The 204022-nt window shown below is 43.1% G+C and overlaps 21 protein-coding genes across 39 annotated transcripts in view; 10 read left to right on the top strand and 11 right to left on the bottom strand.

Moving 5' to 3' along the window:
- Positions 1–486: 486 nt before the first annotated feature.
- Positions 487–5021, bottom strand: LOC108140509 (putative elongator complex protein 1). Of its 3 annotated transcripts, none has more exons than XM_017263292.2 (6): positions 4396–5020; positions 3192–4335; positions 1736–3133; positions 1447–1678; positions 1008–1378; positions 487–675 (listed from the first exon to the last, which is right to left on the bottom strand). In XM_017263292.2, exons 1-6 carry the CDS (start codon positions 4960–4962, stop codon positions 611–613), a joined length of 3777 nt encoding a protein of 1258 aa, XP_017118781.1. In that variant the 5' UTR covers positions 4963–5020; the 3' UTR covers positions 487–610. The 3 variants fall into 3 exon arrangements, with proteins under 3 accessions (XP_017118781.1, XP_017118780.1, XP_041565192.1); XM_017263291.2 differs by having other exon boundaries at positions 1447–1681; positions 4396–5019; XM_041709258.1 differs by having other exon boundaries at positions 3192–5021.
- A 3996-nt stretch (positions 5022–9017) lies between these two features.
- Positions 9018–23515, top strand: LOC108140510 (tyrosine-protein kinase Abl). 3 transcript variants are annotated; one of them, XM_041709259.1, is made up of 10 exons: positions 9018–9162; positions 12742–13633; positions 19084–19658; positions 19748–20478; positions 20542–20761; positions 20827–21095; positions 21161–21322; positions 21384–21579; positions 21650–21736; positions 21799–23515. In XM_041709259.1, the coding sequence occupies exons 2-10, from the start codon at positions 12850–12852 to the stop codon at positions 21973–21975; spliced, it is 3201 nt and encodes a 1066-aa protein (XP_041565193.1). In that variant the 5' UTR covers positions 9018–9162; positions 12742–12849; the 3' UTR covers positions 21976–23515. The 3 variants fall into 3 exon arrangements, with proteins under 3 accessions (XP_041565193.1, XP_017118783.1, XP_017118782.1); XM_017263294.2 differs by having other exon boundaries at positions 9018–9349; XM_017263293.2 differs by lacking the exon at positions 9018–9162 and having other exon boundaries at positions 9908–13633.
- A 74-nt stretch (positions 23516–23589) lies between these two features.
- On the bottom strand, positions 23590–28401 carry LOC108140507 (mucin-19). The gene is made up of 4 exons (XM_017263290.2): positions 28116–28401; positions 27882–28049; positions 27293–27710; positions 23590–27226 (listed from the first exon to the last, which is right to left on the bottom strand). The coding sequence occupies exons 1-4, from the start codon at positions 28187–28189 to the stop codon at positions 23864–23866; spliced, it is 4023 nt and encodes a 1340-aa protein (XP_017118779.1). The 5' UTR covers positions 28190–28401; the 3' UTR covers positions 23590–23863.
- A 328-nt stretch (positions 28402–28729) lies between these two features.
- On the bottom strand, positions 28730–30520 carry LOC108140686 (transcription factor Ouib). The gene is made up of 4 exons (XM_017263635.2): positions 30313–30520; positions 29376–30253; positions 28934–29044; positions 28730–28878 (listed from the first exon to the last, which is right to left on the bottom strand). Exons 1-4 carry the CDS (start codon positions 30427–30429, stop codon positions 28767–28769), a joined length of 1218 nt encoding a protein of 405 aa, XP_017119124.1. The 5' UTR covers positions 30430–30520; the 3' UTR covers positions 28730–28766.
- A 33-nt stretch (positions 30521–30553) lies between these two features.
- On the top strand, positions 30554–32162 carry LOC108140359 (zinc finger protein 8). Its single transcript, XM_017263054.2, has 5 exons — positions 30554–30621; positions 30828–30950; positions 31011–31420; positions 31483–31728; positions 31799–32162. The coding sequence occupies exons 2-5, from the start codon at positions 30840–30842 to the stop codon at positions 31893–31895; spliced, it is 864 nt and encodes a 287-aa protein (XP_017118543.2). The 5' UTR covers positions 30554–30621; positions 30828–30839; the 3' UTR covers positions 31896–32162.
- A 414-nt stretch (positions 32163–32576) lies between these two features.
- On the bottom strand, positions 32577–34383 carry LOC108140687 (zinc finger protein 12). The gene is made up of 6 exons (XM_017263636.2): positions 34160–34383; positions 33969–34094; positions 33398–33906; positions 33092–33226; positions 32927–33037; positions 32577–32868 (listed from the first exon to the last, which is right to left on the bottom strand). The coding sequence occupies exons 1-6, from the start codon at positions 34292–34294 to the stop codon at positions 32739–32741; spliced, it is 1146 nt and encodes a 381-aa protein (XP_017119125.1). The 5' UTR covers positions 34295–34383; the 3' UTR covers positions 32577–32738.
- Positions 34384–34683: 300 nt separating this feature from the next.
- Positions 34684–36264, top strand: LOC121467572 (zinc finger protein 624). Its single transcript, XM_041709282.1, has 4 exons — positions 34684–34872; positions 34937–35607; positions 35666–35800; positions 36009–36264. The coding sequence occupies exons 1-4, from the start codon at positions 34753–34755 to the stop codon at positions 36235–36237; spliced, it is 1155 nt and encodes a 384-aa protein (XP_041565216.1). The 5' UTR covers positions 34684–34752; the 3' UTR covers positions 36238–36264.
- On the bottom strand, positions 36148–37902 carry LOC108140685 (zinc finger and SCAN domain-containing protein 12). 2 transcript variants are annotated; one of them, XM_017263634.2, is made up of 5 exons: positions 37654–37902; positions 36826–37595; positions 36511–36756; positions 36300–36449; positions 36148–36237 (listed from the first exon to the last, which is right to left on the bottom strand). In XM_017263634.2, exons 1-4 carry the CDS (start codon positions 37801–37803, stop codon positions 36326–36328), a joined length of 1290 nt encoding a protein of 429 aa, XP_017119123.1. In that variant the 5' UTR covers positions 37804–37902; the 3' UTR covers positions 36148–36237; positions 36300–36325. The 2 variants fall into 2 exon arrangements, with proteins under 2 accessions (XP_017119123.1, XP_017119122.1); XM_017263633.2 differs by having other exon boundaries at positions 36163–36449.
- A 485-nt stretch (positions 37903–38387) lies between these two features.
- Positions 38388–69111, top strand: LOC108140588 (microtubule-associated protein Jupiter). 11 transcript variants are annotated; one of them, XM_041709205.1, is made up of 8 exons: positions 53696–53857; positions 54208–54303; positions 65439–65572; positions 65845–65877; positions 66754–67014; positions 67345–67362; positions 67449–67865; positions 68175–69111. In XM_041709205.1, exons 2-8 carry the CDS (start codon positions 54242–54244, stop codon positions 68312–68314), a joined length of 1065 nt encoding a protein of 354 aa, XP_041565139.1. In that variant the 5' UTR covers positions 53696–53857; positions 54208–54241; the 3' UTR covers positions 68315–69111. The 11 variants fall into 11 exon arrangements, with proteins under 11 accessions (XP_041565141.1, XP_041565144.1, XP_017118965.1 ...); XM_041709204.1 differs by having other exon boundaries at positions 54164–54303; XM_041709206.1 differs by having other exon boundaries at positions 53697–53857; positions 54164–54303; positions 67452–67865.
- Positions 69112–69603: 492 nt separating this feature from the next.
- Positions 69604–74649, top strand: LOC108140667 (zinc finger protein Xfin). Its single transcript, XM_017263610.2, has 3 exons — positions 69604–70662; positions 70722–71178; positions 71292–74649. The coding sequence occupies exons 1-3, from the start codon at positions 69923–69925 to the stop codon at positions 73842–73844; spliced, it is 3750 nt and encodes a 1249-aa protein (XP_017119099.1). The 5' UTR covers positions 69604–69922; the 3' UTR covers positions 73845–74649.
- Positions 74650–74748: 99 nt separating this feature from the next.
- Positions 74749–78620, bottom strand: LOC108140773 (TBC1 domain family member whacked). The gene is made up of 4 exons (XM_017263761.2): positions 78366–78620; positions 76429–76671; positions 75983–76347; positions 74749–75920 (listed from the first exon to the last, which is right to left on the bottom strand). The coding sequence occupies exons 2-4, from the start codon at positions 76633–76635 to the stop codon at positions 75401–75403; spliced, it is 1092 nt and encodes a 363-aa protein (XP_017119250.1). The 5' UTR covers positions 76636–76671; positions 78366–78620; the 3' UTR covers positions 74749–75400.
- Positions 78621–79021: 401 nt separating this feature from the next.
- Positions 79022–81829, bottom strand: LOC108140361 (GPI ethanolamine phosphate transferase 1). The gene is made up of 2 exons (XM_017263055.2): positions 80867–81829; positions 79022–80812 (listed from the first exon to the last, which is right to left on the bottom strand). Exons 1-2 carry the CDS (start codon positions 81612–81614, stop codon positions 79041–79043), a joined length of 2520 nt encoding a protein of 839 aa, XP_017118544.1. The 5' UTR covers positions 81615–81829; the 3' UTR covers positions 79022–79040.
- A 332-nt stretch (positions 81830–82161) lies between these two features.
- LOC108140628 (GPI ethanolamine phosphate transferase 1) lies at positions 82162–85050 on the top strand. Its single transcript, XM_017263545.2, has 2 exons — positions 82162–82929; positions 82983–85050. The coding sequence occupies exons 1-2, from the start codon at positions 82197–82199 to the stop codon at positions 84929–84931; spliced, it is 2682 nt and encodes an 893-aa protein (XP_017119034.1). The 5' UTR covers positions 82162–82196; the 3' UTR covers positions 84932–85050.
- A 136-nt stretch (positions 85051–85186) lies between these two features.
- LOC108140627 (probable multidrug resistance-associated protein lethal(2)03659) lies at positions 85187–91858 on the bottom strand. The gene is made up of 8 exons (XM_017263543.2): positions 91264–91858; positions 89952–90037; positions 89740–89887; positions 89501–89676; positions 89250–89440; positions 87242–88836; positions 85542–87183; positions 85187–85480 (listed from the first exon to the last, which is right to left on the bottom strand). The coding sequence occupies exons 1-8, from the start codon at positions 91338–91340 to the stop codon at positions 85445–85447; spliced, it is 3951 nt and encodes a 1316-aa protein (XP_017119032.1). The 5' UTR covers positions 91341–91858; the 3' UTR covers positions 85187–85444.
- A 2552-nt stretch (positions 91859–94410) lies between these two features.
- Positions 94411–97447, top strand: LOC108140620 (fatty acid-binding protein, muscle). The gene is made up of 3 exons (XM_017263534.2): positions 94411–94547; positions 96815–97086; positions 97149–97447. Exons 1-3 carry the CDS (start codon positions 94478–94480, stop codon positions 97197–97199), a joined length of 393 nt encoding a protein of 130 aa, XP_017119023.1. The 5' UTR covers positions 94411–94477; the 3' UTR covers positions 97200–97447.
- A 763-nt stretch (positions 97448–98210) lies between these two features.
- LOC108140619 (tricarboxylate transport protein, mitochondrial) lies at positions 98211–101861 on the top strand. 2 transcript variants are annotated; one of them, XM_041709215.1, is made up of 3 exons: positions 98211–98225; positions 100343–100696; positions 101004–101861. In XM_041709215.1, exons 2-3 carry the CDS (start codon positions 100371–100373, stop codon positions 101629–101631), a joined length of 954 nt encoding a protein of 317 aa, XP_041565149.1. In that variant the 5' UTR covers positions 98211–98225; positions 100343–100370; the 3' UTR covers positions 101632–101861. The 2 variants fall into 2 exon arrangements, with proteins under 2 accessions (XP_041565149.1, XP_017119022.1); XM_017263533.2 differs by lacking the exon at positions 98211–98225 and adding an exon at positions 99105–99219.
- Positions 101862–102206: 345 nt separating this feature from the next.
- LOC108140618 (8-oxo-dGDP phosphatase NUDT18) lies at positions 102207–104077 on the bottom strand. Its single transcript, XM_017263531.1, has 3 exons — positions 103502–104077; positions 103171–103429; positions 102207–103079 (listed from the first exon to the last, which is right to left on the bottom strand). The coding sequence occupies exons 2-3, from the start codon at positions 103418–103420 to the stop codon at positions 102307–102309; spliced, it is 1023 nt and encodes a 340-aa protein (XP_017119020.1). The 5' UTR covers positions 103421–103429; positions 103502–104077; the 3' UTR covers positions 102207–102306.
- A 13869-nt stretch (positions 104078–117946) lies between these two features.
- Positions 117947–127274, top strand: LOC108140758 (hemicentin-1). The gene is made up of 6 exons (XM_017263742.2): positions 117947–118860; positions 120661–120866; positions 121482–121636; positions 124465–124675; positions 124779–125036; positions 125977–127274. Exons 2-6 carry the CDS (start codon positions 120794–120796, stop codon positions 126264–126266), a joined length of 987 nt encoding a protein of 328 aa, XP_017119231.1. The 5' UTR covers positions 117947–118860; positions 120661–120793; the 3' UTR covers positions 126267–127274.
- A 29133-nt stretch (positions 127275–156407) lies between these two features.
- On the bottom strand, positions 156408–162989 carry LOC108140412 (V-set and immunoglobulin domain-containing protein 10). Of its 2 annotated transcripts, none has more exons than XM_017263130.2 (6): positions 162570–162989; positions 161837–161965; positions 158934–159302; positions 157758–158015; positions 156789–157031; positions 156408–156743 (listed from the first exon to the last, which is right to left on the bottom strand). In XM_017263130.2, the coding sequence occupies exons 1-5, from the start codon at positions 162643–162645 to the stop codon at positions 156853–156855; spliced, it is 1011 nt and encodes a 336-aa protein (XP_017118619.1). In that variant the 5' UTR covers positions 162646–162989; the 3' UTR covers positions 156408–156743; positions 156789–156852. The 2 variants fall into 2 exon arrangements, with proteins under 2 accessions (XP_017118619.1, XP_017118618.1); XM_017263129.2 differs by having other exon boundaries at positions 156410–156726.
- A 35414-nt stretch (positions 162990–198403) lies between these two features.
- LOC108140503 (trichoplein keratin filament-binding protein) overlaps positions 198404–204022 on the bottom strand; it is a 28963-nt gene continuing 23344 nt past the window's right edge. The window contains exons 1-2 of one of the 2 annotated variants that reach the window (XM_017263283.2): positions 200477–200605; positions 198404–200198 (exon numbers count right to left, since the gene is read on the bottom strand). In XM_017263283.2, the coding sequence (XP_017118772.1) occupies positions 198655–200198; positions 200477–200597 (1665 nt within the window). In that variant the 5' untranslated portion in view covers positions 200598–200605 and the 3' untranslated portion in view covers positions 198404–198654. Of the gene's footprint in view, positions 200199–200476; positions 200606–204022 lie in introns of those variants that run through there. The other variant, XM_017263284.2, reaches the window with a different exon arrangement.
- Positions 203997–204022, top strand: part of LOC108140506 (peptidoglycan-recognition protein LB) — a 7917-nt gene continuing 7891 nt past the window's right edge. The window contains exon 1 of the mRNA XM_017263288.2: positions 203997–204022. This exon is cut by the window's right edge and continues 115 nt beyond it. The gene's annotated coding sequence lies outside the window, so the exon portion shown is untranslated.

Raw genomic sequence — 204022 nt, 5'->3', positions numbered from 1 at the left:
AAATGTCGACTCTGCTAAATTTAAAAGTGTTATTACACTGAACATTCTGTGCTATAGTTAAAAACCTTGCATATATTTTCCATTTATATTTTATGTGAACAGATAATTTGTTTTCCTTTCAAGAATATGTTTGCTCCAATGTTCTCTCCACGTCTACCTGGCAACAATGGGCGCCCACAACAAATCCCGGACAGGTGAAACCGGTTCCAACCTACTACGGTTTTTGTTTGGCAAACAAAACGCTTGACTGCAACAGCAAAAGGAAACTATCAGGAAATATGTTTTTCTTTCCGAAAAACGAATATAAAGGGCGTAGCTGAATGTAAATGATAAGTAAGAGCCGACGCCCCCTAATAAAAGAGATAGCTTCAAATCAAACACGAAGTTGGGAGACATGCCCGCCCACTTTTGCCAGCTGCCTGGCACTGGACTGGCACTCAACTGCCCACTGCAGCGACTTCGTTTGGTTTAATTTGATCCATTCAATTAGCATTTCAATGCTACTTTTATTTTCAGAGCAGTGAAAGTAAACAGTGGGATGGGTAAGAAGATAACGGATTGGGGGAGGATGAGAGCTGCACGCAAATCCAATGATCCATCCATCGGTGACTCACTGAAGGATCTCGTGCTGCCAGTCCATCAGATTCAGCTGTGGCTTGAAGCGCTTCAGGGGACCTACAAATTTAATTATTCCATTAGACAAGTTGGTAAAGGTGGTTTTTGTGTTTCGACAAGTAATTATTTCAAGGGTAACTTAAAATAGTCTTAAGTTTTAGCCTTGGTTATAGTTTAGGATACAATTTTCTAATTTTAAAACGTTTGTATCACTCATTTGAGCAGAATAAATTTGAACTATTAGAAATATTTTAATTTGAACACTCCAATTTTGACTATTAAAAAATACTCGGAATTTTGCGGAGATAATATCAGAAGTCCATTTGGAAATTACATTTTCAGGATCAAAAGAAATGAAACTAGGCAAAAAGGTTAAGTAAAATAATACCCACTTATCAAGGCATAGCGCTGCTCCTTTTGCAGCGCCAAGTAGTCCACATTGGGTCCCGTAAGATGCTGTGCCATCGATCCGTTGCCCACCAGCTCAGGTGTCCAGATCTCGTCCAGCGCCGCCTCCACCTCCTGCAGCAGAGTCTTAAATTCACGCTGCAGTGACGCCGCCAGGGGATCCCCAACCGCCTCGTCGGCGAGCAGAAGCAGCGCTTTGCATGTGTCACGCACAGGCTGCTGTTGTTGGGCGATCTTCGTGACGTGGTTGTGCAGCGCATCAATGAGCGCGATGTCTTCGAAGGGGTTGCCCGGCTTCAAGCTGAGCAGCTTGCGTTCGTGCTTGCGTCGGTTTTTGCTCGAGCGGAATGTCTTGCTGAAAAGGAGGAAAAGAGTGGAAAAGTGAAACTTTGGCCGGGTGCAGTGGAGCATCCATTGGCTTACCCGGTGCCCCGCGAGGTGCCGCTGTAGCGCGAGGAGTGCAAACTGGTGGTGTCCGACAGCAAGTCCACCTCCTCGAGGTCCACATCCGCATCGTTATCCCCCTCCCCGTACTTTGCCTGGCGCTGGCGAATGTCCAGCAGACGCTGCTTGTACTCCAGGAAGAGCTGCAAGTCGGCGTGCAGGGAGTTTTGTAACTGAGCGCCATAAGCCAGCAGAGCGGGGGCAATATTCTCTGCTAAAATAAAATAAATCGTTATTTAAAATTATTTGGGTGTAATGATAGACTCACCCAAAGCATTTCCCTCCTCCATACCCGCCTCGTAGATGGCCCTGCTGTAGAGATGACCCTCTAGCAGCACTTCCAACTGGCGATCCCGGTTACCGCCGTGCTCCTTCACCAGCTCATAGGCTTCCATGTGGCGACCCTGCTGTTGCAGCGATCCCACCAACGACTGGGCAACCTGGTCCAGCGGTTCGCCCAGTCTTTTAGCCAGCACTAGGACGCGCTGCCAGTCAAGCGTGTGCTTGGCGCTGAGTAGCGCCTGCTGCAACTGTCCTCCGCGTTCGTACATGAGACTGGCGTTATCCAATTTGGCATTGGACCTTAGGTGATCAGCATAGGCCACGCATATGCTCTTGTGGAACTCAATGTGCCCCCGATAGCTGGCCAGCCCAGCTGTGTATAGGCCATGCTTACGAATGAACTCCAGAGCCTCCTCGTAATGCTCCTCTCCACAAGCAGCCAAATGGGAAAGAGCCGAGGAGTATCTTTTAAGATGATCATCGATTCGGAACTTGCGATAGTCTGCGGGCAAAGCCTTCAGTTCGTTGAGATAGGGCAAGAACTCCTTGGGATCCTTTTGCGACTTTTGGGCCACGAACAGGACGAGTCCGAAATCATAGGTGCCCAAGGCAACGTTATACAGCTCGTTCACATCCACTAGATACAGCAGATACTTCAGTAGCTGATCTGCCAGGGCGGCATTCGTCTGTTTCTCCCGCCAAATGAGTTGAAGAGCTTGCTCCAACCGACCCAACTTTACATAGGCAGTGATTATAGGCAAGCGGAAGCGCTCCACGTCCTCTGGGCGAGTGGCCTGATCCATGGACTGAACCAGCAGCCGGCATACATATTCCACTTTCTGCTCCACCCGATAGTCTGACGGATAGGTTTGTTTGGCCGCCTCATAGTTGCTGGAGTACATGCCCTTAGCGAAGTCCTCGTTCTGTAACTCACTCAAAAAGAGACACAGCCACTGACTCTGCTTAATCTCGCGCAAAAAGATATTCACAGATGCCACAAACTGCTCCACATTATGGTCGCATATGATGTTTAGGTTAATGCGTTGCTTGCGCAGCATTTGCATTGCCGCCTGGTATTGCTTCCTGCTCAGCAGAGCGCCCACCAATTCCAGTACGAGGACACGCGGGCAGATGGCTTCTAAGTTGCCGCGCGGTAGTTGCAGAACAACACGGGCCTCACTGGCCACGGCCGTCACCAGCTTGCCGCCACGTTCAATGTTCCTGCTAGCGACCTGGCGGCGATCCTTCAGTCGAACAAAGTGCAGCGCATTGAGCTGCGTGTAGGCTAGATAGTTACCCACCACACAGAAGGAAGTGACGTCCTCGGCAATGCGATGGCCATCCATATGAAGCAGCTGTTGATTGCGGAGGGTAATAAGACCGCCTAGACATGGGAATTGAGTTAAAACATGAAACAATCAAAGTAGGATAGTTTAAGGCACCTGTAGAGTCACTGGTGATGGTGAACCACTCGATCTGGTCAGCAGCCTGAGTCAACTGCACATGAGATCGCTCCACCTTGAGCGTATTGTCTGACTTCAGAGACACCTGATAGGTGTGGCCATTATTCACTGTTTGCGCATAGAACTCATCCATTGCGTTGGCGCCAATGGTCAGGGCGTTCACCAGCCCATTAATCCGCAGGGAGCTCTGCACTCGGTAACAGAGCTCGCCCTTCTCATTGATCTCATCTTCGTCTGGATCCTTGTTTAGCAGCATCAAACGCGTGGATCCTCCCGAGCTGTGGGTAGCCAGCAGGTAGTCACACGAAAAGTAGGTAAGATTGGCCAGGGGCAGCCGTGAAAGCTCTGCATCCGGCATAAGTAGGCAGGCCTGTGGCTCCTGGCCGCTCAACTGCTGCATGGGCTCGTAGGAGTGCAGCCTGCGGTCGCAGGTGTATACGCACAAGCTGGTCTCGAACCAGGTGAATGCGTTGATGTAGTTGTCCAACTGCAGGACGCGCTGGCACATGGGCGGCGGCACTACGGCCCTGGCGAAATCCGTAAGCAATAGCCGCTTGCCATCGATGACGCCCACGACGCCACTTCGCTCGTAACGATCCACGGCGAAGGCCCAGCGGTAGGCAAACTGTTTGCCGCTCTCCTTGAGAATGTGCAGTGTGTGTTCGGCTCCCATTCGCGTGTCCCAGTGGAGCAGAGCCAGTGCATCCACTTGGTCAAAAATCAGCACCTGCTTCAAATACCAGTGGTAGTTGCCTATCGTGTACAGGTAGACCCGTTGCTCCTCCTTGGTAACTGTCCTAATGGCCAGAATGTCCGAATCTTCGCTCCAGCGCAACTGAACCACAGGCTCCACTTGCAGATCGAAGGGAAGCACTAGCTCGCGATGCCTTAAGCCATTCTTCTCGAAAAGGCCAATGGTGGACTTGTTGGGGAAACTCTGGGGAACAGCAATCCAATTCCCGGCCGGTCGCCAGGCCACCACCTCCTGCAGATTCGCACTCTTCTCGGCTGTGTGATGGAGTTTGCCCTCGTAGTCGTAGACCTTAAAGGTGCGACCCACCTGGGCGGCCACATAGGAGACCACAAAAAATGCTCCATCACCGCGCCAAGAAATGTTAACATCCTGAGGGGTATTATAAAAGATAAGTCTGTGTTCTCTTAAATTATTGTAGAGTAAAGTTACCTGGTTAAGATCCTGGTTGTCCTGGTTGACGGTGGAATCACCTTCCTTCTGCTTGGCAGCCTGCTTTCCCTCTGATCCGTGGAACTGCGTCTCCTTCTTGCCCCATCCCACATTGACGAACTGCTGATCCGCCGCCAGCTCCGCGTCCAACGGCTGTTCGGAAATTACGTCAAAGGTGCTTGTCATCAGCACCACGTTGTGGGTGCGGGTCACGAAGACCACCACCTCCTGGTTTGGCGACCAGGCCATGCGCTCGATGCCCACGTCGCAGTAGGTGCCCTCGCTGGTGGATCCAGTCTGAGGATCGACGAGGAGCACCTCGCCCGCTCCGCTGGCAACGCAGATCGCATTATCCAGCTGCAGGAACTCCACACCCACAATATCCGGCAGATCGGCAATGACTTTTGGCCGGATATCTCCAGACTCTTGCACGACGTAGATTTTGTTATCGGCCACCACGAAGGACTTGTCCGAGGTGTCGCCATTCAACTCCGGCTGCAGAAGCAGCTGCCGAGGATGAGCCACTGCATCCAGCTCCTTGCAATATTGCAGCTTTAGATTGCGCATATTTCGTAAATATTGCACGTGTGGAACCGTGTGACCAGAGCTTTTAATTTCACTGCAGATTTCAGTAAATAATAGACATGTAGGGTATTCTCTCTATTCACTTTGCTGATGGATGAGTACTTGATTGCACAGATGTTTCTTTAACGAGCATAAAATTGTTTTTAATCGAAATACTTTCTAAAATTTGTGTATAATTAACATTTTATCCTTGAAAATATAGCTAGAAACAGAATGTAGCTAGAAATGACGTGAAGAAGCTTAAACTGCACCAAAAGGAATGGTAAACATTCTAGCACTGCCGCGAACTGGTCACACTGCAGAGCAGCAAAAAAAAATTGAACAACACTAGCGCAAGATGGCCGCTCTGCTCTCGTGTGAATATTTTGTTTAAATTAAAATTGCTGGTGCTGCGGACTGTTTGAGCAATCGAAATATAATCAAACGCCATGAGTGGGCTGAACTGAATCGGATGCAAGTGCGGATATGCATCAGCATCAACGGAAGAGGGCCGAAAACAAGGAGAACAGAATCTGAAATTCCACAAAACCAGCAGCCAGTTGTTGGTCACATTACGCGTGTGTGTGTGCGTAAGAGTGCTTGTGCAAGTGTCTATGTGTATTTATATTCCACATATCGGATCGGAAAGGTGGTGCAAATGTTTATAAATATATCAAGATACACCTTTATTATATATGCGTGATAATTCCAATGAAATGTACATGTGGCTGATGGCTTGAAGCGCCAGCACAGGCAGCGCAGAAAGCAGAGACGTCGGCAGCGCAGCAGCGTCGGATTGGAATGTTAACTAGAAGCAAAAACAACAACAACAGTAACAACAAAGCAAAACAGACCAACAAATATTAACAACTCTAGTTGAAATCCAGAAAAACAGCATTGTAAATCTGGTAAGTCATATGGTTCTGGTAAAACGTTTTTCTATTTAGTTGTTTTTGAGCCCGTTTTAAGGACTCCGCCCAACGCCCTTTTTTTGCAGCGTCGCGCTGTCTGCTTCCTTAATACACTTGTCGCCGTGTAAGTGTTTGTGTCCGTGTGTGTGTGTGGGTGTGAAAGTGACGAAAGCTTGCGAAAAAAGGATATCGAAACTCGACAAATAAAAAAGTACCAAAAAACAGTTCACAAAAAGCATTGCACAATTCCAACAATGAAAAACAAATATTGCATAAAACTTTGCCTCTTCATTATGATAATTATAAATGAAAATGAAAAAGGAAACAAATAAAGAAATACCCGTAAAAGCAGACAGTTAACACTCGAGGCAGTGAACTCATTAAATCCAAAAACGAATTAGTAAAGAATGCGAAAATAAAGAAGAGTGCTCATCACTAATATGCTTTTTTATGCCAAGTGTTATCAATATACAATTCGAAATGTTTAAACCCACATTTTAGTTTTAGTGCTAACAAAAGAATGACTTAAGAAAACAACAAAAAGTAGCAGTGCATTATTTTTCAATATTGCACATAACAAAGTGTTTACTGTATTTGTTTGCCTATTTTTGGGTCAACAATTTGCAGCTTCTTTATATTTGTATTTTAATGCTGTTGTCTGAGGTCAACTAGTTGTCTTCAAACGAAAGCAAAATCCCAAAAAAAGCAAAAATAATCATAATAAAAATCACAAAAAACTACGCATTTTGGTTCGAATCAAATCGAAAACAAAAACAAGTTTTACAACTCTACGGCGCGAAATTTTTGTTGTTGTTGGCTTGGTTTTTGAATAGGAAACATATACGCACAAAAAATATATAAATATATACATATATAGGTAACAATCGGGCCATGAATGACCAATGCGTACAACAAAAACGACAACCACAGTAGTAATTAAAGGCAATAACCGAAGCGTGGCGCATCGTAGTTTTTGTTATGGATTTCCGTTCGTAGTAATGGTTTTGTTGTTGTTTTCTTTCGGTCAGTTTTTGCGTCGTCGGCAAAAATGTTCGTGCGCTGACGTCACACGTAGGCGCCACAAAGCTCCCCCCACCACCCACTGTTTGTTTGTTTGTATATTGCAACATGCGTGGGCGTTATACTCCATATGTATCTGTGTGAGTGGGGGTTTGTCTGTATATGTGTGTGTGAGGTCAGTGTTGCGTGAACTTTTTGCGTTGGAATGAGGGAAGACTCATTTTTGGCGCCCAGTGTTCAATATATATACCCTTTATTGCGCCTATTATGGAATATCTTCGTCATATTCACTTGCGCCTAATTAGGCCTTTGTATGATCACTGTAGCTCTGGATTGATTGGAATGCTAATTGGAATTTTCAAATTTTAATTAGTCCGACTGGCAAAAAAATCTGGAGTTGGGCAGGTGACTAGGTATTCCCAATGGGAGTCTACTTCATTAAATTATTTTTTATAGACTTACCGTTTTCCTATACAACTTTCAGCCAATGGCAGCTATACTAAAAGTTCGATCTTGTTCGTTTCGACTTATATAATACCTGCAATAGAAAGAAGACATATTGGATCCAGAAAGCTTCAAAACTAGAGAGTTTTATACAAGCACAAGCTGTCGTGTCGCCATACTGCTTATAAAATCTTATTAACAAACAGAAGGAATATGGATTAAGGTCTATCTGTGTTTGCGATATATATAGATATATATGTATATTTTATCTGGAACCGTAGATATATATACGTTTATGTGTTTGGCATTCTTTAAGTTATTATTGCTCTCATTTTATTGGCCTGCCCCGCGCAAAATTTCGTTGCATATTTGAGCTTATTTCCCCGTTTGTTTGTTTATGTTGCTTTGCGGTTATTTTTAGCACATATTCCTCGCTTTGATCTACTTGCTGTACGATTTGCATGGCAAATTCTCTGGCAGAATTGGTGACGTCAGGAAATCTTCTGCTGGTTTTCTTTATTCACAGTTCCGACTTCACTTTGATGCTAATTGCTCTGCAAATATGCAAAAAATGCCAAAGAGAAAAATAGCAGAAAATCACGAACTGTACAACTGCAACTGCAAATGCTGGATGCAAAAGAAACAATAAACATTTTGATGTCTACATTTTTGCAAACAACTGATTCGACAGCGGCAACAAATTGCCTGAAAACGGAGACGAAAAGTAAACATGCAAAAGGAAAACTATTTGCTATACAAGACGCTCCAAAAAAATGGAGAGAGAGAGGGAACAGGGGACCAACAATGGGGGAGTTAATGGCCAGCGGCGGCAATTAGACCAAATAAACGAAACAGAAAGGAAATCGATCCGTGCCACAAAGCTGGATGTGTGTTTCTGCAACTACGATCGCATTGGGCTCAAGTCTCCGATGTCACAGACTGCACTGCAGAAATTTTTTAAAATTTCTTAGAAAAGTGTGTCAATACAATTTTAATATGGTTATCATTATTGTTTTGGTCTAAACAACCCTATATTTAAAACATAAAACAGTATCGTTGCTTTTTAATTTAATCTAAAAATATAAATCACAATGATGCTAAATATGGAGATGGTTATTAATTGTACAACTGAAATGAATTATTTTTTCAATCAATTGTATAAGTAGTTAAAAACAACTTTTCTAACTTTAGACTTGTTTGTTTCAAATGTTCCTTATAAAGTATATTATGGAAAGGTATGAATTATAGCTCCCAATCGCTGCTAATTCTTTTTAAAATTATTAAATTGTTTATTATAATTTTTCTGTGTAAAAACTGTCGACCGCAGTGTGACTTACTTTTGGCCAGGCCAAAAGCGAGACCGCAGCTACGACTTGAAATACCAAAATTGGCCTAATGAGTTGGGCAACACATGTTTTGATTTTATTTACACTTCGAGGAGCTTTGAAATGGCAATACCGAGTCGGTGGCCAAAAGTGCAGCAGGTGGGCGATCGCATGCGAGCGTCTGGTCTTAATCGCATGCGATATGGCCGATAAAGAGAAGAAGCCGGCTCACAAAACACGAATAAAATCAAAGCTTGGCAAACGCTCTCTCTCGAGCTCAGAGGTTTTTTTCTGTTTATCGTGACTCAGCCTCGGCGGCCACTTCGTGCAGCGGTTTTCAGTTGAAAACTTGCAGGCAAAGCGCGCGGTCGCGCTAGCATTCGAAAATAATAAATTCGCTCGCCACGCATGCGCAGCTCATCATCGCGTGTGTGCGAATTGGCCAACGATTCGATCGATTGCAATTGGCTCTTTGCAATATTTAATAACAATAAATTATGACGGTATGCAAAGTGGCCTTTCTGATAATCCGTTCAGTGCAACACAAAAGGCTGACGCTCGTGATGTAACCGCGCGAATTGGAATTGTTGATATCGCTATTGAAATAATTAATTATACAAGCGCGAATAATTTTTTATTCGGCATTCGGAGGGCGCCCCAAGGAAGTGATTTATGCAAATTATTAACAAAGTGCGAAGAAAGTGAAACAAAAAGCGTAGAGGGAGATTAGTTTCCTCTAGATCTCAGTGTTGAATACCTCTTAGATATATGTATATAGTTTTATGATTTGGCTCTGGTGGCGCAATGACCTTTGTGTGCTTGGATTTTGATTTGTTTGCCATGTTGGGGATGTCCGTTTAATTATGGGTTTGGGTCAGATGTATCGGACATTAGTAGCAATCAGTGTTTGAGTGTGTCTGTGGTTAATTCAATTTTGCTCAAGGCATGCGCAGACAAAATCAAAGATTTTTTTAAGTTGCATGGGGTACACCGAAATGTTGTTAGAGATTTGACCATTAAACTAGAAAACACCATTATTCATGAATGATTAGTAAAACACAATTGGTAAATTTCTTTAAAAAAAAATGTTAATTTAATTACTTTAAATCAATTAAATAATTAAAGAGGTTCGTTTTTTTACTTTACTTTTCTGACAGAAAACCATTAAATTATTAGTAGTTATTTACAAGTATAACATTTTTCGGGGGCTTAAGTAATACAAGCATGGTTCCAAAATGAGTTTTTGAACCACCATATTGAGATTTAACTTTAAAATGTATTTAGAAACTCCGTTTCATATTAAGTTTTTCGATGTATGCTTTTTTTTCATGTGCAACTGATGAAGACGATCACGACGCTGCATATTTGATTGTTTGAAAGTCTGAAATGAAAGTGCCTCGGCAGCATGCTGACTCCCCTCCACTCTCCTCTCCGACTGCCAGGTTTTCCCCGGGCCAACTTCAATCTCAGAGTGCTAATTGTTTTCTCAGGTCTCCGTGGATTGAATTCCCCCAGCCCCAGGTTCACATTACTGCAATTTCTTCGTTTATTCTTCCATTCTTCTCGCTCTCTAACTGCACATTTTAATCCGATCTAAGATTGCAAGTATGGACCGCGGCTGATCCCAAAATTGCATGAATCACTCGGCTTAAAGCCTCTGCACAATCGATTTGCACGCTAATTTTGGCGACGTGCAGACATTCGACTTTGACAAAATAAAAACCGGAAAAAAGACAGCAACACAGAAACATTGTAGGCTGGCGTGTCGAGGCATTTTCAATTTTCCAGCGTATTAGTCATCGCCGCTCTAATCGGCCAAAAAACCGGGGCCTTAAACTGTAACTAGTTTTCGCCAACGCTCTCTGAATGGGAAACTAATCCGCCGAGCGTCATCCTGAGCGAGTCCGAGCCTTGGCTAAAATTTGTATCTCCAACTCCGCTGGACGGAGTGAAAGTGGACAAAAAAAAAAAGGAAGAGAAAAAACTTCAACTGCAGACGCGTGAAACAATTTTTTATGTTTTTCTTGGCTCTGTACACGGCTTTTATGTGTTTTCCATCCACTTATTCAATTTGCCATTCACTGCACACAAGTGAAGACGAGCTTAACCCTCTGAGTGGCAAACTTTTGCCCCCCGCACCGCTCTTAACACTCTAAAGCCAATGGCGCATTTCGTTTTTCATTTCTCGACTTGGACTCTCTTCATTTTCTTTTAATGCGTGCCAGGCACGTTAAAATAATTGTAAAAGTTAAATTATTAATTGAGCCCCGGAATGGTCAAAAACAATGGCGAATGCTAAATGCTCTTTGTCCCAAGTTAATTTGCTGTCCATTCGGGTTTTTTGTCCATGTTTTAGTTACCGTTTGGGGGCAGGGTATAAAGAAACTTTCACTCACTGCTTGCCAAAATGATATATGCAACAGGTACTGCCGCCGGCGCTTAAAACCGATCCGAAACGCAGCTAAAAATCCGCCAATTCGGAGGATATCCGGACCAACAAACTTACGCATTTCAACCAGGCCCAAAACCCGGCCCATTGTCTTTAACTCTTCACTTTTCTCTCCGCTTATTGCCCTCTTTGTTTCAGCCAACGTCTTAGATTTTTGGCTTTAATTTTGATTCCACTTTTTGGCTTTTGCTTTTCATTTTGCATTTCGTCAGCAGCGACAGAAACTTGTTGTGTCATACATAATTCTGTTATTGTTTTATTTAATTAGCTTTTTTTTTGTCTTTTTGGGTGCGCTTTTTCAGCCGACCGAACGCTTTTCCCAACTCGCAACGACAGTCATCGTGCGGAGAATTTCATTTGGCCCCCGGTTCCTTTGTGGGTCATGATAAGCAATCACTTTCCACGTGCCCAATTCTGGCTTATTTGCATATTTAATTGTGGGTTGACATTTGTCCAGGAAAGTTCTCCACCCGCCAAGGAAAGTGAAGATTCAGTGAGAGTTTAGGGGGATCGCAAATAAAAACAATGTTATCTCTTTTATCTCTATTTTTTTAAATCAACATATTTTGCATTAATTAATTTCTTGGCAAAGAGTAAAATATAACCCTACTTATAACCGATACCTGTTTGCTTAGTATTAAACCCATACATTTTCCGAGTAATTAACAACCCTATCTTGCTTACAACTATATCAAATTATCGGGGCACAAGCATCTCTTTCCCTCCACAAACTTTCCCAACATTTGCCACCTGCCTAGGGATAGACAATAGCTCTCTCTGCTCGCTCCTCTGCCGACGTCGACTGCGAGGTTCCCACGCCCAAATTATTTGCACAATATGTAGCCAGAGTTCCAGTAAATTCCAATTCAATTCAGGCGACTGGTTCGTGTTTTCCCAACCCAGAGAAGTAAGACAACATGGAATGGCAACTGATTTTGGCCCAACCAGCGTTTTTAGCTGTTTGTGGAGCACTCAAAGCCATTGTCGACTATTCCAGTAAGCCGCTGACAAACCGTTAATGTGGCGAATTGACTTGCCGAGGAATGGAAAAGAAAAAAAAGAAAAAAAAAACATATTTAGTGGAGTACCCTAAGGGGGGCTGCCCCTCCTCGCAATAAAGCCAATTTCTGCAGCTACCTCTAGGATTTTCTCTGTTTTTCTATCTCTCCAAGGCATGGAATTTATTCCAATTGTTTTTTTTTAGCTTGAATTTTTCACTTTAGAAATTTTCCCATTTACGCTTTTTTGCCAGCCATTATTTGCCCCGGTCGCTTCACTATTGATTCCGCCCAGTAGTCCATTGTGACTACCTCGATGCTTGCCGATACCAAATCGAAGCGCTTACAGAACCTTAATTAGTATTATTACCAACGAAAACAATTTGCCGGGCTTTGTCCATTTCATGTTGGGCATTAGCCTCGATTTCAGTTCTATGACAGGGCGGGGCGGTTAATTTTTGCTCTTTGTATTAGCTGCTACTGTGCACTAACAATGGCTTCCATTAGAACTATCTCCTGTTTTCACTTGGAAAAAATTATATTGAAATTGGCAGTAGATTGATGGGAATTGCAAACTAAGGCATATAAAGTTGAAAGCTTTTTTTTATAAGAAATTTCTTTGAATTGTTTAATAGATAGTTGAACCAGATGCATACAGTAACATTGCGCCACCAAGAGTAGAGTAGTAGAGTTTTCTGAAATAGAAAACCAATCAGAACGCGAACTGAACGCAATGCGGGAACATGGTGACAACAATTAAGATAACCTGCGATGGCGTCTTCATCCAGTCCAACTCGTACCTCATGCCCTCGTCTCCTACCAACGGAGCAGGTGCAGCAGGATCGGCTTCCTCGGATCGGGCACTGAAATCTGCGTCCGCATCGCCTTCCAATTCGAACAACGAGAGCGACAATTCGCAGACGAGCAGCGGCAGTCAGACGGCTTCGAGTACCAGCAAGCGGTCCAATCGATCGGTGGGCCATCGGAGCCATCGAGGATCGGGAGCGCAGGACACGAGGCGACGCTACTACTTTGGCAGCAAGGACATCTATTGGTGCAAGCAGAGCCGGGAGGCAATCTCGGAACCAGGATCCGGTTTGGGACTAACGCGCAGCGCCAGCAGTGCAACACACAAGGAGGCGGCCACCCACGCCACCCACAGTGGTGGCCAGGTGATCTCCCGGGCGCGCCGCAAGCCCATCCTTCTGTGCAGCAGCTTGAGCGCCGCCTATGCGCCTCCCCGCCGGCGGGAGTTCTATTTCTGCGACAAGTATGCACCAAATACAGGACGAAGTACGCCGAATACAATAAGTTCACCTGCCAAAAACGAATCCTCCCCGCCCATCGATGCTCGACTGCTAAACTTCCTACGCTGCGCCCATCGCAAGTTCCAGGCGGCCAAAACCAAATCCGAGCTCCAACACACCAAAGACAGATCCCTGGGAAATTCCCGGGAGAGGACAAGGAAAAACGGACAGCAATCCTCGTGCTCGCTTCCGCCCATCGCCAGCTCGGAGGAGTGGTTCGGTTAGTACACCACAAGATCTTTAACCAAAAATGGTTTAAATATATGATAAAATCGAGCAATCGTTAAAAACTTAATGTTGAACTCAGATTTAACATAGTTAAATCGATACCTCTACTGCAATGTTAATCACTTTCACTATGATACGTAGATACTATATTGAAATAATAGATCTTGAGAATCATAATCTAAAAATGATTTGCATTTTGATAAAATTTTTAGTCAAAAAGAAAATCTTGAAATATACAAAAACAATCTACTCAACTAATATTTTAATATGTTTCGTCAAAACAAGATTTTAAAATTAGTATTTAAATATGTTTTCCTTTAATTGTTTTAAATGAGTTATGTGCAAACCCTAAAAATTCATATCTACAACAGTCAACGACTCAGCCCTGTTCCCAATTGTTGCGGCTGGTGTTGCAAACGGTCCGCAGATTGAGTTTCAAGCCACTCCAAGCGTCCGAATTCTTTTGCCGCTCGCTGACATTGGGCCCGGGTATTGGATTATGGTCTAACCGTTGGGCAATAACTGGCAAAAGAGCCAAGCTCCGTCAGCGGTGTCCAGTTGCGTCTGTTCTAAGGCCCGTCGAGATTTGGAGAAGGAGAAGGAGAAGGGTTCTCCGGCCGCAGAATGGGCCACCCAAACGAACGACTCCAACTCTTCGCCCAGGGTCGACCACGTGAGTCAGCTAACCGTGTAATTAGCAGATACAGATACATGTACCTATGTTTTTGCACAGGTGTAGTCTACCACTTGGCTTCCTTCTTCCTGCTTGCGGTTTTCCTGCTGCTCATCGCCTCGCATGCGATATGCAAATTTCTGAGCACCGGCGAAAACCATCACACGCCATTCATGAGCACCTTGCGTTCCATTCATGGCTTTTTTCCCCCATTTTCCCTCCCTTTTGTGCCAAAACCCAGCGACTGACTGACTGACTAAGGTTACCTTTCTTTCGGCCTGCACTTTCCAACTGGTGGCAACACAATGGCCCAGGAACCACCGGCAACTGTTGACTGACTTTGTGCAGGAATGATTGTCTTCTGTGTGTATTTACCTGTCGTTACAGCCCCTTTTCTCCTGAACCACAAAAAGATAGTGTGAGAATGTCGGAAACTTGGTCCCCTGCCATCCAAATGCTTGATCTATATATGTACAGAGCCATGGTGTAGAGCAATTATTCACAGAAATTGGCAAGGAACAGGTGAAAAAACATGGCACCTTGTAATTTTTAAAGTGGATTGTCTTTTTGTAAATGTATAGTCAGAATTTGAATCTTATTAAAAGTAACTGTTTATTAAGAAAAAAGTTGTATATATTTATACGAATTAAATTAGTCTTGATAAAAGATAAAAAAAATGATTTCAATATATATATTTTTTTTCTTTTGATATTCTTTAAACGTTAACTAATTTTGAACTGATATATTAAGATTTTCAATTTCCTGCTCATGTATATTAAATATTCCTTTTCTTCTAAATGCAAGTGCATTAAATATCCGGTTTAACAAAAAAATTAATGTTCCTTTGCTATTTTTGCGGAGTGTGTGTGTTCCCCATTAACTCAAACAATAAGGAAGCTATACAAAAGATTCTCACGTATGTGCTTGTTAGCTATGTTGGTGTTTTACTGTTTTCTTTTCCACAATCTCCTGCCCACTTATATACAAATTTAATCCAACGCCTTGGCCCAAGGGAGAAATCATCTGGCTGTCAGTCAGAGCTCCAACTTCAAGCAAACAGAGTTTTCATTAGCTAACTTGGACGGTCATGAGGATTAAATGATTAACAATGATTAACATCAACAACTAATCCCCGGCGGTGTAGTTAGTGAATAGAGAATAAATCTATTAGGGTACAATTGAATGCACATCAACTGAATAATTAGCTGATTAAATAATTTTCTGATTCACTTTGAACACGGAATATTATATCCAAAGAAAACTATTTTATGTTTCAAGCTCTAAAATAGAGATTTAAAATATATGCAATTATATTAATCTATAAGTGCTTTTGATTCCGTTTGGAAAGTAAACCAATTTTAATGATCCCATAAAACTATACTGCATTTTTTCAACCGGAGAACACTAAAAAACAGAATATCTATTTGTAGAAATAATCGATTTTGTTTCTAAACTTCGATCCCATTTTTTGACACATTTTCCGCAGTGCATTTTCGACGCTTTGCTTAATTAGTATTACCTCATCGAGACAGTCGGATTACTGCGCATTTCATTTGACTTTGCTCAACACCCACAACCAGTCCACAGTGCATTGCAAAAGTAAACGTACCCGCACGATATGTGCGTTGAACGGCCAATGGCCAATGAATCATTCAATTTTATTGTTTGCACTTTTTCGCGAACCTTTGGAAGCGCTTTTTTGCACTCATGTCCGGCATGTTGCTGTCGTTAATTTTAACTTTGTGCATTTTTAATGATTATTATACTTTGAATATTTCAAATAATACACAAATCGCCATTTTGATGTTCATTTGCCAGGCATTGTTCAATTATTTAAGAGCGGTTGATTTATATTTGCGAAGCGTGTTTTTATCTCTCTGCCTCATCCACTCCCTTCTTTTATTTACCTTTTTGTTTACGAATTTCAAAGGTAGTTTATGTTCGACTCGCTTTACAATCCAACTAAAACCAAAACACTTATTTATTACTTGTGGTGATTTTGTTTTTGGTTTTGCAAGAACAGCGATGTTTTATTATTTACACTTTGTATTTGTCTGGTTGCCGAAGCCACAGGTGTGTGTGGCAATACCTGTCGTTACCTAGCTATCACGCACATGCAAAGTTGTAGATGTAAACATCGACAGGTGGGGGGAACATAGTAATTGGCCTGTCACCGGCGTTGACTAATCAAAGGCTCCGAGTCACTCCCGGTGATGACAGCTATGTACCTCGAGTGGGCATTGGCTTTACATAAGATTATACCCGGCACTTTACAGTCAATACATTGTGTTTTTACACTTTCATAAATTTGGAAATGCAAAAAAAAAAAGGATTATCCATTTCGATAAGGCGTTTTATTTAAGACCAGATTTTTACGCAAATTAACTTTCAAAAACCGCTATCATTAAACACCCTAAGTTAAGAATAAAATAAAAGACAAAGGCTTGAAAAATTCCCATTGTTCTTTTGACGAGTGAATCTTAATATTATTTGTATTACACTCTGACTCACACTCTGGGGAGATGTGTGGGATGAGAAAGGCTCAGTTCCCAATATATATGATTTTTTTCGAGTCAAGGCCGAGAAGATGAAGTTCTCGCACATAAATCAAGCTCAAAATAAACAAAAATTATCGTACTGCTATTTTTAAATCATAATCGAAAAGTATTGCACTTGAAACTTTATTAATGAAAATATTTATGTTTCTTAGTGCCCGTAAATTGCTTATGAACAACAAATATTTCTTGAAACTGTTAGCATTTAATTTTTGCTTTCGAAAATATAGTTTTGTTATTAAAATTGTTTTGTGTTTATCAGTTGGACAGACCAGCACTTTATGCGGAGAGCATCTCGCCTCACATATTTCGTTCACAACCCAACCAGTGTTCAATTTCAAATCGAAAATCGACATGTTTATTTGTATTGCACTAGCAAACTTTTCAAAAGTCCAAATTCGATTTATCTTCCACGGAGCAGCGCTAAATTTCAGGTTGTGGTTGAACAATTGAAACAATAAGCGGCGAGTACACAAATATAAAGACAATTGTCTGCGGATGTGACTTCAAAGCTCCGACTCCGGCGAACAGGAAGCCGCTGACGATACGGCGATGACTGTTACTGTATGACCGACTGCAATTGCCGAACGGATTCGCGCATTCGAACAGTCATGCTAAACCAATTTAGCCCGATAGTCGAATCTCCAAACTCCAGTTCATTGCGGATGTGGCTTCCAATAATTTACGGGCAAGGTCTTGGGCCTTCGAGAGCGGTAAACTGACCTGCGCGTGTCCCGCTTCTCCCCTGTCAACCTGTCGCAGTTTAAACAATGCCCACGCCTCGGCTTCACTCACTCACTCCCACGATAAATCCACGTCCCAGAATGAGAATTTAATATGCAAAACGCGTTTCCGCCAAGCGAGCGAGATTCGCTAATGAAATTTGCATAAAATTAAGAAATTAAGCCCCTGGAAGAGCCATCACTGCCTAAAACAGCGCAATTACAAGTGATGTAAAGTGGGGAGCGAATGTTGGCAGAATATGTTCCATTTTGGGGATTGGCCTAAACACTTTAAAACAAATTTGGACGAATAGTTGAAAATATAAAAATTGTTTATTCATGGGTTTTAAAATATTAAACAAAAATACTTTTTTTGTTGAAATAAAGTGTTCTGAACCAAATAGTTCTACAAATTTAACAACTACTATACCACTATTTTTGAACCCACCTTTCTTTTTAAATACTTTTCCAAACTTTTTTGTGTGTAAAGCTTTGTGGGAAGTTATACAGCGATATAAAACTGACTCATTCCGAGTCTAAAATCGTGTCCAGGCAAACAGTAGCCCAAACCCTAAAAGTGCGCAGTAAACTGGGCTTAATTATGCCCGTCACATGCAAACGTTTTACATTTGGCGAGTGGATTCACTCACTTCACCCGATTAACATGCCATTTGTGTCCATTTGAGTCACTGAGTTGAGTGTTGAGTGTGTTGACCAACAATTATCATTGCACATCCAAAGCGGCTTATGCAATCGCAGCTATTTGTGGTCTGAATTGACTAACTGATTAAATACATAAACGTGCGTTTGGCCTCCAAACGATCACGAAAACTGCTTTGGCCATCCGGAAAGTAAAGCTCGATATCAGAGACTCAGACATTACAACTGAGAAATGTGTGTACTGGAATCTTGACAAATGAAGTAAAAAAAAAGAACTTTTTTGGCGATTATAAATCACAATAAAATGTTAAAGCACAAATATGTGTTTACCTGTTTAAATTTATATGGTCAACATAAATACTATCATTCTGTCAATGTCAGATATTTCAAATCTAATCCATAAAAATATAATTGAAACCTGTGTGTCGTGTCACAAAATTAATTGCATATTTGACGATCTGATTCCCGTGAGGAAATAATTATATAATTAATAAAGATAAAATTGTTAGATATCTAAATTGACAGATGTATGTGTCTTTCAGTCTTGCCATTGTCTACCGAATTGTGCTAATAATGGGAAACGATTGCTGTTTGAAACACACTCTAGCCAATCTATTCGATAACTCCAAATGCGGCCATTAAATAAGTAACATATTTGTCCAGCTGATTTTATTGGGAATTAATATTATAATTAACGTAGATAAACATTGTGTTGTGCGGAGCTGTGATAAGATTAGATGCTTTTGGCCTCATTATATCAGCAAATAACATGACCAATTGATAACTCTGGAAGGCAACAAACTAAAGTTCGCATTCATTTTCATTTTTGCAGACGAGGAAGCCCTAGCCAGGGAAAACCAGACCAGCAAGGAGCGGAGCCAGAGCAAGGAGCAAGAGCAGGATCAGGAGAAGAAGGAACCGCTCTCGAGGAAGGCGTCTGGCGAGGGCGATCTGATCACCGTCGAGATCAAGCAGGGACCGCTGAGGAAGCCAAAGCAGCCGTCGCCAGCCAACGAAGGTGCAACCACGACGACCGGCACGGCTATGAACAGCCACGCGACTGCCACGCAGAACGGACAAACCACGGTCGTCGGACACCATCGCGGATTCTCGCAGCCGTCGGTGACGGTGGCCGCTGCAGCGGCGACGGGCAGCACGGCCGGCGATCCATGGTTCCTGCAGACCACCGGCCACCAGATGCCGCCCACCGCTCCGCTGCGGCACAACAAGCGTCCCGCGCCCCAACCGAATGCGGTCCTGGGTGCGGGATCCACTGGCGCTGGCCCTGCAGCCGGATCGGCGGTGGGGGCGGTGCTGCTCCACCAGCAGCAGCTCAGCCAGTCGCAGCCGCACATTGTGCCGCCCAGTATACCGCCGCATCACCACCACCATCGCGAGAACAATGTGGTGGGTTGTAACCTTTGGCTGTACTGCATCCATGTTTATTAAATTGCTCTACTGACATTGCTCTCTTTTCTTTTATTATTATTATTTAGCATCCCAGCCAGGCGGGCGCGGCAGCTGCACTGCATTTGTCATCGCATGCGCTTAATAGTCATAATTTAATCAGCAGCGCCAGCAATCATTCGCCCAAGTCCCCCAGCCAGACGCAGCAGCAACAGCAGCAGCAGCAGCAGACGGCGAGCCAACAGCAGCAGCAGCAACAGCAACAACAGCAGCAACAGGCTTCCCACAGCATACTGTCCACGTTTGCGCCCGCCCCCACAGTGACCTCTGTGCAGCCGGCGGGATCGCAGGCGATAGCCGGTACCGCCGCCGCAGTGGCCGCCGTTGCCCAGCAGCAGCAACAGCAGCACCTCCAGCTGCTGGCCAACTGTGCGTCCGGCGGAGCGGGCCTGATGTCCTCCTCGCTGAATGCGGCCCAAATGGCGTTGCACGGCGCCGAGCGGGCGCTGCCGCCAAAGAGTCTGGCGCTGAGTGGCAGCCAGCACGGCAGCAATATGCTGCTGCACACGGCCACCCAACCGACGCAGCCATCCCAGGCGGCGCCAGTCGCCAGTGGCAGTGGCAGTGGGTCGGCGGGCATGTCCACCTCGCTGCACAGCTTCGACATCAATGGGGCTGGTGCTGTGGCCAGCGGAGTTAATGCGAGCAGTGCGTGGTCCAGCGGCTCCACCACGGCCATGAACCACGCCTCCCTGTCGCCCACAGCGATGGCACCGCAGCAAGGTCGTTCCCGGTGCGAGGTCAAGCTGAACGCCATGCCGTAAGTTGACATCCAGTATTACATTTTACCATTATCTTAACCCATTTCCTTATTTTCTACCAGATGGTTCCATGGCAGCATCACGCGGGACGAGGCGGAGCACCTACTGCAGCCCCGTGAGGATGGATTGTTCCTGGTGCGCGAATCCACAAACTTCCCCGGCGACTACACGCTCTGCGTTTGCTTCCAGTCCAAGGTGGAGCACTATCGGGTTAAGTACCTGGAGAACAAGCTGACCATCGACGACGAAGAGTACTTTGAGAATTTGGGACAGCTAGTGGCGGTAGGTCAGCCAAAATATGCCCAAAATACACCCGTATTAAAGCACTTTTTTCTATATCTATTCAGCACTATGAAGCCGATGCGGATGGCCTGTGCACGCAGCTGATTAAGTGCTTGCCCAAGTTGGGCAAACAAGAGTTCTGCATCAACTCCAAAGATTTCGTGGACAAGGGCTGGGTGATCCCTGAGGCGGAGCTGCAGCTGCGCGAGAGCATCGGCAAGGGCGAGTTCGGGGACGTGATGCTGGGCATACTACGCAACGAGAAGGTGGCTGTCAAGATGCTGAAGGACGAGGGGGCCGTGCAAAAGTTTCTGGCCGAAGCCTCGGTCATGACGTGAGTTCTCCGCACATCTATGTTTCCCTCCTTTTTCACATACATCTTTTTTTACCTTCGTTCAGCACGCTGGAGCACGACAATTTGGTAAAGTTCATCGGTCTGGTCTTCACCAGCAAGCATCTGTATCTGGTTACGGAGTACATGAGCAAGGGATCACTGGTTGATTACCTGCGATCGCGCGGACGACAGCACATAACCAAAAAGGATCAAATCATTTTTGCCTAGTAAGCAGTCTAATATGAGACTCCTACGAATCGATTTTCACCAACATTGCCCATTTATTAGCGACACTGCCTCTGGTATGGAATATCTGGAAGCCAAGAAGGTTGTGCATCGCGATCTGGCAGCCCGCAATGTCCTTATCTCGGAGGAATGTGTGGCCAAGGTATCGGATTTCGGTTTGGCACGCGAGGAATGCTATAATCTTGACGTTGGCAAGCTGCCCATCAAATGGACGGCTCCCGAGGCGCTCAAAAATGGGGTGAGCTTAAATGAATGAGTACTTAAACATGGCACATTCTGACTAATATCCTCTGTCGTCGCCCATTTAGCGCTTCTCCAACAAATCCGACATGTGGAGCTTTGGCATACTGCTGTGGGAAATCTACTCCTTTGGACGCGTGCCTTATCCCAGAATTGTGAGTGCAGATCTGGGCTATAACTTAAGGCGTGACTTACTATAGTTTCTTGTCCCTTATAGCCATTAGCCGATGTGGTGAAGCACGTTGAGGTGGGCTATAAAATGGAAGCACCGGAGGGCTGTCCACCGGAGATCTACGAGATGATGCGCCAGGCCTGGGACCTGAATCCCGCCAAGCGACCCACATTCGCGGAGCTCAAGGTGAAGCTGCAGTTGCTGAACAATGCCACGGCGTGAGGAGGTTCGGTGCCTCCTGGATTGACGCCAGCGCGATAGGAAGCAACTTATGCGGATTGTTCAGAGCAGCTGTCATCGGAGCCAAGGGTAGAGCCAATCCCTGCCAGAAACGAGCCAGATCCAAAGCTGAAACTGACATGACACCGACACTGAACGCAACAATTTTTCGTACGATTATATACATACATGAATATATAACTACTTTACAACAATTTATTTACATATATAATTTATGGAGTAAGTTTTGTAAGCCTAAGCGAAGGAACCCAACACAATCAAGCAATGTTAGTGAGTTGCGCCAGCTTCCGACATATAATTAATTGATAACCAATCGAACGGACTATGGGATAGCGATGGATTGGAGGAAGAGCAGCTGCATAGCCTACCTACTATTACTACCTTTAACTACCACAATATTATGTTATGTGTACACTGTAACTTTACAAGTAACTGTAGCTATTTATTAGTTAACTCCTTGGTTCGGACTCCACTGTATCATTTCTCTTCTGGATTCGTAACCACATCTGTATCTTTATGTTATAGAATACGCATACATATGAGCGCCTCCTCATCTTTTGGGGGCGCCTGTCTAAAGAAATTGTTTGTAGAATGTTTCCCTTTGAAATCGTAGAAACGCCAAGTTTTATTCGAGTTCCACACTTTTTCTGTTAACCGTTTCTGTTTGTAGCACAAAACTGAGGGATGACCACAAAGAACTTGTCCAACAAGTCGTTGGAGAAGAGAACACGCTGAGAATTAGTTAAATTTAGTTACATTTATTTGTATTGAAAATCAAAAAACAAGCAAAAATTATGCAAAAAGAGAAGGCGAAAACTAAGCAAACGTAAACGAAGGCGACTGCGGTCGCGTGTCCTTAAACTCAAAAGAATGAAAAGAAAAGTAAAGAGAAAAACACTTGTGAAAATATGCATTACATTAAAACGTCTATACATATAATACAATACACATTAACTACGTATTTAGCATATGAATCGATTAATAATATTATACAAATATAAATTATTACGCGCAAAGTTCGTGGATTTGTTCATTATTCGGTCCATTCTTCTAACAAGGAATCTCCTTCTCTGTACTCTAAATCAGCTAGCAGAAAGGCAAAGGCAAAATGTAATTTATTTTTTAAACGTACCCCGTAATTTACTTAATACCTAGTGCTTATTTTAGTGTTCCCCTAAGAAACTTGTACATTTATGCGTTTTAATTTGCGATCAAGCGGCAGCCACTTTGCTTTAACACTTAATTTTAGTATACTTTATGTAAAACACACCTAGTACACCAACACACCAATACACCCCCTCACACATACACACGTCCACATGACATACATTTAATTAATTTTAAAGTTATTATTTTTTTAATACACACATCAATCAATCAATTGTAAAAGAAAGTTCTACGCGTTAGCAAAACCCGGCAAAGACCACACAAACTTGCACCAATACACAAATCTTAAACGAGGTGATTAAAGGAGGCAGAGAGTTCTGAAACTTTTAATAAAAGTAAAGAATACAAGCATGAAGTGGGTTTGGCGTTTCTTTTTAAGTTTTTTTGTCATGCAACAAAGGATGGACCCAAATGAGGAAACGATTCAAATGTAACTTGAACACTTCAGGGTTCACACTTCAATGTTTATTTTTAGCTGCTTTTATATTGATTTCAATAACATACATTTTGTTAATTGAATGCATAAAAATATAATTAAATGATACGTTTCTAATTCTATACGCTTTAGAGACAATCACATTTACAGAAATGGATTTGTATGTTACATTTTGGATTGCCAACTACATTCCTGCACTGTCTGGTAAAAAACAATAATTTAACTAGAAAAACAATAATGAACTACACATCAATTTGGTTCGCGGACTTATTTCTGCAGTCGTCGGGTGGCTTTGCGGATGGGTCGACTCTCCGACGGTGGGGCGAACATGTTTCCGGCGTTCGCCTGTTGGGCCGGACTGCCGCCGCCGCCAAAGCTGAAGGCTCCTGCCGGATTGCTGGCTGCCGGCGCAGGTGCTGGACTTCCAAAGACATTGGGCGCCGGATTGCCGCCCACGCCACCAAAGGTGAACGGCTTCGCTGTGTTCATGCCCTGGTTGCTGGGCGGCGAGGCGATGCCGCCTGCAGCTGCTCCGCCAAAGGAGAAGGGAGCGTTGCCGGCTGTCGTGCTGCTGGCGGTGCTCTTAGCCCCGCCGAACGGGAAGACTCCTCCCGGCTTCGGTTGGTTTTCGGTGGCAGCCACCGCATTGGCGAACAGGTTGCCGCCCATGGGTGAGGCGCTGGGAGCGGGAGCTGCCGAGCCTCCTCCAAAGGCAAACGGTTTGTTTTGATTGGGTGCGGCCGCTGGTGGCGCTGCAGGTGCTCCGAATCCTCCAAAGCTGGGTGCCGGAGTAGGAGCTGCTGATTGGGTGCTCGGATTGTTACTTGAAAAACTAAAGCTTGGCTTAACCACTCCGGTGTTGGGGCTTCCGAAGATATTTGTGGCCGCAGGCGCTTCCTTCTTGCTTGGTGTGGCAAAAGAGAAGCCACCTGGCGATGCTGCTCCTGCCTGGTTGCCGGTGTTTCCGCCGAAGTTAAAAGTCGTCTTGCTGGTGCTGGCGGGACTGCCAAACATATTTGTTCCACTCGCTTCAGCGGTATTCTTTGATGCCGCTGCGGCAAACGAGAATCCTCCAGAAGCTGGCGACGCCGATGGTGCAGACGCCTGCTGGGCACCTCCAAATCCAAATGGTTTGGTGGCTGCCACTGGAGGGGCTGCAGACGCGGCCTGTTGGGCTGATCCATTGCCAAACATGGGTGTGGCAGGCTTCTGCTGTGCTGAGCCGAATCCAAAGACGTTGCTTGCCGGTGTGGGTGCTGCAGATGATGCCGATGGTGTTGAGCTGCCAAAGGCAGGTGGTGCACTCTTTTCCGCGCCGCCAAAGTTAAACAACGAACTCGGCTTGGCTGCCGAGTTGTTGTCTGCTGCTCCTGCTCCTGCTCCTCCTCCTCCAAATGCAAATATTGATTTGTTGTCCTTATTTCCACTGCTTCCTGTTGCTGCTGCTGCTGATGCTCCTCCAAAGGCAAAGGGCGTGGTTGTAGCTGCATTCTGACCAAACAGATTGTTTGCGGTATTAGTTGTAGTAGGTTCTGTTGTCTTCGATGTGGCTGATCCTCCAAAGGCAAAGAGATTCGTGGGCGCTGGGGCTCCGCCTGCCACGGTTGTGGTAGCTCCAAAACCGAATGGCTTCACAGGCTCGGCAGCTGTGGTTGCTGCGGCATCTCCTGATGGTTTGAAGGCGCTTCCAAAGCTGTTGTCCTGACTACCGAAGATACCAGGCTTAGTTGGCTCGGCCTTGGTTGCCGCAGGTTGACTGAAAACCCCGCCAAAAGAGTTGGCGCCCGACTGCGATTGACTGCCAAACGATTGTGTTAATGCTGCTCCAGCTGGTTGAGTGGTGCTACTGCCAAAGCTGAAAACAGCCGGTTTGGCAGCAGGTGCTTCATTTCCACTGCTTGCCGGAGTCCCTGAGCTTGCATTGCCCGACTGTCCAAAGGCAAATATTGGTTTGCTTTCCGTTGAGTTCAGCGCATTGCTGGTGGTCGATGGTCCTGTTCCGAATGGTGATATTATTCCTGTGGCTGGGTTGTTCATTGTGGCCGGTCCTGTTGGTCCTGCTGAAATCGGCTTGCCAAAGCTAATGGATGACGTCGTCGATGTCGTCGTTGGTATGGCCGCTCCAAAAGTAGTTGTAGTTGTGGCCGCTCCAAAAGTAGTTGTAGTTGTGGCCGCTCCAAAAGTAGTTGTAGTTGTGACCGCTCCAAAAGTATTTGTAGTTGTGGCCGGCGTTCCTGAGTTTGTTGAATTGGCTTTTGTTGTTGCGGGGCTGTCTATTTTGAATCCAGATGCGACGCCTACTGTTGGTCCATTGGCAGACGGTTGTCCAAATGAGAACATTGGCTTTGTTGTGGTGGCACTAGTGCTTGGGGTAGTAGTAACAGTAGTGCTGGCATTTCCAAATGAGAGTGTGGGTGCAGCGGAGGATTTCGGTGTGCCAAAAGTAATCAATGGTTGAGTTGATGCTGCAGGCGCCAAAGAATTAGCTGGTAATTCGGGCTTGGCCGGGATTCCTGCTGGTGCGGCCGCATCTTTCTCGGTGGTCTTTGGCGCTGCTGCTGGCTCCGGTGAAGCAGTCGTCGCCGTCTGGCCAAACACAAGTTTAGGCAGTGGGTTGGTGGCACTTGTGGTTGTCGTTTCCGCTGGCTTTATCACCTGGTTACTTAGTATTACCGGCTTGCTGGCCGCCGAAGTATTCATGGTCGCGGTGGAGGTTGTGGTCGTGGTGGTTGTAGCTGTAGTCACTGGCGGCGCAATTGTAGGTTTTATGGGCGTTGGCAGATCCACAGGAGATGGCGCTAGAGCGTCTAGTTCGTCCGGCTCACCCTGGTACAGTTCACCCTTCAATCCGCTGAGCATTATGGCCAGTTTGGTCTTGTGCGTGCGCTCCACACTGGAATTTTTAACGCCCAGCATGGAGTTCTGCTGCTTGGGCTTTACAAAATTAATGCCCGCGTATTCCCCAGCATCCACATCCGGACTGTTCAGATCTTGTCGCGGCTGTTTCGTTTTTGTTTGAGACTGCCGCGCATTGAATAGCGTAAGCTTGGGTTTCTCCGTCGCAGGCGGAACTTCTGCTGATCTCTGATCTGCTGGAGGTGCTGAAATTGTCCGCGCAGGAGGCACTGCCGACACAGAGGGAACGGGCATGCTCGACGCCTTGCTGACCGATTCTGCGATCACTTTACGCTGAATTTTGGCCACATTCTCGCCGGGGGAGTTGTCCGGTGAGCTCCCACTGGCCGTGGACTCACATTTGCTGCGCTGAAAGCTCTCCCGCATGTCGAACAGCTTCCGCTTGTTGCTGTGCCGCCGACTGGAGCTCAGCGAGGATGCAATGTCGTTGTTGTAGTTGCAGTTCGGCCGCTTGGCCAGCTGCTCCGGCGACTGGGTGGGCGATATGCTGCCATTGGAGAGCATATGCTGCATTGAAGGTGGAGCAGGCACCAGCGATGTCGAATGATGCCTGAGAGGAACCGATACAGTGAGTTCGCGTTGTCTCTTAAAAGACTGATTTTGCGGCTGCTGCTGCTGCAGCTGGGTGAGCTGTTGTTGGTGACGGTTGTGGTCCACAAAGTCCACACCTCGATGGCAACTCCTTTTCGTAAAGTCGTGAGGCGAGGACGCGTCCTGAAAGCAAGCGAAGCCTAAGCTTGTGTCCTTTCGAGAGGATAGATGTTGAGGGCTTAAACTTACACCACTGTTGATGCGCTTCCGCGAAATCTCCTTGAGCTCCTCCAGCACGCTCCTGGTTGGTTCACTTTCGTGCTGCGGATGCGGCGGATGCAGGATGGGTCGATTCTCCCGCGACAGCTGCTCCTGCTCGCTGACCTTGTGCACCACTCCCGCCAGAGAGTTGGACCGCAAGAGGCTGGGCAGAGTGTTGCCGGAATAGAAGCTCCGCTCCGGTGGTGCAATTTGGGTCATGGAAAGCGCCGGCACCTTCGATTTGTAGGGCAGCGGGGTGGCGGGAGCCCTGCGCGGCTGCGTCAGTGGATTGTAAAGATTGCTGGCGGACATGCTGCGCTGCAGGCCACTGCGTCCGCCCAGGCTGCTCTCATGGTAGGCCACTATCCGGGAGGCCAGTCCACTGCTGTGCACATCGACAAAGGTTCTGTAAGATCAATAATTTTTTGAAAGGGTCGAAATTTAAATCAATAATTGGGAAGCTATTATATATTTTATCACAACTCGACATGCAATTATATATTTTATCACAACTCTTCAAGCAATCAGATCTTACGATGTTTGTGCCCTGGTGCAATTTGGAAACTAAACCACGTACCTGGGATCCAACTGGCTGAGGTTCAGTTTTTGTCGCGATATGCTGCTGGGCGATGTGGCCGTGTGGTTCATCAATGACCTTTCCGGGGTGCGGGTGCCATTGAGCGTGGTGTTCGCCCCCTTGGGACTCAGTCCCCTCAAGAAACTGGCGGGCGAGTGGCGATTGCCCCTGAACAAAGGAAAACACCTGTGATTAGTAATCGAGTTCAATTGAGAACGACAGGTGGGCACTCACATTAGCGACGCGTCAATCCGCGTGGAATCCGCCATGGGCGACATGCTGCTCAAGTTAAAGCGACGACGCTCCATGCTGCCGAAGGTCAGCAACCGGTTTTTTTCACAGTGCAATTGGGAAGGTGTGGAACACTTGCGGGGGGCGGTTTAGCTTCGTCCAAGTATCGCCTAAAATACTTATAATTTTCCTCGAAACCACCTTTTTTAATTTAAATTAAATCTTAAGCGGAATACAATGTCAAATTTAGATGAAATTTCAGCGGTGTGACCGTAGCTGAAGCGCCAAAATATACCAATATCTGGCACTCTATAGCGAAATATTTCAACGCGTTTTAAATTTAATTATTTAAAACTAAACAATAATGCGGACTCTTCTATACCCCGCTAAGATATATTGTTACAATTTCATTAAATATTTTAATATTTAACGAACTAAAACTGTACAGCCTTGCCGTACTACTAAAAAGAAAGTGGAGGCGGTAAGTGCTGCCACCTCGGATTTTTTTTGGCAGAGCCCTGTTATCGATTATATTCGCAATGAGTGGCGCCAGATATCGTAATCAAAAAGTGAAATTTACTCCCAAATTAAAAGAATTGAGAAGGTTTGTTTTAAAGAACTAATATAAAGCATAATTTTCAGAAAAATTATTTTTCATTCTGTGCTTTCGAGTCCGTTGTTTTTCACCCTTAAACTGTGAAACTTGGACCGCAGGTGGGCCTTAAGATGAGTGTTGCGCTGGAAAGTTTGCTCACAGATAGTACAGCTAAAATGGAAATTTACTTAGTTTTGAATCGCCGAAAAATATTAATTATACTCACGAAAAGGCCCGCACACCTGTATGAATCAATTCGTGCCGTTTGCGTCCGGAAGCCGAGCTGAAGCTTTTGTCGCATAGGTTACAGCTGTAAGGCTTGGCATTAGTGTGAACTCTGGAAATAAATATTCTTTATTAGTAGTCCAAAACATCAATAGCAATTTTAGAAAAGTTTATCAGAAATCTTTTTGCTTAAAATTGTTTTGAAATTTTTGTGTGTAAGTTTTTCTGATCAACAGTTCTCAGAAATTTACCAAACCAATTTAAGTCGAAGATCTTAAATAATAATAATAACAATAATAATACTTATTTAATAGTATGAATTGGTTGATTAATACTGAATAATTTAAGTCGATAATATACTACTGCTATACTACTTTCTTCAGATAAGTTTAAATAAAATTAAATTAATACCAACGAATGAAAAATATGTAAGTATCACCTACCTTTCGTGGATGACGCGGGTGGTGCTGTTGTGGAAGGACTTGGTGCAGTATCGGCAGGCGTAGGGCTTCTCGCCCTGGTGCACGATCCGCTGGTGCAGTGACATGAGGTGCTCGGTGTAGAACTGCTTACCGCATTCCTGGCAGGCGAAGTTCTTCATGCCCGTGTGCCGCAGCATGTGCAGCTTGAAGTTGCTCTGGTCGGTGAAATGGCGGCCGCATTGCTCGCAGACGCAGTCCCGCTTCCGCTGCTGCCGCTTTCGCTCCACGATCTGCTCCTCGGTCAAGTTTTTCCACGTGACGTACTGTTTCTTTCTTTTGGGCTTCGAGGTCGTCGTCTCCGAGGAGCAACTACTAGCTCTGGGGCGACCTTGCGCCCGCTTTGCCGAGGGCGGTGGTGAATCTGGAGAGGATCCATTACTCTCATCCTCACCTTCATTGTAATAGGCACCCTTTACTTCCTCCACGAGCTCCTTGCTCTCTGTTGTTGTGCTTTCGTCATCGTCGTAAATTGACTCAAACTCCTTCTGCACACTGGAGACAAGGGAGTCGGCATCTTGGGACACCTCTTCGCCCACTTCGACGTTATACGCCTCCGCATCTGCGTCTACATCTTGAAACTCTTCAAAGAACTCGTCGACTTTTTCGATAGTATTGTCCAAAGGTAAGCCAAACCCTTTGACCTCAGCCTCCTCCTTGATATCTACAACCACTTCGGCTTCCTCAAGGTCTGTCCCAAACATTTCCTGTTCAGGATTTCTGAGTCGCCGGACCAAGTCCTCCTGCGTTTGGATGCACCTTTCCCGGAACACAATAGCCTGATTTAAGTCGAGCAGGCAGCATGCGCATATGCAGCTGGGCAGCTCCGGATCATCATGCAACTACAATTACAGCGGATATTTTAATAAAATTCAGAGAAAATAAGCATTTTTGATCTTACCATGGCGCCAGATACAAGATTTACGTTTTGCAGCAACGTAGCGTTTTCTATGTGAAAGAGATTCTTGGCTTTTGAGTTATAGATGACGCCTCCGCAGGTCCTGCATTGAAGCGTCATTTCGTTTATGGAAAATATTTGAGTTTATTTCGAATATAAACAATGGAATTGTTTGGTAAACGCATCAGCTACATGTATATGAAACAGCTGTTTAGTGGTCGGCGATAACGATAACGATAACGATAACTGTGGCAATGACATGTGTAGTATAGGGGTATTAAGCTGTGGAAGCTGTCAGAAAACTTAAAAACGGTAAAATAACAAAATGTTTAAAAATGAGCTTATATTTGTTAATAAATTAAGTGCAATTATAAAAGAGTAAAATAAATATATCACCCCTTGTCAACAATTTAAAACCACGCGCATGTTTTCATCAATTGTGTCACCCTAACTATTCCGCACCTAAACACTATTTGCCAAAAAAAGTAAACAAACATTTTATTTGTATTTAAAAATAGCAAAAATCCAGGATGCGAATCATAAATTGCCGCATTTGCTCTAAAACGGAAGCACCAATTAACGTATTTGACCCGGCAAATGGTCACCTGGTTCGTCAAATTCATTCAATTACAGGAGTCGAGGTAAGGACTAAAAATACTTCCTTCAACTATGCACTTAACTTTGCTATTTTTGGTTCCCAGCTAATTTGCAAAAAAGAAATATCCAGCCACTTGTGTATGGTTTGCTTGGGCGATCTGGAGACAGCCATTAAATTTCGCCAGCGCTGCATCATTTCCGAGAAACAGAATCTGGAGAGGACTGAGTCCACCAGAAAAGATGACCCAAAAAAAGAACCCACCAGGCATGAAGACATTGATGATAACCAAATCGAGCTTGCATTAGATGAATCCATTTTGATTCCCGAAATCAAAGAGCTTCCACAGACTGCTGGACAAATCAAAGCACCAATGAGCTCGAAGCACCCAACTCGAAATCGTAGAACTGGTCCATATACCTGCGAAGAGTGCGGAAAAATCATTAACAACAAGACGAACTTTCAAGAGCACAAACTTAGGCACACAGGCATCAAGGATTTTCATTGTCCTTTTGGGTAGAGATTTATCAATAAGCTTTTATATTCTATAGAATGCTTAAGGCTGCTATTCTATTTAGGGATTGCGGAAGGAGCTTTGCCACTCGGAAGGAGCTGACTCGCCACAACCGTATCCATACGGGCGAAAAGCCCTACGTCTGCCTGTACTGTCCACGTCGGTTCTCCGACACGAGTGCTCGCCAGGAGCACCACCGGCGCCATCGGAACGAGCGACGCTTTGAGTGCGACATCTGCGAATTGACTTTTGTAAGCTCCGGATGTCTGGGCAAGCACAAGATGACCCATGCCGCCGAACGGAAGCACTAGTGGGCATTTCGATTTGGGCCAAATCTACATGTTTTTTTTTACATATTCCAACACCTTTTGATTTTACAGTTGCTACGTTTGTCAGAAGCACTTCCAGCGGATCTCCCAACTGATGCTTCACTTCTCCAGCACCGTTCACAAGGAAAAAGCCCAGAGTCTATTATAATAGCGTAGCTAGTCATTATTTTGTAGCCCCCTTTATACTACCTATTCGTAAGAACCTATATGAGTTTAAAACCTAATCTTAACAAAAATATTCCGAGTCTTTTGAGAAGATAAAACTTCAAGTATACACATACTTAATCCAGTGCCATTATTAATCCATTGTTGTATGGCATTTATTGATGTTAAAAACAGTCGATTTTTTGTCAAACTTTAGCTTCCAACAAAAGTAAAAACTGCATAAAGAAATATATTTTCGAACACAACTGAATCCTTCCATGACATTTATTGGTGTTTAATCGAGAAATTAAAAAAAAAATAATTACAAAAAAATATTAATATAATGTACTGCTTTTAAATGCGTATTTATTGCCAACCCAAATCCATTAAACACATATAAATCTTATATTTTTTCTGAAAACAATTAAAAAATATATAATATGAAATAATAGCTTATATTATGTACTGCCTTTAAATGTGTTTTTTAACAGAAGTAAATTTTTTAAAAATGTACTAATAAAACACGGTAAACCTTTTACAGAAATTGATTTATTGCTTAACCAAAAACAATGCTATATGGCTTTTATTGATGTTAAAAACAAATATTTAATCTTTAAAATTTGTCAATTTACATATTTTAATAAAAATATATGTGCTCTTAAAAATGTTTTTTTTTTTGCCCAATTTGTGTACAATTACAAATTATATTAGAGTCTTACAGATAACGTTTCAAACCAGAAAGATAATTTGTTACACATCCTGGTCGGACCATTTGTACTCTTTTTATTTATACAATATATATTTATAATTAAATTATCTATAAAAATGTTAATTGCAAGTTTTAGGACTAGTAGATCTCTGAGTGCCGCATCGGTTCGTTATTCTGGTGGTTCCTAACAGTCTGTTGGTGGGTCATCGTGCCGATATGCTGCTCCAGCTGGTGCTTGCGGGAGAAGGTCTTATTGCACGGCCGGCATCTAAAAATGCAACGAACTTTAGATTAAGCAGGCTTGAACAAATTCGTGAGTAAGCTACAGGAAGGGTTTCTCTCCCGTGTGGGTAAGCATATGGTTCTTTAGCACATTGGAGTAGGAGAATGACTTTCCGCAGGTGGAGCAGGTAAAAGGCCTCTCATTCGTGTGGGTTCTGGAAGATAATTCAGTTAGCAATGGACTTATTTCGGGGAAATGGACGTCTTACCTCTCATGGCGTATATTAGAGCTGCGGTCAGCAAATGAACGGTTGCAGTATTTACATGTAAAGGGCTTTTCGCCCGTGTGCACTCGAATGTGGCGATTAAGCTCGGATGGGCCTGCAAATGTTTTGCCGCAGATTCTGTGAGGGAATATCAATTACATTATTATTATTAAATCAGATTTGTTGCATTTTTATAGCAGAGTTCTGTACGAGAGCATTCAAGTTACAATTTCTCAATAAGTATACAAACATGTATTCATTTTTAAAACCCTTTGAATGCATTCATGCAAAACCCTACCGAATACCCACTCGCATTCAAATGGCTTTTCGGCCATATGGCGACGCATATGAATGTTTAGCGCCGCCCGCTTGGAGTAGATATTGCCGCAAATCTCGCACATGATGTTTGTGGAGGACTCCTCGGGCGAGGACTTGCAGCTCGATTGCACTGATGGGCGCTCCTGGCTGAGACTGCGTGCATGTCCGGAGCCAGATCCGCGTGGTCGTCCACGACCACGTTTACTCATCCGAGACTTCCGCACCTTGGGTTTGCGGCAGTGCTCAGTGGGCTCGTAGTCGCTATCGGTGCTGTTCGGCACCAGCAGGTCGTTCTCGTCCAGTTCGTCCACCACATTGTTGATGTCATAAGGCTGAGTGATCTCCGCAACGCCGTCCTCCAGTCGCTCCTCCATCATGTTCTCCATCTCGATGTCCTCCTCGACGCCATCGATGAAGTCGTTGGCCGACTCGTAGATGTACTCGATGTGGTCCGCCACTATGTGTGGCACCTCGTCCGTTGGCTCCGACTTCATCTCTGCCTGGAGAGAGGAATAGTTTATAGTTTAATGCGGGAGCTTTGGGTGGCCCTAGAGGGATGCACCTTGACAACATTGGTGGCAAACGTCCGCTCGCTCTCCTGGCACAGCTCCCGGAACTTGTGGGCGCTTGTCAGCCGCTCCACGCAGCTGTAGCACAGCATGCTCGGAATGTTCTGCAGCGGCACCAGCTGGAAAATCAGAGCGGGATTAGCCGCAGAGTTCGGGTCACAGGTGCACCTTCCACCACATGTACCTTTATGCTGCCCACTTCCTCAATCTTGCGCACCAGCTCCCGGCACTGGGCATCGTCGTCGTCGAACAGTGGCGCCATCGCCTCCGAGTTGATGTCCTCTGTCAAGCAGATCCTGCACAGCATGTACTCGGGCATGATTTTGCTTGTCCTGGCCGTCCGTATGTCTGCAAATCAGTGAAATAAACAAGCGTCTTGAAACTTTTCCCAGGGTTGTCAAAAGTGTCAAAGGCTGCACAGTTATCGAATTCTTATCGACGTAAGACATTTTTAAAGAACACCGCATTGAAATGCAAAAGTATTCGGACAACCAAACATAAATTTAATTTAAGTTCGTATACATTATAAATATTACATAATTATATTAATTATTACATTCATTAAATAGTATTTGCTTACATTTGTTTTATACAGCAATAAAAATGGTTAAAAAATTAATTCCTAATAATAAAAGTCTGATCGATAGTTTAAAGCAATCGATATTGTGGATACTAATATCGCGTACTTGACAACCCTAATTTTTTCAATGCCCAGCTCTGGCATTTGAATCGGAATTTGACGGATACCAAGGAGGAATTTCTGAAACAAACAAAACAATGGAAATCAGCATTAAGTGGAGCATGTGCCGCACTTGCACCGCCAAGAAAGGCTTAATGCTGCAGTCCCTCTTTAAGTCCGAGGCCCACAAGCAGTTGCTCTTATATGCAGGCATAGTTGTGGGTTCATGACAATTTCAGATTATTTTTGTGTTTAATAAATATGTGTGATACTCATTGCCAGGTGGAGCCGGATGATGGATTGCCAGATCAGATTTGCTCGGATTGTATGGACAGGCTGGAGGACGTAGATCGATTCCTGCGCGAATGCAAAAGGTCCGACGAGCACCTGAGAAGTTTAGTCCGCCAAACCATGTCCTCGGCAGCGGCTTTTCAGACCATTGAAAATAAGGATCCGCCTGTTGGTCAGAGAAAGCGTGCCAGAAAGCAGAACATTTCAGAGAGACTCATGGAAGAGAAGCCCCTAGTCATCAAGACTGACGAAAGTCAGGAAAGCCAGGAAACGAAAGCCAAATCAGTGGAATCTGTACCCACAAAAAAACACCCATCCCCGGAGGAGGCAGGACACTTCGTTTACGTTTTAAACGTCAATACGGATAGAGAGAAACCCACAATCCCGGAAGACTACACCATCAGTGGTTCAGTCAAGGACAGCATAGATGACAATGACTTGGAAAGCTCATCGCAGGACGAAACCGTCGTTATAGACAGCATGCAGGAGACCAGTGAGGAGTCCCAGAAATCAGAGCAAGCCCCAGAATACAATGTTGATCTAGGTGTGGTCTGTGTGCCTGACAAGTATAGATGCAGGATATGCCACAATTCATACGCATATCTCTCACAGCTCAAAGTACACATGACATTTCACCGTAATGAGAAGGGCCACGAGTGCGAGTATGTATCCAAAAAAAAAAATCTATAAAATCAGGATTTTATAAATTGTTTGCTTTAGGGTTTGCCGAAAGACATTCAGAGCGGCATGCAACCTGAAAACTCATATGCGAACACACACCGGTGAAAAGCCCTATAAATGTTCATATTGTACTCGCCGATTTACTGATTGCAGCACTCATCGCAAACACGAACGGTATGGTACCATACTCAACCTGATCATTTTTACCATTAAAACACACAAATTGCAACGTGTGCAAAGCTTTTTACTTGTGGCCAATTTATTTCTAACAAATTTTCCTCTGCTTTAATTTGCTCTAATAGTAATAGTTAAAAAAAAAACCTAAGCTCTTCAAACTATAACTATTTTTAATATGTACTCATTTTGATATCCTTCTTTCTAGCACGCACACGAATGAAAGACCTTATGCTTGCAACATTTGCGGAAAAACCTTTTCACTTTCCACCTCCCGCAAGGCCCACTACCTCCTGCACAGTGCTGATAAGCCCCACAAGTGCCTCACTTGCGACAAGGCTTTTCGCCTGAAACACCAGCTCACGGCGCACGAGAAGACGAATGCGCACTATCTAGGTGTGACGTCAGTTATCGAAGACAGCGACATGATGGAATAGCTAAAAAATAAAAATCTATGAAAAGCCTGTCTGTTTTGTAGCCTGAAATACTTGTAGCTAACTTAAATTAGAAAGTAGTGGCAGAGCATTAGCTCTGCGTGAAGTCCGTGGAGTTGGGTATGGAGCTCTCCAATTTGTTGCGGTGGGTGAGGGTCTGCAAATGAGCCTTCAATTGATGCAGCAGGGTGAATGACTTGGAGCATATGTCACAGCTGAAGGACGGAAATCATTAGCTATTTGAATATAGGTAACTCGGGGAGTATTCCTTCTTACTTGTAGTTTTTCTCGCCGGAGTGCACCAGGAGGTGATTCTTGAGGATGGCCGTGTGTGTGAAGGTCTTGCCGCACTCCTGACAGGCGTAAGGACGAGTATTTGTGTGTACCCGCTCATGGCGAACCCTTTCGCTCCGGTCATAGAAGTGGCGGTCGCAGTACATACATTTGTAAGGGCGAACGCCCGTATGACGACGAATGTGGGCTCGCAGCTCGCCCATTTGTCGAAAGGCTTTGTTGCAGATTCTGAAATAAAAACACATATATATTTTCTCAACGGAAATCAAATAGAAAACTTATACACTTTCGACCTACTCGCATTGGTGTGGTTTATATTCCGAATGTGTCATCAAATGAGCTGTGAACATGGATTTCTTGTAAAAGACGTTGCCACACAGATTGCACACTAATTTGTCCTCTATCTTTGACTTGGTCGCCTTTCCCTGTGCGCTGATCTCCTTCCGCTTGAACTTAAGTTCGCTGTCCGGCTTGCGGGGCCTTCCCAGTTTGCGGAACCGTCCTGAATTGCGTGGGTCCTCTTTTGGGCTGGGATCCGGAGAAGGTGAGGTTGAAATAAAATCATCTTCGTGGAGTTCTTCGTAGTCGACCTCATAGTACTCCTCGTTTAGAAGGGAAGAATCCTCTACAAGCTCATCCTTATCTTCAATGGTTTCTTCCATTTCTGGATTATTAACGTATGCGTCCAGGTGGGAAATCAACATTTGTTCAGAACTGTCCTTAACGGTCTCATTTTCCTCTTCGATTTGTCCGTCCATAATGTACCCGTTGACGTCGAGCACTTCCTGTACGTGATCCTCCAGTTGTTGCTCCTCCTCTGTCGTTTGGCTGATCTCCTCCTGGTAATTGTTTTCAGGGCCCGAATTCAGCTGCAGTTTTTCGTACAGATACTCCATGTACTCGCCATCGCTGGCTTGAAGCAAATCCTCCGGTCTCTCCGAATCAGGAAAACTTGTTTCCCAGTACACCTGTGAGTTCAGGCACATCTGACGGAAGTTGCACCACATTTGAACGAATTCGGTACAGCTGTGGCAGGCCTTGGCTGGCATCTTGGCAGATTGACGAACCTGCAGGTAATTGGAGTGGTAAAGCGTGACATATAACTAATTTTGATGTTCTTCTCACCTTTATGCCGCAGCAGAACTCAACCTTCTCGTTCAGCGGGTCATCGTTTTCAGCCTCCTCGTCAAACAGAGCACTCATTGTCTGCTCCTCAGAATCGCCTAGGCAAATCCGACACTTCATCAACACCTTTGGGGAGCTGGTGATATTCATCCTGGCCAGAAATTGGATGCAAGTCGGCAGTTAGCCAATATTTTTAAAATCAAATTGGCAGTAAACAAAACAACAAATCTAACATTATATTAATCTGTGTGACCGTAACTAATGTGTGAAAATATACCAGTAGAGATTAATAGAAAATACCGGTTTTTTAACTGTTATTTTTCCAGTTTTATACAAATTAAAAATACTTTAAATAAATAAACAGAATTTCTTATTTAAGTCAATCTATAGCTTGATAATATTTTTGAACTCAAATTATTTGTACAAACAAATTGACAGATCGTGTTATTTACTAAGAATCTAATTATGTTAACGATCATTACTTATAAACAATTTTTTATTCTAGATCTAACAAAAAACAAAAAAACTCTAAGAGGAAAGTAAAAAAATGGATATGATACAAAATGGATATATGATATATTGTACAATAATAATTAGCAACGGAGATTTTCGGAATTAAATATGTAAAGTCCCCTATAAGTACTTTCCTGCTCCGGCCCTGCCGCTGTGGCATTTTTTAGGTCTTTTTTTCTGAGCAGACGGTGTGGCCTAGCGGCTCAGTGACGGCCACACTTATTTCGCCTTTCGAACTGAACGAACGTGCCGCGGCATCTGCTCTTGGACTCTTATTCTCCGTTTTGTGTGCATTTCCCACTTGCATTTTGTGTGTTTCACGTCATCGCGTGTGTGCCAGTTTTATTTAATTGTTATCAAGCGTCAAATTACGGCTAAACAGCAGGATGATCTCCAACTTTGATTGTACCGATAATCAGGCCAGCAGCAAGTAAGTAAATCCGAGCAGTTACCGGCATTTTTTTAAATAATCCGAGTGTGTGTGTGTAGGCGTTTGCACTCGTATTGGTTAGGATTTGCAGATTTCCAGTAACAACGCTTAGTGCCGTTCTTAGGCTCTCTTATTTATTTTTCTTATCGTTCCGTTGCTTTTTTGTGTGCTTCCTCCATTAACTCTATCCCCCATTTCCGTTCCGAATTCCTTCTCCGCTTTCGCCTCCCAATTTGCACTATGCGCGTATTGATCTTTTAATGGGTTAACTGTTCTTTTGGATCGGAGAGTTTTCCTATTCGATTTGAGGTTGTTACTCCATCTCCCTTTTTGTCATGGACTCGTCAGAAAACGCCCTTAACAACCGATATTTGATATATGTGTAACCCCCGCTGTTAAAAGGACTTTATTTCAGCTGCAACTGGGGAAAATTTACCATTTTTAGCAGTTAGTACATGCATAAGCATACATATGTATGATTGTGTGCGTTTGTGCTTTGGTGCACAGTGGTGGTTCTAGTTAAGTGCACACTGCAATGTCAGCAAGTGTGCTAGTTTTCCTTCCCCCACCCCCCACCCTCAATAGCATATATCACCCGATGGACATCTCGAACCCTAACCCACCCCGCACCACTGTCGCTTTTATGACTGCAACCAAAGTGGCGCTTGTTTTTGTGTCTTCGTTCTCTGTGCCAGTTTTCAAATTGGTCATCACTCCATTATAGAGCTACCAGCTGGGGAAAATAGCTGAAGTAGACGAAAATCGGATAGAAAACTGTACAGAGCTCACTCGAAACTTTGGACCTATTAAAATATCATTAACCGTTTAGTGAATTAAGTTTAATATAAACAAATTTGTTTAACACTGCGATATTCTAGGTGGTCGTATTTGTAGTTTTCTCTACAAACATATTAATAATCCAATTTCTACAATATTAAGATTATGTTACGATCAATAAAGAGTTTATTACATGGCGATATACAAAAATATTCGTGTTTATCTTGTAAATAAACACTCTTTTCTAAATCGTCTAGTACATAAAAACTGTTATAGTCTGTAAACTTAAACAATTAAAAGGCCATATAAATTATATTTCTCTATGCCCATATAAATAAATATATTCCTTTTCTAATTATATAGACAAACAAAAAACGAGCTTATAGATAAATTTTTGAATTGAATTTGGTCAAAATGAACTGGCTGATTTAAATCAATATTGATTAAAAATAGTTTGGGAATTTGTAGTACCAGAACCCTAAAAATTGTTAACTATTTATAATCCTTAAATTCCATTAAACAGGCCGATTCCGTAGCTATTTTTGAACACATATGGTCTTAAAAATAGCACCAGCTTTCCCGTTCTTGACCTTTGCTGATGTTCCGGGTTCCATGAGTAAAGAAGCTAAACAAGAAAATACTGCTCCAAATCGCCTCCTTGAGTCACATTAAAATCTCCCAGCAGCTGTTTCGGTTCGCACTTATCATCATAATACGGGTAATTGCCGCGATAGATGATGAGTAATTGCAATTGAAATCGATGGCGTTCTCGTTTCTTCTTCGCCTGCCTGCCACAGTGGTGGCCAGTGATTAAGGGCATACTCCTGCCCACCGGCCTCCCAAATTGTAGTTTTCCCGGTATATCCCATGTCCACGAAATGGGGGATACTTTCTGCCCCAATATCGTCACGTGCCATACTCGGTGCTTAACTATATTTAACTATAGTCACGCGATCTGCGAGTATGCCTGTGTATCTGGCCAAGTAGCCACTGCAGCGAAGTTTGAGGCTGAGTGGCAAGTGCATTGAACTCTGGACACATTGCATGTTCGACTGCTGCCGCTGTTGTTGTTAGACTCGCCGTAAAACTAAATGTCGATTTTGATTGCCTAGTCGCGACTAGTTGGCCAGCAGTGGGTTTGGGTTTGGACCTGGGCGCAGCCCTAGAATGAGTCAATGGGTCTAATTCCCGGCATAACCTCCAGAGAAAGCCGCACAGCCGGAGAATGCAGCCAGTCAGCCGCACCCAAAATGCAGACAGACGGGCCCACATTAATCCAGCATAGGAACAGTGCTAGATCTACACTTAAAAAAAAGTTCTTTGTCGAATAATGGTCGACATTTTTGGATGATATTAGAAGCTGATATGATAAGCTTACAGGCCCCCAAAACAAACTGCCTTAATAGTTTATTTTCGGAGCTATGTGTATATCTTATATATTTTGCAAATAAATCGACATTTTACCTAGTTTATTTAAAATGAAAACATGAAATTAAAATATAACAGGACGATTTTCAATGTGTATTGCCAAAGGAGGAGTTTTAGAGTTTTAGTTTGTCACTGACGCATGCAACCCACGATAAGCAACCCCGACGGAGGCCATAGTAGGACATATCTGTCATGTGGTCCGTCCTCCGTCCTCGGTATCTGCCACAGTTCCATTCCCCTGACACTTTCCAAATGCATTTACTTTTGATGTTGGTCAGGGTGGGCCTGGCAGATAAATTGTTTTTTGTGTAAATTAGGGAAGCCCTAGCGAGTCACGTTTCCTGTGAGCGGGGGATCTTCATTCTTTAGCCGTGAGTCATGTTCAAAAAACAACCCAATTGATAAATGATAAATGGTGTGGGCCACAATAGTAAGAACTTAAGCCATCAACTAACTAACTTTTTGTTTGCTCTTTCTTATTTGCAGGTAAGTCCATGTTAACATCACTGCTTTGTCCTTATTTGGTTGTAGTTCCAGTACATAAACCCCATTGAACTGGGTGCCGTACAAGCGGATCCCAAGGCTGTCTGCGGGGCCAATGCTAAACGCTCCACTGAGCAGACAGCTGCTTTTCTTTGTGTCTTCTATCTGCGCCAAGGAAGTCGAGTCATTGAGTGACAATTTCGGCAACATTTCCTCTATAATTGGGCACACAAAGCCAGACACTCGCGCTCACTTTCGGTAATTGTTGTTAAGTAATAACGCGTCTCTTGTTGGCTTGGACCATTGGCCGCCTTATAAGGCCGGCCGTTTGGATTACCCGTTTTGCATAGCTATCTGCATCAGCTTGCCATTTTCAGAACGATCTGTTTGCGTCGAGTCTGCCTTCTGGCTGTTATTGTACATGGGCGATTACCATTATGGTTTTGCTCTACGCCCTCTGTTTGTCTATACAGGGGCGGTCACAAATATAGCAAGGCAAATAAACACAACTAGTTCGTGGTAAAAGTGATTTACAAATAATGCTTCAGTTACCAGCGCTATTACTGTGAAGCCTATAACGATAATTGATCGATTTTTTAAAGTTTTAAAATAAAAAAGGCTTTGAAAAACAGTTAATTAATTGAAAATCATCGAGATTGTTCAATGTAAAACCGTTTCTCCTCAATGCTTTTCCATCACGCAAGAGTTCTTACCAAGTAACAAGAAAAATATAATTTTAATGCGAAGAAATCTTCCGGGTGTGAAATTAAGAACCTTGCTGAGCGCAAGTTCAATTAGCTACGCTATTATTCCGACCGCAAGTGTAAATGCCTCAGCTTCCCCAACTCCCTTTGGTTATGAATTTATTGCTGAACCGCTGCCTTGGATCCAGAGACGCGGATCCCTGACTCAGCAGCGCCGCTGATGGAAAACCTTTCAGCCAATTTTCTCTCCAGCCTCGCTCTTTGTTGCAATTTGCTGTTTCGCCAGCTGGCCCGACTCGGGTTAAATGAATTGCTCCCACACAGAGCCTCGGATCCGATGTATTTATAATTTGTGCATATTTGCATTGTGGGCCGCCTCTGCCCGTATCCACAATCATCGGCAGGCTTCACACGTTCCACGGCGATTTCTTTGTGGGACTCGAACAGGGTGTGTTATTCCTTTGTTGCAGCCAGACGAGTCGCTCGCCTGGCTGTGAATCACTGATGAGTGCGTCGCCTGCTCCTGGGCTGCTCAATTATGCGATTAACCCGCTACCACCTGCATGCCGATGCCGATGCCTATACCAATGAAGGCACAAACAGAAAACGCAAAACTGCCCTTGTCGGCTGACTTTTGGACCTTGAAATCAGACAGACGGCGACAGACCCTCGCCGCCACCCCCATTGCGAAAAGGAAATCCCCCAAGGATTAAAAGCGAGGCAATTGAGGCAAGGATTCGCAAGGGTTGCTGATGTCGCTGCATTTGCAAGTGCAATGGCTGAGGGCCTCGGGCGGATCTGGAGCAGGAGCTGACTGGGATTGGGATTTGTGAAAGTGAATTTGTTACTCCACTTTTCGGCGGCAGGGGTTTCCGTGCCACTGCAACCACCACCAGGTATAGAACCCTCTCTGAGGGTTGGTTTCAGCATTGCAATGCCCCGGGATTTTGCACAAATTAAATCAATTTCAGTTTAAGCATGTTCTTTGAATAATGGGAGGGGTATTAAAACCTCTCAGACAGCCGGGGATCAAGGATCCTCTTCTGGGCACTAGAACTTTCTCTGTAAGAAATTTGGAATGTTGTGTTTAAAGCCAGTGTTTTAATATTATAAAGCTTTTACGATCACATTTATATATTCAAAGATTCTTTTGTCTCTCGAAACTTCTCGAGGGACTGACACACCCCAGACGAAAATTTATTCGCTGATTTCTGCAGATCTTTTGGCAATGAATTAAATTACGCTTAATTGGTCAGGCCATAACTCCCATAACACAGGCCCAGTTGCATAGAGATTATTTAAAGATCTTTCGCCAAGAAGAAACTGGAAATGAGAAATGCGATCCAACGAGTCAATGGCCACAATCTGGGTTATTCCATGCAAATTGTTTTTTGTTCCGACAACGCCCCTCGCGAAACGATCTTCGCCTGGCGATAAGTCAAAGTTGACTTCTTTAGCCAGTCCACTATTCACAAAATTATATCAGCTACAGTGTTTAATCCTTATAAGGATTTTGTAATATTTTTAAATACCTATATAAAGTAGTTAACAAAAAGGAGGTAAAGGAAATGGTTTTAATAAATAAAAAGTAGTTAATATTATGTATGCAAGTCTTCACATGAGTTATTTTGACATGCAATTTTTTTGACATGAAACTGTGTCTCAGCAGCCAATTAGTTCTAATTTAGCGATCACCCACTGTCTTGAGTATGCACATATATGTTTGTTTGCATACATGGTGCATAAATGTTTGTTCCATATTGTTTAAAAGCTGAGATATGTATAGCGTGCGTTCGTTTCTGGGAGGAGGCGGTGCCAGATCATTGGCACAGCTGCTGTTTAGATAGCGAGACTTGCAGTGGGGAGCGATCCAAGTTTAAGCCAAGTCCATTGACTGTAGATGATGATTATTATGAGGATGACAAGAGAAGTTTGTGTTTGTGCGGCTTGCCCCGAAAGTTCGTTCACTCTTGACACTCTGACTGAAATGGAGAAGCCGAGATTCGCATGCAAACAGTGAGCGGAGAACAGCCCCCGATGGCCTCTGACAGCTCATCCTCATCCCATCGCAGGCTCCTCCCCGTTTTGTGCCGCGTCATTTGTGCCAAGTGGTCCCCGAGATGATGGAGCACCATCGAAGGAGATGCGTTGGCTTCCTCAAATCGCTGCCAAGGGATCAGCGATCAGTGATCCGCAGTTCGCAGCTAGGTCGTCTGTCGATTCCGATTCCAGAAACAATCTGCAAAACAGGTTCTCGAGTCCAGCCCATCGACGCTTTCTTCCGTTCCGCTAAATTCTTTTGTCGCTCTGGGAGAATCGCACGAGAACCGGCTGTGTGGCAGGTGCCCCACTTCTGCTTCTCTCCCCCTTATCGGAAATTAATTCCTGGAACTATTTTCCAAGCAAGCGTTGGTTGAAAAACAAAAGCAATCGAAATGCGGGCCTTTATGGGGCATCTTCATCAGGGGGCGAAAAACCCTTCGATATGATGAGTTTATCAGTCCTAAGCCCAAAATCAGACAATTGTTTGTTTTGGAACCCCTATGTGTTTGTGATTTACAAACTGAGTTCGGGTTTCCTTGATTATTATTGTTGTCGTCTTGCCCATAAACCCAAGCGGATGTAAGCAAAGTGAGCCGATAGCAGCCGGTCAAGATAACAGATGCATATGGAAATGGGTAAATACACACAAACCAGTTCATTTATTGACGCAGCATGCAGGCAGCCCAGGGGTTAAGGGTCGAATTAGGGGCAATAAATTATGATAAGAAATAAACAAGTGGCTTCTTTAAATTATAAAAACATTTCGTTGATTTGAATTTTTTTTTAAAAATAGATTTATTGCTTTATAAACATCAACAAATTTAACTTTGAAATAATGTTTATGGATCTCCTCACTGGCGCCATCTTAACGGGAGATTTTGTAGACTCGAATTGGTGGCGCCACTGTTTCTAAGATCTGGCAGCCCGATTCATAGTACATAGCATAAGCGCTAGGTGTCGCTTTGGAGCTATCTTGGGTAAAATACATGTAAAATGTAATTTTTAAGTAAATAAGTTTATCAGAATGTCTATGAAGACAAAGATTTTTTTTTTAATATATTAATTTAATTACAATTTTAAAAATCAAAAAGTTTATACATTTTTTGTTTCCCTTTTCAAAATGAAAATAATGAAAACAAATGGTCTACTTGGCATTAGTCATATAGATAGCCTTTTAGGTAAAGGTTCAAAGGAAACGCCATCAAAGTCAACCAAAGAAGTCACCAATTTGAGGTTCCTTATTTGATTTGTTTTCTGAATTGCGAAAATGACTGTTGCAATTTATGTGCAATTGGGGAATATCGATGTCGGACTTTGGAGCCATGATCTATCGTTAAGTGCGTTCGCAGGTGCTGGCGTGGTGCGAATTTGATTGATTGATTGATGATTGGAAATGATTGACTGAGCGGTGAGGTGAATTTGCATTTTGCACATTTTGTTAGCCGAAAAGGAATGTCTGTCCCAGTTGCTAGATGGGGAAGCCACCAGAGATGATCGATTGTGCCTGATATGCAGTCCAAACACTTCGAGAAAGAGTGATTTTGAAACCATATATTTAACTTTTTAGGGATTATACATTTAATGGATAAATTGGCATTTCGCCCAATATTGATCATTAAAAAGTGTAAATTTTTTACGAATAAATAATTTCTTTTAAAAATAGTTGCTCCTTCTAAATTTATATCAATTTATCAAGTAGAACATACCAATATTTATATTTTAGGTAGTTTTAAGTAATTTTAAGAACGATTAAGTTCGTTAAAATACTTTCTAATGCATGTCAATTGAACTTTGTTTATTGACCGGATTTTGGTATACGATCGTTTTTATATCTCTGCAAAATTTAATACGAATCAGCTATAGAGTGTCGAATTATTACGTGCTGCATTAGCTGCGATTGTTTTCTACGATCCACCATTTCCCCGCTAACTTAAGTCATTTGTCTAATATTTTTGGATGAGGAGGAGGAGATCAGGGTAAATCGGCGCGGAGTTCGTGCCACAATTGCACTGTTGTTGGTGTTGTGGCTGCGGCATTAGCTGCACACTGAAATCGGCGTAAATAATTACCGTCGTTTGAGCGCAGTGTGCTAGCGAAAATGATTCGCATCTGAGACGGAGCTGCAGAACGAAAGATGGAGTGTAAAATAAAGGAGTAGAAAAAGAATTCCCGTTCTTCCTAATTTAATAGTAATCATAATGAATGGAATGCATTTGAGGCAGCAGCTCCCAGTCGTAGATTCTGGGCCATCTTTGGTAGAGAATGGAGCAGAGATCAGATCACTGGCTCCGCAGTGTTTTGCTATATATATATCATCTCGCGTTAATGTTCCGTTGGCATGCCAAAGATGAGGCGCGAGATGAGATTTGGATTGGAATTGTGATTCGGAATCGGATTCGGGCTGGGGCTCAGCTGCGCATGCCACACAGCATCAAACGATCCAAAGTGATCCGGGAGTGGAGTGGAGCAATGCGTAGTGAGAACCAGTTGCGTGGAGCATTTCATCTAACATTTGATTTAGTTTCCAGGAATTTCAATTAACTGGGAAATAGGCAATGCATTCAGTCAGCCAGACTTCAGCTTGCGGATTATCTAAGATCTGCTCTAAGCTGGAAAAGAATTTCCAGCGCGACTCCGTCGACAGCTGCATTTTCCTCTTGGCTGCACGTACGACGAATGTGAAAAGTGCTGACACACACGCGCTCCATTCAACCGCCTATTTCCCTGAGCCATCTCCCCCATCTTGTTTTAGTGGCTTTTAAACTGTGTTAACGCTCTGGTCGGAAATATTAGTCAGCGGAGCGGCCGGCAAGCGTGAGTTTCCCAGAATAAGCCATAAATTCGTTGACATTGCTTGGGGTCTGCGACTTGGCTTGAAGTTAATTGTACCCGATACTCGAAGATTTGTTGGAAGGTAAATGACAGAGACCTTTTGAGGTATATATATCTTGGATGTTTTAATATGAGGGATAACAATGAATTAAGCATTGAAACTAAAGGGAAAGTTAGTATCCTTGACATGCTGGACATGGTGGTCCTCATCTCCGCTCCGCTTTTACTCCGCTTCTAAAAATTATTACAAATCTGCATGGCGCGGATAGTTTTATATCCGAAGCATATATTGAAGATCTTTATCAAGTAGTTCAATGAGAATAATCACGTTCATACCTTTTTTTTATCAAAGTCAGAAGGTTAGTGATACTTCTCATTACAGGGCATCACTTAGTCGCCAGCTCGGCGAATGTGTTCTTAGTGATTTTAATTAAGCAGACAGTGGAACAAATTCAAACTCGGGTTGCCTTTCACTCGGTTAATAAACAAATAATATTTCAGCCGCCGCTCCTCAGCGACTTACCCCCCGTTTCGCTGGCTGGCTTTATGTGCAAACTTTTCACTCCACATCTGGTGCGGGGAGAAACTGTAGTTCGGAAACCGAGGCCAAAGCCGATCGAGAGCCCAATTTGATGCACAATTTCGGCGTTCGCCTCTCGACTTTGAGCTAATGGCTAAGCAAACACCCAGCCCCGTTGTGCTCAGTTCCCATTCCATCCCATTCGATCCCATCCCGTCCGATCCGATCCGTTCCGAGCTGAAGTTGGAGTGCGCCGAATCACGCAGTGCACTTGACCATTATCCGTTTCCCAGCGGCGGGTGATTGGCGGAATACCACCTTGAATGCACCTGAGACATGCGATCATCAGATGAGGTTCGAAATAGCTGCGAGTCCATTGCCATCGCAGGCATTGTTGCATTTGAACAACATCGCAGATAGAGAGTTTTGTAACTACTGTTGCAATTACACATCTGCTAGAGAATCTACAGTCAAACGTGTGTTAATCGAACCCACTACTCATAATTTGAGTTTTAATAGATTTTGGGCTAGTATAAATTAAGGTTTAAAAATATGTAGTTTTTAGCATATTCAGGATTTATAACCCACTTCGTCGAATATTTATGGCAAATTTACTTTTGCCTTAAGCTTTAATACCGGAATTGTATTTTCTTTACAAATTCCATATATGGCAGGGAATTTTCAAGTTTATAGATTTATAAAAACACCAACTTGGAAATTTTAACTGAGAAAAGCTCAACCGTAGTCGGAATTGTAATCCCAATTTAATAAAAATGTTTTAAAGCTAACATTCGACCATGTGTTGAGGTCTGCAACCCACGCCTATCCACGGAATTAGTTCGCTTATAGAAATGTAGCCCCGCGCAGTCATCAACAGCGAACAATTGTTTTAATTTCACTCTAATTTATCGCCGAGAATGCCCAATTTAAAGTTTATGCCATCTAATTGAAAACGTTTTTGGGACCAGGCTTACAGACTACAGACCTTGCCCTGGCTCGTCGCCTCCTACTCCAAGTTTTTATATTGCCATTCCCATATGCAAGTGGCAATTGCTGCGAAAAGTTTTGTGAAATTTTCTTTGCCGATGTGGGGTTGGGGAAAATGTCAAGGCAAATGCGGTATTGCAGGTGAATGGGCGTGGCGGTAGAGTAAACTTACCTTAACCGATTACGATAATTCTTAAAAAGTTTCTAGGCAAATCGATAAACAAAGAATTTCCTGGCCCGAAAACATAAGTTTAAAAGTTTTTGCACAAGACATAGGGGTAGGGCTAATGCCGTAGGGTAGCAGACTATCCCAAGTGGTCTGCTTTTCTGCCGCTCAACTCGAACCCATTAAAGACGCCTCGGGAGCAGCTCTTTAGCTTCCTTATGGCTCGCAGGTCTGGATAGATCAAGTGCCAGACATTTTATTGCCCAGACGCAGCGTGAACAGGCGTATATATAGCGATATATGCAGACAGCCTCATCTGGAGATGTTGCATATTGGCGCTGTCCAACGAATTTAGCAACATTTCCTTCTCGATGCGCTCAATTCAAGATGGCTTTTCACATTTCCCGGTGCACAAGAAATTGTTTTTCGATTGGACCTCACGCATTTCGAAAATGGGGAGTTTGTAGTTGGGGTAGGCTGCATAAACAAATAAAAATCTCCAAATTTAGACATTGGATGCATTTAATCTATAATTAATATTTGCGTTTTTATCTTTTTTATGATCCGTTGGCTTTCGTTCTGTTTTCTTAAAATGAATAAGTATCCATTCGATATTTTTTCCAAGTGTATTAAAAAGAGTTTCTCTAGAAGAAACGGAGCCGAAAAGAGTTGAAAAGTTAAAAGTCAAAAGAAATTAAAGCATTAATTTAACGCCAGCTTTGCTTAGCTTTGTGCTGCTCTGGTAATTGTTACCTTAGTACCTTTAATAGGCGAGTGTTTGTGAGTGCGTATACACACAATGCATTCAAGGAAGTTGCGCTATTGTTGGCCATCATTAAAAGACAATTTGGAATCGAGGTTTGGGCCAAACTCCAATTTAAACTCCATATATGCGGGCCGGGCCCTCTGCCTTTGGATCTACGAAAGGCATTTAAAAGCGAAAAGCGAAAGTGTTTGCCATATCCATTGCATTCGTTCTACTGCGATCGGGGAAATGCGGAGCGTGGTGGTGCTCTAACGGTTTCTCAGGGCGCCAGGGAAAATGGAGATTGATTAAAAGATTTACCTCGGCCGACGATGATGCATTTCCCTTGATAATGATAAAGCCCGATTCAGCGATTTGCAGCTGGCCCCTTAGGCCTCCACTAATGCCTTAATAATATGATAAACAGGCCCAGCCAAAAAAGAGATTAATTTCCGAGACATTTCCCAGCGGCAGCAACAACAGCAGCAACAACAGCAGCAGCGGGAAAGCAAATGGCAAATGAGTTGTTACCCCAATCTAAACGTGGCATGTGGCAAGGGGAATTTTGAATGTTAAACGCTGGATGGGGCATGGCCAAGTTTCCAGAGCAGAGAGCACGGGTAGCTCACCGGTAACCGCTCACCTTTCTGACCGAAAGTAGCTTTTTGATGGCTTTCAGCTCACCGTGTGTTTGTATTCCTCTACTGTTGGTCCGTCTCCTCCTCTTTTTTTTTGGATTCGGTTGTTTGCAGTGCACGTTTTCCTAATTGCTCTACTTAATCTCCGCTTTTTAGAGTTTTTGGTGGTCAGTCAATGGCCTGCAGAGAAAACTAAATACTATTCATATGTGAAAATGTACACAGGGGCAGTGATCCTTCTTTTTCTTTCCGCCTTTTGGCTTGAGATAAGAAAGTTGAAAGTCCTCAGCTTGCATTAAGTGATTCCAAAGGATGTTGATCATGCACGGATCATGTCTTTAAAAACACCATTACGGTAAAACTATCAGTCTGTGAGTTTTTCTAATTGTAATTTGTTACAACTTTTAATGCAAGTTTTGACCTAAAATAATTGGCAAAAATGATGGTATTCAACTACTCCTTTACAGGTTTTTATTTGATTTTTATAATAAATACTTCAAAGGTTTAAAAAGATTGTCTGTTAAAGTTGTAAAGCATAAAAATGAACAAAACACATTTTTCCCAAATGAGAAAACCGAGTCTTTAAAGTTAAAAAGGCTTTTGCTTCCTGGAGCACAAAAAACTCCTCCAGGCTGCTCTCTAACCTTCTCACGATCGTTAAGAGCTCTCAATTACTTCACCTGTAACTCGGTAGCTTCGCTATTAATACCATGCGCAATACAAGTGAGTGTAAAATTTTTAATTAACGAAAGTTGGCCATAAATATGGCTTGGAAAATGCATTTCCGAATGTCACAAATACTGCTGCTACCTACACATATACCCGCGTATACAGTGGGCAGCATTTCCATATGTTGGACACGTATCCATCATGGTAATTTTTATTATGCAGAGCCTCGGCAGCCGGAAATTTCACTTTGTGCAGTGAAATTATTTATTGGCTTAAATATTCGCAGTATGTGCCGAAGAAATGTCTGGTTGGAAAAGGCGAAGTGTCGATGCCTGGCTTATAATCATTAGGGTTTGCCGCCGCACCACTTCAATTGTCAGTTACCGCTGCCACTGCCCACGTTCAGATACTCGTGCTTGTACTTGCAATCTATCCCGACTCTTATGCCTTATGATGTTTTAACTACCCGAAGTCCACATGACAGGGCACCACATGAACTAAAAAAAAAGGGGCGTGGGTGTAGGTTGAAGAAAGGGAAGCGGAGCAGACGGTTTCGATGAGATTAGACACACACACGCAATCACAGTGGTCGCCCATAAAATAAGCTTTGCAGAACAGCCCATCGATGAAGATAAATGGTTATAAATCCTTAAAGTTTGATTATTATTTTGGTAATTGGATAGAAAGTATTTACATATATATTAAAATTTATGCCCAAACGACTTGCTAAACTATTTAGAACCGCCTCTTTTATGCAGTCGTAAAGGCATAAAATAACATAACCATTTGACCATTTCCCACAATAGCTAGAAACTTATATATTTTAATGTGCAATAGAGAAAGCGTTAAAAAGGTAAAAAAAAATATTTTATGGTTATAAAAAATGGGAAAATTTATTATCATAAAATATTCAGAGGCTCATATTTTGCCAGCGACCACTGTACTCAAAATATAGTAAGTGTTTAGTGTGTATCTGTGTGCCCGAGTGAGTTCCATTGCACTTCTCCTGGGGAAATATCAGGCGACACTTAACTGTTAAGCAAGAGCTGGGCGAAGTGGCAGGAGATGGCGGTGAAGGAGACGGAGCTCTCCTATTTTTAACCGCATGGAGTGGGCTTGTGCCCCACAGTCCCCATTCCATGCATCATCCCCCTCCCTGTCTTTATTCCATCAGTGTTGCCAATTTTCAAAGAGAAATATGACTGCGTTCAGCAGGTCTTAATTTGGATTACAGCAACTGGCTTTACATACTATATTCTTGTGTTATAAATAAGAGTAACATTTTTAAGTGGAAATACTTTAAACTCTATATCATACTTTTGACCTAAAGACTATAATATTTATTATATTAGAAGTTTATCTAAAAGTAAATAATTAAGTATTGCTTGCTAGTATGTATACGCTTACCTATTTCTTTTTTGTTATATAAATCTTACGCTCTCATTATGATTGCTTTCAAAAGTTTCGCACAGTTGATATAAAAATGTAAATTCAAGGAAAAATAGCTGAACTGTCAACTCTGGTGCAAGTGCATTACGCCTAGGCTTTTACTTACACACACCGACAGCAGGGAAAAAGGGGCAAGTGGCATGGTGGTGTCAGGTTGCCGCATGCACCACTCCTCAACGGCCCTCACCACACATCCCGTGCACCACTCAGTGGGTCGCAAGTCCCACGACCCACCAATAGTAAAATAGCAAAACGGCAAAGAAGCAAAAGCGGCTGCAGCGACGACGGCCAGTCAACTTTTGGCTCGGCTAAACAAAAGTGTCTTCGCAGAGCTAAAAATAACCACTGTTTTGACCCAACTTCCCCTTCGACTCTACGGCTCCATGGCCCGATCCTCTTAGTCGCTGGCTTGCGCTTCCTGTTCTGTGTGCAAATCTGTGCCAAATGTTTTCCAAGAAAACCAAGTATGCAAATATATTTTGCATTTAAATTCTTGCCCCAGCAGCAGCAGCAAATGCAGCAAAAACGGCAAAAGGGGCGGCCTCATTAGTGGCAAGACACTTGAAATTAGAGCTTGCTGCTGGCCTGAACGTTCGGTGATGATGAAAGTGATTTATGTCCGGCAAATGAAATGTTCCACAGCTCCTCGGAGACTCGAGACCCGATGTCTGGGTTGGCAGCAACTTCATCTTGGTTAGGAAACATGTTTGTAGGTTGCTACTACTGATGCCAATTGGCAAGGCCTCCTTACCTTAGGGACCTTTGATATTCATACACCAAAGGGTACCTTCAAACTAAATGAAAAAAAAAATGTTGTATATGTCCAAAACAAAAAAAGGCGTACAGTTATACTAATAATTAAATTGGTATTAGTGTTGAGGACCTTAAGATTTCAGATTTATTAAAAACTAAAACTAGTTAATATTTTATGAATAGTATAATTATTTTAAAATAAAATTGATTCGTAAAAGTAAACAAATTTCATATAAATCAATGAAAATGCATATTGTTTAACCAAAACCAAGTATAAGGTAGAGTACCAGTCGTTGGGAAAATGTGAATGCACTTGTTTTTTTTATTAGGAGAAACTAGATGCATTTACCAAAGATGAAGAAGAAGCATCTTAAGAAACGAGAAGACGAAGCTAGAGAGAGAAACAATTGCATAGGAACCCTGAAGTGCACTAGACCTGAACTATTTTTTCGCTTTTTACGCTTTTTTGCAATGGCACGGCATAACTGAAGCATATCTGCGCACACTTCTCGCTGCCGCACATAAAATAAATGCAAAATGTTAATCCCGCAAGTGTTTAAGAGCGGCTTAAGTATATGTTATATTTTCGCTTGGTTTCTTTGCGTATTTTAAACTTATTGTGACCTACAATCAGAATGTCTAACCCACCACGAGTTGGGTTCTGCTGTAGAGAAAGAAAGAGAGAACAGAGCGCGGTCCCAAAAGAGAGAGAAACACAGAGGGAGCTCCAACTCCAGTCAGCATCAGCTGTAGTTTGTTTTTGTTATGATGCGCCACATGGCTGGGGGCTCGCTCTCCGCGCTCTCTTCTTGTCAGCTTTTGCGCTCTGAATGAGTTGGGTTTCGGTCGTTGTTTTTGGATCGATGAAACTTCTCGCGCTGCCGTGGTATAAAATGCTTTTCACTTTTCCCACTGCACTTTAGTCGCCAGACATTTATCGAAACGTGCACATCACCAGCGGGCGCCCACCCACAGAATAATACACATATATATATTGTTATAGCCAATATATCCTTCGAACCGAAAAATACTCGCGAGTGCAAATCAAAGTTTTCTAGCTTTTCTTTGTGAGTGAAGTGCTTGGGAATTTGGGGAACTGGTTGTGGAAAATGTTGCAAGACAAGGATTAAGATGAAATCCTGAATTAGCCAACTAGAGGAATTTTCTCCGTGTTCCGTCTGCTCTTCCTGTGCATCCCTTTCGCCCAATTTTACTCTCTCTCTCTCCGGGGATGCTCCTTGCATTCTCTAAAATATGTGGGTTTATTGATTTTACGCACATGCAGCATCCCCATCTATGAGTCATCATCCATCCTGCAACATTTTCCCCCACGTGCCTAATCTCCGCTTTTCGCCATTTCCGCGTGCGCTTAGATTTTTCTAGTGTGAAAAGTAAAGCAATTGCATCCATTTAACAGAGAGATTATCCTTTCGCAAACAAACAAAACAGAAATGGCCGCCTACGCTGCTTTCAAACACGTTGAGCTTTACAATGTTGGCAAAGCCAAAAAGAGGTAAGAAAATTGGCAAGGATAAAATTTAAATTACCCCTTTTGCAGTGAATAAAAAATTCGGAGTTTGCATGCCAAAAAAGGAATACAGAAAATGTTAATTTTTTTAATTAATGTTAATTAAGTACTTAAAATAAAGGATACATAAACAAACAAAGTTAAGCCAATTTGTGGTAAGAAAAAAGTTATTACTCCCGCCATAAAAGACAGTAGATGAAAGCATTTAATCACATAAAAAACTGGCTTTGTTCATAACATCCCTTGTTCAATTTCTCCTTTGTTAAAAGTCTCCTGAGGTTTGAATGCATTTATTTCAGTATAACTAACACATTTAATATACAAAAAGAATTCTGTAATATTGTTCATTTTTTACAAATAGTTATTTAAATATTGATGTCCAAAATGAGTCTAACTAATGACGAATTTAAAGGAAATGCTACAATCTTTGTTTGATAACGACACGCTTCACAAACTGGATTGGTCATTAAAAACAAAACATTGTTTACTAAATAATATTTGGTAATCTATAAAAAAAAATTGTATACGCATGCATACTTAGACTTCATTTTCTTATTCTCTTAAAGAATTTGTGTTTTTGTTACTGTTGCTTAGTTTAAGATAAAAATATTCTGTGTCATTTCTGAGGCAACTGTTCTCGCTTAAAATATTACTCAACTTCAATAAATTATATCGAGGTTATCCGACGACCCACTCATTTTCCCTGAAGTTTATTAACTGTTACGTGCCTATTGCATATTTTTTTTATTGTTTGCCACCGCTCGAGTGAACTTTGATTGGCAAACAGTTCGGAAGGCAGCCTCATCGTGATCTGCATCAACATCTTCATCTTTATCCCATTGTCTGAGCTGTCAGACCGCACAAACAAACACACACTGCATATTCATTTGGTTATGTGTGTAGATTAATTTAGCGTTCGTTCACCTCGCCGCCTGACTGACTGACTAACTAATACTTACTACCCATACAGTCGCGTGTGCACGGGGCGTATGTGTAATGTGGGGAGCACCACTTTTGCAAGCGCCTACTTCCCACAAAACCGAAACTATCGAGGTACCCAACCACCCACCCAATCACCTAACCGCCTCGCAAGTGAACTACCCAAGCCGGCGGTGGCATGTCTTTGGATGTCTCATTGATTTTCCTTCGCCAACGGGCAACTGCCCCACGAAAAACCACCGCACAAGGCACCACCCTCGACACCACCCATCACAGTCCACCCGATGCCACCACACAAAAGTCAAAGGGACGGGCGTTCTTTGGGAATGTACCCTTTCTTACTACAAGGGTATGACAGTCTCTTTTAACGTCATCAAAACAATGGGCAATTTGCATTTTTCAGGAGGTGTTTACGAAATGTTCATTTTGACGTGACATAAAAGGCGGTAGAAATAAAATTCATTGGATATTCGAGCCACATTAATGTTTGAACATCTTAAAATAAGCAACCAAAGCATTTTTATTATTTTATTAACGTACTGTCGATAAAATTCAATGCGTTTTTAGAGCTAGATCTTTTAAATGACTTAGCTTGTGTGTACTTAAAAATTTAATGAATATTTATCGTTCACTTGTATTATTTAGATTTATGGGTCTTTTTATGACCTACTAATCATCTTAATAGACCAAAAAGCAAAGGGTCGAAAAGTTTTACTTTAAAATCAGATTTTACTTAGTTTTTTTTCAATATATTTAGGTAACTATTCCTGTGGTTGAACATTAAGACTAATTAGATACGCCGTTTATCCAAATGATACAAAGTATAATAAATGTTTATTATTAAACAATCACGACCTATTACCACAAAAAAAATCAATATCTTATTACCGTTTATCGCCGCCTGTCCCAGGGTATTTCTCTTACCATATAGTCTGCCTTTCTTTTTCAGTAAGTTTCGGCTTTTGTTTTTGCATGCAATTCTTTGACCAAGCCCCTGCCCAGCACCACCCATTTTTCGCCTTTCGAGTGGGGAAACAAAAATCGTTACCGAAATGCTTTTTTGCTTATGCCTGTTCCGTTTACCACGCTTACGCTCATACCTGTCCCGAGTTTTAGTCCAAGTCCGCTTCCCTGTCCGCTCGACTGTCCGTTCAACTGTCCGTGGTCGGTCGTCCACCGTCCGACGTCCGCTGGTCCGTGGCGGACATTGAACCCCTACTACTTTCCGCGGGCTGTTGGAATCGGAGATTAGTTTTGGTCGCAACAGAAACCAAACAGAAACAATTTTCCTTATGTGTGCCATGTGCATTATAAACAATTTGCTGGATTTTATGGTCCATCGATGGGTGGCTGCTGCTGAGGCCAAGTGTGGAAAATGTGTTAATCATTGTCATTGATTGCGATTGTGTAACATACCTCCTTGGACTTTCCCGCCGGCGGCCGGAGGAAAATGATTAATATACTTTTTCTCTGCATTTCGAAGCAACGTTTTGTTTGCTGTGTGTGTGTCCCCTTTCTTCTGCAAAGCCGTGACTTATTATTGTAAACAATCAAATTAAATCTCAAAGGTGCGACGCGCCAAGATATCGGATTGAATTGTCGCTCTTTGTTGCGTTGTATAAGCGGCGGAAATCATGACAATTCATTTTGTTTATGGCATTGTCTATCCATCTGACGATCATTATACGCTTGAATTCCTTTGCACAATGCCCGCATATCTACTGTTTACAACCTGAAGTTAACCTCATTCTGCAAGGAAAGTCGGCAAACAAATCAAGAATTTCCATATATTTATAACCATATATAATATACCCAGATGGGAATGTTTTTTTGGCGTTGCCAAGTCAACATTTATGTAAATGATTGCAGAACATGCGGAAAACAAGCCAAAGTTGTTATGAGGTATAATCAGCAGAAATCTGCACCACCTCCCCACTATCATGACCTATTGACAGAACCGAAAAGGAAATCAAACACATTTCTGTAATGCCTGCGTCAATGTAATTCCTGTTGACACGGAAAACGGGCAGGAAAAGTGGGGAAAAACTTTTGGCCCTCAGCAGAAGTTCCCCTGGCAACCTAAACTATATATTATGTACAAGGTTTTTGATGGATACTGTACCTCAGAGTGCCTGACACGATGAATGAGGCTGTTCAGTATTCAATTCCCATCGATTGGGGAGCAATTGGAGGCGGAGTGTGTCCTCTCGTTGGGAGGAGCTCTGTATGAATATATTAGAAAGTCCTTTCGCTTTTCACAAAGCCTCAAATTAATCAATACACATTTATTAATTACATATTTAAAAGCTGCGGCAGAGTTGCAACTTTCGCTGCGATGAGTGTGTCAGCAATTCTGGTATGGTTTGACTTTGGCTTTAGTTGCTCTCTGGCTCTGAAATGCACAATTTACGGAGCCAATCCCAGCTTACGTACGCATATACATAATAATAAAAATGCCAGCATCACTATCGGCATCTACATGTGGCTTTTCCAAGCCAACTTTTCCTCTCGAGCACAGCACTTTCCTTTGAAACTCGGCGCGTTTCAGTCGCAACTGCAACTGCAACCGCACACGGCTAATCGATAATTATTCATCGGGCGCAGGCCAACACTATCGATAATTGACAATCTATGGTTTTGCAGCCACAACGACTCGACTCGACTCCTTCCCCCGGCATTGTCCAATTATGAATTTTCATCAAATCCCGCTCCGTCCATTAATCACACCTCCCAAAACACCACCCGCTGCGGCTTGATTTGGTGCCCTCTTGTGTCTTCCTGCTCATCATCTTCGGGGGAACAGCTACTCCTCACCCGCTGTTATCCGACACTTTTCACGAGCGTGACTGACCAGGAAAACATATCAATTTAAATGCTATTGCTTTGATTGAGAGAGGGAAATGGGAAAAAGTGCGTGGACCTGGCACTCGAGTTGTAGTTGAATCATGGATAGAGGAAGTCGTGTTTAATTGGGAGTCACAGCAGGAGATTCCCTTGGTTTATATGGAATATTTCTATTTCTTGGAACTAGAAGTTATTGATCATATCGTCCTATTCGATATTGAGATAACAAAATGCATTAAAAGTTCCTTTTTAACCGTTTTAAAACATTCCTAGTATAACAAAATAGTTTTAGGCTTCGCGTATTGAACTTCCTCTCAAGGATCAATGCAAATTTTGTATATCCATTTATTATCACTCTTGCAATCATCTCGTTGGAATGTCAGACAGTAGTCGACGATCCGATCGATGGAGGTATATTTGCCGGCCACAGCTGATTGGATTCGAAAAGCTTTTGAATGGAAAGCAACGGTAAACATACAGCGCTTGAGTGATCTCTACCGCCACGCCTCCCTCCCCTTGAAAAGTGCGACTCCTCCCCTTCCTTTTGGCCTGCGGGGAAAGTAGATTCTTCGGCATAGGTCTGGTATTTCTCCACCGTTTCTGTTTCATTGTGTTCGGTTTGATTTGGCTTTGTCTGAAGCGGCAATTATAATGGATTCGACTAATCAACGTTTTTAGGTAAATCAAAACTGGGAGGGAGAGACAATCATAACAAAAGTGGCAGTAACAATAGAAGAAAACCGCACACAATTTTCGTGCTTCAGTTGGATTTTCATTGGGGTTTTTATTTTTTTTCTGAATTTTTTTTTTTTTTCATTTTGCGGTTGCACGATGCGGACGGGACACGTTTTAAATGAAACAAAAGGAAGCAGCAACGCAGTCACTGCAATGCGATGCAGTCGAGCAGCAAGCATAATGAGCCGAACAAACCCAAAACTCGATAATAAATGGGCAGCAAAAAAAATAAAAAAAAAAACAACAAAAAACAGTAACACATCAAGTGAACTCGTCCGATAAACAATTACCCGGACATTCGAATGGAGCCGAATCAAGTGGAACCTACCAACTGCAAACTCCAATATCCAATATCCAGCTCCATCTCCATCTCTATGACCATGATGTACAGGTGCAGTGCAGCATAACGATCGGCTGGACGAACTGATGCTTTATGGACTATACCATAAAGTTGAGGCTTCGCGACTGACTTGGCAGTAAATTGTGCATTTTTATTGCATGATTGCTCTCAACTGCTGGCAAACAAAAACTAACAAATGAGTAGGGAGAGTCTAGAAGACTCCTCGGCATTCCGCAGACTTACGACTAGGAGTGAGTGAAAATCGCTTTGACCCTTTCCCGGGAAAGCCAGGGCCCAACCTCCTTTGTGTATACACAGAGCGAATTAAGCCGCCCGTTTGCCTGCCAAGTTTAAACAAAGTCATAAAAATCAATTGCAATTAATCAAGCTGCAGCATGTACACGCCGCCCTCGTCCCGCACCTATATCCAAATAGCAGCAACTTCATTATAAAACGACATGAGGCATCCGCCCAGGTTCCCCCTTTGCCCCCCAACTTGGGCATTAGCCAAAAATACGAAAAACAAGAAAGAAAGCAAACTTCGGCAAGCCGAAGTTCATATACCCTTGCAGCTATTGCAAGAATTAAACATTTTTGAAAACATTAAAATTATGATTTACTTTCGTATATGTTTAAAAACATTGAAGCTATGATGATTTGCAGCTCAATTATTTGATAGTTATTTTATATATTTTTATTATTTCTAAGGGAGCTATATGATATAGACGTCCGACTTTGATGAAATTTAAACCGTAAATCGGAAATATTTAACCATTACTAAATGTCGAAGAACAAAACAAAAAAATAAAAAACAGAAAAGTTATAATTTTTTTACATTTATTTTTCCGATTGTTCCTATGGGAGCTATATGCTATAGTCGTCCGATTTTGATGAAATTTAAACCGTAAATCGGAAATATTTAACCATTACTAACTGTCGAAGAACTAAACAAAAAATTTAAAAACAGCAAAGTTATAATTTTTTTTCATTTATTTTTCCGATTGTTCCTATGGGAGCTATATGCTATAGTCGTCCGATCCGGCTCGTTCCGACTTATATACTACCTGCAATAGAAAGACAACTTTTGGGAAAGTTTCATGCAGATAGCTTTAAAACTGAGAGACTAGTTTGCATATAAACGGACGGACAGACGGACAGACGGACGGACAGACGGACATGGCTAGATCGACTCGCCTAGTGATGCTGATCAAGAATATATATACTTTATAGGGTCGGAGATGTCTCCTTCACTGCGTTGCAAACTTCTGACTGAAATTATAATACCCTCTGCAAGGGTATAAAAACCAAAAAAAAAAGGAAAGAAACAAATTAACTTTGGCTTGGCAACAAACAGCGGACAGCGGACAGTCATTTCAGCCTTGTCTTCTCTTGTCTCTTGGATTTTTTCTTGCTTTTTTCCAGCCTTTTTCCCCTTGTCTCGGCCAGAAGCAGCAGTTTGACAGAGGCACAGACAGATTGAGAAAGAGCAGGAAAGACGGAGATTTTTCACACCACAATTTTCATTACGAAATTTTGAGGTATTAGTCATAGGGAATGCATTTAGGAACGAGACGAAAATAAGCTTCTTATGCTCCAAATGCATTAGTTTCTTTGGTTTTTGTCGTGGTCGGGTGATCGGTCGGTGGGCTCGGTTTCCCACACGCTGTCAATACACAAAAAGTTTTCCAACAGCTTTTCGCGGAAGAAGAGGAAGCAGATCTCCGATTTCTACTTTTACTTGTGCGCAAAGTAAAAACGAATTTTGACAGTTGGTTAATTAGAAAACTGTCGTAATGAATTTGCCGTTGAAGTTTATGAAGCTCGACGCTAGTGAAAGAAATACTCTTCTTTTTCAAGATGAAAAAAGAGTGGTAAAGAAAAAAGAGTCATTAAAAAGTAGAAGTTTCTCGGCAAAAATATTATTATTTGTAAAAGAATCTTTGTTAAAACTAAAGACTAGTTCGTAAAGCAATTCTATATATCCATTTGGAATATATTTCTGCAAAAAAAACATATGGACACACCCTTTCTCATCAAGGAAAATTGGAAATAAAAACCACACAACTTTAATCAGGTCAAGCGCAATAGAAAGTTAAATTTAATTTCATAACTTAAAATCGAGAGGCTTGTCGACAATGATTTGGATTGGACTTTGGGATAGCCACGCCCCCTTGGTGTTGTAATTAATTGACGGCGGGTAAAAGGGAAATCTGGGAAAGCCCCCGATATGTGTGCAAACATAAAACAATTATCGCAGCAGCAGTCGGGTATAATGGAGAAAAAATAGGAAAATACCCTAGAGCCGTGTCGAAGAAGAAAGGCCATGAAGAGAAAAATAAAAAAAAAAAAAAAAAATTAAGCCAAACTAAATCAGAGCGACAACTATCACTTTGAGCCAAGTATTTTCTATATGCACAACCCGAACAACTTTTACCCGAAAAGGTTGTTTTCAAATTTCGCTGTTGTTGCAGCACCATGCCACATTACCTTTCGCTCGGAGCGGCCTCTTCCTCCTCCCTGCTGGCTCCTTTCCCCTCGATATACATTAATTTTTGTCATCACAGGAGGACGGGAAAAGCCAAGGCTCTCGGACGGACTCCTCCAACTGGGAGCCACCTGCGCACTCCCAGCTTCACCTGGCGGTCTTGTTTTGTCGCAGATCCGATCCCCTCCGTTGGTCAACTTTTGCCCGAGGCGCCTGGTGTGTGAAAGGTTTTCCAATGATCCAGTGATCAAAAGCGGGAGGGTGCAGCAGCCAGATTGGACCATTCGATTTGGCTCATATTTCAAATTGAGTCAAGCTATTGGGTTCCCAGGAAAAATGCAAACGAACAACAGTGGAACTTCCATAACTTAAACTTTTGCTTGGCAAATTGGATTTTTGGATTTATTATACCCTTTTTAAACTTTACAATTTAGACTTAAACTTTTGATTTGATTATATTTAAATAAAACCTTACCGCTTTTTTTTATGTTTTTAAAGACGTCTAAGAATAGCAATAATTCGAGCAAAAGGGAAATAACTACAATAGCAAAGTACCGGCGGTGCAAATAGGTTAATTGCGAATTAGCCCATTGACTGGAGGATTCCAGGGAAGCCAGACGGCGCGTCAGAGTGCGTGTGGAAAGTAAATGGCCAAAACCAGCTCAAACGGAAGCCATGCCAAAATAAACTGCGACACTTTCCGGGGACAATAATGGTTAGGGGAATAGAAATATGTATAACCTGTGGCCATTAAAAGAGCAAAAGACTCCAAATTTGGCAGAGCCACAATAGTGACCTTTTTTTTTCTTGGCAAAGCCGGCGTGTGGATGGTAATTAGTCTAAGCCCGGCTAACTGGAGGCCATTAAGATGGTCGGCATATCTTCGCCACATTGGCAGTAAGTGCATGATATTGTCCCCGAATGCCGCATGTGGCATGGGCTAAAGTTGGACGCAACTTTCGCTTTCCATTTGATCGGGCCGCATTCGGTAAGTTGGTAGGTTCACATGCATGAATCAGATGAGAGTCCACTTGGCCGGTGGCTTAACTGTTTAAATAATTATTACTTGTTCGTCACTTGCGCAAAAATTGCCCATTTACCGTTGCTTTGTTAGTTTTTCCTCTCAACCCTGCCGGTCCAAAAAAGAAAGAAAATAATGAAGACAAAGCTGGAGAAACAAGTCTTTGTCAAAAACGACAGAGTTAAAAAAAAAAGAAGAGTTTTACGCTCCGCTGCCTGTGCTAACAAGCCTGAAGACATTTTAATAAGAACACTTTGCACACACAGGCCAGGTATTATAGAGTGTGTGCGACAGTTATTATCGCAATTACCCCACACACCAACCCAACCCGAACTGAGCGACTGCGAGTTATTTTAGTCATTTCCCCACGCGACGCCACTCGCAAAACTCCACTACACTGGAATATTGCATATCAATAGTCATGATATCATTATCGCAGATCACAATTTGAAAGCAAATTAAAACAAGACATCCTATCCTGTCTGGCAATCTTATTTTCAAAAGATCTAATGGTCATGGAAAGCGTAATAGTTATTAATTAATTGCCATTTCAAACGTGATTTAGGAGACACAAGGTCTTGATAATCAGTTGAAATCATTACAAATTACAAATTTAATGTGTATTAGTTAATTGGGAATTTAGAATTAGGAATAAGGAATATAATAATATAAAGATCATCCAATAATATCATTCATCCAATTTTCTATAAAAGTCAAAACGTAATACATTTTTGTCTGGGTTGACCGACAAAAAATGTGGCACATATGTAAAGTAGGTAGATATAAAACAATTGCATTGTTATTTTTCCGAGTTTTTACGTTGAAAGGTTTGATTTTTTTTCTTCAGTGTAGCTATATTGCCTACTCTTTCCCTCGTGTTCACTCTTCAAGCAGTTCACACACTTGCGGCGGCCGTTTAACGGTTGTTTTGCCTTTGCGCCCTGCGCTTTTGACGCTTTGTCATGTTTTGAGGGCCAAGAAAAGCTTGTAAAAGAAGCAGCCGCCGCCGTTTGGTGTAGTATAATTAATTAGGCTCTGCTGCAGCAGCAGCAGCAGCATAGGCCTTCCTCTTCCGTCGAGGCACGCAAATTGGGTTGCACTTTCTAGCAGGAAGGCGACGCACCTTTACCTGCACCACACCACACCGCACCACCCACTTTTCCCTTTTCCGCTGCACTCAATTCACCCGATTCAATTCTACCTGTAGAAAGTTTTAATACCCGAAATGAATGCTAAACTGGGAATCGCCGCTTTTATTTATGCTCATTGTTTGTGGCGCCACAGTTTAACTGTAGCTTTGCGTAAAACCAACTATAATCGGCAGTAATTACAGTGTTATTTCGTTAATTATCGCAAAAGTGTAACAAAAGTAGCTGACTCTCACTTTCCTGCGATGAGAAGAAGTGCGTGTCGTGTCGCTGCAGATGGTGCATAAAAACGCAATCTTTTAGCCCACTGAAAGCCCGCTGATTTGATTGACGCCCCGAGGAAGGCGTCTTGCAGTAGTAAACTAGCAATAGCAAATGGCCAAGAGAGCGACCAAAAGCAAATGTTGACAAGTGAATGGTCTTTGGCTTTCCGAGCCTGGGGGCAAATGCAACCACCACCAGGAGATGGAGTCGAAGTTGGGACTGAAGTTGGAGTTTTAGCTGGATCTGGTGCTGGGGCTGGAGAAGTTGGTAGCATCCACAGTTCAGCTAACTGTTGCAGAGTTTAATTGACGTCTCATGCTGGCGGCAGTAAAATGCATTCACAGAAACCTCAGATACACTCCGATAGCCAAAGTATTCGATGTCTGACAGTGCGGCTCACAAATGCAAGACAGCTGCGAGTTGGCCAAATTAAAAGATCAAATGTCTGAGGTTCAGCAGCAAAAGAAAAAAGGAATTATAAAATTAAACGACTGAGGCCAAATTAAGACACAAGGTTTTTCCATAAATTTTAATTTTCTCAAGTGAAAGGAAACATGACATGAGAAACACAAACTACAACCCCATGAGGAAATTAAAAACCAATAATTAAATTTATTATGTTCTTAATTACTTGAATGAGGACTTCATTTTTTAATCCGCAAAAACTATTCTTTAAGTGTTTGAGAGCAGTATGGTAACTGTATTAAACAATTTTCGCTCTACAAATTTATGATTTGTTTTTACAATTGTTTTCATTTAATCCTGCTGCGTTTTCCAATTTCAATAAACAACGCTTACTCGCAGAGTTTTACCACCAGGTTGGCATTATAGTTCCGACGGACACTGTAGCTGGTGGTTTTGGGCAACGTTGCGTGTACGGCGACTGACTGACTGACTTGACTGAGTAGTAAGTACTGAGTGGCTTAGCTTAGCTAGCTGGTGAATGCCACAAAGCATAACATTTTTGGCCAGCCTTTTGTCTCGGCTGCAATTCTTTATGGCAGGGTTTCCACTTAATTGCGATGCAGCTGGAAGATGGGAGATGCATCTTGGCGTGACTTCTATTGCCCATTGAGTGCTCACCCAGCCAGCTCCGTCTTAAACTCGATGAGTGCCGCTCTACACCTCCTTGTCCAACATTTCCAACTCCATCTCCATTTCCATCCGCAGTGATGATGATTAGACACAGACATTAAATGCACTTCCCCGCCGTAAAGCGAGGGGTTTAGCTCATCGGCGAGCGTGTGGAAATTTGTGAATTATGCACTGTGCCATATCAATTACCGAGCGTAAAAGAACGAGCTTGTAATTAATGAGTGTCTATCGCTTTTTCTTGTTTTGCAGGGTGCTGAGGCCTCCGGGCGGCGGATCGAGCGACATCTTTGGATCGGAGATGCCCCAGACTCCCAGGAACGTGAAGAATCGCATGGTGTCCAACATATTCGCTGCCGAGAAAGATAATGGAGTGAAAAACAACGGTAAGTTTCAGGACAAAAGGTCATCCCATATCCTTCCTTATAGATGTGATTCCCAGCAATTAAATGAAAAAAAAAAAAATATATATATAAACTTTAGTTGCTTGCTCTATTATTTGATTTGAAAATGTGGTCCCAAATAAAATGTCTAGATGATGCAGTGGATTCTGGTGTATTTAATGCTTATTAAATGTCCATCGTTTTCTTCCCGTTCTCGTTCTTCTTTTTTTCCTTTCCCCGCTCTATATCTTTTCTTTATCTACGTATCTTTGCAGTACGACAAGGAGCTCACAGATTCTATTTCATTGGTACTTGAACTATGTGTCTCCCCTTTCCTAATTCATGTCAACAACTGCACAGTGTCCTCACCCAGCGCTAACCCAAAATTCACTTTGTGTTCACTTTGTTTTTATTGTCGTCAGTTTTGTGCTAATTTATGTTTCAACGCAAGTTCTCAGCTCGCACTGACACCCGTCTAAAACCCAGAACACAGCTCACCCACTTCCCACAGAAATACTGACCCACTCCCACTCGAGAAGTTGCAATTCCAACCGGTTTGCTTCCTTTTTCCACCTGCTGCCGATGACATTTCGAGTTCAAACAGATAAAAGCCAAAAGAACTCAAGGCGCTTCTCTTTCAATTTGCTTAACCTTTGCCATATAACACTAAACTTATAAATTTTAAATTACATTTTTACACTTCATGGCAATACTAAATATGGTAACTGAAAAAAAACGGTTTAATATTTTTGTTTAAAAGAATAGTTCCGCTTTCTTCCTTCTCTGATGCCTATACTCAAATAAGGCAATAGCTAAAATTAGTTTACACCAATTTTTTAGTCAATGAGAGACACACATTTCATAACCATTTTGTTTGGCATTCATTTAAAATCGAGTTAAAGGTTAATAGTTGTTATTTTGCAGGCATCAGGAACACTTATTTGTTTTATTGAACTATGCATATAGAGAAGATTTAACTTTTTCTCAGTGTACTCACCCACCCCACTGTTGTCCCAATGTTGTACATGTTTGTAAAACACAGTTATGAAACTAATTTTAACATTCTACTCCACCACAACTCCACTAATTTGAATGTTTTGTTTTCTTTGGTTTCCCCAATTTGATTTTTCCTTTGGATTTGTTACCCCGGTAATGATCATGATGATGATGATGATGACGCGCAGGTGATGCACCACGTCGCGGCCAGAAGACCGTCGACTCCCACTCTCGGCTGTTTGGGGAACCCTCCCGCCCGATCACGCCCGGCAAGAACCACATGAAGAGCAGCATTCCCTTTGGCGGACAGAACTCAGAGGCAGCCGCCGCCCAGAAGCTGTTGACCACCAATGGCCACTACAACGGCAAGAGCGGATCGGTGTCCTCTGCCTCGTCTTCGGTGTCGTCCTCGACCGAGAACCTCAAGATGAACAACGGCTCGAGATCAGGTGAGCATCGCCCCCTTATTTGGTTAAGGCTAAATAGTAGTATAGTAGTCGCTGGATTTGATTTCGGTCCAAGTACAGAGCTGTCAGAAGGGTGAGCCAACCAAAAGCTGGCATTCCGTTCAGTACGAGCTCTGATCACAAAGTAGATACACCGATTATCATTACTACAGTGCTGAAACAAAATTTGAACCATCTAAATAAGTTGTGAATTACGTTCTTTTCCATTTATACATTTGTATATTCTTTTTAATGCACTCGCACTAAAATCGTTAAACCGAAATTCTCTCAATCTTGGCTAACAACTCTCGCTGTTGTAACGTTCCGGGTCAGTCTTCCGCAATATGAGCAGTGAGTACTTGTAGTATCCAGTGTCCTCTAGGACTTTTCCTCATCCCCAAACCGCCTGCCATCGATTCTCCTTCATCTCCGCCCAGCAGCAAGTCCAGATATCAAAAAAACGATTCCACTCGAACGTGATCCCTTGTGTAGCGCAACCCCCATGCCCAGCGCCCAACCAATTCCGAAGACAGACGCCCTATCCAACGATAAACCGTGCCGAGATAGCGAAATAGGAGACGTGCCAGCAGATAACTTAACCTTTACAGAATCCGATAAAGTAGACGAACGCACTCAAACGTGCCGCGACTCTGGAGATAATACCAATCAGTCGTATTCGCTGGGCAATATGGCGGGCGTGCCGGATTTGACGGAGCCTCTGGGACTCTGTCCAAGTGATGACAAGGAAGAAGAGCAGGAGTGCTCCAAGCTCGATTCCCGCAATCCGATCACGGGTCTTGGTCTTAACGGAGATGGTGTTGGCGGTCTCAAGCCGAGGAAAACCAAGATCCGAGGTGGGAAATTTGTCCGCTTTCCAAGCCTCATTGCTTGAATTCATTCCAAGTCTGAAAAAGTACCGTCGAAGCCTATTTTTCACCTCAAAATGGTATACTTAAGATTATTGAATTTTAATTGGTTCATGTCGAAGATACGATTAGATTACAAAAGATTTCAATAGGTTCCTTGACACCAATCGATTCCACGCCCATATCCAACATTTTACGTATTTCTTTGGGTTTCGAACTTAGGCTAAGTTTACTTTTTATTAATTAGTTTGAATTTTATATTCAAGATACTAATTGTATTCTAATTTTCCTCCACAGAGGGAAATCCTGTCACAGGCGAGGGCTACAAGGCAGGAGGCAACGACTTCCACCAGCGCCAGGAGTCTTCGAATGGCGGCACTCCGGTGATCAACAAGAACCGTGTCCCACCAGGCGGCTACTCGTCGGGACTCTGGTAATGACGACTGGAATTGCTCAGATCCCAGCACAAGCAATGTAGGGCCGTTGGCGGGACGAAACACCATACAAGAAAGCAACAAAAGCAAAAAATCATACTACCCATATAATATTACGCATACCCTACCCCCAAATACAAGAAAAACAGCTCAGAAATCCATCCGAATGGCGGCAGATTAGCAGAGAGATGGCCAACGAATATTTAAGCGAGAGAATAACAATTGCTCAACGATCTGAAGATGCAGAAAAGGAGCATCGATGCTGTACACCCAAACACCCAAACGAGAATTAATCAACCACATTTAAGCGGCCGACGCACTTTACCTATCACTACCAACCACCAAACCATCACCACCCCATTGCAAATCTGTAATTTAAATTCCTTAGTTCGTGTAATTCCATGTAACGCGTGTAGCCCCCACAAGATACGCCCACGTTGAAGCATCCGATCCCCGCCCCGCAGCACCTGCGTGTTATATGATATTCCGGTTAGGTAGGACACCTACTCTTCGTTGCTGCGATGCGAACGGAGGCGGCCGGATGGGATCCTTCAATCACCTTTGGACTTTCGATTTAATTCTAGTTGCATACTACACGCCACATCTATATTTATATTTATACCAACCGCATTCACACGAACACTCACATAAACACATACATAATATACAATGTATTACATTACATTAAACATGTAATTTAAACGGTACGCCTGTACGTACTAATGTGCACGTACTAATTAAGTGTAAAAATACAAAATTCAAGCGCGAATCTTTGTTCAATAAAAACCTTTCGTACATAACTATGTATTTCGAATTTTATTTCGCATTTTGGTGGGCAGATTATTGATGTTTTAAAAAAAATTAATTACTTGAAAAATGATTTTCAAATTGTATCAAAGGATATTTGCACATGTGTGCCGAGCTGCTTCCAGATTAGTATATATTAAATCATGTTTCTGATAACGATTGGGATTTGTTGTTACCTGTAATAACTTCCCAGAAGGTTTTTTGCCCTTATCATCTTGAAAATTAAATTTAGTAGTAAAATAATACAACAAAGTTTGGCACCTTGTCTTTCAATTTTGGTGGCTTTTATAAACATTTACCTTTTTTATGTTATAAATTAAAAATGGTAAAAATATCTAAATCTTTACTGAACAGGATTAATTTTGGCGCCAACGTTTAAAAAAACCGTTAATCTATCGATTGTCGTGACGCTGATATTATCGATACCCAATGACGTGGTCTGGCAACGCTTCATCGCGCCGTCATAGTTTATTCGCGGCCCGTGACCATTCGACGCCGCAAACAAAATGGCTCTGATTTTTGCAGACTAATAAAAGTTGAAGTTTTTGCCATATTCCCAATGCTTTAGTGGGCGAAACGCAGATGCAATCAGACCAAGTGGCGAGTGCGCGAGTGCTGCGTGGGTGAAGATGGAAGCTGGGCTCCGGAAAACCGCAGTAGAGCTCCACAAAGTGAAAAATCAGGCAGCCGACTTTTTGACCAATTGTGGAATAGGATACGAAAACTAGTTCTCACGCACACACACACCCAAAACCTGCTGAAGACGCAAGCTGTCGCACAAAAAAGACGTCTTCTGCGACCAAAATGGAGGGCATGGATTTGTGGACGTCGATGTTCTCCGCGGATTTCGAGGAGGGCGGGGAGGCGGAACTGGAGGACAGCGAGCAGTATGGCAATGGCAATGGCAATGACGACTTTCCGGGCGACTCGGAGATCCTGGAAGCAGGCGATGCCATAGATGACCTGCTGGATGGCGAAGAGGACGACAGGGAGGAGGAGGAGGAGACCTACGAGGGTGGCACCAAGGGACCAAAACAACCCGATCCCGACGACGATGCCCTCTTTGACTTCGACATGGAGCCCATTGTAAGCATATCGGAGTCACAGCCACCGGTTTTGGCTCCTGCAGGAGCAATGGGTGTCCAAGTGCGTCCTCCCATGCAGCGTCACTCGCAGCCCGGAACTATGGGTCGTCCCAGATTGGGACCGGGACTCTCAGTGCGGCCCACCACCTCACAGATCAATGCCACGGATGAAAACGGGGTGCCCATTAACTACGAGCTGGGCGTGGTCTACATATGCCCCGCCTGCGGTGGTGAGTTCCGGCAACAGGACCACTGGAAGCGGCACATGAACCACATCCACAAATATAACACGCTGCGTGGCTTGAACTTCTCGCCGCTGGACAAGCTGTATCAGCGCTGCAGGGAGTGCAACAAGCGGATCGCCATGCACAGTCGCGAAAACCTGCTGAAGCACAAGTTTACCCACCTGCCTTTCAGGTGCACCAAGTGCTACATCTGCAAGCGGGAGTACAAATACAGGTAAGGCTCAAATTATCCCATCTAGAGTCTCATTCTAAATGCGATCTTTCCCACGACAGGCAAGATCTAATGGTGCACCTGCGCATGGTGCACTGCGACGAAGTGGTGGCCATGATGCGGGAGGGATACAATGCGGCTGGCCGAAAGACACGCGTGCGGGAATCGCGCACTGAGCAGCTGCAGCGGGAGAAGAGCTTTCGCGGTGATAGTGACTTCGTGGATGACTCTGATCGCATAGAGGTGCGGAATGAACTGCTCGAGCCGGATGCCGATGAGTCTGGCGCTGTGGAGCAGTCATTGCCCGAGGAGGTTGCCAAGAAAAAGGCTCCTGGCTGTCGAGGAGCAGCCGAGCTGTGCGAGGATTACATCCACTACATGTGCCCCGATTGCGGCACCGAGTGCGACACCCACGCCCAGTGGAGCCAGCACATCGAGTTCGTCCACGACTATGTCAGCCGGCGGGGACTTAATTTCCGGAGCGTAGACATGCAGATGCAGTGCCTCGAGTGCAAGAAGGTGAGCCTAGACTGGCCATATGAACTATTCAAACAAATCTTTAAAAACTGTAGTTGCTTTTTTACCACAAAAAAATCGCAAATATTAATAGATTTCTTTCTTTCGTCTTTAAGATTGTGACTCCCAACACCATCAAATCGCTGCGCGCCCACAAATTCAGCCATTTATCGCACCCTGAGTGGCTGCGATGCAAACTTTGCTACAAGGGATTCAAGGATCATCAAGAAGTGGTGAGGCATCTGCTGCAGCAGCACCATATGGATACGCTGATGTCAGAGGAGGCCGAGGAGGAGGAGGACGCTCCCAACGCCATGATGATGAATGAGGATGAATGTTTCGAGGACAATGGAAACGTCGAAGGAAACGGCGCCGTCTTGGACGAGGATTCTCCCTATTTTGAAGACGCACCTAGACGTGGCGGTCGCATCAGCAGCGATGACATCTACGAGCCTCACATCGACTACCTCTGTCCGCAGTGCGGCAAGGAGTTCATCGAAAAGAAACACTGGCGCACCCACGTCGTTATGGCGCACAACATGAACGATCTGTCCAAGCTGAACTTCGAGATGATCAACGAGCGGCAGCTGAAGTGCACGGAGTGCGAGAAGATCATCACGAATGCTTATGGCATCCAGAATGCCCAGCAGCACAGGATCACTCATCTGCCGTTCAAGGCGTATGCCAGGTGCCGCAAGTGCCACAAGTCCTACACGGACAGAAAGGGACTTGTGAAGCATCTGGCTACCTATCATCGCGTTGGTTGTGGGCCACGAAAGTCCGCGGGCGGAGTTGGCGGCCCTGCCCTGATGCCCACTCCCACCAAGCCACCTCGCAAGCAGATCGTCACGATCGCCAATGAAACGTACGAGATAATCTACTTGGACGACGTGGAGCAAGGCGGCGGCTTGGAGGAGGACAACGACTTTGGCGAACAAATGCAGGCGGATGAGGAGGATTACCCTGTTGCGCCGCCCGCACCACCACCACCGCCGCCGGCGCCATTGCCGTCATTGTCGCAAGGCAACCATCATCGCTACAAATGCGTCCACTGCGGCACACTCTTCCCCACCCAGGCGGCCGTGCGGGTTCACATAAGCGAGAAGCGCTGCCGGAAGACAGTGGGCAGGAGGCATAGGCAGGCAACGGCCAACGCGGACCCATCCATTCCCACCGTGGAACAAAACTACATCTTCCTCTGTCCCTCTTGCGGCATGGAGTACAAGACGCAGTTCGAGTGGCGGCGCCACATCAACGAGGTTCACAACTTCGACAAGCGGCAGTATCTTAACATGCGGCAATTGGACAAATATCGCTACCAGTGCACCCAGTGCAAGGACATTGTGTGCAACTCGAAGCTGAAGGGCTTGCAGGACCACCACTTCCGCCACCTGCCCTACCGACTGTACCTCAAGTGCCTGATCTGCGGCACCTGCTACAATCACAAGCCGAACATAGCGGCGCATTTGAGGGCCCGCCACAGCATCTTCGACAGGGAGACGCCGGTGATGGTCACCAAGCCGAAGCATGTGTTTGGCCGCTACAAGGACGCCAGTAGGGAGAAGCCCAGAGTGCCATCTCCCACGCCGCCGCCAGCGTCCTCTCCACCCGGATGCTCCTCCTCTGCAGCGTCGGCAGCCTCCTCTGCGATCGTTCGCTCTCTTAAGCCGCAACCCGGCGGACTGCCCACTCGACCCGCTGGTCTCAACACCCTGGAGGACAGCATCTCGTACCACAATGCCGTGGACTTGGACTTCATCACGTACTTCTGCCCCAAGTGCAACCAGAACTTTGACTCGCACGCCTTCTGGCGCAAGCACATCGTGGAGCAGCACAACTTTAACAGCCGCGAGGGCCTCAACTTCCGGCAGATCGACAACCATCACTACCTATGCCTGGAGTGCTACAAGCGGGTGACCGTGACCCACACCAAGGGAGCCATAGGGCAGCTGCAGTCGCACAAGTTCCGCCATCTGCCGCATCGATCCTTCAAGTGTTTAACCTGCGACGGCGAGTTTGTGCGCAAGCAAATGTTCTTTAAGCACCTCAATCGCGACACCAATCGGTGTGACAATCGCCCGCACCGGGACTTGGAAGAGGAGGAGCCGGATCAGGAGACGCAGCTACGCTCCATCTACCACATGGCTTGTCCGCAGTGCGGCGACAACTTTACAACCCGCAACAAGAAGCAGTGGCGCGAGCACATCAACGACTACCACGGTCTGGCCAAACTGGACCTGTTGCACATGAGCAAAGTGGGCGAGGACCTCTTCCGCTGCCAGGACTGTGACGAGGAGCTGCAGACGAAGCGACAGTGGGTGCTGCAGTTCCACCGTTTCCAGCACCTGCCCCACGCGGCCTACATCCGTTGCAAACTCTGTAAGCAGAGCGGCGATGAGGGTTCAGCAGAATCAGTAGCGGCAAGTGGATTTCACAGCCTCCGTGAGCTGCAACAGCACCTCCGGAAGCACCATCCAACAGTGGGCGAAAGCGAGATGATATTGCTTCGCGAGCAGATCGTCCTGGAGGAGAAGGAGCAGGAGGACGCAACGGAACTGCCCGCAAACGAAGACAATCAGGCTGGTCAGGATTCGGGACCGTATATGCCGCTGCCGCCGCACTTATTGGATGATGAGGACGAATTCGAGGATCATTATCTGCTGGGCTAGGGTCACAAGATTTTTTTCGATTTCTTCGGCAACAAATCCTAGTGGCAGAATGTAATCTTTAGAAATTATTTTTATTTACTAAACGGAATCTCAAAAAGCCACGAAATTAGTGGATTAAAGAGAACTAGTACCACTATAACGTTATATTTTTGTCGTTATTTTTAAAACTTTTTTTTAACTGTGTACCTTTTTTGTTGATGGTACCTTATTAAAGCAAGATCTAGTTAAGTTTTACTTTTTGAGAACCCCATTTTAAGGTTTTTGCTCTTAGGAAAATATATTTACTTGCCAACATTATTGTCTCAACAAAAGCTTACGCCTAACAAAATTGTAGACATTTTAAATGTACAGATAAAATAGGAAAAAAATCAAAAATAATCACATTTGTCTACCGTCTTTCAGGAAATAGTGCCAAACTCAAATTTAATTTCCATTTTGAGAATATATTGATTTCTCTTCTGCACCCCGAAAAGATTTATTTAAAAAGACAAAGATTACAAGTTGCCACTCAGATTTATCAGTTTCTTATATCCCACAAATCGAATTAACCTTAATACTCGTCCATAACACCTGTACTTCCAGTGGTATGCATAATCTGATAGTCGCCCTTAAGGGCTGCCCTTTCATGAGATTACCCATAGATAAAGCCTAACTCCTATTGTGGACTCTTAGCTATAGGTTAACTTTAGGCCACACTTTTAAATTAGTAGACTTAAGTACCTAAGCTATTTATTTCCCAGCCTAATCTTTATGAAAATAACCTGATATTATCAAAATTAAAATAAAAGAAAAAACTTTAAATACATTTTTACCACTTCGGTTACAGTTTGTTGTCTTTACTTTTACCCCGGTTATTCAACCCCCTTTTTTAGTATTACGGAAAAACAAAGTTTTGTTGTTAATATTTCGGTATATTTTGTTTTATTAGTATTAAAGTTTAATATTAATTTTGCCTAAAAACCCGTCACAAAACTGGTCTCCAAACTTTTCAGGCTGGGGGCACAACAGAAGTCGTTCGTAACGCATCAACGCATCGTAGGTAAATATCAACATTCTCGTCTCGTAGTGAATACGGATAAAGTAGTAAAAATTCCAAACTATATATTTCTCGAGTCCTTCAGTCAGCTGCCTTGGGATGGTGATAATAATCATACGATATGTTCGGGGTCCTCAACTCAACTCTAACTCTAACGCTTTAAATGTTACACAATAATAATAAATATGTAATAAATACTTTTGAAAAGCATAAACAAATTGCACGCTTGTAATAATTGCCACTAATTGAATAATACGAAAACAAATACCGATACAAGTCCAGCCCGAGTGTGCTCAACAAAAGAATTGTCTTAAAATTAGGCAAACTGATTGCATGGAATGATGTCTCCGTAATTGACTGACCAGCAACTGTCTGAACCAGTTTGCGGTCACTCGTCTCCCATCCACTTTGTGCACCACCTGCCTCCTATTCGACTTTAAACGTACAAATCTTATGCAACTATGCTGTGTTGTTTGTGTGTTTAGTAACAATTTGTTGAAATAGTAGTAGTTGCGATGCCTCACAACGTTGGCATATTACGTCGATGCCCGTTGCCGGAACCGCTGGACTCTGCCTCCTGCTGCGCCTTCTGTTTGGCACGTCGAGCCTTTTGGCGCGTGTGCTCGATCTGGAAGTCCTCGACGCGCAGATTCAGCCGCATCATATTGTTGATGATAAAGTCCTCCTCCACGATGTGCTCCTCGGGGGACCGCAGAACGGCCAGCGTTTCGCAGAGTCCGGTGCATGTCTTCCTCACCTTGTGCCGGCTGAGCGAAGCCCCAATGATGACCAGGGCCACCTTGAAGATCACCCGAATGCCCTCGGCCAGAAAACAGTCCCAAACGCGCAGCAGCGTCTCCCAGGGCAGAGTGCGGGTCATCGCACATAGAAACCAATCGGTCATGTAGAGCAGCGGCTCCACTTTGTGCTTTTGTAAGTGCCGGTACACGGGCGGGCACGTCTTCTTCAGCAGTCCCTCCAGGATGCCCGCATCGTTTTGGATCACCTCCAAGCCGGGTATGAAGTAGTCCTGCAGGTAGCTGTGAAAACAAGTTAAATACATTTAATTCCAAATGCTTTTTGTTCTTCAAACTTAACTTACACATCGCAAACGCTGACGAAAACCCAGAAGGCGTCCTCCGCGGGCAGGTGCATCAATAGGAAAGCGGCTATCGGTGCCTGCGCCTGGCAGAAACCCACCTTGGGATTATATATCGAGTAGGCCTTTAGCACGTTAAACAGTTCGATCTGTCCGACCTTCTGTTCGTCGAGAAACATTTCGTGGAACGGAAACTGGCGATGCTTGTCCTTCTTGATCTCCTCAATGGTCGTTGGATTTCCGGGCTTTTCCAGCAGCTCGTGGTACACGTTAGGGTTCTTCTTCTTTAGCAGATACGCCCCCGATAAATAGAACCAGGCCTTGGGCCGCACCGACTTTGGTATACCCTTGCGACATCGATCTCTGATCTGCATGATAATGACAAGAATTAGTTTCAGGCATGCATTGGGATCAACTATATAGTTAAGATGTTAAGGATAAAATCTCACCTTTTTGTAGTTTTTGGACATGTAAATGGACCAGTTGTCGATCATGTAGAGCCACTTCTTCTCCCGTGCGATGATCTGCGCCTTGGACAGCGGCTCCTTGGGCTTGTCGGAGCGCTGGAATCCGCCGTAGAAGCCATTTCGGTCCGGGCAGCTGGAGACGGTCGAGCAGAGGGAGATGGTGTCCAGGGATCGCTGTGCCGTGGCCATCGCCAATCCCAGCTCTCCGGCCGCAGCGACTGTGAACTGAAAACACAAATCGTTAACGATCAACATGTACGCCCACTAACAGCACCCACTAATTGTGTATGCAAATTCACTGGTACAGAGGTACAGATAAATAGACGAGGGAGAGGCTCTCCGTACTTTTAAAACGACAAGTGCGCAATTAAGTCCACTACTTCCCTCTTTCGCTAAGGGGTTGAGTATCAATCTTTGTGATGCCTCACATTATTTTTTCGGCAACCTCGAAATGTTATCGTTATCAAGTTGGTGAACGCAAAATTAGGCTATTTCTGGGAGATAACTACTAATTGAGCATGAAATATAATGTGCTGGGGGTCACACATCATCCTCTTGAAGCTTTTCTAAGTCTACTAAAAGTGCAGAAAAGGCACTTTTACCGTCTATCTAACTTGTTTCCTTCTTAGATTAGTTAAAGGACATAATTACTAAAACGAGGTAATTACTAATCGGTAGATGCCGCACAACAGAATGGAACAGTGAAAGTTTCCTGTATATATCCACTAGATTCTTCCATGTCTGATGATAGTGGGATAGTGGGCCCGCGCCAGTGTCACTTCCATTTCCACATGCATCGCCGGATGCTCGAGTTCGCTTAATGAGCAACTCACTTCACCTCAGCGACAGTCGCAAAAACAAAAACTAATTGAGGCAACTGTGTCTGCGCCAGAACAAGTGGCTGAATAATTGTAAAATCAAGACAAAAGAAGCCAGATATAAGGGCTGGACGTTGGAAAAACGAGACGTGGAATACTCTACACCAAACGTCGATCGTTTTAACGTTTTCTATAATTTTATACGAATTTAAACTTTAGGAGCACCTAATGAAAAAAGACTTTCGTAAAAGTTTAAAATTGCAATAAATATAAACATTATAAATAAATAGTAGACTGAGATATTTATTTATAATGTTTATATTTATTTATGTAAACTGGCCCGGATATGATGATCAAAAAACAACACTAACTGCCTTTTATATTCTTATTGAAAAATAAATAGTATAAGTTAATCATTCGAAATGGTCTCTCAAAAAGATTAATAATAATAAAGTATAAATTGTCTTGAGTCTGTATTCATTACAGAAAACATCTTAGGTTTGGTATTCATATCTCGAAACGCAGATTGACAGTGAATATGCAAGACAGGGGGTAAAAAAGTAGTTATCCAAAAATCCAGGGTATGACTTCAATTTATGAAATTACAATCATTTCATATTGCAATTTTATCAAAAACATTATACCCGTTGTAGAACAGGGTGCAAAATCAGCGAAAGGGGAAAACGCAGTGCGAAAGCAGTGCACACACACACAAATGCAATCTGATAATGACTGTGATATAGACGACAAATTGCGGCCTTCGAGGCCTACCGATCCGGTCGAGAAACGGAACGAGAACCCTTATCGAATTGCGAGGTGCCCCGGGTGATATAAAACAAGATCGCAAGTCTCGGTGGCGGCGCGTCACCTTTGTGGGTTGGCGGTGGGTGGTGGGTGGCATGTTGAAGACTAAACTATTTTAGCCCATTCATTTCTTAGCTGACAATTTTGGCTGCCATTTTGCCTACGCGCTCCAAAATGAGTAAAGCAGTGCCCAAGTGTGTGTGAGTGTGTGCACAATACAGGGCAATTGTTGTTATTAACAGTCCACCGTTCCTACACCGCCCGCCTCCACATTCACATGTAAACTTTTTGCCTCACCTTTTGCTATGCTGTTCTCGTAGTTGTTGTTGCTGCTGCTACTTCTGGTATTTGCTTCCGAGGAATGCGCAATAGCTTATATTTCACGATGGTTTCCGATTTCTTTTTCGGTTCAATATCACAGAACACACTTGCGCCAGCACAAATGTGTTGGATTTTATTGTGAAAACATTATTTCCGCAGAGCTTTTTGTTTATTTTCTATGCAAAATAAGGGAGAGCGAGATTGGCGATGGCAAAGAAGCAACTACTGCGCGATAGCCGATGCAGTTATCGATATTTGATAGGCTAGAAACCGTGTGGCAACGTTGAAGGCCCTTACTTACTTTTGCGTTGCCAGAAGTTTTAAATGTTCGTTACAAAATATTTAACAGTAAATGAAATATGTTTATTTGGTTTTAAACAACTATTGAAGTAGTACTTAAATTTATTTGTGTTGTTAGAATTAAATAATTGATTTTTACATAGCTTACCTATTTTAAATGATTATAAAAATCAGGCTTACTAATTTTAAATATTGTTTATATACTGTTAATTAACATAAGCAAATTGTATAAATTGTTATACGAATTATTGTAAATAAAAACAAAAATACAAATTATTGAAATCTGTTAAAGCAATATATTTTTGAAATATTCTACAAATTAAGAGCCAAACTTTATTTAAAGATATTTGTTTAACGAACAGTAACTCTTTCGGGAATCTGGGACATCCACTTGCATCCCACTTTAAGTTGCGCCAATCGCCACATTAGCAACCAGATAAGTGGAAAGACCTGGACCACCGCAAACCCCGCGAATCTGCTGAAGATTTCCCTCCAGGGTCCCACGGCGGTGAGTCGATGCAGAAGAACCAGCGACATGGCACTACTCATGAGCAGCAACCTCACGAAGATCTGACGCTCGTGGGAACCAAGATCCTTGTAGCTTCCCACCAGGATGCAGAGCACCAGCAGCCAGGGTAGCAGCAACTTCATTACCATCACCAGACCATAGGTCAGTGATAGGTATCCAAAACAGGTTTCGTGCAATATATCCAGGAAGTCATCGAAGGCTGGAAAGCTGCCAATAGCGAAGAGGGAGTACCAGCTGTACACCAGTATATAATGGGCGGCAGTCTTTGGTCCCATTTCCTCGTTCCTCTCCAGCTTCATCCTCAGTCCCAGTTGCAGTTCCATGGCCAGCATTTGGATGACCACCGCTTCATAAGAGGTGCAGGTGAGAGTGTAAAGGGTGCTCAGGTTGAAGAACGCCAGTTCGCTGGCCTGCATATTTCGTCGCTGCCAGAAGGCCACATAACTCAGATATATCCAGGAGAGGATGTAAGTGGCCCAGGGATGCCAGCCCACTAGGATGAACTCAAGGGCAGCGAGGAGCACGAGGATATTGCTTAGCCAGGTCTGGAGATTAAAGTACACTCCGCAGGCCAAAGGACGTAGTAGCGTAAGCAGGATACTGAACATCAGAGCTTTAGGCTGCGAGCAGCCCAGCGATTCCGGCAGTGCAGCTACACAGGTGAGTCCCATAAGCAGGAGTATCCACAGGTAGAATTGCAGTCCTCGCTTGCGAAAGGCATCTCTATTGGTATAAATAGCAAATCCCGCATAGCCCACGGCCATGTTGTAACGCCTGATGAAGCCACTCAGGCAAATCAGTGTCAGTAAGGCGGACGAAGTCAAACTCTTCAGGCCCACCATCTTAGGCCTCTCGCCCACAATCTTTAGGGTCATTCTCCAATAGAGCGAAGGCATTAGTAGGATAGCCTGCACCAGCCATGGAATCCGTTCGAGCAGCATGTAAATCACCAGCAAGCCAGTCAGCAATCGATGGAGTCCCCTGAAGAACACCAACCGCTTAGCAGAGCCCACCTTCTGGATTTCCATGTGGTTTCTGCACTTTCGCCCAACGGCTAAATGACAGCGTAGGCAATATAGCCAGCCGATTCCAGCAAAACTTACCGCTGAGATTAAAATTTGACGATACGAGTCCTTAAAGTAATCCACTGCCTTGATCAGCACCGGCATAAAGTTGCAGCTGTATTCCAGAAGAGCTTTGAATCGGTGTTGCCTCTTCAGGGCTTCAGCAGTCTTTAAAAAGCTGTCCATCATGTGGAAATCAAGCCAAAAGGCAGGCATGCTTTTGGGATGGAGCTCCCTTAGCCGGCGAGCTTGGGCCAGGAGCTGTTTGGCATTGGTCAGCATGGCGTTGGCCTCATAGCGCAAACTCGAGTTGAGCATTCCCCGAGGTAGCATTCCGCGACTGTTGACTGGCGGTGAGAGCCCTAGCAGAGCGCTCATGAGTGCTGTAAGATGAGGTGGGTTAAGGACATGCAGGGGCAGCCTATAACCCGTGTCGTTGGCCACAAAACTCCGACCTGGCAGGGATTTTACATGAGCCACTCCAGAACCCCAAAGGAAGAAAGGCGACTCAACTGCCAAATTGCATTCGCCTGAAAACGAAAATTATTAATTTAGATTTTAAATTGTTATACTAAAGAACTTACTTTTAATTTGTGGATCGCCAAGACTGGAGGTGAATAGGTAAGCTGTTCTTTGGTCGGGAAACGACTTTTCAAACCGCTGGTACAGCTTCCACACATTTTCTTGAATCAGTTGAAGGCTTTCGCAAGATGGTTCCACACCACTCATATGGACAAAGAATATGACTCCCGTGGAGTTCAACAGTTGCTGGGATGCACCATTTAGAAACCTCTCAACAGACCGACAAACGGAGTCTTCCATATCTGAGCAGGATTTGGTAACGTCTGCATCGAAGGTTTCAAAATTCATAGCCGTGGCTCTGTTAATTTGAGGAAAACGCTTAAGTATCTCCGACGTGGTCCAAGCAAAGCTTTGGTCACTTCGATTGAATATTGAGTCATGAGAGTTTGGTTTACGCAGCCAGCCACGAGCCACCGTTGCCGCATCTTCATTAAGGCCGGAGAACAGTGAGACGTATGGGGATATCGGGTGGTAGGTAGTGGTCTCCGGACGACTGATCCCCACCAGACCTTGGTGCAAAAAGAGGTCCCGCAGCAGCGGCACGTTCCGGCAGCGGTTGGCTAAGAAAGTCTGGGCGGACAGGCCGTCTCTCACCAGAACCACCAGGCGGTCTGCCGGCGGTGGCTCCTTCAGCGGCTCCAATTTCTGTGGTTCCAAGCTGCCCGGGCATGTCGATCGCAGGCAGATCAAGACAACTGAAAGCAACAGAAGCAGCTGGAGAAGCGCAAAACCCTGATAGGTATCCAACATTGTTCTAGAAATCGCACTTCCTTGACAGATTAATACAACTCTTTCGACTTCCCACTATGCAATTGCTGTCAAAATTTATCTAAGGTATGCTGATTTCTGGCTAGCGTGTTCTCTAAAACTCAAAGGCAACACTAATACCTATTGCTTAGATCTCGATTTTTTTTAAATTTTTGACTGAATTTGTTTTATATTTGCAGATTTTGAAAGTTTATTTATAATTTTAAAAACTTTTGTAGGTTCTCTAAAGTCGGTGCTTTTTTGAGCGTAAAAATATTTATATTTATTAACTGATTTTATTTTATATGTGCAGATTTCTAAAGTTAATTAATAATTTAAAGAAATCAAAATTTTATTTTTTATTTCAGTTTATGAGCTTAGTAATATTTCTACACTAGAATAATGTGTTATTGACTGAAATTAAAACTCTTATTAATAGTTTATGAGCTTGTTAATATCTTGTAAAACTAGATTGATTTATAATGGCTTTAATTTTCAAAATTTCTATTAGTCCTTGAAAATGTAGTTTCTGAATATTTCAGAGATTAAGCTGGCGTTGGTTCAGTCGTTACCCAGTTGTCGTCAATGTGTTATATCGTCGTGTTCCTGTTGTGTCGACGTCTTAAATATCGATTTGTCAGAGCAGTGAAAAACATGATGGAGATGTGGAAAGCGCAGGCGGTGCTGGTGCACCTGCTGCTGATCGTGTGCCTGTGGCGCGTATACAATCAGCCCGGAGCACTGAATCGACTGGAGCCGCAGATGACGCTGTCGGAAATGGGCCTTCCCCCGCCCGCCGATCGCCTAATCGTCTTCCTTGTCGAAGGACTCCGGACGGACACGCTTTTCGCGCACAACTGCAGCAGGGCTTCCTACCTGCGGGACATAGTTTTGCGCGAGGGCCTGATGGGCATAGCCAGAACAAGTGTTCCGACTCTGGGCACATCCGCACTGGTGGCCCTGTTCGCTGGCTTCAATGGGGTTCCACCGCTACTGCCGGCTGGTAAATTCGACACGATCTTCAATCGCACTAAGGCCACGGAAGAGGGGGCAGTTCTCAGTTTGAAGAACCTCACTGATCTTCGAGTCCGTCTGTCAAATGATACATGCTTTAGAGTGTTAAAGAATTCCACAAGACTCGTGGTGTTCGTATACCTAGAAGATGTGGGTGGAGCTGGTCCCCTGGACATTGAATATCAGAGGAAGCTCCACAACACCCAACGGAGCATTCGAGATGCCTATGATTTCATCGAGGGCAAATTTGATGACTCGAGAACTGCTTACCTGTTCACTTCAGCCCATGGCCTTAGTAATTTCGGTGAGTGTTGTAATTCTATAGCTCTGTAAGGTGGTATTATCTTGGCGTTTCAGGCTCTCATGGCGGTGGATCGGATGAGGAGAGGGATACGCCCTTCTTTCTCTGGGGCGCCGGCATCAATCGCTTGGCCAAAAATGCTTCCTCCAGTTTGGGGGTCAACAACAGCGGTGGTCTGCCGCAAGTGCCCAAGTTGGACCAGATCCAGTTGGCGCCACTTATGTCGGCCCTGATTGGCCTGCCGCCGCCGGTCAACAATTTGGCCGAGCTGCCGCTGGACTACATGAAGGTATCCCGGGAGTACGAGCGGAAGGCAATGCATCTGAATGCTCTGCAACTTCTGACCCAAGCCAAGACCATAATACGGCACCACGAAATGGGAGTCTTCCAAAAGTGGTTACCGACGGCCAAGGATCTGGATCTGCAAAGAATTGCCTACTATCAGAACCAGATGAAGCGCCTCGGGGACATGGGTTGGCGAGGCAAGGCCATGGAGACGAGCCTGCTGGCCATCAAGGTGGCCCAAAAGACCTTGAAGTTTTTCCATGGATACTACCACATCCCACTGCTGGTAGCCACGGTGCTGACACTTCTGGGTTGGCAGTGCTACCTGGTGGTGAAGCTCTCTCGATTTTCAAGGGACTCCAAGGATCAACGCAGGGGTTTCCTCACATGGACCACCATTCTTCTAGCTGCGCTGGGCATTTTGCTGGGCCAGTTGGTCTTCCTGCAATGGGCTCCACTTTTGACGGTCATCTGCCTGGTGGTGCCCTTCGGCATCTGGAGCTTGACCCTGGCCGAGTTGCCCCTGAAAGATGACTGGATCTTTGAACCGCTGGCCCACCTTAGATGGGCATTCGCCCCCGCTGCAATGATCGTGCTGGCGCTCTACTGGACTTGCCCCTTTAGCCTAGCCTATGCCCTTTGTGTTGTCTACCACAACCGACGTGGCTGGGTGCATCCCTCTGCCAAATTCCTGGCCTGGTTGGCTCTCGTCTGCCTGCTGAGCGGATTCCTGTGGGCCCAGAAAGGAATGCAGATCCTGATGACGACCAATTATAGGGTGAGCCTGCAAGCCATTGGCATGGTGCTGGTGATCGTGCGTCCATTGTTGCGCAAGGAACATCACAAGTGGCGGGTGTGGATCATCAACTTGGGCATACTGACTGTCGGAGGCATTGGAATCTTCTTCAGGGAGCTGGGCAAGCCGGTTCCCATATACATCATGGCTGCCAACTGGACCTACATCGTCTATGCCTTCGCATCGGTGACTTTCGGTGGGAGTTCCAGTCCGCGATCACGTCTGCAGCTAATTGTCTTCAACTTGCTGACGGTCCATGCCCTCTTGAGTGACTCATTTACATCGCTTTTCGCCCAGGGACTGATCATGGAGTATCAAATGAGGATTGAAGTGCACAAGGAGTGCAAGGCAACGGAGGAGGAGGAGGAGGGTGAGACTAAGGAGCAAAGGCTACTCACTCCCTCAAAGCATCTACAGATGTCCTATCGCTTCGCTGTGTCGATTATCCTTTACTTCTATGTCTCCCTGTTTGGAACTGGATATTGGTTGTGCAGCTTTACCTATTTTGCCAACACCGCGCGTCTTTTTCTTCCGGATTCCTGCAGCGGAGCTATGCCACTTTTAGTGCTAATCCATTTGCTGATTCCCTCCCTGATAATCCTATCCAGCTTGCAGGCACTGAGCTCCTTTGGACGACAGGAGATGCGCTCAATTCTCACCTGCGTGATGCTCATCTGCAATCTCGCCGTTTTGTTCTACGTTGTGTTTGTTCCCCATCACGCCAATTGGCCAAACACTCACCCATCTGTAATCAATGCACTTTTGGCCCAACTGACGGTTGTTCTGCTATTGGCCTGCGAGACCTATGTCGACTTTTTATTTCGGGGACTCAACCTGATCAGATCCCCAGCCCCAAAACGAGCCATTACTGAAGTCCGATCCAACAGATCCCCGGGCCCCACAATTACGTCAAGTGGGGTCTGATTGGTGGCTTTAAATCAATCATAAATTATCAAAAAGTATGAAAATTCTTGGTCTACATGTTCGGAACTTTGTAAGGTGTTTTCACTGATATGCTTTCAAATAAATTTTCTTAGATTGCACAATATTGGTGTTCGATTAAAGTGAATTACGGTTATGGCTTGGCATTTTAGGTATTTAACTATTTTATAACTTTACTTTTAACTTTTAATGTTTGGTATAAAATATATTTTTTTTTTCGATTGTTCAACAATTAACTTGGGGAAAACAGTCCAGTTTCTTGAGACTATGTATATTTAACAATTCATTGGGCTGATTATTTTATAGTAAACCAATAAGATTTAAGACCTATGTTATAAGTATGTTAGGTTCGAAGGCATAATACTTTAAGTAGAAAATTAACTTAAATGCAGCTGGCTGGATTAGGTACAACTATGAAGGCGCATACAGCCAGAAATTAAGACCTTTTTGGCTTTTAACATACTTAGCCTATACCTGTGAAACGTGGTCTTTAATCTATTCAGATTTCTGTTTCCTTGCATTCAGATGCGCCTGCGGAAAACATATCATATTAAAGAAAAAAAAAATCGTGGGCAATATTTTCACATCTCACCTTTTCGGCTACTTTGAGCAGGCTGTCGAAGCTGTTTTGTCCAGTTTCCATGACCATGCTGTGGAAGATCTTCGATTCGCTTAAGGTGAGAAGCTCGTAGGGTGAGCCGAATTCGACAAGATGACCGGCATCCATCACCAGCACACGATCCGAGTCCATAATCGTATTCAGGCGATGGGCAATGGTCAGCACAGTGCAGTCCCGGAACTTGCTCCTTATGGTAGCCTGGATCAGGGCATCCGTCTGGGGATCCACATTGGCCGTCGCCTCGTCCATGACTAGAACGCGATTCTCCCGGAGAATCGCCCTGGCCAGGCACACCAACTGGCGCTGGCCCACGCTGAAATTGCTGCCCCCTTCGGAGATCTTACTTTGCAAGCCACTGGGCAGCTCTGCAAACAGGGGTTTCAATTTCACCTCCTCCAACGCCTCCCACAGCTTGGCATCGTTATACTCCTCGAAGGGATCCAGATTGTAGCGCATGCTGCCCGAAAAGAGCACCGGCTCCTGGGGTATGATGGATATCTTGCTGCGCAGGTCAAAGAGTCCAATCTCAGCCGTGTCTCTCTCGTCGATGGTGATGATGCCCTCGTTGTAGGAGAGTCGGAAAAGGGCGTTGATCAGCGAGGATTTGCCAGCTCCAGTTCGGCCAACGATGCCCACTTTTTCACTGGGTCGGATACGGAAATTGAGGGCCTTCAGCACGTACTTGGCCTGGGGATCCGGGAAGTAGCGCAGGCACAGATCCTCTGCCACAATCTCACCCTTTTCGGGCCAATTCGGAGATGGTTTTTTGTCCACGCGGGACTCGAACTCGCCCTCCGGCTCGATCTCGTCGTACTCCACCACTCGTTCGACTGCGGTCATCGTATTCTCCAGCTCCGCCGACTGCCGCATGCCCCACTGCACCATGCCAGTCATGCCCATCGCCTGGGTGATGGCCAAACCCACTTCTCCAGAACTTTTCGGTGGGTTGATAAAGTAGTTGAGGATGATGATCACAATATACAACGTGCAGAAGCAATCCAGGTAGTAACCAAAGGCACGATTGGTCGACAGAAATGTGTAGTATCCGGAACTGTGCAAGTCCTGCAGATTGTCGAATTCCGCAATGAGTTCCTTTTGAGCTCCAAGAGCTCGGATTGTAGGCAAGCCGCTTATCGTGGCGCTTAGGTGGGAGTATATAGGTGACCTGGCCACCGCCTCCAAACGTTTCACATCCCTCGAGGTCTTTAAGTAAAACTCCCTGATATAGTAGAATATTACAGCCAAGGCAAACGTCAAAATGAGGTAGTACGGATTAGTGATGCAGATCACCACAATAATTCCCAGTAGAGTGAGAAATATCTGCACCACATCCAGCATCACGGTGGGCAGGACCTCGTCCAGCTGGCCCAGGTCTTTCGAGAAGCGGTTCAGAATGCGTCCCGAGGGATTCGTGTTGAAGAAGTGCATCGCAGCCCTCGTAATGCCCTGGTACATGGCATTGTGCAGCTGCGTGGAGCTGCGCATAGCAATCTTGTAGAAGAGCATGGTGCGCACGATGGTGAATACCACAACGGCCAAGTTGAGGGCAGCGAAGACGTACATATCCGCCGGGTTCGACTCACTATCTGCCTGAGCGTACACGTTTTTGTCCACCCTGTAAAGTCAAAGATGACATTTAATTACATTATTTCTAAAATTAGGGAGTCTTTTACCAATAGCTTAAGAAGTAGTCCGCCGATGAGCTCAGGATTTGAGTGGCCAGGCAGAGAAAGACCATGAAGAAGAGCAAGAACCAGCTGCTGCCCGCTGTAAGGTACTCCTTGTACAGTCCCAACCCAATCTTGCCCTCCACTCGAGTTTCCTGCAGCTGCGTGGAAGCCTCCTGTGCCATTGATTCCGCCATGGAGCTCAATGAGGTGAAGCTGTTGTTTCGGGTGCTCGGTTTACTATTCTTGCTGCCCCTCCTGCTCATCGAGGGCACATTTAAGAGCTCTAGTCCCTCTCCACCTGCCCCATCGCCCTCTTCCAGCGCATCATCCTCTTTATTGGGCGAAGTCAATAGTTTGGCAAAGTCCAGTCCACTGCGCTTCATCGATGAGTACGTGCCCATGGCACTAATGCGACCCTTATCCATGATCACAATGAGGTCGGCTTGTTCTAGAAACTGCAGCTGGTGGGTGACTAAGATCACGAGCTCGCTTCTCAGATAGCCGCGCATACACTGATCGAATAAGTGGCGCCCAACGTGGGTATCCACGGCACTAAGTGGGTCATCCAGCAGATAGATGTCAGCTCTTCGGTAAACCGCCCGGGCCAAACTAATTCTGGCCTTCTGTCCGCCAGAAAGCGATGCTCCCCGTTCGCCCACGATCGTCTTGTCACCGTATGGCAATAGTTCAAGGTCCCTCTCCAGGGCGCACTTCTTTATCACGGTGCGATAGCGGTGCTTGTCCCACTCCAAGCCGAACAGGATGTTCTGGCGCACTGTGCCCGTAAAAAGCCACGGTTCCTGGGCGGCATACGAGTAACTGCCATTGACCCTTAGGTTGCCGCTTTCCGCCGGCAGCTCGCCGAGCACGGCTTGGATTAAGCTGGATTTGCCAGCGCCCACGGGTCCAATAACGGCCACCAGTTTACGACGTCCCAACTGCAGATTGATGTCCTCCAGCGTAGGGTCCAGCGAATGGCTCTCCCAACGTGCCTGGAACTGGTTGAACTCGATCAAGTTCTCCGAGATGCCATTGCTCTTGGGACTGTCTCCATTAAGGGATTCCGCCTTCGAAATTGGACTAACGATCTTCGACTTATCCCTGACCTGAGTCTCCGGTCGATGCATGAACGTCTCCAAACGCCGTACAGAAACCAATAATTCAGCAAACTGGGAGATTCCCTGCGGGAAAAACATGGTCACCGAGCGACGCAGAATATTATAGTAGGCAGTGACGAAGAAGGCCCTCTCGGCATTCAGGATATTCCCCAGCAGGACAAAGGCAATCAGGCTGGATGAGGTGAAGATGCGTGACAGGAACATGGCAAACGAGATGAGGATGCCGCGAATGTAGTTGACTTGTTTGATACACAGCATCTCATTGAAGCGGGTCAGCTCAACCACCTTGCCAAAAGGCTTCTCCCATGCGTACATCTTGATAACCTGGATGCCCGAGATGATCTCGTTCATCATGCGAACGCGTTCATCCGTCCGCAAAGCGGTACGCAGGCGCAGCACGCTGGTCCGCTTGCCGAGGTACGATTGGAAGGGCAGGAAAAGCAGCATTATCGCAACACCAAATAGGGAAGATATGCCAATCTGAAAATGAAAAGAAATTAATTTTTAAATTAATAAAAACACAATGATCTTTTTAATTACATTTGAACCTCAAAAAAAATTGATTTTAATTATCTGGACTTCCATATCATATGTGTTTATAAAACCACAATAAATAATTAATGATAATAATACAACATTTGTATTCAAGACGAAATAATTTGTCGATACTCGTAGCTATCTTTATTTGAGAACCGGAACAACTACCATTGCCATAAGAGAAAGCTTAAACGTTTTAATAGGTGTATTCCAAAAAGAATTAATTTTTTTTTTTAATTTTATGTAGTAAAAAAATATTCCACTATGTGACATCAAAAGCTTTTTCAGGGAAGGGTCACATTTAAGGGGCTGGGTTCGGAACCGGTTTTATGATTTGATTAGAAACATCCACTTACCTCAAGGTACATTAGATAGGTGACTACAATCAGCTCCAGCGGAGCTATCCACAAGTAATGAACGTTGATCAGAACGGTATCAAAGCGACCCACGTCGTTGGAGAGGAGATTGACCACCTGACCCACTGTGGTGTCGCCCAGGGCAGTTCTACTCAGTCGGAGAGCTTTGCGATAGATGAGGCTACTGAGGGCTGCAATTAAAATTGGGTTACTGATGATTGAATGTTGTGTAGCATAATCCCCACACTTACCAACGCGCATCTTCATACCCAGATGAAGTAAGCCCAACATATAGGGATGACCGATAACCACACTAAATACGGAACCCGCTATTAGACCCGCTGCATAAAACTGGGCCTTGGCCAGATCCGGATCATTGCCGGCAAAGTATGCCATCACCCCAAACAAGCAAATGGGCTGGGTGACTCTGTTGATGAATAATGATGTCGGTTAGTATTTAGAACGATGATCTTTTCCAGAGGTTACCCACTTGGTTAAGAACTCCTGGATAAACAGAGATATTCCCGTAAAAAACAATTGAAGGCCAAACACTTTCATCAGGGCACGACCCAAACGTGGTGTCTCATTTTTGACCACCTGCTCATCCCAGGCTGCACACAAGCGATCTCCCAGGGAATCTAGAATTTGAAGATTATTCCCATTTAATTAGGTACGAGAATTTCAAAGAGTAAGTAAGCTCACCGGACTTGTGTTCTTTCAGGGCGCGATAAAGATCCTTCTGCTCCAGAGTCTTCTTCCGCCCTTTAAATAACACGGGCATGGCAAAACTTAACGTTGCATCAGCATCACGTAGGTAGTTTTTATTGGGAGTATAATAAAAACATAATTAGCAGAAGGCTCTCGGTTATCAGGGACTGATACTGATAATTCTTTTGTGATGTTATGACAACCAAAAAATGAACAGACAACTGACATTCCCCGGCGCTTATCAGAAGAAAAAAACAGTTGCTAGCCAATGTGGCATAATAAAACGAGTATGACATGGTCATTGTCTTTGGAGAGCGAAAATTAAGTTTTTCTAACACGAGTTTCGGTGAAAAAATTAACATTTAAATCGGCAATTAAACCTTTTTTGGTTTTAGTGTACTTTTTTCAACTAAAAAATAACACCCATAATAATGGAATTTAGTATACAAATATTTTCCTAGCAACTAAATTTGCTGACACCAAATGCATCTATATTTTACGATAAGCCGACACAAATGAGCAGTTTAATTGGCAAGTTTCCAATAAACTTCACTTTATTTGTTGCATAAATGTAAAACGATTAAGAAACTGTTTAAATTTTTGCTTAGCTTTAACTTGTCATTTTTTTCAAAAGGAATTTATATCGGTATTATGAAGTTTCTATAAATCAAATTATGTATTTTGTGTGTTGCCAGATAGTATCTTTTTATTCGAAATATGAACAGTATTTGATATATCCACACCTCTTCTAAAAATACGTTTTTTATCATTAACAAAGCTATGATTTATTTGTTTGCTAGCATTTTTTTTATCACGTTGTGATATCTTGCCTTCTTTAGTTTGATTTCCTATGGATTATTTTGAAAAATTAAACCAAATCTGAGAGTCGCCTTCAATTGGTAGCCAATTGAACAGATATGCTATCTCCAGAAACAAGATTTTCACGCCTCAGCTACGCAAATTAAGCGAACCATTGAATGAAATAATCAACTTGTCAGTGTTTTCACGCTGTTTGCTCCCCAACCCCTTGTTGCCCATTGAAATCACAGCGATAAAAAAACACCTAAACTAGTCATCGATGGGGTACTTTTTACTTATCATCACAGCTTTAAACGCATGAAAAAACTATTTTTAGCAACAATGTACACACTTGCTGTGTTTATTTTTAAGACATATCAAATCGGATATCTTTTAGGAGTTAACATAAATGTATTTCATTCAAAAATGCATATTCTGCTAGCAATATCAAGCAGTTTATTAGAAAGAGAACAGCTTAGAGAACTAAAAATTCTATCAGCATACTCACCAAAACATGAGTGAGGAGAGGGGATTGGAGCGTTCCCGCGGATTCGGCGGCAGTTCATCGGCTTTCATCGACTGCATGCTGGCAGTATATGTATATTGCACTGATTGGAGTTAAATTGCACTATTAAGAATTTTGCATTACAGTAGACTTGTTTGGTGGCCCGGAATCGTCTTTAGGGCGGCCGCGGTTGATTAGCACTTCTTGACCCAAAGGGGGACACGCGCTCGACACTAATATAATTAGTTTGGCATTAGCAGGGGAGAAATCAAATGGAAATGCTAGCGACTTTAAAGCAACGAATTCGATTTCGATTCGCGGTTGAAGGGAGTAAACTTTTCCACTGGCACACGGCAGTTAATATAGCGTGGCATTTGATTTTGTACCGATCGGTCGAGAATGTTGCGAGGTGGGGCTTTTAAAGATCACTTCACTTCGAGATGCTTGCTTATTTCTATCTGTTACAGCCAAATTTCGTCATTGGTTGCGTTTGGGATTTGTTTTCGTTCGGCGCACATCAAACTTATCGGAATCGTATAAAAAAACACATTGCTTTACGCGCTATTCTATCCACGGCGATGTGCGTGCTCCAACGGTCCGCCTCGTTCTAATGTTATTCGCTCTCTTACTCAATCTTTAATAGGTGCCCCATTGAATTCACTGCGCTAACTGTGTCACATTCAGATCGGTGTGGCGCTCTTCGGGGCTCTCTATATGTAGCTCCCATTCTCTTGAAACTGCTTGTTCTGGGGGAGATGCACGGTCTCTCTTTGGAAATAACACTCTCTTCTGTGGGGGCTTTGCTTTGTGATATCTTGTATCTTGTGATAAGCAGGCCCGTCGGGTGTTTTCCTCGTTTTGCATGACACTTCGATGTAGTTATCAGCTATAAGCAATGTGTAATAATGATACGCCGTTTTATCGTGCAAGCTAACATTATAATTACTTGTTGTCTTCAAATCTGTTGACAAGATCTCATTAATCTTATTAAGTTTCAATTCATTAACTACTTGCTTCAGAAAAAAATGAAACCTAAAATAACTGACTCATTGCTAGTGAAGTTATAAACAATGTTGAGTCCCGTTTTTTCGTTTAAAATTGTGAACTTAACAATTTTAAATGTGAAGTTTGTTTTTGTATATAAACCTGTCATATTTTATTGCATACTTTCAAGCTTTATCTAAGTAACTACAGAGCTAAAAGTATGCCATACATTTATTAGTTCGTTTTTTTATAAGGTTTTTTTTAAGTAATAAAACCCAGTGGGACTCAAAACACATTTTCCACCAGCTAAGGGTTCTGCGGTTCAGTTAAGAATACGAAAATTCGATGTCTGACGATGTCATAAGCCAATACAATTGGATCAGGGGGAGCATAAACGGGATTTCTTCTGAATACGCTTCCAGCATGCTTCCAATCCCTGCTAAAAATCTACGGTATTTATAAGAACAAAATTTTACTAAACAAATTTTCAAACACAGCATTTTGACAAAAGGATGTTTAAGTACCTGTTATTTTTACCAGTAAGACTAGATGGCGTTTTGTTTTATCAGTGTACCGTAAAAGCTTACAGATATGAGTCTATATGTAACTACATATGTAATTCTATATGTCTATATGTAACTTCCAAGTATCGGCATATAAATTTCCAATCAAAAAACACTAATAAAGCTCATGTTATCTCTTATGATGGTCAATGTAAGAACAAAGGGTGATTGACGACAGGGTGCGGAAAGTGCGAATTATAACGATAAGGCATAGCAACAAACAAAATCGGTATGAATTTCATATTTAGGTGAGGCCCTCCCACGGGATGGGCAAGCTTATGAAGATCGTGGGTAATCTCAATATTGCACTGGATGGCCCTGGGTGGAAGGAAGTTCTCGATTAGATTACAATTCACAGCCAATTTATCAAAAGATATTCATAAGAATAATATGCACTAATTGTGTCGAAAGTTATTTATATACATGCACATGATCACATAGAAGTTATGGTGAGACATTAAATGGTGCCACTGACCCACAGAAGAGAGCCTACGAATTCGGTATAAATTGTGTGCATGCACAGTAAAACCTAAGGAACTTGAAACTTCACATGCCACCAAAACCAACACACAGATTTGTTCGTTAAAAAAGATATAAAAAAACTTAAAATATTAAAAACATTTCAGATATCCACAATATCAAAAAAATAAGATAACTTTCGCTCAAAATGACCTCTAGTTTGAACTTAAATCAAATTTTTTAAAGTTAAAAGCTCTTTGATTGTTTCATCTTGCGAAAACTATTGTATCGAAAAATGCAAAAAATTAAGTAAAAATCTTATTTATTTACTGTACAGCATTCGATGAATTAAAAAAAATCTTAAATTTGCAAAATACATTATTAATAACATTATTAATAAACAGGCAATTGTAGTAATTTGACTATAAAGTATTCAAGTCTACCTAGGATTGCATGACTTTCGTTTTGAATTGCACATTAAGGCGTTTCCACTCCATGGGTTCTGAATTTAAAAAGTTAAAAGTTTGCGTAAAAATAGAAAGATTTCACTGTATTTATGAGACCTTATTGCAATTGCGTTGTCTCCATGACAATGTGGCGTCCGTTATTAAGCCGGTACCTTTGAATCAATTAAGGCTGCAGCCAATTGATCACGCCAAGGTGCAAGAGGGGCAGGTGCTGGTGCTGGTCCGACTCAGACTCTGAATAATAGTAAGTAACACTAACACGTCGGACCCATTATACGGCGGGCAATATCCGGAGAGGGGCCAATGTGCGGTGGCTACACGGCTACGCTACGGCCATACATAGAACCGTTAATATTTTATTTTGAGAGCGCCTAAAAAAAGCTGTTTTATGTAAGAGCGCTTTGGAATTGGCGCCGACATTTCGATACCTTGGCGGCTGTACTTGGTTTTGCATCTGGTAGGGTAAGCCGATCCTCAGCCGATGCGATGCCACATCATTAAATGCTTCCGCTTGTTCTCACAAGCATCCAAAAACACACAAACAAAAATTCTACATCCATGCAACGCACTGCGAGGGAGCAAGTGGGAGAGAGCCGCAGAGAGAGAGAGTGGTACAAATTTACAGCTGGCAATGCCGCCCCATCTCGCGAGAGTATAAAACAGTCGACGCAATGCTAAACTTTTTATTCGCTCCGAAAACTTTCAAAAGTGAACATCTCGTGCCGACCAAATCAAATCCAAAAAATGTCTTTCGTTGGCAAGAAATTCAAGCTGGAGAAGTCCGAGAACTTCGATGAGTACATGAAGGAGCTGGGTAAGTGTCCAAAACCAAAACATAAATCCGCAATGCAGTGAAAATAGCCTAAACACACCAAGGTGCTTAAGAGAGAGAGAGAGAGGGAGCAAGGAGCGAACACGCCACCAAAATTGACCGGCCGGCTTTTTTTTGCGCTAGTGTGCAAAAACTACAATGGCAGTGGCATATCAAGGGAAAATTACTTCCCCCTTTAAAAGTATTCGTAAAATTCAACTTCAAATTTAATGAATGAATTTCATTGTTGAAACGTTTCACTCGGCGTTAAAAAATTGTATGCAAAATCCCGCCGCTTAATAAATATGTATGCCTGTGTGAGATGAAAATCAATTGAGAGCAGGAACAGTAAAAGAGATGCACACAAGCTGAAAAAACGTGGTCCAAAATTTACAGTTGCGAATTACAGTGCAAAAGGTATAAAATCCATTAAAGCTTATTTGCGGGAGTCATAAACCCACAAAAAAAAAACTAATTAAGTATGGGGTCTGAACTTTGCTCCCCTTTTGAGTCACTTCTGTCTGTTTTCCATGGTACCATCATCATGACATTAGCTTTCGCGACAGGTGTCGTATATTTATGTACTACATTTTCGGGGAAAGTTTCCCACTGGACTTTGCGCTGGCCTATAAACTGTTTTTGCTGCGATCTTTGGCCTCTCAATCTAGACTACACGAAAAAAAAATTAAGATCATTTTAGACTTACAATTTTAAGCAAATATTTAATTATTCGTTTACATTGTTAAAATTTATTTTTCTACGAAAGTTCGAACGACTAAAAACGATCAATAGTTGATCTGGCTGTCTAGACGCCTCCATGGGCGTGTCAGGGGGATGGGATACATTTGGAAACCCTAGATGGCGCGTCGCTTTGAGGTCTGGATTTATTTACCAAACCCCAGTTCGCCAGAACTTTTCGCCTACACTTTGCGGTTTCGGTTCCGAGAGCCACGTACTTCTCAATTTTCAAACCCAAACAAATCCAAATAAACCTGACGTTGGGGCCTCGCAGTAGTTATCAGCTGTCGTATATAAATGCGATAAACTATATGCCTATATGTGCCAATGGGCGGCACGATAATTAGGTGCGATTACGGTTTTTGCACTTTGGGCAGGCTGCCCTATCGTAGACCACAGTTCGTAATTGCAGGCTAGTCTAATCTATTCAAGGTCCTCCTGTCATATACGATGCATATAAATCGATCTCTGGTACAGTTGCTGGGTTCCCATGAGTGGAAACTTATCGCGCGACGGCAGTTGACACTTGACTCGAGGGGACTTGACAAAAGTACCAGCGCGTAAAGGTAACTGATCCATACATAATTGAACATAATTGATTGGGTCCCTTGATGGCTGAACAATGTTCTAGATTCGATGTAATACAGGTCAGAAAGAAACCATTTGATTGTTTTCTCTAAATGCTGGATCATTTAATTCTTAATTATGTGTTCGTTTATTTGCACAGGCTGGTAACGATGATAACTGAGTGCACAGAGGGCTTAAATAATAAATGCAAAATAAAAATGCTTATAGGGCGCAATTTAAAAGTGCAAAACAGAAATGAGTTTAAGTAACAATGATTCATTGACTACATTAAAGATTTAAGTTGCAATAACTATAAGACCTTTAGAATCAGTTATTTTATGGCAGTGATTATTAGCACACGATTTAATGACTTTTCATGAGCTATTAGTAAACTGTTTGCCTATCTCTCAATGAAGTTATTATTTCTCTAGAACTACAACACTTCAACCGTTTACGGTACAACAGTTCGAATGACTTAATCCTAACCAATTGAAATTAGTAATCAGGCCCTATGTCGAAAGATATAAATTATTTTAGTTTCGACCGCATTTATATACCGATTTCTCTGCTGCAATCAACATTCTCACTTATATACATATATGGGATGCAGCAATGAGATAAGGTTGTGTCTCGTTCGATCTATATATAGAGGGGCTTGCCAATTGATAAGCCCGCAGAAAGAGGGGAAGGCGACTGCCCGCATTGTTCGTTAACCTTGAGCACGACTTTTGACGTTCTGACTGAGTCTGCAGGGAACTTCATGGCTCGGCTTTATTATTTTTAATTAAATATGATATGATTTGCATTGTGACCGCTCTGGGGTCCCCAACTTTGTTAGTCTAATTCAATTATGTGCAGTCTTCTCATAATTCGACATTCGTGGCGATTTTTGATTTCTTCCTTTTCCCTTCTTATACTTTTTGATCATATCCGAATACATACTTTTCTTATTCTTGTACTTGCAGGCGTCGGTCTGGTGACGCGCAAGATGGGCAACAGCCTGAGCCCCACCGTGGAGGTGACTCTGGATGGTGATACCTACACTCTAACCACCACCTCCACCTTTAAGACGTCGGCCATCAGCTTCAAGCTTGGCCAGGAGTTCGACGAGGAGACCCTGGACGGTCGCAACGTCAAGAGCATCATCACCCTGGATGGCAACAAGCTGACGCAGGAGCAGAAGGGCGATAAGCCCACCACCATTGTCCGCGAGTTCAACGACGGAGAACTGATCACTGTACGTACAAATATAGCCCATATCACCAGCCACTCCTTACTGATTCCATCCCTCCCCCGCAGACCCTCACCATCGGTAACGTGAAGTGCGTGCGCGTCTACAAGGCCGTCTAAGCTGTCCATGACTGATCTATAAATATATTCATACAACTACATGCATTGCAACTAACTCAGATAGCCACTTTTATTGACTAACAGTGAATTAAACTAAACCAAACGGAACTGCACGCTCAGCCTAATGTATATTTATATCGCACCCTTACACCTGCAGATGGTGTAGGTGTGAATTGGGTGACCCCTTTTCTTGGAAGACCAATTTCCAAATGCATTTGAATAAACTAAAACACTGAAGTGCTTTACAATTCTTGACTTTTTCTTTGGTTATTTATACAATCGGAAGTATAATTAGGATATGAAAAATGTGCTTAGCCACAGCAATCAAAAATGTATCAAAATTATTAAATGTATCCTACCATTTTGTTTATTTATATACCCAATCAATTCTTTGGAATCTGTCCACGATCGCCATTTAAGTCTTTCGCGTAGTGAGTATAGCTATCTATAGTGTTGTTTATAATGGTACTTTATTTGTGTCTTAATGATTAAACAAAAAATAAATTTGTGTTGCAAAAAATAATTGATACTTTCAATCATGACATTAACATATTTTAAAGGCAGGATTTTATCAAACATCTTAACAATAGTTTCAATACTATAGATATTGTTTAAGCATTTGCAGGGTTTTTGAAATTTAATATTTTTGGTTTATATCGAAATTGAGCAGACTTTTTTACCTTTGGTCTCTGTTGTGAAAGTTGTACTGTGATACGGTATAACTTTGTATGTTAAGGCATAACTTTAAAGATGCTTCTCTTCCTACGCGTTTCCGCTGTTTGGCTAATTGAGAAGAAAATACTACATCTTTGAGTCTTTTATATTGTTAATGGGTCTGTCGAAAGCGAGTGTGTTCTACAAGTGTGGGTGGCATCTGTGGGAGTTGTGGGGCTGGCGCAGGCGCAGTTTTTATCACTGGAGTGTTAAAACGGCCACACTTTTGGCCGGGTTTTTTGTTAACACTCACCGTTTGCCGGCAGCGTTAGAAACAACATATATTCATATGGATCCAAGTTGCTTCAGTCGGTAAATAGAAACCATTTAAGAGTTGGGCAATTAGAGGTCATAAATTGAAAATGATAGAACTTTTATCGGTTTGATTATTGTATAGCCAAATGGTCTGATAACTTCGATATAATGAAACCGTCGCGTGGGTGTGAGTGAATTATATGCGTGTTGTGTGAGCGCTCATTGTGTAATCGCTGCGGAAAAAAGTTGGTCTACTTTTTGGCGTCCCCAAAATCAAAAAAAAAGTCAAAGGTTCCTGTTTATTGTTCTTGGCTGGAGCTTTCCAGTCTGAAAGCTCTCTTCAGTTTATTGTTGCTGACCAAACGGGTTTTTAAATAGAGAGAGATCTCCACCTCGGTGTCAGCAAAAAAGCCGTATCACGCCATAGCCGTTACTTTGGAGCACTCTTTTCCCCACTCTCTGCACAAAAAAAAATATTGTTTAAATCTTATTTATTTTTGAGTAATTTTAATTGTTGGCGAGTGTTGAGTCATGGAAAAATTTAATTTTGAGACAGAATTTTTGTCACAACAGTTTTTCCACTTTATATTAATATTTAAGTGGAAAACAAATATGTACATATTTTTTTCTGTGTGAGTTTTTGAGCGCGCGGAGAGTGGATCCCGCTCCTTGGAGAGCTGTTGTTTACAAATCGCCAACTGTTGGAACCACAGTCCTCACTAGAAAGAGATGCAATCGGGCCTCCAATGATTCAAAAAGCGAGGCCATCGATGAAACATTTAAATAATGTCCAATTGGTCAAAGATAAAATAATAATTTCTAACCATGCTATTTTATTTTCTGATTTGCCAACCGTCATATCAAATACATATTGATGTTAGAGGGAGTACTGTAATCGCTTTCGCTCGTCGATTGGAAAATGGAACTTTTTTTGTAGCGCCGATCAGTTGAGATTCAGCCGTTGTCCACGATCGCCGTTCTCTCTGTCGCCTTCTCTTCGCTGCTGCTGGGCATTCCAAAAATTTAATTATTTCGGTTTTTGCATTCTAACGTGAGTAGTAAGAGAGAAATCAAATCCAATAACGGGGCGGCATTCTCCATGAGCAAACATTAAGTGCAACGATAGCTAAAAACCGTGCTTGTGTGTGTGGGAGTGGGCTAAATCAGCCGCTTGTGTGTGAGTGGAAGTCGTTAGAAACTTTCCAGCGCCGACTTATCAGTAGACATTGTTTATGTTTATCCAGATTTCCAGCACGATATGGCAAGTGGCTTAACCAACGGCAAAGAATGAATAATTATGAACTAAACTTCGCCGACTACTATTTATGGTCATGCAAAAGTTATGTAATCGCCCTGAAACAATATGAATTGTCAAGTGCAAAGAGCGAAACCAAATTGCCTGCTGATATAGTACAGCTCCCACTCGAAACGACAGACTATATCAGCCGATCTTAAGTAATCACTAAAAAGATTTTTAACATTTCGTGTTTCCCTGTGTTTGTGTTAGTTTGTCGATTTTGAGTTCCCAGTTTGTTTTGAACCTTGTCCTCAAGGTGAAATTTCGGGCGATAAATGAGTATAGTTATAAGAGAGAAGAGAGAGTCATTGAAGATACTACTAGTGATTACCAATAAAATTAAATTGGTGGAAATCTAGAACATCTACCTTTGAATATGAATCGTTGATTCCATAGACAATTGCATAAGTATAGCAGAACTGCACTTGAGCAAACACTTGAGATGAAAATTAAGGTCAATATTGAAGCGCGATTCGCGGTTGAAAAGTAATTCAAATTGTTACCATTGCTTTTCCAAATAAATTCTATATTTGCATATAAGGACCGTCATTTACATATTATTTGACTAGCACAATAAACTATGTGGACTTTACATTTTCCATGATCATAAAACATTAAAATCATTGAATGATCACTGATGGAGTAATCTAAGCTTTCTTCATTTTTTTAGTTTCGATGAATTTTCGGTGTATGTATGTATGTATATGTACACACCAATTTTCAGAACCGCTGCACCTACACACAAAGATTCTATTTTAGCATATCCATCAACAACAATGGTATATAAATATCTTTCGATTGAACAAAAATCAGCTGGAATCCAAAACTACTTGTGCCCCAGAACCGAATAGTGATCGTCTCTCTCCTCCTCCCGCAGCTAAATTTCCACCTCACACATAGTCAGCATGGATCGCTCGAGCATCGCCGCCCTGGTCAGTCCGTACCGCCGGCGTCCGGGTATGACGGAGGTTGGAGCTGCCGCCCCGGCCGGCGGACAGGTGGGCCTCAAGGGCATTGTCGCCGGCGGCATTACGGGCGGCATCGAGATCTGCATCACCTACCCCACCGAGTACGTAAAGACGCAGCTGCAGCTGGATGAGAAGGGCGCGGCCAAGAAGTACAACGGCATCTTTGATTGCGTCAAGAAGACAGTGCAGCAGCGCGGATTCTTCGGTCTCTACCGTGGTCTGAGTATCCTGATCTACGGCAGTATTCCAAAGTCAGCGGCAAGGTAATACAATCTAATACAATCCAAAGTATCTTATATCACACATTAACAAAATATTTGGGTTTTAATATTTTTACACAAATTTACTTAATGACAACCAAATCAGTCATGAAGTAGAAACCAATTTTCTTAAAAAGTAGAGTGAAGCTTCTAAAATGTTATTAATCGTAAATGAATGTCCCAACTATTCCAAAAGCAGACTTGTAATTAATAGTATCGTTCTTTTAAGCATAATAATCTTACTTTAGATAGGCAGTTAAGAACATAGTTTATTTTATTTTTTGTGCATGACTAATTCGCTATTTTCTAGGTTTGGCGCCTTTGAATTCTTAAAGTCGAATTCCGCGGACTCTCGTGGACAATTGACCAACTCCGGAAAGTTACTCTGCGGCTTGGGCGCTGGCATCTGCGAGGCCATTCTTGCTGTTACCCCTATGGAGACAATAAAAGTTAAGTTCATCAATGACCAACGCAGTGCCAATCCCAAGTTCAAGGGCTTCGCCCACGGAGTGACCCAGATCGTCAAGGCGGAGGGCATCTCGGGCGTTTACAAGGGACTTACGGCCACCGTTCTGAAGCAGGGATCCAACCAGGCCATCCGCTTCTTTGTTCTGGAGTCACTGAGAGAATTGTACAAGGGCGATGATCATAATAAGCCGGTGCCCAAGTTGGTGGTTGGAGTTTTTGGTGCGATCGCCGGAGCTGCCTCTGTGTTTGGCAACACACCGCTGGATGTGGTCAAGACGAGGATGCAGGGTCTGGAGGCCTCCAAGTATAAGAACACTGCCCATTGTGCGCTGCAGATCCTGAAGAACGAAGGACCTGCCGCTTTCTACAAGGGAACAGTGCCGCGTTTGGGACGTGTGTGCTTGGATGTGGGCATCACCTTCATGATCTACGACTCCTTCATGGACCTTTTCAACAAGGTGTGGGTGTAACCGCTGCTGGAGGTCTTGCGACTTAGTTATTTAGTTTATCCCTTACCCCGAATCCCAAACGTGCATTTCTTCTCTTATCCATTCAACTAGTCGGCTGTTGCAATCGTTTCTATTATCGTGACATATTCCAAGACAGCATTTTATATACACTGTATACTCATTATGCGTATATAGCTATAAAAATTATACAGCTTGTTTTAAATATTGAATTAAATTTGAGATGTCTGTTAGAAATTTTGTTCTGAATTTTAGTTAATTGCAGGAATATTGGAATGTAGTGGTTGAAACGCCATCAAGATGCAGAAAACTGTTGTTTAGGTCAATGGATAAGAAATATTTGTATTAATGTATCCCTTTTAAAAAAAGTCAATACATTATTTAGTACTATATAATAGTACGAACTATTATTGTAACTTCCTAAAGATAGATTATGCTAAGTCAAACGGGTATGCTTAGAATTAATCTTTCACCAAGAAATGGAAACGGAATTGTTAGGTAGTAGAATTAAATTATGTCAGCTCAAGACTAACGTAAGCAATCTCTAATTAGCACCATAGAATATAAACTTGATTGCATAACAGTCAGTTAGGGTTGTCTTTAATTGCAACTAATAACAGATAGATTGCTTGCACCATAGATTAGGACAGATTAATCTAGTTTTAAAGTACAAGGCATTTAGCGCACCACGTTGAGGGGAATCGAAGCGTTCTTGCTGCTGACAATTCGTCCCAACATCTCATCCAGTGGTGCTCCCAGTTCCTGCCAAATGCACTTGCCGATCAACGAGATTTCCTCGAGTGGCGGTCGAAAGGCCACCAGCAGATTCAGGCATATACCATCCGTGTTCTCCTGCTCCGAAGGGGAGTGTTCCACACTGAGCAAGCCATGTGGCCGATGCTGTGGCAGCTCTGCGCCAAAAATCTCAATCATAAACTTGCGCAGCGTAGAGTGCAGGCTGCGATTCGGATGCAGTTCCACCGTAGGGAAGTGGTGGGCATTCTTCTCGCTGACCAGGATATTGAGCGAGTTGTGGGCCCGCTTGCGAGCGACTGCCAAAACACGTAGATAATTCCGCTTGTGCGAAAAGCGTGTGGGCAGTATCCTTCCGTGCCAGGGCGATGGAGTGATTGCAATCTTCTGTCCCTGGTGGTAGGCTCGTCCAATATCAATGATGTTCAGTATGTCGTTTGCCCGAAGCGGCACCTCCTTGGGATTGCGCACCCATTTCGCCTGGATGGACTCGGCATCCGCATCCGCTGGTGTTTTGAGCCGACCGCCTGTAATGCGTCCCGTGAGCACGAAGCGGAACCAAGAGCCACCAGCCGCCTCCACGGCCAGTAGGGTGGTCAGCTCGGCATTCAGGCCTGTCTCCTCGAAAACTTCCCGGGCGGCTGCCTCAGTGATGGATTCGCCCCGCTCCATGCGGCCGGCGGGTAAGTACCACTTGCCTGGGCAATAGAGTGCAACGTTAGCGGGTTCTTGAGTTGTGGTTTTGGGTATCGGGGTATCGCGGTATACCATGCCATACCCCATCCTCACCTGCGCAGCTCTGTTTGGCCTCCTCGATCATGAGCAGCTCGTCGTGCTCGTTGATCAGCACACAGGCCACAATATAAGTGACCGTCTGGCCAAGAATGGGCACAAAATCGGAGGTGGATGAGGGCTGTACTCCCTGGGCCTCCGCGGTGGCATTTTGTTCTTTCAGAGAAAAGTCGCACAATTCCGTAGTGATGTTGCCCAGATCTTTGGCCTCCAAGACACGACGCACTTTCTCCACAATCGAAGCCATCCTGTTTTGCTAAGTAGACGACGACGATGACATCGACATCATTAGAAATTCCGGGTACAACTGGTATCTGAAAAAACTCACTTTTAGCGCTGAATTTCAAGGCGGCTGACTCAGTTCGTTGAACATGCTACGCCTAGCAGTCGGAATAGTCGAATACTCTGCATATATCTCCGGCTCTATATATGCAAATTACGAATTCTTGGGAGTGCTGTAGGCAAACAGCGCAAAACGCTTTAGAATCGTGGCGAACTCAAGAACGGACTGTATGTGACTGACTGGCGGCTATAATGCCCAATAAAATTGGCCAAGACGATGCCAATCAACTTTTTTTGTTGTCGCTCCACACAGGTGCTGCGGTGGCCTCTATTTCTCGCTATTTCTCTCTATTCTCTGTATTGATATCGGAATGGATGTCAAATAAGCCGCTCGACGGGTTTTCTTCGGGAGAAAGTGCATTGGAATGTGTCTCCGTCTAAGGCCAGCTGTTCGCTGTTCTGATCGGTACTTCGTAGCCAGCTCCGTTTATCAATGGGTAATTAAATATTGCACACTTATTTATTGCACTGCCATTTACGGCATAATTGATTTGCAAGAACAGGCAGGAACAGCTAATTTTGTTAGTAAATACATAATAGAGTGGTAAAAAGGCAGTCTGGCAACGCCGTTGATTTGTTTACCTTTATTAGTATGACCCTGTGACCAAAATACCTCCTATCGCTTCACTCATCTAGTATTAAATGGTGAGCCTGGTCCCACTCTTAAAATTTAAAATCATCCTAGTCGTTGAAAACATTTTATCAGCCAACAGACACTCGACTTGTTTGTTATCTAACCCCTTAAATGCGATAATAAACATGTCATATGGTAATTTTAATAACAACATGCATTACTCAACCTCGCAGCAAATTTAGCCGACAAACAGCAAACAGGCGTTGCGCCATAGATTAACATTAAAGCGCATCGTTTATAAACATTCTATCCTATGGACATATGGACGTCTGTGTGTGCGTTTTTGAGCAGGAAGCCACGCTGATTGCCAGCAATAAAATTTGAATGCGGAAATTTCATTGTTTACCCAAATCGATCATCATTAAAAGCATTGCTGTTGCCATTCCCGGTTGCCATTGCAAAAGTGCCAATTGCTTCGAATCCATGGCGTATACTTAACGTGGGCGGAGCTGACAGTGGGTATGTGGGTGGTCCGACTCCTGGTAATGGGCCTGCAAACTCAGATGCCTGGGTAGGTAATTCAATTTTGTGCAAATGCTTGATTTGCCATTTAGCTGGGAGACCTAATCCAGGGCCTTGAGTTTTGTTTACACAGAGCAAAAACTACAACGAAAATTTGGTAACCTCGACCTGGTTTATGTTTGTCGTTTAAATGGTTAGGTTACTAACTTCTTAAAAACATGTTTTTATAAAAACGTAGTTATTATATTAATTATTAAATATTTTATCACTTAAGTATTCATATAATATTTTAATTTACTAGGGATTTCTCACTGGTTTCATTTTAGTTTTAGTTTAGCATTTTAGTTTATGGTTGCATTCTTAACTTCGGATGCTGAAAATTTGAAGTCTAAAATTGGAAAACAGAAGTTCTGTATAATTTTAATAAAATACCTTAATAATTAAAATGTTTGTTATGTTAGCTTTAAAAGTTTTCTTTATTACTTACAACAAATGTTGTGTTGCACCAAACATTTAATAACAAACAAAAAGGTAAATGAAATAAAATTTTTCCCCGTGCTTTTCCATTTCTTCGCTGACTTCCTCTTAGGCATACTTTCTGCACTTTCCACCGTTTCCTCGACGGCTCCTCAACCACAGTTCACATAAGACTTTTGTCATTATATTGTTAATTTGTTTTAGTTGTTTTTTAATTTCCTTGGAGAGTCGCAACCTCGCTGAGATGTACATGCGTGAGGGCTCAAATGTAGTGGTGTCCTTGTTAGAATTTGGGGTGTTGTAATGGTGCGGATGTGGGCTTGTGTGGGTGTGCTAATGTACTGTGAGTGGATCTCTGGTAATAACGGCTAAAGTAAAATGCTGATAAAGTGGCGAATGTTTTGGAATGTGCGAGTGTTTGTGCGAGCGGATTCTGCTGCGTGGCTGCGATGACAGGCAAAAGCGAACACAAAACGTTCATTTCCCACATGCACCATTATTCGTTGAAACCCGTAAATTTCACCGAAAACGAACAGCAGCAGTAGCAGCAGCAGCTTTGGAAGCATCAGAAGCAGCAGCAACAGAAACAGCAGCACCAATCCAAGAAGCTGCTTAACACGAGAATAATGTTTAAAATGTTTATTATGTGTGCAAGTGACGCGAGCTTCGCTTCTCGTTCCTTGGCATCTTCCCCTTTTAGATGACAGGCCCAAACGAAAGACCAATACGCACACATAACTCTGCACTGTCAGAGAAAACGGGTACTGGTGTTGCAGAGAAGAGCTTAGAAAAATGTTATCTTAAATAGTTATTGTAAAACAATTGAATAGGACATATAAATATCTTAAAACGTTTAAAATGAAAAAGGCAGTTTGCTTTTAATAATCGAATATCCTATGTATTGTATATTAAAACAAAACAATATTAATCTTTATTTTAACATCAAGTTTTAGGCAAATTAATGAATGTGATCTTTTTGCTTATCAATAACACTGCACAACAGTGCAGGATTATGGGCATTAAATCATAGAATTAAATACAGCTACTCTTTTCTTACCGTTTTTACGTCTGGTATTTACGTTAAAAACGAAAACTAAGTAGTCCTGTGAAATTGGTATAAGTATTATTATATTGTATTAAACAAATATATAAAATATTTTTATTTATAAGGTTACTAATATTGTGCTAAAGGACTTGTTGTCACTCATTATTTCTGGTCATTTTTGTTTGTGGTCAACATATGCCTTAGAATGCTGACATATAACCAATATTGCGTATTGAGCATTTTGCCTGAGACCACTTTACAAATTCGTTAACCCAGCATTCGAAACATTCTGCTGTACTGACATAAAATCCTCAATCATGCGAACATGAAATCAAATCCTGACTGAGTTTAACCGCTTTGGGTGCGAAACACTGGGTTTTTGTTTCTCTGTGCGCAGACATATAAACGCTGTACAGAAAATATATAGGTATATGCTTAAATATATGTATTTACATGTGGCAATGTTGATTTTCGTTGTGCCAACGCCGGATGCGAAACAAGTAGTCCAAATAACCCGCAATAAGCTTTTGTCACGATTAACAGGGCTTACGCAAATGTGTGTCTCTGTGGTGGAAATATCCCCCATACCCCTTTTTCCCCCTTTTGCCCCATTCCACGCCGCTGTTTCCAGCATAATTACATGCACGGCATGCGTGCGTGTGTGTGTGTGTGTTTGTGGGTTTGTGGGAGTGGGTGCGTGTGTGTGAGCCATATTTTAGATTAATGATGGCGTCGACTCGTATTAGGCAAATGAAGAAATCGACATCGACATCGACATGCGGTTGAGGACAAGGTGAGCTCACCCCACAGGATCCCCGGGATCTTGTGTTTAGTCCTGGATTAGAATCCGCCGGGTTTTATGGCTCGGCTATGGCCCCATCCTGTGCGATGTGGTTTTCGCAGCACTTCCGCAACAAATTTGCCACAACAATAAGTGCATATCATTATGCTGATTTAAGTGGCCAACCCACACGTACCCATCTATAGCGAGTTATTGCCCGCACACCTGACCCCACCACTTTCAACCATGCGCCCCCTTCCCCACCTCGCCAAAAAAAAAAAAAAACCCGCCCACAAATGTTTGCTACACGGGAATCCCGGGTCTGAAGCTTATGGAGGTTCTGTAGGTCCTGGAGATCCTGGAGGAGGTCCTGGCCAACGGCGTGCATGCAAGTGGGTACATAAATCTTTGTTTAAAGACACATGCACAATGTAAGTTAAATTGGCAATAACGTGCTTTCTTTTATACGCCAAGCTCACAACAACACACACATCTGCGCCCACAGGTGCGGTCAACCAAATAGCAATCGTGAATTTTGCCCATAAATACAGTCGAGCTCCTTGCACGGCAAACTTTCCCGAGTCAAAGTCTGTGTGTGAGTAGAAGCAGTTCAAGTGGTAGAGATACTCATATCAACGTATTCTATAACTAAAAGTTTTCCGTAAGACTTATTTTAAGAGTGCGATGGTTATACCACAAAGTTTGTTATTTTAGACAAACTTTGAAATGGAAATACGAGTTATAAATATTTTTCTTAAAAGAATTTGTTTAGCAAATTAAGTTATGTTTGTTGAGCAGCAAAGATTTATTTAAAACTGTACAACAAATAGTCCTCGAAATTGAGTTGTCCCGTTGCTATAACGTGTTTACCCTGGAATATTATCACTCATAAGAAAACATAATTAATTATTATGTTTATGTTACCCTGCCCGAAAACCCTTAAGTGTGCGCACCAGTGGTGAAATAATAAAATGTTCATTCACAGCGCTATTATTTTTTCCGAAACTGTGCCCAAACATACAACCTACTGTCGTACACTCACCGACATCCATATATATGCAGATGTAGATGTGGCCGTCTACATAACGGTAACGGAACCTTGTTTGCAAGGAAGTAACAACCTGTTTTCACCCCGTACTTCGTGGGTTTTCGCCGCGAACGAGGCGGCAAAGGGGGCGGTTGGGGGCACTATGCCCCCGCCCACCCTGGTTTTTGTTGCTGTTATGCTTTAATTATGCCCTTGTCAAAAGGTGGGTCTGGGTCTCCGGCCCAACATGTCCGTAACTCTGGCCCTCGGCGGCCCATTCTCTCCGTTTTTGTCCGAGCGGATACAAATTTACTATATGGAAGTGGGGATGTGCATATGGCAGCGTGTGCGAAGGCTGTCCCATAAAATTCGGGAGCTCACATCATCGATTGCAAATAAGAGGAAAAACCTGCAGCATCATCAATGCATCCTTTTGAAAACCGCTTTTCTTTCCACTGTAGCTTCTCATATTTCCCCCTGTCAAAAAAAAAAAAAAAAAAAAAAAACTTAACCAAACCAATAAAAAAGTTTCTTTCGCTCGCCACTGGAGCTGCTATTAAAGTCGCTTTTGGCCAAGCTAAAACGGAAACACGATTTTCAGTTCAGCTTTCCCACTGCGACATGCAATCAGCGGGTCTGCTGCGGTGCCCTACTCAACCACTTGCAACTGCTAACCGAAAGTTTTGACTTTTAGATGGCCAGTAATCAGATCCACCCGCTATGTACTCTTGGTCAGAACTCAAACTTGAATTCATTTGAATGGGATTGTTTCAATTATCATAACAGGATTATCACGGCCACAAAGAGTTTTACGATGCGGTTTTATTTCTGAGCTTGTTGTTGAATGACAGCTCTAAGCTCCTCTACTCATAATCCGATAATAAAGCTTTTAAATTTTAATTAAACATAAAAAAATTACTCTATAATGTATTTCATTATGAAATACAATTTAATATGTAAAAGTTATAAAAAGAAGTTGAAGCCCATTTGCGATGTAAGCTTCAAGAAAAAAATTGTAAAAGGGTGTCTTGGGGAAAAAAAAACCAAATGAGCAGAAACACATTGAGCGATTTAAGTCAAAAGTAGCTTGTAAGCTGCAAAAAAGCCGTCTGCATTTTTCAGTTTACAAGGTACTTTTGGTTTACAGGAAAGATGTTAAGACTGTATTTATTTGGACTGTCGCACATAAGTGGTTTATAAAGGCACCTTTGTTGGGTAGAACGTTTGGTAATTGTGAAACTTCCCTGTGAAAGAGACACGCTACCGTTAATCCCCCGAAAGTAGCTGAAGCTCGGATGTAATTTAAGCAGAGGCTCGGAATTAATGAATCAACCCCCTTGCATGATGAACGACATCTATATTTAAATACGATGTGGGAGCCGTTTTGTCTTTCGCCGGTATGCCACACACAATCTTATCGGGGCAAGCGAGTGCTTATCTCATTAAATGGCAGGAGACGTCATTGAATCATTTTACAAATGGCTGAGTACATGTCGCATATGGACAGGGCTTAACGGAGGGCGGAACTATATAGCCATATAGTCCTGTGGACTAGGACTACACACACACACATACACACACAGAGTGGAGCACACGCACACAGCGCAATTGCTGACAAATGAGATAATTTACACGCTGAAATGAAGCCCATAAAGGCTCATTTAAAATTCAGCGGCGTCTGGGGCATAATTTTTTTTCGCTGCTTTGCTTTTCCTTCGCCCTTTTCCACTTTTCCACTTTTGCACATTTCTCCTCCGACAAACCAAAGACCCCCCTGCCCACTTTACTTTTTCCGTTGTGTTTTGTGTTTAATGGTTCCTTGCCATGACATACGTGGCTGAATATTAAAAGTGGGATGGAGCTCGGCAAATAGCTTTGGGCCTAAAAACGCAAGAGAGACAGCGACGAGAGGCAGAATCTTTATTAGCATACGGCATAAAAATGTTTATTAAAGATGGAAGGGCAGGGAAAAGGGAGACAGAGAGCGGAAAAGTGAAAAAAAAAACCGGAAAAACGGAAAAAAACGAAAACTTTCCCTCCAATGTAAGAATCACAATTTAGTTTTTCCTCTTCCGGTTTTGGTCGCCGCCACGCCGACCGGCTTATTGTAAATCGAATTGAAGTTTTTGATTAAGCCCCGAAATAACTGAAGGGCGTTAGGGCCCCAACGGGCCACGCCCCCTTTTGTCTGCGGGTAAGTTTTGTCATTTGCTGTGTTTTTTTTATGAGGTTCAACTTAATTTTATACAAATGACCTTAGGTCATATCACCATTTATATCCGTCAATCCCTTTTCGGTATAAGTTTTATATTTGCCTGTTTTCGTTTTATATTCCCTGATTCGGCCTCCAGTCTCAGTTCTGCTTCTGCGTTTGTCTCTGTTGCTTTTAAGGGCATTTTTATGTTCGCTGGAAGCGGCAACTAACAGCCGAACGAGTCCTGAACTGTCCTAAAAGCCTTTAGCCAAATATCTTCAAGAGACGCAGGCACCAGCCGCAGAAGCGACAGCCAAACAACAGCATTTGGATGGGTTACAAGAATCGAAAAGTAAATGTTTTTATACCCTTTCGAATTTCATTTGAAAATATATTGCAAAGAAAACGCTCGGAGTTTTCCGGAGTACATTTGTCTTCACAACAAACCACATAACTTTATTGCACTTCATTAATTAAGGAATTTCAATTCAGGATTTGTAATATACATATAAGTCTCATGTATCAATTTATTTAGAACATATTTGGAACTGTCTATATTATTTTTTATCTTTTTGTATATATTTTGCAATGTTTATTGCCTGCTTAAGAATATATATTTGTTATGGAATGAAAATGATTAAAATACTATTTTTAATACATTAAACCGAATCTTTAAATAAATAAATGTCCACCATTCTTTAACATTTATTAAATGCTTCACTGCATTACAAATGGGTGAAAAAAATGTAAATACACTTGGCAAGGGCAGCAAAAAACAACTGACTGAGCAGAGACAGCCATGTGCATATTTTTATATGGCCATCTATGTATTTTGGCGCCGAAGATATGAGTGTGTGTGTGTGCTCGCATATGTATGTCTAGGCTTATGTAAATACACGAACGAAGAGTTTTTGTTTGCATAGAAAGCCAAAGAGGAGTTTGGGCCGGGATCCCGCATCCTACCACCTTTCATTCGGGCTCCAGACCCCAGCAGCTGAATCAGGATGGCAATATAAAAAAGCCGAGCTGAGCCACTTGCGAAAATGAAAGGAAAATGTCGACTGGAGATGGACATCAGCCAGCCGAGAAAGGGCATTCGGACACCAGGACTCCGGGACTCCGGAATTCGCAATCCCAGAATTCGGGGAAGAGGAAGGGATTCGGAGAAAGGAATAAGGAGAAAGGATTCCTCATACAAAGAAACCAAAGTTTTCCCTGAGCTCCAGTCGCAAGTATTTCCTGGTTATTCTTCGGTCCAGCAATTGAGTTAGATTTGATGCATATCAGATGCTTATGCTCGGCTGAATGCTGAATGTTGAATGTTGAGTGTTGAATGTCGTCCAATTCCCCCGTTTCTTGGGCGCCTGCCCCCACTTCTTCCACTGTCGACTGTCCAATGTCCAGGAAAAACTCCCAGCTCAACCATCTATGTAAATGGCCTCCGGGGTGTTGAGTTCGAGCGACGGAAGTGGGCGGGCGGGGCGGGGCTAAGCAGGGGATTATCGAGTGCACCCGCAGTGGCCACTATATTTGCATATACAGTGCGTGCGAAAACTATAAATCACAGTGCCACACAGCAAATCATGTGCTGTCGTCTGGAATTTAATGAATCAACACAGAGAGATCCCCAACAAGAAAAAAACTAAGCATTTAAAACCGTTAATGGGATGGCTTAAAGTAAATAATAAGAAATTATATTAAATATTATGATATTCTTGGAATTTAGTAAGTTGTTGCTTACTTTAAGACAACAAAATAAGAGTTGTTGAGAAGCTCTAAACAAAAAATCATAGCTCGGACATTTAAATATTGTTTTAGATTTTTCGCAAGAAAACATTTCTTCCTCGCAAAAAAATTTAAAAAAGAATTATTAAAAGTAAATCAAACATAAATTTACATGCTTCAAGCTATCAAAGTTATCACTAAGTGACAAGTTGACAAGATTCAATTTATCGATTAAGGTCCATTAACAACCATCAGTGGCGCCAGTCGGTTAATGGATTTCATTTAATCCAAGAGGAAAAGAAAGTTGAATAATTTATCAACCAATTATCACCCGTTGCAGTCACTTAGTCGCCCAATAGCTGCGAAACGCACTGTTCGCCTAGTTAGTTTGGTTATTTGCACAAACGGATGAAGAAAAGTAATTAATTATTGTGTCGAGTATAAATAAATATTGTTGTAGTCTATCGCATGCAGTTTTCTTTGTTTTTCCTCTCAGTCTATCTCACTCCTTCATCAGTTCGTGGGTGTGTTGTGCTGTGTTGTGTTGTGTTGTGCGAGTGTGTGCTGGCCATAAATCAATAGATCCGCTCACACACACGAGCGGAAGAGGCAATGCACAAGTTTAACTGACCATGTGACACATAAATATGTGAAAGCGGGTGTAAGGAAGGGGGCGAGGGACAGGGAGGGGGGCGTGGTCGTGGGCGCTTGTCCTCCGGGGCCAGATAAAATGCTATCGTCGGCCAACGAGGAGAAAGTCCCTGCGAAATCACTTCGGGGAGTGCTCTCAACTCTCGGATCGTGTGGAAATCGCCACTGAAATGTGGGGGACTTATCAATATTTTGCAGCGATAACAAATTCAATCTAGTTTTTCTTTTGAAAATTAATAAAAACATCTCAAACATCATTTATGCTGTTTAAAGCATTTAATAGTTTTTAAAAGAATATTTCATAAAATCTGTAAGTAAACTATTGAAGTAGAGCAGTCGAACTAGTTGTATACGTGATTTTAAAAAGCCCTGACCTCTGTGGCAGTCTAAACTAATTATTTATTATTTATAAATAAATAAAATCAAATCCAAATTCGACTAGCTGTTTTGATGATTGTATAAAGGTTTGAGCTGGCTACTTCAAAGGAAATATATTTTTATTTTGCTTTCTCACTTTAATTGTAAACAATTTTCTTGTCACTTTCTATAAAGGTTATCGTTGTGCACTGAGGACTTTACTGCACAAACTTAAATAGTGAAATAAAATAGCTTGAAATAAATCAGCTTCCATTTTGAATAGAGTCTCTTTTGCTGAAAATAAATCACACGAAAAACATCTGCCAAATGGAAAAGTTGAATTCTAAGGATTAAATCAAGCGAAAAATCAGAGTTCTCAGTTCATTCATTTAACCTTTTTAAAGTTGCGTGGCTCTGGTTAAGAGACACTCAACTGCATTTGATTTGCCATTAACTGCATTAATAAATGGCATTCAATGGCATCCAATGGTCTGACCGATGCACGACAGGGCATCCTAAAATCCGAAACCAAATCGCTGGTCTTAACCAGAGCGTGTCAATCAATACGGATTTCCCGATTCGGAGTCGAATTTGCTGTCTGCGCGTCTCCTTCTCCAATGCCCATCCCCATCAGTTTCCAGTTGCCAGTTGCGATGACAGTTGTGGTGACGTCTCAAAGGGAATCCCATCGTTTATTTATGCGCCCGAGCAGAGGCATCACTCTGACCTATTCTCTGTGGCCAGGCGATCGACTGCGGCCTGGACACCTCGCCGGGAATCCCTCCTCGAATCCCTTCGACACAATGGGGATCTTAATCAGGCTGGCATCTAAATGCGGCTCAAATTGAATAATGAATGCTAAGTGGCCGGCCGGGAGGAACTTGGAATTGGGGAGGCCAGTTAGCCCGTGATGGGGGGCCACTTGTTAGGTGGGCGTGGACGTAGCTCCTCAATGAAATGCATTAAATCAAGGCATCGTTGAAAGCGCCGAGCAGGTGTACTGGCCCGCCCCCCAAAACTAGTCAACGAAATGGAAATTTTCCACCAGTGTTTGTGGATTGGGTATGGGGGGTTCCGCCGTAAACATCAATTACGCCGCCCAAACTATTCATGCGATTAGCCGGCTTCGCTAGTTATTGGATAATAGCGGCCCAAATCAGAGGCTTGCGATGTGGGGGTTCCAAGGGGCCGAGAAGCCGAGAAGGCGAGGTGTACGCTGAATTGAATTAACGGCCACGTTGTCTGTGCTGGACTGTAGCGTTGTAAATTTCCAGCAGTGGATCTGATAAACTCGACATCGAGGACCCACCGAAACGCTCAGCCCGCAGACGAATTGGAATCGGCATCGGCAGAAGGATCTGGTCGGAGAGAGGTGGCCAGGAGGCAGCACCCAGGAGCAGGCCCAGACTTGGAGTTATTTCAACGAAACAAGAAATGTAAAGCAGAAACCGGCAGACAAAACGACTCAGTGGCTCACGGAGAGAAAATTATGGTGATCAAATCATGCCTTTATAAATATATGTAAGCATATGCTTAGTACCATGAATCTTAGGGATCTTAAGAATCATCAAACATGAAATATTTTTCAAAAACTAATAACTCTCTTACTCGTTTAATAGACTTGAAGGAATTTTGTCTTCTTGTTTAATTCCAAATTATTGTTTAAAATACACAAGAATATCCTTTGATTTTATGCATCTGCAAAGAGAAACGGTCTGTTAATTTAAAATGTTAATTGTTGGATTAAACTTTTCAAAAGGCCTTTTAAAAAGTTGTATTTTCCTACTAAATTTATTCGCAATATTTGTTCTTACAATTGATTATCATAAATATTCCCCACCTGATACTCCTAGAAATATGCCCCATTTTTTACCTAAAAATGCTTATACACCGCACATTTATTCCACTTCTTAAATATAAATAATCTGCCAATAAAACAATTCATTGAATTGATTTATACTGCAATAATTACTAAAACATATTTGATATGTTCATATGAATATTATATTGTTCATATGAGAATTAATTATTCACCTTCTGACTTATTGCAAATCAGAATTTGAATTATTTATAAAAGCAATTTGGGTATAAGTTAATTGATAAATCCAATTAAGACTTTGATGGATAATTATGTTTATACACACTCATAAAATATAAATCTTGTCCGACGAACAAATTGTTAAGTTTTGATTCGTACAGACTCGCATCCAAACTAGTTTTTCAGAACTTAATTTATGTGCTTAAATCTCCCATTTTGGTCATTGTTTATTTTTGATATATTTAAGTCTTTCCCTTCCGGACTAATTGAAAGTCAGGAGTTCATTTATTTATAAATGCGCTTTGAATAAAATTCTTCCATCTGGCTAAGGGAAATAAACTTTAAATTTCGAGGGTCCTTTAGAAGGAAGCCCTTAATTTTTTGGCTGTGTGATGGGGGAGTTTATTGCTGCGCTCGGCGCTTCTTCCTGCTGCCTTGGTCTGGTCTTAAAAGCGAAAAGCCATTTGTATTCATTTGAAATTAATTTAGCATTCATTCAAGGCAAAGGAAGCGGGCTCGTACCCTCTCCGATCCGGGCACCCCTGGCATGCCCCCTTTAGCCCCACCCCTGGGACAGCCCCATTCGCTGTGAACAATAAATGGCGCCGGCGAGCTAAGCAATGGATAAATACGTGTACGTGGCATACATTTCGCAGGCGACGACGTCTGGGGGCCATGCCCACTTTCGCTTATCGATAAGCAGTTGAAGACAGAGCTTTCCATGGAACTCCTCCTGTGCTTTCCTCCTGCTCCATCTCCATCACCAAGCCCATCCCCCGCGGAGCTGGCAATTGGAACTACCACAATGCACGGCCAACGACAAGGCCTGCTCCACTAATTTTAACAAATTAATTGGCAACAATAAATTCACTAGCGAAAAGGTGAACTGATAGAATCTCAGCGGGTGGGGCAAGTGGGTGTTGGGTATAGATTGCTCCACTAATTTGATTTCTTGAATGGGCCGGCAAGCGTTAAGTATCGCCGCGGAGTCGATATATCCCAGATACCCAGTACGCAGTGAGTATGACCCACTCGAACTGATTTTATTTACAATTTTATTATAAACTATTTTCTAACTATTTAATAAATTATCGATTAACAAGAAATTTAGACAATTAGTAATTGTTGTTAAGCTAATATATATAAAACTTATCATTCGATTAAAAAAAACTGCCTAGTGTTCTCGGCTGAAACCCTACTTTTGGCCTACCATGATGACTATGTTTTTAAATTAATTTCTAATATTAACTTTGCGCAGAAACTTAATTAAAACCTAATTTTACGTTATCATAAGGTTTCTAGTCCTCAGGGGTATGAATACATTCAAATTAAGGATTGTAAATGAGTACATATTCTTTTGAGAAATTATTATCTTCATAACATGTTTATCCATGTACTACTTACAACTTCATATTTATAATAAGCTTAAAGCTAAAGCGCTTCAATTCTGAGCAGATAAGATATATTTTTGTCTCTGTTCCATTTGACCCGATTGCGTGCTCGTTTAATTATGGAATGTGTAAACTGCTTAGCACGGTTCCGCCTCCGCTTTGACCAACTCCCTGCGCTGTATTCCCATTACGATTGTTTGGTAATGGAATTCTATAATCAAATGTCAACTCACATAGACACACGCACACACACACACACACACTTGTACAAATGGGAGGGGTAAAACACCTTTAATCATTCGTAATGGCCGATAGGTGGCGTGTCAATTACAGGACCATTGTCTGTCAATTTTCTGTTGCAATGGCTCGCTGTATACCCTCTGCCCCTCTCCCCCCGGCATCTACCTGTACTTGTCTGTCTGAGTGCGTCTGTCTCTTTCTGGGCGCCAAGCTCATTTGCATTGCGATGTTGTGAGGCCTACAGGGCATTCCACAGTCAAGCACACTCGACTTTATCGGCCTCCGACCGGGTGGGCATTTTATTTATGAGCTCGTAAGGCATGCGTTGAAATGCCCGTCCGCCCCTGGTTTCTTTTTTTCGGAGGGACGGGCTGCTAGCACTTGTGAGGGGGAGTGCGAGTGGGAGTGGGTGGTCGGGGAGGATACGCTTTCGACGGCCACATTTGCGGGCTATAACACGCAACATTTGACATGGCCGGCGCAACAACGAGGTACAGGTGTTGGTACAGGCACCCCCCTGTCACCCATAGACCCCCTAAATCAGCCATGCACCCCTGCACTGCCTCCAGCCCTTTGCCACCCATTCAACAGCCCCACAAATCTCTCTCGAGTACGACGCATGGACATAAAGTGAAATTGGCCTATAACTGTCTGTTCAATTGTTTCTGCGCGGAAGGAGTTCGATGGCGATGGCGATGGCGATGGCGAATAGCCATACCTATTGCCTATACCAATACCTATATATTGCGGTAAAAATCACATTTCCATGGCCCCGTGTAAATCATTCATGGGGCGAAAAAGGGAAAAAAAGTTGGGCTTGCTCGCGCTGCCAGTGCCCCGAAATGTAGACTATATTAATATGCCAAAACGAAGGCGTCTCTACTACGACGAATATTCATTTGTACGTGACTATGGAACATATTAGGTTCGTCTGGCCACGATTTGCACTCGGATTTGGTTTCGGCCGAGTTGCGTCTCGTGTGTCTCGCATTGAGGCAGGTTGTGCTAATAACCCAGATAGTACGCATTGAGAGCGACGTCTCTCGTGTCGGCTGATGGAGAGCGAAGCGATCCGGCTTGGCGGTTAGCTGGAAAAACCAAGGGATAAGTGGAGTCGACGAACTAAAAAAAAAAATAAGAGGAAAATAAACCCTTGCCTTTAAAATGAAACTGCTCATTAGGCATGCAAAGAAAGCGGCAACAAATGGAAGGCAAATTAATATTTGATATGCTCTGGCTTTCGGGGAAATCCTCTCTCCTCACATCCTCTCATCCTCATCTGAGAATGACAGAACGGCGCCTGCGCCAACGAACGTTTTTCGGAGTCTCGGTCTCTCCCTCTCGTTTCGGAGTCACGGTCCTGAATAGTCCTGTAAGCTTGCCGAGATAGACACGGAATCAGTTCCAGCACGCGAATCCTGCCGCAAGGATGCCCGTCCGCCGCCGTCGGAGAAATCAGTCACAGGGGTCGAACCGGGGAAAGGGAAAGTGCCATCACCACATTGCCACATTGTGCCACATTTAAAAATGAAAACAGACGAAGAAAGAATGAAGTGAGGGCAAGTGAGGAGCAAAAGCATAAGCAGAAGCATAAGCAGAAGCCAAGCCAAAAGCCGTTTAATAACTAAATCGCACGGAGCCACCGTTGGTCACGTCCCGAGACGGATACACAAAATGCCTCTCTCCGCGTATCGGTGTGTGCTCCAGCCAGCCCCTGCCTTAGTGTGAGTGTGCATACCTATAGGGCCGTAGCACCTAATGTGGCCAACATACACACGTCGGCCAATACAATAGCACAAGGCCCGCTCGTCCTTGTCGCTCGCCTCGCTGTCATCGTGTGCGTGACCGTGTCCGTATTCGTGTCCGTGTCCGTGTCCGTGTCCGTGCCCGTGGGTCCTTCTGGCCGCCGTGGGTCCGTGGGTCCATGTGTCCATGTGTCCGCTTCCGCCGAACGGATATATTTTCGAAATCCGCGCTATTAACCCACGCACCCAGAAAAGCTGCAGCAGAAAGCCAGGCAAAAAATAGACCTACCTACCTACCTACTTTTTTGCGCCATTGTCGAACGGATTGATTGGTGAATTGGTGATTGTGGAGTTGTTCAAACGCTTCGATTGCCGAATTGTGACATTGTTAAGCGCTGTTGGTTATTGTGCAACTGTTGCTGCTGAATGAGCGATGCCAGCAGGGCCGCCTAATTATTGCGCATTGCGCAATCGAATTTCAAAGCCAGGACTGAAAGTAACGCAATAGAATCTCAGATCGGACGCCAAGGATTGAAGAGAATGACGTTGATGTCATTTGGCAGTCATTGCGGAGACCCGTAAGTGAAGGAATTTAATTTAATGCGCCACAAGGACGAGCGAGAAAAACAAACAATAAATGGGGTCCCAAGTCCTAGGGACTGACCGGCCAAACTGCGGTCGCCCTTTGTCCGACTTTTCCGTTTGACAGGTCTGAAAAGTTAGGAAAAGAACAACAGAATAACGTTGTTCGCTGGCCGGATAAAAAAACTTTTGTTTAATTTCCATGGAGAGCGAAGGGGACACACGGCGAGGCGATAATTCCGCTGTAATAGCTGCGGAAAAATGAACCTTTTTTTTTGCCAGGAACCAGGAATCAAGCAACTGGGCAAGTGGGCAAGTGGGCAACTAGGCAACCAATAAGCCGTCGGCTGAAAGGCTAAAAGTGACCAAAACAAATGGCGGCAACCGGACCGGAGTGCTGACCCTCGGAGTCACGCAGCTAATTGGACTGACAACAAATGTATATTTTTGAGTAATGACTGGGATTATGAAAGACCGCTCTAGGAGCCCCGGACGTCTCACCAACTGACTGATTACTGAGTTGGAGTCATAAATAATGAGCGGGACACCCACGACGAGGTCTCGGGGGAGCCATGGCAGCAGACTGACAAATTTGCAAAGAGGAAGACGAGGAAGGAAGACCGAAAGCAATATTGAGTTTATCCAGATCCAGATAAAACTATATATATAGTTGACAAGGTCGTTTAGCCAGGAGCTCAGCTTGGGGAAACTTTTTAATTTCATCCTTCGAGAAGTTTTTGACTTTTGCTTTAGTTTGCCATTCAGCCCGTGGACCCCCCCGCGAATTCCCCCTTACCTTTGCAATGCCCCGCAATTGCGAGCTCGCCAATCCCATCGCTCACGAATGCAGTTCCTGAGGCGGATCTGAAACGCATTTGGTTGCCTGGCAACCAAGTCGACTTCATCCGGCATTAACCTCATTAGCCCGTCGTTCAGATGCATTTTCCCCGGACGGCGATGGCTCTTGTTCTGTTAATTGGAATTGCAATGCATTGAGTTCCATAAATGAGCACACATAAGTCGCCGAGAATCAATAAATTATGTTTAATCGTCGGTATATGCAGGAGATCCGTAAAATAATAATGTTTGCAATTGGTTAAGCTGTTGGGAATATTTTACTCAGAATATATTCTTGGCAGTGACAGTTGGTCGATTGCTGACCCACTTTCAAACCTTATTTCTTTCGACAATTCATCTAACACCATAAAACTTTAATTTAATTAGAGAGTCGTTTAATTGGTCTAATTTCTTTAATAAGCTAGCCAGCTAGTTTGGCTTGCGTGTTTTGGAAAAAAGCGATACGCGATAACACTTAATATTTAATAACATGAAAAAAAAAGAAAGCCAAATGGATTAATTAGTGACCCACATTTTTTTAATTCATTTATTGGTTTTTAATAATTAATTAAGATTGGTATTTTTGCAAATGTTTTAATACTGAGAAATATAATGAATTTTTATTTGATTATTTATCAGTAAGGTGATATTTATGGTTTCATTGTGTCGTTTATTAAGGTTTATCGGTTTTATTCAATCATTTGGCCATCTAAGACTAATGAAACTGACTGTATTAAACAATTGCCGTAAAGCGAGGACAATTTTGCGGTTGGGGTGCGAAGCATATTGGCTTGGCCCACTCCACGAATGCCTCTCCCCCACATGCTGCATATATATATATATATCTCCCATCATTTGTCCGGCAAATTGCATTCCCATGGCCCCCAGCTCATTTCCAGGCGCGTCCTTTGCCTTTGGCCCCATAAAAAGCGCTGGTAATAATATTTCCTCCTTTGCAGATTATTAAACCTTAAACCGTAAACGGAGCAAATACAACTGCCGGCAGGAGCGGAGCACTCCTCCGGGCCATCAGAGTAGCAGCAGTAGCAGCAGAAGCCGAGGAAGCAGCAGTCCTAGTGGAGAGCATAAAACATGTGGACCACGGACTGCCCGAGAGCGTTGAAAGCGATTTGCCTGGTGCCGCTGTGGCTGGTCCTGCTCCTCGGTGAGTTTTTTATTTCCCATTAATGATTATATTTTTCGTAAAGTGAAAAAAAAATGATGGCGATAAGTTCACAGTAACAAGTCTTCAACAAGAGAATTTAAAAGCGAAAGGTGGCGTTTGGCTTAATTAATATAACTCGGATGTTACAAACTTTTATTTCCTTTTCAATCTCTGATTTTAACATTTAAATCTTTAAAATTTGTAAAAAATGTTTAATTATCAATTAAGATAAAATAAATAAACATCCCTTTGCAAAGAATAAATACAAATTCCTTAGAATGTTAAATACTTAAATAATACGTTATATGATAATTAAATAATGAATCACTATCATGCATATTTGTGAAATATGCCAATATTTGTCTAAGCTAAATTGTCCATATCGATTTGCAATACTTATTAAAAAACAGATCTGATAAGCTTAATATGTAATCAACGTGTTGTCAACAAAGTCTTCTTCTTCTGAGGCGAAATTCAATTGGCAAGGACTTTATTTATGTGAAATGAGAAAACTGACCTTTTGCACATGCAAAAGTACATAATTGATGGGCGGTTTAAGTGATATTTTGGCCCTGTGCATGTATTAATGCGACTGCATCCCCTGTTTGCTTACAGATTGCGGCCTGGTCGGCGGCGAGGTGCCACCGCACTACTGGGAGACCCCGTACTCGCAGCCGTACTTCGACAACTCCTCGAGGCGCGAGGTCACCGCAACCGTGGGTCAGGCGGCTCTATTGCACTGCCGGGTGCGGAATCTGGGCGATCGAGCGGTAAGTGGGGTCAGCACTTTTGCTTGGTTGGTGCTTGGTTGGTGCTTGGGTGGTGACCCACCCTCTCGGCAATTAATATGCCCATGTTGCCTGCTGCTCGTCGTGCCCCTTTGGGAGCAACATTATATTCGCATAAGGCATAAGGCATAAGGCATAAGGGAAAACAAACGACCTGCGGCGGTCGTGTGGCAGATTTGTAGATTACTTTTAAAAGATTACGCCATAAAGTTGGTGGTCTGTGGGTTGAATGCGCCTCGAACACCCAATAGCACTTTGTGTTTTGGATCGCTCTGGTTTGCACATTTGTAACACGGCTTCGCTTCCGCTCCCGGCGATTTGTTAGCAATGCAACAACACAGGACCTGTGTGCCACCCTCTGACCCTCTGACCCCCGACCACCAACCCCTCTAACCTTTTGTCCCTTGGCAAGCGCTCTGTGGCTGTGCAATTATGCGGTGTAATAAATTTTACGTTGTCCGTGTCTTGGGTCCCGTGGCCCCCGTTTTGCGCCAGGAAGCGACAACGATGTCAGCCACGCTCGTTCGCCCGCCCAACTTTCAGCAAGAAGTCAGTTGAATTGAGTAATTAACGCCGTGCTGTGGAGCTCTGCAGCTGGAGCTGGAGCTGTAGCTGTATCTGTGGCTGTAGCTGCGGAGCTTTGGATCCCAATTCCGAACTGTGTCCCTAATCCTCCGACACAGGCATTGTCTCCCGTTATATGCGGCTAATTGGCGGTGTCTCCAGCACGTTGAATACGCCATGCTGCATGCTACATGCTGCACGACTCCCATCTCGGGATTCATTTGCCAGTCACTCAAAGTAACCGCCCAAGTTCCGTGCTAATTGATTGTCGCAATATATGCACGACATGAAAATTTGCCTCTAAATGGCATTTTTGCAATTCGTTGCATACTTCAGGGGGATGGGTGGGGGCAGACTCAAAGGAAAAGCCGATGGAAAACTAAACGATGTCTAATCACTTTTGGGAAATGTAGTTTAAGTGAAGTAAACTAGTTCATTGAGTAGTCAGCTTAATAGCGTAACTTTCCTTCTTACAACAAGACTTTCGTAAATTTTGAATTATTAGGAAATATATTTAGCATAGCGGTAGTTGAAATAAGGGTAACTAGTTAAGAAATGTACATATTTAGTTTGCATAAGGCAAGAGGTAAAAAAACAATTGTTCAATTGTTTTAATTGTTTTCAATTAAAAAAAGCTAAATAAATATATTTTTTGTAGACACACATAAATTTATTTTATATTTTTTATTTTTTGTATTTTTTTGTGATAATCAAGCATTGAATTATATTATCATGTTTATCATTAACATTATTACAAGAATATGACATATTTCGCTATCCCTTTAATTAATCGGCTTATAACTTGTATTTTGAAGCAAATTGGTTTTTCTGTAAGTTGAAAACTTAATACTTTTCATTTTGCATTAATCAATCATTGCATATTATGAATATAATTGAATAATTGCGGTGATAACCAAAGACTCGCCTTGAACTTATTTGCACTGGGGAAATGCAATTAATTTTAATTGAACATTGAAAATTAGCGAACGGATGTTTAATGAATGTATTTTAATTTAAATATAAATCAAACGGCTTCTTTATGAACACGACAGGCCAAGCACTAATCCATAATTAATTAAACTTAAACAAACGAGCAAATTAAGCATTGCACAAAGGGAGTGCTTTATTTCCTTTTGCCAGAGGCTGCCATGTACTCGAAATCCAGATTGTATATTAAACTATTCGAAACTGAGCCCCACTAAGTAACCCAATGGCAGCCATAAATTACATTCCAGACAAAGCCGAAACAGGCAATTAATGAATTTCTAGTTTCCCCGCCCACAAATGGCAAAACTTTGGGCAACCATTTAAAGTTGCTCAATTTGCTCGGCAGCTAAAGTATCCTTCAGGTAGCACAATTCTGGCAGCCAACACAAAGAACGAGTGGCAGAAATCCTTTTAAGCCGCCACACACTTTTGTTGCTCGAGAAAAATCCGGCTAATTATAAGAACATATAAAAGAGCAATTTTATTATTGTTTCGGGAAATAAGCCATGCAGAACGATTTGGGGGCTTGCTCCTCAGAATATAAAGTGAAAAGTTTCTATTTTAGAAACATTTTTATATCCTCAGAGACATGTCAAAAAGTTTTGCTTTTAAACTAAATTGAAAATGGCCAATTTAAAAACTTAACTCAAAGCAAATGGTTTAATCTAACTATCTGTTTATGTACAATTATTATGACAAACAATCCATATCACAGACAATCTTATCTCTGTTATATCGCATTATAGCTAATGACAGATTTGGTAGAACATTTCGATGTTGTCAGTATCTAAGCGCCATGCAATTAAACGCCCCTTTCCGTGCAATGTTCACCTTGCACCTGACATCCTATAAAATATCACCGCACAAATAAAGAAACATTTCCATACCATGAACGAATGCGAGCAACTCCCCTTTGAAACACGAAATAATTTTTCATCCGCCACTTTGACAGCTGCATGAAATTTTTCATGCAAGAAAAGCAGCCCAATAAAGGCTTTTATTAAATTTGTACCCTCGTTTTTCTGAACATGTAGGTCAGCCTTTTTATTTGTGCCAAGTGGTTACAAAAGTTATTTTTTGTATATAAATATAACGCGATAGGTGGTTTTTGTTTTGAGGCAAGGGTTATTAAACTTATTAAACTTCTATCATTGGAAAACCCTTGAATTTCTGTCACTTGTTCAAGTTTAAGGCAGCATCCGTGGGTTATGTTTTACGGGCTCCTAACTTATTTAATGGCCTTTTTTCTGCTCCCCCAGGTCTCGTGGATAAGGAAACGCGACCTACACATCCTGACGGTGGGCATTCTGACCTACACGAACGACCAGCGCTTCCAGTCGCTGCACTCCGAGGGTTCCGACGAGTGGACGCTGCGCATCTCATCGCCACAGCCTCGGGATTCGGGCACCTACGAGTGCCAGGTGTCCACCGAGCCGAAGATCAGCCAAGGATTTCGCCTCAACGTGGTGGGTGAGTATTGGGGACGGAGAAGGAGCAAAAATTGGCCATCAAGTGGGCGGAGTGCTAATTAATGGCCTGCCCCGTGTGGCTTTTTATTACCTCTCGACGGCAGTGTCGCGGGCCAAGATCCTAGGCAACGCGGAGCTCTTCATCAAGAGCGGCAGCGACATCAATCTCACCTGCCTGGCGATGCAGTCGCCGGTGCCGCCATCGTTCATCTACTGGTACAAGGGCAAGCGGGTCATGAATTACTCGCAGCGCGGCGGCATCAATGTCATCACGGAGCGCTCCACGCGCACCAGCAAGCTGCTCATCGCCAAGGCCACGCCGGTGGACTCGGGCAACTACACATGCTCCCCGAGCAGCTCAGGTAAGTCGGTTTGAATGCCAAGTCCCCAGCACACTCAAAAATTTGCCAAAAAGTCTTAGACACACAGACAAATGATGGAAGTAGTTCACACTCAAAGCCCTTATTTACCAGGGATTAATCTTTGACTCTAGCAAAGTTTTGAAAGTCTTGGCAACTTGCTTAATTTTTAATTTAAACATTTTGGTTCTTAAAATAGCAGCAATCTGCTCACAAGTCTTCTGAACTTTTTAGCTTCTCGGATGTGAAATTAAGAACATGACTGATTCTGCTATTAGCCAGGGTTTTCCTGGTGGACGTATTAAGTTATTGATACCTTTTATAAATAACTCACTGTGTCCCACGTGCGTCAGCCATTCTAATGGGTACTGACAGAAATACCTGCTAACCTTTGGAGCCCTTAATTTTGTGCTTACTATTCTATTTTAACAACCAAGAGAGACTTCTTCAGTGTGTTATTTTCCTTTTCCTTTTACGTAAGTAAGTTGAGAGTAGCATTAGAGACTTATTTTCCCTTCGGCAAAGAACAATGTTTCAAGGACTCAATTGAAAGCTAAATGTGAGTTTCTTGTTTTCATACCCGTCACTTGTAGAGTAAATATGTATTCGGTCAACGAAATCATTTTCAAGGGGCTTATTTATTAATTGGAAATTCGTTAGCATAGTAACGGGTATCTAATAGTCGATTATAGCGTTTATTCTTGTTTTTGTTATTTTATTGGTCTAAATGAAATTCGATAACTAGAATTTATTCAGTTGCCAAGAACGTGCTGTGTCAATTTCCAAAGCTTAATTTGAAATATTTGGTAACCGGGTTATTTTTCAATATAAATTCTTCCGGAGCAACCAATTTTGCGAGTGTTCCCTGGGCAATTATTGGGGACTTTGTGACCCAGCGGCGTTTCCATCACCACATTCATTTCCCGCCTCCCACTCGTTGCAGATTCCGCCTCGGTGGTGGTGCATGTCATCAACGGGGAGCATCCGGCTGCCATGCAACATGGCAATAGCAGCGCCAGCTCCCTGCGCCCCCTTCCAGTGCCTTTCGTCCTTGCCACCAGGATGTCGATGACGGTGGCGGCTGTCGCCTGGAACTGCCACTTCAACTTCTATGGCAACTGGAGCCCCGACTGGCATTGGCATTGGAACTGGAACAGGAACAGGAACAGGAACTGGAACTGGAATTGGAGCCACCTGGCCGCTGGACTTTTGGGCATCTGGAGCTGGAGCTGATGCGGCTCGAGGAGGTGCCCCAAGTCGAACTCGAACTCGAACTCGAACTCCAAACGCTGAGCGACAGTCCCGGCCAAGTTGGGACTGAACCGCTCCTCCCCAGGTGCATTTAATGAGGGCGGAGGAGCGTCTTACGAACTAGTGTACATATACAGTGTGTCCCTTAACGAGTATTATCTATAAGACATTTCCGAGCAGACAGGCAGACAGACAGACAGGCAGGCAGGCAGTATTACTAAAGAACTTTTAATCAACCACAGTCAACAGGAAAAGTCCAGGCAACAAGCACTATTCATACCTAAGAAAATTAACAAAAAAAAAAAAACAAAGTAAACAGCAGCAGTTATTTCCCATTAATCACAAAACTTAGCTGTGTTGTCATTGTATTTCATTTGAAATTCATTTGGTTTGACACAGGTTTGAAATCACTACAAACCGGCCAAAAGTCAGCAATTATTAAAAACCTTTTGGCCTACAGTTTCATTTGGGTTCATTGAAGCAGACATGTCCGATTGTATATACAATAAAGCACAAACATAAATAATTTGGGCCCTCGATTGTTTATTTATTTATACCAAAATCATACACCCTGCACGAGGAGTAGTGAAAGTGAAAGTGGAAGTGAGGAGAATAGGGGTAGGTAACCCCGGATATATATAGATGGTTATTCAGTGTATATGGATAAGTTTTTATCTGGTTGTCAGCCGCGAAATTGTTCTACGTAGTCCATCATCTAGTTACTGTGTAAAATATTCATACTTGATAATTGTACATTTAGAGGTCGGTTTTAAGCGGTCTTGATAAGACTTTTAAGCGATAAGAGCGAACGGGTCGATGTCTATTCGATTGCGGTTCAACCAAAAAAAAATTAAAAAGAATAGTAAATGAAATTAATGAAATTATTAAACTAACGAACGTGGTAAATGAAGCTAACCAAAGCAGAGTCAAGTATGTTTTTCTGTTTAAACAATGCAAAAATAAACGAACAATGTTTCTCCATAATAAATGAAAATATGGTTATGGTTAAAAGAAAAGTAAGCGTGCACTAATCGTTTTTCTCATTTCGTTTAAGGGGGATTCATGTGGCAGCAACTTAACGAGCCACATAATTGGGGAGTAAAAGTTTCCATCCTATTATGGCAGCATTTAATTAACGTCCGATTTGGTGGCCCGTACGCATTGCAGAATCGCCTCGATCATCTTCATTATGCATACGCCACGTTGGCCCGCAAATCCGACAGCCACTGGCCACATTCGGTGGCAGCCACAATCCATGACCACTACCGCAGCCGATGTGCCCCCGAAAATGAAAGACTAATTAAGCGGCTTATTTGCGCGTATTAATAGACCGACTTGTGGTCAGCTCAGCATGTGTTATGTGTTATGTGTTCAACAAAAACCAAGCCGAAACTGGAAGTGGAACTGAAGCCCAACTAGCAACTAGCCGAGTGGTTAAACCAACATGTATTTATGTTTCGATTTAAAAATAGCAAAAAAGCACCCCACGCAAACAGAGACACCAGCTATACACACACTGCGGCGCTGCAGATATGTACTACACAGCCAAAATGGACTTATAACACTGTGTGGCAGCTTACGTGACAGGGATCAGGGGAAAAAAGGGTGCAAAAGTCAAAGGAAAATAAATGGGTTTTGCCGCTTTTATTTACTTGAGAGAGAGAGCGAGACTGTCCCGAAATGGGAAAAGGGAATGCAGCTAAAGATGATGCGGCAGTGGAATCAATGTAAAGGTCACAATTTATTCAATTGCCTTGTGCCAAGATATTTTTATGGCGTGCTCATGTGCCTGGACACCCGCATTTTGGTCCTGGCCATGAACAGGATAACCCAGGACAGGAGAAGACCTAATCCCAAATCACAACGGAATTACAAACTGGTAATGGTTATGTGGCGGAAGAAGAAGGTCCCGGTGTCGGGACTTTCGGCCCCAAACCCCCGGCACATAATGGCCAATTGATAGCCAAAAGGCATTAACACGCCAAAGAAATTCCCCAGGCTAAAACAGAGATGTTGCCAAAAAAGGCGAGCAAATTTCCAGCTAAAACACACACACTGAGCAACAGAGACGGGAAAATATTAAGTTCAAATGTAGCAGAAATCCAAAATACGTGCCATGACATAGAAAACAGCACTGCCAAGAGGGGGGTTGGTGGAGGGCTATGGGGCTACGGGTGGACTATAGGACAACGTTACCAATCCCTCAGCCACGCCCCCTTTTGAGCCACCCCTCTAAATGAAACTAACTCCTCTGTTTAGGTGCGCCGTGCGTGCGTGAAGCTAAAATCACGTCCAATTCGATGCGTTGCCTCGAGAATTTATTGGGGGAAAGGTCGGAGAATTCATACATCGATATGTTCAGACCCCACCTGATATGATTGTGTGTGTGTGTGTGAGCACATGGAGAAAAATCTGTTATAAATTCAAGAACTGATTTACGGGAACCCCAACTGTGGGTGGCTCAATATTGCTAAGAGTCCTATATATCAGCGATGGATTTTAAAACAAAATAAAGTAATTTAAACTAAGCAATCATATTTGTTTTAGGTATGTAAATGTTTTCAGACGTGAATTTAGAAATTTATAAGTGGTATTATTTCTAGACCGGGAAACAAATGCACTTTTAAGATATCATGCTGTAAAAGCGCTCAATTTGTTGAGGTCAAAACACAACATTGTGCACTTCTCCGTCGTTTGTATCCTGGCCTTCCTCGACAGCGTCCTATTCTTCCTGGCAGGCAGTGATGCGGCGGACACAACCACAATTACGGAGTCCACGCCGCTGTCACTACCACCACCAAAGCCTCCTCTTGCGAAACAACTACCGCAACTGCCAATACCGACACATCATCAAGCTCTTTACCGAACTCTGCACAAGAGGCCAGGCAAAACATAACGCCATCGGGCGCGGACGTCACCATTAAGAACACAAATAGGTGATGGACATCTCAGATAATATCTGCCGAACAGTAAAGGAAATATAATACAGAATAATGGGTTCATTACACATTCTAGATTTTTGGAAGACAAGCAATTCGATCCACTCTTATTTAAAACTTTCACATTAAAAACCTATATGATAGTAAGTAAAATTAATAACTAATCTTAATCATCATCATTCCAGATATGTTGATTTTGTTCAACCAATATAAGAAAAGGTGATACATTCGTTTATTTTCGAAAAATTGCAAGTGGTCCGAAAGTGGATTTACTACATAATTTTATAATTTCAGTCAGAAGTTTGCAACGCAGTGAAGGAGACGTTTCCGACCCTATAAAGTATATATATTCTTGATCAGCATCACTAGTAGAGTCGATCTAGCCATGTCCGTCTGTCCGTCCGTCTGTCCGTCCGTCTGTCCGTCTGTCCGTCCGTTTATATGCAAACTAGTCTCTCAGTTTTAAAGCTATCTGCATGAAACTTTCCCAAAAGTTGTCTTTCTATTGCAGGTAGTATATAAGTTGGAACGAGCCGGATCGGACGACTATAGCATATAGCTCCCATAGGAACAATCGGAAAAATAAATGAAAAAAAATTATAACTTTGCTGTTTTTTAATTTTTTGTTTAGTTCTTCGACATATAGTAATGGTTAAATATTTCCGATTTACGGTTTAAATTTCATCAAAATCGGTCGACTATAGCATATAGCTCCCATAGGAACAATCGGAAAAATAAATGAAAAAAAATTATAACTTTGCTGTTTTTTAATTTTTTGTTTAGTTCTTCGAGATATAGTAATGGTTAAATATTTCAGAATTATGTTTTAAATTTCATCAAAATCGGACGACTATAGCATATAGTCCCCATAGGAACAATCGGAAAAATAAATGAAAAAAAATTATAACTTTTCTGTTTTTGAATTTTTTTTTTAGTTCTTCGACATATAGCAATGTTTAATTATTTCAGAATTATGGTTTAAATTTTATCAAAATCGGACGTCTATAGCATATAGCTCCCATAGAAATATTAAAAAAATATAAAATAACTATCTAATAATTGAGCTGCAAATCATCATAGTTTCAATGTTTTTCAGCATATACTCAAGTAAATCATAATTTAAATGTTTTCAAAAGTATTTGATTCATGCAATAGCTGCAAGGGTATATGAACTTCGGCTTGCCGAAGTTTGCTTTCTTTCTTGTTATTGGTAGTATAAGTTTGACCTCGTAACAAATAGAACTTATTACATATTTTCGCTGTGTAAAATAAATGCTCAGTGAAAAATTCAATATGAAATGCTGGCACCAAGTAAGAAGACATAGACAAATGGCCACCCGTCTCTTAAGCGGATAAAAATGACTTACGCATCGAGACCTTAGCAACTTACCTGGACTGCAGGACTCTTAAAAGTGTTTAATATTAAATGATATGAGCAACTCGACTGGCTTTATTGCCCAAGCTTACCCCACTTTGAACCCCTTTTTTCTTTGCTCCAGCTGCACTTCACTGAAAACGAGTGGCATAGTTAATGGCTCAGAAGCGTACGAGCGAATGAAGTGCAACAACAACTGGGCCAACAACACCAGCAGCAACAGGAACTAGGAGGAAAACCGAAAATAAATTTATGAAATTTTCATCAACATTTTTGACAACAACAAACGAATTCAAGACGCAACGGGCGATGGGCCAAGAAAAAACATTTGTAAAATGGAAAATTGTGGGGGAATTGTTTAAACGCATGGAAAGTGCTCAAGTGCGATAGAAAGCTAGAGTGCGTAGAGAAAAACCTCAGGCACACAGGAAGAAACAGAAACTTTTCAGTAAGACATATCGACTTAAGCAATGCTGTTACCTGCTGTTTTTAAAATCAATTTGCAACTCCAATATTAAGCACACTTAGGAAAATGCTGAAAAGAAAATAGGCAGAAGTGGCAGGAAAACTCTGCGGATTCCCATAAATTTATAATATTTATTTATTCCTTGTTAAAGAAATGAGGCAATGTTCTTATATTTTTAGATTTGCAATCATATATTTTAAACCAGAAATACATTTTAAGCAGCCTTTTTATGCCATCAAACAGATGTATTAAGCAATTTCAAATTATGGAGCTACTTTAAATGATTCCTTTTAAATTATAGTCATTCGCGACACTGAAAAACACCCCAATTTAATGAAGGAAAAGTTAAATTTTTTCCTGTGCTCAGTAAGTTGGGGAAATCAAAGAAGAAAAACCAGCCAGGCACGCCATGGCAAATGGAAAGCGACAACAGCAACAACGGCAGTAGCTAATGAAATCTCTCAAGTGCATGGAAATTGGTAATCGGATGTGTGTGTGCGTGCAAGGGAGAGGGAAGGGGTAGGGAAAGGGAAGGGGAATGGCACCGAGGTGTCGGAAATGACGTTTGAAAGGGAAAGGGGATAAAAGCCAAGTGAAATTACTGTGGCCAATTGCATGGAAACTACGCACAGGATGCACTCGAAAGTTCCGAATTTTGCAACAGTAGTTAGCAAGGGACTAAGCGAATCAACCACAATCAGATAATCCCAATCCCAATTCCTTCCCCAGAGAAATTGCCAACGAATTAAGCACAAAACTTTTGGGATAATTTCTCAATTTCATACCCATCTTTAAGCACCAAAGTACCATTCCGTCTTCGGCTTGGATGATTTATGATTTGAGTCCACATTTGCATAGATACATTTATCGATACATTCAGGTAAACAAAAGACAATGGAGAAAGCCCCCATATTTTGGCCCATCCAAATATTTGTCTAGCTTGAAAGGAGGGCGGATGTGGGGAATTTAACGGTAATGTTAACGCTCACTGTAACGGCATAAACCCGATGGCTTTCCATATTGTCTTCGGCACCAGATCAATCGAGTGGAAAATGTTTCGACTGGAGCTGCGGGGCAATCGGTTTATCGGATATCTCCATTATATTTATCCAATAATTGGCCCACAAGCGTTCAGAACAGATCCAAGGATAACTTTATAAAGTGCTGGAGCACAAGGTGAGATTGCATTAGGAGCTGTCAATGAATGGACCAAAGTCAAGACAAAGGAACCACAAAATTGCTGAGAGTTTTCGAAGCAAAACAAAGGCACCAGCAGAGGCTACACAAGAGGGTGGTTCGAGGAGGCTTGCGACCAGCATGGCAAAGCAGCCAGGGGGTGGACGTCCTGCGAGGGGAATGCAGGTGGAATGACTAGAAAAGCCAGTTTGTCCCTACAATTGGCCCAAAGCGTTCTATTGTGCAGATGCTGTCCCCCATTTCCCCAGCACCCCCTGCGGCTGTTCCTTTCCCTGCTTTGGTCTGCTCATGTTACCCCTTAAGCTCAACTTTTTTACACACAGATTAATATTATATAGTTTTTCATACAAATAAAGGAGGTCTAAAAATGTTGTGTAACGAAATATTTATGTTTTAATTAAAGCCAACTGTTTTCAGGTTTTTTTTTCACGCATTTAAAGTTCTAATTTATAACGTTTTCCTAGGTTTGTTTATAAATAAAAAATACCCATGAGTCGACATCACATAAGGATATCAAATAGCAAGTGACTTATAAACATCAGTACTGTCTAAGAGAAATAAAAAGTACAATTTATTAAATACACACATCTATTTAATTGAACAATCTTTAATTGATAAAATTTGCCAAACAAATCTAAATATTTGTCTAAATATAGTAAATATATAGTTATAATGGTTCTCAAGGTGTTTTATGTATAATCAAGTTATTTAGTATTGTTTTCTTGGCTAAAAAATAATAGTAATTTTTTTCATTTTGTAATAAGTAATTTTCAATCTAAAGGTACTTTCTATAGTGTTCCTAAAATAAAGATCGACTTATTGCCAGATTTATTTGAAATTAATATATTATATCTTAATGCGTTCTCTGTCATGCAATTTATGACTCTCTCACTCTTTCCTTTCAGTGCAGAGAAACAGAAAGCTAGAGCGAGAGACTTTTCAGCTCGAAACGATAAACAGACTGACAATGTCAGCTGGAGAAGCTCCTTGAGCTTACGGAATCCCATAGAAAATACTCGATGCTGCATGCCGAAAAATCGTCGTTTATTCACTGGCCCCCAAGTTGGACCCTCAGATCCCCCAGATCCCCCCATTGGCATCCTTATAACCCACTGAACCCCTTCTTTGGCAACACCATCTCATTTCCACTCTCTGGGGTAGCACGTTTTTATGACTTAATGCTAACAAACGCATCCACGTGCCAAAATAATCGTCCGACTCTTTCTGTTGACTCGGCTCATTGTGGCTCGGTTTTAGCCCAATTTTGTTGCCAATACGTTTTAGCCATGTTTGTACAAAACGCAAACGGATTTGCCAATGTTTATGCCATGGATTATTGCGGCATGCGTAAGCCTGTCTACGTGGACTGCCCATCCAACCGCCCAGCCGCCGCCCAATTTTCCGGTGTGTGTGCGGGAAATCCGTGTGGCCAGAAAAGTGGCCAAGAACATAAAGCCCCAGCCATGGGCTATGACTATGACTATGGCCAGGTGCCCGGGCCGATAATAATAATAATAATAATAATAATAGCCCAGCGGCAACGGAAATGGCTAAAAAGCCATCAAGAAATTTATGGGCCAAAACTGTGAGGGCCTTTAAAATTCAACCCATTTCGTCAGATGTCAGATTTGATGCTGATTTGAAGGGTGCTTTTGCAGCATCCTCGTGCTCTGGCTTTGGCTCTGGTTCTGGTTCTGGTTCCTGCTCGATCCTGCAGCTGCCAATTAGCGAGCTATGTCAAATTGTCTCCCAGGCAGCAAGTGCTCCGAGTGGAGCATCCGCGTTGTTATAATGCGACATTACAGTAAAAAGCGCGCTGGTAAGCTGACATGCAACATTGCTGCAATTTTCAGAAACTTCTGCCACTGCACAAGATGTGATGACGACTGCGATGACGAATGGGAGTGAAAAAGCAGAGCACCCAAGGGAAAATATGGGGGTGTTCGGCACTCCGAACTGAGCACTGGGACTGGGAAATCTCAACAAGAGATTGAGTGGAATGCTGGAAATAACGAAGGTTGCCGCTTAAAGCTGTGACAGCTGCTATTGCGTATCGTCTCCCAAGCAATTGCACTTTTGTAGCAGCATGGGGCTTAACCCCCTAATGCCCACGCAAACAGGATTAGAGGCCATGGCAACTGATTGCCCATTGGAGGACCATCAAGATTCGGTTAATTATTCAAGAGTTGAGAGTTGCAAGTTGCAAATGCATTTCGGAATTCCGGTTGAATATGCAAGAGCACGTGGCGCAATCAAGGCTAGAAAATACCAAATGCACTCCTTCATTCGATCAATTCAACTGTTTTTTTATACACATTCTGCCACAAAATTCCTTACCTTTTTCTTACCTTTTTCTTAAATTCGCCCACCATCCCCTCGTTCCAAATTTCCGTTGAAAATATTAAACAAATATGAACACGATGCTTAAATTCCACACATAGTTATACAAGTTTTCACATTTGCTCTAAATATTTTATACACATTTTCCTGTTTATATATCTAAGGGTACACTTATTAAATACTCTGCAGTACAGTACAGTTGAATGCACATTCATATAAAATATTGGCAACTTTTTTGACTACCTTTTTTTTGGGAAAAGACACCGGCCTTTTAATTATTCGCATTCTCTAGGTCTCCTTCCTACATATGTCAAAAACTAAATATATAAGCCCAAAAGCCCAACAACCGAATATACATACATTGAAATCCCTAAAAACTACGAAAAATAAAATAAAATAAAAAAAGGGGCCAGAAATCTATTTATGCCATGGCTATGATATCAGCAAAATTTTGCATCCACAGAATATGTACTGTAAAAATCAAATTTGCATACATTGGGAAGAATCGTTGGCCATATTTGTATATGTGAATATGTTATATACGACATCGATGCTTACTGTAGAAATTGCATTTAAATACTTGACACTTTATTTGTATTTTCGCTTAGGTTTTGTTGATGGTAATTAAGTAATTTAAAGTGCAAAAAAAATGTACTTGAAAAATAAGTGATGTCCATCAATATTGCTTAAATTTTGATTAAATTACCTACTCGTTTTGAGATGATTTAATGTTGACTGGGCCAAAGATAGGCTTTAATTACATCTTTCGGTCTTTCGGTGGCCATCTACTCCGGTTTGATGGTCTTTTAACAACGCCATCTGGCAGTTGCGCCAGTCATAGCCAAAGACCTTTTCCAGGTTCCATTTCAATAAACGATGAAGTCAAAAAGCACTATATTCGATCCGAATTCCAGCTAGTTCCCAGGCACACTGGCTTTGGCTCATTTGGCTTCCACATACATAGTTCATTTTCTGATGAGCGTGTAAAATGCCGAATTTAACCTGCGGGCTTCACTTTGTGTGTGCGTTGGTGCGTGTGTGGGTGTGTGTGTGTGTGCCTGTAACCGGGGCATTATCACAGTTATTCCATTAGAGAGTGTTCCTGGACGAAGTCAACTTAACTAAGCCTCTGTGGGTGGACTTGAAGCAGGGCGTTAGGAGATGGGAGGTGTCGTCGTTAATGGGTTAACTGGCAGCAAAAATCGCTTCATTTCATTCAACACATAAGGCAGTTTCTGGGCCCAGTGCATCAGCAGTAGGTTGTAGGTTGTAGGTTGTGGGTGGGCTTGGAAGTGGAATCTGAATCTGGGTAGTTCCTAATGGGTGGGTGTGTTATGGGGCAGGCACTGCCCTATTTTGGTAAATGGCCTGCCGTATGCTCATTTGTATTGGCTACAAATACAATTTGATAGTCCTGCTGCTGCTGTTTTTGCTTCTTCTTCTCGCACAGGTCCTGCTCTTCCTTGCCAGCTATGTAGCTGCAGGCAAAGGATACACAGACACACAGAAAAAATTTCAAGCACTTGGTATCTCAGGTTCTGCAACTTAAAAATCAACCAACAATGAAATTGCTGGGTTCAAAGAGGTGAAGGCAATTGAAATTTCGATTTAAGACATCTTCAGACTAATGCTCTTACAAGCCCACTAATTAAACTCTAGAGAAACCATAGTAATAAGTTACTAAGTCACCCTAATATTACATATATATAACATTAAATAAAAGTGTAATTAAAGGTGTGGTTTACGATAATTGGATGTCATACTTACAAATGGGAGACTTACGTGTTACAATGCTATCTACATGTACTCAATGTTGGGAATTATTGGTTAGTTAGTTTTAAAAAGAATAAAAGTTACGTTTTCTAATAGATATTTAAAAAAAAAGAAAAAAAAAAAAAAATGTTACCTGGAAATATCAATACAAACCAAATAACTTCCTGTTTTATACGCAATTTTGACAAAGCGTTAATGAAATATGATGTAAAGGTGGCAGGAAAATCAGATTACTATAAATATAATCCGTTTTGTCGCTTTGTTCCCACCAACTTTATCTACGTCTATGTTTTTCCTTTAAAATATGATCATTGGCTCAGGTAAGGGCATTGATTTGGGTTTTTCGAAAAGTACTTTGAGTAACAAATTGAGGCTATAAATTTCTATCGAATTCAATTGTCTGCCGGCATTTTTTTCTTCCTGTGCGGTCCGCACACACACACACACATACACGCACTGTTGGAAGTGTACGTGTACGTGTTCATGCCAGCAAGCAGAAAACAGTTAACCAAGGCGGTAGCCAAAGGGCGGAAAGGGGGTGGCGAAAGCGGAATGACAGGCGGTCCACACAAAGTGCGCACCACCGACGAATCTCCACTGGTACTGGTGTCTGGTACACCTAGGCGAATGCGTTATAATAATATGTATACGTATGCACATACCGATGGCCAGAGGAGAAACCGAAACAGAAGCAGAAGCAGAAGGAAACGAAGAAGGAAGGTGCAGGACAGGACCAGAAATGAGGAACCAGGGTTGCGGGGCAAGATAAAAAGTTGAAAATAAATTTTTATTGTTATGGGGCACACACACACACACACACACGTTCGTCTCGAATGTCCTTGTATCTGTTTGCGTGTTTGCGACACTCATTTTCTGCAGATGTCTTTTATGTGCGGCTCTGTGTGCGTGTTGCTAGCCTCCCCCTTTTGGTCCCTTTCCCACCAGTACACCTCTTTTCATTTTACTCTTTCCCTGTGGCTCGGAAAATCCAATGAGAACATGTGTACTTAACATAAATCGCTCACTCATTGAAAACAGTTGCATAAATACCGGGCCAAATGGGAGGAGTGGAAGGTTGAGCCGGCTAGGAAACCCTAGAAGAAAACCAGAAACAGAAACTGAAACCGAATCAGCAACCGAATCAGCTGAAGTTGCAACTGCAATGCAAAACATTTATCGATTTCCACACTGCGAAACTGTCTATGCACAGTTTTTACCCGATTCCCGATACCCCGGCCTCTAGCCCATATCCCTTATCCCTTATCCCCATTTTCCGTTTTCCATTTTCCGTTTTTATTCGCCGCTCACCTCCCCGGACCGTCCACTTTTCCGGAACTCGCACTCGTTCAGCCGCCCCACGTGTGCAGAAAGTTTTGCCAACAGTTTTAATTTCCCATAATTACACAATTACAAAGCGCAAAGTTTTCAGCACACGCCACGCCCGCGCCCCCCAGGCCACCAACCGCTCCCGGCCACGCCCCTACACAATGCCAACTGCGCGTCATGGAAATGAGCAGTCAAAAAAACCAAAAAAAAAGAAGCGAAAAAAAAAGAATAAGGAAAGCGGAAAACTAAAAAACAGCAGGAAGCGGATGGCGGATTTATTTCGTTGCAAAATCGAAGCTTTAATGCCCTGAAAGCAGTCGAGGATTAATCGTTTGTCCGGCAATTAAGTTTGTTAATCTTTATCGAAGATTGGCTGAGCCCGTACCCAATGCGTAAATCACCGAAAGTATAATGGCTCCATTAACCCCACTGGAAGTTTGGACCAGTGGCGGATACTTGGTTAGCTGGATGGGGGCTTTTAGAGCAACCCCTTTGTTGGAATATATTATATTTATGCTGTTTTAACCGGAACAAAAATAAAAAGCTAATATAATTTGGGAAAATTTATAAAAATGTCTGCAAGGATAAAGATGGACTACAGTTTCACTTGTAATAATTAGACAATTGACTGGCCTTTTAACAATGAACGAAATGAATTACGTTAAAAGTAAGAAGTTGATATAATTATAGCAATTTATTGTCTATGTGTATTTGGGAATACTCTGATGACATGCTTAACTAATAATTATTACTTAACAATATAGTCATTACCAAATACAGTTTAACTTAACATTCTAATACAATTGATTTGCCTTTCAATAAGAAACGTAAAAAATAATGTTGCAAAATAAGCATTCCCTTAAAAATTTAAGCAATAAACGTGCCGCATTTTTAGGGGTGTTTACTTGTAACTGTCGCTTTTAAAAACATTGAATTGATATTCAGCTTTTGTATCTGATTGATACTCCCCAGATCGGTGGCAGCGTATAAGCGGTGCATAACAACAGGCAAAGTGAGCAAAAACTTTTGTGCATTGCCCATACTCACGCCGGCAATCCAGCACACATGGATAGTCAGGGAGACAGAAAGAGTGGACGGACACGTAGGCAAAAGTATTTATTGAAAACTGTTACCGCTAGCAGCCAACCTGAGCTCGCCACCCCCTCCACCCCCTCCACCCAAGGCCACCCACTGCCACCCATCGCCCACCATCTCCCTTTCATCGCCAGCCCCGCGAAATCCTTTTACACTTTGTGTTCGAATGGGTTTGACTGTGTTCGTTTCGTCGCTTGCTTATCGCTGGCTCATACACACACATATATACACACACACACACACAGTGTGTGAGTGCATACATGGCAATGGGCGTGGCAGGGGCGGAGGGTGGTGGTGGTGGTGGAGATACGCTGCCAAATGACAATGCGACAATGCTGCCCGGCAGCCAAGCCACACTAGGAAAAATGCCATAAATAAATCAACGTTATTCTCGGCAAATCGAGAAAAGCCATAAAACTCCTTACTTTAAAGTGAATTCGCTTCAATCTAAAACTATTTTATTTTCTTGCAAAAAAAGATTGCCTCAGTGTCTGTTATTTGGTAAATAAAAATATATAAATTGGTATATACTTAAACGGTGTTATTTATTAGCTAAGGTGGTACTCATTACTTTATTTAAATTTTCTAAGTAGTTACCAATATTTATTCTTACTCATATTATAAGCCCCTTAGAATCAAATCAATTATAAATAACATAAGTAAATACATGCAGTATGCATATGCTGACAGTGGGTCCATTTTAATCCATGTCACTCCTATTAAATCCGTTTAAAACTTAAAATAAATAAAGAGAAATATTCAGCAGATTATTCGAATTGCGATTGTGATCAGGCTACTTCTATTTGCCTAAATCTATTTTCTTTTAAATCAGGTAAATCCAAATTATGAAATATAGTCGTTGGAAAATTCAGCATCATATAAAATATTTACTAAAAATGTACAATTATAATAATATCAAATTTAAGCACTCTTCTTAAAATGCTTATGACTTCTCGGAACTAAAACCTTATATTATGTTTTAAATGAAAGAGATTCTTATTTATTATTGACTTTTTGAACATTGCTTTAGTCTGATTTCTTTTTAGCAGTGCATTTGCGGCGCCGACTGTTGACAGTGGCTTTTGTTGGAGATTTTAAAATCAATTGTAAATGCAAGTTATACGCGCATATCCTTTAAATCAGGCAGCTGTCCTGTCGCTGTCACGTTTGCCTTTCCCAGATCGTCCGGCTGGTGTCCTTCTCAGCCGGATGCATAATCCCTGGCACTATTTAATTTTCAATTGAAAGGCCAGCAATTTATGGCTCTTCTTGGAAAGTTCTCGCTCCCTTCTCGCTCCTTCTCTTGCCCTTGCATCGAAGACAATCAAAAATTGTGCCAGCGGCTTACAAGTTTCTTGTGTCATAATTTATGCCATGCCAATAAAATAGACGCCTCGGCAGTGGCCATCAATTTCTCAGCTCTAGCCCCAAAAATTTCAATTCGATGTGCGTAGATCCCTGGCACAAGAATGAGGTATGGGACATGGGGCATGGGCTAGGAGGCTCTGGCTGCCGGCTGCTTGCTGGAGGCTGGAGAGGATCCGGAGCTGGCGGAGGAGCTGTAAGAGATGTGGCAGGCCAACCAGGGCCACGCCACGTTAATTATGCATGGGGTTAGCTGCCAGAGCTCGGGCCAAAGTAGGCCACATGGTTACGAGGGGCTCTGAATGCTGCGATGGGCGGAAGCCGGTTGGGGGTTGGCCGGGTGGTTGAGGGCGGCAGTTAGCGACTGGGCATGGGTTATGTATGTACGGCATGCAGCGAACTTTTAATCCGCTTTAACTAAAAACATTTAAATTTGCCCGGGCAGCGGCAAGGCACACCGCCCATAACCCACTCCACCCACCAAACAACCAACTAACCAACCAACCAACCAACCCGCCAACCACCCATCCACTCATCCAGTCGCCAACCGAAAAAATGAAAAATAAATAGAAAAAATATATGAAGCTTATACTCTGCCGCAGGGAAAAGTAGCTGAAGCTCGACGGAAATGGAAAATAGTTTAATATAGAGCTGATCGCCAAGTAGTTTCGCTCCAATACAAATTGTGAAGTATTACCTTGTCCGAAATATAAGCTATTTTTTGTAATGAAGCAGCAAATAAAATGGTTTCTGAAATTATTAAACTTTTAAGTCAAATTAAGAAAATATAAATATATTTATCTATTTGAAAAAATATAGTGGAGAGCATTAATGAATGGGACTCGCACGTAGCGATTAAGCTTGTTTGACACAATCAAATTGTTGAAAAATTAATTAATCAAATGCAGCTCACAGTTGGGTGGATATAATGTAAAATAATTAGGAATGGGGTTTGGCTCATTCGTTGATTTGTTAGCGCTGTATTTAGTGTAATAAAGGGTAAAATAAATTATTATAATGCTTTTTTATCCTCTGCGATATTTCGATTACAATTTATGATTAAAATTAACAATTTGGCTTGGAGCTGAAACAGAAGTTTATTATCCGTGGATCCATGAATAAGTATGTGTTGTTAACTCTCTGTAAAAAACATTTGGATCACTGTTTTTTCTATTACCGCTTAATAAATTGAACAACTTACCCGCAACTTTCAATGGCTTCCAAACGCAATCAAATAAAATTAACCCTCTCTTGTGGAATAAAATTAAAAGCTGAAGCCAATTTTCTAATACTTCAATATAGAAATGGATCAGATTGCAGTCACTTTTCGCACATCTTTTTTCGTTTAGAATTTTAAAATGAAATCGATTTTGCGGCTGGGGATACCTGACGAATATTTGATTTGCGAACACCTACCAACTATTTGACGGCGCCGTTGGGCAAAAATCGAACTCAATTAGAACGGGTTGAATGCCGAATATCTGTCAAGTATTTAATATGGAAATGCTTTAAATACCTACCTAAAGCAATGGCAGGCAGAAAACAAATCTTGTTCGGCTGACTGGGACAAGAATTCGAAGTATTTTATTGATTTGTTAATATATATTTTCTGATTTCATTTGTACATTCGTACACACGCACACCGAATAGCATGGAAAATTCTTGTTCAATAAGGAATCTAGACGATTTGTTTTCCCTGTCTCTCTGTCATTCGCTATCTCTCTTTCACTGCCTTTCACAGTGCATATGTTGTTCGGTTTTCCGCAAATTCATTTCATGTTCTTAGCTTTTTCCCTGTCGGGAGTGAGTGATTTTTTTCCAGATTCACCGAAAACTGGGTGTCGTTTTTTTTCCCTAATGAAGGACGCGCTTTGAAAGCCGCAAGCTCTGCAGAGGGGGGGTGGAAATGGGCGGAAAATTCGGTGTGCTAATCACAACTTGCAGCTAAGCAGCTTACACAACTTGTTTTCCACTGTAATTTCAGCCACTTGCCTCGGCGAATAGCTGAAGTTGGTGGCTGGAACAGCTGCAAAGCATTTAAGGAAATTTCTTTTTCCGCCACTCCAGCTTTGCCACTCCTATTTTGCTCGCTCTGGTGTCAAACATTCTTGGACAACAGATTACAATAAACAATTTTTCATGGCAGAAACAGCAGCAGCAGCAGCAGCAAGAGCAACACCGACAGCAGCAACATCGACAGCAACAACACCGACAGCAGCAACACTGACAGGAACAACAAAAACCAGAAGTAAGCCGCAACACAACCACAGGACCGCAGCGGAGGCCGATGTGGAGGCCATAACTTAAAATTTGACAAATGTATGTGACACTTACAATTAGTATAAATTGACTGGCGTGTTGAGTGGCCTTACACACACGAGCTCACGCCAACAATGACACCCCGTAACACGCACACACACCTCAATGGCGGAGATAGCATACACCATTCTTCCACCCACCACCCCCTGCATATCCCATTGCCATTGTCATTCTATGAGTATTCCTGCTGGCAAACCGCACAATAGAGCGAGCGGAGAGCGACAACAATGTCACGGCATCTGCTATTGTCAGGGCACAATACGCCGATTTGCATTACTAGCCAAGGGGGGAGGTTGACAAGTTATAATAGTTATAGTTGCACGAAAATCCTTCCATTCTTAGCGATCAAATGGAAGGGATGCAAGGATGTTTCGATATGATCTCTAACTCGATACTTCCTAACTAGTAACTATTGTTTTTCAGGCGAATTACAAGATTAGTAGAATGATAATAAAACATAGTTTTGATTTTAAATAAATAATAAATCAATTCGGCAAGCTTGACAAGAAATATAATTATATTGTTTAATGTAAAGCAATTCAGTATATATGAGGCAAATAGATTGTATTCACCCATAAATTTGGGGTGGAAATTTCATATTGTGAAAAGCTTTTAAATATTTTGCTTTTACCTCTGAAAATTTAAAAACTTATTCTTCATAAAATTAACAGCAATCCTTCGGAGCCAGCTTTGTATGACTGCAGTCTAGTTTCGTTATAGTGCCCCAGAATGGGGCAATGTAATCCTGTAGCGGCCTTCTCATCAGCAGAGTAATAATAAATTTATTTGCCAACTCTCGCCCAGTGAAGTGAACTTCCATCAATTTATGCCAATTTCAGCGTGTGCACACGACTAAACCGTTTAAAAATTGATGCAAATGAAATTACCTATTTTGGGCAACAGAGAGGTGAAAACTTTTTTTTAAAAACGAAAACGACAAACAAAACAGGCGTTTGGTCAAACAAAAGAGCCACGTGAAAATTGGGAAAATTTAGTTTGCGGTCAAGCGGCCAGGCATTAAGTATTCATGGGACCTAGCTGCAATTCCACGATCGCCCCTCGGCGGTGTGTGTGCTTGGGCGTGGGCGTGGGCGTAATGGTGGGCATGTGTATGAGCCGTACGTATTTACTCCATATACAAATATATCATCCAAGTTTAAACTGCCGCAAAGGCTAAGGGCAATTGCTTTTGACAGTTATGCACAAATTTATGAGACAAAGTGCTGAGAATGGCGGCTTGGATGATGGTGGATGGTGGATGGTGGATCCCGAACCCCCAATCCAAAGCGTGGAGCGTGGTTATTTTGGTGGGTCTTTGGCTGACATATGCCGGGCCACAAACTTTAATTGAGTGAATCTGAGTGTGTGGCACACTTAACCTGCTTTTCAAAGAAACCCCCCTTCCCCGCCCCACCATACTCTCCGCACACGTGGACATCTCGAGGTGAGGTATCAGAAATTACTTACAATTCAAAACAAACTTTTTGCGCACAGCAACCTAAATTTGTAAGTCAACAATGGGCGAGAAGCAATCAGGAGGAAGAGTGGCCTAAGCGTTAGCCCAAAAATTCGAAAATGTCGCAGAGGAAAAGTTGTGGAAAAGAGACCTAAAAGTAGGGTCGGGGGAAAACGCCATCGACTGCAAAAGTGAAGAAAAATTGTGGAAAACTTTTGCTGATTTTGCCCAGTGCGCTTCATTTATTTCAACGATTTGTTGCCAGGCCAGGCCAGAAGTAGAAGTAGAGTAGTAGCAGAACCAGAAACAGGATTGTGTCCAAAGAGCAGCTGTTTTACTTCTGATGGGTCCGCAGAACAGGCCAAAATCCCCGCCAGTCGCCCCTCTGACTTTATCGCTTGAGTAAGTTGCCGCTGCCTTCCGTTTTATAATATTATAACGTGCGTTGTTTGTGCTTGAACAATTTTTCGGCGTTACCTTCGCCTCTGCTCTTATTGGAAAACTGCAAGTTGTCGTTGTCGTAGCAGCAGCAACAGAAATGGTCCATAGGTGGCAGGAAAAGTTTTCCGGGGAGTTTGGGCACCAGTTCCAGTTCCAGTTTGAGTTTGAGTTCGCGTTTAGGTAAATACCTTGCAGATTCTTATTTGAGTTGCCAGTTTGAGTTGTGTTCCAAGTTTGAACAAACTGTTTGTACGCGGAAGGGTGTTTGAACGGGTTTCAGAAAGAGTGTTTGAGGCCATTCGGGCAGCCATAGAAGCTACCCTTTATCGGCACAACTATCTGCCAACAAAGAAACCCAAAATGCCGGCCATTACGCAGGACTAACAAAAAGCGAACAATTGCTGGGCTTATCTTTGCGGCCATCGGCCTAGCACTTGCTTTTTATTTCACTCGCATTAATTGCAAACTTTAATCGCCACAGCAACTGCGGCTATTTTTGGCCAAAGTTCTAGGCTAATACGGGCTGCAAAATGCCAAGTTATTTCAACGCTGCCAACTAATTGGCTTAATTGCATTTGTTATTGAACCATAATCACATGTCCTTTGGAAATTGTACTCTTAATTAGCACACTGCATTTCTTGGCGATAAAGTGCTTTGAAGATTTTTATAAATACTCGAATGCTTTTCAAGCATGATAAACATTTTGTTTGGTGATTAATACCATTGCCATTGATTCAGAATCAGATTCAGATTCCTATTTAGCTTAATAACATCAAAACGTATTTCCTTAAACTAGTTTCAACAAAGATTTATTAATCTTTATTTTTCATGTGGGTAAAAAAATAATGTATCAGGGATATTATCATATAAGCTGCAACCATTAATCCCATTTGATTGATGGATTTTTAAGTTGCAAAATCGTTTCAAGTCAATTGTATTTATTTATCGTTTTTTCATTGTATCGCCAAACCCCTTTTTTACAGTAAATGTTAATTGTTGTCAATTCGTTATCCACCAGGTGACTAATTATTCTACACGAAAATGCCTTTAATTTTAAAGGGGAATATGTTCGATATTTTTTTGTGTGTTTGTCGGTAAGCCTTTGTAGTCGTAATCCAATGAGTATTTCCGTTAAAAAAACGGTTAGTAAGCAGTAAAATTTTAAGACCTGTTAATAAAATATATGTTTAAGATCGGTCTGCAAATCCACACGGAAGTTACATATTTGTTTAATAAATACCAATGAAATGCAGCGAGATTTTCAGAGACATTATAATCATTTGCAGTATTTAATCGCTTAACTAAAGTGGTGCAATTTTTGGGTAGTTTCCCTGTGGAAGTGGTCCATTTGTGGTTCCGTTCACAAAGTTCATTCACTCGCTTCACCTTCGTGCTGCAGGACACAATGAAAAAAGAGAAACAGGACAAATGCATGCATAGGCTGCAGCATTTTCGTTTACGCTGCTCCTAATTTTAAAGTATCCTTCAAGAGCTGGCCCTCCAGCCACGCCCTCCATTCAGCATGCCCACCGCCCAGACTGTCGCTAATGCCGTTCTCTGTTGCTGCTGCTGTTGTTGTTGTTGTTGCTGTTTGCTGTTGCTGATGTTGCTGCTTTTGCTCTATGTCGTGTGTGCCCTGTGTGTTTGTGTGTGTGTGTTTGTGTGCGGCAAACATTTGCAAAAAGCGACACACGCTGCAAAACTGCACAATGAAGCTTCCTCCGCCCGTGCCGCCGTCTCACATTGTTGCCGCTGCTCCTTGTTGCTTAACAAAAAGCATTAACACAATGCAGGCGCAGCATGACGGGGCCACGTTTCGGGGCCACATCCATATCCACATCCACATCCACGTCCACTTACATATCCACATCCACACTAGCAGCCAGAGTTGCAGTTGCAGGAATGGCAGGAGGATCCTCCTCGCGGCTCGGGTTATGTACCGATATTGTCATACATAGAGAATATGACACTAGCAGGGAACAAGTAAAACAAATATGGTTCAGTTGCGCGACTTTCAAATACTTAGTACTTAGTTCTCGCTGACTAGCCTTTCTAGTAACTAAGTGCCCTTATCAGAACTCAACCAATCTATCTTAACACGGTGTATTTGTAAAACTTAAAATTTGTACTATAATTGACAATTCATCTTAAGCCAAGACACATAAGCAAATAAATCAAAATAAAAAAAATTGAAATTTTAATTAAGTTTTAAATTATTCGCTTTTGTCTTTTCAATTAAACTCTTGTAATTTCATTTATTTATGTATGCTATGGTGATCCTTCCTTTTAGATGTAAACTTTGTTTATAAACTAATTTAGCTCCTTGACATGTTAGTATTATATTAATGACTTATATGTTACTTTATAATGTTTTCTTAATTGTCATCAGTACATATTTATTTCAAGTGTCTAGCCTCTAGCCCGGAAGTTTTTCTTTCCAACTCATAGAAGTGAGCAGCCTCGAAGCATTGCAATTTGGTTTTATATTTCATGGCTCGTACGGTCTTTAAAGTCCAGAAATTCATTCAGCTGCTGACCAAGAGTATGTTTTCCTTATTTTTCTTCGCTATGCACACCTCACTGAATACGGTATACATATACCCCTGCACTCCACGACTACCAGGTATTAATGTAATGGAGGTGGGTGGGGGGTTTGAGCGGGCAGAGTGCGAGTGCAGCTGTTGCCGGTGGCGTTGCGTGGGACTTCCGCTGAAATGTAACCACAAAACCAAAGCTGTGGGCCAGGAGGGGAAATGCAGAGCGGGCAGGGGAAGTTCCGGAGATATAAGCAGTCCCAGCGGACGGACGCTGATGAATTTGCAAGTGCACCGAAAAGAAAAGTGCAAAGTTTTGGTCCACCTAATGGCACTAAAGACTCACAGTGAGCACCTCCTTATCCATGAGTTTTTTTTACCAAAAATGTTGCATAACATTTCAAAAAGTGACATTAATTGTCGCGTGCTTACATTAACTGATAAATTGTTTGGATGGCCTAAGAATGCATTAGAACAATTAAATTAAAAATGCTGATATGGCATTCTGGTAGATACTTACAAGCCTTGCTCACAATTATGTATACATTATTCTTGTAATTATTTTACAATTTCTCTGTCATAAAAGGTTTATTAGATTTCACATTTTAATTCGGTAAGAAATGTTATTAAAACATAACGAAATAATAAAATATATTTCTGACGTCCATTGCCCAAGCTTAGACTTAATTTAAGTCAATTGTTCCATTTTAATCAATATATTTGTATTTCCAATTCCAAATGAGCAGCCATTGTGAAATAATTGCATTTGTTAAATTTGTGCACCCAAGGCCAATCAGTAATTTCATCTTTTGAAACAAATAAATAACCAATTAATCCATGCTGCAATCTTCATCAACGCGCAGAGCCATTTTATTGACCGCAATTGGTACGTTTTGAGTGTGGAAAGCGTCGAAGCCACAACAATTTTCGGAATAAAATGCGCAGCCAATGTTTTAATTGAACACGACGCTCTATGGCAAACTGGCAACTAAAATGGAAAAATGGTACTTGGAAAAGGAGTTCTGTCTTATGTTTGGCTCTCTGTATTTTGATGACAGCCAGGCCATGGAGTCGGCAGATGGAGAGTGGGTGGAGGGGCTGCTGCAGAGGGTAATTGCTAAGCAATTACCTTCTTGCCAAGATTAATGGTCATGGAGAAACTTGGAAATTCTGCCGCAATGCTAACAATGACCCCGACACATGCCAACCCAGCTCGGATTCGGTCTGGGATTCGGTTGGGATTCGGTGTCCGGTTTGGCAAAGTCGGGGATTTTACCTTTTCTCCCATTTACGAATTTTTTTGAAGCATGGCCCGAGGATAAATGAGCGCGGAATGGCATTAATTAGATGCACAGTGGACGCGGCAGCCAGGTGGTTAAAAAACGTCGAATTATGCAAATTGGTGGCGCTCCTCCGACCACCTCTGGTGCAATTGGCGGGAAAAAGGACACACACAGCTGGCCTTTTCACTCCGCGCTTGCTGTAATGGGCCTTTTAGCCGATTTCCAATTTTTTGTCAACTCTTTCCACGACCTGCATTCATTTGCACCGGATGTATATATTTTCAGTCATATTAAACTGCCTTTCCAATCGCAATCCAATTGCAATCCAATCCGTGACACCGCAGTCACCACCGCTTGCAGTTGCAGCAGCAATGCGACCTGCAGGGGATTCCCCCTTGGTTGCCCACTGCGAATTACATAAATTATATTTCCGCCGGAAAAATTAACATTTTTATGAATTTCCTTTCACCAGTCGCGCATTGTGGTGTCGGGCAACAAAAAAGAAAATAATAAAAACTTAAAATCAAGGAAATAACCAGGCAGCCAGAGTGGGCGCTATGTTCAGGGGGCGTGGCGCTGCAGCAGGAAGTGGAAGAGCAAGCAGCAGCCGCACGCACACTGGCGCCAAGTTCTCGATTCTCGGCAAGCAGTTCTCGATTCTCAGTTCTCGAGGCCTTCTCGCTCAAAGCCAAGCTCCCCAGTGAGTGTTTCTCGATTTTTTTTTAGCCAGAGAAAGGGGGGATTGCGAACTGCGAACTGAAAATGAAATGTTGTTATTGAAATTGGCAAAGTTTTATGGGCGCACTTTTTACATAGAAATGTGGCCATGACTTGCTGCCGAAAAATGTTCCCAAGTCGTTGGCTTTGCCTTTTGCCTATTTATGCGCGCCGAGCTTGAAATAAAGCGATTTGACTCACTTTTTGTGGCTGTAGTTTAGCTGGCTTGTGTTTCTCGTTCGCCATTCTGTATTCCCTCGATTTCCGTTTTTTTTATATTTTCTAGTGATATCCGCACATTTGCGCCAATGTGCCAGCATTGCGTTGGTGTAAAATGGCACAATACGCCAGCAACAACAACAGCAGCAACGGCGAAATAAAGTGCCAGGAAACACATTTAATATCTACGCATAAAAATAAAAGTCTGGCAGCCGGCAATGGAAGTGACCAAACGAAGCCACGACAGCGGCAGCAGCAACAGCAGCAACAGCAACAGCAGCAGCAACAGCAACAGCAGCAGCAACAACGGCACGACAGCAACAGCACAGCAGCAACAGCAACGCAAAGTAACGGACAACGGACAAAGGACAACGGGCAGCGGTAGAAGAGGACAGTTGAGCCGGCGGAGAAAGCAGAAGAGAAAGGACGATGTCGACGTCGTGGGTTGAAGGTCTTGTTTATTACGCTCGCATAGCCAAATGCATAAATTTACGAACCGATGCGTGCAAACTGTACCAACTTAAAAAAAAAGCCAACAGAATGATGATGAAGGCAAGGCGGCAGGAGCAGAAGCAGAAGCAGAAAGCCGTAGAAGCTCGAGCTGCGAATGAAAAAGCGCCGGCGAATCGGAGCAGCGAGCGCAGCAGCAACACCAAAGGCAACAGCAACAACGGCAGCAGGAGCTGGAACAACTTCCAAGCCAAAGCTTACATGCACTGGACAAAAGAGGAGCGAAAAGGTGGCAGCGAGGTGTACACACTCGTAGTTAAACAAGTGCGGTCAAAATATTAGCACAAGAGGTCGTGAAAGCTCAATGGCACTTAAACATAACAGTTGACCAATTATCATTTCGATGAGCTGGTAAAAGACACAACATGGCTTAAGGGGATATTCACATGTAGCTTACTATCTCACACGTGTATACATAATGCTGTTAAATGTTATTATAAAAAACTTTACAACCATTCATATTACTTCCGGTTTTGTGGCAAAGAATGTTAGAATATTAGATAGATAGATCAATATTAAAAGAATTCGAAAATATAAAGTTGAACATTCTGGCTTGTGAAGTGTCAGAGCAATCATGCCAAATATTTTGTATTAAATATCAAACTGGTAGCACTCAAGGCCAGCACCAAAAATGTTGTAATTTAATCTCACATTTGTAAAGATTTCGACCAAAAATAAGTGCCTGAGAGCAATTACTCTGAATACGAAAATATGAGTGTGCTTATTGGAAATTATAAGAGTGCTTGGCATGCTGGAAATTCAATTTTAATTCAGATATTACATGCGGGCTATTACTCTGGGCCCAGCTGTACAAAAAAGTATGAGTGAGTGTGTGCCCGTATACACACGTGCATACTGGAAATTCAATTTTAATTTAAATGCGGAACAAATACAAGCAACCAAACCCAAGTGTAACGCAGCGTAAGGACACACAAGCATGTACAAGCTGCAACTAATGGAAAAAGATTAGCCGAAAAGCAACACAGCGACAAGAGGAGTGGGATATTTGCATAAACCAACTCGTATTCAATGTGTAATTCCGATAATTAAAGGAAATCCACCAGCATCCAAGGGGCTTGCGGACAGGGTAATACATTCAATGCACTCGGCCGTTTCTTGCAGTGCAGCTTGGGCCAGGCCAAGCGAAAGAAATTACGTCGAGGCGAAAGAGATAAAAGGGCCGAAAGTGTGCAAAACAAGCCAAAAGGCGATCGAGGAAATGCAACAGAAATGAGAATTTATGTTTATGAAAATATTTTTACCCCAGCCTGCCCTGCCGCACACAGCTTATGAATATGCATGTGAATTGTGGCAGCGGGAAGTGGCAGCAGGAAGCGGAAGTGGGAGGGAAGAGGGCAGAGGAAGAGCAGCAGGAGCGAAGTGACGTTGAGGTGTATATTTATTAGCAGGCTGTCCCAGGAAGCTGCTAATGTGCTTGCCGCTTTGACTGCCTAATGGTCTGTCATTTGTCTCCCGGCAAACGGGGGGTTGGGGGGTGTTGGGTGGCCATCAGAGGCCAGAATGAGGCAGTGCCTCATCAAGGCAGGGATGACATAGCCGAGTCAAACTGGAACTCATTATGCGGCGGCATCCCGCAGAGCTTTGATTAGCCAACAAGGCCTAAATAATGAAAATCGAAAAGTTTCCCTACCAAAAGCTTCATAGCTTTTTAATGACAAGCTTTAAGCTTTAAAAAGCTCCGCTTAATTATGGTAACTTTTTATGGTCAAGCTCTTAAGGATATTTTCTATTCCCCATAACTAACATTTCCCTATTTAAAAATGCCCTACTAAATATCCCTGAAAATCCCTTTAAATTTGAACTTAACGCACGTCGGCACTTCGCCTGTTTTGCCTTTTCTGCTCCTGCGGCTCCTTCCGCGACTTCCGCTCCTGCTGGAGATTGAGTCTCTGGTTGTGGCGTGGCTGGAAATACATATTTAATAATTCAAAGTTGACTGCTATAAAATCTCAGCGGGTGTCCATATTTCAGGGCGGTAATTTCACATTGTTCGGTTTGCCAGCCGCACGGAGCAGAAGCTGCAACTGGAGGCCTGCCAAGCAGGTGGGCCCGCACAAAACTCGCCTTTTTGTACCCAGTATGCGTAGATCTTAGGGGTAGACTCGCCATCGTAAATAAGACTGCTAATGGGCCGGGCTAAAAAGCCTTTTAAGTCGAGAGCTTCACACATAAACGGCCCGTGAGCACGAAAAATATGTCTTCAAATGATTATTTATAAACTAGGCAAGCAATTTTTAGAGTCTAGTAATGGAACACTAAAGCCCGATTACTTGTCCGCACAGTAGGCTCAAAATGTTTTTTAAACTGTTAAGCATAAGGACGTGAAAGCGGATAAAAAATAGGTAAATAATAGGTTAATTGTAAATAAAATTATATTTAAATAAAGCTTATAATTTGAAAATAATTGTAATTTTTACAAACGCTAAATTTGTAAGAGTTTCGATGTTCGTTACGAACTAAATAACGTTCATACAAACATTGGCATTTAAATATTGTGCTCTAGTAGCTATATATTTTCGAGTGCCTCTTTAAAAAACGTTTTTCAAATTCTCCCAAATATTGGGCTTTGCCTTTTCTGTTTTGGCTTATTCATCTCTGCTCTAATTAACCCTGTTCGGAAAAATCCGGAAATGGAAAACTCAACAAAGCATGAGTACCGGGTATGTTGATGGTCTGTTGGCCCGCCGCAAATAGACGGCGACCTAACTGGTTTTTGGTTTTTGGTTCGGATTTGGGTTTGGGCATGGGCTTGGGATTGGCTTTGTGTTAATGTGAGAGTTTACTTAGCCGGCGCTATTCCTGCTTTAAGGCCATTGAGCCGGGGCGCTTCCTGGGGGAAATTAACCTCTTGCCGGGGGGCAATCGCTCCGTGGATTTACATTTTGCCTCCGCTTTGTCAGTTACACTCCGTTTCCACCTCAGCTGACCCTCACCGCCCATCCGCTTTGATGATATGGATCAAACGATTTTGTTTGCAGATTAAACTACACCATCGCCTCCGAGTCAAAACTCCGGCGAACTGTGGGCCCTGAAAAGCAGTTAGCGGCAACAATCGCGTGTCGCATGCGAGGAGTGACAGGCCCAGGGTCTGCGATTCGATGCCATTCTGTGGCAATTGCTGCAAAATGCCTGCCAGTTTGCACTTTGCACATTGCACTTTTGTGCACGGTCACAGAACTTAAATTGAGCCGAAAACAAACATTCTGGCTGGTAAAACCAAATAGTGTCAGGCCACTAGAGCGAGGACCAAAAGCCCCAACCAGACCATTCATTATCCGCACTTTGATTTTAAAGCCAGTCAGCAAATCACTTAAATCTCTCTTGTGCAAAAGTCGTGGCCAACTTAAATCGCATGATAAATGTTTTCTTAGGCCCCCTGACACACCCTCGCACTGTCTTCGAAAGGGGTATATGGGTTGGGCATGTCTTTGCCTTATGGGAAAGGTGCAGGGTATTTGACAATTCAATTACTTTGCTGTTTGCTCTAGTTTCTGGCTTGTGTGTGTCTGGCTCTATCCATCGGTTCTACATTTAATAGAATCTTTTACATTTCTTATGTGTTTCCAAGTGTCAACGGGCTTCTAATTTGATTTATGACCGACAGAGTTATGCCCCAATAATAATATCGAAGATAAACTTTTTCCTCCTGTTTATATCGAGACGGATGGCAAGTCCAGACTAACGATGACTAAGGCCTTTTAAATGCCGTCGAAAGCTGTCATTGTCTTGGCCAAACTTGCCAGTGTCCTTGGTGTTCTGGTCATAAGTTATGCATGTCAGTTGGATGAAGACCTCAAGGATGGGCTCGGAAAAGCCCACTCTTTCGCATCCGGCCAGTGAGGCTTGTCGGGTCCAAATACCTGATAATCAATTGCTAAATGCTGGCTAAATAATTGATTGCTGTTTCCTCTCCCAACCAATCAATCAAACTTAGAGCTTTGCTGTTATTGTGCTAATTAGCAAATAGAAAATCCCTAGTTCCTTTTTTATTTTTTAAAAAGCCTTTTTTTTCACAAGCTGCAGATTGTAAAACTCATTAGTAATTAAATGTTTTCCGGCGCGTCTACGCCCCGTAGTTTCTTAACACTCTGCCCTTGTCGCTCCCAAAGCTGTCCCGCTCACTCTGATTCTCTCGTACGGCTGTCCCTGTTGTCGTTGTCGTTGTCGTTGTCGTTGTCGTTGTAGTTGTAGTCTTCGTGTTCGCACAGCCAGCACTTCCGCCAGCCGCTGGTTCTGGATCCGAATCTGCTGCTGCTGTTGATTCTACACCTCCCTACCTCTCCCTACCCCCTTTTGCTGTCTCTGGTCTTGATGACGCACTTACAGACACACACTAGCTCAGACAAGGAGCCAACAGGACGTATACGCACTTTTTCTACTTGCTACCTAGCAACATAAGGTAAGGTAGTTTTGATTTTCGCTTTTTATTGTTTGTTTTCTGTAGCTCAATTGGGCTGTGACGATATAAACCGACGCAACTCCTAATGAGGAACGTAGCATACGGTTTCATCACATAACAACGAATCTCATGACAGTACCGATGAGAAATAATTGGCTCCAATTTTCTTAAAAAAAATTGAATTTAAAGTCTTTAGTAAACATGTTTAAAACGCTTTTTAACTTGATAAGCTTTTAATTACTTAACTTACATTTACTTAAATTAATATTTAAAAAGCAGATAGCTAGCCAAATTTTAAAATTTTTTCAATATTTATTAATGTATATAAGCCGTACAATTATTTTATAAGCGCCTAATTTTTTTTGCCTAACATAGTTTAAGAGTCCTGTCCTAAGTACATTGAAGTAAGAAAAATAAGGGGCTGGCTGGCTGCTTTTTCATACATGTTCTTTCGTTAGTGAACATTGTGTAACAACGATAATAAAATATGAAAAAATCTTTATAATGGCCAAATAAAATTTTTACTACGCAACAATCCACTTCAGTCTTCTAAAAATAGTCATAGAGAAACATATAACAATTTTTTCTTTTAGTAAACAAAAACATGGCTCTCCTGTAAAATTTGCTTTTAGTCGTTTTTATATGTTTTAATAAAATGTCTATAAAATATGAGAAAAATTGACGTTTTCGAAAGAACTTTTACTATTTAAATATTGAATTGATGAAATAACTTTTATAAAGCTACAGTCTAACCCACTATCTGAGTTATACATAACTTTGAGATAAAGAATTTATTACGCCTATCTTGAAACTAGTTTGACTTGAGGAAGTTAAACTACGCGGTGGGTATCCGGTAGTCGTAATACAAACCTGCGGTCTTTCATCTGGCCTCAACTGTAGTTGTTGTTGCTGCCCGACGCAGCGTATTAAGCCCGTAAACAAGTCTACGGGCCATGGCTCCGGTTAAGGCAATGGCAGCGCCAAAGGCCACGACTACGGCGTTTGCCAGAGACTCCGGCTACGGCTCCGGCTTTGGCTCCTACTGGGCTGCAGCCCTGAGTATGATTTGTTACTGACAGCGTCTCAGGCAGCAGAAACAGCAGCAGCAGCAGCAGCAGCAGCAGCAGCAGCAGCAGCAGCAGCAACATCATCGCCCGTAGTCGAGGCTGGGTTTGATTTATTTCTCGTTGTACAATTTATGAGTGAAGGTGAAGCGGCAGCAACACCACAACCGGCCCAAGGATGCCCCACCCAGCCGGACCCTGGGCTCTTGTTCTTGCAATTCATTGGGCTGAACCCGAGAAGCGTCCTTCCAAGGGGTTATGTTCCGGAATGCGAGGGGTTTTTGGGGTTGGGGAAAGGGACTCTGTGACTGTCAGGCAGCGCAGCGCGTGTTTCAGATGCGTAGGATTCCCCAAAGATTTGCGAAATGCCGGGGGGAAAAGGAGTGGGCGCCAGGACATGCTTACGCCAATGTAACCGGCACCAGCCCCGGCCCCCGTGTTTCCCCCTTTTGAAAACCCGCTCCTTTCGCCGGATTGTGATGGATGCTGCTCGCCTACTTTCGCTGTGGTGCGGTGGCTTTCCTTTTTGGGACTCAAGGGGACTATGCGGTGGCGAAGGGATGGGAGCGGGAATGGGAATGGAAATGGGATAAGGAGCTGGCAGTCTTCGCGTGCAGACCCATTAGCGGCTGGAAGCGTCTTTTATTTCAATTACCACCACCTTATGCAAAATTCAGCAAACACTTGGCAATAAGGAGATGCGTTATGCGGCATGTTCCTTGCCAGCGAGTCCTCACTCCTCACTCCTCCCCTCCCCTTACCCAGTAATTACTCATTGTGTGCCTTCTCGACGGCGCCTTTTAAACTGGAAGCCGGAATTGTCATCGAGTCGAGTCCCTGCATTCAGCAGGTAATTGTTCCAAACTTTGTCCGAGGGCTTAAGCTGTAATTGCCGTCGAGGAGTGTGAATTATGCACGCCTCGAATATTTCAATTACACTGCTCCAGGCATACCACTCTCACCTCGTCAGCTCCTCCTTCCATCCCGAAATCGAAAGTGTCCCGCCTTTGATGTTCCCGCGTGTCGATGCCTGAGGCGAGCAGGGTTCTGAGCACTTGCTGATGACCCCACCTGACCTTATCGTTTTTCAATTACCATCCGAACACCGAACCCTGGCCCCACCCCGGCAATTAAGGACCATAATCCGGGTCCCAGGATGTCAAAGCCGGATTCGAAATTGCCGAGGGGTGGCGGACACATTCGTATCGCCATCAATCATTGGGCGGGCAAATTAAATTGCAGCCGCCGATTCATCATAATTAATCTAGATCTCGCCCATCTATTATTAAGATTAAACATTTATTTACATTCGTTACGGATTCGATTCGATTCGATTGCTCACTTTGGTATCTCTAGGTATGCGGTCGTGTGCACAGAATGTATCTGTCAAATACGCTTTATGCTCAATTGCTACATTGCGCCACATATGCACTCTCAACCTATTTACTTAATTACGTATAAAAATACTTAGAGACTGAGCCACAAAACACAAACATAAACAAAAACTCAATTTACATATTTACAAGACAACGCGACATCGACGTCGTTAACCTCCTCCATCCAGCCATTTTTCCGGGGCGTTAGCGAAGGCGTGGGCGTGGCCTGTAACGAGATGATGACTACGACTCCTGAGCTGATGGCGGCATTAAAAATCACCGACTTACCCGGCTCTGTGGCTCCCGGAGTTCCAGACATCGAACATAAGTTGCCGCTCGACTTTGGCTCGGCTTAGGGGGTTGCACGGGGGTTGAGGGTGGTGGAGGAGGGGGTGGGGGCCAGCAGGACGACCAGCAGGACCGCCAGGAGCAGCAGGGGCAGCGGAGGCAGATCCAGTCTCGACCCCAGTTCGTGCTGCATGGCCGCGTGCTGCTCACTCTTAATGATATGCACAAAGACGCTGTCAGAATCTGTTTGGAAGAGGTAATAAAAAAGGTTGGAATATTGTATAAACAATATTATACCATTTGCATGTTGGAAAACAAAAACACTTTTGAAAATATTTTAATAAATTATTCATGATTTAGAACACAAATTAAGTTTCAACAAGTAAACATCAAATATATTTAAAATATGATTATAAAAAAAAGCTCATTAAATATAGAAACTCATATATACGGTTTAAAACTTATATATCCTTAATTTGTAGCATTTAAATGTTTTCATAAATAAAAAAAAAAGGCCTAATGTCTAAAGATATTATAACACAATTCTCGTTAATGACATTGATTTATTTGCCAATCACGCAAATCTAAAAACAAACGAGTAATATGTTATACGTTTTTACTTCGATTTTCTCTTTAAATCAAATTATTTATAACACTAATGACTTATGGATATGTTATAAACTTGTATCTTAATTTAATTTTCAATAACTGAGGTTTTTTGTACATTGTTTATAAGTTAAACTGTGTTTCGTTATTTATGGTTTGAAATATGCGCAATGTACATACATGAATATTTAATTAGAGCTATTTAGTGGCATGCTTAAAGCATATTAAAGCTTAAAGTGAAATTATACTTGAATTCTAAAAACTAAAAGTGTCTTGGTTTAATTGGTTTTAAGCTACATTTTCGGGTTCAACATAAGTAAAAGGCCTGCACATAGTAGTCAGGGGGCAGTTTAAAGGACTCACTCGAGTTGTCCGCTGAGCAGGTGTAGTTGCCGGAGTCCGTGTGCAGGACCCGCGATATCACCAGGTTGCTGGTCTTCATCTGCTGTTCGGACACCACGCGGATGCCGCCCCGCGAGGAGTCGCTCACCAGCTCCGTGTCCTTGTGCCACAGCATGTGCGTGTAGGGTCCTGGAGCCTGGGGTGCGATGCAAGTCAGATTGATGTCGCTGCCACTCTGGATGAACAGCTCGCGGTTGGCCAGGATCTGGGCCTTGGAGGCTGTCAAAGAACGGCGCCGATTTCGATTAATGGTTGTGTCAACAAGTTGCCATTGGGGGGTCCTCTGTGCCACCCCTTCCCCCTTCCCCTTCCCCGTACCATCCCCACTGTGTGCTGTGTGAAGTCGTTGGGTGTTTGATAAACTAATTTGTCAAAGTAATCCCAGCTCTTTGCGCCATCGGGGTGCTGTCTAAACAGAGATGTAAACCACTTCTACATGGACTTACAAGGCCGCCAATCGATTGAGACTCAAAGAGGGCAATGAAGTGTGTTCTTGGCAGAAATCGATTCTATAATTTTGATGGGTCATTAAAGGGCTCTCCAAAAAGCCTGTATTGGGAAAATCAATTTTAATCGGATTTTCATTGCTTGGCAGAGTTTACTTAATTGTACTTTAGAGCTTGTTAAGCAAGTAGTTCTTGTTGTACACCGATCAAAAAATAGTCATTGAGTTTTAAAGCTATTTGCATGAAACATTCCTAAAAGTTGTCTTTCTATTGCAGGTAGTACATCAGTTGGAACGAGCCGGATCGGACGACTATAGTCTATTAAAAACGAAAAACGACATCGTATAGCTGTCATAGGAACTATCGAATAATTGAGCTGCATATCATCATAGCTTCAATGCTTTTAAACATATTCGCAAGTAAATCACAATTTTAATGTTTCCAAGAGTATTTAATGCAATATTTAATATAATATGAACTGTTGCTTGCCGAAGCTTGCTTCCTTTCTTGTTAAGTATTAAATTTATAAATGTACTATGTTTCATCCTTTAGTTTTGTTTCTTTGCGAAATTCTTATTATTATCTATGAAATGTTCCCTAAAATCTGGAAACCCACCAATAGCCAGTGTATAGTATGGTGTTTCTCTCTTCTCATATATTATAGCACCCCTCATAAGTGGAAAACACTCACTCACAACAATCAGCTTGTAGGCCAGGCTGATCTTGGGCTCCGTGGACACCTGGCACTCGTAGATGCCCGCATCCCTTGGCTGCACCGAAACGATCTTGAGCACCCACTCGTCGGAGTTGTCGATGTGGCGCGCCAAAAAGCGCTGGTCGTTTGTGTAGGTCATGATGCCGATGGTGAGGATGTGGAGGTCCCGCTGTCTTATCCAGGACACTGCCCGATCGCCCAGGTGCCGCACTTGACAGTGGAGGCGGGCGGTGGTGCCCAAGGCGGCGATGATCTCCCGCTCCGTGGAGTTGTCGAATAGTGGGTTGATTCCATCGTAATTATCTGGTATCATATTGGACAGATCCTCGGCGGCGGCCATATGACCTTTGGGTTCAAAATAAACAACACAAAATTTTGAAGTGCTTTAATTAAAATAGTCTTAAATAAGAAATGCATAATTTATTTATGGCAAGAAAGCGATTTGAAATCCATTTCTATCTAAGCAACAATTTCAACTAGATATTTCCTTAACTATTTTCTAGTTTTTCAAAACAATGCCTGGAAATAAGGAATATAATTTATTTGGAGAACTAAATGCAATTACAACATTGTTTAAACTCTGTAAGAAACAATGTTTGTTTACGTAGTTTCAAATCAACTATTAAAGACAAAAACATTTCGAAAATGGTTCAATTAAATCCAGACCCTTTCGCATCGATACAGATATCTGAATATCCAAAGGGGTCCCACTTCAAGAATCTAGGAATCCCATTAAACAGCCCCGGGGTAGTTCATTCAAACAGCTGTATCTGAACGTCAATCTAAACGTATTCAAGTGCATTCCAGGGCGTGAGCCTGGGGGGCAGACAGATGGATGGACACAGGAAGCGTCAGATAAATAGACAGTCCGACAGACAGATAGACAGATGGATAGATAGATATGCAGGCAAACAGACAGACGGGCAGACGAATGGGGTGGCTCAATCCGCTGGTGTGGATGCCTCAGCTGGCTGGGAATCAGCACTCATTTGATTAACGAGTATTCGTGCTTAATTTATGCTCCAGCTTAAGCATGCAGCCCATCGGACCCATACCCATTCCCACGTTTATGATCCATCGATGGGCGGACAAGTGATTTATGTGGGTGGTGCTGGTGGTGGTGGTGCTGGTGCTGGTGCCTGTGGTGCTGTTTCTGCTGCTTCGCCACCCAACTGGCGATGTATTAGCCAACTAATGCGCTAATAATCCATGAGTGCCTAAACAAATACAAACACAAATACAGATGTGCTTGGAATGGGACTGGCACTGCGATTGTGGATATGTGGATATGGAGTGGATAAACACATATTGATTTATAGGTCAGGATCCATTGTGTGTGTGCGTGTGTGATTGTGGTTGGGCAAATTTAGCTATCAAATATCAAGCAATAAAATGACGTTAAACACTTAATTGAAACTGTTGCTCACACAGCCGATAGCGATGCTTTCGTTTTTGGCCAGGCCATCACAACCACTTCAGCCGAAATTGCTTTTTATGCTGGCCACAATATAAAAAACTCCCGCCCACACACAGCCCAACACATTCTCCCACACCCACACCAACACACACACGCTGGCAAAGAATATGTAACAACATAAAATTTTTTAATAAAAGTTGCGTATTTACATACAAAGTGCGGGGTGGTAAGTTGGAAAATTGCCGGGTCGAACCGCAACCGTAGCATCAGTGGCCATGGCTAACACCTCCCCCTGCCCACTCCCCACTCCCCACTTCTCATTGCTCCCTCCACTCTCTGTAAAAGCGAGCTGCAGTCCCCCAAGCGGACCCTAAACTGAGTTCAGGTGCCATAAATTACAAATGAGCAATTGCAGCTGCTCCTGGTCGCGATTCAAACTCACACACTGCGGTTGTGAGATGCGAAATAGATGGGATCATAAACAATTCCGGACAGTTGGGAGTGGAGATTACCGAATTCGGATCCCTTTTGCAGATCAGTTACCCATAAGGGAGTGTGGCACAAAATATACACCAATTTTACTTTTGCCCAAATGGCATCAAAAGTTTGGGCAGTTTAATTGAATAAACTACGTACCAAAGTTTTTAATTAAAACGAGTGCATAACAAAATAAACAACAAGGCTATTCAGCTACATGGCAAAATACCTCCACATGGAAATGAAAAAATTTTTAAAAGGAAATTCAATAATAAATAATTTGTCGTCAAAGATATATTAAATTAATTTATTAATCTTAAAGCACAACAAAAATAAAAACACTAAGCAAGTATGTAATGACTATATAAAGTTTTTTATATTTGTTGCATAGTTTTGCACCTATTTTTATAAAAACCATTTATTTTTATAGAAATATGGAAAGGGGTAAAGAAATAAAATTTCCTAAATTGTTCATTTAATTTTATATATTAAAAATGTTGATTGTTGTTCTGAGTTGAGACCAATAATATAGATTTGTCAATTTGAATCCCAAATTGTAATTGGCTTATTTACAAAGTATTTATTTATACAAATGTTATCGTAGGCCAAGACCTTAACGACCTTAGCAAAAATGCCAGTTAATGGTTTAAAATTGTAAGCAACTTTTGTTTTAAGTTTTGAAAACACGCGATATATAAAATTAAATTAAGGAACAAGCCTTTCCCTTCCAAAAATGGAGCGTCCTTTTATTCCTGCATTAAAATGATATCGCCTACTTCCACTTTGAGATCAATGGCGCTGAGTAATCCCTGCCATATCCCTCAATCTAATTGCTTCGCACTCCCCATTCTCCACTCCGAATGTCAATACCTTCGGCTTTGCTATTCTCATTTATAATACCATTTCTGACACGATTGCCCAGTCCCCTGGCGGCTTTGGCTTTACCCTTTGAGTGTTGTCTGATTAGATTTAAATCCGTACTCACCGAAGTATTGGCTGCTGCGCCGGCTCTGCTTGTCGACTGGTGCGGTTAATCCCATGATCACGAGCAGCGCCATAAAGTATTCCACCAACATTTCATGCGCAATTTGTGGGGCTCTCGAATTACTTATAACTGCAGCCAGGATGAAAAAGGAGGAGAGCGACAACAGAAAAGTAATTAAAATAAATGATGGCAATCGCGGAACTCGACTCGACTCAATTCAACTCGAGTCGACTTGACTCGACTGTAAAGGCAACACACAAAGGATGAAGATGAAGGACACTCGGCCCCAGCCACGCCTCCCTCCCGAGTCCACACAATTGTGGAGAAACAATAACTGAAAGGGATTAGGCTCAGGACTCCTTCTTATCGGAGCTCCGGAAGCCGCAGCACATTCATTTAAACTGATGACAAGACCGCAATGCGGTCGAGTTTTCAATCACCATGACGCCCACAGGACAACAACGAGCTAAAGATGTCCTTGCGGATGAGGGAAGGCCGGGGATGCGATGGAATGGGTTGGGTTGGTAGAATTTGAGCTTTTGGTAATTTCTTCATTACACACTAAGCTGTCCATTCAATTGCTTCTTCTTGCCTAGCCCGCAGGCAGCAATTTCGCTCTGGTCACGTTCCGATAATACACTTAATTATGTTCGACAGGGGCGTGGAGGAAAAGGGGAAAACGAGGGGGGTGAGGGGGGCTTGGGACGGTCGAGGGTTGGTTAAACACTGCTACCTTTTCCTAAGAGCGGACTAGATTCGGTGGCCGTGGTCGGAGTAAATGTAGCGCGAACTGCGTGCCGCCATCTCATGCGCAACGTAACGCATTCGAGCGCGTTGCGTTTGTGTCCTTTTGCGCGGAGACAGGTCTCCTTGGCTTACGTAACTGCCCTTACGCGACGCAAGGAACTGGCATCTCCGAACCGCCACAGAAGCACGCAACTCGAAATCAGTCACTCCAATGAGGCGATTTCAATACCAATTCCGATTGAGATGCCAGATACGAAAGCCAGCCGAGCAGGCTCACGAGTCACGTTTCACCAGGGGTCACGTTTCCCCAGAAGTCGCGGGTCACGAGTCACGGGTCACAGTTAACGGGTAGCAAGTTCCCACGTTTCCGGTTTCTCAGCGCTCGTTGCGTGTGTGTGGCTTGAGGCGCGCTAAACAACTGAACGGAGCTGCTCCTCCGAGTCCTCCAACAATATGCAAATCACCGGGAGCATCGGGAGCAGCAGGAGCCACAAGGCGCCTGCGCAGCTGCAACATGTTGCGGCAACACTTATTGAAGCCAAATTGAATGGTGAGCGCCAGGCGGCACTTGGGGCGTCGGAGGGTTAAGGCCCTATGCTGCTCCTGCAGGTCCTTAAAGTTCATTGGAGGTGCGTGGCTGAATGTGCTTATGAAATATTTAACAGGGCTCCGTTTGATTTGTGTCACGCAACGACACAGACAAGATCGTCCAAAGGAGCAACAATGGGGAACCAGTAATATTAATACAAAACAACATCAATAATAAAAGGCAGAGAACTCATGCATGACAAGGCGTCTTTTTTCAGTCAGCTTTTTGCAATTGAAAGTGGCAGCGACAGACACACACCCACACACGCATTCGTACACCATTGTGTGCCCATTGTGTCAAAACGGAAACGGATATGAAGCGGCCATGGGTGCTGTTGCTGCTGCTGCTGCTCCTGCTCCGCATGATGTCGCTGTGCTGGCGGGCGACTTATCAAAATCGATGAGGCAACATATGGTCGATTTTAATTTTCTAACATATCTCTCTACGCAGGCATACATAAAAGCCATCGACACGATGGCAGAGACACACGCACACTGACATCCTCACCTCGGAAAGTCCTGTGCTTTGCCGCCTCGGTGGCTGCACTCCCCCCTGAAATCCGTTTAGCATATTGTCTTTGGAAATTGAATTTCCAAGTTATTATAAATATTTCTCCAATAAATGCAATTTGAGTGGAATTCTTTATTCGTCTTCCTTTTGCCAAACTCCCATTTATGGCATGTCCTGGCAAATCAAATAGACAACAGACCAAACGGGCGCCTAAGCAAGCAGCGTACCTCCCACGTCGCTCATATTATTTTACACTAACAAGCCAAACATTCCTTAAGTTTAACAAGCGGCGACGGCGACATTTTTCCAGCCCCTCATCCATCTCTCTTATCCCTAAGTGAATTCTGCCTTCACTGCTGGCTGTCGTCGGCGGGGAGGGTGCAGAATTATGAAAAATGTTTACTATATGGGGGAGGAGGAATAGCATGAAATTGTTGCAAAATTTCAAGCGCTTATAGTGTGGTTGAGCCACGATTACTTTTGATCTACTGCAGGGTGCCCCAAAAAGTATGCTTAAATATTTTAAAATTCAATATTTCCCCAAAAACCTTTGAAAGAACACTTTCGGCATAAGTGGGAAGGATGAAAAGACCCCAAACGTTGTTAACGTTTTCTCGCGAACAGTCATTTCTCCACAAGCTTTTACTTATTGATGTCTGTCTGGCATCGTAAAACGTGGAAATGTCTCTCTTTAAGCATTAAAATATCTAAAAGATTTATTTATGCTTTAAAGCAAAAGCACATAAACTAAAATGGATTTTTTTTTTCAATTACTAAACAAAAAAATATTATTATAATTTAGCACAAAAGTTTGTGCAAAACAACGCTAACAGAGATTTACTAAAATAATAGGTATTTTTAAAATAACATTGCTCAGAACTTATAATAATAATTGAGTACAACTTGAAGCTGAACTAGGCTGCCAGAATTTAAACAAGAATTTTTGGCTCTAGTTGGAGTTCCAAGGAAACATATTTAGCTGAGTTCTTAAATATTTTGAGCTATAACTATAACTTCTATTGAATAAATGAATGTAAATATATATGTTTTTCAGAATTTAGTTTCATGGCCGTTTGCAACATGGAAGCTTGCCTGTATTTTTGTTATGTCTGAGGGGCTTCAATGCTTTGCGTCTTCGATTTGGACATTGATTGCATACGGAATTGATGGAAATGCTGGCAGTCGCTGCTCTCACCTTACCCTTATCCCAACCACTTTGGGAAGCCCTTCCGCTGGGAAATAATGTACTGGGGGAATGCGATGTGGCGGGGGCGATGCGAAGCGATGCGAAGCGAAGCGACTGTCGTGTGTAAAATTGATAACTTTGTTTGTGTAAACAGCGACGCGACATATAGAACCCGCCGCCCCCCCTGTAGCTTCCTCTCCACTCTGCATCCTTCCTCTCCATCGCCGCTCCTCACCTTTCCCCGCTGGCGACCGACAAATTTTCCGACATGATGTATGTTTTCGGGGCGTGTGCGTGTTTATATCGCTTATACGTACCGCTAACTACGCTGCACACAAACACACAGACACATACACACACACACACACACACGGACTCGAATTATCGGTGTCAATTTTTATGCTGCTACGTGTGCGAAATTTAACAGAGCGCCAACTGATGAGTGAACCTGTAGACACATCCCCACACTCCCGATTCCATGGGCGAAGGCAAAAACAAAACATATAACGATGTCGCCCAATTTGGTATTACATGGCGATTGCCGAGGACTCGATAACGAAATGGAAACCAAGCCGAATCGAGAGGCACAGAAACAGAAAACAGGACGAGCCAGAGGATAAAGAAAGTCGGGCGAAAGCAAGGTGAAAGCCGGACTATGTAAATATGCTAAAAGTATTGTAGTTGCAGGAAGAGGAAAGCCAGGACAATAAGAATCAGAATCACCAGCAGAATCAACAATGGCCATGGCTATAGTCATAGGAGGAGTAGCAAGCGTTACGGGAGCAACAATACGACAGCAAAAGCAACAGCAACAGCAACAGCAATAACAATAGCAACAGTAACAGCAGGCGGGACAGACGATGCTTAAGTTTTGCTCAACTGTTCATCAGAATTACAAATTGTATTCGATTTCCGGCATTTGTGACGCTTGAGTTAACAGACGAAGTAAGCAGCCAAATGGGATAGGATATGGGTATGGATATGGGTTTGGGCACGGGGATTGCATGAAAGGGGTGTGGCGAAGGGGGTGTTAACCAAGCCCTGTACCGATTTAAATGCCATATAAAGTTTTATGCATATTGCGTACTTGTTGTCCCAGCGATAGTTTATTCGTCGAAACGAGACAAGAGACAAAGGAGAAAAGCTGGGACAAGCCCCAAAACGCTCCATTTGAGGCCGTTGGGTTGTCAAAACGTTTGATTCGATTAGACCGATTGATTGTATTAGCATAAAAATTACATTGATTCGGCTTAGCCAAGCACTCAACACTGCCAAGGATTCCGATATCGTACAGGGGGAAATAACGAGGTGACTTTACCCCTTAGCCTGGTTCTCATTTTCAATTTTCCATTTTCCATTTGCCACTTTCCCATTTTCAAGGGGGAAAACAAATCGCAATCCTCTAAAGTTTGCACAATTCTTGCGAAATTATTTGAGGCGTCTTCCTTGTTGTTCGTCGCTCGAAAGTTGCGCCTCGCGAAACTTTTCTATCTAGATCTCTTTCAGCCGAAAGTCGACTTTCGGTTGATTTATAGGATTTGGCGCGCTTTGGTGAAAAGTAATATTTAAATAATATTTTCGCGAGGGGTTGCCGTGCAGACATAACTCAAGATAGCAGCCCCAGACTCTTCGATGGTAATACTATATGGCCGCTACCCATATCCGGTTCGCATTGTTTAAATTCAAACTGAGGTCATCCGCCAGGCGCCGGATCTCATTTTCCAGCAGATTCGATGGCAATTTCGTTTGCGATTCTCATGCAATGTAGAAAGTTGAAGCCATCACATAAACCCATGATTGACCAGCCATCGTGTGGCGATTTCCCTCCAGCCATCGGGGGTTTAATTATGGCCACCATAATGCGCACAAATAGCAGGTTACAATCAATTTGACATGTAATTTTATCGCCTGAAAGAAAAACTTTATGTGTGTCGTGTGTGTCTGTGTGTGATGTGTTTCTGTGTGTGTGTGTGTCTTTGTGTGTCTGTGTATGGGACGCGTCGGTTACAATTCAAATACATATATTTTATTATTTTATTATCTACTGTTTTATAACTTTTTGCCAGCAGCTCCTAAGCTGGCACTCAAACTTTCTGCACGTTTTCCGTATAAAAAGCACTACGGAGCAGTCGAAGCTTCCGTCAGCAGATTTGTGTCGACTGTTCCGCCCCCTTTCTGCCATAGTCATGCCATATCCATGGCTAAGGCTAAATCTATAGCTATTTCTATGGCCCTCTTGCCCCCTGAAGACGCGGCACAAATGGCGCAATTGTGTGAAAGTTGAAAAACGTTTTTTGGCGAAATCTGCGGCACTAAACAATGCCATAAAGCGTCAAACTTGTCGATACTTTTTCGTTCTGGCTGCCATCATCCAATCGCGTACACATTGCTCTTTCGCCGCGTATCTCAGCGTACGTATCTCCTTTATTCCATTCGCTCGCTGTCAGCATCAGTTGCTGTTTTTCTTGTTACTCAGCTACTACTTTGATTATAACAATGGCAACTGGAGACACTGCGAATGGCAATGACAGTGGAAGTGGGATCTTCGGCGGGATTGGAAAGGGGAATGTGGGGCGCTAGACAATCGCTTACAATCTTGGCAGACAAAAGTTTTCAATTTGTAACTATTTGTTGTTCTGGGTTATGTAAATTGGCTCATGTCGGTCTTGCTTGGCAACTTGAGTGGAGCATTGCATTCATTCCGCTTTCTAATTCGGTTCAAAGCCACACCGTCGACCGAACCGAACCTCTTTTTCCCCCAAACGGCTCCTATCTTTCTTACACTTCATTTGCAATGGCAGTTGTTGGAATGTTTGGCGAGCTGGCAGCCAAAAATTGTTATAAATGGCCATTAATGTGCATTTGAGAGGGGGGAGGGGATGCCCCATCCTGACCAAAAAGAGCTGACTAATTTCAAGCGCTGGAAATTATGAAAAGTGTTTGGGCCATCAAAATGCGAATGCAACTTTGGCCATTAATCATTTATGGGCGTTCGTTTTTTCAGTCCCTGCAACTTTGCAACTTTCTGCCCCCATAGAAGTGGCACTATCTTACAAGCAAATCCTTTTTCCCGACTCATCTTATTTGTATTTTATTCAAATAAATATGTGTCTGCAAAACAGACACTGTATTCAAATTGCTTGCATCATGAAAATAGACTTGAATAATTCAGCCATTAAGGAAAGTTGTTCCAGAATTTATAATACCTGTAACCACTTTCTCTGATTTGCATACATAAAGGTGCGAATGCGCCGTGAAGATACATGTTAATATAAAATAATTTAAAAGATTTCTGGAAAGCTTTTAATAATATGATATGATTAAAAAGGTAAACATAACGTTTATTGTATTTAATAATTAAACAATGAGGTTGCATACTCTCTGGTTGAATAAAACTATACATACATATGTGTGAGGGTAAGATAAATGATTTTTAAGTTTGAGCTCCGCGTGATGTAGTTCAAATTTATTTACAATTTGAAAAAGAGCGAACAATGCAGCGATGAGATCATGCTTTTCAAAGGACTTTAAAAACACCCATTTTTGTTGGGAAGTGGGTTCGGTGCGCTGACACTGGAGCACCCATGGCCTCGGTGGTTCCAACTGCAACTACGGCAGTGACTTCTACAATTGTGTGCCCCCGGCGGCCTTTCAATGGGCAATTTAAGCCAGTCCTCGACGAACACAGATATCCAATTGTTGATACTAACCCTCGACCCCTGCAATTTCCCCCTTGTCCACACTTATATGTACGATAGCAACTATCATGATGGGCTTCTCTCAATTTCTTCCTGCTTAATAAATATGCTCAAGCGATGGCAGTGAAATGCAATGGGAATGGCTACATAAAAGCTGTAGGCAAAGGACGGGAAAAGTTGCAGAAGAAAGCACAAACATGTAATAAAATGCTTCAATAATTTAATTTAATTTTTTATAGCCGCTCGAAATGCGAAACGACAGCGCTGAGGATGCGGATGCGGATCCGGATGCGGATACGGATGAGAACGTCGATGGGCACGCACTGAAAGGGAATGCAGAATGCGCTGTAATCCGGCCGGAAAGGGATTAACATTAACCCTGACCTCGGAGCCAACTGCAGCAGCAGATGGAGCAGAGCTTCGGCAGGATCTGGAGCCCCGAGCTGCTGGCTCAAGGATTCCCTTTGAGGCATGGATAAAGCTGTTAAGCACTGCCTGAGAAATTCAAAGGTTGAGGCAGTGGTGAGCGTAGGCTCTCAGACAAAAACAAACCGGAAAGCTGCTGAATATAAAAGTATTATAGTATTATGCCTAGAAACTACAAGTTTGTCCACAATTTTAAACAATTTTAAAAAGCCAATAGAATAGAAAATCTAGTAGAGGTTTGCTGTTGGCAAGCTGCTTACCAAATACATGAATTCCCTAGAACGAAATGCCGATATTGTGAGCAACTAAACTATTCTATCAAGCATTAACAAACAACTGAACATATCGTTTTTGAAAATATAGCCTTCACGTTTTTGGTAAGCCAAGGTCCGAAAGTATTCAGACTGCAACTGCTCTACAGATAATTCAATAATTTACAAAAAAAAATAAAAAGCGTTTCGTTAAAAACCCTCACAATTTAGGCGATACAAATGCAAATACTCTTGTAAGAATATTTGAAAAATATTAAAATGATTGCAGTTTTATTGTTTGCAAGCTGCTTAGCAAAATTATTAAAATTTCAAAAAAATTAAAATTTCAAAGACGATGCTGGAATTCCCTAGGATATACAATATGAGAAGGGTATGCTAAAATGTGAAAAACCATTGTAAATTTTGTTTTTTTGGTATCTGATTTAATTTGCGCGAAGTTTTGTTTTTATAAAACCGATAGACCCATAAAGTAGTTCACAAAAAGTCAATAAAGTATAAGTCAAAAGCTTTTAGGTAATTTATATAATATATTATGCAATGGTTTTTAAAGTGCGGTGATAAGTTTTCTTTATAAATATTTTGATGTTTAAAAATAGGTTCTAGGGTACATTATTTTTTTAATTTCGCTAAGCCATTCCCATGTTGATCACTCGCAGCCATTGAAGTTTCCACGTTTAGTGCTAAGCACCTCTCGATGCAGAGTCTCGAGTGCCAGCAGCGTACCAATCTAATGACGCTCGACTTTCGGCAACTAGCCGATTGGAGGAACTAGGAAAAACTTTGGCAACAACAAGCCGGACAGGAGAAAACAGGAGCAGCGACAGTGGCGGCAACAAAGTAAACATATGTCAATTTTCCACTCGAATTACGATGCAAAGCTGAAGTGAAAAACGTAGCTGGGAAACAGAAAATAAAAATATAAAGAGAAGGCAAGCGGGGAAAAGAATCGGAGACCGGGACCGAGACCGACCAGAAACCAACCCAAGAATGTAAACGTTGACAACTTTCGCATTTGTACATTATATAATGTGTATGTTTTAGGTATTGGTCATATCGGTCTCTATATATATATAAATATATATATATATATATATATATATATATATATATATATACGAACATGTATGAATGAGTGGCTGTACTTTCATTTTGGCTGCCAACAAACAAAATAAAAAAGTCAATTTTATTGCTAGGAATTTCGGTTCATTTTGCCAGCACAATTTCTATTTTTCCCATCTCAATTTTTCCAATTTTTCTGCTTTATTTGTGTTTTATTTGATTTTTTCGATAATTCTGCAGCGGCAATTGAAGGAACAGTAGCGGCAGCAGCAGCAGCAGCAACAACAGTTTTAAGAAGTTTGTCCGTGAACCGAACACGAACGTTACTTTGTTGATAAATATTGGTTGTGCCCACATCCTCGATTTTCCCGCCCATCGCCTCTCCGTTTCTCCTTTCAATTTCGACCCCATCCGCTGGTCAACTCGTCTCAACTCAAAGGACAAACATCACAGAGAGGCGATGGGTTTTTGGGTTTTTGACTGGGGAAAACGGGGTTGTGGGGTCAGGGGGTCAGGGGGTAATCGTCATATGCAGACGTCAGACGAGGGATGTCAAAATGCCAAATTGCTGGGAAACATGTAATTTTCATGGTTAGTTACATTTTTATTGTGACATTAAGTGGTCGGCACCAGGCCCCCCATGTTCGTGTTGTTTTCAGGGCCTATGAATTGATTGAAATGCCATTTCGTGGACAAGATGAAAGGTCATTCGGGTAATATCTCACTATGGGGGATGGTTAGGTTGATTCGAAATGGGTTTTTGGCCACGTTTTGGAGTGGGCTGGACCGAAATGGATGTGCAAATGGGTTAACGGAGCTCCGCAGATTGGCTCGGAAACTTCTTCGCCTGACTGCACCACTTAACCGACACAGCCCCTTTTTCCTGGTTTTCCCGCCCCACAGCTTTTCCGCGCTTTCCGCCTGCAGGCGGTGCAATTCGTCAGGGCCGCAGCTCAACCTCGGAGCGGAAACGAAGCCGCTGTTGGAGTTTGTTTTGCCATTCGGCGTAGTCATGGCTCCGTCCCGGCATCCGCATCCGCACCCGTATCCGTATCCTCATCCGTATCCGACACGGTCACGTCATGTGTTGTTTGTCTGTCTCCTTCTCTACCTCCATCTCCATCTCCGCCTCTGGATTAGATCAACATTTGCGGAGCCGGAGCCGTGACCTCAAAGCGCGGGCAACACGCGGCTGCTAACGTCAAACAATAAATCGCAACTCGTTGTGCTTGCCAGCATAATAAGTGCCTACTTTTACGTAATCCAAAATGCTTGTCTTCTACCCATCAGCCACCAACAGCCACCCACTCCTAAAATTCAGTGGCAAACGGAGTTGGCATTTTCAGAGGGTTTTCAATTCGGAAAACGAAGTAATTATTGGTTTTTGAGTTATTGGCGTAGGGAAAGCCGAAATAAATCCCCAAAATTTCTTCTTGAACAGGCATTGGACGTAATATCTGAGAAAACAATTTTCACATGAAAATGTAGGCAAATTGGCATACAAGTTTGTTTAGAAATGTATATTTGATAGTCAGTGAAAGGGACAGGCTTCATAGTGCTCATTTATTGATTATTTGTTCTCTAAAAAAAGATGTTTTCGATCTATTTGGAGATGTTTTCGTTCTATTTGGAGATGTTTTCCATTTATTTATGTGAAACTTTATGTGAGCTTTAAATTCTTTGTTGTGTTTGTGCAGAAATCTAATGAAAATCAATGAATTTGTTTCTACTGCGAGAATCATTCTTTATATTATAAATAGTAATCTGCGAGACAAAAGCGCATATATTGTTTAGCGGGAGGGTTTAGCCCCTGGAACCCCCACTGTTGCTGCCACTGCTCCACCCCCTTCTCGTCATTATTGCTATTAACCCGCTCCGCCCACGCTGATGAAGGCCACAGGCGTAGACACTACAAAACAGACAGCATCAGGTTGGGATTACCTCTCTTTGGCGAGGGGGTGAGGGGGTGGCGCGTTTGTGGGCTGGCTCTTTTGCATTTTATTGTCATTGCTCTTCCATTGCCGCTGTTCCAAGGCCATTGTTGTTGTTGTTGTTGTTGTTGTTGTTGTTGTTGTTGTTGTTGTTGAGGGGCCATTGTTGTTTATGTGCGGGTATCAAAACGCTATTAGGCCATGACTATGACGGTACGCATACCTCGATATCAACTTGTGCCCATGCATACTTAACAGCGCCGCGAAGTCTGAAAAAGCCATGGGCAAAAGCCGAATTGGAAATCTACCCTACATGCCCAATATATTTTTATAATTAATAGTATAACTAATTAGTTACTAACCTTAAGTTTGTGAAATCAATTCAGAATTGAAGCAACGTATAATTACTGCCGTATAGTCACCCTAATTGCTTAAGTGCTGACATTAACTCTCGTTTTCAGGTATTTTACTCTACAAAAACGGGAGGTAACTGCTTAAATACCCTACAGAATACCTAACTGCCTCCAAATTCGCTCCTCCAATCCATCCATCCCATTGACCAACTGCTGACGACTCATTAAGAGAAGACAAACTTGGGATTCTTGCATATTTGCTCAAGTGCAAGAACTAATCCCTTGATACCCTGCGGCTGCAGAGGATTCAAAGCGTTTTGCCCACTTCCACCGCCCACTAGAATCCACGCCCCCTTGTTCTTATCCAAATATATATATACACAATGAGAAAGGTTTGGAAAACATGCTCTGATATTTAAATACAATTGACAGAATTTTCACTTGCAATAAAATAAAATCCAATCTTTTACAAATACAAATATCAAATAATTTCTCTGCTGACTTTTAAAGCTTATATTATATTTATTATTATTTAATGCTATCTTTTAGTTAAGGGTACAAGCTTACAGTGGGTTTTAAGAGCTAAAGCAAAGCTTAAGCTCTGTTAGCATATACGAATAAAGTGGCTTAATATTTAAACATTAATATTTATTTAAATAGCAGTTTTATTTACTTATTTTTATTTAACATTTTATTGCTTTTGTTTGACTATGGGTAAATAATACCTATAAATACCTACTTAATGAGTATATTTCAAACCATTAATCAATACTTTGAATATTAAGGTATCATATATATTATTATTAAAGGTATCATATATATTTTTCTAGAACACTTTTTCTTTGCAGTGCATTTGGCTGTATGTGTTTGTCTAGCTGCGTTGTAGTTGGAAATAAACGGCAAGTTTTGTCTCTGGCGCTTGTTAACGCCCCCGTTTCGGTGGCTTTGAAAAGCTTTTGGCATCGTTGGCACTGCCGTAGCTGTTGCCGTTGGTATTGGCCAGAAATTAAAGACTTTTGTCGCCGTCATCTGTGGAGGGGAAGCCAAAGGGAAGGTGAGGGAAGCGGAAGGGGAAAGGGAAAGGGCTCACGTACCCGGGCAACAAATGGGCTCTGCAAATAAGTAAACAAAGAGCTGGTGTTGGAGGATGAGGATTCGGCGGCGGGGTCTCAGCCTGGACAGCCTGCAAATTATTTTAAGCAAACTTCATTCTTGAGTTTATACAACTCGTTGGCCAGGAGGTGTGGAAATGTGTGGGGGGGAAGCCTTAGTCTTGCCTTGTTTTTCAATCATTATTCAGGCAAGGCTTTGCCCAGCTTTCTTTGGAACACATTGTATACGGTTTGTTTGTGTGTGTGTGCGTGTGTGTGTGTGTGTGTGTGTGTGAAAGGAGGCGGGGGAAAGGGGAAGGGTATCGTGTTTTGCACGCTTTTAATTAAAATTGGGGCTACGATTTTTCACTTCTGGCCGGCTTAGAGCCGTGATTTATGAAACTTGCTTGCATGTTATAGTTTTAAGCAAAAGTAAATGCTAAGTAAATGCCACAAAAGGCCCACCCAGCGTCCTGCAGTCTTAATTGAAAACTAGTTCAAAGGTCAGTTGTGTGGGAGTGTGCGAGGCAGGAAGAGTTTAGCACCAGGCAAATACCAGGCCATAAATGCCTGAAATATGCGAAATATGAAGACACACCGAGCAAATACGCAACCAGGCACATCCTGGCGGCCTTATCAGGACTCCTGGCTCCCATCTGGCCAGCTCTCCATCATGCGATTAACAAAGTGCCGGGACACTAAGTGCGCACCACCGAACTAAGCACAATTAATAGCCCGGGGAGTCATAACAATGCAGGGAGCATGTGGCCCACGCTCGGCCCACTCCTCTTTGATTGCCGACCGAACACATAATATCGGGCGCATTTATATTTATATGCCAGGACATATATAAGCATAATGGGATTATGTCTTGAAGGAGATTTCATTTCATTAGCAGGGGCCATCTAATGACAGTTGCCACGCCCGCACATGCGTTAAAGTTTCGTTTTTTGCCTTGGTCCACACGGCGTATGAGTGATGCTGCCAAAAGGGAACACTTCTCTGCTGGCTGTGGCCATCTTTCCTGCCTGTCATTTGCGGTTATTTTGACTTCATTTTGATTACTCCAGTCTCATGTATTCCACCATGAAACTGGCTCGTCCACACTCGATTTTCGTGCAGATATCGGTCTGTCGACTGTCCATTTCCCATTTCCCACTTAACAATAACAGTTAGCCAATTACAAGGAAAGCAGCTCAGGGCTTTCTCCGACACTGGACCCCTCAGTTCAATTAGAGCTCGTTAAGGCTTCGAAGCCGTAAAAGCGAGCACTCGTACTGGCCAACAATCTGACTCTCGGCTTTGGATTGCATTTAGGCACATGAGCATAAAAATTAAACGATGCCGTTGCAGCTAATGAAGTTTCGCCCTCTCCTTGACTCCACGCCAGTCGACTCCATTCGCATTGATCCGATCCTATCCGGCTGGACATCAGCATTGACATCAGCCCGGCTATTCAGAACGTGACGGGGTTTGGGCAATTGGCAATCCACTGACATTTCAGTGTGCATGTGTCGGCAGCGATTATCCCACCATTATGTTGAACGGCTCTTGCTCAATTTCACACACGAAAAAATTGATTATAATTTAAATTTGAAAATTAGGCTTTCGCGACTGTCAGTTTCAGAAAATCTTTTTTGTGTGTCGTCCAAAAAGCTTATAAAATTAAATTGCGATTGCAATTTAAGATTAAACAAACAAATTAAATAGATGGCACAAAAAAGCGTATAGCAACATTAAAAAGTCTTGCATATTTCAACTGGAATATTAATTAATTTTTAAATTTATAACACGTATGTTTTCGTTGCACATACTTTATTGAAATCATGTCCAATAATATAAATAGTTAACAAAAAAAAAAAAAGATTAAAATCAAACAAATTTCGTTAAGCTATTAAAAGTTATAAAGCTGTTAATCAATAAGTTAATTATTATTTTCAACAAATTTTAGCACAACCCTACCCCAGCACCACTCGTTTTCCATTTACAAAGCTGATTGTTTTTTCTTCTGTGCAGTGGATGCCACATGCTGCGCCAGTTTGTCTGGACGTGAGTGTGTTTGTGCGGCATCTTGCGTGGCCGGGCATCTATTTTACATTTCCACATCATTTGTTCTGGCCATGAATTGAATGTATTATAAAGCCCCCGCTTCGCCCTTTTTGCTCCCGTGGCCACATGTGTGAGCGATGTAGCGCATAATGATAACGTGTCCCAGTCCCAAGTCTCCCACTTCGCAATCCCCAATCCCCAACCTGGATCTAAAACCCTAAAACCCTAAAACCCGGTCTAAGACCGAAGCTGAGTCGCTGCTAACCGACTTTTTATTGGCATATGGATTATGGCAGCACATTCTTTATGCTCTGGTGCTCTGGTGCTCTGTTACCCCTTTTGCGGAGTGCAGGCCAGCTAGATGCACATAAAAGACACCCACTCGGTCTGGGGCGGGGCATTAAATAAATTGAAATATTTACAAGCGAGCGTAAATGTTTTCACAATGTTATATAATATGTCATTTGAATACTCGGCGCCAACAAAGGCTCGTCGGCTGTATACATAAAGGCCTCGATTGCGGCCATCCAACCATTCATCCATCCGTCCATCTGCACATCTTAATCAAAGCCAGCAATGGAACTTGACCCGTTCTGGGAGGAGAGGCCTCTTCGCAGGTTGTTGTCCGATTGCCTGAGGAATGGTCCTCCATGAGGATCCCCCTTTTGGGCCCCCGTTTCGGAGTTGTCTCAATATCTGGCCTAGTTAATGTCAGCGTCTTGTCGCTTTCACTGGATCCAACTCCACCTCCGGTAGAGGCGGTAGGCAATTTATGGCTTCTCAACGGGCTTAACTTGACAGTTTTACCTGGGTGCGGGTATATCCCTACACTATTTGCGGTGGCTGGAGCTCATGCAAAATTCCAGGGCACACAAACTAGAGGTCCTTTGTCATGGATGAGTCCTTCGTCGACTCCGCCTCCTGCTTATTCTTCTTCTAGTCCAAGTCCTCGTCCAAGTGTCTGTGCCTTGGTACTTAGGGCAACTTTTGGCGGCCTACAGCAAGGGCCAACTTTGAACTTCGACGTTGTCTTCGCTGCTGCTGCTGCCGCTGCTGTTTACATTGTTTCAAAAGCTAAATGTCATTATAGCCAGAACCCTTGCCCCGCCCCCAGGATACGCAACAGCCTTGCCCTCGCCCTCCCCGACCATCCTTTTGATGCAAAAGTGAGCGCTTATTTGCGTTTGTGCATGGCGCTGTGTGTTGAGCACACATCTATGCTATCTGCTATCAACTGCTATCTCAGTTTGTTCGCCTGTGTGTAACAGTGCGTATGCGTGATGCGCATAAAATGCCATGCGAAAATAAAAGCTTATCCGCCTCACACACACACACGCACTTACAGCAGCCATCGCGAAGCGGGACATGTATACAATTCATTTGTGTACCCAAGCCACTGCCGTTCTCTTGATATTTGCCGCCTGATTTCTGTTTGTCCTTCAGAACACCAGATCACCGGACCACCAGACCAGAACACCAGCACACCCATCCCCCATCTACAATCACCCCTCGCTTTCGGCAACCCCTTTTCTGCATCCACAGGGGCGCGCATCCTCGACGCCCACTGTGCTCCATGGAGGCGTTGTCACTTTATCTTAATGTGTTGCCACCTACGACTTGGAAGCATTCTCTGGGTCTCCTGCACAGGAGAAAAGCACGTACTACTTTTATGATTTCTATGCCGAAAATACTGGGAAAGTTTTCAGAGCCAAGATATGAACAAAACCTTCTAGAAGTTTGCTGAAAGATTGCTGGAATTAAAATAAAACCGCCCTCTTATGAGGTACAACACAGTTTTCTATTAACTAATTCCCAACTAAAATTTAAATTATATTTGAGAAATACAACAAATTATGTTATGTATAAAAAAATACTTTTTTTTTTAATTTGTTTTTGAATTTTAAATTTATAAATTAAATTTTAGTTTTGTGTGAAACAACTTTTATAGAAACCTTCCATTTCAAAATGTTATAATAATATTTTAAATTAAGTCAAATTTATAATAGTCAAGAATTTAAAATACATTTTACTCCTCAAGAAAGCATCATTCTTAAATCAAGGCATTGACTCATACATTTCTCTCTGTGTAAACGTCTCTGTGTCAGTGTGGCAGCTGAATGTGTCCCTGCGGTAGCATAATATCATCATTTATTGATCCGATTTATGTGACAGGCAGAACTATCCTCGCCTTCACTTTATCTGCGCTGCGATGAAAGAGTTTAGTTTCGTAAAATAGAGATGTTTTGGGGGAAGGGACGCCTAAGTAGATGGGGCGCGGACCTTCGATGGAAAGTTTAAAATCGGAAATTAGCAGTTGGCTTTAAAGGCCGCTGCCGAACAGTCGATTAATCATCGAACCTGCTGTCAGCCCTCATCCCTCACTCACTTTACATCGCAACTTCGTATCGGACCGCCCATGGAGGCCAATCACATGCATAATTTATATGTTAATAAATATCTATTTTGCTTTTGTGATTTTTGCCAGCGAATAAATTACAAATGTGCGTCAGCGTCAGAGCCAGGAACCTAACCGAACCGAACCGAACCGAATCGATCCCCTTCAACCTTTTAGAGCTGCTGAATGAACTTTAATTTACTGACTTTGGGCAATCAGCTGCCAGTCGCCGGCTCAACTGAGCGTACTGCAAAGCAAAGGCAAATCTGCCAGCGACAGTGAAACACGAACATGGCCAGGAGGATGCGGATGGCAGTATGGATGCGGATGCGGATGCGGATGCGGATGCGGACTTGGGCAGGGAATTCACAGGCTATGTACGGGGTCTACGTGAACCGGACACGCTCATAAATCAATGCTGAAATCAAATAGCAGTTCGAGTGAACGGAAGCCATGGAAATGGTCAGCCAAGGGCCAGGACTCGACTCGTACTCCCCTTCCCCAGAGCCCCTACTTTAGTGCCCGAAAACCCATTCCATTCCCATTTCCATCCCCAAGGCCTGCTGAACTCCGTCCTTTGACAAGGGGCATGCATTGAAGTAATGGCAGCTGGCAAAAGCGTGAGAATTAAAAGTATGTTTGCTGCCTGGCCGCCAACCAATCCATAACCAGACTCTTTCGACCTCACTCGAGGCAATGGCCATCCCGAAAAAGATATTCCAAATCAATTGGCGAAATGGGTGGCGGGTCCAAAGTCGTCGCTGCAGAGTTAAGTGTCCTAATCCATTAATTGCACAGGATGAAAAGAGTAAAGGAGGAGGGTAAATGTAAAATGATTATTGAGTAGTCGGTAAATGTATGTAATTACGAGCAACGCTTGAACTGTTTCCTCTTAAAAAGCACTACTAACGTGTTCGGTTTCTTGACGTCTCATCCGAGGACCCTTGTCAAATGTCCTGGCCCACCTCAGCCATCATCTTCGCCCACAAATCTCGGCGTTCCCCACTATCGGGTCACAACTCACCCAAACACTTTATGCTCCATTTGCAGCGACATCTTTGAGCTGCGAAATTTATGACTCGCAGACGGTGCAGAAGTCGGCCCGCAAACTGGCAATTAAGTAATCAGGTTGTTGGCTTACCAATTTTGCATGAAATTCCCTTATCAGCTCATTTTTCTGCTCGTCTGGCTTTGGGATTTGCGATTTGGGTTTTTCGGGTGTGTCTTGGACTTGGATGTTCCCTTTTTTCGGTGCTGGTATTCTTCAAGTTGACTGGATGGATGGTTGGATGGCTGGCGATGTCGTCAATTCCTATTTGCACTCGGGGTTAAGTGCCTCGGGCAAAAGTTTTTAAGGGCCTATTCAATTTCTCCGCTTGATTAAATAATGTGCCACGTTGTTCTTGGTTTTGTTGTTGGCAGACTGCTTTTAGCATTTCCATGCACACACCCCGGCTCAGATTATGTTTATTTTGGGTCTCCTTGCCATGGGGTGTGACTGAAAATGAGTGCGAATGGCGGGCTGCGGTAAAGGAGGATGGTGGATGGGGGAAGGGGGCGCTCGATGAGCCATGAGACGAAAACTTCAAAAAACGAGAGGAGACGAAAGGAAAAGCGGAAAGGCAGAGACAAGACCTTGGCCCGCCACGTAAATGCCGCAATTTCCACGCCCACTTGCCACTCGCATTCATCTATAGGTGCTCGACTGCTGGCATGGCATATTCCATATATTTCCCATGTACGATATGCCAGCAGCATTTACATATTTTCCTAACCTATTTGAATGGCGCTGGCGCGCACACATGTGCAGTGAGGTGTGTGCGTGTTAGCCACTGTTCATTATTTTAATTTTCTATCGCATAGATAATTGAAAGTGCCTGCAACATGTTGACAAAGTGGGTTTAATGTTGCTGAAGTGCCAACAGTCGCATTCTCTTTTGCTCTCTCTCTCTCTCTATCTTTCTCTTTGACAGCTTCAGCTCTCTTAGCCCCCTCTCTTGGCGCAGTCACTGGGTTAACATGAAACTCTGTCACCGAGTCACCGAGTCACCGAGTCAGCGAGTCACCGAGTCAGTGGGTCACCCAAAAACAGGCGAAGACGCTGTCTTGGCCCGGCCTATTGAAACTTTGTAGGCATAGAAAATATGGCGAGTTAATTAGCCCGAGCCACGTAAATTGCTTACAAATTGCCGAGTTGATACACGGCAACAAAGGCGTAAAGCGGATCAGGCTCAGGCTCAGGCTCAGCCCAGTAGCAGTCAGTCGCTTGGCTGGCTGACTGCTCCTGTTGCCTTGACTGCTTGTTAAATGCCTCGTCTGCATAATTGGCTAATGCGAAACTCACACACACATGAGCAGGCCCTGCACTGAGAGAAAAAAAGGGCGGCTTAAACTAATAACAAACACGTCAGATGAGGGTAATTCTATTGCCACCGCAACTTGGCCACTGTGAAAGTGTGAAACATCGTTAGACTGCCATAAATATGTACATGCAAATCATGGTAAACCAAAAATTCATTCAATATTCTAATTTCGTGCATAGCTGATTTAATTAGGTTACAAAAATCAATTGATTACTTTTGCAAACATTTCAAAGCAAAGCAACTTTGACGCCCACCCATAACAAAAATAATCAAATACATTTACTATAGTCCACAGCGAGTTCATTTTGATCACCTGTCATAGCGATAAACTTTAAGTCAACTCGAAATGAGAAATAATAAAGTAAAGTAAACATTGCTTAAAAGGATTTAAGGAAAAATGTTAAGGTAAAAGATAACCTGGTCTCAAAGAGAAGTTTAACCGAATCAAACTTTTTCATTTTATGTTTTCCTTTCCTTCCTTTGCTGAGTACAGTGGCAATTCAATGGGGTCGTCTTTCAAAGAAGATGTTTATCCTCATACCTAAGGAAAGTAAAGTGTATTGAATGTTCTTATAAACATTTTCCGAAAGCAGTTGTCCATTGACAACCATTTTCGCTCAGTGCATAGTTGCCATGTCGAGGACGGTGTTTGTCTGCTGCTAATTTTTGTTACAGTTCACAGTTGACAAGCTCTAGGATATGGCTTTGGCTTTGGCCGGGCGAAAACGATAACAATAACATGAACCGCAGCCAAGGGGAGACCAAACAAAGCGCATGTAAATCACGCATACGCAACGTTTAACCTGCACCGAATGGCAACAATAACAATGGCAGGCTAGGAGCAAAGGGGTCGAGTGATAAGAAAAGAGGGCGGTGAATGAAGCGGTCCGGGCTGAAGTAGAGCATTTGACGCATAATTCCCCAGCACATCCGTGGCGAACAACCGAACGGAGCAGGTGACGAGATGAGTTGGCTCGAGATGAGCTAAGTCGAGTGGGCTGGAGAACAAAGAAAGGGCTGGAAATTCAAAGCAAATAATGCATCAGGAAGTTTCGGGCCTCGTAAAGGAGGGGGCAAGTGAATGAGGGAGCTTTTCTTTGGCCAGGACCGGCCGAAAACGAATAATCGATCAGTGCTCGAAGCATTCAACCATTGAAGAACCATTCCTAAATTTGTATTTAAGCTCAAATATGTGGAAGCCCCCAACACAATAATTTGGTTGAGGAAAATTGCCCTATTTTAGAATTCATAGTGTTTGAAAGATCTATTAATCGCTGATTTTGCAGTTGAGGGTATCTTTTAAAGGATTATAGCCGAACATGTTATAAAACCCACGCCAGCCAATTATTTTTAAAAAGGTCAAGATCGTCATTGCTTTTATCCCATTCTTTAAGAAACCTCATTTAAAAGTGTAGGCTAAGTAATTAACTTAACTTAACTTTAATTATAAAATCGCAGCATACTTTGTGGCGCCTCCTTAATTGCTCTTACCGGAAAGAAATTAAGAATGCCACAAAGATAAATACACCTCCATCTCTGGGGATGTTGTTCTTTTAATTGTATGGGGAGCTGCACTTTTGCCTGCCTCGGTCCGTACAAATTTTATACATTTCTTTTGAGATCGCTCCAGTCGCTTCCATTAACCGCCAAGTGTGCGCAATTACTTGGGGGCTCTGGGGCTGGGTGATGGGGTGATATGGTGATGGGGTGCCCCGCTTTCCAGCTGATTTGCATTTTCGGATGCGCTGCTGGGGGCATGGAAAAGAACACAAAGGAGGAAAACAGAAGCTTGGCTTCAACTACAGCTACAAGGTAGCCATTTCTTTTCACGTGCAAGCAGTGGGGCACTTGTGGCATCCGACTGGGATTCCGTTGAAGCACCATCCGCCCAGAACCGCCCATACCCATGCCCATTCCCATGCCCACAACCATGCCCACACCCACTCTTGCCCCCCCAGACGCTGTCACATTTCCTTTATGCCTGAACAGTCTGCTGAGTGTTTCGCTTAATGCAGGTAAACGAGTTTTTTTATGTTGCCATCGCGGGAGTCCGCTTAATGAGACAGCGAGAGGGGGAAACGGACGAAACGCGCTGGCAAGTGCAGTTTATTGTATTGCCATCGGGCAGGACCTTCAATTGTCCAACGACGGGCCATAAATCAGGCTGTGTGCGGTATTAAAATTAACCAGCTAGCAGGCCAATAAACATTATCTGCAGCAAGGATGGATGCTGCGATGCTCGGATGCTCGGATGCTGGCCAAGACGGCAATGACAGGCAAGTGATGGATTGAGCTCACGTTTGTCCCTCGCCAAAGAGGGCAGGAAAAGCTGTGGAGCAGCTATCCGACCAAATACGAATGTTGGTGGCGTGGCTGATGCTGACGGTCATGTGTGGACGCCGACGCCACACACATGTGATCCATGTACACCTTCTCGGTAGCGCCTTGCCGTTGTTTTTCTGCCAAGCCTTTTGATGCAGCTACCATAACTCATCGCACCGAAAAAACACTCGAGTGTGGAGTGGAGTCCAGGGCGGCCAGATAAAAACTATCATTTGCCAAAAGGTGAAGTGAGATGGTCTGGAGCAGCGCAGGATGTCAGTGGATGAGATGAGGATACGGCCTTTTGCCAAATGCCTTTTCACACGTTTTTATCGCGCTGCGACCTGAGACCATTTGTTTGCTGCTCGGAGGCGCCTGATGGCTAGATGACTAGATGACTGGATGATTTGCTAACTGCGAGGACCCCAAGGACCTAACCCAAGCCAGTCCGACTTCATCCCTTCAGGGAGATGACGCCATCAATGGCAACACCACCCAATCCACGCCACGTCACGCGGCACTTGTCACTCGTCTGTCAGCTCTATTTGAATTCGCTGCTCTGCGAAACTCTTTGCATATGTTTTTGCCCATTTGTTTATTGTTTACCCCGCTGAGTGGGTGAGGGTCCTGGGGTTAAGGGTCGAGGGTAGAGGGTTAAGGGGCCCTCGGGATGCCGACGCTGTGGCGCAAATTATTCATGAAGCGAATGAGCTCAACAAATCTGGGCCCCGCCCTCGAGTGGCAGAGGCAGCCGCAGCCAAGTGGCCTAATACATATTTTTCGGGCCCACTCAAAGTGCCGTAGTTCGGGCATATTTTACATATTTCTGCTGCTCGTCGTTGTCTGCGGCCTCTGAGCCGGTTAAATCGTATTAACTTTTACCGCCACAGCTCCAATTGACTGTCTGGCAACGGGGCTGCCCCGCTTCGTCCCGCTTTCCGTCGGCACGGCACAATGTCGCCAACCAACTAAGTATATTAAAAATATATTGAGCCGCTTACTCGTACAATGCCAGCACTAAGCCGGAGTCTATTCCAATTTCAGCTTGGCAGGCAGTCAAAAAAGTGGAAAAAAAAGACGCACGGAGGTGGGGAAGTGCATTCACATGCGGCATGCAACATTGGCAGCGCTTGCACACCATTTCATTTAACCAGCGGTGCGCTTAAAAAAAATCAAAGGCTTTATATATTATGTGCTAAAAAATATATTTAAATTTTAAGAACAGCATTTGTTGATCGCAAAGCATTTTAAGTAAATTTGAGTATGTGTCGTCTTGCCCTGAAACTGAATAGCATTCGAGATTTAATTTTGCAACACCTCACTTTCAACTAGATGTGTTCGTGGTACATTTTCCAATTAAAAATCGATTTTGCGGCATTTTTGGCAAGTGCAGGGTGCTCCCCTTGCCGCCCGGAAAATTTCTTTTGCTGACTGTGCCCGAAATGTTTATGGCAATCGTGGAACCAGTTTCAGTCTCCGTTTGGGCCCCGTTCTGCAGTTGGGGTGGGGCCAGCACATGCATGTAAGTAGGTTTAAACTGCAATTTATCTAACACAAGGGGACCGGGCCAAGACCCGTCCGCACTCCTCACCCCGAAAAAGTGGGGAAGTGGCATACGGATCAGCATAAGTCGCACACCATTTGCCTTCGGCTTGAGTTGTGCGAGTGTAAAATGGATTCGGATGGCAGGAAAAACTTTGCATGTGTACTCTACATCTGTGCCTTGTGCCGGGACACAATGGGTGTGGTTGTGAATGTGAATGGGGATGGGGATGTGGTGAGGTGGCGGCTTCGAATCTATTATTTATGCCAGGACATATGTGTGATGGCATCACTTCCATCAATAGAACTAATTGTTGTTGGCCTGGCTGGTTGTTATAAATTGTTTGTTTACCCAAGTGGAGGTGGGACATCCGCAACGAATGTAATACCCTTGAAGAGAAGGACACAGGGGAAAATGAATGCTTGCATAAGGACATCATTTCGTATTGATTATATGCAAGCATCCAGTGCGTTGCTCTGCTCAAAACGCTGCACAGAGATTATAGCTCCCAGTGAAACGGACTGTATGCTGGAAAATCTCCTTGAAGTCCTCTGGAAAAGGAAGCAAGATGGCTGCCACTGATTGGGCAAATCGATATCTTGGCGGCATTCAAATGGGATAGTTTCAGTTTCCCAAGTAGAAGACGACACCACTGATTGCTTCGGGGTCCTTCAATGATACTGACTAATACCCACCCGCAATCAAAGGAGACTATGCTGCAATGCTGTAATCTTTCCATGCTTTTCAAATCCAAAATCAACAAGCTTTTATACAGCTACAGTTTTATTTCGTACTTATTTATTATACGAAAAACTAACCGATATTTATGTCAATTGGTAATACGTTTTAAATATCAGGGAAACTTAAGAAGGGGTGGAATTGCTAATAAATATCCTGGGTTTTTATGCACTAATAGGAACTATTCCTGTTTGACCTTCCTCAGTCACATTTTTTTCTTTAATTACTATAATAACACAATTATGTGCTTATTTATTGGAACCAAATTTACACTTTTTCCGCATTTTACTTGCAGCAGTGCCATTTCTTCAATGAGTACCGCTTGAGCTCTGTAGTTATTGTAGTGCTTACCTGCTGTTCTGTAATTCAACAACCCTCCTCAGTGCCAGTTCTTTGATGGGTGTCCCTCGACCACTGTTGTTATTATTATTCATTCAATTGCACTTCGGTGGTCGCAGTGTGTGTGAGGTTTTTGTCGGCTCGGATGTTTCGGGAGCAGTAGACCTCATCAATGGCGGTGAACTGCCCCCCGGGGCGGTAATTGTCAACAGAGGTCGACCCCCCGCCCCCCGCCCCGACCAACTGGCCAAGTTCCCCTGCCGCCTGGAGAGGCACAAACATGCGTAAATTAATTTAATGTGCCTTATAAATATGTAAGCTGGGCCCGGCTCAATAAATTCTTTTTTGCCGCTGTTTGTTTTTGCCCTCTGCCAGGACTTGGGTCTGTGCCAGAACCACGTGGCCGCTGGCTCCAATCCTAGTTGAGGACTACCCCCCACACTCCACCCGCGGATGTTGTTGTTCCCGGCAAAGTTTGCTTTAGAATTTTTGAGCCCCAACTAATTGCTGCAAATTACAAATGATAATAGCCACAACACACGCTCAAGGTTAGATGCCGGCAATTTATTTCGTTCTCAACGAGCCTCGTGCTTTTGACCGGCGGTTGTGGGTGGTTGGGTGGTTTGACGGTTCAGTGGCTGAGTGGTTCAGTGGCTCAAGTAGGAGGTTGAGTAAGGACTGCCTGCCCCACGGCTGCGTAAGAATTATTGGCTATTTATCAAGCGTCGCGTTGCCACTGACCATCCCACGCGTCCCTTTTCCAGTTAACCTTCTTTGAGTACTGAGCGTTGACTTTGCTAATTAAATATGCATGTATGTATGAGCGAGTGAGTGTGTGCGAGCGAGTGAGTGTAGGCCAGTCTGGGTGTGTGTGTGTGTGTGAGTGTCTGTGTGGACCAACTGATTGCGAAGCCGAGCAAAGTTGCCATTAAAGGCGCGTTAATTGCGCTCGATTAATGGCAGCAGGTTAAACGTTAAGTGAAATTAAACAGACGCCAGGGAGTCCGACGTGTTTTGTATACTTTTTGTCCTCCGTAAGGGCAGTGTCCTTGGGTATATCGTATTTATATTGACGCATGTGACTGGCAATGACATGAATATATTACCGTTATGAATTAAACGATATTCATTTACATATTCTTATGAATTTCAGTAACTCAAATGGTTAAATGGTCAATTGACATGATACCATCAGGGCAATTAAATGATAATAATTATTTTAATGTATGCATCAATTACAAAATTCCTCATTTTATCACAGCGGCTTATTAGTTAAATATTTATAACTCAAAAATAATAGTAAGAAACTAAATTATTTAAAGTCAATTTGGTAAATGAATATTTGGAGGACAAAAAACATATTTAGAGGATATCTATTAGTCCAAATACATCGCTAGTCATTTACATGTTCTTCGCTTCAATAAATTCGGACCAAGCGAGAGGCTGGTCCAGAAAGAGGGCCTTAACTTCAGTCAACTTGGCCGGTAGGGATGGTAAATTTATTTGGCTAATTAAAATATGCTGCATGCTAATGGAGCATTGTCTGCGGCAGTCGGCCACCGGCAGCAGGAGCATTAAGGAGCAGGACCAGGATGTGGAACAGGACCACAGGCGGACACGGGCCCGCATGGCACGTGCACCGTACAGGCGGACTAACGAGCCGGAAATGCTGCACATTCTCGGACACTCAGTCGAGTAGAATGCAGCAAAGCAGTAAAGCAGCTGATGATAAAAGCGATTAAAGCCGGCTAAATGCAGCTGCCATAATGAGTTATTGCGCAAGGAGATTCTAATGAAATCATAATTCAGGCGGCAAGTGTTTGCAACGAGCTTCTGGAGAGGGGCAGCTCATCAATGAGCTCTTAGCCCGATAATGGAATAGCCGAGCGAGCCGTCTTGGCCAAGTTTTGTGTGTAATCAGCTCAGCCAACTTGTTCAACCCGGAGAACTCCGTGAGAACTCCGTGAGAACTCTGGAAACTTGCGACTTGGCAAGAGGGCTGGCCATGGCCAAGGGTAACCGCTAACGGAGAGAGCCACTAATTCATTAATTACGAAATCACTTCGAGCGGGCTTCCGATCGAAGTTGGCCTGGCTCTTAAGTGGGGCACTGATGGAGGGCTCTGATGGAGGGTCGGAGGATGAACCAAGCCATCAGCAACTTCAATTAAGTTAAGTCAGTTTCCTCATTTCGAGACAGCGTTGCCCCCAAACGGCTGTCGTTTGTTTCAGCTTTGGCAAAGCTTTTTACATCATTAGCATTTCAGACTGCGGGACTCAGTGACAGAGTCTCGTTTCCAGAAACTGGCTTCGATTCAGCAACCAGCAAAGCCAGAGCAAGCCATAGCCAGCCATCAACCACCCATTTTGCCTGGCGCAAATTCGCAAATTTTCCCATCATTAGCATTCAGGGCAAATGAAACAAATACACTTAGAGCGGTAGGGGGGCGACACTCGGCACTTGCCACTTGCCACGCCCTCCCTCAGGCTGTTATATCAACCGAGAGTTGTTCCAAAGTTAACACAATATTTTTATTCATCCTAAGCAGCGACAGGCGTTCTGAGTTCCGAGCTGAGCTGAGCTGAGCCACACAAACATTCGCACATAAGCCTTAATACGTTCACACAAGTTCAATTAGTGGCAGAGACAGAAACGCAGACCTTCCCCCATCCTGTTTGTCCCCCCTGAATCCCCCCTGAATCCCCATGAATGCCCCTGAATCTGTATCTTGATTTTATTAAGCTTGCGCACTTCCAGTGCCGACTGAACCGAACTAAACCAAACCAAACCAAACCAAGCCAAACCGGACCGGACCGATGAGAAACTAAGATCCTTAGAGAAACCACAGCGAGGACATCAAATAGAAATAGCCAGTGGGCAATGGCACACTGAAACACTGAAACACCCATCCACAAACACAAGGACCCCCTGGCCGGCAGCTAATCAGAAATGTTTTACTTACAAATCCTTTGGTATGCGAACTACGTATCTCATTTTGCGACTCGCACAATTTACGATATGGACTCCAGTCTGGCCCCCAACGCCCCGCCCCATATTGGTTTGCCATTTAATGGGGCACAAAGTCGGGAAATTGCTGTTTAGCATTTACCGTGATTTTGATCCCGACAGGGGAGAAACTTTTTTCGCTCATCTGGCGAAACTTTTAATACCTTTTGTCAATTGATTCGGCGTGTGAAAATACCTTTTCGGATTTTTCGGACCTATCAGAACTAATTGTTCTGGGAATTGGAGTCGAAGCCAGCCGATTGAAAGGGATTTGGATTTGGCCAAGTCAAGGGTTCGGTTCGGTTCTGTTCGGTTCGAAAGGTTGAGATCGATATGTTTTTGGCTCTCGAATAGCCTCCAAATTTGGTCCTCATTTGGGGTTAGATTTTATCCCGGCAATCGGACGTATTTTTATTGTTTTATTTATGGCCAGCATTCGCTTTATATATTTAATTAGTGAGACACAAGACTATGAATTTGTCACGTATGCGTTGTCAGTCGGATTTGCGCTGCTTATGTAATAAGCCATAAAAAGTTAATAACAATGACATTGGCAGCACAAGCAACGACCAAACTGATATGGACAACAATGGACTCGGCAGGACGACCAAAAAGGGGATAAAGGGTACACGGTGTGGGGGTGCTCGTTTAGCTTCGATTCGGTTATGGTTAAACGTGCAGGATTTATACGCCCCATGTTGTTGGCCCAGTTGGCTAACGAAGCTCGTTGGCCAGCGGCAGCAGTTGGCTCAGTATTTCACGGCCACATCACGCATACGCCCGGTAGGCGTTGATGAACTGACAATTTGTGTCAACTGCCGCAGCCGCGGAGCAAAGGGGCAGACAGATGCCCGCACTGCCGCACCCACCACCATCTCGTTGCCATCGTAATCCCTGGTAACGCCCTCAAATAAATGTATTTTCGAACACAAACACCATTATTCGTTCGTTCCGAGAGCGATTCCATGCGGATGCGGGTTCTGGCTGCTGGATGGTGAATACTGGCCCCGGATGGTTGAAAGTCCCTCTTGCCCGTCAGATGGAGGAGGAAACTGTCCCTTCCTGGGAGTGGGAATAATAAAAATGATTCGATTCATGTTGCGCCTGGCCAAGGGGCAAAATATTTCAGCGCCAGGACGAATGTGTGGCATATGCCACCAGCCTGGTCATGCCCCCCTCTTTCCACCGCCACGAATGCGTGTGCGAGGGCATCTCGCCAGATCGGCACGGGAATTATTAACTTGTAATGTGCTCTGCATAGCGTTTTTAATAAAAGCGCCGGGCCAAACAGGACGTGACCAGTTGAGCATCGGAATCCGCATCCACATCCATATTTACATCCACATCCACATCCACATCAGGCTCCCGGGAGTTCCGTGGAGCAACCTGATGACGAGGACAACACGTGTGCCAGCCGCCGGGCAGCCAGGACAAACTTATACATTTTTATGTCGCCGATGAAGTGATGGAATAAAATTTTTTGTTTTGCATTGATTGCCTCGTCCGGTTGGTTAGGGAATCACACGAGCAAGGACACTGGGTCACGAACCGGATACAAGGACACGTAGAGAAAAAAAGGGGAAAATCAATTATAATAACCAAGCTATTATTTATTTCAAATACATACAAGCACGAGATAATTAAGTTAACTTAATAAACAGATCCGTGGACTTGTTGTGATTTATGATGATTTAAAGTCAACATAATATCTCAGCTAAAAAACACTTTGTTTTTAGTAATTTCTTAAATATAATTTTGAAAGATCTTAATGAAATTCCGTAATTGTTTTCCGAAATCTAATCGTTAATCCTTAAGACAAGCCACAAAATCAGAAGTGCTATGATAAATCACTTCTTGAGATTTAAAAAAAAATATGCGATATAGAATGTAAGGTAGGTTGCCTATTATCGTTAATAAGTTAGAATCTATTTATAATTTTTCTCTCTGCATCAATACGAACATGGGCCCGCCAAGTATAGTAGTTGGCTGCGATTGAGCAAACGAGCGCCGAGGGAATCAGTACGCAGCCAGGGCAAAGGACAAACGACAGGATACACACGTAAACGCTTTAAGTTGAAGCTGAACAAACAGATTTTTTTCCCAACGCAGCTGTGAGGTCCTTCCCCTTGGCCCTCGGACCTCAGCGTGGCTTAATGCGGCGTCATGGCAGTGCCAGGGAAACTTTATCAATTAAACTTGGCCATTTTTTATGCAGGGCCACGCACCCGCAGGCCGTTGCTGTTAAGTCCTGGGCTGGGCCCAAAGCCAGGCCCAGTGACAACTATTCCGGCCATGAAAAACAATGACGAGAGATGCGGCAGAATGATAGAGTTCCCGGGCAGCCGGCCGCAGGGTTAACCCCAGGCTAACTGCTGCCGTAACTTGTGCGAATCCCGGCCGGATGCCTCACATGGCATATCATTTGGCCTCCGGCTAGATATGAATCTCGGAATGGAGTGGCAATGGGCTTGCACTGACCATCTTGCCGGCGGGTCCAGGTGTCCAGGTGTCCAGATGCTCGCTCCCCTCCAGACAACACTCTGTGAAATTGGGCCACAGAGACCATGACCACGCCCAGAGGCTGGCGCAGAATCTGATTTAGCAAATACTGACTCTTTGCTGTTGCTGTTTTTCCGCTTGTCCCCTGTTTGCATTCTCATTTTCTCCAGCTGCATCCACCTCCACTGTGGTCGGCGAACCCGCTAAGATGACTCCAAGAACAGCGAGTCACTGGCAACCGCAACCGCAACCGCATTTAGTACCCTCCAGCTATCCCACTTTCCCTTTTCCGAGTGCCTTTTACAAAACGTTCTGCACCCGAAGAAATCTTCAATGGCATACAACTTTTATTTATCTCAATGTTTTTTGTTCTGAATAAGTTGATAAGTGGATAGCCAAGAAAAATTGCCATTTTTGATGCGTTGTAAGGCTGTGGCTTTATTTCTTGTGTTTTTTTATAGTAACGTAGGTTAGAGATTAAAAAAAAAAATACATTGTTTTATTACTTTGACCATTTTTATTTCCTGTTTTGAAGATTAAAATTCAATCAGAAAGATTTGTATATTATTTTTGTACATATCATATCAAATTGTAAAAGCTTAAACTGTAACACTTTTTATTATTTCAAAGACTGGTATCCAAAAATTGACTTACAAGAGAAAACGCCATTTGTTAATTAACATCATTGCTAAACGTATTCAGCTGAAATGGAAAAATGGCATGATGGAAAAAATAATTTACTTTTTTTATCCAGCTGTCCACTACATTCAGCGTGAAATAGCCTTAGGTGTCCATGTGAATCTATTTAGCGTATTTTATTTGACTTTAATAATACAAGCCACGAATATGTCGCTTCTAAAAGCCCCAGAGCAACCAATTAATAATATTAAGCCAGAAAAGTCACAGCAATTTGAATTTATTTTTCTCGCTCAGCAAAAGCATTGACAAATATTGAAAATATTAAATACCAAAAAATGTTAAATTTTTTTAAAACCACTACTTGTGCACATACATTTTCTATATATCGTGTAAGCCTGCCAATCAAAACAGCGTTGTGTGGACTTTATGAAATTTTTGCTACTCTGTTGGATTTTTTGGCACTTGAGGAACGTTTTAGTTCTGAGTGTGCTGGGTGCGAACTGCCGCAACCCACTTGGCAAACGGCGACCTCAAGACCAAAAACCTAATGTGCGCTCCTCCAAGCTTTTTGTTTGAGTGTGCTCGGCATTTGCCCCTTCTGGAGTCCCGTCGGCACAGGCCCCTCCCCGCCTTCCTGTCCACCGCCGTGCCCTTTGTGAAGGAGTAACTAAGAGGCAGCTGCTGCCGCTGGCCCATCACCCTCAAAAGACCCCTTCTGCCGCCGCCACTGCAGGTGCAGCTTTTTGCATGAGTGCATTGTTGTCGCCGTAGCTCAGTCGCTGCTCAGTCGGCGCGCTGCCGCAGCTCTGCTGCAGTGCGATGCTTTTAATTACAAAAGTTACGTATACGTCCTGTGCACCGCGTCCTTTGTCGCTGTCGTTTGTATGCAGGTGTTGCAGCTGCGACTGCCACTGCCAATGGACTGCGACTCCTCCGACTTGGCCAAGTGGGCGGGGATCGGTGGCTACGGAGTGATGGAGGCGTGGCACCTGTGTCAGGGCAACGCTTCAAGTCGTCGGTTCCGTTCGAGAACGTTAATTACCGTTGCAGGTGAGGTCGCAGAGGTTCCCGGTCGCAAAGGTTCCAGGTACCAGGTACCGGGTACCAGGTTAAGATGGAAAAGGAGGGGGAGGGGGGGTGACACTATAGATGGCTGGGCTGCAGGATGCCGGGTTGGCAGATAATGGCAAGCAGGAAGTGTGCCCAAAAATGTGGCAAGCCAATGGCGTTTCAAGTCGCATAAAACCGTATAACTGTATAATTAGTGCCATTTTCTGAATGCAAAATAACCGAATGAGAGGTTTATATGTGTGTGCGCCGTAATGTTTTCAGTCGCATTTGTTGCTGGCCAGTTTTATGTACTTTATGGGCTGTGTTTGGCTGTGTGCGTTGTTTGCTCGCCACTTTCCCGGCCATTTCGAGTGTTGTGTCCCTGCAAATGAATTCTAATTTGTTGCACAAACTTTAAAGCTGTAGTGTGGCAACAGTGGTAACAGCCTAAATGCGAGCACTGCTCTCCAGCCACAGTCAGGGAGCAGGGATTTAGTCGGGATGACAACTTTTAGTTACCTGCTCTTTTCCATTCCCGTGGACATACCGGTGCAACTTTGAAAATAACACTTAATTCTATCAGTAGCTTCAACATTTCTGTCGATATTTAAATCAACCAAATTATGCTTGTTCTTTATACCACAAATATCATTATTAATATTATGATTAAATATACAATAAGGGTAATTGCTTAACTTTCCAAAAACAAATCAAGCGTAGTCAATGTTTTTTATAACGAAGTAAACGAATTTGTTCCTCGTACTCTGCTTACATAATAGTTAACTACTTTAACTACAATTGTCAAGATAATTTTTTTATGGTTTTTCAACGTCTGGCTGGTGTTTAAAAAATATTATTACATTTATGAGTTCATTTTAAAGGTTTTTTGGTGACTTTACTTTTCATGTTGTATTGCCCTTCACACCTTTGGCAGTACACAATTTGAAACAATAACAAATAAATATTAGATAGTAAATTTGTTGTTAAATACTTGAGTATAATTCAATAAAGATAACGACATTGATGTTTTCATTTCGCTTGTTTCCCCGGGGAATTTCCCATAATGATTTAATCGCCCTTCGAGCATAATCATGCGTGACTTGTTTGTCAGAGGATAGCTTATTCATATTACACTGACACCAAATTTCTTAAAGCAAGTCTTAAATTTTTATACGAAAGTAATACCCATTTTCCTGTGTGTCTTGGGTATTATGGGAGTCGTCATGGCCAAACCCTGAACTTTTGCCATTGTGAATGTTGCATTCTCGTTTGCCTTTTGTGGCTGCGGGGAAGTTTGGTCGCAGCAAAAACTTGCGTCCTCTTTGCACGCGCATGAGCTGCCTTTCGAGGGCTTTTCATTTAGCTAATCTCCACTGTACTCGCTCAGTTGGGGCTTTTGATTATCCCCACTCTGCCATGCTGCTCTTCAACCTCTGTTTGTTTTGCTGTAGGCGGTTGGGAGCACTGCAAAGAACGCCAAATTCGAAAGGCATATTTAACTTGTTAAGACGATTATTTGTTTCATAAACATTTTAAAAATAAATAGACACATTTTGTAATTAATTTTTAAATTTTAACTTTAACCAAATTTTAATTTTTAAATCGTTTTAATTAGAAAACAAACTTTAAAATATAATAATGTCTAGAAAAAATGAATTAAGTTAAAACCATTAACAGAAGAAAACCAATTAACCATGAACCGAAACCATAAAATAACCACTGCGTATGCATGTAGTTTTTCTTGTGCGATTTGCAATTGCTTATTCCACATTTATATCTCTATTCGAAATGTTTTCCGCTGTGTGCTTTTGGGTGGGTGGTTTTATGGCTGGCTGCGTGGGTGGTTGGCGCGAGGATTGCTTTGGTTTCGGGATCGCTCACTCAGTGGCTCACTCAGCTGTGGGACTGGTAGTTCGGGCGGGCGGTATGTACACAATTTTGTTTTATGGTTTTTTAGTTATGAAACTGAAACTGAATTACATATGTATATGTGTGTAATGGCAGGCATGTAACAACAACAACAACAAGAACCGATTTGAGCATCAATGTTGTTGCTGCTGTGGCTCACACGGCCACCGCTGCTGCTGCTACTGCTGCTGCTGATATTGTTGTGGCTGCTGCTGTTGTTTTTCCTTTCTTTTCGGTTTTTTTTTTGTTTTTTAATTTTTCCGTTGGCATATTTACGCAGCATTTTTTGCATGCTTAAAAACAGTGAAACTGTATGGTGGGCAGAGGATGTTTGGGGTTTGAAGAGTAATGAAGCAAACTGTTGGCGGTTGGGATTGGGATTAAAGTGTGCCCTGGCATCCACGGCATCGGAGTCCTGGCACAGATAATACAAACGTTGTTTAAACTTTAAACTCAATGCCCAACCACGGACATAAAGTGATACATGGAATGATGCCCCAGACTGGCCATGGGTGAAATTGAACATTCCTGAGTGCCTGAACTGCCAGCTAAAAGCTGAAAGCTCTGCATATGTAAACGGAGGCCAGGAGAGCGCATTTTCCAACAATTTTCCCCAGCAGCCATCCAGTAGCCACGCAGAGCCCCTTTGGTTGCTTATTTGAATGCAATTGACTGAAGGCTTAGCCAACATTATGTGTGGCCTGGCTGGGCTTAGTCTGTTGGCGACATGATGGCTTTTGGCTCAACCATCACTCGCACAGTGGGACAAATAGACAGGCGGACAGATAGACTGGCAGCAACTACAACCAGTTGCAGCAGCAAGAGCAGCAGCAGCAACATCACGCATACATGTATTTCCGCATCCGTTTCCTTTTCCGCTTTGTGCATTTCAAAGTAGTAGAGGCAGCCGGGGGTTAAGAGAGTGGCGGTTGGGTGTTAAGGACAGCGACGGCGACAGTGACAACTGTCATGCTTTTATGGCCACATTTGCCAATTGTTTGCAGAATTGTTGACGTAAATGTCACCCGGATGAAAAGGCCCTATACGTCTGCGTCTGGGTCTGCTTCTGGCTCTGAGTCCAGAGTCCTGAGTCTCCGGTTGTGTGGATGTGGATGTGGCAGACGTGACACACGCCTTGACTTCATCGCATTATTGCTTACTTACGGCCCGATTGCTCCCTGCCAGCCTCCACCTCATCCACCTCCGCAGCCACTTCCACAGTTAATCTTGTTTAAGGGACAGTCGGCTGACAGATTATGCCACCCAGCGAGGAAAGGTTGTGTTGCCCAGTCAGTCCGCACCTGTTGTAATCATTCAGTAATCCGCTGACGGCAACACGTTGCCACAAAATCCAGAGCACGCCAAACTCTTTGATGCGGAAATTTGCCTCGAATTTCCACGCACATTTCCACGAGGGTGTAGCTGTGTAGCCGGAAAGCCACCTACCTAGTTGCCTAGCCAAAACACACTCAACTGCCAAGCAAATAACGTGATTGCAGAAAATGCGATTCAGGGCAGATGACAGGCTGACTGACAGATCAAATGAATGTCTGACGGTTTGACACAACGAACTATGAATTTAATACATAACGAAATTTGCGTTTGTTTAATTATGCTTACATAACAGCGGTTATTATTTTATGATAATTGCCGCTTACTATTAAATGGCATTAAATTTACATGAAACATATTTACAAGTTCCATATGTCATTATTCATTTTCAATAAGTAGTTTTTCCTCGCTTGATAAGGTGACTTTTTTTTAGTTCAATTGATTTGTTATTATTTATTTTTAAAGCACATCTGACTATTTTTCGATGCTTTAATTCAATAAAATAGCATGGCATTTATATTGTAAAAGATAGATTTAGCTTAATTTGTTTTTTATTATTAATTAGCATCAGAATTAACTTGTTAATGGTCATTAAACATAAACAAATAATTAAACGAACAGAAAATAAAAGTCGAGTATTAAAAAACTGTACTTTTCTTTAATCTATTTTCCACTTCTTGTTTTCAAAATGATTGGCTTCACTTCCGGAAACAGCTTCAAGAATATATGAAGGCCAGCTTTCCAAAATCTTTCTCATGTCTTGGTTTCACAACTTTTAACGTAATTGTTTTCAATTTATAACAATTGAATGTTGAACCTTGCTATTGTGCTTTTTTAAGTCCTGCAAAAAATAATAGCTTTTTTTCCGCCCGGCAAACATTGTAATCTATTGTGGGGCTGCTGGGGAAAGAGTTGGGGGGATGAGGGATTGGGCTGGTGCTTGAGTGGGCGGTGGTGCAGCTGAACAAGCCTTCAAATTTCGTTTATTGCTTGAACAAACCTTGTGCAGATGGCCCCAAGAGTTGGTAATGGCAGCCTCCCGTTGCAGTAACACCATTAAAGACGGATGCCAGTGGAGAAGTGGAGGAGTCGGGGGAATGGGGGGAATGGAAGAGGGTTGTGGGGAGCAAAAGGGTTTTCCGCTGATGGTGTGCTGGCGCTTTTGGAGGAACGGCATGCAACTCTTCTCCTCATGATATACCTTCCGCTTGGCCGGCGCTGGCAGCCATAACCCACCCACCCACTGCGCTGTTGGTTTTAATTCAATTTAACAATCTCGTTTTTTTCTCGCTCGTTTTGTTGTTTTTTCGCTCTTCTTTGCAGTTTTTCGCCCAGTTTTCCTCTGCCGCGCCGCTGCAGCATTGTTGCTGACAGCGGAAATGCAGCCGGCAGAGACGTCGACTGCGACGCCAGCCATTAGTGCAAATGAAATTGCATTTTGTGCCCCAAACACTCAAAGAAATTTAATCAAAAGCGCTGCTATGCGATGCGCTTGGCATGTTTTGCTATATGTGGCATGCATGCATACCTCTTTTCATGTGGGTTCATCGAGCGCATGCATATCTGGTTACAACTGGCTTTTATTACCACCAAATCGACTGCAATGCCGGTTCTTCCGCTCGACTTTGGCCGAAATAACTGCAGATAATAATTTGTAATATTTCACAAAATATACAGACCTTTCAGCCACGCCTCCATTCTCCTTGGCATCTTGCTCAGGTAGCAATCAAATGATATCGGAATACCATACTTCTCCAAAGCTGGCACACAAAATAATATTTCTGCTTCCGATTGTGATGCTGATGCTGATTCTGATGATGGAGAGTTCGAGTGGAGTAATTGAAACGTATTCATCATCATTTGCGAGCATTTTGTCCATTAGAAGCAGCTTACGGCAGATGTAATGGGAACTGGGGGAGTAGCGGCAATCTATTCACATAGGTGATGAATAACGTGCACTAAATAATGCCTGCTACTGCATATATGTAGCAATATTACTCTGGCATCCATTGCTCAAGAGAGATTTGCCAGAACCGACAAATATTTATTTCGATTGAATGCAAATTGAAATTGTGTCTGCCATAATTAAACCATTCTAAATTCAAACACTTTGGACTTGACAACTTCATTACACACTTGTGTTCGCTAGCTTCTTCGGAACTGGACAAAACATTGCTGATGGACTTATGGAACACAACCTGATTTTACTTGCCATATAAATGGGTTATTGAGCTTTGCCACCCGAAAATGTTCAGAGATTTGCCAGAACCTACAATATTAATTAGTTTCGATCAAATGCAAAACGCGTTAGATGCGTTACATGTAAATTGTTTGCGGGGTTATTGAAACACAAATCCAACCATTTCCAGCCTGCTATGTTACAACTTACCAGATAAATGTATTATTCAGAGTGTGTGTACCGCACATGCTCGATATACTCGTATATCTTCAGCTCCACCTGCCGTCCTTCCAACTTGATTCCTCCTCGACTTTCACTTGACAATAATTAAGGACGCACTTCCTGCTGGCCCACAAATTGAGTGATTTATTGGCCCACCTTTGGGGGAGCGCCTATCTATCAGCCTTATCAACTACAAGTGCACAGAGTGGTGTTCGAGCTTTCATTGTTCATTGGGGTGGTGTGTGAGTGTGAGTGGGAGTGGAGTGTGTGCGAGGGGTTGCAACTATGGCTAAACACGGATTAAACTAACAGTAAGTCTAATAATACCATTGAAATTTAAGCTGGAACGACATGATATATAGTGTGGTAATGCTAGGTCCAGGCCACACGTTTGCGGGCGAACTTCGGAGGAGCAGCCGTCTGCGAGGTGACCACATTGAGGGACCGCGATTTGTCGACACGCTGCAGGTCGACTTCTCCGCGGGCCGGAGGCAGATCCTGCCACACATCCAGATTGAGATTGGAGAAGGAGTCGCTGACCTTGGGCGGGAGGTCCTCATCCGGAGCCGAAGCTCCCGAAGGGGAAGCCTCTGATTCCACCTCCCTGGGATTGCTAGCCGACGGCACAGCCACTTCAGCCACTTCAGTCTGCTCCTGACTGAGCTGTTCCAGCTGCTTGTTGACCTGCTCAATGCCGGTAAGGTGCTGGCTCCTTAGCTCCACCAGAGCCTGCTGCTGGCTGACGTTCTCCTTCAGCAGGCCGCCGAGGCAATCCCGCTCCTGGTCGATGAGCTTGCTCAGCTCGCCGTAGCGCTGCAGGTGCTGCTCGCGCCAGTTCTCCTCGCAGCGCTGCAGGTTGTACTTGGCCTCCGACTCGTACATGGACTCGATCTGGGCGCAGGCCAGCTCCTCGTGCTCCAGCTGTGAGCGGTACTTCTCCAGCAGGGTCTGCAGCTCCTCTGCCTTGACCACGTACTTGGCCATGCGCTGCAGCATGTTGATGCAGAGCGAGATCTGCTTGCGACTGGCCTCACTGCGCTGCCGGATGAACACCTTGATCTTCTTGAGGTTAAAGGCGTGGCCGGAGTCGACGGGCTTCAGCACCAGAGCACTGCTCTCCTCGAGCAGCTCCCGCTCCTTGTCCAGTTCGGCCAGGAAGAGCTGGAAGTGCTGCTCCTCCTCCTTCAGCTTGTCCGCCTCCTGCTGCCGCAGTCGAAGCTCCGCCATGTGGGACTCCTGCAGGGCACGCAGCTCGCGGAGCTGCTGCTCCCGGATCTGCTGGCGCTCCTTCTGGGCCTGCTCCGTGCGACTGATCTCCTGCTGCAGCTGGAGCTGCCGCTCGGCGGCCAGGGCCTGCTGCTGCTCGCGCTGCTGCTGACTCTCGATCTGGCGGTCCAGCCAGTTGAGCTTGGCCAGCACCTCGTTGTCCGACTTGGACTGGTAGAGCAGCTTCTCGTCGTCGACGCCATGCCGCCAGCGGCCGTAGAGCTTGGCCTCCATTTCCAGTTTGCGACGCAGGTGCTCCTGTTCCTTGAGCGACTGGTTGACGCGGCCCAGCATCTGGAGGTCACCGCCACCGGGCTCCCGCGGCCGGCGCCGTCGCTCCATCTCGCCGTCGTAAGCCTCGCTCTCGGCGGTCAAGAGCTGGCGCAGCCTCGCCTGCCGCTCGGCGAGGGCCACCTGCTTCTCGTGGTGGTTGCGGCGTGACTGGAGCTGCTGGTCGGCCTTCTCGTAGTACTCCTTGTTGGTCCAGTTTTGGAAGCGCGAGGTCACCTTACCCCAGTGGCTGTAGTAGCGGTTCACCGCCTGGGTGGCCTGCACCCGGTTGTTCTCCTGCTCCATGCGTTGCGCGTACGCCGCGTGCTGCTGGTTGAGGCGCCCCGACATCCTTGCTCCTTGGATCCTCCTCCTGCCTCCTGCAAGCACACAAACAAACAAAAGAGGGGTTTTAGAATGGGGTCGGAGTGAAGCCAGTCAGCCAGTTGGCTGACAAGTTCATAAACTTTTAAATTGGGGCCAAGGCAAGCCAACGCAAGCCAACACAAGCCAAGGAAAATGGAACAAAGGCTGGGTGGTGGAGGATGACCAACTTCCATTTGCCATTTCTCTTCCGCGGACGAAGAATCTCAGCTGGACACATACTTCAGGGGGAACTTCATTCAATTAGCCCGAGCAGATCCAACTCTGAACTTACCTCTGTAAAGCAGATATATGCCACGCCGGAGATACAGGACTTTGAGAGCTGAAAGTTTACTGTACGAGTGGCATTTCACTATTCTGTTGACTCGCCGTTGTGTACTGCCTACTCTGACCATTGAATTTTGAAAGTTTGGGCAAACAGCACCAAACGAATTTCATTCTTTCGCCGGTCAAAGGCTCGAGCCTCTGTCCTCATGCCGGTTTTTGGGATATGCATGGCTGCAAACCGGACATGCGTTATGGTTTCCCGGGCTCTCCATTTTTGGTTTTTTCCCCCAAACTGCAGCCATCGCCGCAGCTGTCACTAACTGCCAAAGCGGCAGCAGCAGCAGCAGCAGCAGCTACTGGAGCAGCCAAAACGCAGAAATATGGCAAAATCTGTTGGCAGCGGCCCTGTCCACACTCCCGGAATGCCTGCTCCCGGAAAATTTCCAGGCCAGAACCAGCCGCCAATCCATCAAGAGGGCAGCCCAGCAATCTGTCAGAGGGGCTGGCATGCAAATGACCACACTCGCAAAAAATATACCAGGGAAAGTCCCAACGGTATAGAGTAGATTGTAATAAATAACAATTTAAAAATTGTTTACTCTTTGTCTGCAATTTTTCCAATTTGTGGTTAACCAACCATGACAACTATATGATAAACAAATAAACTAACAATTATAAAGCCTTCCTTGAAATCATAAGCCATTAACGTAATTCACAAGTAAAAACTGGAAAAGCATTTCAAAAATCCTCACCATTAAGTATGCTTATGGAAATTATTATTATGATTAGTATTATTTTCCTGATGATAAATAGTAAAACATTCTAGCAATCTTCGAAAGAAATGTCAAAGAATGTATAATCTCTTATGTCCCACCTACCAAACCTACCAACTTTTCCTGTTCAAAACACTAGCTTTTAATATTTTTAAGTGCCAAAGTTCATCGCAGAAGGGGCGCAAGTGACTGAGCTAATTTCCCAAAGATTTATGGCCAGCACGAAGCGCATTGATATATGCCAAATTGTTTACAAATTGATTGCATTATTAATAATGCCCACAGAGGCCGATCAGAGCGGCTTTCGTACTCATTGCCAATTCAATGGAAAATGTCAGCGGGAACGGTGTGTGCGGTGCTGGGGGCGCGTAAAATGTAAAATATTCCAACAAAGTACTCCTTATGTCATGTGACAGACGACAAACTTTGGCAATAAATCAAACAACGGGCGACGACGAAGCTTCAGCTGAGTGGGATCTGTTCAGTTCGGTTAGGTTTCGGTTTGGTTTGGTTCAATTTCGGCCTCCTTTGCGGCATATCTAAGTGGGCGACTGTGGGGGCGTGGCGCACGAGGCACACGTGGAGTACAGCAGCAGTGAAATGCCAAGATGCCACCGCCATATAAACTTAATACACTTTCGGCACACACAAATTCACTTCCTTAATTGAAATTTTAATTTGAATACTTTGGCAAAGTTTTGGCCGACAGCCAGTGCCAGAAAGTGCGAGAGTGAGGCAGCTCAGGCAGCTCAGGCAGCAATAACAAACAGGCAAAAAGTCGCCAAAATCCATACTACCCGCCACCCAATTCCTCCCCTCCCCACCGCCCTGGTAGCCCCACCATCCATCCCTTTTCCGCAGGCAATCTCGCACAGGCTCAGCGCGTTTTCAATTTACGCGCCTCGCGAGTCGTTTGTCATTTTATGCGTCCTAATATATGGCATGTGCGTGCCGCTACAAGGATACCAGCACCCATCGCCATTCCTCCTCCTTTTTTCTGGGGGGGATTTTGCCTGCCAGCCAGCAAGGCGTAACTAATCAGTACAGACAATGATATGGCGACATCTGATGAATTGTTCGCCATGCCGAATGTTTCAATTGGTGGTGTTGGCATACAACTTAATGAGATTTCACGATGTAAAAGAGATATTTAGCTTCATATCTGCTGATAATAAACACAACAAATAGTAGAATTTCTAGAAAAGTTTTGTTTTGAGTTTTGCCACAGAGTAAGTCATTTGGAAGAGTTTAACTATTAAGGTATTGGCCAAAACAAAGGTCAGTTTTTTCGATTAAGCAACTTTAAATAAAAAAAAAAAAACCCCTCTATCTACCATGGTACTTGCCTTTCATCAGCCATTGAAAAAGCAGCCCTTGCCTTCAAATCAATAAATTACTACTTCACATTATTGCCTGATATTCACTTGACTTGGGACCAATTTATAACGATTGAGATTATTCTGATAGTGGAATTGAAATATTGAGAGCTGATACGACCAAACTACTGTATCCAACCGAAATTATTCCATTTTATTCGATGTGTCTGACTAAACACATATTTTAATGATTTTCCATTTCATTTTCCACTTTCCCTAAAAAATTATTTTGCAGAAAAGTGACACAAAATCAGTACTTCTAAGGACATAACTTTTCTGCCAGAAACGCGGTGTTAGAAAGTCTTAAGTTTGTGGTGTAATTGTCTAGGATGGGTACATTTTGTTGAAATTTTAATGGTGTAACCCCTTCCCTTGTTTTTTGCACGGCTTACCCATCAAAGAGTTTTCATTGAGGCCCCAGGGAATCCCCATCGAGTACAATTACTTTTCTTAATTGTAGTACACACACCAGCAGAGACACCCGTTTATTTGTCTAATGTGCGAGAGTGTAAAGCTTCTGGCCCGATAATGTTTACCTCGGTGAATACCCCGCGCCGGGGAAGGAAGTGAATGAAAGAAGGCCTGTGATTTTGCGTGTGATTTTTGCCCCCTCAGCATTTTTCATCGTGAGAGCGTGCCAAGGCGTAGTTAGTGAGCAACACTTAATACCCTGATAAGATGTGCGATTAGCGGGTCGAATGGTAAATTATGAACACAATGGTCAGCATTAATAGCCTCACAAAGTCGAACGGGCAATGCTCTAACTGGGGGAGTTGGTCCCTGAAATGGTGGGGGATCTACAAAGATTATTATAGCCACTTCTTAAACTCACTTTACTTGATTTTAAAAATATAAAAAATTATTATAAACTATCGTTTACATCTTAATGATATTAATTTTCGTAACACAAACAACAAAAGTAACACCAAGGAAAAGAAAATGTGCCAAACAGATTATTTCTACTAACATTTTCTTTATTTATTTATTTCAGATCTTGAAAAACAATTATCTGGCAGGAAAATTTTTTAGGATATTAACATTTTTGAATAAAAACTCATCAGTTATTTTTGTTGAATCGCATACCTCCGGACTTAAAATATCTTTAATTATTTGTGTTGTATCCAGATGTGTGCCTTGAAAATGACGTGCACGAACAATAAGACAAAACAAATATTCTGCGCTTAGAAAAAAAAAATTGAAACTAAATACCTATTTTTTCGACCCGAGAGTGGATTATGTGTTCATTAAAAGTTCTAAGTGGAGGAGCTCTCACGCCCCCCGAAAAAAGGAAGAGCAACTCGAGATTACAAGACCTAATCAAAGGCACCTGTTGGCTGCAGACCGAAATGGTTGAGTTCTGTTCGATGGGTTCGGACTTCAGTTCAGTTGGCTACAAAGACATTG

Source organism: Drosophila elegans, unplaced genomic scaffold (assembly GCF_018152505.1).
Source record: "Drosophila elegans isolate 14027-0461.03 unplaced genomic scaffold, ASM1815250v1 contig_476, whole genome shotgun sequence".
NCBI lineage: Eukaryota > Metazoa > Arthropoda > Insecta > Diptera > Drosophilidae > Drosophila > Drosophila elegans.
This window is presented reverse-complemented; position numbering and strand designations above follow the sequence as displayed.

Bases quoted from the DNA above. Each gene is read 5' to 3' on its own strand.
- LOC108140509 (XM_041709258.1), bottom strand. From the start codon at position 4,962: ATGCGCAATCTAAAGCTGCAATATTGCAAGGAGCTGGATGCAGTGGCT. The intron at 3,134-3,191 runs GTGCCTTAAACT...TCCCATGTCTAG, and splicing joins CATCACCAGTGACTCTACAG to GCGGTCTTATTACCCTCCGC. The intron at 676-1,007 runs GTGGGTATTATT...TTAAATTTGTAG, and splicing joins GCAGCGCTATGCCTTGATAA to GTCCCCTGAAGCGCTTCAAG.
- LOC108140510 (XM_041709259.1), top strand. From the start codon at position 12,850: ATGGTGACAACAATTAAGATAACCTGCGATGGCGTCTTCATCCAGTCC. The intron at 20,762-20,826 runs GTAGGTCAGCCA...ATATCTATTCAG, and splicing joins ATTTGGGACAGCTAGTGGCG to CACTATGAAGCCGATGCGGA. The intron at 21,323-21,383 runs GTAAGCAGTCTA...CCCATTTATTAG, and splicing joins GATCAAATCATTTTTGCCTA to CGACACTGCCTCTGGTATGG.
- LOC108140507 (XM_017263290.2), bottom strand. From the start codon at position 28,189: ATGGAGCGTCGTCGCTTTAACTTGAGCAGCATGTCGCCCATGGCGGAT. The intron at 28,050-28,115 runs GTGAGTGCCCAC...TCCTTTGTTCAG, and splicing joins CGGATTGACGCGTCGCTAAT to GGGCAATCGCCACTCGCCCG. The intron at 27,711-27,881 runs GTACGTGGTTTA...TTGATCTTACAG, and splicing joins CTCAGCCAGTTGGATCCCAG to AACCTTTGTCGATGTGCACA.
- LOC108140686 (XM_017263635.2), bottom strand. From the start codon at position 30,429: ATGACGCTTCAATGCAGGACCTGCGGAGGCGTCATCTATAACTCAAAA. The intron at 29,045-29,375 runs GTAGGTGATACT...ATTTATTTCCAG, and splicing joins ACCCGCGTCATCCACGAAAG to AGTTCACACTAATGCCAAGC. The intron at 28,879-28,933 runs GTGAGTATAATT...TTTCCATTTTAG, and splicing joins ACAGGTGTGCGGGCCTTTTC to CTGTACTATCTGTGAGCAAA.
- LOC108140359 (XM_017263054.2), top strand. From the start codon at position 30,840: ATGCGAATCATAAATTGCCGCATTTGCTCTAAAACGGAAGCACCAATT. The intron at 30,951-31,010 runs GTAAGGACTAAA...TTTGGTTCCCAG, and splicing joins ATTCAATTACAGGAGTCGAG to CTAATTTGCAAAAAAGAAAT. The intron at 31,729-31,798 runs GTGGGCATTTCG...TTGATTTTACAG, and splicing joins GCCGCCGAACGGAAGCACTA to TTGCTACGTTTGTCAGAAGC.
- LOC108140687 (XM_017263636.2), bottom strand. From the start codon at position 34,294: ATGCCCGAGTACATGCTGTGCAGGATCTGCTTGACAGAGGACATCAAC. The intron at 33,907-33,968 runs GTGCATCCCTCT...TCCTCTCTCCAG, and splicing joins TTGCCACCAATGTTGTCAAG to GCAGAGATGAAGTCGGAGCC. The intron at 33,227-33,397 runs GTGGGTATTCGG...ATTCCCTCACAG, and splicing joins GAAAAGCCATTTGAATGCGA to AATCTGCGGCAAAACATTTG.
- LOC121467572 (XM_041709282.1), top strand. From the start codon at position 34,753: ATGGAAATCAGCATTAAGTGGAGCATGTGCCGCACTTGCACCGCCAAG. The intron at 34,873-34,936 runs GTGGGTTCATGA...ACTCATTGCCAG, and splicing joins TCTTATATGCAGGCATAGTT to GTGGAGCCGGATGATGGATT. The intron at 35,608-35,665 runs GTATGTATCCAA...TGTTTGCTTTAG, and splicing joins GAGAAGGGCCACGAGTGCGA to GGTTTGCCGAAAGACATTCA.
- LOC108140685 (XM_017263634.2), bottom strand. From the start codon at position 37,803: ATGAATATCACCAGCTCCCCAAAGGTGTTGATGAAGTGTCGGATTTGC. The intron at 37,596-37,653 runs GTGAGAAGAACA...AATTACCTGCAG, and splicing joins AGTTCTGCTGCGGCATAAAG to GTTCGTCAATCTGCCAAGAT. The intron at 36,450-36,510 runs GTAAGAAGGAAT...TCCGTCCTTCAG, and splicing joins TCCGGCGAGAAAAACTACAA to CTGTGACATATGCTCCAAGT.
- LOC108140588 (XM_041709205.1), top strand. From the start codon at position 54,242: ATGGCCGCCTACGCTGCTTTCAAACACGTTGAGCTTTACAATGTTGGC. The intron at 65,573-65,844 runs GTAAGTTTCAGG...GTATCTTTGCAG, and splicing joins TAATGGAGTGAAAAACAACG to TACGACAAGGAGCTCACAGA. The intron at 67,866-68,174 runs GTGGGAAATTTG...TTTCCTCCACAG, and splicing joins GAGGAAAACCAAGATCCGAG to AGGGAAATCCTGTCACAGGC.
- LOC108140667 (XM_017263610.2), top strand. From the start codon at position 69,923: ATGGAGGGCATGGATTTGTGGACGTCGATGTTCTCCGCGGATTTCGAG. The intron at 70,663-70,721 runs GTAAGGCTCAAA...TTCCCACGACAG, and splicing joins AAGCGGGAGTACAAATACAG to GCAAGATCTAATGGTGCACC. The intron at 71,179-71,291 runs GTGAGCCTAGAC...TTCGTCTTTAAG, and splicing joins AGTGCCTCGAGTGCAAGAAG to ATTGTGACTCCCAACACCAT.
- LOC108140773 (XM_017263761.2), bottom strand. From the start codon at position 76,635: ATGGCCACGGCACAGCGATCCCTGGACACCATCTCCCTCTGCTCGACC. The intron at 76,348-76,428 runs GTGAGATTTTAT...ATTATCATGCAG, and splicing joins TGTCCAAAAACTACAAAAAG to ATCAGAGATCGATGTCGCAA. The intron at 75,921-75,982 runs GTAAGTTAAGTT...TTGTTTTCACAG, and splicing joins TTCGTCAGCGTTTGCGATGT to CTACCTGCAGGACTACTTCA.
- LOC108140361 (XM_017263055.2), bottom strand. From the start codon at position 81,614: ATGTTGGATACCTATCAGGGTTTTGCGCTTCTCCAGCTGCTTCTGTTG. The intron at 80,813-80,866 runs GTAAGTTCTTTA...TTTCGTTTTCAG, and splicing joins TGGCGATCCACAAATTAAAA to GCGAATGCAATTTGGCAGTT.
- LOC108140628 (XM_017263545.2), top strand. From the start codon at position 82,197: ATGTGTTATATCGTCGTGTTCCTGTTGTGTCGACGTCTTAAATATCGA. The intron at 82,930-82,982 runs GTGAGTGTTGTA...TTGGCGTTTCAG, and splicing joins CCATGGCCTTAGTAATTTCG to GCTCTCATGGCGGTGGATCG.
- LOC108140627 (XM_017263543.2), bottom strand. From the start codon at position 91,340: ATGCAGTCGATGAAAGCCGATGAACTGCCGCCGAATCCGCGGGAACGC. The intron at 87,184-87,241 runs GTAAAAGACTCC...TTGACTTTACAG, and splicing joins GACTACTTCTTAAGCTATTG to GGTGGACAAAAACGTGTACG. The intron at 85,481-85,541 runs GTGAGATGTGAA...TGTTTTCCGCAG, and splicing joins TGCTCAAAGTAGCCGAAAAG to GCGCATCTGAATGCAAGGAA.
- LOC108140620 (XM_017263534.2), top strand. From the start codon at position 94,478: ATGTCTTTCGTTGGCAAGAAATTCAAGCTGGAGAAGTCCGAGAACTTC. The intron at 94,548-96,814 runs GTAAGTGTCCAA...TTGTACTTGCAG, and splicing joins TGAGTACATGAAGGAGCTGG to GCGTCGGTCTGGTGACGCGC. The intron at 97,087-97,148 runs GTACGTACAAAT...CCTCCCCCGCAG, and splicing joins ACGACGGAGAACTGATCACT to ACCCTCACCATCGGTAACGT.
- LOC108140619 (XM_041709215.1), top strand. From the start codon at position 100,371: ATGGATCGCTCGAGCATCGCCGCCCTGGTCAGTCCGTACCGCCGGCGT. The intron at 100,697-101,003 runs GTAATACAATCT...GCTATTTTCTAG, and splicing joins ATTCCAAAGTCAGCGGCAAG to GTTTGGCGCCTTTGAATTCT.
- LOC108140618 (XM_017263531.1), bottom strand. From the start codon at position 103,420: ATGGCTTCGATTGTGGAGAAAGTGCGTCGTGTCTTGGAGGCCAAAGAT. The intron at 103,080-103,170 runs GTGAGGATGGGG...TCTATTGCCCAG, and splicing joins GGCCAAACAGAGCTGCGCAG to GCAAGTGGTACTTACCCGCC.
- LOC108140758 (XM_017263742.2), top strand. From the start codon at position 120,794: ATGTGGACCACGGACTGCCCGAGAGCGTTGAAAGCGATTTGCCTGGTG. The intron at 120,867-121,481 runs GTGAGTTTTTTA...GTTTGCTTACAG, and splicing joins GTGGCTGGTCCTGCTCCTCG to ATTGCGGCCTGGTCGGCGGC. The intron at 124,676-124,778 runs GTGAGTATTGGG...TCTCGACGGCAG, and splicing joins ATTTCGCCTCAACGTGGTGG to TGTCGCGGGCCAAGATCCTA.
- LOC108140412 (XM_017263130.2), bottom strand. From the start codon at position 162,645: ATGAGATGGCGGCACGCAGTTCGCGCTACATTTACTCCGACCACGGCC. The intron at 161,966-162,569 runs GTAGCAGTGTTT...TCCTGGCTGCAG, and splicing joins TAGTCCGCTCTTAGGAAAAG to TTATAAGTAATTCGAGAGCC. The intron at 159,303-161,836 runs GTGAGTACGGAT...TTGAACCCAAAG, and splicing joins GCGCAGCAGCCAATACTTCG to GTCATATGGCCGCCGCCGAG.